At 32.6% G+C, this 271,186-nt stretch overlaps 26 protein-coding genes, 2 long non-coding RNA genes, 1 other non-coding gene and 1 pseudogene across 38 annotated transcripts; 17 read left to right on the top strand and 13 right to left on the bottom strand.

Annotated features, from left to right (window-relative positions):
• Positions 1-3,252: 3,252 nt before the first annotated feature.
• Positions 3,253-6,954, bottom strand: LOC122587256 (protein phosphatase 2C 16-like). Its single transcript, XM_043759370.1, has 4 exons — positions 5,898-6,954; positions 4,852-5,214; positions 4,669-4,774; positions 3,253-3,783 (listed from the first exon to the last, which is right to left on the bottom strand). The coding sequence occupies exons 1-4, from the start codon at positions 6,552-6,554 to the stop codon at positions 3,449-3,451; spliced, it is 1,461 nt and encodes a 486-aa protein (XP_043615305.1). The 5' UTR covers positions 6,555-6,954; the 3' UTR covers positions 3,253-3,448.
• Positions 6,955-18,647: 11,693 nt separating this feature from the next.
• LOC122588665 (telomere repeat-binding factor 4-like) lies at positions 18,648-22,944 on the top strand. 2 transcript variants are annotated; one of them, XM_043760825.1, is made up of 9 exons: positions 18,648-18,902; positions 19,128-19,255; positions 19,352-19,398; positions 19,854-20,115; positions 20,615-20,784; positions 20,934-21,018; positions 21,635-21,718; positions 22,247-22,538; positions 22,615-22,944. In XM_043760825.1, the coding sequence occupies exons 4-9, from the start codon at positions 19,966-19,968 to the stop codon at positions 22,647-22,649; spliced, it is 816 nt and encodes a 271-aa protein (XP_043616760.1). In that variant the 5' UTR covers positions 18,648-18,902; positions 19,128-19,255; positions 19,352-19,398; positions 19,854-19,965; the 3' UTR covers positions 22,650-22,944. The 2 variants fall into 2 exon arrangements, with proteins under 2 accessions (XP_043616760.1, XP_043616759.1); XM_043760824.1 differs by having other exon boundaries at positions 18,648-19,255.
• Positions 22,945-36,890: 13,946 nt separating this feature from the next.
• On the bottom strand, positions 36,891-43,439 carry LOC122589896 (probable phospholipid-transporting ATPase 4). The gene is made up of 11 exons (XM_043762224.1): positions 43,360-43,439; positions 40,806-42,671; positions 40,621-40,731; positions 40,116-40,392; positions 39,946-40,034; positions 39,793-39,877; positions 39,150-39,359; positions 38,945-39,070; positions 38,535-38,633; positions 38,259-38,450; positions 36,891-37,792 (listed from the first exon to the last, which is right to left on the bottom strand). The coding sequence occupies exons 2-11, from the start codon at positions 42,584-42,586 to the stop codon at positions 37,112-37,114; spliced, it is 3,651 nt and encodes a 1,216-aa protein (XP_043618159.1). The 5' UTR covers positions 42,587-42,671; positions 43,360-43,439; the 3' UTR covers positions 36,891-37,111.
• Positions 43,440-51,932: 8,493 nt separating this feature from the next.
• On the bottom strand, positions 51,933-58,933 carry LOC122589628 (pentatricopeptide repeat-containing protein At5g24830-like). Of its 6 annotated transcripts, none has more exons than XM_043761942.1 (11): positions 58,793-58,933; positions 58,429-58,623; positions 55,884-57,121; positions 55,622-55,759; positions 55,047-55,171; positions 54,136-54,191; positions 53,912-54,033; positions 53,744-53,842; positions 52,979-53,184; positions 52,720-52,868; positions 51,933-52,334 (listed from the first exon to the last, which is right to left on the bottom strand). In XM_043761942.1, the coding sequence occupies exons 1-4, from the start codon at positions 58,804-58,806 to the stop codon at positions 55,731-55,733; spliced, it is 1,476 nt and encodes a 491-aa protein (XP_043617877.1). In that variant the 5' UTR covers positions 58,807-58,933; the 3' UTR covers positions 51,933-52,334; positions 52,720-52,868; positions 52,979-53,184; positions 53,744-53,842; positions 53,912-54,033; positions 54,136-54,191; positions 55,047-55,171; positions 55,622-55,730. The 6 variants fall into 6 exon arrangements, with proteins under 6 accessions (XP_043617877.1, XP_043617873.1, XP_043617871.1 ...); XM_043761938.1 differs by having other exon boundaries at positions 52,979-53,037; positions 53,124-53,184; positions 55,622-57,121; positions 58,793-58,932; XM_043761936.1 differs by having other exon boundaries at positions 55,622-57,121; positions 58,793-58,932.
• A 9,116-nt stretch (positions 58,934-68,049) lies between these two features.
• LOC122588369 (IQ domain-containing protein IQM1-like) lies at positions 68,050-71,072 on the top strand. Its single transcript, XM_043760474.1, has 8 exons — positions 68,050-68,486; positions 68,688-68,802; positions 69,171-69,236; positions 69,401-69,489; positions 69,758-69,845; positions 69,971-70,201; positions 70,288-70,389; positions 70,563-71,072. Exons 1-8 carry the CDS (start codon positions 68,050-68,052, stop codon positions 70,980-70,982), a joined length of 1,548 nt encoding a protein of 515 aa, XP_043616409.1. The 3' UTR covers positions 70,983-71,072.
• A 3,016-nt stretch (positions 71,073-74,088) lies between these two features.
• On the top strand, positions 74,089-76,756 carry LOC122589787 (protein IQ-DOMAIN 8-like). The gene is made up of 5 exons (XM_043762111.1): positions 74,089-74,251; positions 74,347-74,601; positions 75,287-75,493; positions 75,584-75,697; positions 75,850-76,756. Exons 1-5 carry the CDS (start codon positions 74,180-74,182, stop codon positions 76,441-76,443), a joined length of 1,242 nt encoding a protein of 413 aa, XP_043618046.1. The 5' UTR covers positions 74,089-74,179; the 3' UTR covers positions 76,444-76,756.
• A 7,932-nt stretch (positions 76,757-84,688) lies between these two features.
• On the top strand, positions 84,689-86,272 carry LOC122588368 (transcription factor MYB10-like). Its single transcript, XM_043760473.1, has 3 exons — positions 84,689-84,830; positions 85,132-85,261; positions 85,441-86,272. The coding sequence occupies exons 1-3, from the start codon at positions 84,689-84,691 to the stop codon at positions 86,270-86,272; spliced, it is 1,104 nt and encodes a 367-aa protein (XP_043616408.1).
• A 4,653-nt stretch (positions 86,273-90,925) lies between these two features.
• On the top strand, positions 90,926-93,948 carry LOC122587216 (annotated as a pseudogene).
• A 1,528-nt stretch (positions 93,949-95,476) lies between these two features.
• Positions 95,477-99,429, top strand: LOC122587303 (putative hydrolase C777.06c). 2 transcript variants are annotated; one of them, XM_043759433.1, is made up of 12 exons: positions 95,477-95,708; positions 96,083-96,201; positions 96,305-96,417; positions 96,965-97,006; positions 97,076-97,131; positions 97,229-97,305; positions 97,402-97,521; positions 98,077-98,153; positions 98,243-98,306; positions 98,421-98,471; positions 98,554-98,602; positions 98,901-99,429. In XM_043759433.1, the coding sequence occupies exons 1-12, from the start codon at positions 95,537-95,539 to the stop codon at positions 99,017-99,019; spliced, it is 1,059 nt and encodes a 352-aa protein (XP_043615368.1). In that variant the 5' UTR covers positions 95,477-95,536; the 3' UTR covers positions 99,020-99,429. The 2 variants fall into 2 exon arrangements, with proteins under 2 accessions (XP_043615368.1, XP_043615367.1); XM_043759432.1 differs by having other exon boundaries at positions 96,074-96,201.
• A 9,822-nt stretch (positions 99,430-109,251) lies between these two features.
• On the top strand, positions 109,252-112,521 carry LOC122589209 (protein indeterminate-domain 7-like). The gene is made up of 3 exons (XM_043761461.1): positions 109,252-109,824; positions 110,342-110,741; positions 111,540-112,521. The coding sequence occupies exons 1-3, from the start codon at positions 109,626-109,628 to the stop codon at positions 112,429-112,431; spliced, it is 1,491 nt and encodes a 496-aa protein (XP_043617396.1). The 5' UTR covers positions 109,252-109,625; the 3' UTR covers positions 112,432-112,521.
• Positions 112,522-116,949: 4,428 nt separating this feature from the next.
• LOC122589094 (beta-galactosidase 17) lies at positions 116,950-123,343 on the top strand. The gene is made up of 19 exons (XM_043761338.1): positions 116,950-117,465; positions 118,287-118,397; positions 118,485-118,680; positions 118,779-118,867; positions 118,952-119,032; positions 119,154-119,248; positions 119,325-119,395; positions 119,481-119,571; positions 119,652-119,769; positions 120,056-120,148; positions 120,250-120,298; positions 120,382-120,569; positions 120,696-120,767; positions 120,899-121,051; positions 121,181-121,231; positions 121,331-121,502; positions 121,917-122,053; positions 122,140-122,205; positions 122,979-123,343. Exons 1-19 carry the CDS (start codon positions 117,298-117,300, stop codon positions 123,081-123,083), a joined length of 2,106 nt encoding a protein of 701 aa, XP_043617273.1. The 5' UTR covers positions 116,950-117,297; the 3' UTR covers positions 123,084-123,343.
• An 8,521-nt stretch (positions 123,344-131,864) lies between these two features.
• Positions 131,865-133,085, bottom strand: LOC122587474 (NDR1/HIN1-like protein 13). The gene has a single exon (XM_043759659.1). The coding sequence runs from the start codon at positions 132,862-132,864 to the stop codon at positions 132,103-132,105; it is 762 nt and encodes a 253-aa protein (XP_043615594.1). The 5' UTR covers positions 132,865-133,085; the 3' UTR covers positions 131,865-132,102.
• An 8,303-nt stretch (positions 133,086-141,388) lies between these two features.
• Positions 141,389-145,667, top strand: LOC122587202 (receptor-like serine/threonine-protein kinase ALE2). 2 transcript variants are annotated; one of them, XM_043759305.1, is made up of 9 exons: positions 141,389-141,593; positions 142,417-142,644; positions 142,734-142,772; positions 142,884-142,979; positions 143,256-143,627; positions 143,727-144,029; positions 144,139-144,531; positions 144,601-144,838; positions 144,916-145,667. In XM_043759305.1, exons 1-9 carry the CDS (start codon positions 141,512-141,514, stop codon positions 145,559-145,561), a joined length of 2,397 nt encoding a protein of 798 aa, XP_043615240.1. In that variant the 5' UTR covers positions 141,389-141,511; the 3' UTR covers positions 145,562-145,667. The 2 variants fall into 2 exon arrangements, with proteins under 2 accessions (XP_043615240.1, XP_043615239.1); XM_043759304.1 differs by having other exon boundaries at positions 142,875-142,979.
• Positions 145,668-145,819: 152 nt separating this feature from the next.
• LOC122587201 (protein ROOT HAIR DEFECTIVE 3-like) lies at positions 145,820-152,078 on the bottom strand. Its single transcript, XM_043759303.1, has 22 exons — positions 151,923-152,078; positions 150,824-150,973; positions 150,590-150,656; positions 150,415-150,517; positions 150,225-150,295; positions 150,080-150,143; positions 149,942-150,007; positions 149,796-149,843; positions 149,635-149,697; positions 149,472-149,528; positions 149,143-149,370; positions 148,985-149,076; positions 148,817-148,895; positions 148,566-148,731; positions 148,358-148,482; positions 148,018-148,280; positions 147,842-147,938; positions 147,577-147,726; positions 147,390-147,494; positions 147,048-147,142; positions 146,857-146,953; positions 145,820-146,324 (listed from the first exon to the last, which is right to left on the bottom strand). The coding sequence occupies exons 1-22, from the start codon at positions 151,924-151,926 to the stop codon at positions 146,082-146,084; spliced, it is 2,433 nt and encodes an 810-aa protein (XP_043615238.1). The 5' UTR covers positions 151,927-152,078; the 3' UTR covers positions 145,820-146,081.
• A 4,425-nt stretch (positions 152,079-156,503) lies between these two features.
• Positions 156,504-161,013, top strand: LOC122586732 (WD-40 repeat-containing protein MSI4-like). Its single transcript, XM_043758721.1, has 15 exons — positions 156,504-156,730; positions 157,158-157,221; positions 157,297-157,383; positions 157,519-157,581; positions 157,771-157,836; positions 157,936-158,010; positions 158,219-158,294; positions 158,414-158,612; positions 158,998-159,079; positions 159,222-159,295; positions 159,515-159,626; positions 159,715-159,789; positions 160,106-160,173; positions 160,539-160,638; positions 160,726-161,013. The coding sequence occupies exons 1-15, from the start codon at positions 156,591-156,593 to the stop codon at positions 160,822-160,824; spliced, it is 1,380 nt and encodes a 459-aa protein (XP_043614656.1). The 5' UTR covers positions 156,504-156,590; the 3' UTR covers positions 160,825-161,013.
• A 3,809-nt stretch (positions 161,014-164,822) lies between these two features.
• Positions 164,823-168,499, top strand: LOC122586374 (transmembrane 9 superfamily member 7). The gene is made up of 7 exons (XM_043758367.1): positions 164,823-165,134; positions 165,926-166,090; positions 166,186-166,295; positions 166,442-166,550; positions 166,635-166,747; positions 166,840-166,990; positions 167,076-168,499. The coding sequence occupies exons 1-7, from the start codon at positions 164,994-164,996 to the stop codon at positions 168,231-168,233; spliced, it is 1,947 nt and encodes a 648-aa protein (XP_043614302.1). The 5' UTR covers positions 164,823-164,993; the 3' UTR covers positions 168,234-168,499.
• A 244-nt stretch (positions 168,500-168,743) lies between these two features.
• On the bottom strand, positions 168,744-171,375 carry LOC122586375. Of its 2 annotated transcripts, none has more exons than XM_043758369.1 (6): positions 170,802-171,375; positions 170,060-170,126; positions 169,800-169,855; positions 169,575-169,673; positions 169,076-169,203; positions 168,744-168,993 (listed from the first exon to the last, which is right to left on the bottom strand). In XM_043758369.1, exons 1-6 carry the CDS (start codon positions 171,201-171,203, stop codon positions 168,957-168,959), a joined length of 789 nt encoding a protein of 262 aa, XP_043614304.1. In that variant the 5' UTR covers positions 171,204-171,375; the 3' UTR covers positions 168,744-168,956. The 2 variants fall into 2 exon arrangements, with proteins under 2 accessions (XP_043614304.1, XP_043614303.1); XM_043758368.1 differs by having other exon boundaries at positions 169,768-169,855; positions 170,074-170,126; positions 170,802-171,368.
• Positions 171,376-171,881: 506 nt separating this feature from the next.
• LOC122588471 (beta-galactosidase-like) lies at positions 171,882-177,946 on the bottom strand. The gene is made up of 19 exons (XM_043760593.1): positions 177,496-177,946; positions 177,195-177,290; positions 176,956-177,068; positions 176,679-176,745; positions 176,468-176,560; positions 175,987-176,130; positions 175,683-175,771; positions 175,488-175,593; positions 175,311-175,398; positions 174,975-175,093; positions 174,705-174,869; positions 174,450-174,622; positions 173,869-173,978; positions 173,676-173,785; positions 173,478-173,588; positions 173,294-173,404; positions 172,845-173,050; positions 172,431-172,767; positions 171,882-172,302 (listed from the first exon to the last, which is right to left on the bottom strand). The coding sequence occupies exons 1-19, from the start codon at positions 177,652-177,654 to the stop codon at positions 172,192-172,194; spliced, it is 2,508 nt and encodes an 835-aa protein (XP_043616528.1). The 5' UTR covers positions 177,655-177,946; the 3' UTR covers positions 171,882-172,191.
• A 3,521-nt stretch (positions 177,947-181,467) lies between these two features.
• Positions 181,468-182,731, top strand: LOC122589430. Its single transcript, XR_006322264.1, has 2 exons — positions 181,468-182,216; positions 182,318-182,731. It is a non-coding gene; the product is annotated as an uncharacterized LOC122589430 (long non-coding RNA).
• Positions 182,530-182,726, top strand: LOC122590325. The gene has a single exon (XR_006322465.1). It is a non-coding gene; the product is annotated as a U2 spliceosomal RNA (small nuclear RNA).
• Positions 182,732-182,999: 268 nt separating the features above from the next.
• Positions 183,000-184,205, bottom strand: LOC122589429 (xyloglucan endotransglucosylase/hydrolase protein 24-like). Its single transcript, XM_043761720.1, has 3 exons — positions 183,881-184,205; positions 183,560-183,753; positions 183,000-183,442 (listed from the first exon to the last, which is right to left on the bottom strand). Exons 1-3 carry the CDS (start codon positions 184,163-184,165, stop codon positions 183,040-183,042), a joined length of 882 nt encoding a protein of 293 aa, XP_043617655.1. The 5' UTR covers positions 184,166-184,205; the 3' UTR covers positions 183,000-183,039.
• Positions 184,206-206,487: 22,282 nt separating this feature from the next.
• LOC122590113 lies at positions 206,488-207,392 on the bottom strand. The gene is made up of 2 exons (XR_006322405.1): positions 206,833-207,392; positions 206,488-206,755 (listed from the first exon to the last, which is right to left on the bottom strand). It is a non-coding gene; the product is annotated as an uncharacterized LOC122590113 (long non-coding RNA).
• Positions 207,393-208,919: 1,527 nt separating this feature from the next.
• LOC122588558 lies at positions 208,920-211,623 on the top strand. The gene is made up of 2 exons (XM_043760694.1): positions 208,920-209,152; positions 211,188-211,623. The coding sequence occupies exons 1-2, from the start codon at positions 209,029-209,031 to the stop codon at positions 211,481-211,483; spliced, it is 420 nt and encodes a 139-aa protein (XP_043616629.1). The 5' UTR covers positions 208,920-209,028; the 3' UTR covers positions 211,484-211,623.
• Positions 211,624-212,676: 1,053 nt separating this feature from the next.
• Positions 212,677-213,639, top strand: LOC122587080 (PRA1 family protein F3-like). The gene has a single exon (XM_043759155.1). It carries the CDS (start codon positions 212,886-212,888, stop codon positions 213,432-213,434), a length of 549 nt encoding a protein of 182 aa, XP_043615090.1. The 5' UTR covers positions 212,677-212,885; the 3' UTR covers positions 213,435-213,639.
• A 1,861-nt stretch (positions 213,640-215,500) lies between these two features.
• Positions 215,501-220,310, bottom strand: LOC122587079 (inactive protein kinase SELMODRAFT_444075-like). Its single transcript, XM_043759154.1, has 10 exons — positions 220,220-220,310; positions 219,743-220,026; positions 219,458-219,597; positions 219,266-219,360; positions 218,198-219,165; positions 217,466-217,626; positions 217,282-217,358; positions 217,047-217,194; positions 216,206-216,355; positions 215,501-215,938 (listed from the first exon to the last, which is right to left on the bottom strand). Exons 2-10 carry the CDS (start codon positions 219,924-219,926, stop codon positions 215,702-215,704), a joined length of 2,160 nt encoding a protein of 719 aa, XP_043615089.1. The 5' UTR covers positions 219,927-220,026; positions 220,220-220,310; the 3' UTR covers positions 215,501-215,701.
• A 14,797-nt stretch (positions 220,311-235,107) lies between these two features.
• On the top strand, positions 235,108-243,854 carry LOC122586944 (ABC transporter C family member 8-like). Its single transcript, XM_043758977.1, has 12 exons — positions 235,108-235,347; positions 235,534-237,485; positions 237,571-237,891; positions 237,967-238,053; positions 238,160-238,747; positions 240,049-240,213; positions 240,294-240,588; positions 240,675-240,889; positions 241,394-241,699; positions 242,237-242,300; positions 242,412-242,651; positions 243,472-243,854. The coding sequence occupies exons 1-12, from the start codon at positions 235,323-235,325 to the stop codon at positions 243,582-243,584; spliced, it is 4,371 nt and encodes a 1,456-aa protein (XP_043614912.1). The 5' UTR covers positions 235,108-235,322; the 3' UTR covers positions 243,585-243,854.
• A 3,989-nt stretch (positions 243,855-247,843) lies between these two features.
• On the top strand, positions 247,844-250,672 carry LOC122586832 (serine acetyltransferase 5-like). Its single transcript, XM_043758829.1, has 2 exons — positions 247,844-248,482; positions 250,088-250,672. Exons 1-2 carry the CDS (start codon positions 247,945-247,947, stop codon positions 250,441-250,443), a joined length of 894 nt encoding a protein of 297 aa, XP_043614764.1. The 5' UTR covers positions 247,844-247,944; the 3' UTR covers positions 250,444-250,672.
• Positions 250,673-251,433: 761 nt separating this feature from the next.
• LOC122586834 (ferredoxin C 1, chloroplastic-like) lies at positions 251,434-252,106 on the bottom strand. The gene has a single exon (XM_043758830.1). The coding sequence runs from the start codon at positions 252,020-252,022 to the stop codon at positions 251,555-251,557; it is 468 nt and encodes a 155-aa protein (XP_043614765.1). The 5' UTR covers positions 252,023-252,106; the 3' UTR covers positions 251,434-251,554.
• A 1,019-nt stretch (positions 252,107-253,125) lies between these two features.
• Positions 253,126-254,566, bottom strand: LOC122589576 (inorganic pyrophosphatase 2-like). The gene is made up of 4 exons (XM_043761880.1): positions 254,256-254,566; positions 254,016-254,138; positions 253,711-253,911; positions 253,126-253,587 (listed from the first exon to the last, which is right to left on the bottom strand). The coding sequence occupies exons 1-4, from the start codon at positions 254,532-254,534 to the stop codon at positions 253,225-253,227; spliced, it is 966 nt and encodes a 321-aa protein (XP_043617815.1). The 5' UTR covers positions 254,535-254,566; the 3' UTR covers positions 253,126-253,224.
• Positions 254,567-259,168: 4,602 nt separating this feature from the next.
• Positions 259,169-260,507, bottom strand: LOC122588864 (inorganic pyrophosphatase 2-like). The gene is made up of 4 exons (XM_043761080.1): positions 260,303-260,507; positions 260,046-260,167; positions 259,749-259,953; positions 259,169-259,653 (listed from the first exon to the last, which is right to left on the bottom strand). The coding sequence occupies exons 1-4, from the start codon at positions 260,438-260,440 to the stop codon at positions 259,297-259,299; spliced, it is 822 nt and encodes a 273-aa protein (XP_043617015.1). The 5' UTR covers positions 260,441-260,507; the 3' UTR covers positions 259,169-259,296.
• Positions 260,508-271,186: the final 10,679 nt, after the last annotated feature.

The raw sequence follows: 271,186 nt of genomic DNA, 5'->3' as shown, positions 1-271,186 counted from the left end.
GCCTTATCCTCTCTCCTTATTAATTCTATATTTTTAAGGTCTTTTCCTAAATATCTTCTTCACCTCTTTCTCATTGCCACGTCAGTTTTTTCCTTTCCAAAAACTACCCCTCACACTGAGAGTCTAAGACCTCTTCCTCACCATTTTTTATTCTATCTTGTTTTGTTTTGGACGTTACATGCACAGCTGGTCCCACCGTTCCTTGTCGATCCAGTTCGCAAATAGGAAAAAGGGGGAGCGGGGATTTCGACGGTAAGGAAGAGCTTGACGAGCTCGTCCTATCTCTACTATGAGTGACCTTATTATTATAGGACTACATGCATACATCTTTAGATACAAATTGTAAAAGAATAACTTTGTAAATAATACAACATATCAAAAGAATATATATATATATATATAGATATATAGATATTGTCTTGAATTAGTGATTTCCTTTAATATTTTGACTTCATTGTGGAATATGACAAGAGAGAATAAGCTCATTAAATTAACAATAAAGATATGGGAGTTTACATTGAACGCGAGAGCCATATGAGTTGAAAGATTCATGCTTGGTTCGGGAAAAAGCCCGGGCTCGCTTAGGGAAAGTAAAAAACAAAAGGAGATCAGTTTCAAGCATATATTACATGCTTCTACAGTTTCTTTTACATTTATTTAAAAAAAATATATTTGTACTGCCGGTTGTTATATATATATATATATATATACCTCTTATAAAAAAGTAGTTAATCAAGCTTTTTAAAACCCTTTTGCAATCTAAAACTATATTGAAAAAATGCCACATAGGATTTTATCCTAAGTGTCAACTCCATATTTTTTTCAAAAATAAACTATATATTTAGGAAAAAAATGAACTTATATATTAATTAATTAATTACTATATTGTAGAAATCTAAGATCTTCTCATTAGATAAAATGATATCTTCTCTTTAACTAAAAAATTACGTCTATACCTAATGATATTTCATTATCTTTTTTATTCAACATTACATAAAGTTCTTTTTTTTTTCTTATGATGATTATATGGAAGTTTTCAAAACTATATGAATATACAAAAATAAAACAAATAAATAAAACAAATTAAGTGTAAAAAATAGATTTAATTAGTTAAAAGATAACATCGAAACTCATAAATCTTAACATTATATTAACTACACCTTGAATATATGTTCCAAATTTAAACCTTTTGTTTTAATAAACAATATCCTCTTTTAAGTATAAAAAACTACCTTGGTGTATACCTTCTTCTTTGCCAATAGCCGGTAAGTACAAATAAGATGGGTTTTATGGTAAACGTACAACTAATTAATACACTTTAACAAAAACCCTTAGGGTTTCGTTTAGCAAAACCTAAAAAAAAAATTGAGTCATATAAATTCAAGTAATTGTAAATCACCCGGAGTCCGAGACCTACCCCACCCGTAAACCAAATTCTACATCCTAATTTTCTTTTTCTTTCTCTTTTGGAATGGCACATTCTACCTCTTCTGGATTAGTCAATTAGATTAAACAAAAATTAAAACCACCATGGTGTTGATAATCCATTTCTAAAAATCGCAGCAACACCTTCAAATGAATATAACTGTTTTACTTTTTGGATGTTAAGAAGAACATTCAACACATAAGGCATAGTCAAATTATCCTATTTGAATTATATATCCAGTCAATTGTAATTTTTCATGTGACTTTTAACTTTTTTGGAGAGAAATGTAGTGGAATTGTCACTCTACATTAAGGATCAAATTGTATGTCCTTAAGTTCTGTTGTGACAAGACGACTACATGATACATGTTCTAGATGTAGATCATTTAGTGGCAACAAAAGGCAAATTACTAGAAAAAAAACATATTACTAAATTCTTAATGATAATTTAAAGTATAGCTTAATAGCTTAAGTCCTTCTATCTCTTTAAGTTCATATTTTGTCAAGCTTTTGTTTGAATCTATTTATGTTCAACCATATGTTTATATGTTACTAAACTATTTATATAGTTCACATCACGTAATTCTAATGAAATATGTTCGCTATCGTTTCTTCATATATAAAGTTTATTATATAGTTTTTTATACAGCTCGCGCATCGCGCGGGTAAAAACCTAGTATATTTATATATATATATAGATGTGTAGCATAATATATGTAATATATATTGACTCAAACGAATATTGTGATATTTCAAAGAAGGGAGAAATTAGAGAGCCGACCCTGCTAGCTGTCTAAAACAAAAAGATAATTATTACTAGTATTCTATAAGAATGGATATAAGACTATATAATATTAAGATTTGAAAAAAGAGCACAACATCCATGTTTTGGGGGAATGACAGCTTCATTTCTTCGCATTTTGCTATACCCACACGTCTCCAAGCTATATGGCATTTCTATAAGAATTCGTTTAAGAAATAATTAAATACAAGTCTATATATATGAAACTTCTTGAAAAATGACCATATATATTAACAGCATATTTTATTTCAAAAAGAATAAATGTAGATGCATATTATATTAAAATATGAATAATACAGAAATGTAGTGGGTTACAAGTCATCCAATCAGTATACAAAATTACAAACGCTGGCAGAAATTTTCATAAGTTCTTGCTTATATATTTTCACAAACTTATTTGCATTGTTCATTGTCATCCCGAGAAATATGATTTCAATTATATATCTACCAACATCCTCACAAGTCACAAGTGATACAACATGGGAATAAGTCTTTTAGCTAGTAACAAATTATCTGTTGAAAATAGAAAAAGAAAAAAAATAATAATCAAAGAAACGCCAACAGCTTCCTTAAGTTAGATACACGTCTCTATCAACTATATTTGTATGTTTGAATATAAACTCCCCATACATCACTCTTGCTTTAGTTCCAAGCAAGCAAATTGTAGTGTATGTATATGTATAGAATAATACACAAATTTTCCCAAAGCCTAATACTGGTCTTGTAGACTCTCAGGCAAGCCCCCAACCTACAAAACTTGTCAAAGCTTGGCCATTATCCAACTTTTTGAAACTTTGGTATCTCAATGTAGGAACTCCAATCCAAAACTGAATCATTATGACGAAACCTTAACTATTTTCTCTTTTTGCTGATGTCTGAGTACATTATTTTCTACCAATCCTTTTACATTCCATCAACGGCTTCAGCGTAATCAATACCTTTTATTGATCACCTTTTATTACGCAACAACGTATAGCTTTCATTGCTTACAACAAATAACGCAAACGTTTTCACCTCAACAAAAGTTAAAGATAATAAGAGTATATATTAGTAAGATAGTAAGCAGTCTCTACAAGCTATAATAACAGTATTCTCATACACACATTCAAAGCCCATATTGAAAAATGAATGGACTAGCAATGAGGAAACAAAAGATAAAATTCAATTATGTTCTATAAAAACTATATCATCATAAAATTACTGATCAACCAACCAGCCATCTCAAGATTTAGTTTTGAACCTTCTTTGAGATTTAAGATCCACCACAATTACTGATATGTTGTCTTTGCTTCCTTTCTGGAGGGCCAACATCGAGAGATAATCAGCTGCTGCTTGCGCTGCAGGATCTACTCCGTTTTGTTGGCGTTCAATAGTGTTTCCGCCGTTCTTTTTGTGCCATATTAGGATCCGTTTTCTTGCCACTTCACATGCTTCTTCGTTTGACATTACGTCCCATAGCCCGTCACTGGCTAATATAAGGCACTCGTCTTCTCGAGCTCGAGCTGTGAGTGTCACTTCTGGTTCAGGTATTATCCATGGTTTCAAATATCTATCACCTGCGAAACCCAAGTAAAAAACAAGGAACCACTTAGGTTTGCCATAATGATCCCTGCCAATTATAGTTTCAAAGAAAATTACACAATTTGACCACTATACAAGACCCGGACCCAACTAGGAAGGGCTACAGAAAAAACTCGGGTTGCAAGTGGAAAGAAAAAAAGGTGAAAAAAAAAGTCAGGTTACAGGTGAAACAATGGCACTCATAAAAATGAAAGTAGAACAAAAACCAGGGTCTATTATCTAGATCTTGTTATGTTACACGACTCTAGCTAAAAGACTGAGACTCATCTTTAAGTTTATACCTCTAACTGAAAGACTGAAAGTCAGTCTTTTACAATCTTCAAGTTTACACTTAACCCTATTTTCCTCATACAGAAACACAGAAACTAAATATCTCGCGTACTAACAAGCATTTGTGGGCAGTAGAGGTCAAGGCCGTAAGCTATTCAAAAATCAAGATTAAGATTTTCACAAAATTTGCTAAAGACCATATATAATATGGCAGAACCAATGGTTGGGTAATAGGTCAAAGTGGCTTCTTAAAAAGCTGGGCAACTTGGCTGTATGGGTCAAACAGGTCGAGTTGGGTTCTTGTCCGGTTTTATGAATTTATAAATAATCATTGTGTCAAATATGACTACAATAATATAATGCATTTCAAAATTTTGTTTAATATTTACGGGGCTTCAGGCATAAATAAAAATGATTTCATTACTTCAAACTCATTTCCTTTTAAACTAAATTTTACATGTTTGACCCATTAGAGGTAGAACATAACCCCAAGTGACACATTTAACCTCATGGTTTTTGTATATTATAGAGCATAAATCTGAAATTTGTCCCAAGAAACATGGTAAACCTATTCAATAAGTTACACTCACCAATAGATCTTGACATAGCAAGAACACCAAAAACACGGTGTCCATTCCACTGTATAACCTTGCCTCCTGCTGCCTCTATTCTTGCATATTCATCTTCCCTGTTTGGCTAAACATACAAGGAAATGAACATTAAATTCAAGAAAATTGTGAAAAATAAACAACAAATGAAAGTAATGTCTTTACTTTATGGTCATTTGATAAAGCCATGGCTTCTTTTCCACGATAAAGGACAGCTCGAGAATCACCACAGTTCGCAACTATAATATGTGATGAACAGATTAATGCAACCACAGCAGTGGACCCCACAGTTTCTGGGGCAACTGGTTCAGAAGTTATTATGTTCGATGGGTCCCCATTTACTTCTGGGATACTTCTGCTAACGGTGCCACTGACCTCATCATCTACTCTCTGAAAGCAGTTAGCGAAGGCTTTCTCCCACGCAACTTGTACACTGTCGTTGATAGTCCCTTTAACTAATTCTTGCTTCATGACTTTTAGCTCCTCCACTAGAGCAGTATGAACACGATCACGACAGTAATTGGCAACCTACGCCAAACAATAATTTCAATTCAGTTTTAGTAAACTATCAAATACATTAAGTAGGGGTGACATTCTCAATCTACTTATGAAGGAGCTGAATTCAGATTAAATATGCATGAAACATCCTCCATTGAAGATCTAAAGGCCTTTTCGGATGTGTATCTTAAAAGAAACAGCAACTTCAAGGTGTAATAATTAGTTTACACTGTAGAGTGTAGACTAACATTGATTATGATTTTGGATTTTCTAAAATGAATCTTGGAGAAGCATATAAAGAGTTGTCATAATGAACTTCATTATTGAGATAAATGTAAAACTACCTTATTATCCCTTAATTGTGAATGACGTTTAAAGTTCATTTTTAAATTCATTATTAGGTTATTGCTGCTTCAAAATCAAAGGCAAATTCAGAGTTTCGGACTCTCTCCATTCAATTGCTTAAAGCAACGAATAAGTGGATAAATATACATGTAGTCTAATAATCAGCTTTCTTACGGATCCTACTTCCTCATCATTCATATATAAATTAACTTCAAGTCAAAAGAGTAAGTTTATCCAAACATCCACCAAGCATTAGATTATCATATTAAGTAGTATTAACTATCGACAATCACTACGAAGACACAAAACTGACCATACTGGAATATTGAAGCTTGCGTTATCATAAATAAAAGATGTAAAAGGAATACCTGAGATCCTCCATGCCCATCATAGACACCAAAAAAATGAGCATTTAGATCACTCAAATTTGGATTCACCATATCAATTACATGATCTGCAACAAACATTTTAATCGGGACTTTCATGAAGTGAGGAACAGCCACCAGAGCATCTTCCATTTCTGGCCGTTTACCACAAACCGAATGAGATCCCCATAGTGGCAGATATTCTACCTCGAAAACACTCCTTACTACTTTACTATGATTCTTGTCAGCAATCGCCATTACAGATGCTTTTAAAGTGTGTTCATTCGAGCTGCTTTCTATGGTAGCCTCCAAACTAATCACCTTAGCAACTATTTGACCGCTGTCTATACCCTCAATAGCCATCACTGCTGCTTTTAAACTACCCGAACTTGTATTCACGGCTAACACCTCGCTGCTAATCTCAATGGGTTCATCCCCAACTGACATAGTTTCATCAGCATCACTTTCTTGGATTATAATATCATCACCAACAACTCCAATTCCATTTCCGGTTATTCCATTACAATTCCCATGAATAACCGCGGTTTCAGTATATATCTTCATTTGAGTGAAATCGACATGATTTCCTAGGGAAGAGTTCTCTGAAATCGGATTGGTTAAACTAAAAGTGACCGAAACCGTTGGCGGAATCTCTTCCATCTAAAACCCCTTTTCTCTTTTTTTATTCTAATCCTACTTACAAAGATTTCTAATTACAACAACAACATACCCCCTTGATTTCTACACAAATTTCTTAATCTTGATCGCTAATTTCACCATCATGGCACATCAAGATCGAAACTTTATGAATAAAATACTAATAACGAATATATGTATACATGGGAAATCAAGACTTAGTCAACAGATCCACCTGGATCTGATAATTCCTTCAAATACAATTACAATAATACAAGAAATTAGGACTTTTTACAATAATACTTGAAGATTCTTTAAACCCAAATCATAATTTCACAAATGAACATCAATAAACAGAACCCACAAAGAATCATACAAAAAGACTTTTCAGCCTTTCAACTTAATTTGGGCTTCCTTCTCATAACTCCTTATATTTGTAAATAAATTTTTTTTAAAAAACAGCAATAAGCTAATATTTTATTTAATATTTGTAAATAAAATAGAATCTAGCGCTGATTCAAGAAAACTAAAAATAATTATGTATGAACACAACTTTTTAATTTCTAATAATTATATTATTATATTAGTAGTACTATTTACTTCCATTAAATGCAAAATAAAGTGCAAACTGCTTACCAAATATTAGTAAAATGTAAAAATGAACTATTTTGAGCTTTGCTTATTTGAGCAGCAAATGTGAAAAAGCCTTTGTCTTGTTTCCAGAGAGAAAATGTGTGTGTGAGAGAGAAGAAATATGTGCGTGTTGTGTGTGTGTGTGAGAGAGAGAGAGAGAGAGAGAGAAAATACACCTCGGGAATGCTTTTACTGTTTTGGTGACACGTATAAGATGAATTTATCAACACAATTCAATGCATTTTCTTTGTGTTGAATGTAGATTACAAATATATTTTAGTTTTCTATTTTTATATTATTCCAGGATGTATATTTTTTGGATAATGATAAATCAACCTAATTGATGTACCTAAAGATATGCCTAATAGTAAGATGATGACATGTGGAAAAATCAGAGGGCAAGAGAATTAGTGGAATACATATGTCAAATTCTTAAGGTTTTAGGTTGATTTTTAGGCATATGAGTTAGGTTGATTAATCATTTTCCATATTTTTTTCATGGAAGTTTGTCCAAACACCATTAAAGTTGGGAACCTTTTCTATATTTTGTGTGTTGTGTTATTAAGTTTTGTGAAAAGAATTGATCAATTCTCTTAATATATTAACTTAAACTTAATTTTTAGATGATAACATGTGGAAAAAATCAGAGAGTAAGATTAAAAAAGAAAATTAGTGGTCTCTATATGTCACCATCTAAGATTTTTAAAAGGATTTCTAGGCTAATTTTTTAGAAGGATAAATTATTTTTCTGTAATTCTAGAACCCCTTCAATGATTCGAAGATAAACTCACATGTCCCCACTATTTTTAATATTTTTTATATATTTTTTAACAGCAGTGGTGATTCAACTCGGCGGCATGTCTCTTCATCGTCCGGTAGAGATCGACCACGTCACTAGCACAGTCGATCCGAGAGCATAACTGGCGGTGGAAGTCTCACTACCGTTATGAAGGAAACCAGCTAAATGCTAGAGAAAACCTCCATGTCCCACCGCATGGCAAGAACTTCTCAATATGTCTTTCAAAGGTTTCGAACCGGTAACAAATATTTGACTGAAAAACGTAAGAGGCAGTAAAAGTCCACATGAGAATATTACATTTTTTGGGAACCCATTTCAACCTAGACAACAAGAACATATTGCTGAAATTTCTATCACTTCTTATAAAACTTTTAACACCTTTAACAATAAAGCTTGTATCTTTTCCTCCAGTTCAAATCCAAGTATTTTTTCTTCCAGACATAGTTCTCCCTTCTAGTAATCGACCCAAGGCAACGCCGCCATCATCCGTAACATATTCCAAAAACTCACTATTCATATTTCCCCCCAAAGCTTTTGGACTTATTTGAGTTTGTATCGAATTTCTCATAAATCAGGCATGTTTTATAATTTTCTCTTTTAAACGGAACATGGAAAACGTCTTTCAAGGGCTCGTTACATACCCATGGATCAAGCCAAAATCTTATACTTAGACTGTCTTCATAATTGTCTTAGACCAAAAAATTAAGATTGAGACCCGAGATATTTACCTTGTTAACCAATTTAACAATAGAACTCTACACACTCTATATCCCTTTGTTAACAGTAAGGGGCTCCCAACATCTTTTCGTATATATTGGAAAAAATCACTAAAACTGTTAAACTATGTTATCCGTTTTCATTAGGCGGTAAATTGAAATCATTGAGAGATTATTCACCTACCCAATCATTTTTAGTTTATGCAAATGTGAAGAAATTTACAATTTTTAATTTTTTACATGTTGGATAATCTCTATATTTATGAAATCATTAATACTTCGTCTAAAACACTTTGACCGATAGTTATTACCAAAAAGTCTGCACATCATTCATTGCATGGTATATTTAGAGTATAATAAATCTTGTTACATAACCACGTTATTAAAAGATCAACACGTTATTATTTTGTTTTTCAAAAACAGCTAATATTAAAATAAGTTATTCCTATACTACCCCGTTATTCACACACTAATCCACCAATACAAAGATTAGATGTCCTTTTTATCATTTAGATAGAACTAAAAACAGTCTTGTTATCTAGGTGAATATGACTGTATACATCTCAACCTCCTTCATATACTGTCGATATATAAAAACCAAAATACGTGGAAAACGACATTAGTCGGTACTTATTTACTTATTATATTAATCCAATTGTCAATGGGGTTGGTGACCCATTGGTAATGCCGTTGACCTTGGAAGGATCTACCTAGATTCGAGTCCCATTTTTCACATTAGTGAGGATGGATTACTAGGGTTTTTTCGAGAGTCTTTATTTTCAGGCATATATGTAATTTAGAAGTAGGAATATAATAGATTGTTGTTCGAAAAAAAACCAATTAAGAAAGAAAAACAATACAAAGTCATTAATCATAACGAGCTAATTATAAGTTTTACTTGAATTTGGCTTCTTTAATTAAGAAGAAGTAGTTTACGATTACACGACATTTTATTTTTGTTTTGTTTACTAAAAAATGGTTACATGGTGATGGGATACGTGTACATGTGTGCAACCAAACAACCACACTTGTTTTTTGTTATGATGTTTAACTTATAAAAATCCAATTAAATTCCAACTTATCAAATAAACTAAATGGAATCCACATTTGTCTTCGTGTATATATATATATATATATATATATGGTGGCTATCAAATGATAATGAAATTAAAATGAGAACACTTAAAAACTACATTTTGATGCATTAAAAGTCCATAAAACTGACATAGTGCATAACTAATTATCATTATTTAAGTGTTTAACAACACATCGATCCGTTAAAATCCAAAAAATCTCGTTCTTTGTTTGATGCATCAATTTGATCACGTTTTTTGTTTGATGCATCTATTTGATGAATATGCATCCAAGATGGATGCACAAAAAAAACGTGGTTTTTTCGATTTTGACGGACAATGTGTTGTTAAACACTTAAATAATGATAGTTAAGCACTATGTTAGTTTTATGGACTTTTCATGCATCAAAATGATGTTTTTAAGTGTTCTCACCGTTCTTATTTTAAAAGTGTTCTCACTGGAGTCCCGTGCGTTGCACGTTTTTATCTTATTGCTTATTGATTCCTTGTAACATCGTAGAATTTTAAGTGAATAGACGTTCAAGTAAAAATGTCAATAAAACGAAAGGAAAGAAAGAAAAGTAGAACTTGAAGTAAAAATAAAGTTGTTTTTTTAATAAAAAGTTTCAATTCGAATTTTCTTCCAAGCGACCATGAAGTTCAGAGAACAAAAGTAGGATTTGAAGTAAATAGTTATATATTTATCTATAATACCTTACGAGAGTAAGTACCCGCACGTTGCGGCGGTGAGATGGTGGAGGTGATAGCTAGGTCAAAGAGTGTGATAGTCAAATGCCTACGCCCTTCGCCCTCCGCCCTCAGATTTAAAAATTCGTCAAAAGTATATCGACTGACATCTCTAATGAATTGGAAAATAAATGATTTATGCAGGAAAAAGAAAAAAGATGATTGGTTGAGATTTGAGGAGAGAGAAAAGGTATTATGGTTATTTTAGATAAATATAGAATAGATGAGAGGGGTATTTTGGGGATGAACTTAAAATCAATATTGAAAATTTCAATTCAATGTTAAAAATCTAGAAAGAATCTGCTTTATAATATAGTATAGATAAAAGGTAACTCCTTCCCAAAATCTCAAAAATAAATTGATGTACCTATAATGTCTCCCTTATATATTCATTAATTTAAACATCCCCATCTAATATACTTATAATACCCTTAATAAAATAATATATAACATAAATGCCGCATTGCACGGGCATATGACTCGTCTATAATAGAATAGCTGTATTTTTTTAAATTGTAACTATTTTACTCATACTTCTAAATTACACAAGTATTTGAGATGAAACTCATAATTTTTGAAAACCCCTCCAATAATATACCTCCACAAATATGAAGAATGAGACTCGAATTCAGTCGGATTCCTCAAAGTCAAAGATCTAACAATAGATCACTAATCTTATTAACAAAACAAATGTATTTTTTAATTTATGAGTTATACGATTCATGCTTTTCAGATCTACTTTATTGAGCTAAGTATACTGTCTAATCATAATCATAAGTGTTAATGTTAACAATTTTGGAGTTTTAAACATTAAACCCCAACAACTTTAAGAAACAATTCCAAATATAACTATAAAGTCAAGAAGTATTGTTTATATCATCATTTCATGTCACTCGAAGAGCATTCTTGATGAATCTCCAGAAGAAGAGAATAACCTCATTTGAAGCCCTGAAGGGGAAGAGTCGAGCCTCTAGATATTTTGTTTATGAGTTAAAAAAATGCTAGAGTTATAAATAAATTTTTAATAACAATGTTTACAAACACATGTAAATTATTAATCTATAATCTATAATACATTATAAAGTATCAACCATTTTTTAAAAATCTCAATTAAAGAATTAAAGTACCTAAAATACCTTTATATTTTATTCATTAACTTAAATATCTCTACTTAATATACCTATAATACCGTTAATGAAATAATTTACAACATAAATCCCTCGACCCTTAAAATAATTACAATACCTCCTTTAACATCAATTACTTATATATTCACCACCATTGCCGCCCCACCACCCGTCACCCGTCGCCGCCACCGCCACCACCACCTTGCGCCACTACGAACATCGCCGCCGCATTGCGCAGACATATGTCTCGTAAAATAAAAAGAGAGAGTGAATAAAGTGAAAAGTAGAATAATTCTATTAGTTTTAATTGATGTCACATAAGTTTGTAAAACTTGTTAGTAAATATTTGTTTGTAAATTTAACATTGTTTGTTAAAAATATTTTTGTAGTTTTCTTGACTTTTCTATGAAAATCTCAAAGGGAAAAGGTTAGGTAAATCATGCAGTACCTATCTTAGGTAAAGCAGAGGGAGATTATGTAAAATTCAGGGAAGGTTATGTAAAATTCAGGGGGAGCTATGTATGCTTATCAAATTCAAAAGTTTAATATGTAACTTTTTTAAAGTGACAGTACCTAAGCTTAGATAAAGTCTGCAGTACAGATCATTTTTCCAAATCTCAAAATGGTATCGATCATACATTACATAAAATAAAAAATAAAAGATATAAATAATAACGATTAATTTGAAAACCATGAATGAAATATTTACACTTTTATAGAATATTGCCATTGTTTTACTTTATACGAATGACTGGAACAATATATCTTATGGGAATGAAAAAAATTAACAAAACCAACCATGGTTTAATGGTTGGATATTTTGGTAAGCATCGTTGAGATCTCCGGTTCAATTCTGAGGCACGCCTTTTTTTATTTTCTATATTAATCTTCTTTTATATATACGTTTTTTAAACTATTTTTAAAATAATTATGATGTGGCATGTCTACAAATTTTATTTTTTTAAAATGTTTTTATTTTATTTATGATGTCATGTCTAATTAATAAAATTTTAAAGATAAATAGCCAATTAAATATTTTTAAAATGTTTTATTTTATTTATGATGTCTACAAATTTATTTTTTTATTAGAAAACAAAATAAATACTTTTTTATATAATATCATAAATGTCTTTTTATGTTTTGTTAATGCAATAGGTAGTAATATATATAATTATTGTTTTAATCAATTTAATATCTTCAAGCTGAGTTATAATATATCAATAACAAAAATTATATACATTTTTTTAGATTTTTATTGCTTTTAAAATTTTATTAAAAATGTCCAGGTTAAAGCCGGACTGATTAACTAGTATTAATATTAACTTGAATAGGTGCAATGCCATGTAACATTACACGATAGATGAAGGTGTCGACTTTCTACAACAAGACGATATAAAGATGATACGTAGGAAAAAGATGATGTGGCGAGCTTTAAGATATGCCACATATACACTTGGAGATAAATAATTATATATATATATATATATATAGATAAAGTCAAATCATTAACTATATTTGTTTATGATGATGATTATCATAAAACTTAAAAATATGTAACAAAACTTGAATTGTGACGATTAACCAATAATAACTTGCAACATGAACAAGTTACTATTCACAACTGTTCTCTTATGATGATGATTAATATATATAACCAGTAAATTTTGACTCTGCATTTCGCGACTTCAATTTTCATGTTAAAACGGTTGTGTTATCTAAGTGTATTTGCGGTGAACTTTTAATCGCCTAATTAACAATCATCTGGTCATAGATAAGGTTGTTTAAAAGTTGATTGTATTAATGGTAATACCATAAAAAAAGAATGAAAGTCTTCAATATATTATTTGTAAAACCGAAAAGAAAAAATATGTAAAAACCAATAAGTAACCTAGAATATAAAACTCAAACGGAATACGAGGTGATAAATATCAAGTATTGGTAATGGATGAATAATAACTTGTCACATGAACAAGTTACTATTCACAACTTATTCTCTTAATAAATTATAGAGTAAATTACTGAAATGGTACCTATGGTTTGGTCGAAATTACTATTTTCATACATGTTAGATTTAAATTACGTCCATCATACTCATGGTTTACAATTTCGCACTCGGAAGGTACCTCAAGTTGACAGTTGTTAGTTGTATCGTTAAGTAGCCAATGTGCCTTGCACATGAGGCATGAAACATATAATATTATACAAACCATAGGTACCATCCGTGTAAATCACACTTATTATTTATCAAGATATTTATTTTTATAATAAATTTAATGCTTTTTAAATAAAACTATTATCCTTCTAAAATTATTTTATTTATTTAAAAACTATTGTTGGTTTACAAATTTTATTATAAATTTATTAAAAAAAATTAATATTATATATATATTTTAAAAAAAAATTTGTATTAAAGTTCTAAGATTATTATTTTTAAAAATATTAATAATTTATTATTATCACTAATGGGTTGATAGCTCATTAATAATGCTTTTTTTCTTGTGTTATTTCACCAAGGTTCGAGTTCCACGTCTTACATTTGGTTACTAGCCAAAACATTAATTAATTATTACTATGCAAAAAATTTTTTATAAAAATTGAATTGATTGTTTAATAAAAATCATTTTCAGTTGAGTTACTTTTTTTAGTATTATATTAAAATATTCCTACATGAATTTTTCTTTTTATCTTTCTTAAAATTTCAATGAGATTTTAATAAAATTAAAATAAAATAAACTATCAATTGTAACTAACTATATGATATATTAGTTATGTTTTTATACCATAGAAATAATATATATTTTGTAAATTTGAAATACTTATAAATTATTTTAAAATAGTAAATATTTTTATAAATTAATTTTTTTTGATAAATAATAATTATACATTACACATATGGTACCTGTGGTTTGTATAATATTACACGTTTCATACCTCACGTGCAAGGCATGTTAGTTACTTAACGATATAACTAACGATCATTAGCGTGAGGTACCTTCTGAGTGCAAAATTGTAAACCATGAGTATGATGGGCGTAATTAAAATCTAACAGGTATGAAACTAGTAATTTCGACCAAACCACAGGTACCATTTCAGTAATTTACTCTAAATTATATAACTACCTAACTAGTTAACAAGTAAAAAATGAATATGTTAGACATTCAGGTTAGATAAAAACCGCATATTATATATATATATATATATATATATATATATATATATATTTTAATATATTGTACAAAATAAACATTTGATTTTTGTTTTTTTTTTTAACTATAAAATATTACAATGTGCATGAAATTTCATCTAACTTGTATATCTAACAACATTAAGTAGTTACAACTCGATAAGATTAATAAAATTGCACCTAATTTGTTTTTTCCTAGAAGGTAACTTTTATTTACATAGTATCCATCAAATAGGCAATATAACTCAGACCAGAGATGGAGCCATGAAATTTTTTGCGAGAGAGCAAAATTAAAAGTTATTTGTTATACTTATAACAGTCGTATCCGAGAATGGAAAAAGAAAAGACTGGCCCTAGCTCGAAAATAGAAAATGGACCCTTAAAAGAATTTGTTATCTACACCAGGTCTACACTCATATTTAAAAATATTAGTTTTTTTTATATATAAATATGACTACATGTATCGAACAAGGTCTTATTAAATGAAAACGCATTCAATCATATAATGCAAGAAACCCAAAAATATACTTCTTTGGATATAATTAGCATATATATATATGTAACATCCATGAATTTTGACCCGTTAACTTTAAGTGTAATGTTATGAATTATAGTAGTTAATGATATCTTTAAATCCATCTTGTGGTTAAATGACTAATTGTATACTCAATGAGCCGGTTAACGGTGTGCTAGATGTTATGTCGTGGGTTTTGAACTAATTAGTTATGTTGACGGGTCAACCCATGGATCAAAGTCTTGACCCATGACCCACCTTAGTCAACCCAACCCCCACCCACCTTATCTTTTTCTTCCCTTATTCTTCTTATCTCTCTCTCTTCTTTACTCCCAAGAACACACTCTCCTTTCACTCTCTCTCTAATTTAATTCATAGTTCATGGAAATTCAAGCTTAGTTAATGCAAGAATAATAAATCTTATCACCATTTTAACTTCATATCAAAAACTTGGGTTCCAAAGTGTAAGAAATGACCTCATTTGAGTCAAAATTCGGGTTTGAGGATTTGTGAAGCTTTTGGTAAGTAAATTCTACTCTATGACCTTCACTTCATGTTAGTAAATGTATCTCTAGTTGTGCCAAAACATTTTCGGGTCACAAATCGGGCCAAAAGTCGAATTAGGGTTTGTCTAGGGTTAGTAATGGGTTAAACCGAATTTGAGCTTGAGTTTGGTGTTTTGAAGAAAGATTTTGAAGTGGGTTTGGGTTATTCATGTGTAAACATGCTTAATTATGCTTCATATTGAGTTTTGATGCATCACAAATCGATTTTGGGTGTCAAAAATGAGTTATGGGTTAGTTTTGGTGTGTTTGGGTCGAAATGGTGTTGCTGGTGCTGAACTGGGTGAGCTGCTGCGCAGCTAGTTAAGCTGCCCCGTAGCTTCACGAGTCTGTTTTTCAGCTGCGGCGCAGCGATAAGTTGCGGCGCAGTTGGGGGCTTCAATCACTTAACTTTTTCCTAGCTTTAGTTCTAACATCCTAGGATCGTCCCGAACTTTCCGGAATGTACTCTTATGACCTTATTGGTGCCCTACACATGACAAACGAGTCGTTTAAAGTTGGGTGTCCTCTTTGGAACCTAATTCAAGACATTAACATAAACTAAATAAACATATAACTTATGTTTGAGAATGAGGCGACCTTGGGGCGACTTCATTTTGGTTACAAACTATTACATGACCTCCCTAACGACCATGTTGGGTCCCGAAAGTCTTTCAAAGCCATAAACCAAAGCTAAAACCTAGTTAGAGAATCGTCTTTGGTGAATAATGCATGTCTTGTATACATTACTAGGTTGTGGACGCGTGGAGCACTATAATCACTTATAATCTCATCTTAATTCGATATTAGCCTCTTTTGCCAATCAAGGTGAGTTCGTATCTCCCTACTCTATTGAGATTCGGGCTGAAAAGTGTACATTGTGTGTTTATTTGTTTGAATTAGTTGTTTGTTGATTGAATGATGATTGATGGATGAATTATTGAAATGTTTTGTGTATGTTGGTATTGAGAAAGGTTATATTTAGGTTAGATGTACATACATGGAAGTCGACTTCGCTTTCAAAAGGTTTGAGATGTGGAGGGTTAGCCGCTGGTACACCCTGTATACAAACATCGAGGACTCTTTGAAAGCAAGCCCTCTCAAGTGTATGTATGTATAGTTTGATCATATTGTTGGTTATTGGATGTTGGATTGATGGATTGTTGGGCTTGCATTGTGTTGGTTGCTTTGAGATGATTTGGTTGTCTGTTGAGACAAATGTGTTTATCCAGGTATAGACGTATACACTGGTGTTGGTATCCGGGTTTATAGACGTATATTCGCCGACGTTTTTGAGATGCCACAATGGTCATGGTGATGACCTGTGAGTATCGTTGCATAAATGGCATGATGGCCATACATATTATATGTATTTTGGTTTGGCATGCATATCATTCACATCATGGCATTGACATTGCATTGATTGTTCTTATACGTTTGTTATATAGTGATGCATTGGTTGGATGACGTGTAAGACTACTTGTATGTGATGATTGTTCTTGTTTTTATGATATGTGGTTATGGTCGGTGGTTCATCTTGGGCCACCACTACGAACTCACCAACCTCGTGTTGACTTGTAGAACACTTTTCAGGTAATCAGGTGGTTCAAGGATGTGATGCATGATCTGGTGTAGCTTTTGGATTCGGGCATAGACTTTATGGATCAAGGATTCATTCGCCCACTTTTGGATAAATGCTTAGGATCGATAGCCATCTCTAGAATTCTCTTTTGTAAACTTTGATGGCCATTTGCTCCTTGTGCATTGTTTGAATATTTGACTTGTTGTGGATTCACCGAATTCATTAATGTCATTTAGTTGCCTACGATAATCCCTCCTTGTGCTATATGATTTCCGTAATATTTCGAGCCCTAGCTCGGGGTGTTACAATATATATTTCCTCTACATTATGATAATTATATTTAATTTTTTGTGATAAATATATATAATAATTTGAAAGAAAATACATTTTCTATAAACAGTTTCACTATAATGTACTACACATTTACATAACCAAACAACAAAAGTTTTTTCTTAAACTATACTTCATTCTTTCTATTAAAAATCAAAACAACTCGACTTATTTAATCTCTTAATGAAAAGATATATCTTAAAATTAATTGTCGATTACCAATGAGATCCAAATAATAAGTTTATGAAAGTTGACAACGAAAGTAATATTTATATTTATTTCCTACTTATTTTTCTTAGCTTTGCAAAATAAAAAATAAATATACCATTTAAATTTTGAAAAATTATATTGTACTAAAATTGGAATGAGGCAGCTATCCCCTCTGCCACCAATACAATTTACAATCAACAATTATGTCAAATTGAATCTACCCTAATTGATCCAACTAATGTTTCCGTTTTATTTTCTATTCTTATTCTATTCATAGACCAAAGAAAAGCCATACATTTTATGTTTTGCATTAACGACTCGACCTGGATTTGGTACTCCTTGATTGTTATTGCCTTCTATACACACCTTTCACATTTCGTAAATAAAATTACACTTAAGTATCATTTATAGTAGCAAATAAATCTTTATAATAAAAAATAGCAAATTTTTTTTTTTTTGTTGTTGTATATATGTTAAATTTAGGCTTATGAATAAATGAGTGCTTATAAGGACAATTCCAATGATAGATTGGTTGATAAATGACAATTTTTAACGATAAAAAATTAGTCGTACAACTTTTTAATAGATTGAAGACAGATGGATTAATTAACAAAAAAAAATGTGTTAAAGCTTATTACCATTGTAGAGGTAGACAAATCTAACACCAAACGCAACACAACCTCCTCGTTAGATGACATTATATTCTCCCAATAGATGGAGTTCTTTTTCCACCTTAGTCGGCTTGGCCGGAGGTCTTTATTCAAACAGTCATTCTCTTTACCCCGCTCAGGATTGGATACAGTTGTTGTTGTCGGTCGTCATTCTGTTTATGAATCCATTTTGCCATGCCCTTTCCCTTGGATAAATAATCTGATCCATGAACTTTGTTGTCTGTGGGATATTTGACCCAAAATGGTTTGTGAGTTACTCCTTCTCTCTCTAAATTAAGGATTCTATTCTATATACTCAGTATCCTTGTACACGCTTCATCTTATAATATCTGTTGTTTTTAGTTCTTTCCTTAATTCATTCGACATTTGATATATGTATGTATGCAAATAACAACTGAATGAGTTTGATTTATTTTGAAACAAACTTGTATTTATTTCATCAATAATTTGATCTTCACTTCCATGAAAGAAAGAAAGAAACACCGTCCGTCCGCCGAGGCCCAACAGGGGCGCTTTGTTGCCTAAAGCCCAAGTCCATCATCATGTCATGCGATTATTTTTTGTCTTGTGATTCGAACTACCTTAAATAAATATCAGGTCTATAAACTTGCAAATTCATCTATCTATCTTCTAATAATCGAGTCAGCTTACTTCTTTTATCTTATGTTTTATCTTTGTATTTTTTTTTTACAGTATATATTTCTTGTATATAGCTATGAAGTCTGCCATCATCTAATCAGGTCAGTAATCTATGTCTTTTTTTATTTTAGTTTGTTAGAGACAACAATCCAGATGGTGATGTTGGTTTGAACAATCTGGTTTTTAGTTCTTTGTTTTTAATTTATGAACAATTTGTTTTCAAGTTTTTTGGTTGAATGGTTTATGATTTTTTGAATGGTAAAGTTTAATTTAAATGCCATATGTTTTTTCTTTTCTCCCATAAGAGGCCTTTGCACATTGAGTAATCCCGGAGCCTTTGATAATTATCCCTTCTATGAGCTTTCTTTTCTCATAGACACAATGATGCGTTTCCGCAATAGCCTTGTGTTTCATGTTATTGACATATTGATCTAACGGCTGCACTTGGTCCAAACATAAGGATACTTCATAGCCACCGCTGGATGTGATTTTATTGATTGATTATATGTCGTGTCCTTGGATTATCTATCTAACGGTTGGAATAATACTTCTATAGGGCTAGTGAATGAACCACCCGTAAACATAATAGAAATCAATAAATAAGGGCTTCCTGCCCCTTTCGACCTCTATAGTCCCCTCTCAATCCCTACAGCTCCCGAAACAATAAAATGGTAAGACAAAAGCATCGATGGACGATGGAGGAAGAGGAAGCTTTGATTGCGGGTGTGGAAAAGTACGGCCAGGGAAAATGGAAAACCATAGTTGACGATCCCCAATTTGCATCTTGCTTTTCTGATCGGTCGAACGTTGATCTCAAGGTTTCTTTTTCCCCCCTAACACCATAGTTGTAAACTTGTAACCCCTATTTAATTTTCCCTTCTCACTTGTCTACTTGCAAACCCCTTTTTATATCTTTCATCATTAATGGAAAGGTCTAGATTCTGTTTTACTCTGACCCTGATATATGCTGGTATATATAACTTTGTAATCGAATTGTCATTATGCCATTTTGAAGTGAAATATTGGTTTCATGATAAATAAGTAATGTTTGGATTACTTTATTCTTGATAGAGATGTAGATCTAAATATGTTACCTTATTGCAAGATACACCTTTAAATGTAGATTTTGTCAATGAATTTTCACAGAGCAAGGTTTTTTTCATGAAAGCTCTCTCAGTTAGGGGTTGGGTATGTACATGGATGTACCATTTCTTCCCTTTATTGGAAGAGAGGAAAAATATCTTATCTCTCTAGAGTTTGTGTTTCTGCCGGGCTTCCTCTTGGCGTGGATTAGTTTATTACAATTATGATGTGCAGGACAAATGGCGTAACTTGAATGCAAGTAGTGTTAGAGCTCCCAAGATAGTGTGTGTTACTTCAAATCCACCCTTGAGTTCCCTGGAACCTTCAGCTGCCGCTCTGCTCCTTGAATATGGCAGTGAAGCTGGACCTTCTAGAAGCTCACCAGATACAATAATGTCCCCCGAGTATGTTCTTTTCATGCTTCTTTCTTATAGTGTTTGCCTTTTTCCAGCTACTTGAAATACTTAGTTATACTTTAGAGTTTAGATGATGAATTCCGATCTTTTCTGCATTGAAGTTACATCTTATTTTAAATTTATTACTCTTTAACCAGTTACAAGGCTGTTATTATGGAGGCTCTTTCCTCCTTCGAAGATCCAAATGGGCTTGACATCAATGATATTCTGAACTTTATTGAGGTCAGATCATACTTCTATTTGTTTATATCTGAAGTAGTTTATGGTGTCTTGTGTCTTCTTCTCTTTTGATGTCCTTGGTTTGATTAAACTATACTCCTTAATGTTTGTTTCTTTATCAGATGAATAAATGTGAGCGTGTGAGTTTGTAAGGTTATAAGGAGGTTTACCTGTAATGTGACTAGATGTCTTATTTTGTTATGGCCTAGTAGTTTTGTAATAGCCGGTACTTAATTTATGAACTGAGCTCTCTCTTAAGTGGCTATCTATCTTGCTTTATTTTTGCTTCAGAGGTCCTTGCTTCACTTGTCTTGGCCACAGTACAGTTTAAGCAAATGATGTTAATGTGGATCTACAGTTATAGAATTTTTTTATATTCTAGAAAAATTAACCCCTAGTTAATACTAATTGAAATGGCAGTAGTAGAAGGCATTTTATTTTGTTTGGTTCTTTCTGCAGGAAGCACCTGTTGGTTGTCTCTTCCCCTTTTAAATGATTTAAGTTTTCTTATTTGAATTTACTTATTAGACAGTAACTGTGAAGAAATCTATTTCAGATAAGTTAGGTTTCTCAATAGTTGATTTTTTTGAATCTTGGTATTTACACATGTTTATTGCAGAGTAAGTATGAGGTACCTGAAAATTTCAGGGAATCAGTGACTTCAAAGCTCAGGAACCTCGTGTTGACAGGAGAAGTCCAGAAAGTAAGCAACCCTTTAATCAATGAGTGCATGTCTTTATTCCTAGGTTTGGTTCCTTGTACAGATGACCTTTTTAGATTATATATATTTTTGCTTCTATACCCGATACTTGTATCTGTTTTTGTAGTTGGCAATTTTGAATGTACATCCAACTGAAAACTTATTTATTGGTTAGATGTTAAATGGGTATACGGGGAAAGATACTTTGCAGGACTGCAGGCTACGCGGGTAACGTTGAGCCTTTGGCTTTAATATACGCGCCTTACCGGTATTCCCGTGGCCATTTCCCAAACTTTCTTCCCTGTCCCCAAGATGTTTACCGAGTGAGTTTTGAACCTGGGTCTCTTTTGAGACATGCACGACGTCTTACCACTAGGCCACTTTGGAGATGGTTTCTTGGTTAGATGCTAGTTTGTTATTAGATATGTTTTGTGAACATTTATAACCACCACCTCAGTAAGATGTGACATTCAGCTTGTTAGATATGTGTGAACTCCTTGTATAACATTTTAAAATTCAATTAATATGCAGGTGAACAATTGCTACAAGCTCAGGGGTGCATTCTTGGGTGCTGAAACATCCCAAGAAGAGGATATTGTCCCAACTAACATTGACAACTGTAACGAGGAACAAAATGCGCAGGAGGCTTCTGTAACACCCATTTCTACAGAAACTCCGGAAGAAGCTGCAGCTCGCTTAGTTGCTGAGGCAGAAAACCTGGATAAAATTGCAATTGAAGCCTGTAAAAGGCGAGATATGCTTGAAGGGCTCCTAGAAGAAAGCTTGGTAATGCGAATGCTAGCAAAAAATTTTTACGAGCAATGTAAGTTACCTACATCTATCATAGCTCTCAGTATAAATTGTTCGAAATTTGACCATGTTTCTATATGCTATGACAGGCTCTAGAGATGGAATTGTTGTGCTGAAACCTTGAAGTGCTTCTTGTTTGCTTGACATGTATTTTGACATTAGGAGTTGCACAATGCCTATGGCTAGACTTTCATTTTTTTTGTTGCTACTTCTACTATTCGTCCATTCTAGACAATGTTTGCGCTTGAAAATTTGCGTCTTTGATGTTTTCATTGGGATATAGTTTGTTTTCTTACATATGGGCTAATCCAATGTGATAGAACAGAAATTAGAGAATTGAGAAATGATTTGTTTTATTGATGTATTGGATATTACAAGATATGGTATTTATATCGATGGTGTAACTGCCTTTCAACAGATTTTCCCGCTCTCCATCTATTTACATTTTAGTACCCTCTAGTATTACAATCGACAATTATAGCTAAAACTAGTATTAATATGTGACAATACTTCCCCCATCCAATATTTTTGTCCTCAAAAATGGAATTTTGGAAATCTGAGCTTCATGTCATCAAGGAATTCCCAAGAAGCATCTTCAATTGGCAATCCTTCCCAGTGGATCAGAATCTTCATAGCTGATTTATTTCCTCTCTTAACCACTTTCTTATCCAATACTGATCTAGGTTGCAGAAGGAACCTTGGACCTGTAGGTAATGGAACAATGAATGGATGGGGTCCCTTGGCCTTCTTAAGCAAAGAAACATGGAAAACTGGATGAATCTGAGCATGTGCTGGTAAATCCAGTTTGTAAGCCACCATTCCTATTTTCTGCAAATCAGAAATGGGCCAAAATACTTAGGGGACAACTTCCTGTTGTGGTGAGTCTCCAATTATTGTTGAGCAAATGGGTGCAGTTTAACATATACCCAGTCCCCTGCAACAAATTCTCTATCTGACCTATGATGGTCTGCTAATTGTTTCATCTGGTTCCTTGCCATATTCAAATTCTCCTTCAGTTTCAAGAGCATTGCTTCCCTATCTCTATGTATAAATAAAGCTTCATAAGGTGACATTTGAATAGCAGAGTGCCAATTGGTATTGTACCACCATTGTGCTAAAGGAATCCATTTGACCCAAGTTAATGGGGCATCCATGCACATACTTCTGAGATAAGTTTCAAGACACCTATTCAATACTTCTGTCTGTCCATCAGATTGGGGATGGTAAGCAGATGACATGGCTAACTGAACACCTTGCAACTTCATGAACTCCTGCCAAAATTGACTCAAAAATATGGGATCCCTGTTTGAAACTATTGTAGCTAGGCATCCATGTAGGCTGAAAATATTATCCATGACAACCTTGGCAACAGAAGCAACAGTAAATGGGTGATTGAGCAATAAGAAATGGCCAAACTTGGTTAGCCTATCCACCACAACTAGCATTGTATCTTTTCCCTGAACTTTTGGAAGGCCAGATATGAAATCCATGGAGATATCACTAAAAACAGATTGTGGAATGGGCAGAGGTTGCAATAATCCAGGGTATGCAACTGGTTCATATTTAGCTCTTTGACAAGTATAGCATTTCTTCACAAACTGTCGTACATCCTTATAACAACCCTTCCAGTAAAAATAATCATTTATCCTGGTCAAAGTAGGGATTACACCAAAGTGACCACCCATTGGTGAGGAATGAAAGACTAAAATAATTTCATTCCTTAAAATTGGGTCCTTAGCCACAATTAGCTTATTTTTCCTTTTAAGCATTTTCCCATCCCATGATTTATGGATTTATGTGGAATCTGTGCTCCACCTTCCAATTTTTGAATGAGATCCTTAGTTAAAGGATCATTTTGCCAAGACTTCTGAATATTTTTTCCCCACAAAAGAGCATCTACTGAACTTATTCCTAATTCAAACAAATCCAACCCTTCCATTCTAGACAATGCATCAGCTGCAGAGTTCTCTACTCCCTTCTTATATACTATTTCACAATCATACCCTAGTAACTTTGACAACCATTTCTCCTGCAGTGGTGTTACTATCTTTTGCTCCAGTAAATGCTTCAGAGTTTTGTGATCAGTTCTTATCACAAAATGGTTTGTTGCCAAATAATGATGCCACTGTTCCACTGCCATAATAATGGCCATCAATTCTTTTAAATATACTGACCAAGCCTGTTGTCTCACTGATAGAGATTTGCTAATAAAAGCCAAAGGATGGCCATCTTGCATCAAAACTGCTCCCATACCTTTTAGAAGAGGCATCAGTCTCAATCACAAATGGTTTACTGAAATCTGGAAGTTGCAAAACTGGTGGATTACTGAGTGCTTCCTTCAACTGATCAAAGGCCAACTGAGCTCCCTCACACCATTTGAAGTTGTCTTTTTTTAACAAATCTGTTAATGACTTAGCAATTATTCCAAAATGCCTAATAAACCTTCTACAATATCCTGCAAGTCCCAAAAAACCCCTTAACTGTTTGACAGTTGTTGGTATGGGGCATTCCTTTATTGCAACTAATTTTGCAGGATCTGTGGCAACTCCTTCTTTTGTAATAATATGACCCAGATATTCAATTTTTTTTCCTGCAAAAGAGCACTTACTCTTTTTTGCCTTTAATGAATGAGATCTCATGAGCTGCATCACACATTCTAAATCTTGCAAATGTTGGTGGCTGTTATGACTGCAAACCAATATATCATAAAAAAACACTAATGCACATTTCCTTAAAACCTCCTTAAATGTATCATTCATTAGTGCTTGGAAGGTTGCTGGTGCATTGGTTAAGCCAAAAGGAAGTACTAAAAATTCAAAGTGACCCTGATGAGTTTTAAAAGCTGTCTTGTATATATCTTCCTCATGCAATCCTAACTTGATGGTATCTTGACCTCACGTCCAATTTTGAAAAAATAGTGGCACCCTTTAATTCATCCAGTAGTTCCTCTATCAATGGAATTGGAAAAACATCTTTAATTGTGGCCTCATTCAACCTTCTATAGTCTATGCACATTCTCCATGTTCCATCTTTCTTTTTAACCAATACCACAGGTGCAGCAAATGAGTTGTTACTGTTCCTTATAACTCCTGTATCTAATAACTCTTGGGTCATTTTTTCAATAACATCTTTTTGAGCAACAGGGTATCTATAAGGTTTGAGGTTCAAATGGATTCTATGATCACATGGTCTGCTAGGAGGCAGGCCATGTGGAACTTCAAATATATCAGCATACTGCACTAATAATTCTTCCAACTTCTTATCTAATTTTCTCTTAGTCACTACTCGTTGGTATAATTGAGTTTTATTTCCAACATTTTCCATTGTGAACAGTTGAGCTTGAGCCAAATTGTTTTGGTCTTGCATCCAACTGGTAATTCTTTCCATGGAACACAACTTAATTCCATTATGCCTAATATCTTTGAATTCAATAGATTGGCCATTAACAATGAACTTCATTGTTAAATCCCTAAAATTTCAAACAATATCATTTAAGGTTTCTAACCACTGGATTCCCAAAACTATATCATAATTCCTTAACTCAATCACTAGCATATCATCCTTAAACCAATTACCCTGCATCATCCATGAGAAATCTCTACAAAACTGTGCACATTCCATATCATTTCCATTGGCTATAGCTACCTTCGTATCAGGAGCTGATAAGCCTCAAATTGTACATGTTTCCCTACACCGAATTGGACGATTTGTACTAGTTTTATAGCCATTTATACTTGTTTTGTGGTGTATTATGGTATTTGCAAGTGGTTTCAGGCCTAAAGCAGGTATATTGCCCCAAATGGTAGAAAATAGCTCAGAAATGGTCCATATGCACTAACCAAAGAAGAACGAAGCTGAAACGGCAAATCCCTGCAAGACCTCGCGGCGCGAGGAGGGTGACTCGCGACGCGATCCAGGGTAATTCAACCCAGTCGCGGTGCGAGAAATGCAGGTCGCGGCGCGATTTGTGGATTTTCAAGACAGAACTTTTCACTGAAGTCCCTAGCGGCGCGATTAGGCCCTCTTGCGGCACGAGCCAGGTTTTCAACCCAGTAGCGGCGCGAGAAGGGACCCTAGCGGCGCGAGTTGGGCACTTTCGAAGTCAGAACTTTGGCCTGAAGGAGCTAGCGGCGCGAGTTCTGCCTGACATCACCATTTTCTCTCTCCTGGGGTATAAATACCATCCACCACTCCACCCAAACCCTAGTCTGGGACACTTTAGCTCACATACTTATACTCCAACCGATTTTCAAAGGTTTTTAATAGTTTTTCACTACTCCAACATCATTTTGAAGACTTGAAGATTAATTTTAGCTATTGTTACTCATTGTAGCTCAATTGTAACTTCGATTTGGATTCGTTCTCTATATTGGGTACATTATGTCTTCCTTTCTACTTCAATCTTTAGCTTTTAACATTATGAGTAGCTAACTCCTTATACATCTATGAAGATGAAGTGAAACAATTGATTATGGTTGCATAGTATTTTGAATTCAAGTTGGTTTTACTTAACATTTTGTCAAGATCTTAATGAAGTGATTTCTTCTACTTAAATTTGTGTTCTTCAATAGTGGTACTAGTTGAATGCAAGTATTATTCTAGTTGTTTGTCTATGAACAATTTTTGCTAGGTCATGGTATGATAGTAAAGAATATAAGTTTAATAGAAATTAATTTGTTAAGTGAATTTAACGGTTGGTGGTACCACGTTTCTTTCACAAAGATAAAATTGTTATTTAAGTAGTCAAACAAACTAGTTAGTTCAAGGAAGTGTAATAAGGTTGGTGGTACCACTTGTTGCAAGGAATTGAATTGGCTAGGTGATTGAGCCGATTTTACAACCGGAGTGCACGCCGGGTGTGTTTTAGTCTTGTCACGATTATTGTCACCAACAATATTGAATTTTGAGCTTAAACCATATGCAACCTAAACTTCTTGTGTAGCGGATTCGACATAGATGGCTTTTTAATTATTCGTTACAACTCAAACTATTTTCGCATACTCTCGATTGACACCGGTTGAGTATTTAATTTATTTTACTTGTCGATTAATTAGCTTTCTGAAACGCAAAGTGATAACTCGGTCACAAACCAAACTTTCTCTTGATTTACATTTTTACAACCTTAAGTACAACATTTAGTCCTTGTGTTCGATCCTGGTCTTACTCATTAACTATATTACATACGAACGGGTACACTGCCCGTAAGTGTGTGGTAGACAGTAAACGGTAGATCTTGTTATAAATTATTAAACTCGATTTCACACATCAGGAGCCTTAAGGAGTGGACATCTTATCTTAAAAGCTAACGAGTTACTCATAAAGTTGTGGGTTGACCCACTGTCAATCAATATATGTAACCTTCTAGTTTCAATAGTACCTGCAACTTGCATGGTAGAATAAGAAGGAATACCCATTAATGCATTTAAAGAGATTTGGGGTTCCCCTTATGCAAACTGTTCCATACAAAGCTGTTGTTCTATTTCCTCAACTTCCTTCATTCCCTCTTCAACCTCTATTAGAAACAACTGCTTCTTCCCTTTACATACTCTAGTATGACCTTGCACAAATTTCTCATTACAATAGAAACATTCCCCCTTTGCCCTCTTTTCTTCCATAAATTTGGTAGTCATAGATTTATAACCTGGTTTTGGGGGTGGGGCAGACAATTGTGGTACATTTGGTGTGGGTAAAAGAGGTTGTTTGGCAGCATTAGTTGGGAAATTATTTCCTGATCCAAAAGATTTATACCCACCCTCATTGTTCTTTGTCCCACGAATACCCATAGTTTTGTTTGCTTCATTTTGCATTCTTGCCAAGGAATATGTATCTATAAGAGTTTTGGGTTTGAACATACAAATATTGCATTTAATTTCAGGTTTCAACCCCTCAATAAAAATACTAACAGTATACTCTTCTGGAAGATTTACCTTGGTTAGTAGAGCATCAAATTCATCGCAATAACTGTCAAGTTCTCCCGTTTGGGTCAGAGCTTTGAGTGCTCCCATTGCATCATCCACCATTGTTGTTGTGAATCTGGCCAATGCTGATCTTGAATAGGTATCCCATGTTACCTCTTCCATCGTCTTCCCTAATGTCTTCATGTATGCTTGATGCCATTGCAGAGCTCTGCCTCTCATATGAATTGCTGCATATCGCACCTTCTTGATTTCTGGTGTATCGTTAATGGTGAAGAAATGTTCACAACGATAAACCCATCCTTCCACGTCATCACCATCTAATTCGGGGAAATTCATCTTTGTAATTATGTTGTTACCTTTCATACTGATGGTGTACCACATCTTGATTACGATCTTGCCGTAACCGCCGCATCTCTGCTACATCTCTGGTCAAAGCATCCATGGCGGTTTGCAATGACATAATGGTGTCTTGTGCTTTATTGACTTCTTTAGAAAGTCGTTCATTATCTTTTGTAAGGCGTTCGACTTCTTGATTTCGCATTGTAGTTGTCATTATGATTTGGGAATTTGTGAACTTTTGTGTTGGTGATTGCCGGAATAGTTACCGGAGAAGATGAAATGGATCGGAAGCGCCGCCGAAGAGCGGTGGCTCTGATACCACTGATAGAACAGAAATTAGAGAATTGAGAAATGATTTGTTTTATTGATGTATTGGATATTACAAGATATGGTATTTATATCGATAGATGGTGTAATTCAACAGATTTTCCCGCTCTCCATCTATTTACATTTTAGTACCCTCTAGTATTACAATTGACAATTATAGCTAAAACTAGTAATAATATGTAACACAATGTGGTTATTAAGCTATTTTTGGCTAAAATAGGTCGATTGGTTTTACTTAAACTGCCAAAAAGGTGGTTACCGAAACAAAAGAGGTATTTTCTGGAACATCCAAAGTTTACAAGCTCTCATAACTTTAAATATCATTCTCCGAGATCAATTGTTGATGTCATAAAATCCAATGTGTCAACAAAAGATCTTGTCCACATTAGATTATGATGTCATGGGGTGATGAAATTAGTAAGTATTTAAAGGTGTTCATACTATGTGTAAGTTATATATACCGATATAATATATAAATAAATAATTACTATATTATTGGTGTCATATGCTGACCTTTTTGATGCATCTATGGTGCACCATTACTCTTACTTCAACATGTTTCCGCCTTTGTAATATTCGTACCCAAAAAGTTATGTTGATGTGAAAGTTTGCTTGTTTGATAAATTGCATAAACAAAAACTTTGTTGGTGTCTAGTGATATCTTAATGTTTGTCCCCAATAGGGTTGTGCAAAGGATACCAAAACAGGACTGAAAATGATCCGATCGAACACGAAGTGTACCGGACCAGGCCAATGCAAAATGGATCGGTATCCGGGTTGCTCTTAAAACAAACTTTTGGTTGCGGGAAGGGTTGATTCAAAACTTGGAAAACCCATTAAAATCACTCGAAAAAGTTTAAAGTTTCAAATTATGGGGGTGTTTAGCCTAGTTTTCATATTCTGGCTTATGCTTATTTGGAAAAAAAAGTTTCTTGCCTAGTTTTATAAGCTTGTTAAATTAGTATCTAGTGTTTGGATTTGTTTTTTAGCTTATATAAAAGCAGCTCTTTTTCTCATTGTGTTTGTGAGAAAGAACATTGTTAAAATAGCTTCTAAAAATTGGCTTATACAAAATTCCATCTAATTCTAAACTAGCTTATTTAATTTTATTTAAAATAGGCTAAAAAGCCTATAAATACTCGAATAAAAGCTAAAAGCCTAAAACAAACACCCCCTATATTGGGCTTTCTAGTAAATATAACGTCATATTGTAACGACAAATGTCTGGAAAACCCATTAAAAGTCCATAAATCCATTATACATTCTATATTTCATTATTTCCATATCAAAAAGTTGGTGTTGGAATGTGATCATGTTATAATAAATCGCATGTCCAGAAATAATTTAAGCTTACGGGGCCACACGAAATGACACGGTAACTCTATATTATTAATTAGTATATTAAAGTAATATATTAATTAATGTAATCACGAAATAATTCATTAAACTATATTAAGGGGTTAATAATGTTTAACTAATTAAAAGAGAAGGATTTAAGTGAAAATTAGGAATTATGAAAACTTCCTAATTTCCACCATAGGGCCGAAAATTTCAAGGCTTGAAAGCCTTGAAGATTACCTTGTCCATCAAGTTGAAATCCTTAATAATTAAACCTATATAGAGAGAGCTAATTCTAAGAATTTTTAATTTCTTCACATAAGAAATTCTCTCTTTCTTTCCCTCTTAAGTCGACCGAAACCCACAAAGGGGTGTTCGGTTTTATGCTATTCGAACTACCATATGGAAGCTTGTACAATTAATGATTAGCATTAATTGTAGTATAATTTGCTTCATAGCAACAAATGGTTCTCGGTTTATGGGATTTTCGACCGAAACCCACAAAGGAGTGTTCGGTTTTATGCTATTCGAACTACCATATGGAAGCTTGTACAATTAATGATTAGCATTAATTGTGGTATAATTTGCTTCATAGCAACAAATGGTTCTCGGTTTATGGGATTTTCGAGATAAGGGAGATAAACAAATGGTTGTTTGGTTCGTGATCGGGGTATTAGCATACGGTATAGAGGTGTCTAGTGTGCGATCCTAGAGGGGTTTTACTTTAAACCCTAAATAATAATAATAATCTTATTAATAATATTATATTAATAATATTATTGGAAGATTTGCGCAAAGGTACACGTTCGATTTTCACTTTGTTAGTTAATTTTTTGAAACCAGTTTTACTCGCAATGTGATATTATTATGAAAGATAATTAATAATTAAAATATAAAGATACTTGTGATCCTGTAGTTGACATTCAAGCATATGTATTTGATCATGATGCAGGTCTAGAACACGAATAGGTTAATTTCTAATCATCTGTTCTATGATAATCAGATAACAATTATGATTGTTTTCATTTTCTTTGATAACAATCAGGACCTTTGATTTGAGTGACAATTCTAACTTTAAACAGTAATACACAAAACTAATATATAAATAAAGATAAAATTATGCACCTTTTTTATTGAGAGATTATGATGAAATTTTTTTTATTAATTAAATAATTGTAAATCTTAAAAAATTCTCTCAAGTTGATGATTAAAAATAAATATAAATTAAATATTCAGGGTTGAAAAGTGTAAGTTATTGATGGAAAACAAAAAGCTGTAAATTAATGAGACTTTTTTTTTTATAAATTAATATATATACTAATATAATAATATATTTGGATAATGATTATTATGATTTTTCATTTATAGTTTATCTACATGATAACATAAGCAACAATTAATTTGATGAAATTGAGCGATTTGATTGGTTAATAAGTCATTAGTTCAACTGTCTTATAGTATATATTAAGATTAAGATTAAGATAAGATTATGATAACATTATCTTGGGAGGAAAACTAAAAAAATTAAAAAGAATTAATTTTTTGAGACATTTAATACAAATCAACATTCTTCATACCATTGAGAAGAATCAGCTTCTCAAAGCGAGTATTATCAAATGCTTTGGTATACAAATCAGCTAAATTATCATTGGTTATAACTTTTTCCAAATGAGTTAACTTCTTTTGGGCACAGTCACGCAAGAAATGATGCCTAATATCAATATGCTTGGTGACTTTATGCATGACAGGGTTATTTGTAATATCTATAGCTGACTTATTGTCTATCTTAATAGGAGTATCAAGAAAATCCATATCGTAGTCTCGCAGTTGTTGCTGAATCCACAATACCTGGGAACAACAGCTACCAGCAGCCATATACTTTGCTTCACTTGAAGACTGAGCAACACATGTCTGCTTCTTGCACTGCCACGATACTAATCTTCCTCCTAAGAACTGACAACCTCCAGTAGTAGACTTCCTGTCATTGTTACAACCTCCAAATTCTGAATCAGTATATGCAACAAAGTCAAACGTTCCTCCCATAGGATACCATAGACCAAGCCCTTGGTTTCCTTTCATATAACGTAGAATACGGTTTGTTGCAACCAAATGTGACTCTTTCGGACTAGCTTGAAATCTAGCACAGAGACAAACAACAAACATAATATCTGGACACGAAGTGGTCAGATACATCAATGAGCCAATGATAGCACGATAATAAGTTGCATCCACAAGTTCATCTTTAGGATTGAGAACCCCTAATTCATGATTCTGCTGAATAGGAGTACCATATGTCTTGGACTCGAACATTTGAAACCTCTCCAAGATGTCATCGACATACTTAGGCTGGTGTATGAAAAATCCATCTTTCCTTTGATCAACTTGCAGTCCGAGGAAAATTTGAAGTTCTCCCATAGCACTCATTTCAAACTCATTTTTCATGCTCATTTCGAATTCTTTGCACATCTTAGTGTTAGATGAACCAAAAATAATATCATCAACACAAACTTGTACAATCAAATAATCTCGCTTCCGCCATTTGATAAACAAAGTGCTGTCTATTGAACCTCTTGTAAAACCATTTGTCAACAAATGTGTCGACAACGTTTCATACCACACCCTGGGTGCTTGATGCAATCCATAAAGAGCCTTATCAAGTCGATATGCTCTTCTTGGATAGTTAGGATCTTCAAACATCGGTGGTTGGTGAACATAAACTTCTTCTTTAACTTCACCATATAAGAAAGTACTCTTAACGTCTAACTGATACACCTTTATCCCTTTGAAACTAGCATAGGCTAAAAATAACCTTATAGCTTCAATCCTAGCAACTGGTGCAAAAGTTTTATTATAGTCATATCCATCTCGTTGTGCAAACCCCTGAACAAATAAATGTGCCTTATTCCTTGTAACGATCCCTTTGTCATCTCGTTTGCATTTGAATACCCAACGAGTTTCAATCGGTTCTTTACCTCTAGGCACATCAACTAACTCCCATACTCCAAGTTTCTCAAATTGAGCTAATTCTTCTTGCATAGCTTCAACCCAACAAGGATCTTGAAGAGCCACCTTAACATTTTTAGGTTCTTCTTGTGAAATGAAACCAGAATACAAACACTCATTTATCAAACCGGAGTCCTTCACTTTGCAAAACAAACTAGTCATCTCTTTATTCAATTAATTTCTAGTTCGAACACGCTTTGAAGCATCACCAAGAATGTTCTCAATTGGATGAGCCTTATTTATTCTATGTTGAGGAATCAGATCAACATTTAGATTATCTCCTAAGTTTGTTTGAATCTGAAACTATGGAGAACTAATATCATCTTCCGATTCTTCAGAAATAGGATCATCATCAGGTAGTGAAACCTTTGATGGAGTGAGTGGTGTAGTGTTCTTGGGTCCAGTATCATCTGAATAAGTCATCTTATTCTTGTTCTTACTACTTTCACCAACAACAGTAGAAGACTGAACTTTGGTTGGAGTAGTATCAACATTTTGAGCAGGAGGAGATGTAGGGATAGGAGTATAATCCACATGATCTCTTAAAATGATCACATCGTCAACTGTTTCAGGATCTGAATAAGAAGCATGACCGTGTAATGAACGAAACACACTGTCATAATCGAAATTCTTTCCTGTTCCATAATGAATAGCCGATTTATGACTAACAATCTTAACATTAGTACCAAGGTCAACTTTGCCGGTCAATTTGTTGTAAACCCGTCGAATTGAAGTACCTGGTTTGTAACCCATGAAAAATCCCTCTTCAACATTTGGATCAAACTTTGACTGAGGTAGATATTTCAAGAAAGTACACGATACACCAAATGGTTCAACATTTTACAAATTCGGTTTCTTCTTATGTAGAAGCTCATAGCATGTCTTATTATGACGCTTAACTACAAAAACTCTATTCAAAATATGACAAGCTGTATTCACTGCCTCCCCCCAAAACATAGTAGGGAGCCCAAAATCAGCAAGCATTGTTCTGGCAGTCTCGATTAGAGTCCTATTATTTCTTTCAGCAACTCCATTCTGTTGTGGTTCATACAGTGCACTAAATTGATGTTGGATTCCTTTGGACAAACAAAAGATTTCCAATGTCTTATTCTTGAATTCAGTTCCGTTGTCATTCCTGATTCTCTTAACTCGAACTCCATAAACATTTTCAGTTTCGACAAAGAAATTTATCAAATCTGTGGAGTTTCATCTTTCGATTGAAGAAAGAATACCCATGAGAATCTCGAGTAATCATCAGTAACCACCAAACAGTAATACATCCCACCTATACTTCTTACATTCGCTGGACCAAATAAATCCATGTGAAGTAACTCAAATGAGTTGGCAATAAAATTTTCTTGCTTTGGTTTATGAGCTGACTTTTGTTCATTTGATCTAGCACACTAGAATCACCATATGATATTGATTTAAGTAACTTAACATAGTTATATGCATTTGCATTATCTGGATGCCTTTTTGCATAATCCTCATAATACTTTCTTTTGTATGCACTCATAAACTGAGGTGAAGTTACCAAATAACCGGCTATGTTATACGGGTCAAAATGTTGGCCGATGACGAAACTCCAATCGTCTCAAGTAGAGGTGGCAGAGATGAGGATGCTAAGGTGGTCTTGCGGGAAGACCCTATTAGACAGAATCCCCACGGGAGTTTTTAGAGACGAACTTGAAGTAGGGACCATCATTAACAAGCTAAGAGAAGGGCGCTTGAGATGGTTTGGCCATGTTAAGAGAAGGGATCGAACAACACCACTAAGGAGAGCGAAGTCTATTCATGTCGAAGTCATACGAAGAAGGGGAAGGCCTAAGATGAGGTGGGAGGACCGATTAGTGAAGGACCTAATAGGGCTTGGTTTGTTGGAGGACATGGCGTCAGATAGGAAGGCCTGGAGAACTAGGATTAGAGTAGAGGATTAGGTTAGGGTATGACTTTTGCGGGACTTTGATCGACATCTTTTTCCCATATTGCCTTGCCTAAGGTGGTTTATGTTGGTTTGACCGGGAGATGTAGGCCCAACATAGGTGACTCGATGCCAAAGAAGGCTTTGACCTGACAGGAGAAGAGGTAGGTCGACGGAGGTGGAAGGACAGAATACCGAAGGATACGAAGGAGTTTTCTGGTGGAGAAGGTGGACTGTGAGTGTGAGGCATATGGGAATAGGTTTTTGTAGACTTTTTTTCTTAGACTTTGTTTCTCAGTAACCTCCGTAGTGATTTTGGCCAGAGTAGAGGGATGCCAAAATCGAGGGGGGAGGTTACTCTTGGCTGCCCCAAAATGCTTTGCCTGTTGGAGGACATGACCCATAAGATCTTATTAGAGGACTAGGACTAGTATAGGGGTTTGGGAGTTTGGGAGAGGACTAGGATTAGGTTAGCTAGGCGGCTAAGTTAGTGTGTTTCATAGGTTGCGCAAGGATTTCTTAGTTAATTCCTTATATGGAGGTAGGTTTGGGCTTTATGCTGAAACATTTTTAAATTTGTCTATGTTCTATATGGTTGTTATTATAGGTGTTTTGATAAACCTGTGCTTTTAGTTTTTCTAGGTTGTCTGTTACTACTTTTCCTTATCCTTTTGTTGTCGGGTGTACTCAACAGACAGTTTCTAGAGGACTAGGTGTATAGGTTACCTTTGTCGTTTTGTGAGCGTCTTTGTGAGTAGACCAGGATTAGTTTAGCTTAGCGGCTTAAGGTACTTTGCTCCGCAGGTTGTTTTGAAATAGTTTAATCCCCTTAGTTTTTAGTCAATTCATTTGTATAGGTATGGTGTCCTGGTGGTTTACGTTCCCTCTGTTTGAGCTCTTTGCTGAAGACTTTGTTTATTATGTTCCTACATTTTATGTTGTTATTTGCGTACTATGGTTGCTAGAGTTTATGTATTGTGCTAAGGTATTTGTTAGGCCGTACGTTTGCTACCCTTCCCTACTCTTAAGGTAGCCATACCCAGTGGACCCATCTGACAGGTATATCGTCTTATTATGTTCTCGACAGACATGTATAAACACTTTACCCTTTTACGACTTTTACATCTTCCTGGCCGGAGGTCCTTATGGAAGCAGTCTCTCTACCTTTGGGTAGAGGTAAGACTATCTACAGCTTACCTCCCCCATACCCCGTTCAGGGATTGGGTACAAGTGTTGTTGTTGTTAACTAAACACTTCAAAGTTTAGTGCTTTGTTACAAAATGGAAAATGGCATTTACGTCTACAAGTTGTAGATACCTTGATCTGGTCAAAATCATATTGAAAGCGTGATAAAGTATAATCATAATTTTGTAATTTCTTGTCACCAATTTTTTCTACCATCTTTTAAAAAGTTGGTTTTCTGTAAATCATATCAGTAATTTATAAATGATCTTTACCAAACAAAAAATCATTTCGGAAACAAGCATCACCGAAAGTTAGTCATCGAGACAAACAAAAGTGGCTTGTTTTGTGATATCAAACTATATCTATATCAGCTCTAAAATGAATCCCTTGTTACAAATATACATAGAAATTAGAAACAACCTACAATTAACATTCTTTCTATTTGCCTTCTTAAGAAAGCTCTGATATTTTCACTATACCCTATATTTTCAATAATGGGTTGAAAATGACATGGACAAACACCGGAACGAGGTTGTAACATACAGTTTAAGTGGGTTACAACACGGCCCGGGGACTCAACACTGCACGAGGACTCAACACTAATGATTTCCTATGCAACTTAAACCGCAAATTTCTGATGGTTGCGTCAACTCTCGCTGAAAACCCAATCTTCGTTTCTTGTCTTGCTTTGGATTTTTCTCTTCTCCACATATGTCGATCCTCGATATCCTTTTTGTAATATTTTATTTCTTGTATTACATGATGATCCATAGGGTTGAATGATCTTTGGAAGGATATGTGAGCAAGATAAGGTAAATTACAGGCAGCTGTTACTAATAGTATGCTGAGCCAGTAAATTGGTGCAGAAGAAAGAGCTTCTATAAAGATTTTGTACACGTTTCCTGAAAGATCAGGTGAAAGCATCCCGTATAATACAAGAAAGATGTACCATGTAATGATGCTGAACCCGATTAGGAAGTGTTGTATCCATGTGAAATGGTTCATTGTTAGGGCGATTTGGCAGTTGACCGCGTAGATGACACAAGTGAACATGACCGTGCCGACCACTGCCATGTCAGCAGTATGACCATCTGCCCGAAAAGCTTGGTCATAAAAGATTATGATGTTGAGAAAGAACACAATTAACGAACAGTAGAGACCGTTTGCCATCCATCCGAAGATTCTATACCAGTCAAAAAATAGGTTTCTTGGTCCTTGCTGATATAAGGCTGGAAACTGTAGAAGGTCACGGTTGGTCATCAAATTACAAGTAGATTACGTATTTAACTTTAATTGAACAAAAAAAAAATACATGATTAGAGGTGGCAACACTGGCGTCATTTGATGTCAAAACAAGCAACTTTTGTATGAGTCGAAGTATATTCTATACCCAAGATTATCTTTTTCAATTTCATAGATAACTAAATTTTCTAATAATCCGATTATTTTGCCACAGATTTCGAAGTATTTATGCATTGAGCAACATCCGACCCTTGTATATATAACATACCAAATCAACCCATTGATAAGTCAAAGGTTGAAAATTTGAAATTGCATCTTCAATTAAAAAGGGAGCAGGTTGAACATCCAAAAAAATGTTTTCTTACCAGTCTGATCCAGGAAAAAAAACACCCAAGTTTGACACATTACCCCACCTGCCCATGCAACCACCTCTCCACATGATGAACTCATGAAGACTAACCTGTAAGCAGATCTCCGCAGAAACATCTTGTTCAAAAACTCCAAGTGAGATGACGGGCAATGATGTAAGAACAACATTGAATAATAACATATACCAATCATCATAGACCGACTGTCCAGAGAATCCCGTAAAGGCCTCGAAGTAGAAGAGTGTTAGACCGAAAGCAATGTTCTTGTAAAAGAAATAGCAAATCTGCATTGTAGAAATTAAAAGTCAGATTAATGTTATCAATTTAACAGAGAACACATTAAGGTAGATTGGTTTGTAACTTTGTACCATTTGAGCGATTCTCTTATAGCACCAATGACCATGCACAACAAGAAGCCTTTCAAGAAACCGAAACTGAGCTATTGCGAAGTCACTTGCCATCACAGCCTGCAGAAAATCAAAAAGTTGTGACAATTTCTACACTAGAATAGAGGTGGCAATTCTGAGCCATTGTTTAGGTTCGGTAACATGTTCGTTCATTCATCATAAATGGTTGAGCAAAATATGAGGTAAAAACAGTGGAAAGAGGCAGGAATGAACGAGTAAAAGGTTGAAAAGGGATCGGTTATTCCAATTCTGCTTATATTGACATACACAAAAGTCACCTGCTTTGACCCATCACCCAACCCCCCTATGATTCAGCCATTATTCCACCTACAAACTCGATTGTACCAAAAGCTTGTTAATTTATTACGAACCTGCATTCCTTCAACACCACTAATACCGACACCAATATCGGCTTCTTGAATCATACCAACATCATTTGCACCATCTCCAATTGCTAAAGTTGTTTTCCCAGTGCCTTCTTTCACTAATCTCGTAACCTAATTAAAACTTTTGCATGTTAGCAATGACCAAACTACTACATGTCCAATCAGCAACCAAAAAAAAAAGTAAGCATACCAACGCCTTTTGCTTAGGAGAGACACGGCAGCATATTACAGATGCACAATCAATGGCTAAATTCAAGAACTGATGCTTCAAATCATCCTCTAATGCATAAGTCAGTGTCTTCCCATCAATAATCAGCGCAAATGCAGCATGTGGATCCTTTTCAAGCTTAACCATTTGCAATGCATTGGTAAGTTGCATCAAAATGTTGTCTTTCACAGCCTGATCAGCAGCAAGTAACAATGAAGGCGAATTTTGAAAGTTAATACCTATAATATGTATGACTAAAGTTTAGAGGTGGCACTCTCAACCCATTAACCTGATTTTGGTTATACTTTATCTATTATCCGACGAATGTGCAAATTTCGGATTACTTATTAAAATGAAACAGGTCTGATGGGTCAAACAAGTTGAAAATGACCCAAAGTGTATCTATATGTTTACAGCTTTATTCAATATATCATATATTTATACACACTAATTTTTCATAAGTTCGAGATAAAGGGACAAATATGTTTGCTGGTTAAGCAGACTGGCGTATTTTGGAATTTACCAATACTAAACAATCTGAACCAATCCCGTTTGGATCTGTTACCTAACTAGCACAGCCTGCCCATATTGCCACCTCTATATATGAACTAATAATAACAAGTACCTTCTTAGAATCGTTGGTTAACATCTCCAAATTCGTCGTTATACATATTTGTTTCATTCCCTGCCGAAGCAAACTGCAAGCAAATCTGCATAACCCAAAACATAAGATTTTTTTTACTCAAATTCCATGAACCATTTCGGATTGGAATTATACCCTATGTTGATTGCAGTTTCCATCTTATCACCAGTCAGAACCCATATCTTTAGACCAGCTTGGGCCAGTTTATCGATACATTGAGGCACCTATAAAAGAATCCATTATATAAACATAAGCAAACTTGAAAAGAAAACCTTGATAATAAGCTACTACTCATTGTTCAATACCCCTGGCTGCAGTTTGTCCTCCACGGCAGTTGCACCAACGAGGATGAGGTCTCTTTCCATTATGTCAGATAAGCGTTCAAGCATTGCATCTCTATCACCACCAATGGAAGTCTTGGCTTTCATAAATTCATCATTCCAAGTAGTATACTCAGACACTTCAAGCTTTCTGTAGGCAAATGCTAGTGTACGCAATCCAGCTTCTGCATACTCATTTAGATGCTTTTTGGTGGCCTCCTCAAATGATTTTCCATTTTTCGATAAACGATCAAAGATTATGCTGAACCATTTACCAACAAACAAGATTAGATTTCAGTATGAAACAGCTGGAAGTTACAAATAAATGAACTATCAGCTTAAATAAAAAGTGTCCAACATATGAAAACTTCTAAATCACATGTGGGAACTTTTGAAAAAGCGCCTCGGGTCAATCAATCCAGTTTTGACCCATTAGCTTAACCCTCACTCATCCCCGGGAAAAAAAATGTCATCCCTCCAAGAGACTGACCTGTCTGCACCTTTGCATAATAACAAAATCTGCCCCGTCTCATCCTGGACAATAACTGACATTCTCTTTCGTTTGCTTGAGAAATCCAAAAGATTCAAAAGTTTGAACTCCCTGTTTAACAATAACATGCAAGAATAAGAGACTATAAAGCCAATGAACTAGTTCAATCGTAATTATCACGGTACCTTTCAATAGGCTCATGAGATGAGAGATGCCTCTCACGAACGTATATACTTGATTGAGTTCGTTTGCAATACTGAAAACCAAACTCTCTTGCTGCAACAAGAAAAGCTCCTTCATCTGGTGACTCAGCTTCATAGGTAAAACTTCTGGTCTCCTCATTTAGCTCGGGAATTGCAGTGTGACAAAGAGCAAGAATCCGGAAAAACATCAAGAGAACATCTTTATGGGGTTCTTGAGACCAATTTCCATTCATTAACCTATTGTCTTCAAAACTGAACCCCTTGATATGGTTTTGAGAACTTACACCTTTAGGAGTAACTACAGTTTCCATTTCGATCTCGGAGCCATTCAGTGCACCAGTTCTTGAAAAACCGTGATGGGTCCCTTCGAGGTCCATAGCCATCTGACTGGCGGCAGCAAGCTCTACTTCGCTAGAAAGAGTACCATATGGGGTTCCAGCAATGGAACACTTAAGAAAATCCATTTGGTTACATGTTAACGTCCCTGTTTTATCAGAAAGAATTGTGTCTACCATCCCTAACTCTTCGTTTATATTTGATGTCCGGGCTCGAGCAGGAGTACAGGTTCCTTCATCATACATGTGTATATCGTTGTTTATGAACAATGCTTGTAAAACCTTCACGAGCTCAATTGAAACATACAGTGAAATTGGTATCAAATACCCGTAAAGAATAAGAGCTGTAATCAGGTGAGCTATGCCCGATACAAAAGGATAATGTGGATTATATAATTTCTTGTCATCGGCGGGCAGGTACCACCATCTGGGCATTTGATACTTGGTCTTTATACCAAACCCTATTGAGCTGATTAACGAAATCAGCACAAGAAGGGTAAAAAGAACATAAATGATTTTATCCATTTGCTTCTCAATTGTGCTTCTTTTAGAAGGAGGTTTGGTGGCATTTTGCATCACTTTACTATCATGACCAGAAAATATCACCACCCCGTAAACATGCCCAGTGTTACGAAGCTTGGAATCTCTAAGGAGAATCTGACTAGGATCAAGGGGATACATCTGGCGATCATATTCAAAATTACCCACAAACGTATAAAGACTAGGATTCGGGTCCTCACATTTAATCGTTGCTTGGAAATCTCTAAAAGCTGTATCATAGTCTAAAGGCAAGGTTACCTCTAAACTTCTTTTAACCTTTAAATTTGTCTCCCCGTCTAGATTCATAGTCTCCACGTAGCATATTCCGTCCTCATAACTAGAGGACAAGAACAATAAATCGGCAGGAAAGAAGCAATCTTTTTCCACTTTGACCACATCCCCGACCTCGAGTTTCATCCATGGCTTGTTAACAAAATCACCACCGCCACTATGAACTAAAACTTTTCTCATATTTACCTTCATATCCTGCATAAACCGGTGCCAATTTTCCACACCTTCTTTAGCCATACTAAGCCCGACGACAAACAACAGCGGTGCAATCATACTGTAAGGCGAGAAAGGCGAAACGGGTGCGATAGATAGAGCCGCAGCTAATAGAAAATACAAATTAGCAACTCGCCGGAATTGCTCAAAAAGAGCCTTGGGTAAGAAGGTGATCACATTGTACTTTGTGGTGGATATATAATTTGTCGGGTATATCAGAGGTTTCTTCCGATGAAACCCGGGCTGATTACAACAAACTTGTCTTAAAAATCCAGGCCCATGAAATTGATGAGGCTCGTCTATAGATTCACGAGGTGGTCGAATGCATCCAAAGGTGTACAAACTGCTTCTTTTCAGCCTAGCCCTTATTCTCCCACCAGCCATTTTTTACAAGAATCCCCACAAACAAAGGACGAAAATCGCAATATCAACAAGAATGATGAATCTACCATATAAAGGCTACAAAATCCTGCACATGTTTGAATTAAATACCTTAGTTTAAAGCTATTAAATCATTAGTTATGCCTAAACAGTTTTTTGAGTTACTGATTAAGTTTCGGCAATTAGCTTTGTATCAAAAAGTAGTGCTATAATTGACAAGAAATAATTAAACATTAATTTAAAATATAATATACGTATATTTATATAAACAAAAAAAAAAAAGAAACTTACGTCCTCAATTTATAAAGATCAACTTAATAAAATTTAAAAACCTTGATAATAATATGTCAAAAAACTGTATAGAAAAAGAATTAATCAGCTAGAGTGTAACAAAATATTGAAGAAAAGAATATACATTGCCCAAACATAAATCAAAGAAAACCCAACCTAAGTGATTCAAACAAAAATCTTGATACCCATTTTATAAAATCAAAACTTTAACACAATACTTACAAAGATAAAACAAAAATCTATAGAAATCTTGACACCCATTTAATAGATATCAAAACTTAAACACACATAAATTAAAAGCATTAGAAAATTTTATAAAAATCTTGACATCCATTTAAACAAAAATCAGAACTTTTACACACATACATTAACAAGATCAAATTCTTATTATGAAAATATTGACACACGTTTAATCAAACCTTTATCATACATACATTAAAAAAGGTTATAATAATTGAAAAAAAAAAAGAAACAAGAAAGTGTACCTGATCAGTTTCATCAAGAATAACGAAAATGGAAGCAAGCCCATTACATAAAAATGATAACATCAAAGAATGCCAGCCAGCTGCTACTTATATATATATATATATATATATATATATATCTTTTATTTATTTAAGTGTTTGTTTTTTGAGATCAATAGAATGTGTGTGTATAAATATATACATATGAAAATGACAAAAGAGTTGGGGTTCAGGCAACCGGAAAAAAAAAAGGGGGGGAGAAATAAAACCCTTTGTTTCTCCGTTAATCTCTTTAATCACTAAATTTTAGTTTTTTTTTTTTTAGTTACAAAACTCACACGAAACAAAATAGTTAATAATGCTCACACAATCATGAAGAAACTTATATTATATATTTGGGGATGAAATATAAGGTTGTTGAGTACCTAAGGTATGCAACCCTCTTATATTTCCTTTTCCTCATGTATATATTATATATACAGTTGACATTAACAACAAACTTATTTTATTTATTCAACTAAATTAAAATGAATGTTTAACTCTTCGTATTTATTTATGTATTTATATTGATTTATTATTATTATTATATTAGTATGTGATGTGATGCAATATACAATGCAATTTGGTGTGGTTTATTTTAAACAAATATACTTTATATTAAGAATGTAAAATAATGTGTAAAAATAGAATTATTTTTTTCTTATGAAACAAGTTATATTTTGAATTGGTCCAACTTAACACCGACCCTTTCCAAGTGATATGGGTCCCACTTAGTTTTTACGTGGCGAGATACTAAAACAAATGTGGGTCCATTTCTTTCCTTCTTTGCTATATCTTCGATTTCGAATTTTTTTTTTTTTATAACATTCAGGTTGTTTATTACGAGTAATACTAAAAAGCCCAACGAAAAGCTAGGGAGATAATACAGGGAGAGTAACAGATTACATGCAGGGGTTAAAAAACGAAATCAAAATTCATATAGAAGAGAAGAAACACGGGGGGTTAAAACACGTTATATGAGATGAGAATTCAAATTGAATGATCGATTAATGCACCACAAAAACACGTTATATGAGATGAGACTAGTTATTATAAAACGAGATAGGTACTAGCACTATGAATATAGATGGGAGATGATTAATCCTCCTAATTATAAGATTATAACATATGGCTAAATCAAGAGTTGAAATTAGAAAAGAGAGTTAGTGAGAGACACATGTCATTATTTAAAGATTTTAGGAGAAAGTTTAGGAGAATTAATCATTTTCAATAAATATATGTTGTAAATAATTTTATCAAAATATTATAAGTATATTAGATGGAAAAATTTAAATTTGATAGTAATAATTTAGATAAATATAATTGAAAAATATTTTAAGGCATTTTAGGTAAATGTATTGTGTAAGTTAAAAATGTATTAAAATTAAAATTATTTTGGATTTGTTAAAGATACAATCTTGAAAAGGAAAGGAGTAGTTTTTTTTATAAAGAAGTTAAATAAGTATTAAAATAAAATAAATAAAATAACATCTCATTTATTACATCATGATAAAACTAATAGATTCATTAAACACAATTATATATATTATTTTACGAGAACTTTCATGAATTATAACTATATTCAACTAAAAAGAACTAATGTTTTATTTATCTTATTTTAATTTAAGTAGCACGGTACCTGCGCTATGCGGCGGTGGTCGTGACGGCGACGGTGTGATGGCTGGATGACTGTTGGTGGTGGAGCGGCGGTGAGTTGTGTATATATAATTGATGTAAAAGGTTAATGAACATATTTTAAATGATAAAGGACTGACAGTGTAATTTAATCATTAATGTTAAGAGGATAGTGTATATGAAAGTATTTTAAGGGGTATAAAGTGAAAATATTATATAATTTCAACATTACCAAAAATAAAAAAAGTTATTCTTTTTATAATATAGTATAGATAGTCGTTTTATTTGAACCAAAACCATTATATACAACATATCAAAGAGGTTGTTTATTAAAAAATAAGTTTAAAAGTAATAATATTAATACACGGAGATTCATTGAACACAAATATATACACTAATTCATAAAAATTTTCATGATCCACAAAAATGTATATATATACTTCCTTATAAAGTAAATTAGCTTTAAGTCATTAAGAACCTGATTAGTCTAAAATGCCCCTTACCTTAATACATCTTTCTATACCCACCTTTACAGTTGGACTAAACTACCCCTTAATCTATCTCATTCTTAAAACAAAATTCCGTCGCAATGCGTGGGTATTATGCTCGTAAAACTAATAATTGTTTTGTTTGTTATACATACTTGAACCGGAATTGCATCAAATATTACTTTTCTTTTATACATATGCTCATACTAAAAAAAACACTAAGCTTTAATAAAATATGTAGTCATTATATTATACGGTGATAAAAAAATTTAATTTAATTTAAAACCTATTTATTTTGCAAACTTTAACAGCTTAGAAATTTAGATTGTCACATGATGTTGATTATCGTTGTTTGAACTTTATTATTATGTTTTATTTGTAGCAGAAAAAATGGTCTAACTGATTGCAATTTCTGCCGTACAAAAAATGGGTTAACCCGATAATAATGTGTAACATATCAGTCTCAATGTTACCAAAAAAAAAAGAAGAAGCAATTACTCGATATTCTTGAGAGGTTACGAGCATGATAGCCGTGCAATGTGGCGGCGACGGATGGTGACAGCAACAATTGGTGTAAGTAAAGATATTTGATTGAAAGAGGATTAGTAGAGGTATATATTATAATATAATGGACTAATGGTATAATTTAATATTAAGGGTTGATAATAATTTTTATATATAGAGAGCTTGTATTCTTCTTATTTAGTTTAATTCAGCTATCGGGAAGGACCCCGCAATAGTCCCCACCCCACTCCATAATCACTTCGATCCCATTGTTACTAATATTATAGTTTGTGATGTTAATTGGTGTTTGGTGGGGAGATATAAAAAAAAAATGCAACGTGTATATCTTCGACTTTTGCTCGTTTATCAAGTCAATGAAGGAATGAGCATGGGAATTAACAAAGATAAGTAATAATATAAAAAAAAAGTTTTACAAACATAAAAATAGTAAGATGGACATTTTTAACTATTTGAATGAAAATCAATTAAATTAAAAGATACACGATATGCTAATTATTATGAGATATATATGTCGCTATTCAAACTTAAAATTAAAAGAAATCCATGTTAACACAAACTGGAAAGAATTGAGATCGACGTATGCAGTATAAGTAGCATTCTCGTCATTAGTTAAAAAGATTTCTTTCTTAAAATTATCTATGGTAACGATGTGGTTATTAATCTAAAAGTCTTTGATGTAAATGATAGTGTAGTTATTTTATGGTAAAGAGATGCATGTATCTTTTGTAAATAACTTAATTAAGAATATTATAAAGATGTTAGGTATAAATATTTACATTAATTAGTAAAGAAGATAGATAACTTGGATAAATGTGAGTGTAAAATATTTTTGGGATATATTTGGTAGATTTAGTGTGTGAGTTAGGAATGTGTAACAGTTTAAGGGTATTTTGGACATTTTAAAAGTAGCGAGTTGAAAATAGGGAAGGGTAGTTTGCCACTAGCACCACCTGTTGCCTGCCCCCGCCGCCGCATTGCGCGGGTACCTATCTCGTAAAATATTTTAGGGATATATTGGGGTAGATTTAATGTGTGAGTTAGGAATATATTGAAAATTAAGGGTATTTTGATTATTTTAAAGGTAGAGAGTTAAAAAGAGGGGAAAGTGTAGTTTGTTTTATTATAGAGTATAGATATATAGATATAGGAAGTGGTTATATGTGCTATTTCCTTTTACTACGAAAAACTAAGAGGAATAATTTTTGATAATTGATAAAATTTGCATATTTCATCGTGAAACTCTTAGCTGGTTATCTTTTGGTATATAGATCATTTCATTTTGCCGTACACGTTGGTAAGATGCCATATCCGGTAGTCTTACACCATGTTAATTTCCTTTGAAATATGGAACAAAATTAAAGGCAGGTTGTCTTGAGATAGTAATATACGCAATGCGAAGACAATGATGATAGCGGTGTCGGCGATGAGTGATGGAGGTATTAATGGTAACAAGAGTTTAAGTGGTGTCAATGAGACTAGTCCAACTGGTCAGAGGCATCTCAGGTTTTACCTAAGGTCTTGAGTTCGATCCTTATGGATGACAAGTCTTGAAATTTTTTCCTCCGAATACTTGTAACTGCCCATGGTCAACATCTCGTTGTCTAGGGTACATGCAAGACTTCACCATTATACAGTGAGGTTTCCTTGATGTCCCATACCGACTGAATGTTCGGGAAAAAAAAAAACAAGAGTTAAGTGGTAGATTTGTAAATTAATTTGATTGGTTGTATAAACCAATTTTAGATTATCTCATTTAAAATATGAAAAACTCTTTATATTAAAAAACTAACAAAAAAAAACCTCGTTAGTAAGAAGAGTTCAACAATGTTTGACCGATTTAGCACTATATATATTTTCTCCTAGCTCGAAAACTATATATAGAACTTGCACCGGATATCACTTAAAAAGTGAGTCCACTTAAAAGAAATTAGCATTAAGCTTGTAATAAGTTCAACTAATTCCAAAGGGTATAAAAAACAAATCTAAAACCGACCTAAGTTTGAATCTAACGGTTTCTGGTTTTCACAAACCTAAATCTTTGGTTCGGATTTTAATTTTGGGTCAAAACCGACCCAATCTCATCTCATGGTAAGTTATATTCTCTCGCCCTTGTCTATGTGGTAAATATACATTTTGTTGGTCACTTCCACATTTCATTGACATATATATGCTTTGCTTGCTTGACATTAAATGCTAGAAGTAGTTGGTTGTTCATGCAACTCCATCATATTGAAGTCGTGTCACAAATCTATCTCCATCCCTTCATACTTGGACTAGATATGAACCCGTTGGAAAAATATATGGAAGCAAATACTTGCATATGCTTTGCTTGCTTGACATAATTATTTGACTTTTGAGTTTATTTTATAAATGATATTGGTTTTATTTCGATTGTTATGCATTTGAACGTTAAGTACTTTAAGTATGTATAATTTTAGTTTCTATGTTATAATTAAGGTGTGAATTTAAAATCTCAAACCTATTTGGCCATTGATTTATGGTAGAACATGCTTTATAATTAAGCATCACGACTCTCCAAATAATACTTAAATTGATCGCAAATGCATCTCCATGGCAACATGTTGTATTATTTCAAACAAACCACAAAAAAGCATTCATCGTCGTCTGTTTATTGAAGTGTTGTGATACATCATGCATTCAACTTTATAACAATAAAGCGAATGTTTATTTCTTGGTTTGTAATTTGATTTTACGAAATTTTGGAATTTGTTTTTGAAAATTTTTAGTATGTTGTTTATGGCAACTCATAAATTCAATACAAAAGACTATCATGAGTCCATGACTATAATCGCTTTCCAATAGTTAATGTAATAAAAATAGATGTACGTAAATTTTACATGTAATAATTAACTGTATATATACACTTGAAAAGTATGATTATATATGTGATTAGCTTTATTGTAAGAACTATTATTATATATATACAAACCCTTCATGTTTTAATTTCAAAAAATAATTGTACATTTACCATAAAAAAAATTCAAGAAGTGAGACTTATAATATGAAAAAACTATAATTCTTTCATGCACATAACCTTAGAGCTGATGTTAGCATTTTTCTTTAATTTTTATAAAACTGCTCTTTTATTAGCCTTATAACACCTAACATTTGTTTAGGAAACTACACGGAACATTTGCCAATAAAATAAGACTACATATATCTTGTATAAACATTATGAAATCTTGGATCCATACAAGAAAATGAAAGTAACCTTGATCCTAGCATTCCTTACTTTTTGTTAGTTTTTAAAGCAATTTACTTTGGTTTCACATTGTTTTTTTTAAAGTGCAAACACGTAAATTATATTTAAAGCAAAAGTAGTAGCAAAGAATTAATGGAAAAAGATTTCTCATTCCACTCAATTCCTATTTCCTGGCCTCCTGATTGCTTCAACTAATAATCTATCTTATTACTCCACGTGCCAATTCGAACTTCACTCAATGCTATCAGTAAAGTTAAGTTGTCGTGTACAAACATTAAGCTATGATTGTAGCTGTGTATAACATTATGCGAGTAGTTAAAAGAATTCGCTAATGACAGCTTATAAAGCTATCGTTAATGGGCATAAAATAGTACAGTAATACTTTTTACCATGAAATTCAAAAGAAGAACTTTGATATATATATATATATATATATATACGGTAAATTTTGATGAGATCACTCTTAAGTTATAATTATATATCAAATTTTTTTTGAAAGTAAAGGTAAAGATCGATATAAAAAAAAAAAAAAAAAAAAAGGTACACAAAATCATGGTTTTTAAAGTTGTATCTGTATCTAGAAGTGGAGATTTCAAGGTGTAGATTGAGATTCCCTTGCCGGCTTGATTGATTGAAGCATCATTTTTGTGACAAATTAAGACCGTTTAGTGTGTTTTCTAGCTTCATCGATCAGCTTGCTCATCAAAATATCCAACTTAATTTTGTCATGTCTTGAGCAATCTTTACCGAATTCAATGGAAGTATGGAACCTGATCTAACCAATAGTTTAACATGTCCTTCCATAACATGTCCCTTCTTATCACGAAATTGTGAATCAAGTTTTTCACATCGATCCAATTTTCCATAAAAGTCCTTCTCCCTCATTAAATACCACATGCATGTATACACAACAACGAGTTAAAGGGCTAAAGGTGAATTTATTACATAATAATCTGAGTGAAGTTGAAATAGTAAAGTATGTAGAAGTCGAGCCAGAAATTTAGATTAGAGCCGGGGACCCGCCCGCTTTTCTCAACGATGGCCATCCACAAACTTTTCTTTCGAGATGAGATTTGTAGTACGCCAAAAAAATTTGAGATATATAGATTTCTCATTTGATTACACTTGGATAAGTCTCTATGGTTTGGTGTTTTATTTAAATTGATTTCTCATTCGATATATAGATTTCTCATGTGATTACATAAAATTAAGTGATCACATTGATGATGCAAGTTGTTTAATTAATTATGTAATTGTTACTTGTTCGGACAAGCTAGTATAGACTATATATAGAGAGAGAGATAGAGAGAGATGATTAATTAAAATCGGGACAAGTAGGTGATTAAGTTTTGACACTTGTATAATTAGCAAAAAAGTTGGTGTAGACCCAACTGCACAAGCATGGATTAATAAATTTGACAAGGATGTGTGGCATGAAAAGCAAGTAAATGTTGTGGTGTTATGGAAAAATGAAGTTGATGTGTCGACAATTTCATGGGCCACTTTAAAGTTTAAATAATGGAATAGGAGGTGAATGATATTAAAAAACAGGAATTTAGTGGGAAGCATGGTTGGGGATATTTCATTTGTATGTATGTATGTATGTCTTCTATGACTTAACCATAGCCTAGCTAGGTCACATCATCATCTCATAAAAGACAACATGACTCAATTATTCACATCTAACTTTGCCAAACGTCACCAAACCAAACATCACTGCTACAAACGGCATAAACAAGATGAGCCGGCTCATGAAGTTAGCCCGTCAATAAGCTTTCAGAGTATGAAACAAAGTTGATTCGGTTGCTTATTTTTTGAACCAAACCCAACTGGCCAAACGACATATGGTTCGATCCATAAAGTTTGTATCAACTTAATATCAGGTTCCCAACATAAAGTCAGACAAATTGAATCAAAATCCAAGCTTATACAAATGCATCAAGTATCCAAGTGTTGACATAACGTACGCTTGAATTTAACAAAGTACTTGTAAATTTATAAAAACATATCAAAATGACTTGACGTCGTGTATGATTTCTTCCCTTCAACAATTTTCTAATATATGAGCATCAAATATTATATTGTCATCGTTCTCACTAATCTGAAATTTGTAAAATCCGTAGTTTACCATTTAGATAATAAATAACAAGATCTAAAAACATTGTGCAGTATCAAAACTGAGAATGGTAAAAGTCTCTCAAAGAAAAGTGTGATGAAGTTTTTTTTTTCTTTTGAAAGATATGAATTACTCACAAATATCAAAAGGTCTAGCATATGTTGTCTTAACCGAACACACGTTAAAAGATCCCTCGCTCCCAAACTCTTGTGAGGAAAGGGGCCTCCTTGCACTAAACCATCTGAAGGTGGTTAAAAAACCGAGATATATACCTACATGGCTAGATTGGCAAACACATATCTTAACCACCCCTCACTTTTAATTTGTAATTATCGTCTAAAGATTATCTTTTGTTAAAACTCTCTAATCTTATCTTTTATCAAGGATTATTAGACATTTAATTTAACTAGAAATAAAAACATAACAAAGAAAAGCGTACTGAAGTAGTGAAAGATACTTCCACAAGTCTCAAAACCAACAAAGAAAAGATGCTGAAAGCTATCTCATGGCCATATATACTAAGTTATCTAGTCAGCAGATATTGTCCTATATGACTATATCCAACAAGTGACTATAATCAGTTCACTCTATATTCACTACAACTAAATTCAAAGAAATTATATCAAAATTTCATACGAAATAGATACGTACAAGTAAAGGAGCCTTATCAAATTTGTAATCACTGGCAGAAACGTGATGTTGGTCAACTGTGTGGGACTTACACTTTTACAGTAGTACATACATGAATGCTCTCTTGGCATAGACGGATAAAATTTCCTTCATTCTAGAAACATACATAGCTCAATCTTGAGGGACATCAAGCATTATTGCATTAACATGGTACTTAAATGAACATGGGGTCTTCATTACTCCATCTTTTCAATTCTGTCTCAAATAGATCTTGGTATGCCAAAAAAGAGTCAACACACGACTGTAACTCCCCAATTTGATTTCGACCCAAAGTGTAACACTGAAAAATTAGAAACAACAGTCCTCAAAAATTGAGATTCCGTAACCAAAAACTCGAGATTCCGTAACCAAAAACTCCACTCAAGCATGTCTTGCGTTATTGCACAATAAAAGTATAAAATGTACAAAAAAAAAACCCTTTTCAAATACGTGTAGTTTTCAGTATGGGTGCAATTTTAGCCCATGGTGTAAACTGCTAGCGGAAGGAGTTAAAAGGGTCATCTGTCAAGCAGGTTAAAAGGAACCCATGACACAATCAAGTATTCATAACCATTTTAATTATTTTATTGGAAAAAGTTGTGTCGTTAGTTTAATGATCAGAATCTATGAAACTTCAAAATTAATGCGACAAGATGAACAAAAATAGTATATATAGAAAAACATACCCGTTCCTTTGGCTGAATTTTCCATACTTAAGAGTTAAAAACGACATGATCACTAACGTATGAGTACTAAGAAAAGATTGAATACAAACTTCAATACTTCATGAAATCAACCTTCGGAAGTCCAAAATGTTTTGAAGATCGATCAAGGCCTAAAAGCACCACAAATAAAAGTATATGATCAGAAGTCAAGTTTCAGAAATGACTCAGTGAGCATGTATATTCTACCAAAATAAGAGGGGGTGGGAGAGGATGCAATTACCATTGTAAAGATTTCAGTTTCTTAAAACGGATGTCTCTTTGGGTATTTCACTAACATCACTACAACAATTAAAGGATTGTTAGAGATGTTAATTAGAGATGTCTGTGTGTGTCCGTGCAATACAGCACTGGGTCCTCATTATTACCTGATGTAACAAACGTCGCCAAAGTGAAAGCCCAGGGAACGATAGTTATGACCGTGCCACACTGGTAGTAGAGTAAATTGATGACATGACACACAACTCGTCACAACATAATAAGATAATATAAATCAAATATATCCTTGACTACTTTCCTGTAAAAAAGTGTGTTCACCCAAAATCCCTTACATGCAAGTTTTAGTGCTAACTTAGTTGTTACGTTCACCACATTATTAAACATTCTATGTATCAATATTATAGTATCATCATTAGGGCCAAAACACAATGCATAGAAACACACTTTCACTTCTTTACTAATTTGGTGATGGTAAACAACTACGATTGCTAATAAAACATCCTACCTTTTGAAAATCATTCATATTCTGAAACCATTCATCTTTGTCAGCATGTCACAAGTTTTTGGTCCAACAATCCAAAAACTCAAACAAATCAGATTAAAAAGTCCAGAGATCATATCAGGAATGAAGGGAAAACATTGTCCTATTTTCAACATCCTTATTGTTATAGAGATCTTAAAATCGGAACCAAAAGAATATCATGGATCCAAGGTAGGAACAACTGAGAGGAATCATTTGAGAAAATTTCAAGATAGGGAAAATTCCAACCTTAAGCATGTACTGTGAACGGCTTTTCATTCATGATATCAAATAGCAACTCTGAAACTGCAGCTCCAGTTTAGGAGTGACCACACTTGCAAGTCGTGTCTACAAGATAATAATGGATTATTTCATCACCTACAAGGCTGCAATCAAATATATAACACACCAACTTACAAAATGTTCGATATTTGAAATCTATGCATTCAGTAAGAATTAACTTTGGATCTCAAAATGCTCGGCTGCATAAGTAGGAGTATAAGGCTGGATGTTTGTCTAGTCACAAAGGTCATTCAAACCTGGAAAGGTCAATCAAACCAACTTCAGGGTACACATGCGAACCTAATACAAATCATTATAAAAATGTGAAAGTAATAATACAAGAAATTCAATATTGATACCTCCAATTAGATCAGCATGAGAATGAGTTATTACTAGTGCATTTAGTGTTCTTATCCTGACAAAATTAACAAAAAAAGGTCGAAAAGTATTCAGTATTCTGGTGGTGGATACATATAGGAGAAAATCAACAATAATAATCGTTCAGGGAAAGGACTTTTCTAAAAGAAACTACAAGGCAGAAAACAAACTACTAAAAGTCAGTTATAGTAACATATGGTTTTTCAGGTTATTCACACACCTTTGGCCAACTTGGTGGATAATCTACATGGACCATACCCATCACCACACAATCTCGAGCAGTCAAAACTCTCCCAAAGGGAGACTGGTGTCACGTAACAAGGGTTGTCAGTTTTGTTTTTTTGTTTTTCATTTTGCACTAGCAAAGGTTTGAACTTTACAGTTGACACCTCAAATACCACAGTTTTTAACTCAATGTTGATAACTGCCTTGATAATCGTTGGTGGTCAAGCTATTAAAGTTAGGTACAACATGCAGCTTTTTCAACCAATGTAAAAATGAGTTGATTAAATTTGACCCATTCTAACTCTAATTTAACTCCAACCCGTAACCGAAACTATTGCTGCTGACAATAGTTCATGTGATTAATACGCTAGGAAAATGAACTCAGCAACATCCAATAAGCTGAGATTCGCAATTAGATTAAGACATCCAAGAAAAGCATATGCTTAGTGAAAAGCATGAAGTTTCTTATCTTTTAAATCATGTCAGAAGGTCTAGGATAGCGAATAAGAATATTTGTATTAAGTCTCTTATTCTTATTTAAACGTCCCATGGCTTTTAAGCAAATCTAAAAAGCCATTGTGGTACCCTTATTGAAAAAAAAAAACTACAAAGCATATTTAAAACCCAGCTCATCTTACAAAGTGAATGAACTTAAATGAGAGATTACCGTGCATTTCTTTCAGGGGTTGGTAAAGCAGGCAGCTCACTCGTAGAATCCCTTCACTGGTCCCTGTCCCGATAATATTTTTTATGGTTGCTCAACAGATGCTTGCTCTCCTATCTGTACACCTGCTAAGGATTCAACAGCTTTACATTATTAGACTTGGTATAAAATCATAACCTAAAGAAAGTGATTAGCAGAATATTGGATGTGTATCTTGGCAAAAACTTATTATGTTTCTAAGGTATTTGGAATTGAACGCAGTAAAGTGATCAGCTGAACCTAGTGTTTTCATGTCACGAATAACCGGTGTCAACGTTTGGGAAGAGTGAAAGTAATCAAAGCTATGTGATTATTTAGAGACCACATTCGATTCTCAATACCAACCACCCCTGTATTGTAGAGGAGATGTGAAGGTGAAAGGTCCCATTGATCATGTTGTGTGGTAGAATAAATAAGATAGATATAAGGATATAACTACATGGTTAATCAGCCAGTAACTATAACATGAGAAGCATGTCAACAGAAGGGAAAAAGTAGCGACAAGTGATCAGCAATAGCACAATGGAAGAAATACTTACAGCCTGGAGAATATCGCACGCAGTAAGCATGAAACAGAATGTGTTTATATTGCCATTCTGATGCTAACAGTGATGATTTGCTAAGAAGATCATTCTCCTTGATCCATTCTTAACCACTTGAGATAAACACCATATGCACTGTCGAAATCACATATCTTGAAATAAGTTTTGATGAGTATTTGAAACGGCACATGATCAATTGCTAAATTAGGCTTTTGTAGCATGTCAAGAGTGAAAACCCTCTCTGCCTCCATTATTTTACCTCTTAAGCAATAGCCTTTTATCAATTCTGTGTATGTGACAACATCTGGATCATACCCTCTTTTTAACATATCATCATAAACTTGATATGCAGAATAAAGGTGCCCAGATTCAGATTCAGCGCCTATCAGCAGATTGTAAGTGACTGTATCAGGTAAAGGACCAGCCACAAGCATCTCCTTCATTAGTGAATGAGCCTTGCCTATTTCTCCATCTTTTATAAGCATGTAAATCAAAGCATTATATGTAAATACATTGGGTGGAACACCAAATGTCATCATCTTATCCCAGAAATATAATGCTTTCTGTTTGTCTCCATGTTTACCATATCCATCAATGATAATATTCCAAGTAAGAGATGCAGGAACTATTGACCTATCTAACATATGATTAAGTAACTCATCAGCCCTACCTACATCACCAACCATACATAAACACTGAATCAGTAAGCTGTATGATATCCGATCTGGAGCAACACCCATTCTTGGCATAACGGTGTAGAGATAACAAGCCTCGTCAACCCGCCTCGCTTTACAAAGAGCATTTATGAGAGTGTTGTAGGTGAAACTATCAGGGAGCAAACCAATTTTAAGCATTTCACTTACATATTTGTATGCAACAATCACATCCCAATTCAAACAAGATCCATGGATAATAACATTATATGCAACAGCATCCACTTGTTTTACACAGATTTCTGCCCAAAGTGTCAGAGCCAAAGATGTATTTCCAGTTTTGAAACAATTGTCCATCAGTATTGTCGAGGCTATAACATTCTTTTGACTATTTTCATCTGTTAATTTCAAAAGAAGTATTCTAGCTTCTTCTGACAAGCCTTTCTTGCAGAGGGCATGTACTAGAATATTAAAAGTGACTATATTTGGTTTCACCTTACCATCAGTCATGGTTGACAACAGATCAAGAGCTTTATCAATATCATTAAACGTACAATAGCCCTTCATCAAAGTGTTGTAGGTAGCACAATTTGGAGATGGGCCCCGGAAAGACATTTCTCTTACAAGCCATTCTGCCTTCTCGAGTGCCCCGACTTCACAAAATCTATTAATAAGGTAATTATGCGTAACCACGTCTGGAATAACCCCTTTATGTATCATTCCGTTACGCAGCCACAAGGCAACTCCAACCTTACCTTCTAAACTTAAATTCCTAATTGTATCTACATGCTGAGAGTAACTTGCCTTCAAAGTGCAGTCATAATGTGCCCATGACATGTTTCCCCTGAAAATATCATCAATGGGGCCATAATTAACAACATACATATATGTTTTCAGGAGACATCAAAGATATCATCACAACATGGGAAAATAAGTAGGTTGAGTCGTGGGGGTAACTGGTCAAAATGGGTCTGTGTCAAAGCTCACAGCTTTTAAGCAGTTCAAATGGGTGATAACTAAATTATTCGACTTGAGTACGAGTGTACGACTTATATTTTTTTTTTCTCTTTCTAAAATTTCTTATAAAATAAATATAGATTAAAAGTAATAAAAATAAATAAACAGCATGATTCTATGGACAACTGGGTGTATTAAATGATCATTTATACCATACTTTATCAATAAATATGGTTTCATGTTAGCCCAGTTCTTGCCTGACCCACATTCCAGACCTAACAGAACTACAGAAGCGCGGAAAGCATTAGAGCAAAAAGAAAACAGTACATTCCTAAGTTCTTTTTAAGAGTATAAAAACTATAAACATCTAACTCCTGTTATTGCCACTATACACATAAGTGTCCAGAAGAAGAAAATATATAGCCTTCTTGAAGGTTCTTAATAGTCAGAGTCGGTTGGATAATGGGGGAAAAAAATAATTTTAATTCTCTCAAATAATTTTCATCCAATATACTTGGGTCTTTGTGAGAGCCGCGTGAATCACTACACTACTTGATTCACGCGGTTCTCGCTGGTTGATTGAACAGTGACTGTAAATCTATCCTATAAATCTATCATTCATAGTATCCAACATAGAGATTGCAAATCTTTAAGGAAGTAACATGAACGGCTACAGAGCATCATTTAGAGAGATCTTATACAATAAAATGACATTGTGTGCTTAAAAAAGACTTTGTAAACTAATCTTGTGCTATGAAATAAACAAAACTATAGCTTATGGATTAACGCAGGACAAAGAAGACTCTCTCCAATGTGATCTCCAGAAATTTTGATGCAAAGCAGTTCAATACTATTTTCTTTTACTTAATTCAAAAAAAGTATGGCCTTTCCAAAAAGTTGTGTAACACTTAGGTGGGGAAATCGAGTCCCATTAGAGATATGTGTGTGCGCGGCTAACATTCAAATACACATACTATCAAAGAAGTGCATTTTGATCTTACTAAGCAACATATAAAACACGACTAAAAAAGTTCGCATTCAAAACTCGAATAAGTTCCACTAAATCACAAACCAAGTAATACTTGGACGAATTAAACGATTCACAGTTAGTATTCTTAGGTCTTTAATACACACAGACACAAACATAACTGATACAATAACAAGCAACAAGCCAAAACCTTGTATAAGACTGACCTCATACGTTTGGTACGCTCCAAAGTGGACTTAAGAATAGCATCCAACACACCGAAAACGACATCGGGATCGCCTCGGGATCCATAACTCACTTGATCAGGTGGGTTTGTTTTATGTTGATATTTATTGCCAATAGCTGCAATAAGATCTTGAAATGCGGATGGTAACACTTCATTTTCCCTGTAACTCCTCCTCCTACACATACATACACACACACACACACACACACACACACACACACACACATATATATACATGTTATGTGATGTGATACATATAAAATCGGACAATTATATCACAGCAAAAAAAAAAAAAAAAAAAGAATCAGAAAATTATAAATAAATAAAAGGCCTAAAAGTATTACCTTAAAAAAGTCATATCACCAAATGCAGTCTATATATCTGCAACATAAATAACAAAATTTTGGTCAGATTAAATCTCTCATAAAAAGTTACCTGATTTAACACATATATTGTTTATCTTGACCGTACTAATTCAAACAACCAAACCAGAAATAGCGACCACTGACAAGAAAAACAGATAGACGAATCCCTTTTTCTAAAGGCCGGCCAATGTTATTATTTGTGTCAACTATGGGCCTTATATATCGTTGGGCCTTATGGATAAATGGCCCGGTAGTTAAAGTGTGAATTGCTTTTCAACTTTAATAATACTAGACATTTGTTTGCACAATACGGCGGTGAGTTGGTAGACACTCCCGAGTAGTGGTGACTGTGGTGGTGATGGAATCAGCGGGTGGTGAACTGGTAATCTCGATACTGTATCAGTTCTGGTGTCAACAAGTTCGATATTGATGTCGATCTCATTTATACTAATTGTGTATCTAATAAAAATGATCGATTGAACAAGGTTGTCTCAAAATCTTTAGCTAAGATTTATAGTTAAATTGTTTCAAAATTTATAAAATCTATAGTTAAAATCATTGAATAAAATATCCAAAACCTTGGTAAATGTTGGAACAATTTTGGATGAAAGTCGTAAATTTATGACATATATTTTGGACAATTTATCAAGTTGTCAACATACAAAGTCCACAATTCGTTCTTTCTGAAATCTTTATCTTAAAATTAAAACTTAAACTTCCAAAACATCACAACGTTGATAAATTTACGAAATTGACAAGTTCAAAGTCACATTCATCTACTACTCGTATATGATTTACATGAATAACATCACATCAAGTAGGAAACTAGAGAATATATGTTTGACAAAGACTTTTGATTTTATAAACAAATCACGGTCCTTTACGTTATTTCATACTCAAAATATTCATCGGGTCCCAGCAAACCTTATAAATTATAATAAACGCTACAAATAGAAATAGTCATACACCGATGCCCTTCAAACCGTGTCGTGATTTTATGTTTAAAAACCCAATAATTTATATTTACATCATGAAACATTTGATTTTTTTTTTATATACTGTCAAAAGCACAAATTTAATTATTATTCGTACAATGTGTTGTACTTCATGGTTAAAACATTTTAAGGTTTTGTATAAATTAATGGAAAATCATAAATCCTTTTAAACTATCCTTTAAAAACCTTTCAAACTATATGATCATAACACTTGGTAAAATCAAAGGATGAAATTTGAGGGAAAAAAAAAGTGTATTACACATGTTATGTTTTAAGGTTTTGAAAAGGATTATTAATAGGATCTATCATTTCAGGGCACTAATTTATAAACTTCAATTACTACATTCATCTAAGGGAAATGGTCCTCGTTAATGTTTTAAAAATTGATATTTTGGTTGTACTGGTGTGGTGAATTTTTTGGTATTACCGGAAATACCGGCAAGTACGATTGATTTATTTTTTATAAAAAAAACCTACAAAACTTGTCACAATTTAACAAAAATAGTCAAAATAAAATTACAATCCACTTAAAAATAATACTAAATAGAAAATTTATAACAAAATATAAGTTGTAAATTTCACATAACAAAAAAGGGAATTACTATTAGTACCACAACTATTAACACATCTACTATGGTCATGTTATACTGGATTGTATAGTGTGAAATAAAAGATGTTTTTTGTGGTAAAATAAAAAGAAATTGGTACATTTATCACTTTCTAAAAAAAATAACATTAAAGTATCATAAAAATATGTTCTAAAATAAAAGAATAAAAATACCAGAATGGTAATGCCGGAAATACTAGCCGGTATTGAATAGTGAAAATACCAGACAAAATACCATGATAGGTGTATCAGAGTACCCTCCGATTTTAACCGGTAATATCGGTCGGTATTTACCGGTATTTATATATTGAGTCCTCATACCCCCTTTATACTAGAATTGAGTATATGAAATTGGATAGAGTTGTCGTTATAGTAAACTAGCATTGTACCCGCGCGATGCGACGGCTGTTTGGTGGTGACGACGACTGGTGTGGTGACGGCGGTCGTGGTGGCGATGAACTGTTGGTGGTGGGTGTAAGTAATTGATTTAATGTAATTGATGTAAAGGGGTAATGGAGATATTTTAAAAGATAAAAAATTGATGATTTAAATTAATTTATTAAGGGTAAAGTGGTAATTTTGTATCTAACACTTTTATGAGAGAGAAAATGATAATTATTATAAGATAGTATAGATAAAGAGGATGGTGGCCGAGAACCAATTTCGTCGATCACCAACTTTATATAATCTAACACATGGGTATATTTTATATTGTATTTTTAGTTATTAACTAAATATTTATACATGAAAATATTTAAACCAGAATCATTATGATACCTTTACACTTTTTTTTGGCTTAAATTGGAAAAATAAATTATTAATAGCCAAATTCTACAGATTATCCATATCTATACCCCTTATAAAAAGAATTAAGATTAAAAAATTAAGTATATTTTTTCTTCTTAAAATACCCTTACTTAAACATAAAACTTTTATATACTATCCTTTACCTTATTCTCTCTAATCATAACACACTCTCATCGATCTTTTATCACTCGCCTCCCTCATTTTCCACCGTCTCCCTCGATCTCCACCACCGCCGTTCATCCCCACAACTGCCGCAACGCGCAGACGCTATGCTCGTTTACCAAAAGTATTTTGGTACTTATAATTTAATTTGAAATTTAAGATATTAACTCAAATATTTAAATTTATAATTTATAATATATTATGAATCAATTGTGTTTACTTAATAATATATTTGGTAATAATACCATTATTTTGATCTAAAGGTTGTGATTAAAAGTTTAAAATCATCTAACAGTCTTTGTTTTTTCATAAAAGAATTTATGACATTCTTATATATATAATGTAGATGTAGATTTGATCTAAAGGTTGTAATTAAAAGTTTAAACTTATCTAACGATCTTTGTTTTTTCATAAATGAATTTAGGACCTTCTTATATATATATATATAACTAGTGTTCAGACCCGTCTAATGGACGGGTAGTCTCAAAATATATTAATCAAAGCTAAAAAATTGGAATTCAAATATATTAAATAGATACCGAAATCAACTTGAAAATTTGCTAGTTAAATAGTCACTTCATCGGTCAAGATACTCATAAAACTTTCCGCTCATTCACTATTGACCGAGCCATGTATGGTAGTGCCCTGCAAATAGCAAAAAAAAAAAAAAACTGGTAAGTTCTTTTAATGTGTTTCTATGTATTTAATCCAATTTTAAAAAATAAACCCAAACAACTTAACCATAAGAATCAAGTAAACATCTTTGTATACAAAATCCTACAAGAAATTTATTCTGGATAAAAAAAAGGAGCCCAACTGAGGATATTCCAAACGTTGATCAAATGATTTTATCGGCTAATGCAAGAAAGATAAAGAAACAAATTTTTGATCAAAAAAGGAGTCGAGTCGAAAACCATGCAAAGCCATCTCCTGTTGTGTTAAATACTAAACATAACATGGATCAAATGGTTTTATCTAAAGGTATTATTTAAATTGATATCATGCTTTTCATAAGATCTGAAGTAAATCTGTCGTACACAAACTAAAATGATGAACTGTTCCAGCATGCTAAATAATCATAATAAAACATTCAATACCATCTCAATATGTAGCATTTTTCCCTGATAGAATAACAACGACTAAAAAATTATAATATTAATGAGCTAGTTTCAAAACAGATTCAAAATAATCATAGTCGATATATTAAAATAATCAGAATTTTACTCATAGCAAAATTCGACTTTTTATCTAAAAGCTTATAGAAAGATATAATCGTAAATCTCCAGTATACACCATTTATGAGCTACCTTCAAAACATAATCAAAGTCAATATATTAAAGTAATCAGAAACATACTCATAGCAAATTTAGACTTTATACTTAAAAGGTTATAGAAAGATATAATCGTAAATCTAAAGAGTTAATATAGGTTACAAATACAAAATTAAATATATAATATTTAGATTAGTTAAGTCATATATCACAACATAATCAATATGAAAGTTAAAGAAGAAACATACGAAAATTAACTCCATATAAATATTGATTACAATTTACCATTTTTTTCAACTTTAGTTATATAAAAAATAAACTGTTTTTTATATTATAAAAGTGTAAACTATATAAGAATTCAATGTTAAAAAAATAATAATAATGATTAATTATGTGCAAGAATATAAAAAGAAAACCCTTTTTTGTAGTTGATCATAGCTTCTTTTTTGTTATCGTACGTGAGTTATATTATAGATTAACAATAAAACAGAAAAGTATAAATTAATTATTTTTAAAAGTGGGTGAAATTGTAAATTGGTGATGGAACACTAAAAAGTGTAAATTAATTATTTTTAAGTGTAAATTGGTGATGAAAACCAAAAAGTATAAGTAGTTATTGTAAATTGGGTTAAAGTGTAAATTGTTGAAAATGAAAAAGTGTAAGTTAATTATTTTTAAATTGGGTTAAAGTGTAAATTGGTGATTGAAAACCAAAAAGTGTAAATTAATTATTTTAAATTGGGGTTAAAGTGTAAATTGGTGATGGATAACCAAAAAGTATAAATTAATTTAGATTAATATTAAAAAAATTAGAAGATTAATAAAAAACGAGTATTAGGCTCTAGGAGGGGGATTAGATGTGCCAAAACTATATAATTTGAAAAATACATACCAATTCATCAACAAATACCATCTCAAACGTTTTGATTTTCTTCGGGTTGTTCCATTCCGAAACAATTCATACATGCACAACACGGAGTCGTAAATGATGGTTAACATGTGTTGGCTTAAAATATTCAAGATGAACTAATGTGGTCATATTTTTTGTTATTGAAGAAGAAGCCATAACGAACCTATAATGGACGACAAATTAAATTAAAAAAATAATAATAACAAATAACATAAGAATTCAATGTTAAAAAAAATAATAATAATGATTAATTATGTGCAAAGTATATAAAAAGAAAACTCTTTTTGTAGTTGATCGTAGTTTCTTTTTTTTGTTGTCGTACGTGAGTTATATTATATATTAACAATAAAACCGAAAAATGTAAATTAAATATTTTTAAAATTGAGTGAAATTGCGAATTGGTGATGGAAAACCAAAAAGTGTAAATTAATTATTTTTAGCTGTAAATTGGTGATGGAAAACCAATTAGTGTAAATTAGTTATTTTAAATTAGGGTTAAAGTGTAGATTGGTGATGAAAAACCAAAAAAGTGTAAATTAATTTAAATTATATTAAAAAATTAAAAGATTAATAAGAAAAGACTATTAAGATCTAGGAGGGCGATTAGGGGTGCCAAGTGTACCTCCAACCCCATTTTTTAGTTATATTATAGATGTAGATAATGGTTAAAACGTAGACTAATTTTGTTTTTAATTATTGTATTGGTGAAAATGTAAGGCTATTTTTTGAAATAAAATATGGTTTTCAAACGGGGCTTAAACGAAAGTATGTGACCAAAATGGATAATTTACGAAATGTATGGACTATTTCTGTATTTGTTTTCTCAAATAATGAAACACCTATGTATACTCGGGAGTCCAGTGCCTAGACTTTGAAGGAATAGTCAAACTTCAGTTGGTCAAAACCGCTACTCTTCAAAATGATATCTCAACTTTCAATATCGTGTACTCGTGTCTATATTTCATAGTACCATAATTTACTACTTAAGGTAGGCTTCGTAAAATGTTACCTTATGTGAACATGTGATGTGATTTAATCTTATTACCACTGAAATATTATTGTATCATTAAAGTATCATTCGATTATATCTTTTTCATTAAAAAATAATGTCAATACACCAATTTAAATATATTAAAAAACATTCTTACAAATGACAAAATATTAATAACTCTATAGTATTTCGCAAGTATTAATTTGGATAACCGGTTGATTTGTGGAGTGCACAGTGTACTTGTTAATTCATAGGATTGATATCTTCTAAAGTTGAAACAATTTCATAAGTAAAATCAAAGGACAAGATTTAAAAATCATTTTTAAATCCTAACCCTTAATTTTAATCCAATTGTCAAGATTATATAATTTTACCTATAAAGTTACTTTCAACGTACTTTAAAGAATCTCTATCCTTATTCATAAGGATTACTTCTAAAATAACCATCTAAATTTGTAAATGGCAAAATGAACAAGTGAGGTGATTAATTTTTCAAAATAGTGCATGTCAAGAGTAAAAAAAAAAAGAAAAAGGAAAAAAAAAGAAAAAGAAAAAAGAGAGAGCTTGGATAAATTTCAAGGAGTTTGGAACGAGTTTAAGTAGTTGAATGATAATTATATATTGTTATCTTTGAATTATTTGTATAATTGCCAACAAACCAGACATATATAAACAGGTTCGTGTTTATATATTTAATTAATTTGTAACCAATTAAAGAATAGATCATGTTTACATATTTAATTAATATGTAACCAATTAAGGAATATAGATAAAGGAAAACAAAATAACCATGTTCATGTTTGTTTATTAAGAGCATGTTTGGTTCATGGAATTTAATCAATGGAATTGGAATATAAATTTCATTCTTTTGGTTGGTTGGTTGAGAAAATAATGAAATTGGAATTCAAAACTTCCTTCCAAATTTCTTAAAATAGAGAATTCAGAATTCTTTTATCAAATCTATGAAAAGTTTTGAATTCCATTGGAATTCAAACAATTTGACAAAAAAGCCCCACAAAGTAAACAAACCCATTTCCTCTTGATTCTTGTATCTATGCCGTTTTTCTTGCTGTGCCGCCACTGACCACTGTTAACAACCACCGAATCCATTGACCAATAACTTCCTTGCCACCGTAGCTTATGATCGATCTATCTTATTGCTATATTTTTATTTATTTATTTTTAATATAAGAAAGGGTATTATACAGTAGTATGTTATGTTATAAATTAAAAATGTAAAATATATATATAATAATAAAAGGATAATTTTGTCATTTTTTAAAGCTTAAATTCCAATTTAGTTAACTGAATTCCATTGAATTCTATCAATCAAACGCATGATATATTTTAAAACTTTCGGATTCTAATTCTTTTAACAAATTTCAATTCCTCCAAAAATATTTTGCGAACCAAATGCTCCCTAATTAAGATTTTTTATTTAAACCTTAGTAGTAATGAAAGCAGCTTTTACCTTGATATTACTTCTCGCTAGATTATGTTAAACTAAAATCATTAATCATAATCATAAATTACAACTCTATCTATATCATTTGATTTTTAGAATGTGTTAAACATTTGACCAATATCATAAATGGAATCCCTAAAGCACCATTTTTTAGGAACACGTAGTTTTGCTGTAGTTAGTTATCTATATCTAATTTAAATTTATTATTAATATCATATATATATAGTATGATTTTATAATACATATACAATGACTACTATACCCTTATGAATTGTTAGTTAAAGCGTATGAAACCATGAAATTTTGAAATTGGATTGAAATTTAACAAAGATACGTTTGAAGATTTCGGCACGGTTTACGAAAGTTTGATACGTACTACTGTATTATTTTTTGCATAAGACTTATATATCGATTGTATATGTGATATATGTATGAATATTTATGATATTATTTGCATGTTCAATTCGTGTCAACTTTTAGACCAAAAATAGTTGTTAGGGTGGTTTTCCACGTACTTATTGCCTAGTTGTTAGCAATATTCTACACTACTTTATAAAATAAACTCACCCTCACTTTTTAAACTTTTAATAGCATGTTTAATTTACCTTTTATCTTAATATATCCCTATTTACCTTTTATTCACTGTGACCAAAATACCCTTACAAAAGTTTCAGACTTCATTAAAATTGTCTTTGTTCGTCAAATATTTTTTTTGTTTGTTATTTGTCAAAAATATGATACAAATAAAAATTGCGATTAAGTATTTTAACATTAACATTGTCACAACATGTCAAACGTTGTCTATTTTTGTCACTGCAATATGCAGGTACTTATCTAGTAATATTTAAAATAAACGAGTGCTTGTGTAATTTCACTATTTAAATTGTCACGAAACACAAATTTAGATGCTATCAATGATTTTTTAATGCCTTCCCACTCCATGAATTTACTTTTTACTTTATATAGAAAGCCAATGACCAATGTAATGATGCATTGACAAAATTACTCTATATCTAAATTAATTCAAATAATCTTAAATATTATCGTAAAACCTTAATCGATTTTACTTTATTGATGATGGATGGAAGGTAATTTTGTCAAAAGAAAATCATATTATCATGTCGTCGATCTATACTCTATAGTACTTTGATAACTTTGAACGATGTCGATTGATGGTGTTCGTAGCGTACGTGATTCAATTAACAAGTATATGAGTATAAAAAATGTTGTTCCAATCAAATTGATAATACTTTCTTCTTTTAAGTTGATATACTTAAACGCAGGCGGCAGGTCATCTATCTATGTACGTAAAGATTGATCGACCATGTAAAAATTAAATTAAATTGTAGGTCATTAATTATAGATGGAAAAGGGGTTTGTACGTGTAAAAATCGGCGAAGCGCTCCTTAATTAACTGGGGACTAGTTTGGGTCAAAAATATTGGGTGCTTCACATGTACTGGTCCCCGTCTTTGAGCCAAGAATTGGTCTTGATCTTTGATACATTTTACTTTTGAATTTGCATGTTGTTGTAATTATAATTTGTATATATTTCAGTTTAATTATATGCATGCGAATGAACTTATATGATACGGGAAGTACCACCACACACGCTAAGTATGAATGTATATATATATACTACTCCCCGTATAAAAGTAGACTCTGCAATTAATATATAGTACTATGTATTTAGGCCTAATTAGAATTGTTTCCTATAACAGGACCATACTTACATACATATATCTATCTCTCATAGAGTATATATATGGGGGACAACACGCTCCCTCTTTTCCAAACACTAGACTGTTCGATCGGAAGTGCGTGCATGCGTCTTTGACGGTTGCAACCCTTTCCACTACAAGAGCATCGATCCACATATAAATACTAATTTCATATCCCATATTTTACTTACCAAACTACGTACGTACGCACCCGTACATATATATATATATATATTCTTCTTAATTAATTCGATCTGTTTTTTGGTTTTCATATCGATCCCCGGCAACCAATTCAATATATAAATTAAATGGGAGTTACATTCTTGTCTCTTTTCTGGATCCTGAAACAACGGGGTCGTGGACTAAGCTACGGCAGACTGTTTGGTTCCAACAACGACGACGACACTAATAATTATGACAATCAACCAGAAGAAGAAGAAGAAGAAGAAGAAGATAAGAAAAACTCGTCGTCGTTATTGGATACGAGCTTTTCTTTCAAGAATCTTGTTCTTGATCAAGAAAACTTGTCAAGAATTAGTGGCAACGCCTTCTATGAGTTCGTTGCCGCTGGTACTACTACTACTACTACTAATCAAAATCATCATCCAAGACCACCGGCCGTTAGTAGTAGTAGTAGTACTGATAGTGAGCTCGATGCGGCAGCTCTCAAGATTCAGAAATTCTACAAGAGCTATCGAACTCGTAGGAATCTTGCAGATTGTGCCGTCGTTGTCGAAGAACTTTGGTACTAATTATTTATATCTTAAGTAATCAATTAGTATAACTAAAAACAACGTACTAGAAAGATATATCATGACATCCGTGGTTCCATACTTTTAATATATAATAATTGTCTTTATCATAGAAATGCAGAAAGTTAAAAATCTTTTGCATGCTATGTTATATAATGTAACGTACGTATATATATATATATATATATATATAGGTGGAAAGCTCTAGATTTTGCAGCTCTAAGGCGGAGCTCAGTGTCGTTTTTCTGCCACGACAAGCCGGAGAGTGCGGTGTCACGATGGGGGCGAGCTCGTACTAGGGTCGCAAAGGTACAACTTCGATCTGATCATTTTTCCTAGCTCGTGGACCTAGTCAAACATTTGGCTAATTTAAATAGTACTATATATATTATCTATTACTCGGTTATAAGTCCCCGAGCCATTTTCTATATATAATGGTATCAAAATTTGACAAGTTCTTTGTATGCCATATGACCGTCACTAACTTACCTTCAAAGCGATTAAATTTTTGATGAGTTTGCAAATTTGAACATTGACCCATAGTCTTGATTCTTGAAAAGATCCACCTACCTACCTACTTTTAATTTACATCTTACTACCCTTTTCTTTCATTTATAGCATACGGAGTATTAATCTTTAATACTTATAATTGTTTCATGCATAATTCCAAATACTAGGTAGGGAAAGGGTTATCACAAGACAAAAATGCTCAAAAGCTAGCCATCTGTCATTGGCTTGAAGCGGTAAGTATAAGCATCAAATTTCAACTCACGTGTATAACTTAATTTGTTCGTATGTGCATTATGTAGCTAGGTAGCTTGTAAAACATTGATCATCTCTTACGAATATTAACCGTGTTTCATTAATTAATTAATCTTCTAATTAGTTTACGCGCGTACGCGTGCAGATTGATCCACGCCATCGCTATGGGCATAATCTGCAGCTATACTACAATGTTTGGTTCACAAGTCAAAGCACACAACCTTTCTTTTACTGGTATATATATGCCCCATGCTATATATAAATTAATATACATTAAGTGTTGTTATTACACTAGCTACAAATATACAAGCAATTTATATAAGTTTGTTTATACGTCGTCTCTCAAGTCATTTGCCCAACACCACTTGATCGAAGGCCAAATATATATACTTTAAAACTCTACTCTTTCATATATATCGCGCGACACTTCAATTAATTAATTAATTATGCATCTAGCTAGCTAGCTACCAGCTTAAACTAATTAAATTTGTTGTATATTCAGGTTGGATATTGGAGATGGAAAAGAAATAAGTGTTGAAAATTGCCCAAGAAACTTACTGTATTCGCAGTGCATAAAGTATCTTGGACCTGTATGAATAACTACATGCAATATTTTATATTATTTCTATTAAAAATAAAGAAATTATAAGTACGTACTGTAATATTATCATATCATGGATCATGCATGATTTCTAATAAAATAATGTACGTGTAGAAAGAAAGGGAAGAATATGAGGTGATCATTGAAAGCGGGAAATTAATGTACAAACAAAGCCGAAGATTTGTGAAAACCATCCAAGGAACTAAATGGATCTTTGTACTTAGCACGTCAAGAGCCTTGTACGTTGGACAAAAGCAAAAGGGTATGTTCCAGCATTCCAGTTTTTTGGCCGGCGCAGCCACTACAGCAGCTGGCCGGATTGTTGTTCACGATGGAGTCCTCCAGGTACGTATATCTATTATATATCCGTATATATATATACCAGAAATTAATTTCATTGAATAAACATATGATCTAGCTACTTGTGACAGGCTATATGGCCCTATAGTGGTCATTATCACCCAACTGAAGAAAATTTTAACGAGTTCCTTTCTTTTCTTGAGCAACATCAAGTGGATTTGACCAATGTCAAGGTACGTACGTAGAACTCAATTATAAAGAAATTCTCAATTAATTGCCTTTTTTTAATTACTATAATTAATTTGTTATTCCGTATTATATATCTAAATCCTAATTGATGTTTATGAACTACGTACCATATAACTTTTGTTGTTTACTTAATAATTAATTATATTATATTGTGAAGAAATCTCCATTAGACGAAGATGATCCATTTCACACTGCTACGTCTGATGAGAAATCAAAGTCCAACTCGTCGAATAAGGGGAAACCATCAACTAAAATTCAGCCTTTCATAGAAGATAGACTGCCGTCAAAAGAAACAGTAAATGGCCGTGGAAAAAAGATAGGGATACAAGAGCTAGCCGGCAATTTGAAATCCCCAAGGTGGACATCGGGGACAGGTCCCAGGATCGGTTGTGTAAGAGACTACCCAATCAAACTACAATCTCAAGCACTTGAACAAGTGAATCTATCACCAAGGATGGCTACAAATAATGCTAGTAGTAGCCGCCCAATCCCTTCTCCGAGACCAAGTCCTTGTGTGCATCTTTCACCAAGACTTGTTAACATGGGTCGATCCGACATATATACCAGTAACAACTAAAACTGGAACCATATATATATAAGCTGTTGCTTTAATTTGACATATTAGATACGATTAATTCTTTTAGTTGCCAAGAGAGTTCGATCTCTACCTGTGATCATTAATCAAGTTGAAGGTTCTCCAAGCAATTGATACATTCTTTAATTTGTGGAAGATTAATTAATTAGATTGAGTTGAGCTAGCGAGCTGCTCGGATGGAATAACTAAAAGTACATTTACAGGGGTGATAAGGGTAAATGTTTTTGTGGTTAATTAGAGCATGCATGTGGTTACCCCATACACAGTCAAATGTTATCTTTTTTATTTTTTATTTTTTATTTTTACAGAGTTCTAGTTTATCTTGATAATGGAGTAATTATTAGTTCTTTCTTTCTTTTATTAAACTATAGATTTATAATAATGATGGGAATCGGTTGCTTTGTAATGCAAATCAATTTTTTTTTTAATTCACCGTAACTATAATTTTAATTTAACATTTTACAATTTGCGCGTGCTTATAAATTACAGTATTAATTAAATTCCATTTAAAATTCAGGAACTTTTAAACTAATTTTTATGCAATATATGTAAATAATGACATGGCATTGGTGCATTTTAAGTTTTTTCAATCTAGTTTTTTTTAAAGGATAAATCACTCGTAAATATCAGAAGATCTAACATACATTGTTTTGACTTAACTCGTGTTAGAGAGCTATCTCTTACCGTGTGGGTCCCAATTTAAAACCTCGATGAAAAACCGCTATCATCCAAAGATTTTTTGGAGGGGAAAATTCTCCCAAACCCTCCATCAATGAAAATTAAATACATGTACTCCCGAAACATACATATGGTACGAATCGAATCCCTGGTATCTTATTAGAAAAAAGATCTACTTACCAATATACCATTTTGCCAATCTAATTAAGGGGTTATGTTTATCAGTTAAGTTCCACTACTTTATACCTTTTGTCTCATCTATAGCTTGTAAAATTATATAATATTGAATCAGTCAAATATATAGTGTTACCATATTTCTAGCAGGCGTTATATTTGGGCGCATTTCAAGTTTTTGACAAGCTAGAAAAGGTATATATACAAGTATAATCTTGAAGACCAGGACCAAGTCTAGCTCAATTGAAGACCAAACGCATGCTCAATGTACGTGTTTATTAGTTCTAAATTAATTAGTTTGAAAGCTAAGTCGTTGTTTGTAGCTAAGAAATTGCCGGCCTCTTCGTTTCTTATATATCTTGAGACTTAATTTGTAGGATCGGATGTGGAGTAGTAGAAGCTACAATGTGGAGGTGATAATATAGAAGTTGATTACTTGATTATATAGCACTGTTTAAAAACATTTTCAAAAATTACTTGTGATTTAACTAACAATGCATAATTATATGCTTTTGCTTATCGATTATTCTTCTTTAGATAAAATAGATAATAAATATAAATTTCCACATATATACAATTAATTTGTTGATGATATTAAATAATACTAGCATATGGTACCCGCGCAATGCGGCAGGGGTAACAGCGATAACGGTTTAGTGGTGTCGGTGACGGGTGATAATGACATCGACAATTGGTGTCGAGTGGTGTAACCGTGTAAATTGATATGATGGTGACAGTGAAAATATTTTAGAAGATAAAGACTTAGAGTGTAAATAAACAAGATAAGGGTTTAAAGTGTAAATTAATTTATTAAGAGCAAATTTGTAATTTCTAATAACCCTTGGATGTTTATTAAGGATAATTTAATATTTTTACATCTAACCATTTTCTAATAATTTTCAAAAATAAAGGGATTGATAATTATTATAAAGTAGTATAGATAACATCAAGTATTTAGTTGACAGAGTCATTAATTTCAAACAAACAAAATGTTGTATCAATAGATAATTAGAAATCGTACATTCGTACCTAATGAGAGATGATCTTATGATTTTGAGTAATCATTTACAATAATAATGGCTCTACCAAAAACAATCTTGTTATAAGTTATGTGAAACAAGAAAATTATTTGTGAGAAGAGTGATGCATTAATATTTAGAAAAAATGTCATAAGCAATTAAAGTTACAAAAAAAAAAAAATAAAAAAATACTACCTCCCTTGTCCATAAATATATACCCATTCGCATATTTTTACTCAGGGGTTAACAAGTATATATATGCTTCTAATAACAAGCCTCTACCATAATTTTCAGGGTTGGGGTTTGTGAGGAAAAAACATGATTCTACCATGCTTCTAAGTTCTAACAACATCTTGGTTTTTTTCTTTTACTAATCAAAATATCAAATATCATTGGTGACATAATGTAAAAATTGTGTGTTTTTTTTAATTCACGTAAATCTTGTCTTTGAGACAATCATTTTGAGATAAAAAACATATTAATATTCAGCTGAGATACGACATCAGGAAAATCTCACCGTACAATTGTGAAGTTCTACACGTACACTAAATAACAAAATGTTGACCTTGAGTCGTTACAAGTATTCGGAGGAAGAACCCATTGAGCTTATTTTTCCATTCTTAAATGTCTTGTTATTAAACTAATTCGCGTCGCATATTAAATGTCTAATTTTTACTTGCCAACTCTTCTGTTTTCAATTTTGACCATAATTTTTTTTTTATATCATATAACATTTCATATAAAATATATAGACGAATTGAGTTTTAAATATATTTTTCATTGATAATTTTTATCAACTAATATATAGTACAACAAAAATATTTATAGTAAAAGTCGAAAGAAAAAACTTTAAAAAGTCAAAATTAAATTTTTTTAAAACTGTATGTGTTTTTTATGCATACATATATTTCGAGACGCAAGGTAAGAATAATATATGGAGGTTGGGCCTGTATGAAAACTCTATCATATGAGCCCAAGAATTTTCGTCCCACTAGAATAATCGTCTCTTGGGATCCAAAAGCAAGTCTGAAGTTATGTCACACACACACTATTCAATTTATGCCCCCACAAAACGTGGAAAAAACGCATTTACATTTACATTACACCGTTACGCGCCCATTAATTACAATCCCAACTATCTATCTTCCCAATAATAAAACTATCCGTTACTTTTCTTTTCATATCCCTTTTATTTTTTCTTTCAAATTTCAAATAACTCTCCCCCTTTAACTTTTATTCATTAAATTTTAACTTAAAAAGAATCAAAATCAGATATATATTCTGTTTCGTTTGGTCTGGTTGTCTGAAATGGGCGGCTCTACAAAATGGATCAAATCATTAATTGGGTTTCAAAAATCCAATTCCAATTGCCAAGAACAAGTAAGGTTTTATTTTTTCTTGAGTTTTCTTGATTTTTTTTATTGTGTGTGGTTTTGTTGGTTTTAATGAACTGGGTGTCATTATGTTGATGGTAGGAGAAGATTGGTGGAAGCAAGATTAGAACTTGGAAGCTGTGGAGGAGTCAGTCAGGCGGGCCTGGGGGAGGGTTTTCATCGAAAGGGATAAAAGGAGGGCGGTTATCGACTTCGGATGCTGGTGGTTCTCGGTCTGAAGATGTTTCTTTTTCTGCTGCTGTTGCTACTGTGGTTAGAGCCCAGCCTAAAGATTTCATGGTTGTTAAGCAAGAATGGGCTGCTATCCGAATTCAATCTGTTTTTCGCTCTTTCTTGGTAACTTTTTAACTTTTCTTTGTTCTCGTTCATGTAAGGCTTTTAAAACAATCTACATTTGTTTAATTTTGTTATGTTGAAAAATGGCAAGTTGGGCGGGTTGGATATTCCTCGGGTAAGGGTTAAATTGATATGTATTCTAGTGCAGTAGTAGGGCTGTTATGATTGTCATCACTTATTCTTATTATATGTCTTCTTATAATATTGTATGTTATGATTACAATAAGTATATTAAATGATGAGATTGTGTATGTTTCTGAGGTTACCAGTTATTGATAGCTAGTTATGTTTTTGTTTGGTGAGTTTAACTTGTTATTAGATGTAGTATAATTCAACATGCCCAATTTAGGCGAATGTGTCAAATTTGCTTCCTGTAGTGTTTTTGTTTTGGTCGACTAGTGGAAATCAATATTGGAGCGGTTGGTTTTGTGTAGAGATTGGAATAATGTTGGCAAACAGATTTTGTTGGTTAATTTGATGCTTGAAAATGTATTCTGGTTGAAGGCGAGACCATTACTTCGTATTCAGTCTTAATTTTTTCTGAACATTAAAAACAATAAATTTATTGCTATGAACTCTAGCAAGAGCTAGGAGAAGCATAAAATGGTCAGAGAAACGTATAAAAGTAATAATTACTTTGTGTTCAGTGTTAATAACCTCACTTTTGTTGATACGCTAATTGAAGGCAAGACAAGCTTTAAGGGCTTTAAAAGCATTGGTAAGGCTGCAAGCCATAGTACGAGGACGGCTAGTTAGAAAACAAGCAGATGTGACATTAAGGTGTATGCAGGCTCTTGTCCGAGCTCAAGCCCGTGCTAGAGCTCAGTCTGGTCGTGCTACAGAAAGCCTGGAAACTTCAAGAAACCAAGGTGGCACGATCAAACAAACCGAGGTAAAGAAAACTATGATCATACTGTATCATCTTACAATTTAATCTTTGCATTGTGATTATTGAATAAGTGTTTTTTTATACTTCTAATAGGGTGGATGGTGCAATAGTCATGGGACTGCAGAAGAAGTGAGATCAAAGGAACAAATGAGACAAGATGGTGCCATGAAGAGGGACAGGGCTAAAGCTTATGCCCTTAATCAACAGGTGATTTTTTAAAAAGTTATTCTGTGCTGGGTTGCTTATTATAATTAGATTTTAGGAACACGGTTTAGTTCATTGATTAAGTTTTTATTGTGTGCTGGGCTGCTTATTATAATTACATTATAGTAACATGATTTAGTTCTATAATTTCTTAGAGAGTAAGAACAAGTAAGGCTGGTTCTCCAAGATCTTCCAAGCAAACACCTGAATGGAGCTGGTTGAATGGTTGGATGGCTACCAAATCTTGGGAAAACAACAGCTCCCCTAAAGTTTCATCTGAACTTAAGGGTTACGATGAACGCAGTGTTAAATCCTGCTCTTTTTCTACTGAACATGATCCATTGAAGGTCAGAAGGAATCTAGTGTCAACCCGGGTTTCTGCAAAACCATCTATGTCAAGTCCAATCACACAATCATCATCAACGAACCCATGTTCTGGCTCTATGTTTGACGAGAGCACGTCATCAACCAATTCATCATCTTCAACTTCTGAAACTCGTGTGTCGAGCAGCAGTGGTAAAGAGGGCAGTGTAAGCAAACCTAGCTACATGAATCTCACAGAGTCCATCAAAGCCAAAAGGCGAGGTTCCAGCTTCTTATCTCATGGTCAGAAACCAAGTCCACTTTCAAAAGGGGTAACTGCAAGAATAACTGCTGATACTGATCTTTACTCCGCGGAATTGGGTAAAGATCTGTACCCGCCTATGTTTATCGACAGATATGACGAAGTGAGAAGTCGCAGGGCCTAAAAGGACACGTTTAAGTGATTAACAAGATTGCTGTTTTGGTTATACTTTAATGCTTTAGTGTTCAACAGCTTGTTGTGTTACTTGTTTTGGATGATGAGCTCCAAAACAAGCTTTAGAGGAAAGTCAGTTGAGATTGTGAATCTTTTGGATTTCTGTTTTTATACATAGATAGGGAAGTGGGGATCATAGGATTTGTAATGATTTGGTTACAATTTCCTTCTTTATCTTTAAAGAACTTGCACAGTACAGAAGTGGAACTGTTTGTGCATTTCCTAACATATGCTACGTCGAACTTTAATTAAACTAAATGAAGTGGAACTGTGTTTTATATCCTCCCCCATATGTTATATGTACAAATCCTTCATCTTTGTCTAGCTGTTAAAACCACTATGATTGGGACTTTTGTGTTTACAGAACTACAGAAGTGGAGCTATTAGTACAATATTTAGTCACGTATATTATGTTGAATTTTAAATTAGCTGAAGCTTGTTTTATATTTTCATATCCTTTAGCCGTGCGTAGTTGTTAAAAATTAAAATGAAGTTAAATCACTATGATTGAGACTTTTGTGTTTATAGTTTTCACTTGATAATCATATCGTGAAAAGAAAATGATGTCACAGGAGAAAACAGGTCGTGGGTCATTTTCAAAAATGAGGAAAGGCGATTTTAGTAGGCATGTCTTGAAGGGTATTGTGAATCGATTTGATAATTTTATTGACTGATTTGTTAAACTACTACATGCATACGTGCTTTTACGATATAACAGAAGATTGATTTACATGTGGGAGAGTGATATATCCTACTTGTTTGGGTAAAATATCAAGATCCCATGAAAAAGATGTATGAAAATCAACAAAAGAAAGAGGATGATGTATGTGGCAAGTTAACAGAAAGGAATGTGATACTTGTACCACCACTTTTGATAAATCTACCACAGTCGTGTATTAAATGCTTGTACAATGAGCTGTATAACCTATACAATGTGGTAAATTTATCGAAAACTGTGGTACGAATATCACTACTTTAACAGAAAAGTCTATCCTTAAAATCTTGAGTAGTAAAGATGACTTTCTTTCACTAGGTCATATTTTGAAGTTGAACTGTGCGGGCACTACAACAAAGACAAAAACTTTCTTCTTTTTCAAGTGTTTATACAAAGATGTACGATGTTGTGAAAATAATACTCCAAAATAAAAAACAAAATACTAGATGTACATGTTGCAAACATGCATATTGATACACATTATGACTTTTGATTGGTTTTTAGAGCATTTTTTCAATTTCTAAAAGAATACAAGTAGTATGATAGATTGATATGGCTACTACTATTTGACTTTTGATTCGTATAATATCCTTCAAAATAACAATTGAAACTATAGACATTGGTTTTAAAAAAATTTCAATTTTAATTTAGTATGGCTACTACTATTTGACTTGGGCAGGGATGAGATCAGTGTGTCCGTTACAAATATGGAAGCTGTTTGATTCATGAGTGATTGATATCTTCTCACATATACCTTTTTTTTTGCATATATCAACAATAGCAAGCACAATGGCTAGTCATGTGTCTTTCCAATTTCCATACTCATTTTCTTTTAGCCTTTTATCACACACGTAGCTTTGCTTTGAAAATTAGAAGGTCACATGCTCCTACTTGTCCTCTCTTTATCTATTGATATGCTCACATTTGAGTTAGACTTTTGTATTGCAATCTCTGTTAATCTTATCTATATTACTCGTACATCATAAATTACATTATTAAGTATTTACTCATTATGTTTAAAAAAGTAAAAAAAGAAAAGGTAAAAAGTAAAAAGATAACTTTAAAATGTCTCTCTCCTTTGTTCACTAAATAATTTACGGAAGTTAATTAGAAATTTTTGCCATCTTCTTTCTTAAGTTATTGATTTTGTTTTGCATTTTTACTTTTTACCTTTTAGTATATGTAGTTATCTACGAATAAATAAATGATCCAATTGATGAAACCTTGATCAACGAAAAGCTTTAACTTTTCAACTAACCAATCCAGAACTTAGTAACCTAAAGATAAAATTTTCTATTCAAAAACTCTTCTACCACGCCATATATAGTTGACTAATTATCCTAAAGGAATCATCCACATGACAACATGATCGAGTTGAAGTTGTCAAGTACTGCGCATCTCTAACAAGATATATATGTCACTTGTACAGTTTTGTACCTTTATTTACTCGCATTGAATAGATCAAATATCAATGAATAGAACACCCCAAAAAGTATACGAAGCATTTATATTTTACTCTCGATTATATATATTTGGCCTATATATATGTGAGGTGGGTAAAAATGCCCTTTATTCCCATCTCTTGTAGAGACAAAGTGAGACTTACCTCTTGTACCATAAACCATAACAAAATGAAATAAAGAAGACACATACCAATGAAAGTCTATAATCACTATGAGTGAATAAAGACGGCACTTCAAGACTTTTTTTTTCAAGCATTTCTCTTTATGAGCTTTCTATGATTCCTCCATAACGTTGTTAAAAACAAAACCTATCTTATTGTTTCTGTCCTTTGATTGTTCATCAACTAAAGAAATATGAACTTTTTGTGGGCATTAATTGTTCCATGTGCATACATTAAAGTCTTCGAATATTGTTTGGTCCTCTGTTTTTCATCCGGGCCCACCACACCTCCATAGTTTTTTTGGAAGTGATATTAGTATGACATTACTTGATTAATTTATCATAAGTTTACATTAACTGCTTTGTACAGTGTGTTATAATACTTATATTGTATAGTAAGTTAATTAAGTTATGTGGTACAAATATCACTTCCCTTTTTTTTTAACCGATGCAATGTCACAACGAAAAATTTAAACCAGGTTTGTCTTAACCAGGTCCATTTAAAGAGTCCCCTAACCTAATATTTAATAGGAAGAAAAGCCCTTAATAGCACGTCCAACATATTAAGCAAAAACCTTATACTCTAAGACTTGAACTTGAATCTTCCCAAATCTAAACTCTCGAAGAAAAACTATATGAATAAAATATACATTTAAAACTCATTCAATTCGTATAATTTTCATCAAATATTATATAACACAAATCAAAAAATTTTATGTCAAATTAAGTTTATAAAAAAAGACTTTAAAAATTTAAAATATGAGACATTAAGTGGGACGGATGGAATATATCATTAAGCTATTAACCTAATGGTCACTTCCATATAGGCATATGGTCAGCAAAAATAAGTCTCAAACTTCAAATCCTTGGCTACGTTTTCTTGAAATAGTAGTATGACTCTTAACTCCAATGGTTATTTAGTCGTTTTGGAAGCAAGAAAGTGGATTCTTAAGCAAAGGTAGTTAGATTCAAACGTCTTTTCGATTCATGCCAACAACAGTAGATGCTAAAACTTTTAATTCGCCAATTCTTTTTAACTTAGAGCCAATTGTGAGATAATATAAGAACTTCAATTTTCTTATTAACGCGAGAACCAATTATAGCTTTTGATCTTACATTAAAAACTTAAAAATTCATCGAGTGACTACTCCAATTAATAAAGAAGGAAGACACAATGAGCATGACGCTGCAATTTTTTAATTATCTTGTTTAATCTCATATATATATTATATATATACTAGATTAAACCCGCACGTTGTGCGGGGTAACTAAAAACATAAATAAAAAATAAAATAACTGATAGTTACTTTATTACTCATCATTTATGATAGCATAAAAACTATCAGATTACGACTGATGCAAACAATAAAATTATAGTTTATGAATATATATGATATATGTTAAATTATGACTAATGAAATATAAATATTCACAAATCACAAAAATCTTTTTTATGATATACTCTATATATAATCCTTAAACATAATATAATGAATATTTTTCAAAAAAAAAACATAATATAATAAATAATCTTATTTGAAAAAGATAATTTTTATTATATTAATAAAAAGTAGTATATATGAATAACAAATATTTTATCTAATGATAACGTGGAAATTTAATTATTATTATTCTATTGAAGTAAATTAAATAATATTTAATATATAAAAAATAAGAGATATTAAAAATTTGAAAGAGATAAGTTTTAACCACAATTTTACACATAGAAAAAATGTTTAGTTGTCAACACAAAAATTAACCACATAATCATTTAGCTATCCTCTTGGTTATATAGAGATATATATATAATTAAAGTTAAAGATAAAGATGAAGATAGATTATTACTCTCCTATATAAATATAATTGTCCAACATTATTATTAACTAATTACCTTTTTTAATTTTTAATTTAATTATGAAAAATAATATCATCTTTTTTTAAAAAAATTATTGAAGCATTATCTTATGTTTTGCACAAGTGTTTGTTTTAAAATTAACGTCGTGACAACCCAAGCTATATATCATCTCCGTCGTATTAAGATATTGAAAAAATTCTGCTTGGTTTATCTCTAAAAGGTAGCTGCCTACGGTGAGGATCTAGCCGTTTGAGCGACATCCATCTAGTAGCTAAGCTTAATAACACTACTTTTAAGGGGTATGGCTAGTATAACACTTAAATACTAATTAATAGAACATCTCTTTTTATAACTGCAATTTTAATTGTTAATATTTAGTTATTCACAATTCAGTTTTTGAATGGTAATGTCTGGATCTACATCTGGAGTCTTCATAGAAACAATCATCTTGTCTCTCCCGTAGGCCTTAAATTAATCACTCGACCAAATTAAAAGTTCATTGGCCGCATTAAGCCAACAAATTATAGACAACTTCTGAAATGACTTGGACCAAGAAATGTGGGTTAATGAATTGACTTGACTTCCAACATATACTAAGAGGACCGATTTCTAAACGGGGAGATTAATCCATGCTCTATCTATATGTGTGAAATTGATTATGTGTATGTCTACAATATGGTCGACCCATATGAGTCAGGTCGATCAGGTCCATGTAATTTAGGCCGTGATCGAGATCCATTCAAACGAAAAAAACTTCTTAGATAACAAATTAATGCTGTAAGAATTTTGTATAAATAATGTCTAAATACAAATTTTACATTTTGATTTGATCATTTTAGCATTTCACGCAAGACTAATAATTACTTTATCATATCAAGATGGCAATTTTTTAAATAAAAAAAAACGTAATACATTCAGCATGTTTCATTTTTTATTTAATATACAAAATAACCGGCAATTATTTACCTATTTTCAAATAAGTTACTTTAATTTCTTTACATTTTTGGACATTTTTATTTTTTTATTTTATTTTTTAAGAACAACTGCATTAGCTAGCTAATTAAGTTACTTTCCTTTATTGTTTAAATATATTGATTTGTGATAGTAATAACTATATGAATCATTTCATTACTTTATTTACTATACAACACTCGTATAAATTAAATTGTTATGCATCATAGAAACCATTTTGTTTATCAATATATATAGACTTGTAGTTTATGAATCTCCGTACATCAGTTATATTATGATACAACAATCAAGAGATCTGATTTATTTTATTTTAATATATTTGATTCAATAATCAACCTATCTTTTGAAAATAACTCAACTAAGTAATTAATCACGTGTGCAAATGGATAGTATCGACGTCATCTCAAATCAACAACTTTAAACTTAACTTTCTAACAACAACAATGAATATCACAATTTCAAATCATAAAGTAAACAAAGTAGCAAAAATCTAAGAGAAGAAAAGTTCACAGAAAATTAAGAAGTAATACACTCGGTTCATCAAGTTCTACCACTGTAGGGCCAAATCATAGTCAAAAGATCGAAGAGAGTTTGATCATTAGCTATATGCTTAACACATGCAAGAGTCGAACGTAACCAACTAATTATCATTATCTGAATCCAAATATATATACGATATATGAATATACTACTCGTACTATAGTTAATGTATATATAGTTAATGGACAAAATTGTCATATGCCTCTCCTAGGACTCTGTCTGCATGCATGATTCCACGTGATTAAGTAGCCATTTAGAATAAAAGTCCAAATATAGAAATGTCACATCGGGGTCACTGAAGGATCACAATATATACTTATAAATGGGGCCTGATGCACTTGATTGCTTCGATATATATATGTTTAAGCATAAAAATAAAGTCATACATTTTGGTGATGGTGATGAAGGGCGTCATTGCCATGGATGGTAATCTTGATACCCATTTTTGGTAAGGACCACTGTTAAAACTTATTGGTACATCGTATCCTCCCTAGCTCCACCAATAGACGAATTGGTTGACCATTTTCTTCTTTTCAAGTATTTGACCTCGAACTTGTCCACTTGGCCCACCAATATACCTTTTCAAAGTGACTACAAAAGCATTTTTTGTTTATTGCTATCTCCAACAAGGTCGTCCATAAAAGGTTTATGAAGACATGGAAGGTGTTTGTGAGAAAAATATTTTTTTCGGTGAGTTGAAAGGTATCCATCTTTAGGTGTATTTTTTATATCAGAAGTTTATCTCTAAATTTTATGTTAAATGTATAACTATTTAAAGTACTTAATTACAGGCTTCGAGTTGCGTTTAGCAAAATACTTAAAATAATTGCAGCCAAATGGCTCAGTTTTATTGTCGCATACACTTAAGACATAAAAGATAAAACCAAGACTTACAGGCTTTTGAGTTGCGTTTAGCAAAATACTTAAAATAATTGCAGCCAAATGGCTCAGTTTTATTGTCGCATACACTTAAGACATAAAAGATAAAACTAAGGCTAATATATATTTTAAAATGACGACGTTGCCCTAACAGATATTGACGCATTAACCAATTATTACCAAATTAGAGTTAAATGGTCAATAATAATATTAGTTATTGTCGTGAAACTTGCATGTCATGACCCCGCATCAATTAATGTCGTCGGTATATGTTCGAAAAGAGGAGTTTGTATCAAAATTATTGTACAGCAAATATTAAAGTAAAACAAATAATACAAGATCTTAACATTTAGATCATGATAAAATTGATGCATTGGGTTTACATATATATTGATGCATGATGATTTTACATGATGCACAGTGATTTTTAGTTAAGGAAAATCTATTGTTTTATTTATTTTACTTTAAACTTGTTTTATTTTACTTAAAACATGCATGATAATTATAATTATAATTATCTTAATACGTACGTACGTACACGTACACAATAAAATAAAATTAAAGAAAAAAAAGAAGAAGAAAGACTTGAGGCATTATTTATTAGTTAATTACGTTGAATTAGAACAATCTACTAGTATTAGTTTTAACTATATATCTAGTGTTAGTGAGGTCGATCTACTTTCAAGTTGGCTGGGTTACACTTTATTTCTGAACTTTAATTATAACTATTAAGAATGTTCGTGTTAAGAATGAATATACTTACTCGTAAATGTTATACAGGGGTAGCACTCCGGTGAGAACACTTTTAAAATAAGAACGGTGAGAACACTTAAAAACATCATTTTGATACATTAAAAGTCCATAAAACTAACATAGTGTTTAACTAATTATCATTATTCAAGTGTTTAACAACATATTGATCCGTCAAAATTGAAAAAATCATGTTTTTTGTTTTGTGCATCCATCTTGGATGCATATTCATCAAAATGATGCATCCAACAAAAAACGTGATTTTTTTTTATTTTGACGGATCAATGTGTTATTAAACACTTAAATAATGATAATTAGTTAAGTACTATGTCAGTTTTATGGACTTTTAATGCATCAAAATGTAATTTTTAAGTATTCTTATTTGTTCTCATTTTAATTTTATTTTCATTTGATATTCACCCTGTTATAGTATTTATATATGAGTAAATAATAAAGGGGTATAAAATAATACTACTAGTGTAGTACGTACGTGAAGTAGGAAGAAGAAGAAGAAGACGACAAAAGTAGGCCCAAATATAAGGCCATAGACGACCCCCTTCTCTCTTCCTGCTCGCTCCTGCTAGCTACTCATCTCTCTCTCTCTCAATGTGTACGTTGCTTACGATTGACTCTCTCTCTCTCTTACATTTCAGTCAGTTTGATATCATCATCATCATCTGACTTTTATCGATTACAAAACCGTGAGTGTGTATAGATATATATAGTGTGTTGACTTTTTCTTTTCTAGTCATTCGATCATTGGCTGCTGCATTGATATTCCATACGAGTATATATAGCTAGGCTAGCTTTAGGAATTAATAATAAATAAAAATAAAGATAGATAGATAGATAATAATAAAGATGGGACATGGAGGAGGGCATACATGTTGCAACAAACAGAAAGTGAAAAGAGGGTTGTGGTCACCCGAGGAAGATGAAAAACTCATCACCTACATTTCTTCACACGGCCATGGCTGCTGGAGCTCCGTTCCTAAGCTTGCTGGTACGTACTCTCCATCCATCTCTATCATATCTTTCTACTACTCACACACGTACACAATTAAATGCATGTACGTACGTGTTAAGCTATATATACAGTAGTACTCTAATTTATATATATATATATATATATATATATTTTGTTATGATCAGATCGATCAATATAACGGCCGGGATATATTATTAGTACTTTAATTATCTTCATAGTTTATTAACTTATTTTGTTAATTATTATTATTATTATAAGTTTCCATATGACACTTTAAGATTTTCGTGTGTGTAAAGTGAAATTAATTTTTAAGTAGGGCTCCAAAGATGTGGCAAGAGTTGTAGATTGCGATGGATTAATTATCTGAGGCCCGATCTGAAACGAGGAAGCTTTTCTTCTCAAGAAGCCACTCTTATAGTCGATCTTCATCGAATCCTTGGAAATAGGTACCACTGCACTCATCCATTATCAGTATTCATTTCAAATTACATATTGCTAGCTAGCTGTTCATGTTTGATTTAATTAAGCTCCATCAATGTTAGCTTTAATTAGTCTAATTAATTACGAGTATATATCTTTGTGTTTAATTAATTAATTGTTGTGAATATATATGTAATGTATATAGATGGGCGCAAATTGCAAAACATTTACCGGGAAGAACGGATAATGAGGTCAAGAACTTTTGGAACTCAAGTATCAAAAAGAAGCTTCTTAACGCTCATACTACTAGTAGTAGTAGTCTCATATCAACTCATCATCATCTTGCCACCTGCTTTCAACATAGCCCTAAAACTAACATTAATAATGTTCCTTCTGCTTTAAGTAGTGGTGGGGAGAATCCTCATCAACATCAATTTTATTATGAGGGTTTATTTGATGCTAATAATAATGTTATAATCCCCCCACATCATCATATGATGATGATCCATGCACCTCCACCACCGGCCACCAATCAACCAACATTTATCAATATTCTTGATGATGATCATAAATCATGCTTATTTGATGCTGTTGCTGATTCTAATAATCTCCCTCCACTTCCTCCATCATTCATTGTCAATCAGCCCTCTTCACTAATTAATAGCTTTGATAATCCATTTCTTCCCGCCATGGAATTCATCGACTCATCATCCTATGATGAAGAACATCATAATAACAATAACAATGTACTCAATAAACCCGAGAATACTTATGAAATCATCCTTGGCCCAAACATTAATGACCATCTCATACTTCCATTTAGACTAGCAGCAGCTGATGATCACCACAAAACAAATGATATTGAATTGATCACCACCAATAATACCCAAAAGATAATGCACTCACACGAGTTGACAAGCTCTCAAACGACGGATTACCTGCTCGACGCTTTCATGCCAAGTTATCCGTCAACTTCATCGTCGTCACCATTGGTGTTGCGGCAGTTTGTGGTTGATGATCAGCAAGGTAAGAATTAATGAAGTACTAGCTAGCTAGAGTATTGTAATTAATCATCAATGTAATTAATATGTGTTTATATAATTAATTAATTAGACCAAGCGTGATCGAGTATATGTACGTACGTAAACCTAAATATTGCTAGATTTAGGGTCTTAAATTCAGAGGGGACAATCCATGGTATGTTTCTGATGTTATTCCACACACACACACAGATATATATATATATATATATATATATGAAAGGAAAAATAGTTAAAAAAAAAAAAAAGAAACATGCATGTTTTGCAGTTTCTTCACATGTTGTTCTTAAGATACACCTCTTTATATAATGTGTATTTAATGTTGCATTGATTATTATTTGATCATATATATACTATATGTCTATATATATTATGGTACCTACACACAGTAACACACACTTGGGTGTGTGAGTGCATATGTTAAAAGTAGGTGCAGTATGTAGCTATAGGTGGGGACTTTTTCGGTACAAATTTGGCTACAAGTTAACAAGCATATGAGCTTTGGCTATACATTTCCTAATTGATGTTAAAGTAGATGCAAAGTGTAGAAAGAATGTCATGTGCATGTGGTTAAACAAGGAGAAAAGACTCGACTCATGAAACTTGATGCTAACTTTTCTTCACCACCCAACCCATGTTACTTACATATGCATTGATATGAAACCCAATGGGCTGGCTAATTAACCCAACCCAACAATCTTTTGAGTAACTTCAATCAAATGTACCGCGTGTTAAGAGATCTCTCAATTGTCAATATTCAATCTTGCTACTGTACGTGCTAATTAACTTTTAACGAATAATATTATACTAGTATTTACATTTATGTTAACGTTAAACAAATCATAAAGGTTTGTCACGTTTTTTTGTTGTATAACACAATATTGAACTCAAAATACGTAGAAATTTATCCATACTAAAACAAGTGACATTTTAAAAAACAATATTTTTAAGTGTGGACTTATTTCCTATTAACTATATAAACTCAAATGCACTTTAGTACAAGATAAAGCATGATTATAGCTTGAAACCTATCCATATCACATCACCAGTAGTTGTAACTAACATCTCATACATCGTCATTGTTATCATCGATCCATAGTATTGTCTGGGTCTACTAGTTCAAACATAAAAAATGATTTGAATTTGTGTCTATCTAATATATGTAACCGGATAAACTAACAGTAGCCAGTCACTATTTTAAAAATAGTCAATTTGTGTCCCATATGGCACTTTGACTGATCTTACGTGTAAAGGCACCGAGTATTTATACTATATATATATATATATATATATATGTAAACATAGATTTCCATCTATGTCTTTTATAATATATGTTTTGACTCTTGAATGTGTCTTGTAAATGCATTGATTTTAATTATGCAATAATTACCAATATAAAAGCTTGAGTATCCAAATGCAAAAAAAGGGCATCATGCCATATAAACTCTTCTTTTGTATAAATCATAATTAAAATAAGCAGCGTATCAAACCAGTAATTGAGTATCTCAACTATGATATAAACTCTTCTATTGTATAATTGTTGTGTTTGAACGGAGTATAAATGAACGAACAGTTTTGACGTTTAAGCTAGAAATGACTCTACGAAAACTAGTTATCTATTGATAATTGATCGATAAGTGACCGTGAGTAGCATGCCAATTAGTTGCCATAAATCCATAAATACGGGTTGGATTATAGATACAATTTATTTTAATTGATTGCATGATACAAACTTGGGGAGAAGAAAATGGGTTGGCATTAGAATCTTTATTAAATATAGTAATAGATGAGTATTAATTAAATAATTAATATTGGGTTTGATCTCGATCCGCCATATGGCTTCGTGGTTAATTTTGAAGCAGCTAGCTACAAAGCTGATCATCATCATCGGCGTTACGTGCAGTTGCAACAACATCATCGTATCATCTTAACACCCAAACTATCGGTCGAGGACTTAGTGCTCCTTTTTTGCACGGAATTGGAGCGTTCAATGGATCATATAACGTTGTTTGTGCTTTTTCTACCAAGTCTTTCTTTGCTGGTACGATCATCAATTTGTTTTACTTTTATTTTCATTTTAATAATAATAATAATAATAATAATAATAATAATAATAATAATAATAATAATAATAATAATAATAATAATAATAATAATAATATTTTTTTATATAATATTACTAGTATTAATATTTGTATGTTGTACGAATTGACCATATATTGTACAATTTATTTTTAATATAGAAAATTATATCTAAACATGCACCCATTTAACACATGTGATGATCAAGGCTGGTGATAAGGTGGGTAAAATGCGCGACGGGCTGAGGCCCAATTTTTTGGGGACTAATTTTTTATTTTTTTATTGTTATATATATATATTAAACGTTATATATACTTACATATATAATTAATTAAACCCATTATAAAATTTTAACAATCACATACAAAAGTTAAACCATACAACTTAATCTATATAAAAAAGTTTACTGGATTAAAAAAAAGGTTATCAGCCAATTTATTATGATGAATGCTAGGAAGACTACACGAATTCTCGTCTACGTATTATGGTTTATTATTTCAGTAGTATAATTTTGCATTGTTTTTCAAATTATTGAACATTAGTTAGTTTCATCGATATAACATTAATTTATTTTCGTTCTTTTACAATTTATTGCGCACAACATATGGGCCTTTTTTTACGTTCGGCCTAAATCCATATATCTTGAGAGACGGCCCTAGTGATAATAGCCTAATATTGAAAAACATGTATTATAAAAATATTAGTCAACGTCTAATATTGATATTGGTAAATGGTAATGATCTCACTTTATTGCTTAAACTAATGATAATAAGATATGAGTAATGTTATATTAAAGTTTACATCTTGTTTTATTTAACTTAGTAGATAGATAAATAATTAATTTGATGCATTATAATTTTTACTTTGTCTTATGAAAATTCAATGGACGGTTATTAATATATAAAGTACTACCTTTTAAACTTAGGACTGTATTATCCTTTTCCATAATTTATTAATAAGTTAAATACATATAAAAGTTTTTATTATTTATTTATTGTCATGTAGATAAAATAAAATAGTTTTAGTTTTGTAAAAGGTGCCACATGTTAATTTAAGAAGAAATCAATTTTGTTTTAATTTATTGGTAGATACTAGTCATAATACCTATATGATATATGGATTGTTTATATATATATATATATAAACACATATATCGTATGGTGGTGGTGGAGATGGACAAGTCTAAAAACATTGTATTAAGTTTCAAATCATAATATATTTGACCAGTTCTTTTATTTTCACACAAATTTTAATCACAACTCTAAAAGTAAAACCATTCATATTCATATTCATAAATTTAGGTGGTTGAATTACCTTGACACTATCCCTGTTGGGGGTTATGTGGGTACCAATTCGATACATGAGATCAAACAATTCCTATCAATCTACCGTTTTTTTAAGAGAAGTTTATATACATCACAACATCCAGTTAAGCAACATGGTTAGATTAAGTCAGGGACGACTCCACAATGGGGGCAATGTGGGCAACTGCCCCCATTTCAATTTTAGTACAATGTAATTTTTTAAAGGTATATTTGTAATTTTGTTCTTGAAAAATATAAATAAACAGAAAATACATATAAATGTCACAATCGTTGTCATACGTCGCTTCTTTGGAAGTATGTTACTTATGTTGGAAGCATTAGTTTTGAGATAAAATCCTCTATTGATAAATTAAAAATCTTGAGATAAATTGATTTTTAATAGAGTTTAAAAAGAGAAGTTGAAAAAAGTGTTCTATTTGTTTGAGTTAATGTATCATACATTGATAAATAATATAGCTGTATGTGAAAATGATATTTCTTTTCAAATTATTATATAATAGTAATCACAATAGTCAGGTGAAAATTTATGTAGAGACTAAATTGCATATCATTGATTTCGATAAACTTATTTTATGTTGTTTAATACAATGCAACCCCTCCTTTTGCACATTTGCCAAAATTGCAATGACCAATGTTCAAGTTCTCATAACTAACACTCACACATTTTAAGAGTCCATATTTTCTAAATCTCATGTGAGGGTCAATTCTTAAAAAAAATTTCCTTCAAAAATAACTCTAATAAATATAACAAGAGAATTTTAAATTTGCCCCCTTACAGAATAAGTTCTGGCTCCGTCCCTGGATTAAGTGGTTAACACCCCTGTCTTTGGAAACAATGGTTCAATCCTGACCCCATGCAAAGGTGAGAGATTTTATTCTATCATTTAGATAAAACTTGGAAGCAATCTCTTTACCCAAATAGAGATAATATTGTTTACATCTAAAACTTCCCATACAGCGTGACCCAAAATCCATATAAAACGGGTTTACATTTACATTTACAAATTACAACATCCATTTACTCATTCATCCATCCATGATCCATCCATCCATCAATAAGTGATGCGCAATCAGCCATCTAAACCCAATCATGGTTTAGTCCAACTTGTTTTAACATTCATTCATCCAGCCCAGCCCATCTAAAAAACCCAAACCGAATCAACAAACACTCTTTGTAATTTTGTATATCAATCGGACACCTACCCACCCCTTCTTTCATTTTGCAAACGGAATCCCTATATCTATATCTTTCTTTCCCTCCTTTTCTCTTCATCGACATCTTTTTATATTTCTTTTTTTTAAGTTTTTATTTGTATAATTAACTATAGGGTTTGGTTTCATGGCTAATAACAAGAAAGAACAGTTTGATGTTTCCGATCTCGACGATTCCTTTCCCGCCGCCGCTTCATGTAACCCTCTTTTTCGTTTCTCCCCAAATCCTGTTTTTTTTTTAATCCTAAATTATATAATTGATATATTTATTTTTTATTTGTAGCTCTTAGTGATGAGGATCGTGCTGGACTTGTTAATTCCTTAAAGGTTTTTTTCCTTATGAAGTTTTTAATTTCCTGTTAAATATAGGGTTTATTGTATATGTATATATATACATACGGTTTTGATGGGTGTTATTGGGTATGCAGGATAAGCTTCAGTACTTGGCAAGACTACACCCTACTGTTCTTCAGAATTGACACCAACTGTCAGGAAGAGAGTTGAAGTTTTAAGAGGAATCCAGGTATTTTTATTGATTTTCTAGATTTTGATTGTTGTGGTTAAGTATAATTTAATATATATTACAAGCTAGTATATTATATTTGTTGTATATATGTAATTTAACAATTGTTTTTGAGGTTCATTGATATTGATTTATGTAGCTGGCTGTGAATAGTTAAAACATGTGTGTGTTTGTGTATGGGGGTGGGGGAGATTTAAGCTACGAAGCATGAGCTCGATTTTTTGTTGCTGATTGATATAAGATGAACTATTACGTATTAGCTTAGCTAAACACCTCCTTGTTTTTCAAGTAATTGTTTGTTTATGAGATTATTAAAATTGAGATGAGTATGTGGCAACATATGCTTTACTTAACTTGTAAATGATTCTCCTCATTCACTCTTTTTTATTTTCATTTTGCGTGTCACATCTAACATTCTCACCAGATACCTTTCTTGGACGTGTTGGTCTATTGTATTCTAGTTATTAGTTTTTATTTATTCATAAATATCCATGTGTGTTATGTGTGTTATGTGATGTCTGCCTGATAATATTATAGTTGACATACTATCTGCATACCAACTACTATCTTATTAACTCGACCTTAAATATTTAAGCCAACCAAAATATAATGGTTGTTGTAGCTTGTTTTTATATGATATCAATCCATGATTTTTGACTTTCTAAACCGGGTTAAGTTTATACTTTACCACATAACCTTTAGCGTTTTCCACATTATTTTACTAGTCTTTATGCAATGCCAAGTGTTACTTATATCCTATCAATGTACAGAGTGAACATGATGAGCTTGAGGCCAAGTTCTTCGAAGAAAGAGCAGTTCTGAAAGCAAAATACCAACAACTGTATGCTCCATTATATTCAAAGGTGTGGACTGGAGTATTTTGTAATTTGCAGTTAGCTTACCAGGGCCAGATTTTCCATTTTAATGCTGCTTTCTGTTCTTAATTATGATGTGAAATTTGCAGAGATACGACATTGTGAATGGTGTTGTTTTTGTTGATGGAGTCAATGATGAAGCTACAATGGATGGTACAGATGATAAAGCTAAATAAGGTATTCAGTTTTTAATACTATAATTACTTCTTTCTTTTCTTTTTCTGTCCTGCTATAAATTAACGACAATGGCCTTGCTAAATGGATTTTATAGACAAGGGCGTGCCAAGTTTTTGGTTAAATGCAATGAAGACCAATGAGATATTGGCTGAGGAGTTACACACTGTTTTTAGTTACATGGATTGGGGTGATTGATTGTAGAGTTAAATTTTTTTTAATCATGTGTATTACTACCAGATTTCAGAATGTGATGAAGAAGCTCTCAAATATCTGAAGGACATTAAGTGGTGTCGTATAGATGATCCCAAGGGATTTAAGGATTGAGTTTTTCTTTGACACCAATCCATTTTTTAAGAACTCTGTTTTGACAAAAGTTTATCATATGATTGATGACGATGAGCCTATTTTAGAGAAGGCAATAGGAACAGAGATTGAATGGTTACCTGGAAAATGCTTGACACAAAAGATATTGAAAAAGAAGCCACAGAAGGGATCCAAGAATGGTAAAGCCATAACCAAGACCGAGGACTGTGAAAGATTTTTCAACTTCTTTAATCCTCCACAAGTGCTGAAGATGAGGCTGACATTGATGAAGACATGGTAAAATCTTTTAAGAACTTGCATCCTTGATCAAGCTTTTAATTTAATTCTTATAGAGTTATAGCAACTGATGCAAGTATTTGATTTGCAGGCCGAAGAGCTTCTAAGTCAGATGAAACAAGACTATGACATTGGGTGAGTTTTGGACATTGTTAGTCTTACCAGTTATCATTTTTGTAAGTTTGTCATATCTGAGATCTAAAAATAACATATACATACATAAAGTTCAACCATCCGGGATAAGATAATCCCTCATGCCGTCTCTTGGTTTACGAGTGAAGCTGCGGATGCCTTTGAAGGTCTTGAAGATGATGATGAGGATGATGAGGAAGATGACGAAGAAGACGATGAGGATGATGTTGATGATGATGACGATGGAGAGACCAAGGGCAAAAACAGAAAGAAGGTAATATATTTTTTGCAATATCCGATTAAGTTACATAGTTATTCAGCCATAGACCAAATTGTTTTTTCTTCTCTTTTACATGATGTAAATTTGCTAAATTCTGGGTAGAAGATGATATTTTTGAATATATTGTTAAATTTCTTCTAAATATAATTTGTTACACTGATTTCTGGCGTAAAATTATTCTGATTGTTGTTATTGTGTTGTGCAGAAGGGTGGCTATAAGCCTGGTGATCAGGGTGAGCAACCTCCTGAAAGCAAGCAACAGTAGGTGCCGTAAGTCGCTGCTAGTTTTGTTGGTGTTCTGTGATCATTTTTTTGTGTCTTGAATCTTTATGTATTCATTCTGGTATCTGGCTCCCATGTTCTTTTGTATGTGATGAGTCTTATTTGTCTGTTCAGATCTCTAGCTTTTGTTGAATTCTAGATTCTTCCAAAACTAACTTATGGAATATATTTTATGGTTCTGGCTTTGTACTGGTGTCATTTTACCAATTCGGTGCAGAATTGATCTCATATTCTAATCTATTATACTGGTTATCATACTAGTCTACCTTTACAATTAACGTATTGGGTCAGGATTTTGGATGATTCTTGCTTTAGATATATAAGGTGATTTTGTGGAAATCTTGATTGGTATTTACGGTTGATTGCTTTAGACACCTTTGTTTTTTTAATTCTATTTCTGATACTGGACTAACTTTGTAGTGTTCCGCTATGCAGTTTTACTAAGTGCTAACTTCGAAGTAGTTGGTCATTATACTATTATAACCTGTTCATTACCATTTCTTGCATCTTATATACAATTAAGCATATAGTGTGAAGGTCGGCGACAACTCAATTAGACCAGCAGGTGCATAAGTTAAATTTTGGATGTTGCTTGCATCTTAATTTGTCAAGAAAAAGACTTTAACAATCATCTGAAACTTTCCCATTTCCATTATATTGGGATGCCAAGACATTGTTGTGAACAAGCAAACATGTCGGCATTATTGTGACGATTTACGACAGGAACTAAGAAGGGTAGTGGTTTGATCTTTGCATCCAAAGATTACCTGGCCTATTATTATTCTATGGGCCGGTGAGTCGGTGACTGATGCACAGGTCTGGAGTCCATTGAACTCATATATTCGACATACACAAATAATAAACTGCTTGTAAATTATGTGTGGAATAACATTAAACTTGGACTGGTGCAAAACATCGGAGGGGAAGGATTCCTTAAAATTTTGTTCATAATTGTAGAATTTACATTATTTTTTGGATTCCTTAATTTTTGTTTATAATTGTAAATTTACATTTTTTTTCTTATAATAGTCGAGTAAAAAAAGTTGAGGATTTCCTATTTAATAATATAAATATGTTTATGAGCTTATTAAATGCTGAACAACACTAGTGTTTATAACTAGTGATAAAGTCAAAAAGAAAGGGCCGATCTTTTTTTATATGCAGGTTTAAGATTTTGATGCAACCTTCGGCAGCGACGTCGCTGTTGAAAGTGTGGTCAAAAGTCAAAAGTAATAAAGACAATGGTTGGTTACTTTCAGCAGCGACATCGCTGCTGAAGATCTAGTAAAAAAAGTCAAAAGTAGAAAAAGGTACTCGACGTGTAAGACGTGACACTCACTTTCAACCGCGGGTGGTCGAAATACTAAGGTCGCGTTTGTTTCATAGAATTTGATGGAATTGGAATTGAATTTCATTCCTTAGTGCGTTTGGTTGCACAAAGAAGAGGGAATCTCATTCCATAGGAATGTAAACATTCCATCATTTGATGGAATCTCCATTCCTTGGGTTCCTTCCATCACTTGAATTTTCAAAAAATCAAAAACATTCCGTCAAATTCCATTCCTTCAAATTCTAATTCTTTTGAAAGATTTCATTCCTTCCCAAAACATTCTGTGAACCAATCGTGCCCTAAATATTCCCGGTTGAGGGTTGGGTACTGGGGCTTAAATAAACCATGGGTTTGTGTTTGTAGGGTTAGAAATGTAAAATTTTGTAAGAAGAGGTTTGGTTTTCTTGGACAAGGGGCTCTGCAACTAGCGTTAGCAGTGTAAGATGGTAATAAACGGAGCTTCCTTGACGACCCGTTTCACTCATCTGACCCGACAACGACACCTATCCTTTTTTCATAATAATTCTAACCCCTTATCAGTTTCACCTTCCAAATATGGTCCTCCTTTTCAGTTTCATTTTTCACCTGCAGCTGCTTCTCTGCACTCAATTTCAAGTAAGTTTACTTTCCCATCTAACTTTGCTCTTTTCTTTAATATACAAACATATTCATATATCTAGTATATATTGTTATACAAATGATCCTTGAAAGGGGTTTTCGGATGTCTGGAATCCTTTTAAAATAATATATAGGGTGTTTGGCATTGGAAGTTATTAAATGATTGGGAATAATCACTTGTGACAAAACGGGCTGGGCTGCAAGAGATAGTGCTCGACCGTTTGGAATTGCTTATGTTGTTTGAATAATCGAATGATCGGAATCAGTTTTGTGTAAATTGATAATAAAAAAATAATCACATAATCGTAATCGTTATCACTATACATGCCCAAAAATAGTCACATAAGTGTAATAATGTAAAGCTGCTGCAGGTGTGCAGAAAGGAGAGCAGGTATCTATCGAGCAATCCGAAATCATATTTATGGGGACAGGAACCAGTGAAGGGATTCCACGAGTGAGCTGCCTTACCGATCCCTTAAAGAAATGCCCGGTACTTATCAGCCCAGATTTAATCGTTTGTAAGAATATGCGGGTTTAAAAGACGTATGATTGTAATTTTCTATCCAACACAAGTATCTCAATGGTTTTTCCAGGTTTGCTCAAAAGCTGTGGAACCGCGAAATAAGAATAAGAGACTTAATACCAGCATTCTTATTCGTTATCCTAGACCCTCTGGTGTATCTAATATTCTTATAGATGCGGGCAAGTATGTAAAAGATGCTTTCATCATTGGTTTCGTTAGCACTTCATGCTTTTCACTTTGCATACGTTTGTTTCTTAAATGTCTTCACTCAGATGTCTATCTAACTTTGTCAGATGTTGCTAAGTTCCTTTTCCTAATATCTAATCACATCAACTATACTCAGCAGCTATAGCTTGGGTTACTGGGTTAGAGTATAGATGGAAAGTTTTTTAGAATGGGTCAAAGCAACTTCAAGTCGTGTTGGTTGACCTGCAAAGACTTTTTTGGTCTTTTCTTTGAGTTCTGTTAATAAAATGATGTACTATGTTTGATTGAAAACACGATTATCATATAATGATCCATTTTTTTTTAAAAGCAATTTAGAAAGCTTTAGTAATACATTTTAGTATGCTACAGGTGACTTTTAAGACGTTTGATCCATTTCTTCACATCAATATATATTCACAATATGGTGATACAAGTTATCTTACTTCCACATCAACAGGCAGGAACTGCTGCTTCTTGAAGTGAAGTGCTATAACTGACTTTTAGTTTGTTTTTCGCCTTACAGGTTCTTCTACCAAAGTGCTCTTCGCTGGTTCCCTACTTATGGGTAAGATTTTTATTTGATCATTTTCTCAATACAGAATACTTGTCAACCATTTATTGTTTATTTTGTCAGGATAAGAACATTAGATGCAGTGGTAATAACTCATTCTCATGCTGATGCAATTGGAGGTCACAATGTTGAATTTGTTGTATTAGTTTTACATTTCCATAGGGTATGATACTAGTTTTGCATGTCCCCTGAAGTTGATTGGAATTACTGTTATAGGTTTGGATGATCTTCGTGATTGGACAAACAATGTCCAGCCTCATATTCCTATTTATGTTGCCGAGCGTGATTTTGAGGTTCAAAGTTAAATCTCAGTGAACACATAGATTCTCATATAATCACTTACTGTAGAAATAATTACAGGAAGTTGACCTTTTATAAATTATCTGCAGGTGATGAAAAAAACCCATTATTATCTTGTAGACACGAGTGTGGTCACACCTGGAGCTGCAGTCTCAGAGTTGCAATTTGATATCATACATGAAAAGCCGTTCATAGTACATGACCTTAAGGTGGAGTTTTCCTTTTCCTGAAATTTTCTTAGAAGACTAGTCTTCAAAGCTGTTCCTATCTTAGATCCATGATTTTTTTAAACACATTGAAAATAGTACCATGTATTCCCTTCATTCCTGATATGATCACCAGACTTTTTTAAATCTAATTAGTTTGAGTTTTTTTTACCAAATATTTGTGACCTTCTGACAAAGCTGAATGGTTTCAGAATATGAAAAAAAAACTTAATGACTTTCAAAAAGTAGGATGTTTTATTTACAATTACAATTAATTGTTTATCATCCAAATTAGAAATGAAGTGAAAATGTGATGCTATGCATTGTGCTTTGGTCCTTAAAATACTGTAATATTGAGAATTCGAATAATTCTACTTTGTGAACATAACAATAAAATAGAGCACTAAAAGTTGCATGTAAGTCCTTTTACCCAATTAAAACGTGCATGCAAGGGTTTCAGGGTCAAAGGCTAGACTAGTTTATGGAAAAAGTATTATATAATATATTTAGTTTACATTACCTTATTATAATGTGACAATTTGTGTGTTGTGTCATCAGTTTACTCCGCTACCAGTGTGGCACGGCCGTAACTACCGTTCTTTGGGCTTCCGCTTTGGCAACGTGTGTTACATCAGGTAATAACGTGAAACCAGTGCTCTTTGCATATCATACACACAGACACAGCTAATTATCATTTCTGACACTAATCATTTAATTGTTGCAGTGATGTTAGTGAAATACCTGAAGAGACATATCCCCTTTTAAGAGACTGTGAAATTCTTATAATGGTAATCACATCCCATCCACCCTCCTCTTTTCCTTTTTGTAGAATATCCAAGCTCACTTTTGAAACTGACGTATAAAATATACTCGTACCATTTTTGTGCGTCTTTACTTTTTAGGATGCTTTGAGACCTGATCGATCTTCTTCAACACATTTTGGACTTCCAAAGGTTAAATTTCATGTATTTTCTATTCAATCCTCTCATTATTACTTTGTTATCATGTTGGTGACCATGTCACTTTTAACCCTAGGCTTTGGAAGAAGTACGAAAAATCCAGCCAAAAAGAACCCTTTTCACAGGTATGTTTATCCTATATGTACATTTTTGTTCATCTGTTTAACCACCTAAAGATCTCTTCTTAATCTGGAAAATTCATAGATTCTGTTCATTAGTATAATGATGCAACTTTTTAGGATATAAATACTTGATTATGTCTTGGGCTCCTTTTAACCTGCTAGACCCTATCTAACTCATTTCCCCTAATAGCTATATCATGAGTTAAAAACTTAAAATAGCCACCCATATTGGAAAGTAACATGTATCTAAAATGGATGCACTAGTAATCAAATTATTTCTTGATTTTTGTGATTGTTAAAGGTATGATGCATTTGATGGATCACGAAATAGTGAATGAAGGTCTCTTGAAGTTGAAGGAAACCGAAGGTCTAGATGTACAACTCAGTTATGACGGGCTTCGTGTTCCAATAGACCTATAACACTTGGCACCTTTCGTTACACTCGCCTTCCTAATTTTCAAACGGAAAACCCTTTATTCGCAGCACCATATGAAACAGTAGTTGGATACGACTGATCCTCACATGCATTCATTTTTGGAACCTGCCTGCTTTAGATTACATCTATGCACCTGCCACGCTTCTAAACTTTTGGTTATGGCACGGATTTAGAAAGTGGCTGATAACTTTATGGCAAATCGTGAGTTGACGCATTAGGATGTACATTTTGATGCAGTCATGAAAATCTTGTCAACTTCTAAAGGGTTTAGCTGATGTAATTTCTGTTGAACTTGGGGTCCATCATATTACGAATGATGTCATTTATTCGTGAATATAACGTAAAATGATACTACCTCTTTATAAAAATCTGAATATCAAATGCAGTTTTGAAATGCGGATTAGATTACTTTTTATAAGAAGATATGATTAATGCTAATTAAATAGCTTTTTATAAGAATATATATGATCGCACTTAAATCGGAAAACGATATGGGTAAGAGCAGGTCACCAAGTTCATCTCTTAAAGAACACCACTAACTGCTGCACTGTGTCATTGTAATATAGACAAGTGACGGTAATGATTTAGTTATGATTGTACTCATTATTACAAGTAACGTTCTAAAAGATACATACAAATTTGTTAGTTTCTCACTAGATAGATATTTCACATGTCTAATACCCGTAATAGATTGTGATCAATATCATTATTTCTGATACATATTCAATATGTAGGTATGAGTTTTTCAAAAAGGTGTTCATCATCTCCCCACAGCCAGCTCATATATATATACAAATGATCAAAGTGTAGGTCCATCTAACTTTTGATATTTGGGTACCCGTGAACTCTATATATGTTGTAAATTGAACGAATGGACCATGTAAAAGTGAATAAACCACTCAAAGTTTTCTGTACAAATTATTAATGGGACCCGGGCCCGATCTTAGAAGTCATGGGTTAGCTTTCATACTTATAGTAGATTATAACAATGAACGTTTCGGCTATACAATTTCATAAAACCCGTTTTCAATGAGTCAAAAAAACTCGTGAATGACGACAGTGTATCTTCAAGTCTGAGGAAAGATATGGTAGATCTTTAGTGCCGAAATGCCATTTTTGCTTTCAAATTGGTGTATATCCGGATATCCCTATATGTCTATATATATGTGTATGTGTATGTCACCATCATCCATGTATATATTTTTTACTAGTCCTAATACCCATACAATGTACGTTAACTATAGATTATATCATAAAGAAATTTGAATATGATTTGCGAGTATGAAATAAATTATGGTTAAAGTAAACCGATGATCGAACCTAAGTTATAATAAATATAACATATGTTTAGTTAAAGCTTTAGATTTAACTTAAAATTTTAAAATCACAGCAAAATCAAAAATTGTAAGCATATAGGATTACGACAAATAGTCTTGTGAGCATTTCGGATCGTAAACTCAACTTTTTGAAGTCTTCGTGTTACTAACTTATTAAAAGTAATATAAGTAATAGAACTTGAAGAATTGAAAAAGAAACAGAGACAACTTTATTAATGAGAAACCGATCAATCAAATAAGGTTATATGTTTTGTATCCATAAACTAAAAGTTAGAATTTAATTCTGAATCTAATAAAAAAATTAAATCTATATACAACCAAAAAAACTAATTTAATAAAATAGATAAATTGAAAGGACACAAGTCGATCAAGAATTACGCCACGTGTCGATGTACGAAATATATATAATATGATATATAATATGATATATAATCTAGTTATGTATGCATTGTTAAAATATAAGTTAATGATCTAATGACATTTAAGCAAGTAAAGGTTATATGGTTTTGATTAAGTTAAATTAAATATTATAATATTAAAAAAAAAGAACTAGCTACTGCAATAAAAAGTTCAATATAAATGAAATTTAAGATAAACAAATCAATTAACATTATATAATTAGTTATTAACTCAATTTAATATCTAGGCTAGTTTAAAAAGAGTATAAAACTAAAATTAGTAAACGTAATTACGTAAAGTTCGAATGATTCATATGTTCTTATTTTTATATATTATTATTATCCATAAGATTATGAATTTACTCAAATGATTCAATGTGGAGTATTATATAATAATATATTATTACATTATATGGTAAGTTGATATATATCTAATACTAAGGCTAAATGGAGTGGGGAAGATGAAAAGGAGAAGATATCCACCAAGTGGCAAGAAAATTTTGGTGGGAAAAGAGGGGAGTTGTGTTCCAGGCGAGAAGGAGAGTTGGAAGGAGAGTTTGGGCGAGAGAAAAATTCCGCCCAAAGGTGTTTTGGGGGCTTAAACGGCGAGAGGGGTGGTGTTCCAAGCGAGAAGGAGGGGATTCCGCCCCACTCCGGATAGCCTAAGTATGAAAATTGACAATTGTATATACGTATATATCTATCTATCTAATAAAATAGTAGGAATCTGAACAATTCTTATAATATTGACACATAGGATTATAACTTATGTGGCGTTCTCATATTTTTTTAAATAATATTTATCTTATTTATCTAATAAAAATTTTTTAATAATTTTTAAATTCAACAAATTTATATTGTTTTTGCAAAATATATGCAAAAAATATTTACTTTCATATTTTATCATCTTAGTCATATCTTTCTTAAATAATAATACAATATTTATTTACTTGATTTACAACATGACTCAAAGTTTTTTGATTTCCAATCGTTTGATTTTTGCCTGAGCTTTAAACCAGCAAACGACTATACAAATTAAGGTGGCCATATATTTATACATTACCTTTAAAATTTAACAGAACATAAACTGTACAAGTTCGAACCTTTGCATGCCATATTAAAAAAGATGCTAATAAAAATATACTTACAGTCATATATTATGGTCTATAAACACATATTTACATAAACAATTCAATCCACTAACATACGGTTTGGACAATACATTTTAGAATCGTAATGCTACGACTTATTTTGATTATATTTTGAAAATTTTATTGTAAACTTGAAGGTACTACTCATATATTCATAACAAAATAAATATGAAAGGATATAAATATATACTAAATTAATGTGTGTATATATATATAAACCTTCGGTTTGGTTCGATCTTAGTATTCGGTTCGGTTCTTTCTGTTTTTGGTTTTGGTTTGGTTGCTGTTCACCCTTAATAAAATGTAATGTAATGTGTTTAAAATAATAATGATACGGTAATTGACCATGAACTATAACATATCTCTTTTTACATAATAAACTTATAGAATAATTTATTAATGCGTTAAATAGTTATTGGAACCTATATATGTATACATTTTTTTTCTCAAATGAAAAGGCTTTTCTATGTATGTATTAAACAAACTTTTAATTACTGCACACCATGCAGGTAAAATTATATATATATATATATATATTTATAACTAGTTTGAATACCCGTGCGTGATGCACAATTTTTATAAAATATTTTTTAAATATAGTGATTTTTCAAATTGGTGTATATCCGGATATCCCTATATGTAAGTATATGCGTATGTCACCATCATCCATGTATATATTTTTTTTATTAGAGTACCCCCAATGGTCACTTCCAATACTAACCAATACACTGTCACATCAGCGCCACATCAGAAAACCTCTTTTCAATATATTTTCCTCAATTCACACCCAATACCCAATACATCCAATACATTCCAATACACTCTAACATATTTATTTTACAACTTTTAAATTTAATAAACAACCAAATATAATTTATAAAATAAATACATAATATTATATAAAATCTTAAAACACCATTTTATTACTAAAAAAAACATGGATCACAACACATAAAAAAAATACATAAACACTTGCCATTTTTGTGGTGACATAAATGGTGGATGTTGTGGTGTTGATGGTGAAGTATCAGATGAATGCGCACCCGTTGATGAGTTAGCGGGAACGAAGTTGTGTACCGCGTTGAAGAAATCGTCGACGGGGGAACGATTGTATGCCATTTTTGTGTTTGTAGTAGAAGAATAGGGTTTGAGAGGTAGAAAATGATGTTTGGTGTGTGAAAGGTGGTGATATTTAAATAAGAAAAAATAAATAAAAAAATCCTAAAACTAGGCGTTTCTTTTACATTTGCAACGGTTACATTTGTGGGTTTTTTGAATTTATGCCACTTTGAAAAAAAATTTAAAAAATAATCACACTTGAGGCTCCGTATTCACCACCACGGAAGGCGCCAATACGCAATTCAATACATTCGAATACAACCCACACCCAATGGTGTGGACAGTATTGAACGTCGAATACGAACACCGTATTAGTACATTAGGGATGCTCTTAGTACATGCTCGTCATGTCTTTTTTAGCATTTTTGAGGAGTTCAATTTTATTTTATTTTTTGAAAGCGTCAGACATGAGTATAAAAAAAAAATCAAAATGAAGGTTTAAAATTAAAAAAAAATGTATTCTTAATTAACTTTACATACATGATGATAAATAGAATTAATACGCCTAAATTTTAAAGTTAATGTAGTCTCGCACATCATCAGACGTACAATAATGCTAACATAATGATTTTAAAGAAAAAGTGAGTCATGGGAGAGCATGTTGATAGTTTGGGTTTGAGCAAGATCCCATTTCAAAAATTAAAATATTGGATTCATTTTCGTAAAAGTATATATAGCGCCAAAACATATATTATATTCTATTAATAAAGACCAGATCCAAAAAAAAAACATTCATGTGAAATGCGAATAAAAGTAAATTAAACATAGAATTTTGTGTAGAATTATTTATATTTTAGATATTAAAATAAGTTGTATTCGATGTCATTTTCAGATTTTTCTATGTTTGAAAATTAAGACCAGTGTGTTTTTGAAAAAGTTAATTTTAAACCACACGTTGACGTTACTGTATATCTGTATGTTTGTATTTATTTGGTTTTTACAACCGGAAAAAAGAAAATAAATAAAATTAGTGGTTTTGAATTTATGAAATGTTCATAGTCGTTTAAACATCGTAGCGACTCGCGATAACACAATATCAAGTTATTATCAACATATGAATTCAAATGGCTAAAGCTTGATATTAAGAAGAGAATTTAAAGTTTTTGGTGTTTTACATTTAATTTTGAGAAGGAAATTGGAAAAGAGAACATTAAAAAAGTCAGTTAATGATTAACATACTCAAATTTTTAGATGCGTTCATAATTTTTTACTCTATCTAATTTTTTTCAGTCGTATTTAAAAACGAGTCAGGTCAGTTTTCACAAAACATCATATATATTAAATCGAAATTCTTTCATAAAGAAAGTTCTTGATTTGTATTATTATAGAATTCTTAATATAGAAATTGATTCTTGATAAATCTTTTTTGGTTAACTCATTCCTTTCGATTTCAAGCTCCCTCCCACAACCATTTTGAAATCTTGTTTATATAGAGTATTATGATTACACATTAAAACTACTCAAAAAAATGGTTAACTCATTCCTTTCGATTTCAAGCTCCCTCCCACAACCATTTTGAAATCTTGTTTATATAGGGTATTATGATTACACATTAAAACTACTCAAAAAAATGTGTTGATAAGTTTACTGTCTACATATTAGAGATTTTTAGAGATTTTGAATTAGAAATGAAGAGTGACTAAAAATTTAAAAATTTTGGTGATATGCTACCAATGAACCATTAGGTAGAAAAAGAGTCCATTTGTCTTTCTAAATTGTTTTATTTTATAACTAATGGATCTAGGAATAAAAAATAAATGTATCTAATTATAGTTAATTTACTTCAAACACTTCAAAAACTTATTTTAAAATTTACCTAGGTCCACGTTTTTTGATAACATGTGTCCAATCATAATTTTCTATCTGCTTGCTAAAAAAATTACGTTCTAACATAAGTTTGTGGACCTAGTTTAAACGTATATGAAACCGCCCTTGCATATGGTTATCTATACTTCTATACTTTCATACTACAATGAGAAAAATATATGTGTGTGTATGTAACTTCTGACCAGCTACTATTGTATGAAAGAAATTTTAATCGGGTTCATTGTATGTAAGTAATCTGTTTAAACTGAATGAATCGTGTAAACAAGCTGATGTGGAGGTCTCTCAATGGGCCACGTATCAGATGTCTGGTGGTGCCACGTTGATTTCTTACACGATTCGTTCAGTTTTAACAAGTTACTTACATACAATGAACCTGACTAAAGTTTGTTTCATATAATAGTAGCTGATCACAAGTTACATACACACACAGATAGTTTTCCATACTACAATATAAAAAGCATATATAAAAGTTATGGCACCATGTTGAAATTTAAGAAAAATGAGACATGTGAATTGACAAAATAACACTTAGTATATTAAGTAAAATGATAAAACCTCCTAAAGATTAGTCTAAAAGTTCTCTTAAAACTTTAAGAAGGTGATATGTGTTATCCATTAATTCTTTTTCTTAACCTTGCCCTTTTATTTTATCAGATGTTATCATCCAATAGTTAGGAGGACTTTTAGGTTATTTTGTTAGGAAGATTAATCATTTCTCATATATTAAACCACTATCAACCCTTAATATTAAATTACACAATTAGTCATTTATATTATAAAATATCTCTTCAACCCCTTTTAAGTCAAACACTTTTACATTAACTTATACCATTTGACGCCGCCACCACCATAACCATTCATCGCCGTTATCACACCGTCACATTGCACGTGTATCGTTCTGCGAATGTAAAAAAGGTAGGTATAGTTATTTTAAGGATAGAAAGATGCATGTTATAAATAATTCTATTAAGTATTTTATATGCATACTACATGAAGATATTCAAGTTATTGAATAGACAAAAGAAGTAATTTAAACCGGCTTTTTATCTTAAAAAAAAAGAAAGAAGAGGGCTCAAATGTTTTTTATAAGATAATATATATAATAACTTAACTATAAAATAGTTATCTTAATTGTTCTAATATAGGGGTCGATGTTATATTGTTATCAACTATTATATATTGGGGAAAAAGAAAATATGAGGCTGTTAGGCAAATAAGTTGGGTGAAAAACCCATCACATATATTTTTTTAAACCATAAAAATTTGAAGGCCAATCATTTATTCAAAATACTAAAATATTGGTATGTGAGTAGTTTTTCACCCAAATTAAGTGCATTACAACTTAATACTCACTTTTCTCTTATATATTTGAGTGGTAGTTTAAAGAAACAATTTGGTTGGGTGATAAAACTGTGCATCGGGCGAAATTGATTAAATAATTTACTAAAGTTAGGTAATTAAGAATTGATTAGTGTTGTTGTAATATAGCTTTAATAATTGAGATTCAATTTGACAATGACTGCTTGCTAATCATTCAAACATGAAAGATGAAGCAAGAATGAGAAAGAAAGTTGGGGTAGGATGCAATAAGCACTATCTGATCTGATTAATCACTAAACCAATCTGCAATTTTTTTAAAAAGTGTGTTTGACTTTTAAAATAAAACCTAAAAGGTAAAACAAAATAATGACCCAAACGTGTAATCTTTACTTAGAAATCAAATAAACACATAGCAATACTCCTAGTTTCACTTTTTTTTTTTTAGTGGCAGGACACTCTTTTTTAACTTTTAATAAGCATATCTAGAGTTAATATTATAGTCAAGAAAAAGCTTTATATGGACTATTTACATATGAAAGCGAGGCTCTCGGAATCCGATCGAATATCAATATCAACACAGATATACCAGTATATCTTTCTTTTCTTTTTTTAAGGGGGTGTTTGTGATTGAGTTTTGAGCTGATTATCTGATTATTGCGTTTGTATAACACAAATAATCAAAAAATGTGTTTGACAAAATAAGTGATTATCTACATTTAATTAGAGAGAAAACGCAGTTTTGAAAAAGTAGGTAGAGACATGCTTTTTCAAAATGCAGTGTTTAAACGCACAATTTATCTTGGAAAGGCAAACACAAACACCCCTTTAATCGCAAAACACTATAAAAAGGGATAAATAGCGGAAACTCTTTGAACCCATGTAGTTTGTACCACCTTGATATTTAACTGATAAAACCTATACGTTATGTGAGACTCACTGAAAACATAAATAAAAACACAATAACTTATAATAACATTGTTATTCATAATTTATGATATAAAAAAAATGATAGATTACGATTGACTTAAACAATAAAATTATACTTTATTAATATATAATACACTTCAAATATGTTAAAGCATGACAAATGATACATAAATATTTATAAATCATAAAAGAAAAAATTTATGATATATATATATTTTAAATATAATATAATAAATACTTTTAAAAAATAAAACTAATATAATTAACAATTTCATTTAAAAAAAAGATAACTATCATTAATTTATCAGAAAAATAGTATAATGTAAACTTGAATGTGAGACATTTTGCGAGGGAATAAATGTTACAAATTGTCAAATTGACGTGACATTAAAATAATTTCATAAATGCTTCATATGAGTACTAGATTTTAGACTCGTGTCTAATATTGGACACGGGTCTACGATATTATTAATATTAGATATAGATACATTTTAAGTTATAAAAGTTTATAATTTTAAAGATATACGGTTCTAAGTGTTATACATTGCAAGTTGTTGTACAGTAATCATAGGTTTGTCACTGTTATTATTAGGGTAATGGAGGGAACCCTAGCCTCGACACTACAATTGGATCACTGTCATTTTTAGCTGAGACATATGGATGAAATTATTTGTCATAATCATTCCACAAGCCGCATGCTATAATAATTTCTTTATAATAAAATTTTTTGAAACCAGTTATACTCATAATGTGATATTATATTATTATTATGAAAGATAAATAAGAATTAAAATATAAACATGCTTGTGATACTGTATTTGACATTCAAGTATATGTATTTAATCATGATGCGAACCCATAGCACGCATAGGTTTATTTTCAATCACTTGTCCTATAATAATTAGATAGCAATTAGGATTGTTTTCATATTCTTTGATCACAATTAAGACTCTTGATTTGAGTGACAATTGTAACTTCAAACATTAATGAGCAAAATTAATATACAAAAAAGGAGAATATTATATACCTATTTGATTGAGAGATAGAATAAATCTTGAATGAGTTCATATTGATTTGGATTTAATAGTCTAGTAAACTTCTGTTGTAAATCGTGTGTTGTTCTATGATTGTCTCATGTTCTGTGATTCTTGTTGTGTTTAGGATAAAAATATTATATATCGTCATTTGTTATTATGTTTAAAATATGTATCTAGAGTATAAATTGTGTTTATATTAGATATTAAGTTAAATATTAATATTTATAATTTATGAAAATCTAATCTAATATTTGTTAATAAGTCATTAGGTTTTGAAATAATTTTTCATAGACAATATATTTCATATATTGAAAATTTTTTAATTAATTAAATAATTATAAATTTTAAAAAATCCCCTCAAGTTATGGATAAAAATAAACATAAATTAAGTATTCAGGACTAAAAGTGTAAATTAATAATGGAAAATAAAAAAAAATGTAAATTAATGAGATTTTTTCTACAAGTTAATATAAATATTAATATAATAATATATATTTGGATAATGATTATTGAGATTTTTAATTTATAGTTAATCTAAATGATGGCATAAGCGATAGTCAATTTGATGAAATTAAATGATTTGATTGGTTAATTAGTCAATAGTTCAACTGTCTTATAGTATATATTAAGATAAGATAAGATTAGTTGTTATGTAACCAAACTCTTTATTTCATAATAATTTTGATAAGCATATATTAGTTGGGAAATGAAAGGAAATAAAGGTGAGCAAGGAACAATATGGACTAGTCAGTGTTTATTTTATGATATGATATGAAGGCAAAGGCGGTGGAATATTGAAAAGCAAAAACTTGAAAGGTTTCATTGTCAAAAAGAGATAATTACTACAGTAAATATGCAAAAAGATAAGAGAGATTGGGAAACAGAAGATAGAAAAAGACAGAAAGAAAGCAGTACCCTCCCAAGTCATACATCAACCCTACCCCCCACCCCCACCCTCTCCCTATATGTCTTTTTTAGCTTTCATTCCATCTCTATTTTCATCCACATACACCTCTCTCTTTTTCTCTCTATACCAATTTTCAAGAACACATACACACTCTTTCTAATGTGTTTTTTTCTGTGTAAATTTTGATGAAACAAAAACAAAAAAAAACAAACTTATAATATAAAAATAGTGCTTAGAAGGTATTACACAAAAACAAAATATTGTCTCTTTGGTTGATGCCAAATTTGTTTACCAAAAGAAATGATGTGAAAACAGTTTAGATTTCAACTAGCTAGGGTTCAAAAAAAAACTTTTTTTCTTCTTCTTTCTAAGTATTGATATAAGCTTCTTTTGTGTTCTACATCATATGTTTAATTTTATTGGCCTTTTTCATGATATGATGATGCAACATACCCTTAAATAGATGACACTCAAATACAACTTCCAACTAAGCTAGTTACTACATAGATACAAAAACACACACACACACACATATTAACACCTAGAGAAAAGAAAGAAAAAAAAAAGATGTTGAAACAACAGAGGTTGATATTGGAAGATAACAGTTCAGCCTCAGCTGGTGATGTTCATGCAACTTATTCTGATAACAACACAAGTCAAGAGAATGGAAGCAACTATCCTCCAAATCAGTACTTAATTGCACACCCACCTCCAAGTCAAAGTCAACCTTTACTCAAGAGAAAAAGAAATCTTCCGGGCAACCCAGGTTCTATGTCTTTTCTTTAATTAGTATATGTATCTTTCAGTTGTTTTCATGGGTTTTAATTGTTAAACATGTTTATTTATTTTACTTTTTTTTTTTGTTATACTTCTACTACTTTGAAATAGACTATAGGCCGGCTTATAGTAAATTTATATATATGGTGTACGTTTAAAAGTAAAATACAGTCAACTAGTGACAAACTAACAGTTGACCCTTGTCCAAAATGTATTAAATCTTCAATAATATATATATATATATATATAATTTTTTTTTCTTGCATTTTCACCATTTAAATAATTTTTAAAAAAATGTGGTGGTTTTAGTTTTTTTCTTAATTATTTTTTTTTGAAATTTAAAAGTATGGTAATAGTGACAAGCTAGCTAGCTAGTAATATCTTTGGTTCATGGATGTATCTATATATAATAAATAAACCTTTTAATATAAACTATATATATATGTACAACTTTTGTTTATATGAATATGTTGATAAAAATAATGTGTGTGTGTGTATATTTGTAGATCCAGAAGCAGAAGTGATATCATTATCACCAAAGACATTAATGGCAACAAACAGATTTGTATGTGAAGTGTGTAACAAAGGGTTTCAAAGGGATCAAAATCTGCAGCTGCACAGGAGAGGGCACAACCTGCCATGGAAGTTAAAGCAAAGGAACAAGAGTGAGGTGGTTCGGAAGAAAGTGTATGTGTGTCCAGAAGTGAACTGTGTGCACCATGAGCCATCCAGGGCGCTGGGTGACTTGACTGGGATCAAGAAACACTTTAGCAGAAAGCATGGTGAGAAAAAGTGGAAATGTGATAAATGCTCGAAGAAGTACGCTGTTCAATCTGATTGGAAAGCTCATTCCAAAACTTGTGGTACCCGGGAGTACAAATGTGACTGTGGCACCCTTTTCTCAAGGTACATTTAATTCTACTAGCTAGCTACATGATCATAATCATATACAATTCCTTCATTTATTATCATTCTTAACATTTAATATCCCTCATCATTAATATATATATATCCTTTGTAGCAACGAATATATACTGGGATATATATGTATGTGTACTTTCATCATTGCATCGTAGGATGATTTATCATTTCCAGTTTGCAAAAGTATATGTTCTATGTTAAAAAGTTCAAAACTACAAAGGTGTACTGTATAGCTGAATTTTGTGGTGTAATTCTAATTTGTTTTTGTATATGAGTACTATGACTACAGCTACACAAGTGCAAAAAACTTTAACAAGAAATACACAGAAATGTTGTCTAAATATGCTGCATACTACTATTAAGAATCGTTATAGCAGCTAGCAATATTTAACATAGTAGATGGATTATTCAGGATAAATAGGAGATGCTTTGATGAATGAACAAGTGTAGACTACTTGAAAACATTAAATATCCCTAAAACGACTACTTGTAGTAAATGAAGTCCCTTTTCATATGTTGACCAATTTGATTCTTTAACTGTTTTTACTAGTATGAAAAAGTATATTTTTTCAATAAATTACTTTACTTTTCTTTTGTGGGTGCCTGTGTTTTAGATTCAGAATGTGTATCGAGATGGGTTAATTATTTTATTTATTAGAAAGTTTTGTTTTTTTGTGTTTGGAGGGTTATTGTTTCACAAGTGATTCTCTCTTTCATGTTTTCTGCATTATAATAATGAGAGTAATAATATAGTAATGTTGAAAAATGGACTGTACTATACAGGAGGGATAGTTTCATCACACACAGAGCTTTTTGTGATGCATTAGCAGAAGAAAGCGCAAGATCAATCACAGGAATTGACCCAACAATTATTCATCATCAGGGTCAAGTAGCTACATCAACACCAACAACAACAACCCATTTCAATAATGATATACATTTTCTTGACCCAATTCATCACATGACAACTTTCTTGAAAAAAGAACAGCAAAACAGTAGCAGCAACAGCCCATTTCCATCATGGCTGCAACCACAACACGATACTACTCAATCCCAAGATCAGCATCATCATCAAGACTGTAGCCCTGCAGGTAGTGTTAGTACTACTAGCACAACAAGTCACCACCATGGGCCCACTCTGATAGCCTACCATCAAGCAGCACCATCTGCTTACATGTCAGCTACTGCATTGCTGCAAAAAGCCGCTCAGATGGGTACAGCTCATTTGAGCAAGAATGGTACAAGTATACAAGCACCATGTACAATCTCACAATCTACTATGATCCTACCCCATCACCACCAACAATATCAAACTCCCCACGTGTCTTCTGGCAACAACAATGGCAGTACAACCAGCTTGTCGACGTCATCACTAGTTAGCCAAGAAGAGATGATGATAGCAATGGCTTCTTTTAAAGAAGGTAGTGGTGGACCCTCATTATCACCTGCTGCTGCTTTTCATCACCATCTTCCCAATGTGTCTTTGACGACTATGATGATGATGAACAACAACAACTCATCAAACGGTGGAGGTGGTTTTGCTGACGTAACTACTTTTGAAGATACATTTGGTCATAATATCCTGGATGCAAAGAAAGAAAAAGTTCATCATCATGATAACAAGGGAATGACAAGGGATTTCTTGGGGCTTAAACCCCCATATATCAACCATTAATATATCCTCCCTTTAACCATGGCATATATTCAAGGTGTAATTAGTTAATTAATTGATTAACTAAATCAATCAATTAGTTAATTAATCAAATAGGGTTTTTGTGTCCCTTAATTAGTTACCCTTTTTGGTCTCATGGGTAATCTAAAATGTCCATGTGGTGTGTGCTCTTTTTGTAAAAACTTTTGAGCCTCCAAATGATGATATTTATATAGGGGGAAGGGAATATGAGGATGTTATCTAAGTTGGGTGAAAAATTCTTCACATATTTTTTTTTAAACCATAAAAATCATGGGGGCCAAACATTTATTTAAAATATTAAAATATTGGTATGTGAGGGGTTTTTCACCCAAGTTGGGTGCATAACAGTCCCATATTCACTTTTCTCTTTATATATATATATATCCTCCTTGCTAGCTACTTCAAACATGATGGTCAATTTAGAGTCATACCATTTAGATTATTTTAGTATGAATATGCTTGATTTTGTTCGTATACAAATGGGTAATTTGGATTCCTTTAGATAATTGTGTAATCTTTTAAAAAACACAAGGTAAAAACAGATGCACGTATGGGGTGCCATTGGATTCTCAGTTAATCCAGTCTCACCAGAAAAGATTCCTGAAATAATAATGCATAGAAAAATGATATATTCATGACATATGTTAAACTAAGTACATGGATGGTACATCACTATCTACCTATCCAATCATTCTAAAAATCCTTTTAATATATTCATTTGTAAACACATGTTATCCACTAATTTTTTTTTAAATCACAATCTTATTAATTAAAAAGATTTGTAGGTTAATAACTTGAGGATTGATTTTACCCTAAAATAAAACATATACTACGAGCCTACGAGGATATGCTTAGCTAGCTAGGTAAGTAGTGTACATGATGTTACGTTTAAATATATATTCATGTTATGGGATTATATATACATTATAGTTAGTGGTCTTTTCAATGTTGATGGTGTACTAGCTAACTAGTGGCAAATAAAGTTATTGAATATCTAAATAAATATATATAAAGTAATACATTAATTTTTATAAAAGAAATGATTAATGCTCCTAATCAAATAACTTAATAATCTTTTTCATTAACTATGAAACGATGACATATCAGGGGCAAGATTATGAAATAGAATTAGTGGATATCACATGTTACCTTTTTAATGTTTTAGGATGATTATTAGGCTATTTGGTTAGGAAGATTTATAATTTTCCTTTTTATAACTCAGACATGATTATATTATAGGCCGGGTAATTGACACCTTTTTTTTAATACAATTATATAGGCCAGGTAATTGACACCTTTAAACCGTATATAATTATATAAAAACTAGCTAGACTAGATAGAGCAATAAGTAACTAGTTAAAAGGAGGTACTTCGATTGTGAATAAATGGTACGTGTAAATGGATTGTGCTACATGTCTCAAAGCAAATGTGGTCGGGTATCCATTTTATTGAACGGCCTGTCGGTCTTGGATAAATAACGGGAATTTAAGGAAGTGATTGTAAAGGGGCCGGGTGGTCGACCGTTCAAGAATCAAAAATGTGGTTATGTATGGGCGGGCCGCGGAAAGATTTCGATCATATTAATTTCTCACCTGGCTAAGCTACCTAGTTACAATAGCCGATGATGATTTGTTTCGAATTTACGTTGTTTTAAATTCCAAAAGTGTTCAAGTTACTTCATTACGTTGTATATGATTCTTTTCATGAAAATAAAGGATAATAGAAAAAACCATAACTTAGGCTTCAAATTGGTGAATTTGGATTATGAGCGCTTAATTTGGTTTCTTATTTCAAGTTTTCGCTATATTTAGAGATAACAGAGATAGAGATCGATTCAACATATCTATTAATCAGTATATTATCAACTTTTATAGCTGTCAAAGTGTCAGTAACCTTCACAATTGATTCAAAGGCTTAATTAAAGAAATGAAATTAGGTGAACGCATACATAATAATAAACTTTTATATATCTTTTGGTCTCTATGATTTTATAATTGTTATGACCATGAACCTTTAGAAATATAAAATTCATACTTTAAAGATTGATGAAGGTATGATTTGGCCATGATCTATGATAAAGTAGCAGGAGTAAAAACTTTCATTTTGAAAATATATAGAAAAGCCAAAAAGCAAATATTGGAAAGTGATACTACTTGTCCCTCCAACGCGATTTATATATGAATCATGCATATGATGATTCCTTTTAGCAATTTTACAATTCCATAATAATTGACTTTATATGTATGCCACTTAGAGAAAATAGCTAAGAAACAATTCGAGCGATTCAAGAGTTTTTATATGGAAAATATAATTTTTGGATACATGTTTAATACAATTTTTTAAAGCTTCATTTAACATTTTCATTTAAAATTTGATGTATAGTTTTACATCTTTTTTCACGAATTATTACACAGAGAAAAAAAATGAATAAATAAACTAAGGTGAAGAAATATGTATGAGCATTTCTCATAATGTACATCGTTGGAGGTCATGAGTGGACACAAATTTGTATGAAACAATTCATGTTGTTGGTGTTATCAGTTTTAACACAAATTTTTTGTACAATAACTTTTAAAAGTTCACTAATAGAAAACTTTTTACGAGGACAATATATATTGATGATAATCATGAATCATGACACATATTTGTGACGCATACGTGAAATAGTTTGGAAGCGGATCACAGGTCAGTTCTAATCCGTTCACACTCACATATTTAACACATAATTTGAAGGGTGCTCCTTATGGAATAGTCATATTAGGTTCTTAAATGGAACTCCGGATATAGTTTGGGTGCTGATATGCAGTACAACTACGGATCATTGTACTTTGATGAGTTAAATATGAAATAAGCTATTTATTGGTTAAAAAAAATAAATAAATAAAAAACTCCGGATCAAGTTTACATGTCAAACCAACATTCCAAGTATTCATTAACTAACGTGAGGATGTTACCCGCGTGTTGCGGCGGATACCAAAGACAGGGCATATCAAGTCGTGACTATCGTGATTAAAGAAGGAGGCGTGACTGTATTTTTTCTTCCCCGGGTATATCATATCTTGATTTTTATTTATCAGGAGAAGAAGATATTTATTGGGAGATAGAGGATGGCTATGAGAGAAGTGAGGGTAAAAAAGTAAAATTGCATGTCCTAAATATGTAAACTTTTCAATACCCCATATAATTTTAAATAAGGAGTATAGAAATATAGAAGTATAGATAATATAAGAACCTAACATGAAAATTTCCCAACTAATAAATAATATGCCGTTAATCCTAAACTAACTAGATTTAAAAAAAAAAAAATAAAAAAAATAAATCATGCATCTTTGATAGCTAGTTTGATACCTTTATTAATTATTACATGAAAGTGAACCCGTACGGACATACCTAGTGGCATGGGTACTACCCGCATTGCAGTTTACAAGAAGCGACAATGGCAAACCACGTTATAAACAAAATATGTCATTTGACCCTTATAAAAATATGTTGCATTCGGTGGCGAATACGTAAGTTTGTGGGTTGGTGTTCTATGTGGTTCAGTAACCCACATGGTTTTTGCTTTTGACTCTGGCCTTTGGTTTCGACTTTCCCTTTTGTCTTAATATAAGTTTTACGGTTTAACTTTTGAATTTTTTTTCAACTCTGCTTTCAAATATCTATATATAATATTTGATAAAATTATATCAATAAAAATATACTTAAAACTCTATATATTTATATAATATGGTTAAAATTGAAGGAAAAATTTTTCAAAACAAAAACACTTAGGCCAAAAAAAAAACAAAACTAGATATGCACACTTCTAGTATGCTCTTTACAAAAAAAATTGTCTTTTCCTAAAACCTCTTGTTGAAAATAAAGCTGAACATTATTTATTTGACTCAATCTGTATTAAAAATAATAATTTAACTCGCAAGTCACAACCATCACATTACTCTTGATCACTTCATAAATTTCATGGTGACAACTTGAGTTTGTTTCGTATGACATCCCTAAGATGCTATACTGAATTGCAAATCTTTTATGCTACAACTTGAATAGTCGACGTGGTTTAAATGTTCCAATACTTCAATGTGTTGATTGGTAAGTAAAATGTACATTGAAAGCCATTTTAATTTTCATAGATGAATTAGAATTATAGAGAAAAGTATTATTATAGTGACTGGGCCTATAAAATATTGGGCTTTTCAAATTGAAGACGTTATATAACTTATATCCAGCTTTTGAGTAACGCTATTCACATGAATAAGCCCAATCTTTAAAGTAAGTTTAGGACAAAGAAAACAAGACTATAACTCTATAATTACTTAATTATATGGATATCCTTTCATTTACTTTTCATATATAAATTTTTACTTTTATATAAATATAAATTTGTTAATTCCCATAAGTATATGAACTTCTAATCTAAACAAGATAAGCCAGAAAAATCATACTTCTAGCTCAGGAATTAGGTATCAGTTTTACATGCTGAAAATATCAAGTTTAAGACATAAGAAATACATATATAAAAAATTTTCACAAATAAATTCTTTCGGTGAAATATATTTGAATCCTGTAGAGAAGTAGTCTATAGAAATAAAAAAAAAATCCACTACGTGGTCTATAGAAATAAAAAAAATTAGAAAGACTATTTTAATAACGTTTTCTACTTGTGCCTACCGGGTGGTCGGAAAACACCACAGGAAAAGGTGAGTGAGTAGTTTGAAGGAAGGAAGGAAGGAAAGAAAGAAAAGAAGAAGAAGAAGAAGACGGACACAAAACCAAACAGCAGAAGCAGCAGCCATTCATTAAATAGCGACAGAGACTTGGTCAATCAAGTCAAGTCAACCCATCCTGCCTTTAATGATGAAACGAAGAAGCCTGAAAACAACAACAATCATCATCTTCATTCTATTATGTCTCCTTGCTTTCTCCACTGTTTTCGCCCCTCTCCCTCTCCCTCTCCCTCTCCATCATAATATTAATAATAAACAACCCCCAAAACATCATCATCGGCATCACCATCATCAAGTAAGTTACTACCACTATTTTGGAATCATATTTCTTTTTATATATACGAGAGCAAGTACCCGCGCGTTGCGGCGGTGAGATGGTGAGGGTGATAGGTCATAGAGTGTGATAGCCAAATGCCTTAACCGTACGGGCTCCGCCCCGGATTTAAAAATTCGTCGAAAGTATATCGAATGACATCTCTAATGAAAGAGCATTAAATTTTAAGAATACCCATATAATTTTTATAATTTATCGATGTACGGTTTTTGAGATAAAAGATTTTGAATGAATTGGAGGAATAAATGATTTATGGAGGAGAGAGAAAAGCTAATTGGTTGAGATTTGAAGAGAGAGAAGGGGTATTATAGTTATTTTAGATAAATATAGAATAGATAGGAGGGACATTTTGGGGAAGTACTTAAAATCAATATTGAAAATTTCAAGTTCAATGTTGAGAATCTAGGGAAAATCTGCTTTATAATATAGTATAGATATATTTATATAGATTGTACATTAAAAATAACTGTCCCGTGAAAATAACGATAAAATATTCGAGTCCAATACTCAGTGACGCCTTCTACGGGTTTTTATCCCCAATACCTCGACGGTGTTTGGGGAGGTTAAGTTGTAGGCAAACCTTAACTCTACCTAAGTAGAGAGGCTGCTTTCATTTCTACCTAAATAGTAGAAAAAGTTCTCCAACCTTTGCATGGGATGAGGATCGAACCCAGACTTCTGTCTCCAGAGACCAGGGTGTTTACCGCTGATCCAACCATGCTCGGACTATGATTAGCAAAATCCTAAATAAAACAAATAATTCCAATTTGAAAATTAAACAGGTTGCTGTTAATGCCCGAAAGTTTGAGATCGCGGATGATATGTTCATAAAAGACGGACAGCCTTTTCGGATCATCGGCGGTGACTTGCATTATTTCCGTACACTTCCTGCTGTACGCTCTCTCTCTATAATTGAATTCTAGTTGACTTTTGAAGTACTAGTTATTTTGTAATTTAATATGACATTAGTTGGATGTTAGTATTGGGAAGATAGGTTATTAAGAGCAAAGGCATTGGGATTGAATGCGATTCAAACTTATGTTCCATGGAATCTACATGAACCTAAAGAAGGTCAACTTGATTTTAGTGGCATTGCGGATATAGTTTCATTTCTTGAGCTGTGTCACAAGTTGGATTTGTTGGTCATGTTACGGCCCGGGCCTTACATTTGTGCAGGTAACAACAGTGGTTACTGATTATGCATATTTTCAAACCTTGCGTTACATCCATTTTTGATAAGTGGACAATGTTAGAACTGTTTTTTTTTACTGCAGAATGGGATTTTGGTGGTTTCCCTGCCTGGTTACTTACTAAACAACCGGCCATCAAACTAAGATCATCCGACCCAACATACCTTGCTTTGGTCTCAATCTATTTAATTTCTTTTAATCATTTTGATCGTTGTTTCTTGCGTTATGCAAGAGTTTCTAATGATGAGTTGTTGCAGGTTGATAGCTGGTGGGGAATACTACTTCCTAAAATTGCCCATCTTCTATACCACAAAGGAGGACCTATCATCATGGTTCAGGTCGGTATAACTCGATTTGTGTTAACTCATGTTTTTCTTTTTTAGAACAATTAATAATGTATAGTATATCATCAGCTTCACAGTTCACAAACATTTCAACATATGTAGTTTGTGATTGCAGATAGAGAACGAATTTGGTTCATACGGAGATGACAAAGATTATCTGCATCATTTGGTCAAGTTAGCAAGGTCACATCTCGGGGGTGACATAATTTTGTAAGTTGATATGCGTGTTCATTATTTAGCGTGAAACTTCAGATTGTATTTCAACTATTGTAATTTTGTCGTATAGATATACTACAGATGGAGGCACTAGAGAAACTCTCACTAAAGGAACTATTAGCGGAGATGCTGTCTTTTCAGGTAAATCATAAGGTTTAAGTATCAATCCATTTATTATTTATTAGTTTGTAGTTTAAGATATTAAAATCGCAAAGTTCAATTTTAGCCGTTGATTTTTCAACTGGAGAGGATCCTTGGCCTATTTTTAAGATGCAAAAGGAATATAATGCACCGGGAAAATCACCACCCCTTTCTGCGTAGGTATCTCACTTTAATTCCCGTGACTTGCACTTTAATGCTATTATTATTATTCAATGCTCATTAGACACGGTTTCAGAGAGTTTTACACCGGTTGGCTTACACATTGGGGAGAGAATATTGCTACAACGGATGCAGCTTCTACAGCTGCTGCCTTGGAAAAGATTCTGTCTAGGAATGGCTCTGCTGTGCTTTATGTACGGTATAAAAAGTACAGGTGGCAATATCAACCCATTAACTTATAAATGGGATGATTTGACCCATTCATAATAACAAGTCAAATAGTTTAAATGGGTCAAATGGTTTAAATGGGTCAAATGGTTTATAAGTTCAAAAAGTTTTTCTAACGAGTCAACCCTGGCCTAATCTAGAATCATCCCCAAATACAACTCGCCCATTCTGCCACCTCCATTAAATAGCACAATGTCTCTTGAAACATTTTTTACCTTATATCTCCGTGGTGTGGTGTTTTCTCACTTATAGATGGCCCATGGTGGAACCAATTTTGGATTTTTCAATGGTGCAAACGCTGCTCAAGAATCCGACTACAATGCTGATCTTACATCCTATGATTATGTGAGTAACTTCATTATTCACTTCTCACAGTTTTTTGTAAATAACTGATAGTTTCACATATTCTTCCGATCCCACATGGAAAAAATTGTATCTTCTTGTAGGATGCTCCTATTAGTGAATCTGGTGATGTGGATGGTGCGAAGTTCAAAGGTAATATTCTCCTCTGTGAATGATGCTGATTTTAAGTCCATAATATTAGTAACAATAATATAAAAGTGATACTTTGTTTTTAGCATTGCGAGGCGTTATAGCTAAGTACACTCCAGTTTCTCTCCCTCCAGCTCCTTCAAATAATGAAAAGACAGGATATGGCCGTATTCAGTTAGAAAAAAAAGCATCTTTATTTGATACACTGGACAATGACTTGTCCATCCAAGCTATCGAATCCGAGAACCCAATTTCAATGGAAGCTGCAGGGCAGGTATTTGTGCTAATCTTAAAGATCAGTATTTATACTTTCTTCCCATCAATATTCCTGAACTCATTGAATGCCGTTAAAAAAAATATATTTCTGAACTCATTGCACATGAACATGTCTCATTTTCAGATGTTTGGATTTTTGTTATATGCATCTGAATACATAGCTAAGGGTAAGGGGAACACTTTGTCTATACCAAAGGTAATTTCTGGTAGGCCAACCTGACACATTCTGATATACCTTTGTTTACCCATTACCTAACCCGCCCAAGTTGCCACATATTGGATTTTCTCATTAATATGTTATATTGCGCATCTTATTTCCTATTTTAGGTACATGACAGAGCCCAAGTATATGTTACATGCCTTTCTGAAGATACAAGGGCAAGACCACAATATGTTGGCACAACTGATAGATGGTCAAATAACCATGTTAATCTTCCTAATGCCAAATGTGCTTCCAGCAGTAGACTGTTGTTAATTCTGGTAAAGTAGCATACTTGACTAATTTGGTCAATGTTTTTATGTACCGTTGATATCTATAGTATGTTTGCCAATTTTCTATTTTAACTTTTTTGCTTTGTCATACTTTTCAAACACCTTTCTTTTTTCTAGGTCGAAAACATGGGTCGTGTGAATTATGGGCAGTACTTGTTTGATAGCAAGGTATATTTCCAATCTTATCAGCTTTTAAAGGTGATGCCCAGTGTTTTTTCAAACTAATGTATACCATGGTCTTGATCATCAAGTCTTTGTCTGCTATAGGGCATACTGTCAGCTGTTTACTTAGATGGGAAACCTCTGCTTAATTGGAAGATGTTACCGATTCCTCTCAGCAATCTAAACGAGTTCCCTGAAATCAGACCAGTTTTCAACAAGTCATATTCTAATTTGGTTGAAGTTTCTACCCGTAAAAACCTGAAAAGCAAACACATGGGTACAATCCGGTTTCATAGTTCTTATGGATGCAACTAGAGGTGGCAAGCTCTACCCATCTACTTATAAATGGATCGATTTGGGTTAATGACTTATTGATAGATAATATAGTTTTTGGAATCTATCTTATTCAAATTCTAGACTATAATATCTTGACATTATATAGTTTTTTGTAATCGTGTCTTATATACTAAGTTCTAAAGAAGATTTAATATGTTTTGTACAATAAGTGTTTCTGGTAAACCCAACCCAAATCATACATAATTACCCAGTTAACATTACCCAACCCACACATGTTGCCACCTCCAGCACCCACCTATCTTATGCCAACGCTGCAACACTTATTCTGTTAACATTGCTTTTGTTACTTCACTAATGTTCTCTATCTTATTTAAAATTTATTTATGTTTTGCAGGGATGAATATAAAAGAACCAACTTTGTATACTGGTACTTTTGTTGTTGACAAAGTAACAGACACATACATGTCCTTCAAAGGCTGGGGTAAAGGTGTCGCATTTGTTAATGACTTCAATATTGGGAGATTCTGGCCGGTAAAATCATATTGAAGTCTTTTTTGGGTGGTTCTGTATTTTTATAGTATGCATAACAACTTCAATTGTTTTGGGTATTTTTGCAGTCATTTGGGCCCCAGTGTAATCTCTATGTTCCCGCTCCGATCCTCCGACGTGGAAAGAACAACTTGGTATGAACCATCTTTGTGTGTGTGTGCGTGTAGGTCTGGATAGCTGTGGCAAAATGGGCGAAGCGAGTAATTATATGCTGTCAAAACGAATTTATTTATTTTACAAAAAAGGGCCACTTTATTTAATTAGAAGTCATATGTACTCTGCCAAGCTCCTAAGACATGTACATACATAAACTAATTTGACCGCAACAAAAATAGTAAATATTCATGACAATATGAAAGTACTATAACCCTAACTTAGCCTTACAGCCCTTACTCCCCAACATTCTTTCTTAAATTTCAAACACATGCAACAAAGTCACATTTTTGAACAGTCATCCAATTATGTAGTTTACCCATATTACCATTTGCCAGTGCCCTCTGACTTCGTAGGTATCTTGGTAGAGTTAAATCCAAGCTTCTTAGCTCATCCTGTATCTTCTCTATCCCTTGAGACAGTCTCACATTTCTTTCTTCCAGGCAAAACGAATTGGGTTGGGTTGACCCAAAACGTATTCTCTCTCTCTCTCTCTCTCTCTCTCTCTCTCTCTCTTTGTTAAATGTAATCGTGTTGCAAACATAGGCAATGGGGTTTGACCTTGGGGGTCCCACCTGGCTTCGAGTTCGTCTTTCCACATTTGTGAGGGTAGATTATTACAAGTACATGGATCAAAATTGCCAACTCAAATGGGTCGACATTACATAGCCTTGAATGAAAAGAAATGAACCATTAATACAGTTGTCTTGAACTGTTAATTATTTACTATCCACATTTCATTATTTCCGTATAGGTGGTATTCGAGTTAGAAAGTCCAGAACCTGAGCTCGTGGTGAAATCAGTTGACCAGCAAGACTTCACCTGTGGTTCGAAGAATTTGAGTGTGCGCCAGCTTTAGCTTTACTCACATGGCACCTCAAAATCCGACATGGGGACTTGGGGTTTTGGTAGTGAATGCGTCAAATATCAATTATCGACTTCACAGGTATATCGTTGCCACCATTATGATGGCTTTTGGTTAGATACTATGTAACATTGGTCGACGCCTCGATTATTATCCAAAATACATATCTTTAGGACTTCATTGTGAAGTGTCTTACTTGTCGCATTCCAAAACTAAGCTCTGTTTGTCATTATTGTGAATTATTGATTTTATTATCTGTTTTTATGTGTGATATTAACAAGCAAATACTTTTATATCATAAGGAAAAATTCATAAAAAGGTAACATATTTACTTAAAATTTCTAATAAAGATAACCTATTTAGGTTTTGTCTATTAAAAGGATTCAATTTATAAAAAGTTCTCAATAAAGGTAATGTTGTTAGTTTTCGTCGTTAATAACCCTTTAAATGTCACGTCATTAAAAAATCTACGTATGCATCTGACCTAGATATATTATATATATATTGGCTACTCTATCTATCTTCATCATCACCATCGTAATCAATTTTATATTTTATATAATATATACATGACTATCTCATGATGAAAATCAAACTAAAACAAAATTTATGCGCATTCAAACAGGAAGATATTATACACATATTATATATGTCATATGTGTATTATATATCTATGAATCTTTTTATAATTATTGTAATCTGCTCTTAGAAATGAATTGGGGTTTAGCCAATATAACTTCCGCCACTGGTAGTTGGGTTGAAGGCTAGTGGTGTCGGTGGTAAAGTGAAAGCTGCTCCACTTGGTTGTGGTAAAGGTAAGTTTCGACGGTGGGGTTTACCGGAGTTATTACCGGTAATTGTAGGATGGTGGTGCGAAAATGAAGACGGCAGATGGCGATGAACGAGAGTGGTGATTGTGCGTTATGGATTTTAATTTCAGATAATATTATGATTGAAAGTAAGGTTTACAACCATATGATTAACAATACTTAAATGAATTTGGGTGGAAGGTCAAAAGAAGTTGACTTCTGAAAACATTGATTTGATATTTTGATGAATGTAAAGTATGTTAAAATTGAAGATCTAGAAAATGGAAGAGAAACATAGTTTTGGAAAGAAATAAATTTATACGTAGTTACTGCCACATTATATGTCCACGACTCCACGTGGAATATTTTAGCGACATGACAATCTTATATGGTACTTAACGGGTGATTAATAATAAAAACTAACGATATTACTGAAAACTTTTTATAAATGGAATTTTTTAATAAGTAAAACCTAAGTAGGTTCCTTATTAGAAATTTTAACTTTTTATGAATTTTTCCTTATATCAGATGCATATCCTAATATAGTGGGACAAATAAGCTTTTAAAATTAACACTGGTCGTAACTGGTGGCCATGATTTCCATATGTAATTTGTGACATGCCCACATGAAGTTACAATTATGTTGGATTATAATATACTTTTTCCAAATAATGACAATAATAATTTAATAATGACATTCCTTTTGGCCTTAGGTGTCATTTCGTGATCGTTTTATAATTTTATATGTTTAATAACTGCATTGTTAAATAAAAATTACGAATAATGTGAACCATCTTTTCCAATATGTAGTTTTTTCCTCCCCTATTTCTCACCGGCGGTTTTCTCTTTTCAGAAACATCCCCTTTTAAATAGAATTTCTTCTTTATTTTTTCCTCTTATATATATATATACAAGATTTTTTACCCGCACGATGTGCGGTTGTTTAAATTTTAAACTTTTTAATATTCACCGAGTTCAGATCCTCTCTCTATGCCCCAACTGGATAAACTCTGAGATTCAGTAATCAATTAAATTTTGTATAGTTAGCATATTATTATTATATTTATGTTGTTTATTTTTCTATGGATACATAAATTAAAAATAAAATATTAATTGTATAATTAACATACAGTGATACAAAAGTCTTTGATTAAGAACATGTTACGTTACAAAATTCTCAAAGTTAAGTTTAAACAACCCAATTTTAGAAAAGTCAACTATTAGCTCACGTAAACGTATAAATCAACATGGTTGTTTTCGATCGCTCGTCCTTTGATTGACACAGTAAAAAGCCAAAAACATGTCGAGCTGAAAATGAAGAAAAATGAAGCATTATTTTGTCTTGGATTTTAGATGACAATACTTAAATAGTTAATTATATCTGTGATTTGATTTTGAAAAAAATTATTTAATAGATTTCAATTCATATAAAATTATTTAATGAATTTCGATTCATATTTAAAGATTTTTAATCTAATTAAATATCTAATATATAGATTAAAACCTTTCGAGTTACAAATAAAATGAAAGAATTATAATATTTCAACCACTATTGATTAACATCTCATTTTTCTTTTTTTAAATCAATATGTAATCTTTAAGAATTTCACCACATTCATTCAAATAAAATTTATTAGTAGAAAGTACATATCTGATAACAGAATTTGTAAAATTTAAAAGGTTTTAAATATTATTATAAACCAAATTAAAATTACAGATGGAATCAATTTGTTAAAAGTAAACAAAATCACTTTGTAAAAACTTTTAAATGCAACAATCATATGTGAAAACACATATTAAAACTATGGTGACACGTACTATTAAAAGATTTTATGTCATTCAAGATCAATAATGATATATAGAAAACAATAACAAAGAAAATAGTATGTATTAGGGTGGAGGGAGCCGAGTGTTCAACCCTTTCATCTCTCTTCAAATACCCAATCAAATAACTTCACCTCATTTCAACCCTCCAACCTTTTTTTCAACCTTTTTATAGTAAAGAAAACACATGCATTTCATTTAACGATTAAAAATTTAAACAAACAAAACATAAAATAAAATAAAAACACATACATTTTATTACAAATAAAAAAAACTACAAAAATAAATCGGCAATCGGTGTTGGTTGAGCCGTCGGGTCGTCGAGATGGGATTAATTTAGTCTCTCAACGTGCTCTGTAAGATCATATCGAAGACGATGATCTCCCAACGTGCTTTCTAAGATCATATCGAAAACAAAAAAGGATTTGAAATTTTCGAAGGCGAAGAAATCTCTTCGGACGACGACGATGATGAAGATAATGGATCCATATGATAAAAATGGTGTTTGGTTGTGTTGTTGGTAGAATAAGTTCGGCCCTATATATAGAATTTTTTTATAAAAAAAAGTTTCTCGGACTTGCCATTTTACACCCCTGGAGCGTCCAAATTTACGCAACTAGTCCTTAACGGTCATATGACCGTTTGAAAATATTACACTTCGCCCCCCTACCGCCTAAACCTTGTCTTCATCCCTTCGCGAGCTAGAAGCTCGCTTCGCCATCTTGCACCCCAGCTCGCGATCGTGGCATCCGTTACTCCCTGAACTCGCTCCATCCCCTTGAACTCGCTATCCATCTCGCGAACGGCTCCCTCCCTCTTAGTTTAAAAAATCACCATCATGTTGCAAGAATTGTTACAAAGCACAAAGCGCATGCAGATTAAACGCATAAACATTATTTAAAAAATAAATAAAACATTCAAGATCATTACCAACAAACACCGAAACGGTTAGATTTTTAATCACTTAAAGTAATACTTCTAACTTATACTTTTATTGTTTCAGTTTGAATGAAAGTAAATAAAAGCTTTTTAATTTTTCGTGCAATCCATTCGATGAATCTCACAAAACAATATTAGCTAGTATCATTATATTATATTAACAATGAATATAAACTTTGTTTTGGTGGCTAGAATAACAAACTATTTTTTTTGGTGTCGTAAATTGTTTTTGGTTTTAGTCGGACCAAGAAGAGAAAACCAAAAAATATATGTATTTAAGCTTAGGGTTAATTAGGATGTAGTTGTCTTGCTTATATTTTTTAATTAATTAAGTTAGACAATTTCTATCCATGTACTACTGTTTTATAATGTGTATGGATAGATAGATAAATAGCTATATATTAGGTCTTTTACCCGCACGATATGCGGCTGTTAATAAAATTATTTTAAAAAATTGTAAATAATTTTAACATAGAAAACCCCAGTAAAACATAAAAAGAAAATTGTTTTTAGCTCACCCACAGAATAAAAAAAAATTATTGGGATAAAAAAATTAGTTTGAATGAAAAATTAAAATTTACACCGAATAAAAAAAATACTTAAAATTAGTTGAATAAAAGATCAAAATTTTACATTGCTTTGTTTTGGATTGGAATATGAGGTTGTATAGGGTATAGCCGAGTTCAAAAAATAAAATAAAATTGTATAAACAAATTTTAGGTTTTATAAAATAAATATATTTAAATATATTTAGGTAAATCACTAATTAATATACCAAATTATCAATGAGATGTATATTTGATATAAAATGTATAAATATTTGATAAATATATATATTTTCCAAATTTAAAAATATGTGTTAATTTTGTACGGGATTTAATTTTGATATTGGATATGTTTTTGTTAATATTATTTTTTTTATATAATTTTGTATATATAAAGTGTTTATTTAATTTAATACATTAATTATAAAAAAAATGAAAATGACACATAAAATGAAGTCTTAGGTGTCAAAGTTTTAACATAAGTTTAGTTTTGAAGAGGCCTTTAGAAAAATAGGATTCTTACACATAATATATAAGGGTTCGGTATTGTAAAACAAGTACTCGTATTAAAATAAAACAAATGGTACAAGAAGTTGACCCTTAGATTATGGTTAATTAATTGATGCACCAAGATTTACAAAACAATTTATGTACGATGATTTTCATGATAATGCACGGCGATTTTTAGTGGAAAAAAAAAACCTATTGTTTTATTTTGTTTTACTTTAATACTTGTTTTATTTTAACTAAAAATAACCATAATATATAAAAGCAACACATACATATATAAATGTGACATATACATAAAGGTCACATCTTTTCCTCCCAAAAATGAGCTTGGACTTTTTTTTTTTTTTATGGTGAAATTCTTCTTCGCCACTAGTGGCAACGAAGTTCTTGGCATCTTGCTGCCAATAACTTATTCCATGATGAGCTTAGGAAGAACCCACAATGAGCTTTATTGGGAAAAGCCTAACTACAGGTCTACACTTGCAGATATGCGTAGCCAATTGACAACTAGTCGAATAACATATATAATTTTGTTTTCTCTGTAGTAGTCATGGTATATATAGAAAAACTACGAGTAATAAATAGTTTATATATAGTTGGTGTGACACGAGTACACGACTACTACTTGTTTTTATAACGAGTGAAGTATTTCGCTTCTCGTTTTGTATGTTTGTTACTTGCGTTCGTTCTTGTGAAATGCAAGATCGACCATTATTTGGAATTTCGGACCGTTGTCGCGGACAACCACACTCAACAACATTTTTCTTTTCACAATAATATTTGTTAAAACCGAAAGCAATATATGAAGTACTCATAGAAGAGCCAATAGGTGTCTAATAATTAATGGGAAAATTACACTTTTAGTCCCTAGACTTGACATTTTTTTCACTTTTAGTCACTAAACTTCAAAAATTGCAAATTATACACTGAACTTGTCACATTTTTTCACTTTTGGTCACTGCGTCAACTTTGTTAGTTTTTTTCCGTTAACTTGCCCAGATTCGTTAGTTTTTTTCAACTTTTCGTCCTTCCCATTATTCTATAACTAAAATCGATAATCGGTCCAACTTCAGGTCTTATATATTATTTTGGCCGATTAGTGAAAATACATATTCATTTATTATGTTTTGAAACCATTTTTTTATGTTTACAGTTTACTATCTATCGACTATACAGTAGTGTGATTAGATGAAATAATTGTTTTTTTTAACGACTGAAATAATTGTTATTGAAAATTTTATTTATAAAGATAGATTTATTTAGTGACTATGTTTGAATTTTGAGTCTTCTTATGTCTATTTTAACCGTAATTATTTTTTTTTGTGTTAAATAAACTTATATAGTTTTTTTTAATTCATTTTATTAACTATTAATAAACGAAAATAAAAATAAGATATTGTAATGTTTATCTGAAATAACGTGTTGTAGGTTTTTCTGATAATCTATAACGCCTTATGATTTAACCATAAATATTTTTGTCTGTGTTATATAAATTTGTTATAAAACATATAATAATGAACTAATTTTTAAATACACTTTTCATTGATTTAATTTACACCAACTACTATATTACAAATAAAAATGTTTAGAGTCAAAGTTAAAAGTAAAAATACTAAGAAAAAATCAAAATAATAACATTTAAAATTGGACGAATGAGGTATATATAAAAAAATTAGGTAAATTACACTTTTCATCACTGAAGTTTGTCGATTATCGATTTTAATTATGGAATAATGGGAAGGACGAAAAGTGGAAAAAAAAAACTAACGAATTTGGGCAACTTAACGGAGCAAGACTAACGAAACTGGGCTCAGTGACCAAAAGTGAAAAAAGTGACAAGTTCAGTGTATAATTTGTAATTTTTGAAGTTTAGTGACTAAAAGTGAAAAACGCGCCAAGTTCAGGGACCAAAAGTGTAATTTTCCCTTTAATATGAAGTAGTGAAGCCAAACTCATTCTATGCATAGAGTCTAACTTATGGATCAAGTATGAAGCCAAAACCTTCGACTTTATTTTTATTCATTTGCATAAAGTGGAATGTTTTACTACGTTTTCTTGAAAAAAGTTATATTTGTTTATCTATGATAAATAGTTCATAACTTCAAATTATGATTTGTCACGATTTCTAGCTAGTTGTCACATTTTTTAGAACGGAGATACTATTAATTGTTTTTTATAGTTTAATTAGGAATGCCATAAAACATGAGAGTGCTTGGAAGATTTGTTAATAAATTGATTCTTCTAATAGAAAGCAAATATAACTCATTTGGAATTTTAGTGTGGTTAATTGACATTCGAATTTTTTTTCTTGAACGGCAATTGACATTGATATCTATCTATTTGTCTCTATACTTTTATATATTATTATATAAAAATAAAAATGAAGATTTTACACCCTTATTAGGACCATTTGGAGATATATATTTAATGATTTAAGGATGGATATGAGATAGAGTTGATATGATTGGAGGAAAATAATAAAAGGAATGTGAGTCATGAGGAGACATAGTTGTCATGAGTTAGACATAATTTAGCCATAAAATAATATGGAAATGTGTTATTATTGGATTGATAGGCATAACTAAACATGAAGATAGACCATTTTCATCATCCTTAAAAACATGTAATTGGCGTGAAATAAGCAATAAATTTGATGTTTCATTGTTTTTGAAACATGTAATTGGCGTGACCAATGCCATTGCCTGTAGGGTCTACTAAATACATACTACGAGTAATAGCATAATCACACGACGTGTTTTATATATTCCACCGACAACGACTACTTCCCTTCAATAGCGCCTCGCTAACTTTATTACGAATGTCGTGTCACACTACCCTTATTTATTATTTTCTATTTTTCTATGCATATATTTGACCTGCTTTTCTCCCAAAACCACTATATATATATATATATATATATATTTTTTTTTTTTTAAAAGTAAACTTTTATTCACATGACCCCGGTAAAGCGCCGGCGGTAAATATACAACAAATTATACAATTTTAAAATTACACCAATCTTCCCACGTTATGCTCTTATTCTTTGTACGATTCCTATACCACAAATACCCGAAAGACTTGATATCTTGAAGGATTCCAGTCACATTGCGGTTGACCTTTTCAAATTTAATCTCGTTCCTCGCTTTCCAAATACTCCAACAACTTGGCATTATAATGCCTTTTATAGCTTTCCTTTCCATCTTACTTTTTCCTCTGATCTCATGATATTCCAACAAGTCTTTAATCGAAAAAATGAAGAAAAGGGGAGACTTGCACCATTCGCTTATATGCTGCCACACCCAAAACCACTATATATCTAATACTTTTTCTTACAAGTTAGATGTTCATAATACAGTACTGACTTACAATTACAATTCTAGTTTCAACAGTATTTAATATCGTATGTAAAAGTCTAGCATTCTTTAATTATTGGTCACTTTTGTAGTTGGGTGTTGAACTCAAAGTTATGATAAAATCATAAAATATAACATTAAGTTACAATTAAAATAAAATTATTTCGTGAAAAAAGTTTTCATATCATATTGAATGGAATGAAGATTATTAAAATAAAACATGTTATTCTGTCTATTTTACTCTATTATCATTTTGTGTTTTGCTCGCTACTGTTTCCAATTAAATTGTCAAGACAATTTGCTTTTTACTCGAGTAAAGTTGTCATGTGAAAGAAGTGTAAAAGTAAGGATCATATATACATTTATTAAAATTTGGGTTTTTGTCTAAGGTTTTTTTTAAAAATAATTTGTCGCTTCGATACATGTTAATTTGTGTCAAATTAACTATAACTACTTGCTTTCAGAAATATATAAAATATTAGAATAAAAAATTAAGTATGACTTTAAAAAAAGTGAAAATACTAGTAATTACTCGTATTTAAACAAAATATGTACTGCGTATTAAATTGACCCCGACTTTCACGTTGACTTTCAATGATGCATCGGATGCACATGTATCTTGTTCTTACTTCTTCATGCATCTTGAATGGGTGGAATTAGGTGCCTCAAAGAGTAACATAGTCATATACATGCATCAAATAGTAGAGTGAGTCATATACTGTAAATTTGATACAGTATATAATGTTTCATTGTTAAACTCGATTAAATAAGAGTACGTAATGAAGACATAAATTGTGACCAAATTTTCAAACGATATGAATGGTAAAGATATTCAAAAATATAAACGGTCTTCTTCTTATATCGATTGATACAAATTAAGAGTATGCAATAATTCCTTATCCTAAATAATCAATGAAGATTATATATCCCCTCCAAAAAGTTTCAGCAAAAATAGTTTCGTAATTCAAATTCAAAATCAAAATCAAACACGTACACACACACACACCTTGTTGTTCATATATTTATGTAATAATCAAATAGTAAACTTCCAGATCTTAATCCGAAGATCCACCTTACATTTCGCATCAGACACCGTCGCCGTCGTCGCCGTCTTACCACTAGGAGCAACCGCCTTGATTCCATCACAACTAACTCTAATCGGTAATTTCTTCGTCTTTAAACTTCCGATTTTCGCTTTAACTTTAGTATCCAGTTGCACTTTCAATATCAAACTTTTTTTACTCTTGAGATCTGTTTTCAAACCACTACTTTTATCAGCATCTACATCTTGTCCTGTAACCGAAACTATTGATCGCAAAATAGTAGTATTTTTCTTTCCCATTGTGAACGCCGTTATGGAGCCGTCACCGACGTTAACATCTTTTGTGTTAAAATGAACGGAAATCGTATCGTAAACAAACACGATCTTTTTGTTAGGATTACGAGCGGTTATAGTGATGTTGAATTTCGTAGTAAGTTTATTGGATGACGTCAGATTCATCTGAGAAACATGTAATGATGATACAGCAAACACCGGCCGGTGTGGACGGTACAATACGTACATCACACCGCCGGTTATAGCCGCAATAAAACATAATATAACGGCAATGAAAACGATCCATAGGAATAAACAGCAGCAGCAGCTACGGCGACTGCGGCGAGGCTGTGGACGGTACACTGGACGTGTGTGGTTGTAGAGCTGTGCTTTTGTGGCCGGAAAAGAAGGATTTCCGGCTGATGCGGCAGGGGTGGGGCCGGTGTTTGGTTTTGAGGCAGGGTAGATTTTTTCAGCCATCGATTGAAATGTTTGATGATAATTTGTGTGTTGTGTTTTGATTAATGAATGCGTGTGTGATCGAGTGTACGTGTATTTAACTGGGAATTGTTAGTTGAGATTTGTTGGTGTGATGGGGTTGCAGGAAAGGGAAAGAGAGAAAGATATGAGTGTGTCAGTGTGTGTATATAATTATAATTATAAACTCTATAGCTATTTTAATTTTAATATAAGGCGAATGGATGGGGGATGTGGTGCAAGGCTGTTTTCCTAGTTGGAGCCAATATTCCTTTCTTCCTTTTATCAATCATCATTTCCTTTTTTTCATATATATCAAGAATAAGTGGTTACCATTTCATATTCAATAAAGGTCCGGTGTTTAATTGAAGAAACTTATATTGATTTAATATTTTAAATTAACACTTATATAAAAATTTGTATTGGTTATATGGTGTTTATACTATCTAGCTTTCTATCTGAAAAGAAAATTTAATATTAGATATTTATTCTTTCATTATACAACTTTATATATCAATGCTAAGATTGCCATAAATCATTCTTTTAGTGAAAAATTATACTCGTATTATATTAGGGATTTAGGGGCTCATGGTGTAAGAGATGGCTGGACACTAGTCGTTTGCGAGAAAAAATAGCCTGACTTTGCACACAGACCCTTTCCCATGTTTATTTTTGGACAAAATGGCTCGACATCATGTTGATTTAACAAAAAACAAAACAAAACAAAACAAAACAATGATCAGATGATAATCTTGAAACTTACCACATCTATATAACTCTAAATTATGTGCGGATAACATGACAAAGAAAAATTCGGTGGAAACAGCTTTTCGATTTGGAAGTTTTCAATGTATTATTGGGTATTTCAATTTATAAATAGTCAACACATCTCTCCATTTTTATCAAGTTAAAATATAACTTTATCTAAGCAGCACATGGTTATGATTTTGCACTAACTTTTATCGTTTTTATTGAACTGTTTTTAGAGAGGTTAGTAGCCTTTTTGGTAGATTTTTGTTTTGCTCAAATTGAGTGTCTTTTTTTTTTATCCCCACTATTATCTCACTTGATATTTTACTCGTAGCAATTGTTACAGATTGAATCATATGGCGTGTTCTTTAAAATCAAGGAATATAATGTACTCGTAGTATTCACTGTATTGAAACTATTGAAATTTCTTTGATTAACGTTTGGGATAAATACGATCAATGACTAATATAGACGCACATCAATTTTTTTATACATCACAGATACATCACTTTTAGACTTTTATTCATTATGTTTCCCCCAGCCACGAACACCTCACATATACTATGGAGTATTATCAACGTGTGTGGAGAAAAAAAACAATCCCACCCTGAACACATCGTGCTCAACATTGGGCACCGCCGGGAATCTAAGAGCCCACATCGGTTGCTCTAACAACTTTTTGTACTGAATAGTACGTTTATCATATAAAAATTGTGATACATGTACATATTAGTATTGTAATTGTAATTTACATAAATCAAAATCCCACATCGCCATAGTTATTAAATTAGCTCCCCAAGAAACACCTAAAATAATAATTAGATATAGGATTCCAAAAGCGACAAATATATAAATCATATATGTTGGTTAAGGGTCATCGTCATTGTTAAGGCCGGTGTTGCTTAGGAAGAGGTTTAATCATCCATCTTTCAAGTTTTGAACCTTTGAGAATATTAATGGGGCCCAAAACAACCATTTGTAATTTGTATCACTTCCCTATTATCAAAATGAAGGTGATCGAAAATAATCTTGTTAATTAAGATGTTATAGGGGTGAGTATGGGTGGGTTTGGATCGGTTTTTGGCTAAAACCAACATCCGAACCGATCAATTTGGTTTTTAGAAAATCAAAACTGTTGGATTCGGTTTTTGTTCGGTTCGGTTTTTTCGGTTTTTCGGTTCGGTTTGGATCGGTTTCGGTTTTTGTTCGGTTTTTTTTATAAAAAAAAAATTACTTTTTTGTTTATGATGTTATATATTTAATTAATTTTCAATTGTTAACAAAAAAAAAACTATGATATAGAAACTAAAATATAGATATGCTTTTTAGTAACTAATTATACTTTTTAAGTACTAAAATTGTTATAACTTTTATAAAACGAATTGATTTTATTGTATGTTTTCATCTAAAACATATAATTTATATATATTTGTACACTTAAAAGACGAAAAAGTTTAAATATATTAACATATTTACAAATTATAAGTAATAAATATAAATGTAATATGATATAAATATAAAATAAATTAAAATATAATGGGTTCGGTTCGGTTTTTAATCGGTTTTTTGGCATATGAAATCGAAAACCGAACCGATCCGTTCGGTTTTTGGAAAACAAAAACCAAACCAATGGATTTCGTTCGGTTTTGTCGGTTTTTTTCGGTTTTTGGTTTTTCGGTTCGGTTTTTGCTCACCCCTAAGATGTTATACCCGAACTTGAATACTTCCACTAGACCGTACCGGATAGCTTAATATGACTTCCGATTCGGATGGTATATACGTGCCTGCTTGTTCCGTGCTAGCATGTACTTTGGTTTGATGTTAATAATATGACGTCCGATTCAGTAGCTACATAAAATACAAAAACATATATACATATCATAATTGTGCATACATATAAACAAAAAAAAAATGGATACAAAAAGCAGCTACATGTATGTTGGGTAAAATGAGAGAAAATCGGCAAAGAAAATGTCTACCGGAAAGCCCATGCGTTGTGCATTTCTCTTAAAGTTATTACGTTCCAGTTGACGTGATCCCGTTAAAAAGACAGAAAAAGTTGCATTATTTATACAGAAAAGTAATTGTTGACAGACTAAAGTTATATATTACATTTCATTCTACAAGTAAGTTACTACAGTTTCTCATTTTCTAAAAAAGGTACTACTAGTGACTAGTCTATCGATAGTCGATACTAAGAATACATGACAGTCGATAAAAGTTTTTATATGTTTATAACTTTACATAATCAATTTCATATTTTATAACTAATTCATGTTTTGAATCTTAATTAATATATACAATAACAGTATCTAATCCTTGCATAAACGGGATAGGAGAGTGTAAGATATAGACAATTTTATTCTACCTACGTATAAAAGGACTATTTTCAATTCATAAAATAAAATAATCAAGTTAAGTATCTCAGTTACTCGGTATGTGGAAACCTATAGTGGGCTTTTTTTTATGCAAGTATAACTTATGGCCCAAATATTTAAATAACCGCAACATGAGCCCATGGCTTTCAGCAAACAAGCTGGACAATATGCAGTCCTATTATTTTTGGTAATGGGATATGGGGATTATTATTTATGACAAGTCCTTATAACGTAAACACCCTTGCCTCTGGAGACAGAGATCATGGATTCGATCCTCATCCCATACAAAGGTTGGAGAGTCTTTTCTACCATTTAAGTAGAAACTGGAAGCAGTCTCTCTACTTAGGTAGAGGTAAGGTCTGCCTACATCTTAACCTCCCTCATACACCATCGAGGTATTGGGGCTCAAAACCCGCAAAAAGCGGTACTGAGCAGTTACTTACTTACTTACTCGGTCCTTATAATGTAACTTGAATTCAAAAATAATATCGCAACCTAATGAAGATGGAAGTTAGGTAGATTCAGATATTTAGTATTTAGGTCAATTAAAGCCGTACAGTGGTAGGGTTTTATTTAATTTCAACCTATAATTAGTGGTCAAATGAGCCCCCCACCCACATGATAAATGGAGAGAAAATGTGCACGAATCTCATTGGTTATAGATAATATATGCATCGGTCATTCTTTAGATAAACATTTGTATTTTATATCCACCGACAATAGTGGAAAAATAAAAATAAACAATTAGAGCACAGTAGCATAAAAACATAAATGGGGATGGATGGTCCTCCATTGCGGTTTGATGGGACATTTTCCTCTAAATCCTTTCTTTTTTCTTTGAATAGTAGAAATGATTCGTATTAACATGAGTTTATTCATTAAACCGTCACCTACATGGTGTGGTGATTAAACGTCAAGGTCACAAAATGTCACAGTTTCAAACCTTTTATTAGATAGATAAAGATGATATTGTTCATAACAAGTTTTAATCATATAAAACATTATATATTATACATATACATTGTATAATAAATTGTACACATTCGTGGTGTATGACTAAAAGCATGGTGGAAATATCACTCCAAATATATTTAAAGTAGTCGTGAAATATAAATATTCAAAAACAATCTTGAAAATACTCTAATTTTACAGTATATATTCAAACCAAGTATACTCTTTCTTAAAATGGCATGAAAAACAAAAAAGACAAAAAACCTCGATCCATCAGTTAAAGTTTATGCATCATCAAAAGATCAATTTTGAGCTAGTTGCATGTATATGTATAAGTATAATTTATATTTAGTATTTTACAAATCATCTTTAAAAAAATTTATTTATATACTCGTTGACATAACATATTGCATCTCTTCAAAGAATAATAATGAAGTTTGAAGTTGTTTTAATTTTTAAGAGAGTGATATTTTAACAACAACAATTAGTCATCCATTCAATCAATTCTTCTGAAAAAACCGTTGATGGATATTTACATAGATTCTAAAAAGAAGATTGCATTGTTTTAATATTCAAACATTTTATATCTAGAAAACTTGTTTTTGAAGGCATGTGTCACCACTTTTATAAAGTATGTATCAAACGAATATATAATGCAAATTTATTATTAAATGAATAAAGGATGGACCATTATAAGATGAAGTAGCTAGGGAGTAGATTTCAAATTTAGTAGTCTTCAGTTTATCAATGCATAAATAATTTATGTACACTTTGTTGCACCTATACTTGTTATGGTCACGACATTTATACAAAAAGTAGATTTCAAATTTAGCAGTCTTCAGTTAATTTATCAACGCTTAAGTAATTTATGTACACTTTGTTGCACCTATATTTGTGATGGTCTCGACATTTATACAAAAACCTCATAGGTTGGATTTTGCAAGGTATACGTAACAATCTTTGGGGATATGGCTAGAAAAAGATGTAGAAACAATCACATAATAATTATTATGTGAATATTTGTATAAAAAAAAGGGAAAATGATGGGTACAGCAAATTGTACCCAAGCTTAGGTGCTACATACACAAACATGCTTCTTGATTTTACACTTTTATCCTTTAATTTATATATGTATCAAAAATGCCCCTTGATTTTCAACTTGGTTGTACCTATCATACGTACAGCCGCTGTATGTATGATATCCCAAAAAAAATTGGTGACACGTGTGTTACTTGCAATTCTGTAGTTGAATAATTGATTAATTTTTCATAACTACTTGAAAGAGGTGAACTCTACAAATAATCTACACATACTGAATTCAAACTTTATTTATAAGCATTTAAAGCATTATGAATTTGCTTTCAACAATAAAAGAATGTGCAAATGTATGTACCCATCATTTCCTGTATTTTTCTTCCCTTTGGGTACAAGGAAGGAGCATGGATCTTGTTTGTGCCCATAACACGTTTTCTATTCCAAGAAACAATTAAATATACTGAGCACGTAGATACAGTTTTATTTAAAATTCAAAGAGCATGTATTACTTGATGTATTAAAATCATTTGTATTTAATGTCACATATACAAATGTATTTTCAGTTTATAAACTAACTTTACACTTCATTCGAATGTATTAAGGAAAGAAACTAAACTAAACAAATTTTTTTCAAAACTTAAAAGTACCAGTTCGATGACATTTTATAATTCGGAGCTTGTTATCTTTTCCTTCGGTGTTGATGTTTATAAAAGTTGCAAACTAAAAGCTTTTCTTCCAAACATTTTTATACTCGTAAAATTATTCATAAGTGTCTTTAATTAAGACTGTACAAATGGTATGAAACATATAACCTCGAAGGTTTTGTGGCTGTTGAATTTGTGGTCTACAAATTCGACAAGAATCATTCATTAATCATTAGTGTACTTAATAGAGAATTGATAGGATGGAGATCCTCTAAAGTTGAAAGTAACTTCGTAGGTAAAGTTAAAGGATTCACCTTTAGATTAAATTCAAAGGTCAAAATTTAAAAGTAACTTTTAAATCTTAACCCTTGATTTTAATTCAAGGGTCAAGATCATCAACTTTACCCTATAAAGTTGTTTTCAACTTTAGAGGATCTCAATCCAAATTGATATGCCCATATATTATGTATGTTTTATATGCTTATACGTTTAAATCATGTTTAATTATATGTCATATGCATGTTTGTTTTCTCTTCCTTGTGGCATATACTATCTATATCTATACTCTTTATTAAAAATTATCAAAGTTTACAAGATTTGAAACATGTGATTTTACCCTTTACCCCTCATTATTCCTTCCCTTATTCCCTACATTTATTTATTCTCCCTATTATTTTCTTTACGCCACAAAAATACACACACCTCTACTGCTGTCCTCAAAACCCAACCATCGCCTCCACCGTCTATCGCCTCCACCTTCGTTTAATACCACCACCGCTGCGAAACGTCTCCATGAGACTCAAATCACCAGTGAAATTAGGGACACATGTATTCTACTGCAATTTTGTTTATACGCCTTGTCAATGGTATTCGCTGCAACGTGCGGATACCATGCTCGTTTTCTTTTATACATACATACGCACATGTTTTCATGCCTTTGACACACTTTTTTGGTAGAAGTTTTTGAAAACAGTTCTCTAAAGTATGACTATATACGTACACCTCACTTTTTTTTTATACCTAGTCGTTGACAAAATTAGATATTATTGTTGCTATTGTAATACTCAATAATCATTTATACCTTCTAGATTATAGAATCGATTGATTCCAAATTCTGAAAGGCAAAAAATAAAAATAAATTATTCATAAACTTTATCGAGTACAAACATTTACGTATAGATCATATACTATGAGAATAATAAATAATTTACAAACGAAAATATTGAATGAAATTTTATCAACCAATAATATTGCTAATGATCCCCAAAAATATTAGGAGTGATGGATCAACGATGGTTATTGAAGTACTTTATTGAGGTCTTGATCATTAAAGGAAAAATCATCCTTTCAGTTAAAATTATTATAACAAAGATGATTAAACCCGTAAATTCGTTAATACCTCCATAGAAGGATTGGCGTCGGAGTTTGTAAATGATGGTGGATTTAGGGAGACTCAAGTTTGAGTCTGAGCCAGTACCGGGTTTTAAAAATTAATTCGTCATTGTATTCAAGTTGATGGTTTTCCTTTGATCGTGGGACTAATAAGGCTGAGCTCTGCGCTAAGTTTGACTAGTTGACGTTAACATTTAGTCTCGGTTACAGTACATGGTGTTCGGACTATGTACATTTAGTTGGTTGTAAAAAAATAAAAAAAGAATATAAAATGACATAAATTTAAGGCTATTATCAAAGTAAACCAAACTTATTTTGTTATTCAACACTGATGCTATCACTTAACTATTTTTAAACCACGATCTAGATATGCTAAGATCTATTAGGCTATTTTCAATACTAAAAAGGTCTTTAGGTGTCCGTTGTCATATCATATTCTTATAAATTCTTATAAATCCTTCAAATATTATAATTTTATCTCCAACCATTACAAACATTCTTACATATCATTTTACCTCAAACTAAAAACAAAATATATTAAGTAATAATATGTAAGGGCATACTCTTAGGTAAGAACATTATTCAAAAAAATTTTAATTTTAAACAAAATTCAACTGAAAAAAATATTTAATGACATCTAAAGACACTTCCATAGAAGATAGCTTTAGTTTTATTGAATAAAATTTTTGTGCGTGAAAAACTTATGATGACCTTGACATTTACCATGAAGGTCTTTAGATTTATTTATGTATTATATTATATTGTGGTATACTTTAGTGTTTGTTTGACATACAAAATTAAAAATATAAAAAAACAAACAACTAGAATAAATAATATTCCAATATACATGGTGGCTTTAGTGATGCTATTAATCACATATCAATATCAAAATAAAGAAAAAGGAAATAGAGAAAAGAAAGGTAAAGAAACCAACTTTTTCAAAGATTGGATAATGAAATAAATAATCACAGAACATTTGGTGTTTAGGCAACAAAAGTCAAATTAAACCAAATAAAACACTACTCAAAATACAAAACCTTCTAGATTTCAACTAACATCTTTCTTACATATTGAAGAATGATGAAAACCTCAAATATATACGAGTATCTAATTAATGTTCTCTCTCTCTCTCTCTCTTCAATTCCTCACTCATAGAGTCATAGAACTACTTTCATACCACTAAATAAATAAAACACATTTGCTTTTTTGCTTTTTATGTGAAAATGGTCTCAATGTTCATGTTTTTTTGTCTTCATGATGTCAAGAATTCATCAATTCAAAGACCCTTTAACTATAGATGCTAAAGTACATCATAATTCTATTAATAGCAACTACAAAGCTTGGAGCATTTTTGCATGAAGTAGACAAATTTGGCTTCTTCTTTTTTTTTTGATTATGAGATATGGGTTGTAAAATTCAAGTGTTCAATGCAATTCTTGGTTGTGGGATGATCAAAGATTGAAGCTTTTTTGTTTGTGTGTTTGGTGGGCATGCTTATTAATGGAGTTTCAAGTTATTCTTAAGTTGATCACATTCTTGGTATTGTTTATTTGTGCTGATTCTTTGGGTCTTAGATCTGCAGGTAAGTTGGTTTGTCTGTTCTTACTGCTAAAATCTTTATGAATTTTTTCTTTTATACTGCTAAATGGGCCTCGTGGATACTTTCTTGAGTAATATAAGGCAATATTATGTTCTTGATCAGCTTATTTAAAATGCTAAAATATTTCTTGAAATTTTAGATTATTTGGTGAAATATATATATTATACTTTTTGATTCATGCTATTATGTCAATTCTTGATATTGTGAATTGTTGTTTCATAAAATAATATGTAGAGTTTTTTAATTGATTCCCTTATTCTCATACTACTAGTTACTTTGTATTTTAGTATTATTATATAACTAACTGATTTGTTTTCTTTTGGAACATTCAGTGCTTAATTGTATTCTAGTCTTTGTTTTTAGTTATATTGTACCTAACAAATATACATATCTGACTAATTGTCATCGAAAAATGACCTACTTTGACATCAATAATTTGACAAGAATGGTTTGTTAACAAACCATTTATCAAAATTTAAACTCAAATGATATCAGCTTGTTGTTTTTGGAATTGAAAATGGTATGTATTAGGTTGTTTTGTGAAGTCAATGTTGCATTATCAGATATACTAGAAATGCATCAATTAGCTTGACTTTTTTAGTCAAATTAGTCCTATTCTAACCCAAAAGACTTGATCTCTAATGAAGGACAAGCACTGTGTTTATTCATAATTTCATGATAAATAATCAAATACTCATACGTGGTACATTTGTTTGCGCTAAATACTTATGCATACACATTAATCTTGAAATCTCAAGTAACTTGTAAAACAATTTAAAATTTGAATTGGGACCACTTTCTGCAGATCATGGTGCTTCGCGGGCGATGACCCCAACCAATGATCAATCTTTAGCTCCCGATCACTATGACAAGCATTTGCCCTCCAAGCATCGTGCGAAAAAATGGATGAAACGAGGATTTAGTCCTTTTTCTAGCATCTCATTTAACAGATATCATCATGAAAGAACAAAATTTAACCATATTGCACCTAGACCATCTTATCAAGATCAACCACCAACTTACAGCCCACAAGGTCAGTTTTGCCTTACTGAAAATAACCCGATACACGTCATTGTATAAAGATTTCTAAAGCTTTGGTATTATCTTGAATATGTACACAAGGTGCTGCACCATCACCCGCAGATCCAACAAGTCGATTTGGTAAGTAAGCTTTTTAAAGTTTAGATTCTTTTATAAGATCAATGACTTGTTATATGGCTGTAATGCTGATTATATATTAATGAAGATATTATCATGTTCAAGGTCCTACAGTTTCTCCATCAAGCTACTCATTCTCAAAGAGCGCGCCTGCTCCACAGCCTCCACCCACTCCAATTTTTGCGCTACCTCCACCACCTCCAAATGAAGGTATTTATATGTCAGTTTACTAAGGGTGAAGTTTCTACCAGTTTACTGATAGATTGGTCAGTTTTGGTTTCTCCAATGGGTCAGTGGCTAAAATCTGAAAAAATAGGCTTAATTATGAAACGGGTCAAAAGTCATTCAAGGTATTCAAACGCATGCAATCTCATAAATCATGTTATTCATATATAATATGTAACACTTGATCATTTATGTTGAATTAGGATACTAATGCAGTATGCACATGTATATTATAGGGCTAATTTCAAACTTTATTTGTAGATTGTACAACAATAACCTGCACACAACCATTGACATACACACCAGCCGGGTCACCTTGTGCATGTGTATGGCCAATTGAAGTTAAATTACGCCTCGCTATTTCCCCGTATACATTCTTTCCATTGGTGTCTGAACTTGCTAACGAAATCTCAACCAGTGTTTCACTTAATGTAAGTCAAGCTCGGATAATGGGAGCCAATGCTGCCGGCGAGCAGCTTGACAAAACTATTGTTCTTGTCAACTTAGTACCCCTAAAACAAAACTTTGATCCCTCCACTGCGTTTTCGATATATCAAAAGTTCTGGAAGAAACAAGTATTCATAAACACCACCCAATTTGGAACTTATGAGGTCGTGAACGTTCAATATCCAGGTTTTACAGCCTCACTATCTCTTGTTCTTATTATCTACAAGTTTGGGGAACTTTAAAAGCTTGATTATCTGTGGTTTTGAATTTGATCTGTGCTTTTAGGTCTTCCACCTTCTCCACCTTCAATTCCTTCAAATGCTGATGTAACAGTGGATCAAACTAATTCTGTCAACAATAATAAAGGGTTGCCATTTAAACCTATTGGAGTTGACGTACCTAAAAATGGAAAGGAGGATAAAAGTAAACTAAACGGAAGCATTATCGCTGTGGTCATTTTGTCTTCTGTCACGGCTTTTGTTGTTCTTGTTGGAGCTTTGTGGCTTTTGTTTCTGAAATGTGGATGTTTTTCTTCTGGTTCCCGAGCGGAAAGGAACCGTCATGCAGTTGTGTCATCAAAACCATCCGGTAAACTCTATTCGTTTTACCATATATATATATATATACACATATGTATGTATACAATTTGAACCAAGACACAAAACTTATCGATAGATAATAACTCCAACTTGATTAGGTACTGGAGAATCATTGATAGTTGGAAGCAGGAAAAGCTCAGACTCGATGTCATTTGGTTCAAGTTTAGCTGCATACACCGGAACAGCAAAAATTTATAGTTTGAGAGAGATTGAGAGAGCCACAGACAACTTTGACTCCCGTAGAATACTTGGAGAAGGTGGTTTTGGTGTTGTTTATAGTGGTGTTCTTGAAGACGAACGGAATGTTGCTGTGAAAGTTCTGAAGCGAGATGACAGGCAAGGCAGTCGTGAGTTTTTGGCTGAAGTCGAGATGCTAAGTCGTCTTCACCATAGAAATTTGGTTAAATTGTTTGGAATTTGCACAGATGCTCATTTTCGATGTCTCGTTTATGAGCTTGTTCCCAATGGAAGTGTTGAGTCTCATTTACATGGTAAAAAACACGTCCTTGAATTGATGGAAAAAAAGAGTATGTTTCATGAGCTCTAAATTTTCAATTCAGGTATTGACAAGATCGTTCCTCTGAACTGGTGTGCGAGAATGAAGATCGCTCTAGGAGCAGCTCGCGGTTTAGCTTATTTACATGAAGATTCGAGTCCACGTGTCATACATCGTGACTTCAAAGCAAGCAATATTTTACTTGAAAAAGATTTCACCCCTAAAGTTTCAGATTTTGGTTTGGCTAGAACAGCGTTGGATGGCCATAAGCACATATCAACACATGTCATGGGAACTTTCGGGTATATTTCTTAGCCTCTTTGTTTGACCTTTTTTTGCCATCATTTGTTGACATTCTATGCTGCTACCTTTTATACAGTTACCTGGCACCGGAATACGCCATGACTGGCCACCTATTGGTGAAAAGTGATGTTTACAGCTATGGTGTAGTTCTACTTGAGCTTTTAACAGGCCGAAAACCAGTGGACCTATTGCAACCACCAGGCCAAGAAAATCTTGTAGCTTGGGCTAGACCACTGCTCACAAACAAGGAAGCTCTAGAATCAATTATTGACCCGGTCATCATGAACTCAAACACCCCATTTGATAGTATACTCAAAGTTGCGGCCATTGCATCAATGTGTGTGCAACCAGAAGTATCACACCGCCCATTCATGGGTGAAGTGGTTCAAGCCTTGAAACTTGTGTGCAACGAGTTTGACGAAATGAGAGAAACAACTTCAAGAAGCTGTAGCCGTGATGATCTGGACTTTGAACTGATGGGTCACTCTGATACTCTTCATCAAATGAGTGGCTATGATTCAAAGATTGGATTATCGGCCACAGATTTGAGAAGCACAATAGAAAGTGTAGAGGGTTTGGAATCTGCATCATTCCGAAGGCAGTTCAATTCTGCTCCTCTGAAAATGGGCAAGAGAAAACGATTCTGGCAACGGCTGAGAGGCTTGTCCAGAGGAAGCATGAGTGACCATGAACATGAACATGGGTTTTCTTCAAATTTATAAAGATAGATGTTATGAGTCTGTATAGATTGAATTTCTTTACGTAAGGATATCACATATTCTCTTTTGTTCTATTCAATGCCTTTATAAAACTGGTGACATCATGTTATAGTATTATGTTACTAACAGATTGACGGAAGTAATATCATTTTATACTAACTATAGCATTGTGACCAAATTTAATACTTAATCTAAAACAAACATGGGCGTTATGCCTCTTCATATGCACAGTCCAACACAAGCTAATAAGAACAAGCAGCATTGAACATATCAAAAATGCAACCATTTTATTCCCATCTTATACAACAAACTCACTCTAAACTTGACATTTAAAATGCAAGTTTCACTTAATTCAGTATATCTCGACGACCGACCAAAATCAAGATCTACATGGTAACGCCAAAATACACGGCTCTAGTAAACTCTATACCCTCTTGAATATCACAAGTTTAAGCCCATTAACTTAGATTTTCCGGTGGCATGGACAAGTTTTTCATACATACAAAAGTGGTTTATCAGATTTTTAAAGATCTTTATCATGTCTTGATGGGCTACTGTATTCGGCTTCGTTTTCTGTAATTACCTCCGATGAAGCAGTTGATGATAAACCACTGTTACTCTGAACGATCGTCGTTGCTTGTGGTGGTTCGGTAGTATTCCTTTGTGCCTCGGTCCTCACAGGCGCCTGCCCTTCTTCTGCTAGTTTTCTAAGAAGATTTGTAACTGTTGGAAGAAACTTGGTAGACAATGCAAGAATTCCGGGAAGCTGCAACGTACACAGCATAAAGTTGAATTAGAAAACAAAAATAAAAAGTTGCCTATTTAGACGTGTGATATAGAAGTGATTATCAGTTTGAAGTGTTTGAATGAAATAGTTCTGATCATTTTTATATAACTGATAAGAGAAAATGGTTAGTGTTGGATAATCTTATTTACTTGAGAGTAAACTAACAGTTACCCATCTCCCCGCTATTTTAATTTTACATCTGTTTCATTTGCATTTCTAATTTTATTATATGGATATATACATAATTTTATTATCCAACTAGTAGTTCAATATAGAATGCATACATGTCGTTTTATGGTCCATCTATTAATTGGTTTACCTAAAGCAATCATAATTGACAAATACTCCAACAACTACTAATTAACTAACACTATTTTCTTCAGCCGTTTTATCACTGCTGGTAATATGATTCTGACCACTTTATACAAGACAATCAGTTCCGCAACACGGATACAGCACCCCATGTCTACTTATCAGACCAAAAAGTCAAGTTCTTAGAAGTCAAACTTACTGGGCCATTGCGAAATTCAGCAGAAATGTCTAGCTGGACCCATAAAGCTTTAAGAAGCAAGTAACCCACAAATATAAACAGCACCCACCAAGGTTTCCTGCAATATATAATTTAAAATTAGGGAAGCCTGGTTTCATATGATAACGAAATTCAAATCAATGAATGTGAAGAAACGTAAAGATAGAAAGAACCTTAAGAGAGTCATAAACTCATTGAACCCAAGGACCACCATGGCAGCAATTGCCCATGGCGGTGGTAACCAGTTGTTATTGCGCTTATTAGCTTCCTGAAAACGATAGCAGAAAACATGAACTCACCCAAAGGTTAAAAACGGTAACTTACTATCATTCAGAACATAAAACAAGCAGGACTCATACATACATACATACATACATACAAACATACAGTCAGAACCTTCACACCCTATCTTAATACAATTTTTCTATAGATTCAGACAAACACAATCCACTGAAAAAAATCGGTATAACACAGAAGAAATCACCAATTGCAGTCAAAAAATTATAGACCCATACCTGAGAAGCAGTAGCTTGAGTAATTGTATACTCAGTTTCAGTTAGAAATTGGTTCCACAATTTTTTACACTGAACAGGGGTTATAAGTGTCTTGGTAGCTGGAACCTGAATATGGTCAAAATTTCAATATAAAATCCAAATATTCATGTAGAAAAAGAAAAATGTATGCCATAATCAGACACGATACCTCTTCCCATGTGCTTGAGGCTAAAGGGTCCGAATGACTCTTACTAGTGCCTTTCTTTGGGTCCACTAGTGTGAGGACTAACGTATCCCCAATTGTATCAGTGTCTTCATCCAAACGAATGGCAGCCAACACAGAAAGCAACTTTAAAGACTGAAGAAGGTACAATTGAGTAAACAAGCTTATACGCCACATGTTAAAATATTAATGGGTTCAATATCAAACATTGAAGGTGATAGATTCACAAATAAAAATTATATATGCTTACAGAAGACCGGGCAGTTTTAGTTATAGCTCGAATATCTTCCTTTCCAGTCCAGACTCGCGGCATTGAATCAGTATCATGATTGAATATGGAAGTAAATCTGTGTGATTTGACGGAATAGCAATGAGTCATAGTAATACAGACATGACATGTTCCATACTTGCAAAAGCATATAGTACCTTTCTTTCATGCGGTACAAAACTTTGGCAGCTTCTTCTTTTGTCTTCCCTTCAACTACTCCTCTTGCATAATTTTTCAATTTTAAAATCATATCTTCCTTGGCTTGTTCATTCATTTCAAAACCCGACAGTGCATAAGAGAACTCATTGACAGCTGTTTCGGTTTCACGATGAAGAAGTCTCCTTACTGCGGGCCAAGTATCGTCACTAGCGCCTTCTAGAAGAGCTTCCACAGGACCATAGAGGGCCTCTTTTAATTTTGACTGCAGAACAATGCATAGAATGATTAACTATGGCTTAATTCGAAGCTTATATAGTAGAAATTAATAATTATTATTACCTCATATAGATCAGTAACTTCAGATAGTTTGGCAGTTTGAACTTCAGCAATGTGTGCATCTAAATCGTGTAGAAATTTATCCCTTACTTTAGCGGAGTCCCATTTGGCTTGCTTGATAACAGCATCTGTAGATTCAAAACTTTATATTTTAGTTATCTGTAAGGAAAAAAAAAATCACAAATGAAACTTGATGGCCATACACCCATACCTTGACATTGTTCATCAAATAATTTCGTGAACATTTTAGAGCAGTCACGAGCAGCCACTGCAAACCCTTGTCCTTCATTTAAAGCATCAGTAAGTGCCTTTTTGAAGTTATTGAGTGTCTCAGATCGTATGTGTTCCAACATCAACAAGTACGCTGGTTGAACAAGCTGAATAAAGGTGCCGACCAATAAGAAAAATGCTACAGGTATATAAACATGGATGCGTTTAACAAGCGTCAACCAAAAATATTACTTGCGTCAATTTCTCTTCCAATTGTTTTCTCTTTGCAAATCTAACACTGTCTTCAAAATAAGTCGCCTCTTCATCATAGCTGATACCAAACAATAGAAAAACGTGAAAACCACATCGGGATTCAGGAATCTGGATATCACACTTTGCTGCCAAATCAAACTTAATTACCTGGATAAACATTTGTGAAGCAGTCCACTAAGCTTCAGTCCAAAGCCTGGGACAAGATGAGATTGCACAGCCTCTTCTAACTCGATCCAATCCTGCGACACATATTTAGTTCAGATGTGCAGAAATGAAGGTGAAAAGCTAATTACTAATATATTTACCTCGTTCGAAACAAATGAAGAATATTTCTCATTAGCAATTTCTTCGCATCGTACAGTTGCCACCATCACCTTGTGAGCAGGCAAGTCAAGGTCTTTATTCTCCTTAATAACTTTCCAGATTTGCTGTGCACTGAAGGAAAAACCAGAAGCGGGAATAACTCCTCGCCTATCACCCGCTAGACCGCCAGGTGCAATAGATTGAAAAAACTTCTGCCTTAAACTAGCAACCTTCCAAGACCCAAAAAGTATTTAGAAACTATATCATAGCATTACCATCACCTAAGATGTCAAAAGGTCAATAGGATATCCAAAATGGATCACTACCATACCTGCTCTTTAAACTGTTCCTCCTTCTCTTCATAACTAGACAGGGCAACAACTTGAACCTGGTAACCCATTAATGAGAAATTTTAATATGCTACATGGGCATCTTATTCTTTCTCAAGAAACAATTAAAAAAGACAGTCAGAGTACAGTATCCTAAGTACTTACATTGAAAAATTCACTCAGTGGGGTATGTCTGTGGGCTTCTGGCTTGGGAACAGAATCCCATATCTAGAGCAAATAACATAAGTGGTACCAATTGGTTAGCTTATCACATGACAAAAATGAAGTATAATATATATATGAAAAGACAAATAAATAAATAAAACCTTCTGGATATCTTCCCTCAAGACGGGCTCTAGATTTTCAAGAGGTGTCTGCAACAGATATAATGTAATATACTTCAATCAGATTATATAATCCTTACACAGTGTAAAAAGAAGTTGCTCTGGACCTGTTATTCAAATAAACTTGCCTTTGTTTTATCACGTATAACAAACATTAAAGTTGTTTTACGAGGACTAAATAACCGCAGCATAACCTGAAAATATAAACCACAAAATCAGCAAACAGACGAAGACAATTGACTAAAATACAGACGCAAAATACATACCTGGAATACAGTTTTCAGAAGAGGTTTATTTGCAGCCTGCTCACGCCCAATATCATGACACCACCTATGCAACACAAATTAATCCAGTAAAACAACATAAATCTAGACAAAGTTCTTTTCCAATTGGAATTATGAGCAATCTTACATGTTTATGAGCACTATATCTGAAACAGCAAGCGCAAAAAGGGCGCTTTGCTTCTCGAATGCGGTGTCATCCTGTACAAAATTAATACTTAATAATAAGAGCAAAAAATGATGAGAAACACAACTAAATACAACAAACGATTAGTATACAAAAACATAGCAGTAAGCAAAAAACTTTATCCAAATGTAACCTCTCCTCGCTCTCTTCCATCAGTACCCTCAAGATCCATTACAATGGTGCAAGGTTCAATACCAGGACATCTTGCTATCCATATACCTTTGGTAGTCTGAGTCCTGATTAGGATGAAGGAATATGAGTAAGGTGCAAGCCAATAAAACAATATAAGAAGGTAAATCGAAACATGCCTTCCCCTGTAAGCATCCATTTCCCTGAAGTTGGTATGAAAAAGATGATTTAGAAGTGTACTTTTCCCTGTAAAGAACTCATAATGTCAGAACTCAGAAGTCAGAACTTGCATATAAAGTATTTTACAAGTGATTCCATAAACACATCAACTAATTTTCGTGATAATGCATTATTTTGGGTGGCGTCTGAAACATGAACAAAGTTCACCTTTGGATACCGTAAAAGAGACATACCACTGCTCTGTGGACCCATAATAGCAACAACGGCATAAGAAAGTCCACATTCTATAAGTTTGACTTTTCTGATAAAACTGTGAAGTCCATCTGCATTGAATGTACCATCCCCGTCTATGAGGTGAGTGGAGCAACACTCAGCTTCTTTATCTGAAACAAATGATCATTTGGATGATTAAAACAAGTGAAATATGGTCCCTCGAATTGGAACAGATCAATGTTAAGCTTCTGAGATCACTTAAATATATACGATTCAATTTGAATGCATAAATTCACATGATCTAAAGTTTGGCATTTTAATCAAACTTTGAATAAATCCAAATAATTATCTACTATAGTATAATTAGTGATGGCACAAAAACCTGGTAAAGCAAGGAACTTTATTACAAACTCTCAAGTAAATCCTACACAAGCATGTCAATTCTCATTTAAGGCTAAACAAAACATTCAAATTCGATGATTGGTTTCAACTGTTCAGTTAAAATTATCGGTATGTTTCAAGCTTCAAAAGGTTTGCAATTCATTGATGTTACACTCAAAGTTTGCAATTCAAACAAACGGCCATGGCACAAAGTCAATGCCGCGGGATTGCGGAAACTCAATGATTTCCTCGGCGATCATTTTCTGTCTTATAAATGTGAGCCAAATTCTAGGTAGGACCTCAAACAGTAAAGCAAGCAAGACGACACGTTTGAGTCAACACCTTCTAGTTTTCGGTTTTAACTTTCAATGTGTGGTAGCTACATAGTTCCATGCGTTTTTTTAAGTAGATCCACCAATAGACATTATTATCAGTTAGATAGACAGATAGATACATAGTCGACAAATCAGGCTAAAAAAATATAAAGTAACTCATCAAATAAACAGCAGGCTTAAATATTGAGTAATAAAAAACTTTAACAGAGAAAAGTATCAATCAACAATAACTTACAGCATAACTTCAATGAACTAGTGATTGTTAAATGAATCAAGGCTAGGGTTTTAACTTGAAAATAATAATAAAATAAATTCAATTCTATAAGCAAAATTATTACTGATATGATGATTATATAAAATAAAAATGAAAAAAAAAAAAAACAAAAAGAATTGGAGTGCATACCCATGGATTTGAAGTAAAATAAACAGTAGAAAAACAGAGCGATTAGATTTGTTGAATGATTTGAAATCAGGAAGAAAGAAAGGAATGATATCGAACAAAAGTTTGTTTGTTGGTTGAAAGTTGGGCGTGTGAGACCGGTCTTTCTTTTTTCCTTCTCATACAATTTTTAAAGAAAATTATTGGAATTTTTAAATTATTTAATACCAGGTATCTAGCTTTAAAAGCGGCGGTGTAATTTTATTTTATTTTTTCACACAGAAAATTCTTTTCTTAATTTAAATGTTGGAAATCGTTGATGCATCAAAAAGTGGGTTCAAATGCGTATTCACAAAACTTTGATACCTTTCATGACCGATAATGTTTTTTTAATGAACAAACCTATACAATTAATAAAAATTCTACATAATTCGTTGAAAGTTATTTTTTTTTTTAATATTAAAAATTAAAAATATTGGTATTGCCTCTTAAATTATAAATTATATTTACTTTATTTCCTTCGACATTAATTACTTTTTAAGAGGAAAAAACTCATAGTTTGTCATCCTGAAGATCGAACTCAATATCTTAGATAAAACTGAAAATGCCTCATATACTTAGCATCATTGATATTAGACTATCAATTAACTGTTTTACTTCTAAAAATATCTATATAACCTCATAATATTTATTTTTCTTACATCAGTTATAGACATTACCCGTTGTTGTCAACATCACGGGTAGACAACGTCACCACTATTATCACATTGTGCAAGTATTCGTTATTATATTATTAGTTTTTGTCACTTAAATATACGTATGACACATATGTGTGTTTTACTTTTAACTTTGTAAAACATAAGTAAATAGGTAAGTAAGTAACTGTTCAGTGCCGCCTTCTGCGGGTTTTGAGCCCCAATATTTCGACGGTGTATGGGGGAGGTTAAGATGTAGGCAGACCTTACATCTACCTAAGTAGAGAGGTTGCTTCCAGTTTCTACCTAAATGGTAGAAAATGCCCTCCAACCTTTGCATGGGATGAGGATCGAACCCATGACCTCAGTCTCCAAAGGCAAAGGTGTTTACCACTGATCCAACCATGTTGCTTTGTAAAACATAAGTAAATCAACTTTCAAAATGAGTTGCAAAATCAACATACAAAAATAAATACCTAATTCCAATAAAACAAGTATGGAGACAATAATCGAGACACTCATTCAACAAAGGGAATATGAGCATCAAAATCTTTATCTTTACTCTCTTATAAAATAAATAGTCTATTTTTATATTAGGTAATTCTACCTCTGAATTACCATAATTATCCTTGATTTCTTATGTTTTTCCCTTAATAAATTATAGTTTACACTCTAAACTTTTATTTTAATAATTAACACCGTAAGCCCTTATATTCTAAAAATTTATCTTATCACAATTACATCAACTTATACCACTTGACACCACCACCACCAATAGTACCATCACCGACACCATTATACCGCCTTCCCCACTATTGTCGTCGTATTGCACGGGTACCATACTCGTACAAAACTAATGTATTCTAATCTTTTGATTTGTTTTAAATCACGCTATATGCTATTCACTAATAAAATGTATGTAGAACGGATGGCTTAGCCACTTTATGCAAATAAATAATATCAAATATTTAATACATTAGTCTATTACAGTTATACACTATATGAGTTATAATGTATAGTCCATACGAATAAAACTATATAGATTAAATATCAAAGTAATCCATAAACATAGGCTTAAAAATATAAGCATTAAATATTGTAATTTACAATATCATAAAACTTATAGGTGAAAATGAAAGATTAAAGAGAGAAACAGAATTTAAAAGGGATGAGAAAATTAAGCTTTAAAAAATAAACATATGAGTGAAAGGAGTGAAAGTTTATTATATGCGATTGCAAACTAATGGAAACACAATACTAAAAGGGTGTTTGACTTAGGTTTCCTCAAAGACATTTAGATTATTTGATTTTTTATCCTTACAAATAAACTATTTTGGTGTTTGTTTTAGCTTTTATGATTTGTGCTTATTGGCTTATATAAGCCAAATTTGAGAAGTATTCCTAAAGAAGCTTTTGTAACGCAAGCCCTAAACTTTGTAATAAAAACTATAAACTAGTCTAAACATTAGAGTAAAGTTTACAAGACTAAAAGGAGTAGAAGGTTAAGATAATACCCCTCCTCCACTTCTTGCATGACAAGTGTCCCTTATCAATTATAAGGGGCATTCTCCCATTCCTTTGGGGTGAAGAAATTCCCCTAAGGCATTCCTTTTTCGGTTTCCAAGGCACTAAATGTGTATATGTATAGTGTGTATATATATGAAATGTATATATAAATAATGAATAAAGCTGCTTTTTCGGTTTCCAAGACACTAAATGCCAAGCCCTCCGACGCGTTCGATTTTGAAATGGGCACGGTTTTTAAGTAAGTGGAACGTCCCCCCCCCCCCCCCCGGGACCGAGATCGGGCGTTCCGGGGCGTTCTGGACGAAAAAAATGGGGAGAACGAGCTACTCCGTTCAGTTTAAAGGATTCTAAGTTAGACAAACATTTTACGAATCAACTTATACAAATACACGTGGCATATTGAGTGGAAGTTGATTTAATTGATGGAAGTTATTTATATACATAATAAAACAATAGTTATCCTGATTTTTTAAAGTCATCCACATCAAATTAAAATTATTTTTAAACATGCCACATAGGATTTATCCTACGTGGCACCTCCATATTTTTTTCACACTAATGGACTTTCATTAAATTATATAATATAATTATATATATATTTTAAATTTTAAATATGGCATATAGAAAAAGCATATATATGTATAATTTATATTTATATAAATCAAACATATATAAAAAATCACGACTAACATCGCATGACATTTTTTAACTTTTTTATTTTAACTATAAACACTTCATAATTCATGATTCATAATCCATGATATTTTAGTACCTTTTCTTTCTTTCTTTTTTTTCATTTTCTATTTACTATACACACTTCATAATCAAACTATATATATTACGTTCAACACGTATACCTCAAATTACATAGCCCTTTATAATAATCTATCCATACATATATTATGTTTCACAGTTTTCTTCGTTGTCACCTCAAATTACATAGCCCTTTATAATAATCTATCTATACATATATTATGTTTCACAGTTTTCTTCGTTGTTAATTTATCATAATCATGAAGTATTTTTCAATTGATTTTTAATTTATAAAGTTATTCTTAATAATCTATCTATACATATATTATGTTTCACAGTTTTCTTTGTTGTTAATTTATCATAATCATGAAGTATTTTTCAATTGGTTTTTAATTTATAAAGTTATTCTTCTGCCGTATACCAATCTATATATATATTAAAACAGTAAAAATCCTAGCCTTTTAAATCCTTCTTTCAACCTAAAGCTAGCTTTGAACATTGCCACATAGGATTGTATCATACGTGGCACTCCATACTTTTTTTACAAAATTTATCTTATAACCTCTATTTATTCTCAAACCAATGTAATTTATTTTATTATAAAATAACATAAAATATTAAATCAAAACTATATATACAAAATTAAAAAAAACTCAAAACCCATATTAAGATATAAGAAGACGTCCAATACATCTATTATATTGGCAATGATATTTGACATAAATAATATTATTTATTAAAATATATACAACTTTGAAGACTATATCAAATTTTAAAATTTTTTTAAAAATATTATTAGGTTATACACGACCAAACAATTTTGTTGTTTCTCCTTCGTTCTCTTGGCCGAAACCTTAACCAAAATTGGTTATTCTAGCCACAAAAAAATGTCTATTTTATAATGATAATAGTAGTTATTTTGAGTTTTACGAATGAATTTCTTGATTGTTGGAGATAAAATACTTTATTTCCTAATTGTGTTTAAAATTTTTTTTCCCCTCACTACATAAGAATTTTTCTCCATCTTTTCAGCATAACTAAAAGCAAAAACTATAATGATTTTATTTTATTTATCTTATTAGTTTTTTACTTATTCGTATTGTATTTATGTGTATTTTATATGACTAAATTTTTGTCATGTTTAGTTTTTTTACTTTGTCTATATTATTTCGTTTGATGAATATATAGATATCATGCTACATTATCGATTTACATTTGATTTGTTGATGATATCAAAATATCTTAGGTTAAATGTTGGTGTGTAATCACTATGGTAGATTTAGTGACTGTGATATCGACATGTCAGAAAAGACAAAAGATGACCAGAGTAATCTATGAATTAATCATTAACTATAACATAATCAATTTCAACATAATAAGCCTATAGAATAGCTATTTATTAATGCATAAAATAACCTTTTTAACTAGCCGCGCATCGCGCGAGATAAAATATCTAGTTATGTATATAAAAGTTTGTTTGTAAAATTTTTGCAACCATATAATTACTCAAAGTTTACAAGGTTATAAAATACGAGTATCAAAAGAAAATGTTTGTAAAGTAGAAGCATAGTGTATAAGCCATAGAAGAGAAGCCAGGCCAAACACCCCCTAAACCATAGGGTTTAGGTTGTGCACCAAGACCCACTCATACATAACGGTGCAAGTGGAGTTTGGAGTGAGTGACAGAAAACACACACACAAAGAAATAAAGAGAAAGATGAAGGATCGAAGCGGGAAAGGAGGAGCAGGTGGTCAGCCGTCGGTGAACGAGCGGTACACACAGTGGAAGTCTCTGGTCCCCATTCTCTACGACTGGCTCGCTAACCACAACCTCCTTTGGCCCTCTCTTTCTTGCCGGTCCGTCCCTTACCTAGGGTTTCCTTTTTTTATTTCTTCTAAATAATATTTCACTGATTTTACTCTCATTCTTTCTCAAGTTTATCTATTGTACTAAGTAAATGGAAATGGAGTATATATATATTACTATCAATTTGTTCAACACACACTATTTGTTACTTAGGTTATTACTTCTTAATTAATTCTGGTGTACTTAATTAGGTTACGTTTTAATTCAGCATTTGTTAGTTTAACATTATTATAGCCAAACATAATTTGTTTTAATAAGCCATTTCTGTAACATTTTTTTGCTTAGATAGATATGTTTTTTCATTATTAAAGTTGAATAGCAGTGTGAATACTCTAATGTAGTGATTTATTTATTTGTTATTTTTTTTCTTCTTTTTGTCGTAAAATTATGGCAATGTATCGTTTGATTTGTTAATAGATGGGGGCCTTTACTAGAGCAAGCTACTTACAAGAATCGCCAACGACTCTATCTTTCCGAACAGGTGAATGAAGCTCCTTTCTTGTATGTTGAAATCTAACATAATAACTTGAAATTCACACTAATTTACTTTCTGCAGACTGATGGGAGTGTTCCAAACACACTCGTAATTGCAAATTGTGAAATTGTTAAACCAAGAGTTGCAGCTGCTGAACACATTGCACAGGTGAAGCTATAATAGTTTTGACATTTAGTGCAATTCAGTTAATTGTTTTTTTTTTTCTCTCATGAGTAACAGATTCTGATTTCTCAGTCTTTATATCTTTTGTTATTTGACTAATAATGAGCATTGGCGCTGCAGTTCAATGAAGAAGCACGATCTCCATTTGTGAAGAAGTTTAAAACCATTATCCATCCTGGGGAGGTAACACTCATTGCAATCTGACTGTGTCTTCCTATTTTCTCTCTTTTTGATGATGGTCTTTTATTCTCATAGTTAGTTTGTCAACCACAGTTGTTTTTCAATTTATGTATCCTATTAACTTTTTGAATCTGCTGCAATTCTTATTCTGTAAACATTTGTAATTTTGTGATGTCGTCTATATTCGTGAAGGTAAACCGCATCCGGGAGCTTCCTCAGAATAGCAAGATAGTAGCCACACACACAGACAGTCCTGATGTATGCATTTTATTTCCAATTTGAATTTCTATCCATCTTTGAGACATAGTTAAATCAATATGACTATTCTTCTCTGTTTATGATTTTTTATTAAACCAGGTACTTATCTGGGACGTTGAAGCTCAGCCCAATCGCCATGCTGTACTGGGAGCCACTGAGTCTCATCCTGATCTGGTGGGTTCATCTTCTACGTATCCCTACTAACATGATCACCATCTTTTTGCTTTCTTTTCTTTTTTCTTTCTGCCACACTCAAAATTCTTTTTTATTGTGATGTGGATGTGCGGATATTATTGGTCATCTAGGATCATATATTATTAAATTCATTATGTGTCGAGTCTCGAGGCAGAAAGTTGATTGATTTTTATTCCTTACCTTTCAGATCCTGACTGGTCACCAAGAAAATGCAGAATTTGCTCTAGCTATGTGCCAAAGCGAGCCATTTGTACTATCTGGAGGTGATTATTGCAGTGATTTCTTTTGCAAAGTCACCTTTTATAGTTGTGGTGTTTAATTCAGCAGATATATTCAAATAATTACTTTAGTCAATAGTTAATTGATTTTGTTTTTTTGGCAGGCAAGGACAAGTCAGTTGTCTTGTGGAGTATTCAGGATCATATATCGACTTTGGCAACAGATTCTGGGGCAGGATCTAATGGTGGTAAAAGCCCAAAGTCAGGTGATGATAAACCTACCGAGAGTCCTAAAATTCAAGCAAGAGGTGTCTTCCAAGGGCACCAGGACACTGTTGAGGATGTGCAGTTCTGTCCTTCTAGGTAATTGCCTCTGTTTTTTTTATGATGTAACCATGATTTTCAGGTACATTCCAGTTCAATTTTTCTAAATGGGTCATTTCAGAATATGTTATTTTTAACCTCAAGTGGGTCAAATAAATAAAGTAGCTAAAAAGAGAACAGTTCAATGGGGCGAAACTGATATTAGTTTTTTTTATATACATAGTTTTTGTGGCCATATTTTATGCATAAGTATTTTCAAAAATTAAACAAAAAAGTTTTTGCAGTTGAGCCGACTGCTATTAAAAAGTTGCCTATGTCGACCAGTTGCTCGCCTCCTCCAACTCCCTCTTCTGAATATTCTATCCAGTATTTATGGGAGTTCTATCTTTGCTAACTAGATTTTTTAACATCATTTCTGGTGAAGTGCACAAGAATTCTGTAGCGTTGGTGATGATTCGTGTCTTATCCTATGGGATGCGAGAACCGGGTTTTCTCCAGTTGTCAAGGTGATTTTTACATCTAATTTTTTTTCTCCCTGATGGGTTTCAGTGAGTTCTTTATTGTTATTGATGCATGGTTTGTGTTTGTTATACCTTTAACACTTTAATTTTAAAATCTATTCCAACTTTACTTTATGCTTCTTTGCAGGTTGAGAAAGCTCATGACGCTGATCTCCATTGTGTTGATTGGAACCCCATTGATGAAAATTTTATTTTGACAGGGTAATTTTACATACGCACCGTTATGTATTGCATTAGGCTTGTTTATTGACACCTATTGAAATTTTTTTATTTTATTTTGGGTTTGCCTTAACAAAACTTTAAAGGGCCTTTATTTCTTGATTGAATAAAGTGACCTAAAAGGTAATTCATATGGAATCAGGCTAAGAGGTAACTAAGGTAGGTTCGGAACTTGAAAGTTTACTTTATATTATCTTTCAGGTCGGCTGATAATACTGTTCGCTTGTTTGATCGCCGAAGTCTCACTTCTAATGGGGTTGGATCACCTGTACATGTATTTACGAACCACAGCGCCGCTGTTCTTTGTGTGCAGGTTATTAATGTTTACGTGACTTAAAATAACCCTTTTCACCATACTGATTTCTTCATGCTTATTCACCGAATTAAATAATGTATTTCAGTGGTCTCCTGACAAATCGTCTATCTTTGGAAGTTCGGCCGAGGATGGTGTCTTGAACATTTGGGATCACAATAAGGTGGGAAACCATGTCACTTTCATGGCACAAGTTTATTTTATCCTGCATATAAAGGATATTGGGGAAAAGTTGATTTTATCACGTGTATCTAGTAGAGTGCAAGTTTGTGTAATTTTGAGTTTTGGCTGCAATTTAAATGCAAACAATTTCATGTATAAGAAGTTTAACAATGCCTCTGCAAAGATATCATCAGCAGTCTAGAAAGTTTAAAAAATATAAAACTATTGTCTTACATGCTTTTGTTCATTGCTTACTTGACTGTATATCTCTTCTATTTCACGTGTTAAAACTTTTAAACATGTTTGCTCATATCCAGATTGGCGAACGTTCCGGTCCCGCCTCAAAATTTGCTCCAGGGTTGTTGTTCCGTCATTCTGGGCACAGGTATGTAGTTACATGTACCTAGTTTCTTATGTTTTAGGTATCTGGTAGGCATCTAAAGTTGGGCTGGTTGGTGTATGGGTCAAAACACTGACCTGCCATCACCTGTTCTCTTTTTTATTAAGTTCAATGTTACAAGTAGCTTAATCCGTTACTAGTTTTATGTTTTTATTTAAGGAGTTTATGAGGATTTCTACACTTGTTTTTGTTTTTGACCTATTTGACTTGTTTTCGTTTTCCCTAATGACCCATGAAGTGGACATGAGCAGGTCAAACACGTTATATTTTGTCCCTAGTTTTGTGCTCTCAAGTTTAAGTTATTACATATGTAATCAATGAAATGAGTTGACCTCATCCGTTGATTGCAGAGATAAGGTGGTTGATTTTCACTGGAACTCACATGATCCATGGACCATTGTTAGTGTGTCTGACGATGGTGAAAGCACTGGTGGGGGTGGAACACTACAGGTAGGTTATTATGATGTTATCCTCCAATAATGAATGTACATGTGTGGTAATTTAGCACCTAAAATCCCATTTCTGACCAATGTGCAGATATGGAGGATGATTGATTTGATTCATAGGCCACAAGATGAGGTCATCAACGAGCTGGAAAACTTCAAATCACACATCCTGACTTGTTCAACCCCGTAGGATAGAGCTGTTGAACTTCATAAGCTTTGGCTTCGTTGAGTCGTTGGTGTTGCTGTATTTTAAGTTTCTTTTTAGGGCAGGATTTAAAACTTGTTAATCTCTATTTATATTAGACTTGTGTTGTAGAGAAAAAGATTCTTTTGTTAACCTTTGCCTTAAGTGCAGTAATGGAACCTTAAGTGTGTGAAAGCCATGGAGAAATTTCAACCCACTGATTTGGGTCATAGTATCAGTTTAATAGGTATGTAGCCTGTGTAACCATCCTGCCATCTACTGCATGAATAGATTTGGTGCTCCTGTATAGACATTGGCGATTCTTAAGCAAAGCAACCAAAAAATATAGTACTTTAGATAGGAAAAAGTTATGAGTTCTTTCTTTTGTGTCAAAGTTAGGTCTTAGACTCTTAGTTTGGTTCGTATAATATTAAGTCTTGTTATTGGTTTAAAAAAACACCTCCTGTATCTTAGAAAACTTTTTCTCAAAAACATGAGAAACAAAAAAACATGATCAAATTAGAGTTTTATTAAAAAGTTTTACTAAATAAAATGAAAAGCATCATTATAGAATATAACAATCTGATGTTTTTTATTTGTCATCCTCTATCCCATCCAACAACACGTATTTTGGTTTTTTAATATAGAAAAGAATAATAGTAATTTATTTGAATTTTTAATGCGTTTTTAGAATTTTTATTTGATTTTATTTTTCTAAAAAAACATTCTGTTTTATAAAAAAAAGTCAGAAATGAAAATTTTAAAAAACATTTTTCATTAATAAACAATAGATATACTTTTACTATATCATGAAACCTTTTTTTTGTGTGAATAGCAATGGTGATAGACTGCTGAAGATGGTTGTTATGGTGACATCGACGAATGGTGGTTATGGTGGTAGAAATGGATGGTGGTTGTGGTGGTAAAGACGAATGGTGGCTGTAGTGGCAGCAACAGATGATAGTTGTGGTGGTAGGATGGTAGTGGTGGTGTCAATGGATGGTGGGGAGATCAGGAAGAAAAGAAAATATGTAATTTAGATTTGTACCATATGCACTTACCAAAAATACCTTCAATAAATTAATTTACAACATGTATACTTTTAAAATAACTTCATTTTTTACCGTAATAAACTACACTAGCTGTTTCTGGAGCCACCACCACCACCATTCGTCACTACCACCATCCGTTGTCGCCGTCATCACACCACCGTTGTCGCTACCATTTCGTGGTTACCATCACCACCATCTGTCTAGTTAATTTATAATACCTTATAAAAGGGGAATCCTTCCCCCAAAATCTCAAATGATGAACGATATACCCAGAATAGCCCTTTTCTCTTTTCATTAATTAAATATATTCGCCCAATTTACCTATAACAAGGAGAACTGTAACACCCTAAAGATTTTAAGGTAAAAGAAATTAACCCCTTTTTATAGTTTTGACATTAAATTAATTTCCTAGTATTTTATTTTTGGATATGGGGTTAATTTAGTTGGAACTTTAGCAGATAGCGGGTAAAATACCCACAATTTTTGAAGTGGGTCGTGGCACCCCCAAAATGTGCCAGCCACATACTATTTTCTTCAAACTCATAATTCCACTACCTTCATCTTCATTCCCTCATGCAATTCCTTTTTATTCTTTCCAAAATCAAGTGTTCCTTCAAATCCAAGACTAGAAATCATCCTAACAATCATCACCATCAATATATCTCCATTCAAGAGTTTGAAATTTAGGGCTTTGGTGATTTTAGGTGGTGGCCGAAATTTAATAAGAAAAAGAGAGAAATTTGGGAATTAAAAATCTAAGTTATTATCTTCCAATGTTGAGGTATTGATTTCTATTTCCTTATTTCTATTGTTATTGAGAAATTAGGGTTCATGGATGAACCACTTTGGGGGTTTTTACTAGAATTTGAATTATGGTTAATTTTTCCCCAATTCCTTAGTTAACCTAGTTGTCATTGAGTTATATGATGTATTTGATTATGAAATTGATAAGGTTATGTGATAATTTGAGTTTATGAGAAAATATGAGTTTTTGCTAGTTAATGAACTATGGATGAAAATGGTAGGTTGAACTACCTAATGTTAATCTTAAGAATGGAAGTAACTTAATGACAAATGGGTTGGGTTTGGGTTTAGGAAAAGGGTAGTGATTGAGTGTGACTAGGTTGAACTAGTCATAGTTGTGAATGTAAGCTTATGCATTTTACGGTATGATCATAGGTTGAAGCTTGCTTGTGCTTGATCGTTTAGCGTTATTATCTTTGACGCGGAGGAGGTGAGTATATTTGCATACCTTTATGTATACGTTGGGCCAATTACCATGAGATGTGAATGTTCCAAGCATGGTAATTGGTTTGGCGTTAAGCCCATGTGGGGCGTAGTTTATGAGGCCAAGAACCTCCAGGGCCTAAGAACCCCGATAGTTGATTTATTGAGGCCTAAGAACCTCCGGTGGCCTAAGAACCCCGATAGATGATCATGATTATGTTGTTTAGCTTATATGGATCCATATATGTGTTGATAGTGTGCAAAGTGAGCATGTAAATGTGACATGACGGTGTCATAGGTTACATGTGAAAGTCTTTGCACTTGCCTTCCTTCGTGTTCGTAAATGTATGCAAGTATATTCACTAAGCCTTTGCTTATATTTTAGTTGTTTACCCCTTTTATAGGTAGTTCCGGAAGAAGGAACTAGTGTGTTTGAATTGGAAGAATTGGTTAGAGCTTGAAGTTGACCTTTGCAAGACATTTGAAGGTATTAGGTCATTCTTGGTTGAATGACACACTTTTGTTTTAGAGGCTTTTTTCATCCCACCTATTTGGCTCTTGATACAATCTTGGCGTTTTGAATCTTGTGGTTATGTATCATGTTCATTTTGGGTGATGGTAACTAGTCTTGTTAAATTTGAAAGCCAAATGAAAGTTTTGGGTTATGTGATGAAATGGGTAACATGCCCTACTTATGTTGAAATGTACACGTTATCTAATGTAAGCTTATGAAACGTTTGTTCGCTTGATATGATCTTATTTGAGTCAGCAATAGTGCTTGGGAATGTTTGGAATTGAGTCGAAATGTTGAAAAACGTCAAAAGGAGTGTTTTTGGTGTACAACAGAAAGCACGGCCTTTGTGCAGAGGACGGCTCTTGTGGACGGCCTCTGCAGGACACAAGAGCCGTGCTCCTCTGTAATTTTTACACTTTTTTTTATTGAGGCTTCGTTTGATCTTTTCGGGTCCTGAAACTCGCATAGTAGTCTATTAACATCATTTTAAGAACATTCCAAGTGTCTTTTCTTGAATTGGAACATTTTGATTTTTCTAGTTGTTCAATGTGTCAAAAGTACGAAACCTGAAGAGGACGGCCTTTGTGCAGAGGACGGCTCTTGTGGACAGCCTCTGCAGGACACAAGAGCCGTACTCCTCTGTAATTTTTACACTTTTTTTTATCGACGCTTCGTTTGATCTTTTCGGGTCCTGAAACTCGCATAGTAATCTATTAACATCATTTTAAGAACATTCCAAGTGTCTTTTCTTGATTGGCACATTTTGATTTTTCGCGAAAATTGGCCGTATTTTTCTAAGTATAATCTAACTATTTTGCGTTTCTTTTCTTTTATGTTCATACTTTTGGGACTAAATTGAGTCGAAACATTTCAAGAACCTTTTCTTAAAATTTCAAATGATGAATTGATATACCCAAAATACCTTTTTTCTTTATTTATTAGTTATACATTTCCGCCTAATATACTTATAATACCCTTAATAAATTAATCTACAACATAAACTCTCAATCATTAGAAAAACTAATTACATTCTTTAATATCAATACATTTACATTTATCATCATTGCAGCCACACTACCACCACCCGTTGCCATCATCCCGTGCCGCTATCATTATCGCCGTCGCATTATACCGCCTGTGACTCGTATTTAAATATACGATAGAGTATTAACTGCTAAATTAAAAATTTATAAACTCATCCACCGTCAGGGACGCACTGCACAATTATAGGAAAGTGGGAAAAGAAATACTCGTAACTGGAAATAGAAAAATAATAATCTGTATGACACTATTTATCAAGTTAAGAAGGTCACACGAAACCCCAAACTCTTTTCCTCAGTGAAGTCCATCAATAGAGATCCGTGGCCAGTCGATCGGAGAAGATGACGACGACGACGACGACGACGACGATGAAGAAGGGGAATAGCTTCTTCATCGCAATTACAGTCCTATTATTATGCATGATGATCTCATCTTCTGAATCTTTCTATCTTCCCGGTGTCGCTCCTCGTGATTTTCTAAGAGTACCTCTCTCTCTCTCTCTCTCTCTCTCTCTCTCTCCCTGTGTTGCCCTAGATCTGATTTCATATATTTACACACACATATATATAATATAAGGAATATCATTATAGATTGATTCAGTTTTACTTGGATCAACATACATGTTATGCAAATACCTTTCGGATCTAGGCTCTGGTTATACTATACGGGTGTGTATTGGCTTATGGATCGGGTTTGGATCCAGGGTTTTGGGTTTTCTACTGATAGTGAAAAATTATCAAAGAGCTAAAAGATAGCTCTTGAAGCGAAAACCAGTAATAACAGGCATTAACCGATTGATAACATTTTCATTTTCATAGATTATATGAAGCAATCGAAACCGTAGCTAGTTTTCCCAACAGAAACAGTAATGGGGAACCTGATAAACGAAAACCCTGTTTAAATCTAACTCGTTTTTCTAGTTTGTAACTTTGCTTTCCAGTCCAACAATTTCTATACTTTTCCAACTGTTTTTCTTATTTCAGAAATGCGCTACTCTTTATGTTTTACAAAGTTGATAATGATAACAACAGAAGGCGTTTTTAGATGCTTTTCGGGAGATAATAAACACTTTTCATTTTCATGAGAAATGAAATGACCGTCGGACCGTTCTTCTTTAATATCCAAATACGACAATCGGAGAATTACGTGTTGTATTCGTTGCTGTTTAGCAGTTTCTTATTCTTTCTTTTTGATCTGCTTTTTAGATGTATATCATAAGCATTATTATTCGTAAATATGGTAAATTAAGTGCCTGTATCCATCTTTCTGTTAGGGTGATCCTCTTCAAGTAAAAGTCAACAAGCTATCGTCTACTAAGACCCAGCTTCCGTATGACTATTATTACTTGAGTTACTGTAAGCCCAAACACATTCAGAACAGTGCTGAAAACTTGGGAGAGGTGCTTCGAGGTGATCGTATAGAGAATTCAGTTTACACTGTGAGTATAGGTTTTGCTCTACCACCTCTTCGCATACTTGATATGGGTTTTAATTGTTAAGGAGAGTTGATTTAAAGTTCTGATTTTCGTTTTAGTTTCATATGAGGGAGGAGCTCCCATGTAAGGTTGGTTGTCGAGTAAAGCTTGATGCTCATACTGCAAAGAACTTCAAGGAAAAAATTGATGATGAGTACCGAGTTAACATGTATGTGTAATTCTTTTGAAATACTTTCATGAGTTCATCTTGATGATTTACATCTCAGATGGATAGGATATTTTATGGTTTTGAACATTTTTATGAATAACTGATCCTAATTGCATTATATTTCTCTTCTTGGATATGTAATGTAGGATTTTGGATAACCTCCCAGTTGCTGTTCTTAGACAAAGACGGGATGGTAGTCAGTCAACCACATACGAACATGGTTTTCGTGTAGGATTTAAAGGGAACTATGCTGGGGTGAGTTTGTGTGCATAATTTTGCACTCAACCGTTTCTTTTGTTTCAGAGTTGCAGGAAATTAATCTTTCATTTACTTCTCCAGAGCAAAGAAGAAAAGTATTTCATCAACAATCACTTGAGCTTCAGAGTCATGTATCACAAGGACCTTGAGACTGATGCTGCTCGAATTGTAGGATTTGAAGTTACCCCAAACAGGTATTTGAACTTACATCAAAGTTGGTTGTCTTATTGATTTGATGTCATACTGTAATTATTGAGAAAATAATCCTCCCCCCCCAAACTGCCAGTATCAATCACGAGTACAAGGAATGGGATGACAAGAACCCTCAACTGACAACATGCAATCAGAATACCAAAAATATAATTCAAGGAAGCACAGTACCACAGGAAGTTGATACAGACAAGGAGGTTGTATTTACATATGATGTTACTTTCAAGGTATGATCCAATGCCCTTCCACCATACTATATGGTATATATTTTTCCCCTTATTAGTTTATCCTTTTAACTAATAATGTGTGCAGGAGAGTGATATCAAGTGGGCCTCACGTTGGGACACCTACCTTCTTATGAACGATGACCAGATCCACTGGTTTTCCATCATAAACTCCCTAATGATAGTCCTCTTCCTTTCGGGAATGGTAGCAATGATCATGATGAGAACACTCTACAGAGACATTGCCAACTATAATCAGTTAGACTCACAAGATGAAGCACAAGAAGAAACCGGATGGAAACTCCTTCATGGAGATGTTTTCCGGGCTCCTTTAAAGTCCGGGCTTCTTTCCGTTTATGTTGGAACTGGTGTCCAGATCTTAGGAATGACATTAGTAACAATGATCTTCGCGTTACTAGGTTTCTTGTCACCCTCTAACCGTGGTGGACTCATGACAGCTATGGTTCTTTTATGGGTGTTCATGGGGTTATTTGGTGGGTATGCCTCTGCACGGTTATACAAAATGTTCAAAGGTACCGAGTGGAAAAGAAACACACTGAAAACTGCATTCATGTTTCCAGGTATATTATTTTCCATTTTCTTTGTTCTCAATGCCATAATCTGGGGGGAGAAATCTTCTGGAGCAGTACCGTTCGGGACCATGTTTGCTCTTGTTTGCTTATGGTTTGGGATATCCGTACCTTTGGTGTTTGTGGGCAGTTACTTGGGTTTCAAGAAACCCATAGTCGAAGATCCAGTAAAAACAAACAAGATCCCAAGACAGGTTCCAGAGCAAGCTTGGTACATGAAACCAGTCTTTTCGATCCTAATAGGCGGGATTCTACCATTTGGAGCGGTTTTCATTGAGCTATTCTTTATTCTAACCTCCATTTGGCTGAACCAGTTCTACTACATATTTGGTTTTTTGTTCATCGTGTTTGTCATTTTGATCATCACTTGTGCCGAGATAACTGTGGTTTTGTGCTACTTCCAACTGTGCAGTGAAGACTACCATTGGTGGTGGAGGGCATACCTTACTGCTGGTTCATCTGCATTGTATCTTTTCCTTTACTCCATCTTTTACTTCTTCACAAAGTTGGAAATTACAAAACTGGTTTCTGGAATCTTATACTTTGGCTACATGTCGATTGCTTCATACGCCTTCTTTGTGCTGACGGGTACAATCGGGTTTTATGCGTGTTTATGGTTTGTACGTAAGATCTACTCATCTGTGAAGATAGACTGATTTGATGTAAAGATACGAGGAAGAAGAGAATGGCAAGGAATACAAATGAAGCGGTAGCTGCATTTGGGAGGCATGGGGGGTGTAATCTTTTGTTAGATGACATTCATACTAGTATTAAAAGGAATGATTGCCTAATTTTCTAGTTTTTAGTTTAGGGCTTTGGTTTGTATGTTGCCTGTTTTGTTCTCTCTTTTCAAATAATATTTATAAATTTTCCCTTTTTTTGTTCAGACATAAATTATATACGAACTTTACTTGTTTACCAAGAGGGCCTTCAGCCGAAGTTTACAGATCGTTTGTTGCGATTTATTTACATGCCTGCTAGTAATTTCCAGTCTATCATATATATCCATGGGTATTAAATTGCGTGTCGATCCAATCTGTCTTTCCTAGTTTCCTGCCAAAACACTCTTAATACGTCCTAGAGAAGTAACGTGTGTTAGGGATCTCGAAATAATTTAGAAAACCTATAAAGGGCATAAATCTGTAGACATAGCAGGGGTACCGACGTTGCAACTCATTGTATTCTATGATTCTAGCTTTAACCAAGGTTCCTGCTACCGAAAACAAAAATATATCCGGTCAACTTAAATAATCATGTTAAGGTACATAAATAAAGCCTTGTAATCTATAGGTTAACTTAAACAATCACGTTAAGCCAGCCATCAGATTTCCTACACGGGTGCATGCTTTGGATGGTAACAAGTCTGCCAAAAGAGGCCATCAATCTGGCCTTGATCTGGGCTTCCCTTTCTTTTGCCTGCACGTGAAATTAGAGTGGTTAGCAAGAGATGCTCATAAACTGATTTGAGGTTCAGAGACCTTTTTGATGGAAATCTAACCAGAAAGAGTCTTTTTTCTCCTGAGCTAATAGCTCCTCGAAAGAAATATCAGATATGTCAATATCAGTATCCTCTGTTGCTTCATCAAATTTTGGCTTAGAGTCCATATAAGAACCAATTTCAAGCATCTGTACGCAAGTCAAAGTCAGGTGAGCGAGTGAGTGATGAGGGAGGAGAATTAATCATAGGTTGGGTTGACCCATTAGCACTCTTTGTTTTCTTTTAAATTTTTTAAGTAACGACCCTGTTTATTCAAAGGAAGGAATCTAGGGCTGTAAATGTGAATACTCAGGGCAACATTAATTGTTTGACCCGAAATAGAAACAAAACACAGCATTGTGTAAATGGCAGGATTCATGACTGTCATATATTTTTTCTTTATCAGATCAATGTATGTCTGCAGGTAATGAAACTGATTCGTTTTCTATGATCATCTTCTCGTTTAAAGAATTATTTCTTTAAGCGCACAAAACCATCAAAGTACTCAAGGATCGATTACCTTCTTGTAAGCTGGTGAGAGCTTAAGTTGTTGCTGAAGCCAATTATATACAGATGCGTCCTCTTCTATCCTCTTCTGTTCTAACTCTAGCTTGTATATCTGCACATTATTTTTCACAAACAAACAGAATTTTACATTCCCACATGACTAGAGAGGTTAGATCCTGAGACAGTAGTATTTATTCTATTAAAACCTGTTGATGATATCGGTCAAATGAAGACCTGCCTGCCTTAAATAATAGAGCCTTTGTAATGGTAAACTTCCTACGGATAACCTCAGACCTGTTGATAACAATATTGACAAAGGTATTAATATTAATACGATAAATTCACATTACTATCATGACCATAACTCAAAATTTAACATTTTGATGGCTACCATTATGTTCTGCCAAAATCGATGATAGATGACGGAGACGGTAAAGATAAAATATGGATGATTAATTAATCTATACATGTTTCATACGACAAAAAGAGGTGCATTACGTCTTATCACATACTTGTGCTTTAACTCATCTCTTGCTTCAATCAAGCACTTCACAAATTGTCCAACCTGCACATACGATAAGAATGTCCAGCTTTAGATGTCCAGGGTATTAAGGAATTCAGCATTCAAGTTGACGTAATAAGGCTGTGCAGACCCTTTTTTTGCCCTAAAGTATTTGGCAGTGAATGCTGACAACATGGCATGGTCAGTTAGTCACTTACTAATTACTATTGCCATGATTATTAGTATTTGGGGTGGCACCCAACTCAACCATAACTAAAACTTTAATCATATATACAATTGTTATGAAGCCGTCCTTTGTTGCTCCATTCATGGTTTCCCTAATATTACCCCAAACACAAATAAAGGATACAAAAACACATTCCCAAAAAAATATCCTGTTACGAAAAGTTGAATTAAGAATCAAATACTATGTGAATATTTAGAAGGTGCCAAACTGGCCAATCATTCATGGATCATTTTATTTCAGAGTAACAGAGTGCGAGCAGGTGTTGGCAGTCGTTTTTCAAGTAATTCTTTCAAGAATCCAAATGAGATAATTCGTATATGTAGATGCAAACATGGTCTTTAGCCTAGCCTAGCCTAGTTGATTTCCAAAACAGCAAAAGATATCCATATATAAGTCTAACCAAAAAATTTTCACCTTTACTAACCCCAAACAACTAACATTAAGCCAATAATAAAGTTACAATATAGTTTCTAACGGAGGGTCTAATTAACCTGAAGAAGAGTCAATCCATTAGCAGAATCATGAGACTTAACAAGTTGATCATATTGTTGTTTAATCTTCCTTTGTGTTGCACTTGAAGTTGACGTGAATGGATATAATAAACACACCAACTCCTTTTCCTTTTCTTCTTTCTCATTTCTTTTTCCATCTTCATTTTTCAAAGTCTCATCTTTCTTTTTCGTTCTTTTCTTCTTCTTTTTCTTCACATGATCTCCGGCCCCCGAAGCTTCACTCTCTTTCTTTTCCAGTAAGAAGCAATCAGTAGGGTTCGAATCGTTGGAGTTTATAGGGACAATGTTGGTGGTCAGGGGCCGGAGCTGCCTGCGGCGTATGTGGTATAGAGAGAAAAAGAGCAGACAGAAAATTAATGAGAGAAATAGAAAGATTTCCATAGTTGGGATATACTGATAGATAGATAGATAGATAGATAGATAGATTGATATAAAAAGTTGTATACAAATGTGTGTATAATGAGAGATTATAGCGTTTGTGGTTTGGATATCGAAGGATATTGAAAGAGAAGAGGAGGAAGATATTTAGAATCGGAGATATATCTTAAGAAATATGGGGAAAAGATGCTCTTTTTTTTTTTGTCGATGAATTAATATGATATATGATGATTTGAATTCCACATGTGTTAGTGTAATCCCCACTAGTGTTGCTTTCGAACTCCACCAAACTACACTTTCAAGTTTACTAGCTACTACATTCTAGTAACTCTTTCTTTTCCTTTTTCTGTTTTTCATTTTCATTTTTTCATGTATAAAAAAAGTCATGTGCATACATAGTCCTCTCAAGTGTCCAAAAACATTGTTGAAAGGTCAATGGGACTCGACGGGAAAAGGGAATGTGGATGCAATGCAAATGAAATGTGGATAAATGAGTAGTGAATGTCAAGCCATCCTTGTGAGGTCACACTCGCACACAAACAAGTTTCAACCCATGACTTCTAGTATGATACCTCAAATACTAGAGGATATATCATTTCCCTTTTTCATTTATATAAAAGATAAAACGAAAGGCCGACATCTATTACACATTCCTTAGGAGGATCAAAATGACAAGCACGATCAACTTGAGCATCTGGGCTTGTTATCGGCCTCAGTGCGTCTTTAATATTACCATTCGAAAACAAAGCTCTTTTTAAGAGACATTCTTGAAACGTTTGTTTCCGTTTCTATATACAATGTTCTTCAAAACTAATGCTTTTGGACCAAAATGGTGTGTTGCATATCTGTACAACTTCACCCTTCGCAAAAGCAATGGTCATCTTAAATAATTTCCAACACAAGCACCAAAGAACCTAACACATGTATATCTCAAAAATAACCCCTGCAAAAGGATCAGAAAAGCTTCAAGCTATTCTAAACTATCAACTAATCAGCTGCAAATGACCTCCACTGATAGTTTCTTCATTACATTCGGACATGGATCGCCTCTGAATACCTCAGGTGATACTGCCACCGCACAAGATTCTTGGCCAATGCAGACCTACATATAGATCAAAACCCGAAAACATCTTAAAACTTCATTAAAAAATTTCCCAGACAATTATGCCAATACTAAAGATCTTGATCAAAGAAGTTGTAGGGTAATGATTAGAAAACTAGAATGCATACCTTGTTGAAAATGTCGTATGAGCTATGTGCATGACAGCTACCTTCCCTAAAACTGCCACAACCCCCTTCAGGGGTGCCAAAACTAGCAAACATTATGCTGGAAATCTTCTGACCAGGGCTGCATGAAAGGTGAGCTTTTGGTCTTAATGGTTTCTTCGCTTCACCAGAAGCTTGCATCTGGTAGTTCTTCAGGGAGGGCTGCCACTCGTAGATATCAGAGCACACACTGTATATAGCACGTTTAACTAGCGATATCCCATACGGTATTCCTCCTAGTTCTTCAAACACAACCAATAGGTTTCCTCTTGGATTTAGCCAAGATCTAGGTACATGATACCTGAAACAGATGTGATGATTAAAGATCAACAACTTGGAGAGAGTGATTAGAAGTTTGTGATCCAGAAATGTGTGTACCATCTCTGTGACGCTTCACCACAATTGCTCAGGCATTTTTTCTCGTCGTAATAACCTGTATAGTTACAGGGTGTACAAGAACCAATGGCCTTGTATGCTGGCCAGTAACGTCCAATGCTTTGCCCATTTACCCATACTTGACCTTTACCCATGCTGTTCATGTCTAATGCCAAAGGTTCCTCCCCAGCCGGAGCATCAAAAATCGCCTGAAAAGATGAAAAAGAGCTCCATTACGTAAAAGTCATTTCAAAGGCTTGTTTAGTACTCGTATATGATATACAACTATAACAAAATGGGTTGTGAAATATAGTATTTGGATTTATTTTAAAATTGTAATGAACTAATCGGATAATCTAATATTTGAGTGTCTAACAAAAAACATTTTACTAAAAAGAACAATTTTTGGAAACCAAAGTGACGCTTAGTGAAATTTGGTTAGAAACATTTACCTTATACCACGTTAGCGGTTGTTTTTGAGCCACGTAAGAACCTTGAACCCATTCAACGGATGAGCTACCACCGAGCGAGTGAAGACTTAGAATTTCGCCTTTAAGTCCAACCTGATCAATTATTGAAAGTTAATAACAATAGAGACATTTGACTATGAGTCACTGAATATCAAGAAATTTAGACCTTATAAGACCATTTCTGCCACGATAAGTCTCTCCTCCCTTCGTTTAGACCAGAAAGCATAACAGGACCGAGAACACCAGCATTCCACCTCTCAAAATGTGGACCAATATTCTGAAAGATCAATGAAAATAAATATTAGTTTTGAGAAATGCTTTAGAATCTTGGAAAGAAATGTTCACGGCAGATCAATGAACGTACTGGAAGACCAACAGCAATGCTTAGCAGCGAAATCTTGTTAAGCCCAGCTCTTAGATTGACAGGATTATTAAAAGTTATCTTTGGGTTTTCTAGGCTTCCATAGACGGTTCCTGTTGAATAAAATACAGTAAGATCTCCCAAAAACATCATATGGTTACTCTGCATTTTTCTTAACTATGAAGTCTTAAAACACCTGATAGTTGACCGTTGATGAAAACGTGCAAAGCATGACCAGCAGATAAGGCAGTAAGTGTGGGTTGTTCATTCCTTATCAAGAAGCGCTCATTCGAGTCGATCTTGACACTGATTGCAACAAAAGACAAATAAAGCCTGTAAATTAGATTGTCGTTGCAAACTCTCTTGTTAGATTTTAAACTACAAGTGACAGAACTTATCTCCTACTTGTGAACTAGTCAAGTTGGGTCATAATTTATATCAAACAAGCGAATAAAAAATTTAAATAAAAAGGAAATAGATTGGAAGGGGTCAAAAGTCACCCAATAGTGTCTTTATAATCCAACTTCATAAATCATTATTTTCAAAATTTTGGATTATTACATAGTTACAATGTCAATACCATTTCTAATCATGTTTAAGGCTTTGGCTACAGAAATTTTTTCAAATGGAGAAATAATGTGTTTGTGGGTCAACCAACTCGAACGACCCGTTTTAACCACTTCTAACAAAAATCTGCATTTTGACCGATATCCATTCTCTCATCTTGCCACCTCTTATCTAAAGGATATACTCCAAAAAAGATTTTGTTAAACTTACTCAGTCATGTACCACAAGTAATCAGAAGCATCTCTAGTCACATTTAACTGCTCCAATAATCCAACTGTACCAAAGGTATCCTCATCATAATATTCTGTCTCATCATTGTATGACTGCCAAGCAAATCCTGTCGGTTCTCGAGTCATTTTCATTAATGTGGTTTGCGCACCTACCTGTTAATCACATTATGATTTATATTTATATAAACTTAGAGCCATTTGAAGTTATCTAAGTCTTCAATACGATCATTCTTACCCTGGCTGTATTATACACAGTGGTCTTGCAATTAGGGAGGATGCTGATGGACCAAGGAGGCAGATTATAATGCTGATTCTGGAAGTTCACTTTTGCAAAAGCAGATTTGTCATCATTTGCAAGGAAAGCAGAACAGCCTCCGGTTTTGTTCTTGTAAACATATGCCTGTAAAAATAATTGATAAACGTAGCTATGTAAGAGGTCAGTCCCATTTAGTACTCAGAAAGGGTGATTAAAAGTAAATGGGATGAAGAATACAAGATATTAAACCTTTTGATAGTTCCCAAGTGAGATAACAGAAAGGTCTCCGTTTATTAAAACGGGCTCACATAGTTTTATTGCTCTGTGCAGATCTTTTAAGTGTCCCCATTTTGCTTCCCTTTTTAGTCCTACATATAGAACAATAACTCTGCTTCATTTAATATATCCATATGTGGAAAAGCATGTGCATGGGTAAATAAAACATCATACTCTATTGCATGTGTGACATGATGCCTACTTAAGCTAATGGCAGGTTTTATCACCAGTCCTTCCGTTATGAAATTACAGATATGACTTATAAATCAAGATTACTAATCAAACAAGACTAATAAACTTGGAACGTACCAAATTCATCCAAAGGGGCATCGTAGTCATAGCTTGTGGCAATAAACGGGCCACCTGCAGTCCTGCCAAAATTGGTTCCTCCATGGTACTGTCAAAACACGAGAAAAAATGGCAATATTGTAGCTGACATTATCAAGCAGGGACAATTAAGAAAATTAAACAGAACGTTAGAGTCACCATATAATAGTTTATGAATGATCCACCAGTTTGAATGAACTTAGCAACGGAAAATGCCAAGTCTTCAGCTGGTCTGTAAGGAACTGCTCCTCCAAACTCAGTGAACCTGCATTAAAACAAGAGCTTAACTAAACAAAAAATGACAAAGCGCTTAAAATTATCCAAATGAAAAGATGAGTCAAGAACTAGAATTACCATCCTGACCACGCTTCGGTCCACATTTTTGGCTTGAAATATCTATTGGGGGTGAAATAGTCACAGTAAAAACCATTGCAAGTGTTGATCTGTAAATATCGAAGTAAGATTTACTTCTTTGTAATGTGAATCATAAAAAAGTTTCGCAAATATTATATTGGGGACAAGGCAAAAAGGTGGCCATGTGCATTGGATAGAGAATCCAACATTATTATTATCAATGAACATAAAGAAGGAAAATAGTCAATAACAGGCTGAATATAATGACAAAAGGAAACATGAGTGAATAGAATGCACCACTTGCCATAGGATCAGGGGCGTCATCTTGCTTGCACATGATCCACGGAACTCCGGTGTCTAGGCCCACCGCCATCTTAGCTGCCCATTTTGAATAGGCTCGAGCCGGGTCTCCATATTCATACTCCATTGGCCCATATTCATTCTCAATCTGTTACAATCACGATCGATGGTTACAGTACTTACTAGCCATTTTGACTCATCTACCTAAACAGCCTGATCTGGGTTATATAAAAACAAAACACTTCATAATAGGTCAAGCGGGTTAAACTTTATGCAAAGTGTACTCGGATGTTTAAAACCTACTGATTTTCCATTAGAAAAACATATTAACATTTACCCGTAACTACTTGGAGAACTTAAGAAGAAAAAAAAATCATTAAGTATTAGACGGGTCAACTCGAACCATATTGACATATACAAAATCTTGCATGAACAACTGTTTACTTTAATGCTGCAGCAATAGAATAACCAAGTGACTTAACTACCTGAGATAAAATAATAGGACCACCCTGATTCTCATACAACCCTTCTGATTTCATCATACTCACTATCTTCGTTGTGAATGTTTCCATGGCAGCCTACAATACATACATTAAACCATCATGACACACACAAAGAAAAAGGACTAGAAAAAAATATTTTTAAAAAAAATAGTAATTAAATAATTTGGAAAATATAGAAGGAAGGAAATGAGACCTTAAAAGGAGCATTATCTGTTCTAAAACTAATTCCTGGCACATATTTCAACCAAACTGGGAATCCCCTGAAAATTAAATGACATAAATGGCAAAATTCATGAATTCTTTTTTTAACATTTACACCATTTTGATTCGTCACAATTTAAATATTCACATTTTTATTTTTTTTGTTCTTGAGTTATTTTTCTGAAACTGTCTATTCCAAAGTAGACACTAGTGATGGGACGTAAGGAATAGTATTTATAGAAATAATAAAGTTCTTTAAATAAGAATACCCAAAGTTCCATTCAGCACAAGCATATGGGCCAATTCTGAGATGAACATAAAGTCCAGCTTCCTTGATTAGCTTAATGAACTTAACTAGATCATACCTGTCTTCAAAATAATACTTAAAACAAAAAAAAATGCAAGTTAAAAAATACAGTAATTTCTTACAGAATTTTTTACTAAAAGAAACAAAAGAACACACTGTAAATAAAATAAAAGAACACTCCACAGTTCATAGTACACTTACTTTACCAGGTTGTGGCTCATGCCCATTCCAAAAAACATAAGTCTGAATCACATCCAAACCCCCTTCTTTAGCTTTCTGAATAAGATCTGGCCACATCTGCGTCATTATAGTAATTTGTTAAGAAAAACTGCTAATCTTGAAATACCATTAACATTTAATTGATGAATTATGAAATAAAGATCATATTTTTCTTTCAAGAAAACAAAAAAGAAAAAGAAACAACCCCCACCCCACCCCTACACTGATCTGCTCAGTTGATATTGGCATTGCCAAAAAATGGAAAGAAGTAGTGCAAATGTACCTCAGGAGTGCTTCTTGGGTAATGAATGGATCCAGAAATAAGAATCTTTCTTTGTCCATTGATGGAAATTGCTCTATGGTCATAAGTAACAGAAGCCTTAGACAAACTAACACATAATACACTCAGCATAAAAACCATATAACACTTATGCATTTTCATTTCCACTTCACACACAGAGCAAAAAATGTACTACTGTTTTTTTTCCCCCTCTTTTATGTTGTTTATGAGTAAGAAACAATAATAATATTCTTTGCTTTCCCTTATCAGCAACTTCCCTCCACTTTATTCTATTCTCTTTTCTTTCTTGTTTTTCCCTTTTTTATATTTTTAAAATTTTATGAAAAAATAAAGAAAGATAGCACCAAGAAACACACACCCACATACGTTACAGCTGTGTTCTATTAATGGGTGCTATACATTATTAAAATAGAAAGGAAATACTGTTGCTTTATGTGTTTGAGTTGAGAGAGTCAGAGAGTGTCAAGATTTTTTTGCCAGGAAAAAATTGAGTGCTTTTGGTGGTGCTTTCAACCTCAACTAGTACTACTTTGTTTGTGTAAAAAGTGATAGGTGGGCCCTACTTTACTTACTTAAATCCTTTTTATATTATTTTTACATAAAGTTCATTGTAAAGATTTATCGACGTTGGTAAATTTGACCATGCTTTACAACATGTTTAGAAGAAAAATGTTTGTATAATTTTTGTCTTATACTTCTTAATAAAACTTTACAAATTAAAATAAACAATGGTGTATGGTTATACAAGATAGAAAATTTTGGATTAACCTCTAAAATGGTAAACCAAATTGTAGGACCGGTTTATGAAAAACATAAACTGATGATTCAGGGTTTTGATGTCAATCCAACCAAAGCGTTTGATTGTTTTTTAATTAGTTTAATTGGTTTTGGTTGAATAATACATACCTTAGTTTTTTTTTTTAATAATCGTTGAGTTGGCCTTAGCTAGGAGTTTTCTAGGTCAGAATGCTACCTACTCCGATACTTCCAATACACCACATGGGGGGAGAAACATGCTCCCTTCAGATTCGAACTCATGTCTTCTGGATCAAAACCATCATTAAAAGACTCTCGTATCAATGGACTGTGAACCAATGGTACCTTAGTTTTAATAGAAAGAAAAAATAATAGGTTGAATCTTAGTTTTAATAGAAGAAAAAATAATAGCTTGAGACAATATTTTATTCAATGCACTTTGTATGTAATAAAAAAAAAAACCTATCGGATATTATAAGGTAAAGTAGTCTTCATTTTCAAAACATATACCGAAAATGATAATATTACTTAAATAATAGAAATGGAGTATATCACTTTATTTATTACGAGTACATTTTAGTAGAATAATTGCTCTTTTACAATAGAAATAGAATCGGCGCCTTTTATTTGGCATAAACAAAAAATTGATTACGAAAGAAAATCAAAAGAAAACATTCGTCGACGGGTAAGCTACAAAAAGTTTGTTCCTTTTGCCAAAATTAAAATTAATACATCCAGAATTATAGTATTTGTTGAATTACATTTTGTTCCATGAAATTGTACGTAATGTTTGCCGCTAACAATTATTAATCTGGAAAGGAAACTCCAAAAAGTATTATTTTTGTAATCACCGAACACGTCCAATTATTGTCTCGCTTTAGGAAACGGACGAAGGGAGGAACCCAGTAAAATGGACGCATGTAATTAAATTCTTTTATCGTGCGAGTTAAAAAGTTTTTGGAAGCGCAACATGTGAGTTACAATATTATCATAAAAATCGGAATAAAAATAAAACGGGAATTATGTATATGAATGAAAATGTCGAAGGCTCAAACAGTACAACTTGATTACTTGGTCCTAAAAGACATCGGCAAGTTAAACTTGTCATTTTTTTCTGTGAATTTCTATAATTATAATTTAGTTATTATTATTATTATTATTATTATTATTATTATTATTATTATTATTTACCAATAAACTAAAACAGAATCGTAATATTATTTAAATGACACTTGACATATTTCTTACGCGACAAATGTCCTATTTAATTTGTAAATATTTTTACAATAGTTAACTATTTAATATTTAATTATTTCTTTATTAATAATAAATCATATATAAAATACTATATCTATAACTTACCAAATTTATTACGGAGTGTATTCTATAAAATCAATGTTTTTGATTTGATTTCGTAAAAAATTATAATTTTGTTTTGATTCTTAACACATATATTTTGCTTACACCCTTTAATTGAACTTTTATGCCATATCCTCGTGGAATCAATACGCAATTAAAGTTTCAGTAGGTTCATGAGAAGTAAGTGAATAAATTTGCAGCCAAACTTTAATTAAATATATTAGCATGGTACCTCTACAATACGACGGTGGTCGTATCGGTCACTGTGTGATAGTGGGGTGACTGTAAGTGGAGCTGGCGTCGAGTGGTGTAGATAATTGATATAAAAGTAATTTTTTTTATCTATTGTGTTTTTTTTCTTTAATCAACTCTATTTTTTATTTATTTTTTTCACTTGGCTATGAAAATCTACCAATAAACTAAAATATGATTTATATGTTTTTGAAACGACACGTGACATAATCTTTGATCGACATGTGGCTTTTTAATTTATTTATTTTATTAAATTAGTTTTTTTAATTGTATATATATTCAATTTTCTTATTAGACTTTAAATTAAACTTCTAATTTTTGGCTTATTAATACAATAGACATTATAGCCTTATTTGATTGATCGTTTTCTCATTAATAAGTTCTCTTTTTCTTTCATAATTCTTCCACTCCTATTACTTATATCACTTATAATAAGTTATTAATATGACGTTTTCAAAATTTCGAGTTTACGATCTGAAATCACAAGGTCATTTTCTGTCATCCACTATTCTTACAAGTTACGATTTTGATGTGATTCTAAAAATTTAAGATAAATCTAAAACTCTAACTAAACATGTACGAGTATTATATTTATCACGACTGTTTATTCTAATTTAGCTACAATCATCTGTTTACTTTAACCACAATTTATTTCATATTTATGAATCATGTATGAGTAATATTCAAATTTTTTTATAATACAATCTATATAACTACCATACATCGTACAGATATTAAGAGTAGTTATATGATATATAAGTTGAAAACATTTTTTGTGTATTTTATTTATTATTATTGCAGTCAAGCTCAATTCAACTATTCAAGTCATTAACAACCCTTAATTGACACATTGCAATACTGCAATATGATGTTATAATCTAAACCAAAGCAATTAAAAGATTAGTAATTAAGAGTTTTGAAACAATATCTTTGAAAAATATACTTATATTCATCTTTTCTTTATATCTAGAAAAATAACTAAATATATCTCATACGTTCAACACATATTTACAAAGTGTTTATCATTAGACTTAACCCATAATTTGTAAATTTGATACAATTATCACACATGACAATGAACTAAATCTAAAACTCATCGCACCTAACACATAAACCAAAATTCAACAATATATGTAATATACTCCGTATTATATTAAAAAAAAAAATCCACTCACCAGCCAGGGTGAGATACTGGGATGTGATAAATAGGCTGGGGTTGATAATCTCCAAATTCCCCAATTTTCAGGGTTGGGGATCCGATCTTAATTGGCCCATTTTCCTATTTACTGTCCTACCTAGTCAACACACACAACTTTTTGGTTATCACTATATTTGACTTAAACTCAAAGCAAATGTTGACTTTGCAGGGTACTATGTTACTTAAACAATTTGATATAAATCACCGCTAAACAAACTTAAAAAAAATAAAAAAAAATAAAACAACATGAAACAACCCATGTGACTGATGAATATAGAAGTCACAATTTGTTAGCTTATATTGACAGCATATTGATTCCCTCATGGCACCAAAATAAGTATAAATTCATTCATTTGGCCATTTCTATATCATCCACAATCACTACTTTGCATATTCACGAGTCAGCCTTTATGGCCATATATGCATATTGTTCAGTCCTAATCACTGTGGAACAACACGTGCTCGTCCCATCTACGCCTTCCGTGATATTTACATGGTTAAACAAGGATATAGAATAGATTTTTTACTAAGGGGGTGCGATGGCAAAGATAATGAAATTATTGTCAACCTATATAATCTAACAAGTTTCTGTCTTAATCACCACATCGCTTCCAAATAGAAGCATATGTGATGCAGTGATGGGCATTATCGATCTATGGTTGGCTGATTAAGTACGTAAATTCATCCTACTAAAAGCCATTTTCATTTTTGTATGAATTTGTAGTCTGACAAACGTTTACACTTTCATGGAGAGTTTAGACCATTTTCATTGTAATACTGGTATAGTTGTATGATCGATCAGGATAATAATATAAATTAAGGAAGCGACAACTTCAATTCGTGCCACAAATATGTGAGGGATCCTTGAGACAAGTTAATATCGGGATACAATAATACGAGTATATGTAACATTGTAGGGGTGCTCGAAAAAGTTAGTATCAGACTACAACACGAGTATTTGGGAGGCATATACTATCAATTAATTTAAAGGTGTTAGCGTCTAGAACAAATCTTGATCAAGTAAACCGCAATCCTTACTTTTACAATCTTGTACACATTACTTACTATTCTGCTTAGAGGAGAAACGGGAAATGAAAGAGCTCTGCTTCCAACTCATAGGACATGTTGCAAAACAAAGGTTTGATCGATATTGGAAATTAAAATGACACGTTTTTGTGTTTTAAATCTCTTAATAAAGCTGATATATGTGAATGAATTTAATCTGTATGTGTTATGCAGGCTATATAAATCATATATTTGGAGATGTAAATGGAAGATATTGATCATTGCCAAGCATTTCCATCAAATATTGACAGAAAGGAATGAGTTGGCAAAAAGAAAAAAAAAAAAAAAAAAAACTTATGTCAAGGTATATATCCCACATCGCCTAAGAAACTTAGTCTAACACAGAAGACTGCCTATAAAAGGCAAGGCCCAAGAATTGATAAAGCATACCTTTCTCGGCCTTTTGGCTAAGATCAAGTGTAGTATCTGTTCTTATCAGTTTAATATCTGATATGTGAGCCATCGGCTCACTCGATATTAATCTTATTTTTTATGGGGGAAGACCCATCACGCTAGCTTGCTAGTGGGGTTCTTCATGTGTCGCCTTGGTCTTACACTACCACCAAGGCCTGGCACACCCCTCCAAAATACTAGTAAAAATTGGTAGCTAGATATTATCGCCTATTTTCCACGCATGGTAAATACGTGCACGCATGGTAAATACTGTTCTATTTGATTGAAAGTGTAAAAAAATTTGGTACCGTTAATTAGTAAAAAGCATCTTTAGTTTCATCAAGTACGTCTTGGATATTCATATTATATTTGTGACAAATATATAATCAAATTACAAGAATGAATATTACTAGTATTAATAATGATCAGAAGTCAATCCACAATTGATATCTAACTAGGTAGATGGCAAAATGATTCCAAGTATTTACTAGTAATTAGCTAGCTTAGAGAAATCTGGATTTCTTGCACTCTTTTGGAAGACCATTGGGAAAGCGTTTGTAGTCGTCACAGTAGTTATAGACTAAGTATTCTTTTTGCACCCATCGAAGCAATTTTCTCCCTGCAGCATCAAGTCCTAGATTAATCCATGTCTGGTTGTTGTCATTTGCTGAGTTTGTGAACCTAGGATTATTAGCAACTGCAATGTTGCCGTTTACAATCAAGTTCCTGTAAGAAGCTGTGAAAGGTGCTTTTGACCAATCAATTGTCTCACGACTACCTTGGCTTGCCCAATCACTATTGTTCCATAGGCTTGCATACACCCACATCGGTTGGTTCTTAGGATATTGGATTCCATAAGCTTCATAGTTGTGGAACACCCTTATGGGAATATTGTCTACGAATAATCTGTTAAGATCAAAATTAATATTTTTGATTAGTGCTTCTTGTGTTCAAAATATCGGTTTAATTCTTATAATAAAACCACACATGATTCGATTAAGTATGATAATTAAAAAACCACACATGATTCGATGAGAGTTCCATATAATAGTGTAAGTATGGAAGGCCGCAGTAGGGTCGAACCAAAGGTGAAATTGTTGCTCTCTATCCCCTTTTCCTTGTGTAAATATATTTGTGCTTAGCATATAAGGCTTGTTTAATGAGCTACCCAAGAACTCAAAGTCAATCTCATCATGTTGATCGCCTTGTGCTTGTAACTAAGGATCCATGTGGAAATATAACAAATTTAGCCATTGCATGAAGTTAGTTAATTAAATGATTATAAAGCTAATTAAAGATACAAAATTTTAAGTGATCAACAATAATATATGTTAATGTACTTACATAAAAGGTAGTGACCGTGTCAACAGAATCACCGGGGATTAGCTTAAGTTGCATATCAAACCTTCCAAAGAGGTATTGATGCTTGGTCCGGAAACCGGACCCTGTATATTGATCAAGTGAAAGCGTGAGGTCTTGACCACCGTTGAGTATCTTAACATTTTGGTTGCCAAAAGTGATGTCCACGTCATTATAGAAGTTGTCTGCCAAAGTCGCGGCTACTAGACTTGCGGCCACGACTAGAGCAATTACACATTGTTTAGAGCTTGAATAGCTAATTCCTTGCATTGGTATAGTTAAGTTTCTTTGATAAGAAAATAAAATGATAGATATGGGGATAATGTGATGATTTAGTCATTGTAATGGATGGTTTATATAGTGTTGGTTTAATTTATTTTGGCAAAGACAAAACATGATAAAACTTTAAGACAAAGATTGACTCGAAATGCTTTTCAAACAAAAAAATAGGGAAAAAAGATTGACTCGAAATGTGATAAAATTTTCATGACAGCTAATTGTATAGCTACATAAATAATCCCATACAAATAACCTTCAATATGATCTTAGCTTAAATATAAAATAGTATCATATCCCTAAAGTTTTTGTGTCATAAACTAAAACTATGATCTATGCCTAATATATGACTTAAATAAAAGAATAATCTATATCTATATCATATAATAATAATAACAATAATAATAATAATAATAATAATAATAATATGCTTAAGATAAGAAATATATCACTATGCTTAAATTAATTTTTGTTTTTACATTTGTAATTATCTTTTGATATAATAAGTCAAATGAATTAATTAAAAAGGGCACCAAGATTTGAACATAATCTTAGCCTTCACACGTTGACGATTAATAAGCTACACTCATTTTTTTTATATATATATTTTTTGACTAATTTACAATGATAAGTTATCACTTAAACTTCAGAAAAACATTAAATTAATTTTTGTAATATGAACTATTCATGAAGATCTCAAGCTTTAGGATATATTGTCTTAATATAAAATACGAGTAGTTAGTAATCTCTTTAATAACTGTTACATGATTATAAGTGTATAATGTTTATAAATCTCTAAAAAGGTGATTCAGCAAATCTGAGACATGAATCAAATAATCAATTGAGTTTCATACAAGGTGATAGTCTATGAAACCAATCTACATATAATATACAGCGATCTAAAAAAAAATATTAAGCAAACTTTTATTTTCTTGTAAAAAGAGTAATAAATTAAAAAAAAAAGTTACATAGTCTAACTTATCACATTCGCCATATAATTATTTTCTAACATAATATTAATTAGTTAATTAATTAATTAATTGCCAAATATATTATCTTACATCTAAGTATGTATATATATAGTGTATCATGTATATTCCATTATGACACGTCATTATTACATCCATTAATTATTTATTGAGTATCTACAACAATACAATGATACATGTATGACATGATTGTATACCATATATATAATTTATAATTTATATATGTTTTATAAATGATTAAATTCTATTATATGAATATTTGAATATCATTAACCATTATTAATTGACAAAAAAGCTTTTATCTTCAACAACATATGTATGTTTATCAACCACATTAAGTAATTTACATTCTTAAATAAATAGCTTTAAAATCAAAATATCTTTCTTAACGACATTAATGAAACTATTTTCGACTTTATGATAATGCATGATATAATCCTTAGCTATGTTTTTAATTCACTTTAAATATATAACAACAATAATAAAGGGTTTGCTAAATATAGCTCTTAGGCTGTGTTTAAGGTGCATAAATTATTTGTACATTTAGCATGAAAATCAGGGGGCGAACTTTTAATATGAAAGGTACAATTTTTTTTATGCACGTTAAATACAACCTTTAGGGCTGTATTTAGCATTTCCCAATAATAATAATAATAATAATTGTAATATATGCATGTATATATTCTTTAATGACATTAATGTAAGGAAACATAATTAAATCATAATCGACTTTATGCATGGTATCTATCAATATAACTAAAAAGGATATAAATCAAATTTTATTTAATCGTAAAATTTTGTTTAAACAATACATGTTTATTTTTAACTTCTATAAATTAAAATTTTAATACTAAATAAATTAAACTTTTAATTTGTAGTTACCTTATGACTATAACAACTGGATAATATCTACCAATAAACTAAAACATGATTAAGGCCTTCTTTAATCGACACTTGTCGTATTCTTTAGTCGACATGTGACCCTTTTAAGTTTTTAACTAGATTTTAGGCCCGTGTCTAATACACGGGACCTACGACGTTATCAATATTGGATGTTAATTTATTATCATTTAACATTAAATATACGATTTTGAGTGATAAAAAATTGATCTATATATCAACACTTTGAGCTTTCTATTGAAATATTTTTTAAAAATATGTTTATCGAATTTGTTTAATTTTAAAATTTTAAGATATTTACATTAAATTTTATTTATTTTTAATTAATTAATTTTATGTCTATATAATACTAGATATATATTAATTATTATTTTATTGGATAAATATTAGTAAAATTCTATTGGATTTATATTAAACTATTATAATTTATTTATTATATTAAATTTTTTGGGTAAAAAGTGTAAATTTGTGATGGAAAATAAAAAAGTGTAAATTAAAGTTAAAATTGAAACAAAGGTCAACTTTAAGAAATCAAGAGCTGTGATTGGTCGATAAATTATTAGAGCAACTGTGTTTTAGTATAATAAAAGATTTGAGTTACCTTATAATTATCAAATACTAATATGTGTTTATTAATATATTGTTGTGTAACTATATAAGGTATACTCTATCTATTTTTGAGGCGGCAAGACAATATACTCCATATTCAATATGAATTGAAAATATTAGTATATATAAATTATTCCATTTAGTTTATACATATTTGTTTTCTGATTATCTTTTTTTGATCGCATGGTACATTCTTTTTCTTATATTCAACTAAAAGTATAATCTGAAAACGGTAGATTGATAGAAACCGTTTGATCTCTATAAGGTGCCTTATTATTGCATGGATCGTAATAAGATGTGATTCGTTATGTCAAGAGTGCGGAATCCTCTTGAGATAACTAGATTGCTATTGCCTTAATAAGCAATTAACCAACCCAAGGAGATGCACAAGGCTTGTGGTTCGTGTAGGAGGTCACACGAAGGAACAAATAACCTTGATTCGTGTATTATCACTAAGATCTAAAAGGATTAGAAAACGATTAACCAAGATTAACCTAATTCCGTAGATTAGGTCTTGTATTTATACTAGTTACGTATTGGATCGTGTGGGCTTAGGCCTTAATCACAGATTAGGCCCGAAACAATAAGTCAATCGACTTACCTCGTGCTGACGTCAGCACGAGGTTGTTCCTACATACTGATGACGTCAGCACGAGGGACGACCTTTGACTCTTTGTTTAGCTTCGTTTGGCTCGTACATAACATCCAATCATTGTTCAAGTGTTCTACGACACTTATAAACCTTGATTCTATGTTCTTGTACCTGCAAAACAATATATAACACACAAACACAATACAAAACACGAACAGATATAATATTGAAGTTCAAACATAATCATTAAATATCAACACAAGTTCTTATTTAAATGATTACAAACATAGTTCCTAAAACATAAACAATAATCAAATCTACATTGCGATTGTCACAACGAATCTGCATCTACAGACTCCCCCTTGACGATTGCAACTAGATCTCTTTAAAGTCTTCAAAACTTGAACTTCAAAGCTATCCGTTAGATAAAAGTCTTGTGCTATTCGCATGAATTCTCTCTTGCAAACAATGTGCGAGAATGTTGCGATAACGTCTTTCTTCAACTCTCCAAAAATCCACTGCTGAACAAGGTGTATCCAAAAGTCTTCTCTGATCACCTCTTGACAAATTGACAACCTGCATTGGATCATACATGCGTAGCAACATTTGTTTTTGTGAATCATCAACAAACATCTGAGCTTCGCCTGACTTGATATCTATTTGCCAAAATGTCATCTCTGTCAGCATATCTTGATCCTATCGGATAGCGGGAACCTTCTTAACACATTTAATCCTTCGTTGGACAAAACGAAATGTGCCATGTTGATTCTTAATCTTCTTTAAAGATTTTGGCTTAATCAACCTATCTTCTGGCTTCAGACCTCTATCACTGAAATTCCTAATTCTTTCATCTCTGAATCTATTCCAGTAGAAATCTGCAAGTCCATTGCTCTGAAGATTAACGAACCATCTTCTTCCCAAATCTATCATGTCAGAATCACTAAGAGAGTGAAAATGTCTTTGACTCATCGACATGTACTGACATCCTTCTTTTCTCTTGATAACAAATAAATCAATTCTCTGATCATAAAACCAACTTTGTATCACTGAGAAATACTTGGGTGCATCCTTGTCTGAGACAAACTCCCAAAACATCGATGACTTATACGTATCACGTATTATCAAACCAGTATGTCCTCTATAACCTGGAATTAGTCTATTAATAATAAACTCATGATCTTGCTGCACCGGAGGTATATTAAATCTTCCAAGATCAACCTCTCGCGTAGCATCTATATTCCAGTACAGATAAAAAATATTATCATGTCCTTCATCAACTATATTTGCATATACAGCAAACCTCAAACTTGCAGCATTTTTAGGTTCATCTGGACTGTCTCTGATTGGATTGAGATTGAGATGTTCCACTTCAGCTATTGGCTCAACTTGAATGACTTCATCTTCATTAAAGACACGATCAAAGTCATAAGGTATCTCAAGCAACCTTTTTCTATCAGCTTCCGAAGTAATGAACTCCCCTTCTTCCATATCTTCATCATTGATACTTTCTAAATCTTCTTCAGCATCAACATAGTCCAATGCACCTATCCTTTGAAGCTTATCTGCAATTCAAACGATTTACATATACAAAAATAAAGAACATAAATCATAAGTCAAGACATAATAGTATAAATACATAAAAGAAATTAAAAGACACCCCGAGGACATACTTGTCCGAATCTCAAAGACCACATTTGCCCCTTAATTAACATTCATTTCATTTGCATAAACAATATCACATTTAACTTTCATGCTCATGAGTTGTAGAAGTTTTGCCTATACATTGAACAAATCCTATAGTAATGCTAGATCTTTCACAAAATTTAAGGACTAGATCAATTCATTACTGAAAAACAAGCATTCTCAGCCATATATCTGAATATGTTTCCCACAAGAACATTGTATAATTTAAGTTCAGATTAAGGAAACCTTGCTACTTTGTGTCTACCAATATATCCCAAATTGTAATCACTGAACTAAGCAGTTATATTACGATTAAGCAGACTTAAAAGCTAAGTATCCTCACTTCTAATCATCTGACAGCATTAACTTAAATCTCTCCCATATTTTTGTTATTTTCTCATTTTTCACATTTTTATGGTTTTTATGACACTAAGAACTCGTTTTGTATTTTTATGACTCTAGCTATTTACAGACACAAACTTACAAAATTAGTTCTTTGAGAGATTTAATATGAATCAGCATTCTTCATCCCATTGAGAAGAATTAACTTCTCAAATCGAGTCTTATCAAATGCTTTGGTATACAAATCGGCTAAATTATCATCAGTTATAACCTTTTCCAAATGAATTAACTTCTTTTGGGCACAATCACGCAAACAATGATGTCTAATATCAATATGCTTGGTGACCTTATGCATGACAGGGTTATTTGTAATGTCTATAGCTGACTTATTGTCTATTCTAATAGGAGTATCAAGAAAATCCATACCGTAGTCACGAAGTTGTTGCTGAATCCACAATACCTGGGAACAATAGCACCAGCAGCCATATACTCTGCCTCACATGAAGACTGAGCAACACATGTCTGCTTCTTGCACTGCCACGATACTAATCTTCCTCCTAACAACTGACAACCTCCAGTCGTAGACTTTCTGTCATTGTTACAACCGCCAAAGTATATGCAACAAAATCAAACGTTCCGCCCATTGGATACCATAGACCAAGCCCTTGGTTTCCCTTAAGATAATGTAGAATAAGTTTTGCTGCATGTTGGAAAACGTGTTTAAGCACGTTCCCGGCTCGATTAACACGAGATCTATACAATCATAGATGTGCGGAATCTGTCTATGATCGTCTTTAGGGTTAATTAATGATTATCATGATAAACACACACGAAGATAATAAGAACAGGAGATAAACACAAAAATACTATCATTAATCATATGATTACAAGGTGAATCCGTATGAAAAACATCTACAATGATTACAGATTACAATCATTGAGACGAATCGTGATAGTTTAGGCGGTATCTCGAGGTATATATCTCTACCTCCAGAACCTAGTGAATGACTCTATGTTGCAACTAAATCATCAATCTAAATTCGTGACCTAAGACTTATATTTATAGGCTGAACAAACGGACTGGGCTGTCAAATTCGTACAAACGGGCTGGGCCTTACTAACTTAATAGTTCTTACGAACTTAATCTTCGTAAGGCATATATGTACGAAGTTAATAGTTCTTACGAACTTAAACTTCGTAAGCATAATTGTACGAATTTCTCAGCCTTTTAGGATTATTGCATCGGACAACAAATTGTGCACTTTATGTGCTCTAACACTGCAGTCAAATGTGACTCTTTCGGACTAGCTTGAAATCTAGCGCAAAGACAAACAACGAACATAATATCTGGATGCGAAGCAGTCAGATACATCAATGAGCCAATAATAGCACGATAATAAGTTGCATCCACAAGTTCATCTTTCGGATCAATAACTCCTAAACCATGATTTTGCTGAATAGGAGTACCATATATCTTGGACTCTAGCATTTGAAACCTCTCCAAGATGTCATCGACATACTTAGACTGGTGAATAAAGAATCCATCTTTCCTTTGATCTACTTGTAGTCCGAGGAAAAATTGTAATTCCCCCATAGCACTCATTTCAAATACATTTTTTATGCTCATTTCAAACTCTTTGCACATCTTTATATTAGATGAACCAAAAATGATATCATCCACATAAACTTGTACAATTAGATAATCTCGCTTCTTCCACTTGATAAACAATGTGCTGTCTATCGATCCTCTTGTAAAACCATTTGTCAACAAATGTGTCAACAATTTCTCATACCACACTCTGGGTGCTTGATGCAATCCATAAAGAGCCTTATCCAAACGATATGCTCTTCTTGGATAGTTCGGATCTTCAAACCCTGGTGGTTGGTAAACATACACTTCTTCTTTAACTTCACCGTATAAGAAGGCACTCTTAACGTCTAACCGATACACCTTTATACCTTTGAAACTTGCATAGGCTAAAAATAACCTTATAGCTTCAATCCTAGCAACTGGTGCAAAAGTTTTGTTATAGTCATATCCTTCTCGTTGTGCAAACCCTTGAACAACCAAACGTGCTTTATTTCTAGTAATGATCCCTTTGTCATCTCGTTTGCATTTATATACCCAACGAGTTCCAATTGGTTCTTTACCTCTAGGCACATCTACTAACTCCCAAACTCCAAGTTTTTCAAATTGAGCTAATTCTTTTTGCATAGCTTCAACCCAACATGGATCTTGAAGTGCTGCCTTAACATTCTTAGGTTCTACTTGTGAAATGAAACCAAAATACAAACACTCAGTTATCAATCCAGTGTCTTTCACTTCACAAAACAAACTAGTCAGATCCTTATTCAACTGATTTCTAGTTCGAACAGGTTCTGTAGCATTACCAAGAATATTTTCAACTGGATGATCCTTATTAATTCGATATTGAGGAACCGAATCAACATTCAGTCTTTCTCCTAAGTTCGTTTTAATCAGAAACTCAGGAGAGCTAAAATCATCTTCCGATTCTTCATAAATAAGATCATCATCAGGCAGTGAAACCTTTGACGGAGTAAGTGGTGTAGTGTTCGCGGGTTCACTATTATCTGAATTTGGTGTCTTATTCTTGTCCTTACCACTTTCATCAACATCAGTAGTAGACTGAACGTTGGTTGGAGTAGTATCGACATTTTGAGTAGGCGGAGATATAGGAGTATTATCCATGTGATCTCTTAAAATAATCACATCATCAATTGTCTCAGGATCTGAATAAGAATCAGGACCATGTAGTGAAATAAACACACTATCGTAATCGAAGTTTTTGCCACTTCCAGAATGAATAGCGGTCTTATGACTGACAATCTTGACATTTGTTCCCAAATCAACTTTGCCAGTCTGTTTGTTGTAAACCCGTCGAATTGATGTTCCCGGTTTATAACCCATGAGAAATCCCTCTTCAACCTTTGAATCAAACTTTGACTGAGGTAGATACTTCAAGAAAATACACGGTACACCAAATGGTTCAACATTCTGTAAATTCGGTTTCTTCTTATGTAGAAGCTCATACGATGTCTTATTATGACACTTAACTACAGTAACCCTATTTAAAATATGACAAGCTGTATTCACCGCCTCCGCCCAAAACATAGTAGGAAGCCCTCTGCAAGCATAGTTCTGGCTGTCTCAATTAGAGTCCTATTCTTTCTTTCAGTAACTCCATTCTGTTGTGGTTCATACGGAGAACTGTATTGATGTTGGATTCCCTTTGACAAACAAAAGACATCCATCACATTATTCTTGAATTCAGTTCCGTTGTCACTCCTGATTCTCTTAACACAAACTCCATAAATGTTTTCAGTTTCAACAAAGAAATTTATCAAAATCTGCGGAGTTTCATCTTTCGATTTAAGAAAGAATACCCATGAGAATCTCGAGTAATCATCAGTAACCACCAAACAGTAGTACATCCCACCGATACTTCTTACATTCACTGGACCAAATAAATCCATGTGAAGTAACTCGAAAGGATTAGCAATAGAATTTTCTTGTTTCGGTTTATGTGCAGACTTTTGCTGTTTACCTTTCAGACAAGGTACACATTTGTCTTCCATTCCAAACCGTTTCATGGGAGCGCCTTCAACCAAACCATGTTTGACAATGTCATTCATCTTTCGAAAATTGATATGTCCCATTCTTCTATGCCATAGTAAAGATTCAGATTCGTTTGCTTTTGATAACAAGCAAACAGACTCCTTTGGATCATCAACACCTAACACAAGGCCATAGATGTCTCTTTTCCTAGGAGCTTTTAGCAGGATCCAGTCTTTAGGAATAACATATCCCGGTTTCAATATAAGTTCTTCTTTCTCATTAAAATGGACATTGTTACCCTTGTCACAAATCTGAGAAACACTTAATAAATTATGTGCTAACTGTTCCACATAATTGACTTTCTCTAGCGTAATCTTCCCATTGACAACATCACCTTGGCCCGAGATGTTGCCGCCCTTGGGACCTGCGAAACTAACATATGAACCATTTACATCTTCATAATTGGACAAAACATTCTTGTCCCCTGTCATGTGCCGAGAGCATCCACTGTCAACATACCAAAGACTGATAGGCTTCCTTGGTTCTCCCTGCACATTAGACAATAAAATGATTAGTTTCTGAAGGGAACCCAAACCTTTTGAGGTTTAGGTTTTCCGAATTCATCTCTAATGATCAATTCGGTCCAATATCCATCACTCTGTAATGGAGCCTTGGATGAAGATGGTGTCACAGACTGTTTCTTAGGTGAAGTGAAACGAGTCTTAGGAGGTAAATTCCTTGGTGAGTGAGTACCAAATCTAGGTTGACTCCCTAATCGATCATAGAATTTAGACGAACTATTAATTCTAGAAGGAGGAGATCGATTTTGTTGAGCCATCTTCCTAGGTGAATTACTCCTTTGAGATGTACGAGAACGACTCGGACTTACACTACTAGAAGTAGTATTCTGTGAAGGTCCCTGTCGTTTTGGAGTCTTAGATCTATTATTATGAGCAACAATATCTGAGTCACTAGATCCTCCAGAAGACATACCCTTTTCTGGACATCTTCGTTTCCTATTTGGACAGCAACTATAAACATGTCCTACTTCATAACAATAGAAACAAGACTTTTTAGCTCTTGCTTTCTTAGTTTTAACATCAAACTCAGCTGAAGTCATGCCTAAACATTCCTTAAGTTCAATTGTGGCTGACTCCTCTTTTGATAAACCAGTTGACTCATTTTTACCCGAAAAATGTACCTTCTTTTGAGAATTCTTATGAGTCTTATATGGAGTTAAGGGGACTCCACTAAACGTAGATTCATCCTTATTCCATAATTTATCAATCTTGTCATGATCTATCTTTTCAAAATCAATTTCATTGGATGTGAAAACAGTATCACAGGATGGGAGATCTGTAGCACGGACTTATTTTTCTTTCTAGGTCATGCGAAGGGGGCCAGTCCAAGATCGTAAGCATGCATTGGAGCTTACTTGTTCTGAAAACAGGTGGTCATCCTTTCATTGTAAAACATTTAATGTTCTTATCGACAGGACAAGTTGAATTTACTTGACTAGATCCTTTAGAAGCACTAGCATCATAAACTCCATTCTTAGGATCCATTGATTTAACAAATGAACTTTCAAGCTTATGTTTCTTGTTAAGCTCTTTAATTTTATCACTTGTGCTTTTAGAGCTTTTAGGGGTCTTAGGATCAACATTTTGTTTTTCTGAAACGATTGGACCAATTTCACCAATATCGATCTTTTCAGTAAGCTGTGTTAGAGACTCTGTATAATTATCATTGAATGGACCTCTAACCTCATTATAACTCATACCCAAACCACTTTTATCTTTTGAATCCCGTGCTACAGGTGTTTGCATCTACATTGATCTTATTAAATCAGATCCCCTAATTTGATCTAGTCTTGTATTCAGCTTAACTATCTCCAACTTTGCGTCAACCAATTCTTTCTCCTTTTTAGAAAAGTCTTCAGTTAGTTGAGCGTATTGTTCATTTCCCACTTTTTCCATCAGAACTGACTCTTTTAGTTTTTCTTTTAATGCAAGAATATCCTTATCAGATGCACGAATCTTATCTTGATAAAGACTTTCTAGTTTTACCAATCCAGAATTTTTGGCAAACAAAGAGTCGTTTTCCTTTTTAAACATGTTGTTCTGACTAGTTAAGTTAATAACTGACTTATTCAAAATAAACACCTCAAGTTTTAAATCTGACACCATTTTACAAACGTCAATTATAGAAGATAAAGAACAAGATACCTTCTGATCTGCAGCCTTGCAATCTGCCATGTATGCAACAAAGTCTTCAGTTGTCATACCTTCAGGTATCACGAAGTTCTTCATTTGTTCTTCAATGCTCTTCATAGAAATGTCATCAACAGGACTCGATGACTCTTCCTTTTCTTCAGATGCTTTCACTGCTGTCATTTGTTCACTCTCAGATCTTACGGTCTCAGCAACATTTCATACATTCTTCTGAACTATCTTAGATGCACTTTCTTCACTTGAGTATACAGCATAATCAATTGTTGCAGCTACCTCATCATATAATTCTACCATGTAGGCATGATTCGAGGTATCATCAGATTGTGTATCCCATTGATAAGTACCATCTGGATTCTGAACAACAACAGCCTTTGACTCCGAAAATGGTGACGAAACTGGCTGTTGTGGAGTAGCCGGATATGTAATCATTGCTTGCGTCTTATGATTACTCGGAGTAATACCGCCTTGATTGTAATTTTGACGACCAGCAACGGTATTATCAATCCTCTTAGGTCGTTGGCACTCTCTTGCAAAATGACCAAATCCATCGCAGTTATAACATTTCACCTTGGATTTGTCAAAGCCTTTAGTGCCATTACCTATAGGTCTCCCAGTTTTCTGAGTGAATCTTCTGACCTTAATAGTGAGCAGAGCTAGCTGCCATTGTAGATCCATTTCTTCCAAATCATCAGGATCTATTTGATTGTAATCCTCATCAATTACTGCAGGATCAGTATTCTTTCCTCCGATAAATGCGTCATGAGCATTACAAAAGGCTGAGTAAACACTCATTCTTCCTTCTACAGAACTCATACTCATTGGCATAGAATGAAAAGATTGTACGTTGCTCTTGACATTCGAATGTGTATTGTCATAAGCAACATATCCAACAATACCTTTAGCATCTACTATTGGTGTAGCTTCTGCACCACTTAAAAATGCATTGTTTCCCGAGCTAGAACTTGCTAAATGAACAGATTTAGCATGATATAAAGATAGATCTTGTGTGGAATCCGAGTGAGTATCTTTAATTCTTCTCTTCATGTCTCTGTTCTTCAGTTTGGAAACTACCTTTTCAAAGTCCCATGTACTGTATTCCTGATCATCTTGAAGTTGATGAACATAATCAGTCCATGTCTTAGGCAATGAGTCCAAAAACTTATCAACTAGCTCAGTTTGAGGATAAACAACCTCAAAGTACGACAACTCAGTGGTCAAATGACTGAATCGAATAATAATCTCGTCAAGAGATTCTCCTTTCAGTCCATTAAAGGCTTCATACTGGCGCTTCAGGAGTTTGATACGTTTCTTCTTCAAGGTTACATCGCCCTCACAATATCTTTCAAGAGCTCCCATAAATCCTTTGAAGTAGTGTACTTTTTGAACAAATGTACACTATCTTGAGGCAAGGCCATAGTAAGAGTGGATAAGGCCTTTCTTTCAATTGCGTATCTTTTACGTTCTTCAATCGGCATATCAACATAAGTATATCTACCGATCACTCCATTCTTCTCATACGAAGGCCAATCAAAACCTTGAGTTATCACAAGCCACATTTCCATGTCGGTGAGACGAATGTAGTCTTCAAAACGTCTCTTCCACATCCAATAGTTTTCCATACGGAAAAGCTTTGGAGGTGTATTACCCCGACCAACTTCATGATCGTGCATGATCATCTGGCTGATAAGTATGGCATTAGGTGAGTTTGCGGCAGTTGGTATAGTCGTCATTTCGAATCTTTTGAATTCAAATAAAACAAAATACTACTTAGTTCGTGTGACACGAAGGACACGTGGCACAAAGTGAAGCACGAAATACACTCGTCACGACCTAAGTCACGAAGGGTAGTTCGCGTTGACGTGGCACGAAGTGGACACAAAGTACACTTGTCACAACTTGAAGCACGAAGAGCTATTCGTACTGACTTGGCACGAAGTGAACACGAAGAACACTGGGTGACGTAAGCACGAATCAAGAAGATCACCTCGTGCTGACGTAAGCACGAGGTTGCACGAAGCACGGATTAAAACACGAAATTCGAAAGATTTTTGCAATCAATAGCAAATCAAACGATCTTAAACCTTCTGGTAATCAACCTTAGGGCTCTGATACCACTTGTAAGGTGCCCTATTGTTGCGTGGATCGTAATAAGATGTGATTCTTTATGTCAAGAGTGCGGAATCCTCTTGAGATAAGTAGATTGCTATTGCCTTTTGTTGATTAATAAGCAATTAACCAATCCAAGAAGATGCACAAGGCTTGTGGTTCGTGTAGGAGGTCACACGAAGGAACAAATAACCTTGATTCGTATATAATCACTAAGATTTAAAAGGATTAGAAAACGATTAACCAAGATTAACCTAATTCCGTAGATTAGGTCTTGTATTTATACTAGTTAAGTATTGGATCGTGTGGGCTTAGGCCTTAATCGCAGATTAGGCCCGAAACAATAAGTCAATCGACTTACCTCGTGCTGACGTCAGCACGAGGTTGTTCCTACATACTGATGACGTCAGCACGAGGGACGACCTTTGACTCTTTGTTTAGCTTCGTTTGGCTCGTACATAACATCCAATCATAGTTCAAGTGTTCTACGACACTTATAAACCTTGTTTCCATGTTCTTGTACCTGCAAAACAATATATAACACACAAACACAATACAAAACACGAACAGATATAATACTGAAGTTCAAACGTAATCATTAAATATCAACACAAGTTCTTATTTAAATGATTACAAACATAGTTCCTAAAACATAAACAATAATCAAATCTATGTTGTGATTGTCACAACGAATCTGCATCTACAATCCCATGTACCGAATTGGTACCCACATAACCCCCACCAGGGATAGTGTCAAGGTAATTCAACCACTTAAATTCAATTCTGCCTCTGACAAGATTCGAACTCAGGTTGTTCCTAGAAAGTGGCAGCTGGTGGCCAGGTAAAAGAGTTGGTTACTAAAAGTATAATCTACCAATATACTAAAACAGGATTGTATATATATTTTTTTATCGACACTTGGCGCATCCTTTACACGACATGTGTCACTTTTGGAGTAATTAAAAAAATTCCTAATTCATAATTACCTAATTGTAATCAAATACTAATCTTTCTTTACATTGACACTTGGTGCATTACTTGCACGACATGTGTCATTTTTCGAGTAATTAAAAAAAATTCCTAATTCATAATTATCTAATTGTAATCAAATACTAATTTTTCTTTAGACTTAATATTGAAAAGATTTTTGATTAACACTTGACACAATCCTCGCATGACATGTGTCATTCTGGTGTAACTAAAAAAAAATTTCCTAATTCATAATTACCTAATTGTAATAAAATACTAATCTTTAGAATTAATATAATTACTCCTGTTAGGGCACTTCCCCCTGCTTATAGAATTGGAAGAGAAGTAATTGTAGCTTTTTTTAATCGAAACGTGATGCTATATTAAAACGACAAGTGTCTTTTTAGTCATAATAATCATTAAAAAAGTCTATTTAATAAATTTCTTATATTAGTTACATTTATATTTGTATTTGATTAGGACATTTGTAAGTTAATAATAAATTTAATTATTAAATTAAATATGTCCATATTAATGAATGTTCAAAGTAATATATTTATATTCGTATTTGACTAGGATATTATAAGTTAATAAATTTAATTTTGTAAACTAGGATATCCATTTTTTAAAAATAATCTATTAGTTTCCTAAAATTCCTAAGACTTATATAAATCTAATGGCGACATCTATATATCTATTATTACGTATCATTATACTCCCATCGCTTATATTTGTTCATCTCTTTGGGAGTATATTATTGGTAAGCTTATAATGTATTTTATTTTTTTAATTTTTGATTATTTTTTGGTCATTATTATTTATACTCATAGCTTATAACTTTTCATCTCTTATGAAGCATAATAACTTTTCGTGATTTTTTTATGATCATCTAATTTGTTCTTATAGTTTTAGGTAATAAAAGTTATCTATATTATTTGAATGGTTTTTAAGTTATATGTTTAATCTGGCTACAAGCTTATGATAGATTTATTAGATTCAGATTAACTGATTTCCCTTTCTTCCTACGTTTTCTTGATTACATATTGTTATTTTTCCTACCATTGGTTAGACATAGTGGCTATTACATTGACACTATCCTTGCTAGGGTTATGTGGGTACCAATTTGGTACATAAGATCAAACGGTTCCCATCAATCTTCCGTTTTTAAATAAAATGTAGTATAAATATAAACAATCATGAGTCGATCGTGCAACACGCACGGGTATTAGTACTAGTACCAATAAACTAAAACATGATTGACATGTTTTTGCAATGACACGTAACATAATCCTTGATCAACACGTGTCCTTTTAATTAAATTATTTATTTTGTTAAATCACAAGGCTATTTGACATCATCTACTATGTTTACAAGTTCCGATTTTGATGTGGTTCTAAAATTTTAAGGTAAATCCAAAACTCTAACTAAACATATATTACATTTATCAATACCGTTTATTATAATTTAGCTTCAATTATCGATTTACTTTAACCACAATTATTTCTCACGAATCATGTATGAGACATATTTAAATTTTTTTATGATACAATCTATATACCTATCGTACATCGTATGGGTATAATAATAATAATAATAATAATAATAATAATAATAATAATAATAATAATAATAATAATAATAATAATAATAATAATAATAATAAGGGTTAAAGTTGTTAAGAAAAGACTTTGAAAACTAAAAAGTGGACTTTGAAATATTACGCAATACAAATATTACGCAAGTATTACGCAATACAAATAAAAATATTGATGGTCAAAGTTGTTAAGAAAAGACTTTGAAAACTAAAAAGTGGACACTATTAATGGGACGGAGGGAGTATTTAGGAATAAATAAATTTAAAAAGTACATTGATATTTTTTTGTAAATATTTACTTTTATTTTATAAAAGAATACTTTATTTTTATAAAAAAAATATTGTAAATATTTATTTATTTATTAAAAAATACTAATCTATCAAATTATAGATCCATGATGATTTTATTTATTTCATATTTATTTATTTTTTATATAAAAAAAATAAGTAAATCAGAAGCAGTACATTAATTTCATGTAAAACATTGATAAATGTACTTTAAGTCTTGAATGGATACCACCACATGGAGTTGATGAAATCTGTTTTGAGCTGATTCAAACCTAACATATTAGTTGTACAGGTACTAATGCAATACAAGAAATTATGATATTTTTTCCGGTTTACCTCTTTAAAAAAAATTTGAAATTTTTTTTTTATAAAAAATAAAACTTTGTACTAAAAATGATCTTTTATAAAATAAAATTTTATTTTATTAAAAAATTTTTTGTATAAATAATAGTATTTGATATATTAATAGTTTTTAATAAAAATAAATAAATATTTACATTAATTTTTTTATAAAAATAAAGTTTTTTTTATAAATTAAATACAAATATTTACAAAAATATACCAATGTACTTTGTGTAATTAAAAAAACAACAACAACAACCATAATAATAATAATAATAATAATAATAATAATAATAATATAATAATAATAATAATAATAATAATAATAATAACATAAATGATATCTGGACTATCCACCATATTACTGGTTTCATACCTAAAACTTTAAAATTTACGGTAGTCATACCCCAATTTAACGGCCAAACAGACGCCCGTCAAGTCAGGTATCGTCCGAGTGAAAAATTGATAAGTTGGGGTATGATAAGAGTAATTTTAAAGTTATAGATATGAAATCAGTAATATGGTAGATAGTCCAGGTACCATTTCAGTAAATAACCCTGATAATAATAATAATAATAATAATAATAATAATAATAATAATAATAATAATATCATTAGAAGTATAAAATATAGAGGAATGGTAGATTCATAAGTATATTTTTACAGACTTGATAAACTTATGTCTCAAATTAGCTTAAGCGTGTAAAACTTTTTTTTTTCTTTTCTATATTTACTTTCTTCAGCTCATCATTGGTGCAACATTATTTGTAAAAATTTATAATTAGTTTGTAAACCTAACATATTTATAAGTAGGATTAAGTGTACGGAAATGTAATCAACTAAGGCCGAAAAGTTATTGTGTGCATGAACTTACAAAACGTTTATTGTATACATGAACCCTGACAGAAAGGTTATAGCAAACACGATTGACCTGCTATTACGTTAGCCGGTAACCCTTTACATTTTTCAAGATGTTTTGCTTACGTGTACCGCACAACGCTTTTACTTTAAATAAAAAAAATAAAAACGAATTTATATATATATATATATATATATACATATAAATATCTATATACCTCTATTCACACATACAGTTACACACACACACAGAAACACACACAAAACACACACTAATAATTCGATCTATCATTTTGAGAGTTGAAATACCGAATTCCGGTTCGATCAATGACATAAAATAGTTTATCTACACAATCCAAGGTATTTTATCACTATCTATGCTAATAATCGATGTCAATAATTGTTTTTTGCTTCAGAAAACCCTAAATTGAAACAATAAAATTTAGGGTTGGAGATTTGCTTCTAGAAAACCATAATAATCGTTTTTTTTTTTCGTTTCCATTATGTTATTTACCTTTTATTTCTTGCAATATTCATTTTGTATCATTGTAAGTAACACAAAATCATTTAAATTAGGGTTAAAAATGGGGGAAATGAATTTTTTTGATATAATTCTGACTTATTGGAATAATTTAATTTCTGCAATAATAATTAATTGTTTTTCTTTTTTTATTTTAGAAATGGCATATCCTGGTCCGTTTCCTATCACTCTACACCACAAGGGTGTATTTGACTTCATGCCACTTCGTTATTAAGCTGGGATAACCAAATTCTTGAACATTCCAAGAGTTTCATCAAAAGAAGTTAGAAGTTACATTGAAGCTGAAACAGGTAGCCCTATATTTGGCATTTACTACCTTCTAACCAGTGTTGATTTTGGAACTATAATGAGGTTAGTTTCAAATAATGATTTGGATGTATTCTACGATGTTGGTGAAAGCTATAGCACCATGCATATTTATGTTGATCACCAGAATATAAACTTAGAACAATATATAAATAATGTCCCTCATGCACCTGAGGATTAGTTAGGAGATGATGATAATCATGAGGTTGTAGAGCAGGTTGAGTTGGTAGAGGATGATGATCATCATCAACCTCCCCCTGAGGATGATGATGATGATCAGCTTCCACATGTGGATGAACCAGATGACTCTTTTAGGACTCCTGAGGCTGGTCAATCTAGCAACCAACCACAAGATGGCAATTTTAGTGATTCTGAAGATGAGGACTATGAACCAGATGACTCTGATGCTGAATCTTTTGCTTTTTTAGATCATCTTAGTGAGAGTGAGGAAGAGCTGGAACAGGTAAGAAAGGGTAAGCCTATTTCTAGGATTCCCACAAGTAACCAATTACCTAAACTTGGTGCTGGTGTTAAGCATAGAGAGGACATGATAGTATTACATGAAGAACATGATGCTTTTATTTCCAAACTAGTTAATGCATTGAAAGATGATAGCAACTCAGAGTGGGTTGATCCATTGGAACCACCCACGGATGATGTGCCAAACTTTCCAATACATGACAAAGATACCCATTGGAGATTGAATGAACCCAAGGTATCAAATACTTGAAAACTATAGTATCTTTTTATACTTTTTATCGTCAAAAATCATTACTAACTTTCAAGTAATTTAATTTCACAGATTGGTGAGAGGTATGAGGGTCCACAGCAATTGAAAGAATGTTTGTCTTATTATGCATTGGCCAATGGTTATTCACTGTGGTATGAGAGGGCTTCCAAAAGTCACATCATTGCAAGATTTGGAGTTAGGCCACCAAGGATAAAAGATCCCAGTATTGGCAAACAAAGAAAAAACAGAAGATATCAACCCCCTTCACAAAAATGCAATTGGAGGTTGGCTGCTTCATGGATGACTTCAGAAAGATCTTTCCAGGTGAAGAAGCTAGTTGATGACCACACATGTGCAAGAAATTTCAAGTATGGTAGCTTGATCAACTACAAGTGGATAGGTAGACACTTTGCAGATAGAATTAGACAACAACCTGATATCAAATGTTCTCTACTTTAAGAACTGGTAATGAAAAAATATAAATGTTTTGTAACACAACAGCAAGTCAAAAGAGCTAGAGCATGGGCATTGAATGAGTATGAGAAGTCATTGGAGGAGTACTATGCAATGCTAAGGCCTTATGGAGATGCACTGTTAAGGACAAATCCAGGCTCAACTATGCAATTAGGTACTACCACAAATCCAGATGGGAAGACTTACTTTGATAGGTTCTATGTGTGCCTATTTGGTCTCAAGGAAGGGTTCAAGAAGGGACGTAGGAGAATAGTTGCCTTAGATGGATGTTTTCTGAAGTCATCATGTGGAGGTGAGTTATTGACTGCAGTAGGTAGAGATGGAAATAACCAGGTATTTCCTATTGCATGGGCAATTGTCAATGTGGAAAACAAGCACAATTGGACATGGTTTCTTACACTACTGAGCAATGACCTTGATGCCCCCAATGGATTTCAACTCACACTGATGTCAGATGGACATAAGGTATGCAATTACTTACCTTTATAACACTTACATGTTTTGTACAGGGACTGATTGAAGCTGTTAAAGATGTGATGCCAAGAGCTGAGCACGGGCAGTGTACAAGACATATATACAAAAACTTCAGGAAAATATACAGTGGGGTTGAATTTTTCAATTTGACTCTGTGTTGAAAGACATTAAAGCTGCTAACCCAAATGCCTTCAAGTACTTGATGGAGAGGAACCCAAAGACATGGAGCAGGGCATTTTTCAAGACTGATGTATGTTGTGAATTTATTGAGAATGGATTCAGTGAATGCTGGAACTCTATGTTGACTAAGGTAAGAAACAAACCAATTATTACTCTCTTAGAAGCATTAAGAGTCATTGTGATGATTAGGTAAGAAACAATTAGAGAGAAAAGCTCACTTTGGGAACATGATATTTGTCTTGCTATAAGAAAAAAGTTAGAAGTAATCAAAAGTGGAAGGGTAGATTGGTTAGTGATACATGCTGGTCAAAACAAAATTGAGACTAGGAACTATAGATATGCATATGGTGTAGATGTAGACATGGGTACTTGTGATTGTAGAATGTGGGATTTGAGTGGTATACCTTGTGTTCATGCAATGAAAGCAATGTATAAATATGAATAGGAATCCAGAGGATTTCTTAGCCATTTGGTTCAGGAAGTGTCACTTTATGTATGCATATGAGCACTACTTGAATCCAGTTGAGGGAATGGACACATGGTTATCATTTCCAAGTTCAGTTGTGCCACTGTCACCCAGGCCAAGAATTATGCCTGGAAGACCAAAAAAGAAAAGGATGAGGGCGTCACATGAACCTAGAGTGTGTGGTTCCAGGGTTACAAAACATGGGGTAGAGATGAGTTGTTCCAACTGTTTGCAGAAGGGCCACAATGCTAGAGGTTGTAAGAATGAAAAAGTTGAAAAAGCAGTGATTACAAAGACCAAAGGGAGGCCACCAAAGTAGAAAGCTAGTGAAACCATGAGTAGTGGCAATGCTGGTCCAAGTCAGAGACCAAGTGCACAAGTAATGAGTGAGGGCAACCAAATACCTAGCCAAGGACCACAACCTCAGGGTACTACTTTCACTGTTGTTCCACAAAATGCAAGTCAAAGTTCAAGTGTCAAAAAAAGACTATTTCAAGATAGTCAAAATCCACTAAATCAACAAAGTCAATCAAACAATCATGGTAAGGCACCAATTTACTCAACTCAAGAGACACAACAACCAGTTCAATTGAAAACAAGGATGTCTTCGCCACCACTGAGTCCAGGCAGAAGAGTGGGAGTTACTAAAGGAGGATACAGGTTTCCTGTTCCTGTGCTAGAAAATTCAGGTATGCAAAAGTATTCTTGTTTTAATAGGCATGTAACATGCTTTGTGAAATGCATTTTTTAAACATGTATATAGTTAAGACAATGTTACTAAAATGCAATGACCTTTTTGTTAGATTGTGTTGAGAAATTGCCTACTAGATTTCCAAAACCTAAAAGGGGTGGTGGTACCCTTAGAGTTAGGAAGGGGTGGACCAAGAGTTGCATTTGGAAGGACAATGGCATGATTAACTATTGGGGTGGGTACATCTGAGAAAGTCACATTTTCTACAATAAGGAGAAAAATGCAACCCAAAAAGCAAGTTTCTGCACCAACTATGATGGCTAAACCACAACTGGGGACACAGGATTCAGTGAATGAAGGCACAACAAAAAAAAAACAACACCCAAAAAAGCAACACCCAAGAAGCAACAACCACCATTAAAGAGTAGGATTCCAAGCCAGAGAAAGGAGAATGATGATTGCCCTGGACTCACTGAATCTGATGCTATTACTATATTGTAATTTGGTTCTAAATTATCCAACTTTGGTTGATGTAACTTTGTAATGTAATATTTAGGTCTAGATGCATGGTATGGGCAGTTTGTTACCATTTTGTGTAACTCATCTTTTGTATATCTAGTAACAAACTCCCTTGGTATTTCTGCATATGCATTGAACAAACAAACTTAATTGTTGGGTTTTATGTACCTAACATGTGACAAACACTAATCTTTTGTATATCATGGTTTGATGAAGCCATGATATGTAATGCAGTTGCAGTTATTAGCTTATTTACATGTGTTTCGCCTCTATTTATGTTTGGGCTAAGTGCGCCAGAATGCAGTTAACTAATCCTTAAAAGTTATTGTGTGCACGAACTCTAGGTCGGCTTTATTGTATTAAGGAAACTTGTTTGAGTCTCATAGTAAACAAAAGTTACCGGGTAAAAGTTAGTCGGTCACCACTTTCACGTTGACTGCTTACGTGGCATGCACACAATAACTTTTTGGAATTAGTTTATACACACAATAAAAAAAATATAAAAATAAACAAGTTTTATGTGAAGTAACCGGTCCTACATCCGTTTTATGTTCACAATAAACATAATTTCAAGTTTCTTGAATACAATAAAGCCGACCTAGAGTTCGTGCACACAATAACTTTTGGTGATTAGTTGACTGCATTCCGGCGGGCGCACTTAGCCCTTTATGTTTATTTTCGCTTTTGATTGCTTAAACTGATGCCATAAACAAGCACAAAATGTCAAATTTTATGTATACACTCATAACACAATCAAACACTTTCTTTCAACTTAAAAATCAATAAAACAAAAATATAACCAAAACATATACCATCCATTATTTAATCAAGACAAAACTAGATAAAACACATGCATTACTTTGACAATTAAACATGACCATTAGTTCATCAAAACAAAAGCTAGTACAACGAAAAACATGGCCAGAAATCCGGTACATACATATACAAATCTTTAAAAGCAACCAAACGTTAATTTCACTGAAGACGCCTCATCCTCTTCCATTAAAACAGCTTCCACCTTCATACGATCCTGTAAGCAAAGATCAAACAATAAATCTTTGTAGTACTCACTAGGAAGCTCATCGTCAATGAATCTGAAGGTGGTACAGTATCGGGTTTTAACCTGAAATAAACAACATGGTAACAATGAATTAAACCAACCTTTATATGATGAACCCAGCCAAAAAATCGCAACCTTACATTAGGGCATCAAACAAAACGCCTCCCCGGGTTTCTGTTGGTCCATGATGTCATCAATTTCATCTTTTGGCCACAATGACATACTATGTATCTATCTCCTCGATTTGTAGCAGCCGATGATGATGAAGAAGATGCCATGGTGGTGATGGGTGAAGCTTCAGAGCGGGAGAAAGAAGGAGAAAAAAAGAAGGGGGGAAAAAGGGGAGGGAAAAAGATTATGTGAAAAAATGGGGAAAACTGGGTTTTTATAGGCAACGTGTCATCACAACCGGGCCCATATCAGCCTTTAGCCGGTTTTGGTATAAAATAGAAAATTAGCAGGGTTCATGTATACAATAAATGTTTTGTAAGTTTATGTACACAATAACTTTTCGACCTTTATAAGATCATCTGATTTCATGTTAATGGATGGACATGTTTGAATTTGAGAATAATATCAAATAAAATGTTAACTAGAGATTGTCATCAACATACATTTATTTATGTACCAAAAACTAAACCATTGAATACGACTATTTTATACACGCAATTAAAAACTCATAAAGTTGTTATTGGCAGGACCTTTGATATAAATAGTTTGAATACATGCGGCATTTAATAAGTTACTAGCTAATCAAATAGGGTTTAACTCAGATTAACTTTTACAAATAAACGAATTCTACCTGGGTAGCTTTAAAATATGTTATCATGTTAAAATGTATAATAACAACGTTATATAAATTGAAAAGTTGTAATAACTTATTATGTAAATAACGAAACTAAACGGAAACAAAACTTGTGTAGATATGGACACATGTTGAAACACATACAGTGGGTAAAAACAAAAAAGTAAAACCTATCCCAAAAGACACCATAGTTTTCAGCATATCATAACGAAAAATTAAGGTGATTAAAATTTTAAATAATAATGTGAGCATTTAGTAAAAATCTATATTAATGAGATTTATTTTAAAAAGGAAGGATAATTTAAAATTTAAATCAATAAAGTATAATGATGTCATATTTAATTAAAAGGATGCATTGGAGTACACAATTTTAAAAAAAAAAATCTTATGTCATCACAATTTTTCTTTATTTATATAATCTTAATATATAATATAAGATAGTTGAACTAATGAGTTATTAACCAATCAAATCGCTCAATTTCATCAAATTGACTCTTGCTTATGTCATCATTTAGATTAACTATAAATTAAAAATCATAATAATCATTATCCAAACATATTATTATATAAATATTTATATTTATTTGTAGAAAAAGTCTCATTAATTTACACTTTTTTGTTTTCCATCAACAATTTATACTTTTTAGCCCTGAATATTTAATTTATATTTATTTTTAGTTATCAACTTGAGATGATTTTTTAATTTTTTTTTTTTAAAAAGTTACAAAAAGTAAGTTACAATTATCACTCAAATCAAGAGTCCTAATTAGTATCAAAGACAATGAAAATAATCCTAATGGTTATCTAATTATCATAGGACAGTGATTAAAAATCAAGTACAAGATCATAAGTATGTTTATATTTTAATTATTAATTATCTTTCATAATAATTATCACATTATGAGTACAACTGATTTCAAACAATTATATAATAATGAAATTATTGTTGCATGTGCTTTTTTGTAATGACTATAACAAAAAATTCCATCAATATGTCTCAGCTAAATAATGACAGTGACGAACCTATGGTTATTGTACTACTACTTGCAAAGTATAACACTTAGAACCGTATATTTTCAAAGTTATAAGCTTTTATGAATTAAATGTATTAAAATATAATATCGATAATATCATAAACCCCGTGTCCAGTGTTGGACACGGGTCTAAAAATCTAGTAATAATAGATATTAAGCCATCAAAGATAATAAAGGATAATAAGTTACAAATTAATTGATAAAACTATATTTCATTTCACTATATAATACAAAATATTAATTAATAATACATTTCTATAGGTTAAAAAGAATTCGAGTCGTTAGAAATTACTTTTAAAAAATGATAAATTATGTACACAATGGCACAATGCTATATACTCGTATATTTCTAGAATTATTTGTGTTTATTTAGTGTGACATTAGGACGGACTATAAAGAAGTAAAAGAAGTCTGAGATTAAATTCAAACACTTTGAAACAATAACAACTCATTCGCCAGCTGAGCTGCAACAACCACCGGGCTCTATCTCGTCGTCAATGGCTACTCATCAATCTTCTTCTCCGCCCACGCCACCACCACCGCCACTACAGCCGGATTCACTGGGACGCCGCTACAGCAAATTCATCTTGCCTCTTCTCGCCGTCAATATTTCCATCGGAGGTACCCATCTACATCCATCCATCCATCCATCCATCTATTATATATATATGCGTTACTTCTTTTATATATTTGTATTATATTATATCCGTCGATTTTTTTTTTATAAAAAAAAAAAAACTAAATCTTGATTTATTTTTTATTTGTCTAAAGTAATTTCTCGAATATTTGTTTAGCCTATACCACAAGTTAAAGTTAAATATATACAGTATTTGATTATAATATTGAAAGAATAGATAGTTGAATATTGTTTGAAGCCAGCAGCGATAGACGTACACGTACCGTACCTAAGTTGTTTCATTTAGATATTTGTTTTATTGGTAAATCTCTTGACATTGTTTATCCATTTCCTTTTTATATTTTCTTTCATTTAGTTTTAGGGGTGTTTGGATTAACTTTGATTTTTCGTTGGGGGTTCATTTGCAAAACAAGTAATTATATTATATAGCAAAGTATTTGATATTTTGAGAAATAAAAGACGATACAGAAGTTTTTGTTAACTCTAGATATTGGTATCAACTATCAAGATGTTGCGGTCATAAGCTTTCACAACATTGTTGGACTAGAGTATGCAAATGTAGCAAATGATTAGGATTTACAACAAAACAACAACCAGGACTTTTTTGGGTGCACATTTGAAGGGAATTGCTTTAGGTTTCTTCATAGGCATTTCAGATTCTGATATACATATAGTTATACCCTTATATCTAGTCAAAATTGTAAGCACGATTTACTAGTTTAACATGAATGGGATGGGTGTACGTTTTTCCTTTGCGCTGTAGTTCCCAGGGGTAGTAGATACTTGGCTGATTATATGCTCTAGGTATAATTATAAAGATACTAACAGGGGAGATGAATAGGATATGTGTTCCTTTTGTGGGATACTTCCATGTATGTTGCCCATCAGATAGGTAAATTTGTATCTTCATATGCTTTCCGTTTTTGACAGATACGTAATTGCTACAGATTAACACTCATTCTTAAGCCAAGCACACACATGTTGTAATATCCTAAAATTAAAGTTCAACAGTAATCTATTATAGCAACATAAATCAAATAGATCTTGAAATGAAACTTTAGATGATTACATGTATCACTGTCTATTTAAGGAATATATAATAATATAATGCATAGGTTACTATGATGGTTCAGTTTATTAAAATTTAACCTTTCTTATCGTGTTAGGGGCCAAGATTTTTAGCCAGGGAAAACAAATAAGAAAAATGTAAAAGGTTTAATAATGTGTTAGGCCCATAAGCTAACTTTTATTATATTCCTTAAAGTGCAATGCCCTTTAAACATATGAAACCGTAATGCTCAGTCTTTCTTTTTATGAACATACACGCCGTGTATAAGAATAATAAGGAGAGCCATATCATTTAATCAGATGCATTTAGATTCTATATTTGTTCTACTAAGTTGGTTTCACATTCTGTTAGACATTAATCAATTTTAGTTTGTCGCATAGGATCGATATTACTATTACAGGTTATTGTTCTGTAAGTTATGTTGAATGCAAATACTTTTTTGAATTAATCATCATCTTGTTTCCTTCTACTTGCCATAAATTTGAATAATAAAATCCTAATATGTTCAACATAAAACTAATTATAGTAAGTTTGAAGTTAGAAGAAATATTTCTGAAGATAAGGTTAATGCAAAATTTCGGGTTTACAAAATAGTCCCTTTACCCTCGGGTAATGGTTATAGTGTCTACATCCCACATGCTCATTTATGGTGAGATTGGATACCATTGTTGTTGTTGATGATGACGATGATTTAAGAAATCTTAATTATAGCTAGTTAACTCACCATGGTACTTAACTCGAACCCAATGGCTGCTTTACCTTCCCCCTTCATTGGCTCCGGGACAACTACTTGACAGGCAAGGGTACAAAGTTGCAATAAGTTCTCATAGTTCATGGTAATATTAATAATTATCATGATGCTAAAAACAGTGTACGAAATCTTCAAGCCCACTATATCTAGTATGAGAACTAGTTTGCCCTTTAACATGTCATTCTTGATTGTGTTATAGCATACCTTTACATGAAAACAAACAAGGAGAAGACAGAGGAAGAAGGGCCTGCAGCTGCAGTTACATCTACTCCTACATCCACTGCCATCACAACTGCAGTTACATCAACACCGCCTCCTGCCATCCAAGAGCCAGTGAAACCAATCCCCATTGATCAGCAGAGGGAGCTCTTTAAGTGGATATTGGAGGAGAAAAGAAAAGTGAAGACAAAAGATCCCCAAGAGAAAAAGAAAATTGATGAAGAAAAAGCCTTACTCAAACAATTCATCCGGGCAAAGTCCATTCCTTCTTTGTAATGGATAAACCTGGAAATGTACATTTGGTTTATCTTGATGTTAGTGCTTATGGTGTGTATGCTTGATGTATATTCTTGTGAAAATTGGAATTTGCTACCTTGATTATGTTGTATATTTGAAATGAAATGGTTGATTGTGTATTTGTGTACATCTTTAATATAAGGACCATAAGTAAGCACTTAATCTTACTTTATTCGATTAAACCAATTAGTAACAGGTAAATGGGTAAACTCAGATTACAGATCTTTTAGACAAAAAAGACTTCATTTTGGGCAATTTAAAACAGAAGCATATAAGTCAACCATACAGCCTGTTTGCTAACAAATAACTCTAAGACAACCGATCTGACACATAGGCAAGATACAATTTAGTATAGAGATCATAACATGGGACAAGTAACACAATTATTTGTATGGCAAATGTTGATAAAGAAGTGTGTAAGGATGGAAATGGTGCATTGGGTAAAATCAACATTTAACCAGGACAATAGGCAATAGTTCCTGCTAATTGAAGGCCTGAAAGTAACAATGGTACCTAAGAGATGGAAGAGTCATGTTCTTCAAGAGTTGGGGCCGCTGAACAACAAAGTTCCACCACTCTTCTCTATTGATTCTTCCACCCGTATGAGCATCCGCATCTACAAGTGTCTAAAGACGCATGAGTACAAGCGAAATAAAAGTTCGTTTCATTTTAATAAGAAAAATGGCTTATCCATTTATAGAAATTATTAATTTTAAAAATGAAGAATTCATTGTGTTTTTCAAAGTTACAATAATTTGAATATCTTATATAGGTCTTAAAGAGATTAAAACCTTTTTTTCTCTAAGAAAAATGAAAATAAATAAGTAAAAGGAAATTTATTTTTATAGTAACATGAGTTTTGTCTTTGTAGTGAAATTTATTTTTATACTCGTATACAACAATCACATTCTATTTCTTTGTTAATTCTTTTAAATTGCACTTTTTGTTTTTCTACAACTACATTCACCCTTAATTCTATTTTTTTTTTAATTTTCTTTTAGTTAATTTGTTGTTGTGTTTGGATGAACTAGTAAATGGTTGTTTAGCTTAAGTATAGAGTCCAATAACAATATACACATCCGACTATTCGAGCCAAAAAAAAAAAAAATTCAAAAATCCCAAACCACAGTTAGTATAAACAAATCTAGTACTATAAAGAGGTTTCTAGAGGGACAAAATTAATCAAATTAATGCCGTTTATAAAAGAAAAACAACAAATTAATACAGTACAAAAATATTGAAGGGCCGTTTCCATATTATAGTCAATTAAATTAAATTATCATATATCAGTTATACACCCAGGCAGGCAGTTCATTTGTAGTACTCTCCCCCCACCCAAATTTCATCAAACCCTTACTTGATTCAGATCACGCCGGCGACGATGACGACTTACGGCACAATCCCAACGTCATCATCACAAGGTAAAAACATCGAATATCTATCACGAGCAAAAGCACGTATTAAATCAGGTTTAGGCACGCGCCGTCCTTGGAAACAAATGTTCAACCTCTCTTCAGTTAATTTCCCTCACGGCGTTTCCGACGCCTTTGCGCGTGTTAAAACTAACCTCGGTTACTTTCGTATGAACTACGCTGTGATTATGCTGTCAATTTTATTTCTGAGTTTATTGTGGCATCCGATTTCCTTAATTGTGTTTGTTATCATGATGGCTGTCTGGTTGTTCCTTTACTTTCTTCGAGATGAAGCGCTTATGGTTTTCCACCGTACGATCGATGATCGGACGGTGCTGGTCGTTTTGTCTATTCTTACTATTGTTTTGCTTCTGTTGACCGGTGCTACATGGAATATCGTTTCGTCGGTTTTGATCGGATTGGCGGTTGTGCTTGTTCATGCTGTTGTGAGGACTACTGATGACTTGTCGTTAGACGACGATGCCGGTGAATATCTCGTTTCTTCTTCTTCGGTTTAAGAAGCAAGGATTGCAGGTTTTAAATTACTCTTTATTTTTTCTTCTTTTGGTTTTTAGGCTGTTAGTTAATTACTGTTTATTGTTTACTCTGGAATTATTTTTATGTATCTATATATGTGAGTGTGGGAGAATGTTAGATTTGAGATTCAATTTGTGTGTGAAGTTGAATTCTCTTTTATCGAATACATTTGTTCTTTGTGATTCATTTTGAGTAAGACGTATGACTCTTTGTACATATACGATCAAGTTCTTTTTAGCTTAATATACTGGATGAATAGTTTTCAATCACTTTAGTCATCATCTAAGCAATGCTGATTAGGAATTAAGCTTTAGAGCTTGATTTATTAATTTAGAGGTGAATTTCATTACTAATCACAAATGTACAAAAATTCATAAAAACATGGACGCAAACATACACACAACAATACATCCCAACCACTATGCAGACTCAATACCAACAAATCCAAATGCGTCAAACAGCAACAAACAAAACAGAAATTAGAAATTTTCAGGTTAATGCTAGAATGAGACCAAGAAGCGTCATCTTTCACCCCTCTCTATTCCCATTCGCACACATTTACCTACCAATTCCTTAACCAGCAACTTCAACACCTTACAGCATCAGTAACAGTATAAGAAATACATTGCAGCAAGCTTTAGAGCTTGATTTGAACTTTGAAGTCTATGAAAAATTTCATGTTTGAAATACATGAAACTGCTAGTATGATAGCTGATAATAGCTCTCTCTGAATCAAATATCTTCAGCTAGACAAGGTAATTTGAATTACTTTTTAGCTTTAAATAAGCGGATGCCTTCATTTTCTAACTAGTCATGTGCGTGAATTTGTTTAGCAAAATCTGGGGTGTAAGATAGGTTGAGCTTAGTATGTTTTGGATGATTAGTTCAAAGGCTTACTAGTTGAAGTGAAGTCCAACTTTATGTTCGAGTCATCATGTAAAATGCGCTGCCAATCAAAAAATTAAATCTTGTGACTACTTGATTTTAGGTTTTCTAAAACACCAAGTTTGATCTTTGCTAGTATAATGACTTTGAAATGCATATATTCGATATGTGGTATAGCTCTTTCGACGTCACATTTTCTTCCACTAGATAAGGTTTGGTGCCAGCATTTAGGAAAATTTGATTTAGGGATAGCTATACCACGTGAGTTTTTTGATTTGTGGTATGACTAGTGCTAAATCACACGTCTTCTGCGGAGCTTTTTGGATGTGGAAATTAACAAAGGTTTGATTATGGGTATGGCTGGGGTTTCAAGTGCCCAAACATAGTCTCATCTTCTAAGTCTCTAGAGGACTAGAGGTGGTGCTCACTTAATCAATCATCCAAAAAAGGGGGTGGGTTAGGTAGGATTAGCTGTGGATTCTGGTTGGTGAATGAGGACAACTACTATGCTATTAGAGTATTGGGCAATTGGCAAGGCTAAATATATATTCAAAATTACCAGTCCTAAAATGTAGAGAGCAAAATGCCCTATTAAACAATTTATGTTTGCAAATACCCATTGTTTATTAAAAAGATGCGATGAGTCATGTTGTATTGCGTGTATATGTTTGGTGTTTTATCAGAAGCTGCCACTATTGATAAGATTAGTATTATGTTATAGATATTATTACGTACAAGAAATGTTCTGATATATAATGTAATATTGAATTTAGGTTTTTAAGTATGTTTTAACTAGAGAAGTTTTTAATAACTTTACTTGTGTGATGTTTGTGTTTGTAAATAAAACTTGTTAGTTAGATCATCCAAACTTGTTGCAAAGTGTGACAGATAACATGGACAATCCCTACTCTGTAGTTATATGATGCTGACAGCAAGCGGTCATTCGGTCAAAGGCAAATTGAGACAAGCCTTAAAATTTGAATTTGTCGGGTCACCACATGCATAGTGGTCATCGACAGACCCATGAAGTGGTTCCCATGATAGCACAAGGTTAGGCTACCCCCAGCTGTAACATCAGTGCTTAAATGTTGCACAAAATGTATTTTAACAATGGGTTTACTAACTTGTGTCCCCTCATTATTTTTAAAATATTGCAAATGCATAATATGAAAAAATCAACCCTTTTAGTAATACTAATAATTTAATTTCTTGCTGTTCATCTTAAGATGACTATATTCTACTATCTAACATGCCCTCAATCAACTTATATGAACGAACTACCAAAATATAACTGTTAATGCTTAATTACTACTACTTTACAATTAATATCAATTTAAGATGATATCTAACACACGCCATGCCTCTAATATCGATATGAGTCTTGACCTATTATTCTTGCCTTATCACTTTCCCAGTAGCAATCTCTTGTCTGGTTAAGTGAGAGCTTGTCACTTAATCCTTTTAATGTTCCATTCAGTCGGCCCGTTATGTATCTATGTTGATCCATCAAAAGCCTACCACTTCGGTTGCCGACATCATAACCAGGTGTTGACACATGACTGGATCCCTTCATCATGTCGCCCTCTAGCATCCGTAATACCTTTCCACATATAAAATTGATATAATATCAAAGAAACACTTGTTAGTAACTTAGTGTCTTAAGTTATTGCCAAAAAGAAGTGGGAGCAGCGGCTGTAAATGGAAGAAAAGCCCATCCTTAGTATGGGTATAGTATAGGTGATTTCAGAGACAACTTAACCCAAATCAAGCTACAAAAGTTCTTTTTGACCCGTTACCCATCCAACCCTTACATTATGTCACCTCTGCATTATTTGTAAAATATGAATTTCTAGAAATTGGAAATTACCTTGGACATGCGAGGTCGTAAATGAGGATCCCTTTTAATGCACAGAGCAGCAGCTTGCATCATGCAATAAACCTCATGAGCTGAATAACAGTTTCCAAGGCGAGGGTCGATTAACTCATTAATTGTACCTTCTTCTAATAACGGCCGTGCCTACAAAATATTGGAGTAAATAGACAATCAAGAACTAATAGCTTGGTTTGATATGTAAGTGTTACGCGATGTTCTCTTACGGAGACTTGAACTTATGACTCTAAATTTTGAAGGGTTTGTGACCATGTCATCAAAATTCAAACTATTACCATTTTTTTCTTTTAGCTCAAAAGTATTTTACTTTTATAGGTAGCAATTTCAACCCATACTTATAAATACACGTCAATAGGTGCAGTAGTAAACTAGTAATAATTGGCTAACGGATAAAAAACAATAAATGGTTAAAATTTGAAAGGGTTTCGCGGGCCAAAATTCATCTAACGTGTATTTAGATGCTTATAACTTCACTTTTTAACATATAACAGTTGGGAATTGATATCTGTACCAAACATTTTGATAAATTTACCAAACTGTACAAACTTTATAACATACAGTACAAGTAATTCATGCATAACTTTGGTAGATTAATAAAAACAAATTGTACAAATGTTATCTCCCATAACAGTTTGATTAACAGTATAGTTTCTTATCATATACTCGTAACACATTAACTATTGATTAAAAAAAAGGACAGAGAAGTATTACTGGGGTAGTGTGACCCCTCTTGTTTCGACCCGAAACCTTTTTGATTCACTACCCTAACCATTAATTTCCCGCATTAAGTTGTATGCATAGGTTACCGAGAACTTACCCATTCCGCAAGACATTGTTGGCCCTTGGGACGCTTAAGATCAACCGCTTTTCTTCCTGTAATAAGTTCCACCAATACTACCCCAAATGAATATACATCAGCTTTTTCAGTGATCTGCCCACTCTGTGCATACTCTGGAGCTAGGTATCTAGATTAAGAAAACATACTCTTTTATACACAATAATATGGAGATTGGTGTAAAACAAAAACAAATAAAAGACATTAAAAGACTTACCCAAATGTTCCAATTACTTTTGTTTCTTCTTCTGTATCTCCATCAGGCTGCCATCTTGCTAGCCCAAAGTCTCCAACCTTGAAAGCAAAAATTTGGAGATATTCAAACTCATTCTGAATTGCGATAGTAGATACAACACACATATCATGAGTTGGTTTAAATAGGGAAGGGATCTATGATATACCAGAGGTACGAAATCATGGGTTATTAAAATGTTATTTGGCCGCATATCACGATGCACAATACAACCTACTCTGCATTCTTCATGAAGATATCTCAAGCCGCGAGCAGCTCCAAGAGCAATCTTTTGGCGTGCTGACCACTCTAATGGATCTTGATCACGTCCTGGATATACATTACAGATCCATATAAAGAGGATTTAGAATTTCAACACTAAATAACATAAGTTTCTTAGTCTTTCTGTTGCAACCGAGTAGTAGCCTTTTTTTTTATTTTTTATTTTTTTTGCAGAAGATCCCAGCTAGAACCATCATTGAACATAGAGGTGCCATAATGGGCGGATCCAGTCAGTTGGAAAACGGTCTAATCAAGTTTAGGTAGGGTACGTAGGGTCAGGTTGACTTAAAGAAATCTTGTTCAAAGAACTTGGAGAGTTGGAGGATAATAAATGATATAAACGGCATATATGATTGCAGAAAGAATACTGACTAATAATAATCTGAATCATCAAATAAAAAAGATTTAGGAGGTTCTATGCATTGAAAGTACGGTTCAGCTACTTTCAATTGATTTCTTTTTTTAGCTAGCTCTTTGATTTTACCCTTTAAAGATAAAACATAACCGATTAGAACCCTTCATAAGCAGAAAGTTCAAAATTCAAAATTGTCACCTCTAGAAAAGGCAAAGGTCCCTAATCTAGTTCACATTTATTTGATTAAGGCAGGTTAAAAATTACCATAAAGATGAGAATCCAGTGAGCCATTGCATACATACTCATAGACTAGCAGCCTCCTTCGGTCCTCCATACAGAATCCAATCAACATAACAACATTGCGATGCTGTGCACAGCTCAGTACTTCGACTTCTGAGCAGAATTCGTTATCCCCTTGAGAACTTGCTAGTTTGTGTTGCTTAACAGCAACCGCTTGTCCATCTGGAAGTACCCCTCTGTGTACAGACCCAAAGCCCCCTTCAGCCAAGAAATTATCTTGAGAAAAACCTCTAGTAGCAATTTCTAGTTCTGCATAGGTAAACCATCTGGGTGGCTTTCCAAATATAGGTGCCTTGTGCTGACATATCGAGCACAATGGAGGTGGGCCTGAAGGGGTATTTCTGCCTGAAGGTGTGTTTCGTGGCAAAGATATTGCATCTCTAAGATCACCCCTAAAGTCTATGTCTGTTCTTTGACTTGGCATCCCATATTCGGTATCTCTGTCAAGTTGAGACGATTGACAGTTTGAAGTTAAAATATCAGCCATCCATGGTTGAAACCTTAAGCTAGAGAAGGATGACGAAAGGCGTTCACTTTCAGAGTCTGAACTCAACTCATTGAAATCTATATTCTCCTTGCGGGCTAATGATTCATCTTTTACAGAATTACGGGTTATAGGCATAAAAAATGGTGAGGTTCCAGGATCAGAACTTGAAACTGATGAAGTGCCTGCTTCAGTTGCCGTTAAAGCCTCAGGGCTACTAACTGGAGTTGTGAGTCGTGGAGCAGAACATATACTTGAACTCTTATTTTTTTGTAGCTTTTCAGATGATTGCTTTGCCATGAGAGCCAACTGATTGTCTAGTACTTCGGATCCTGTCTTAGGGGATCTAGCTAAATTAAGACGAATAATTTTTGGTCGTGACTTCTTCATTGTCACAATGTTGCATTGCAACTCTTCCATACATTTTTTTTGTTCATGTTTCAGCTTCCTGCAAGTAAATTAAGCCCCGATAGACTTAAGTCAAACTGTTTGATAACAAAACTTTAGTTCGACATATTTAAGCTATTGCTCACAGTTTAGAGCATTACTTGTCCAATACCACCCAAGTAGCTTGAATTTGCTTGGCCTCTGCAGCCACTGCTCCATATGGTGATCCAGATACCGTTTTTATCTTCACATTTATCTATTTATGAATTCAATTAAGTAACATGTATAAGTAATAATCAAGAAGATGGTAGAAAAAAAACGAACAGGAAATATGTAGGATTGTATGGACAGACCTTATCAGGATCATACATGTTATGCAGCTGAAGGATCATCTGAGAGCAGGAATCCGCAATATCAGTTTTCCCTAAATAAGACTTCCAATGGCGACTAATGCAATCTCCAGTAAATCTTGTAAGACCCCATAATTTTCTACCTATATTTACAAAACAAACAATTGTTATCCTTTGTAAATGTCCTACATTTTATTTCTTTTGTTAGCTCAAAGTAAGACAAAAGTACCATATTCCTATAAATCGGAGATATATGTGTAACAATCAAGAAAGTAGTATAGATATTACCAGAAATGAGTGAAGGGATAACAACAATCAATGTAACACAATGGCCTGGCTGAACCACATGAGTCAAAGCCCAAACCAAAGCAGTCTTTGGAATTTCTCTAGATGCTTTAACAACAACAACGACCATCTCAACATCATCCGACGACCCCTTCTCCTGCCTCTCGACGCTTAGTTCCTTGCTCATTTTGCCCAGAATTGCAGTTTCTAATGTGTCTTTGCCAATGCCTCACATATACAATACATACTACAGCTAGCTAGCAAGTATATTCAAATTTCTTCAACTACTGCAGATATAAAAGATACATTCTAACATTTTACATATAAGTTTGACAATATTATACTACTAGAAAAGCTAATAATGCGCATCCCATAACTGTCTTTGTTACTTTGTCCCAAACATAAACTTTACACAGTAATAATTACATAATAATAATTGTAAGAAACTATAGCTGTACTGTAAATGAAATTTAATTCTACCTGATAACTTCTCTCTTTTGACCAGCTAGCAGTCAATCCAATACAAATTCCAGTACAAGTTTTGTGCTACTCTAAAACAAAATCATAATAAGTTCCGAACATCATTTCTTTTCTTTTTTGAAAGCCAGTACTTTTGTGTGTGGTAAATGTTAAAAATGAACTAGAATGGCTCACTAAAAATTATCAAAAACGATGTCTTCGTATTTGGTAAAACTTAAAAAAGCATAGTCATCTTGAAAATGGTGCATGGAATTTGCGTAAATAAATGCACCTCCCGTTTACCGTGCTTACCACCTCGCTTTATAGGGTCCCCTTGAGATCATACAATTTGACAAAGTAGGCCATTTGTTTATTTGTCATTATACTTTATTTAACCTTGATGTTTGTTATAACTTCTTTTTATTTATTTTTTCAAACATTCAGTCGGTATGTGACATCTGTGAAACCTCACCGTATAATGGTGAAGCCTTGCACGTACCCTAGACAACGAGATGTTGACCATGAGTCTTACAAGTATTCGGAGGAAAAAACTCTAATACTTGTCATCCCTAAAGATCGAACTCAAGATCTTGGTTAAAACCTGGGATGCCTTTGAACAGTTGGACTAGTCATCATTGGCTCTAACTTCTTTTTATTATTACGAGTATATTTTTGAAAACATATATACGGTTGGTAACAAATTTAAATTTTTGAAAGCACACTTTTTATTTTCAAATAGAGTTATGACTGTTTCCATTTTACATTTTTCATACATTGTCCTATAAAAGATTATATATCATTATTGTTAAGAGATTGGAACTCACACGTATCGAGCCTAAAGTTGATCAGCATAATAACGAAGGGGGTAAACTGTAAAGTAGTTAAGTAGTTGGACTAGAATATAAATTTTGTTCCATAATCATTAAAGTTTATTATAAGCATAGTAAACAAATTATGATCAAATGATTTTCATATGCCTGAGATTTTTCCTTGAAAGTCTTTAAACATGTCCAATTAAAACAATGTAGTCTACTACTCTATGTGTCATTATTTTTGTACGACGAATTGAAGGTGATCCGAAACATGTCATCCAAAAAAATTACATTAGTATATTTTAGAAATATTTTTGCAAACATAAACGGCACATGTGATTTTGTGAATGAAATAAAGTACTTGGTTCCTTTTAAACGTACTAAAACTCAAAATAAAGGTCATGTATAACTTTTACTTATTCCGAATTCAAACATCCCGACCTAATCTAAAATTATACCATATGGTAGTAGTGGCTTTATATAAAGACATAAAGTAAAAGCAAATGAGAGATTTTTCTTCAAATTTTGAAATGATAACAGCGGGCAGTGTGTACAGACTTGCTTGAAAACAAAAGCGAAAATGGAATCTACAACGATCCCATAATGCGTACAAGTATAACTTATTTGTAATGGTCCCCCATTCTTATCTCTCTTCATGCTTACTAAGATATTGTATTTTCATTAATGTAAAAACATTTATAGTTATGAAACTGTACCGGCAATTGATGAAGATGTGATCTAAAATAAGTGTCATAAAGAGCCGTTTATTTTGTAAATTAACTATTGTCTGCATAAATATAACTTTGATTTATTCGAAAAAACAAAATTCTCAAAATTATGTGATTAAATACCAATCTAACATACAAGGTCACCTCAAAATTAATACCAAAATATAGTAAGGCTAAGAGGAGTGGGGTGGGGCTACTCTTTTTTGGAAGAGACCTGTTTCATGTGGCGTCATGTCACCATGGGAAAAAGCTTAAAAAAAAGTAGAGAGTAAGACTACTTGGAAGGTAGGGGGACTTGTGACACTTGTCACACTCTAATGATTTTTTTTTTTTCTTTTCACCTCCATTTTTTTTATAAAAAATATCCATCTTTCCATAAATAAAATACATATAACTAAAAAATCTATTACACATAACAATAAAATACTCGTACATAATAAGTAAAATTCTATTACACACCTAAAATTCAAATACAGTCATAGTCACCTGATTTGCGGTTCGCTTCGGTTCGGGTTCGCAATTCGGGATCGCAATTCGCAGGGACCCGAGAATCCAGTTTCGGGGGTAGACTCATTTCAGTTCGCTTTGATTCGGTGAACCCAAATTTAGAAATGTAACAATAGATTCAAATATTGAATATTACAAAGTTCAAACATTTTTAATACTTCAAAAACAAATTATAAGTCTTTAAACTTAAAAGTTTAAAACGAACTACATAAAATAAAACAAATGCTTAAAACTTACTCCATCCTTTGTTTTTTTCCCATCCATTTAATATATTTACTTTGATAGTTGCAAATTTTCAATATTTAGTTACTACTTAAATCAAAATCATTGAACCCAAACACAATTCATTGAACCCAATGCTTCCAAAACGTGAATTTTTCTTGTCCAGATTGCTAAACTACACCCATTTGGGGTCGTCGAACCACCTTCTACCAATTAGGTATTTTTTGTCTTTGGTTCGCGAATGGATTCGCGAATCGTACCGCGAATTGGATTGCCGAACCAAGAACGTAATTCGTGGGGTGATCAACAAATCCTGTAACTATGAATACGGTACATAATAATTAAAGTTCGTTACACACCATACTACATAATAAAATATAAAATACGACATAAACTATTAGTCATCGCTAAAGTAGGACTCAATGATAGGCGTCACGTATTCTTCATCATTCGCCCTCGCCGCGTGGTTATCCCATAGATGATCCACCAAATCAACCAATAACATGTTATGTGTTTCTCTACTCCTAACCGCATTTGAGTTCTCAATCCGCTGCTCCATTGGAATTTGTTGCCTCCAATAATCCTCGTCCAAAGTCGGTCATGCTCGTAGAAGTCTTGACAATAAGTTTTGTTTTCATCCTGCAAAATCATATTATGTAAAATAATACATGCATATAACACGTCATGCATTCTCTCCTTGTTCTAAAACCGTGAATGAAAACTAATAACTTTCCAACGCTTCCTCAATACGTCGAAAGTTCGCTCAATATCCTTTCGCGCCGACTCTTGTTTAATAAGTATGACATAATAAAATGTAAAACTATATAACTAAAATTATGAAATGTAAATAATATAACTACGTAATTAAATTATAAAATGTATAAAAAGTATGACATAATAAAATGTAAATAAAAAAGTTTTAGATTAACACCTTTACAAAAGTTGGCTAGTGAGTCCCGTAAAACCCTCGCCGACATCTCGAAATTTTCGTCAAATGAGTCGACACTACTGTCGTATGCTAATTGGCGAAGCGTGACAGTACACTTTTGTATCGCGGTGAAACCTAACTTCCCATGACAATCATATCTTTGTTGGAAATACGTATAATTCTCTTCCAAATCTTTTGTTATTTGCAAAAATAAGAGTTTACTCACACGGTAGCGCCTCCTAAACTTCCTCGGGGGATATACCGGGTCATCAACAAAATAAAAACGCATCAACCGTTTGTTTGCCTCATGCCGTCTACGATCTAGGACCGCCCTTCGCCTAAAACCCTGAACACGCGGTAGTGGTGTGCCTCCTCCTCCTCTTCTTCTTCCCTTGCGTCTTTTAACATTGTGTTAATGGTCAAAACGATTGTACTCTCGATAGCCTCGTCTAGACCGGTCGAACCACCACTTGAGTCGGAACTAGAATATGAAAAATCATCGATGTTTTCTATAATAAAAAAAAATATGTAATGTATGTTTTATATAATTGTGAAAAGTATCTTGGTTTTGTTTTGGTTGAATGTAAGAAAGAAGTGTTTGATGTATATATATATATATATAGAGACAGAGAGAAGAAAGAAGAAAGGGAGAAAAAAAATAAAAGTCTAGCCGTTTTTAAACGTTGGAACGGAAAACAAGGCTCGGTCAACACACAATCCAGGCGATCAAAAGCTATCGCCAATTTCATTTTTTTGGCCTATTGCCTTTGGGGAGTGGTGTAGACGGGGATATAGCCGGCGAACAGGGGGAATCGCCCCCACTCCCTTCACTCTAATGGCACCTAGGTACAAATAACATAAGAATTTATAGAAGTAAAACTCAAAATGCATATGTTTCATTATGTTTTGTGCTATTTAATTAAGATTGTTGCATTTTCTTGTGGTGTTACCTCTTCATCTCCACCCACCACATAATATTGTACGCATTTGTTTTGAAGGCCGCAGGCGCACATGCACATTGAGATTCTGCAGAATTCGCATTACCTTCATATATTTTTCGTATAAAATTGTGAAGTGCACACATGCAATCGTAGCATGTAGTTGTGTAACCAAAGAAAAACCATTCTCTTTGGAACTTAAAATACAAAATACAATTATATGATAAAAAAGAGTAACGACATAGTTTGTTGTTCGCTTTCTTTCTATTTCTATGTAATGATTTGTTATGTTAAAAAATAAAATAAAATTAAGAAGTGTAAGAAAATGTACAAAATATTTTGTATCAATATATTTATAGAAAGTTATAGCTTGTTTATTTATAAAAAAAAATAATAATATATATAAAAAAAAAAAACAAGAATCATTATAGTAGTAATCATGGGGGGCTTAGGTATAGGGCAAAGTGGACAACCGTTGGAGGTCTACATTTTCAGAGGCTCATATTTTTAAATTTCATATATACATATATGTGTAAAAATTATATTTTATATGGTGTTTATATTTTTATTAATAAACTATTAGCATTTAGAGCGGTGGTTAAGACATTAGGTAGAAGCATATTTTGGTTTTTAGGTCCTCAAGTCAAATTCGTTGTTCTTAGCTTAGGGGTCTTTCTTTAATCTCATCCTAGACCCAAGTTTCCTTAGAGCCGACCCTGGTTGTAATTGTACACATCGCCTAGCTGGTCAGTGACGCTCCCGGTTTTATCCAAAGTCTTCAATCGATCCAAGGATGGCAAACCTTGGGGTCTTTCCCACCGAATACTTGTAACGGTCCATAGTCAACGTCTCGTAGTCTATGGTGCATACAAGGTTTCACCAATATACGGTGAGTTTTTCCTAATGTCGTATCCCGACTGAGTCTTCGAAAAAAAATTGTACACATCCAAATCGAATCACAATGACACAATGTTGGAGATGGTTGACTGATTAAGTATATATATTTTGGCTTCGATCTTATAGTTGCCGAAATGGGGCTACTCCAAAATGAAATTTAACCTTTTTTGTAACTTGTTACATGTTGGGCCTGTATGTATCGTCCTTATTCCTTTTGGTGCCAACTTAAACTTTTTCTAAATAATTTTTCCAATGATACAACCCGACCATACAATTTCAAATTCACATTATCCAACCTAAACCATTATCTCAGTTTTTTTTTTGTCACGTAGCGTCACATCCTCTATTTCTTCAAAAAAATATCATTACCAACTATACTTATTTCTCATATATTTCTCTATCTCTTCGTCAAATATTTTATTATATCTTTTATAAAAAAAAAAGAAATCATAACTTTTATACTTTGATTATTGGCTGAAAAAGACTTAACCCCCACCTGCCGTTTTCTTGCATTTTCTCGCGAGAAAAATACTAATGTAGTTTTGAAAAAATGTAAGACGCCAACCAATTTATGAGAGAATTGTTGAAAAAACAATAGAAAAAATTGGATGTTTGGAAAGACCTTATTCAGTGACACTATCTCCTTTCAATTTATTTTTTCTCTTTTTAAATTGATAACTTTTTGTTTAATACTCCATCCGCTTCATTAGAAATATCATATTTTGAGTTTTTAAAGTATAACATTTTCAACTTTAACTTTAACTAATTGTATTTGCGTTAGATAACACTTGATGGAGGTTATATGAACTGATTGTATTTTAAAAATATTTTTATTGGTATAATTTTTTATCAAAGTTTGTTTATAACGCAAAAATTATGCTTGAAGTTAAATATTAAAATATAAAACTTTTAAAATTCAAAATATGATACTTATAGTCGTATGGATGGAGTATAAGATTTTTTTATTGAAATGCGAATACATACTGCAAGTTTTGAGTTTTTTCAAAAAAAATAATAATAATATGCAACTTTTGAATTTAGTGAAAAACCCGGTGGATATATACTATTTAAAGCAGTGTTTTAAATACCCATACGTATCGGCCGGTATTACCCAGAATACCGGATACCGGGTGGTACCCCAGTACAACTATCCCGGTATTTTGTCCGATATTTACACTATTTAATACCGGCCGGTATTTCCAGTATTGCCGGAATGGTAATACCGGTATTTTGATTTATTTAAATGTTATGTTTTGTTATTTGTAAACTTTAAAACTTATACTTTGTTATGAAATACGTATTTGGTACTATTTTTGAGTGGATTGTACTTGTATTTTGACTATTTTCGTTAAATTGTAACAAGTTTTATAGGATTTTTATAAAATAAAAATACAAAAAATAAATTACCGCGCCGGTACGTATCGTCCGGTTCACCGGTAATACCGGTACCGGGTACCCGACTGGTACGACCAAAATATCGGTATTTAAAGGCAAATAAACCAAGACTTTTTCCGCGTAGCGTAAGTTTAGTGAAGAATTGTGGTTTCTTAAAATGTATTATTTTTAAGTAAAAAATGAAGCAGGTCTAAATATTTTTATGAACCTAGTAGCCTAGTAGTATCGGGTTTGTCACGGTTTATATTAGTCCGTAGAAGTCAATACTGTATAATTCTGAATGAATCAAATGTTGTGTACCTCTCTTTCGTCATGGATCAAGACTGAGTTAAACTAATACAAGTTTATTTTTACATTAACTAAATTAAATGATCAAAAAATCAAACCACATGTTGCGAATTGCAAGTCATGTAACAATAATTCTATTTGTTATATTTATTAATTTTTTTCAAACATTCAATCGGTATGCGACATCATGGAAAAAAAGGTGTGATCCATTCAATGAAAGACGCTAACCGAATAGTTAGAGATGCCGCAAGCAAAGATCATATAGCCTAATTGACTGCAAGTTGAATAAGCTATGACCCTCTTTAGATCGTTCTGTAATATTCCAGTGGTTGCCGCAAGGAATGACGTCATAGCTCCTGCAAAAATAATAACAATCAAAGCCGTAGGTGAGTATTCAAATAAAGGGGAACACCTTGCTATCATGAAAACGCCAGCCGTAACCATAGTAGCTGCATGAATCAAAGCGGATACTGGAGTGGGATCCGTCATAGCATCGGGTAACCAAGTATACAATCCTATCTGTACAGAATTCCAACAGCACCAATAAAAAGTAAAATACAAATAAGAGTTATGTCATTTAATCTCATATTGCAAAAAATCCAAAAATTTATGGGGACACTAGCACAAGCAAAAATAGTGGAAAAATCTAATGTTTGAAAGAGAGTAAAACAACCCAAAATCTCAAGAGCTAATCCAAAATCACCTACTCGATTGACAAGCATAGCTTATATTTATTTTTTATCGTTAGCGTAAGTAAGCTGAAGTTGTCGGTTTGCCACCACTTATTTATATGTATACAAATTATACAAATTAAAGGTTTACAAATTGACATCTTTTATACCAGAATCACTTCATTATTCATATTCCTTGTATGTTATTCAAACCTGGTCCTAGTTAAGGAATGCAAAAAGACCCAAGGATTTGGAGTTTGGGCTACAATGGCATCCAGATGGCAAGTGCCAAATTGTTGGATTAAACTGGGCTCAACTTGTGGATTTACTAAGCTTAACTCAATGTATTATTATTTTCTGCAATTTAACAAAGCCTCTTAATTCTTATCCATTTAAGCAGGGTTCTTATCCCATTTTTTCAAGTGGTACGTTTATGTATCCGAACAATTAAGTTTGAGTTTTGAAGTACTATGTTAAGGATTTTAAACAATTATGTTTAACTTTCAAGTTTATAACTTATTTCTAATTTTCTAAAACATATCATTTAAAAAAAAAAAATTGATTTTCCTATATAAAAGTCGATCCGAGTTCTCCCCGATCTCGTTCTGAGTTTTCAAAAACTTCTAACTCCTCCTCTACTCCTTCTCTACTGATTCGATTCTGAGTCACGAGTTCCCTAACTTTGATAATAATAATGATATAGATAGATTGCATTTAATTTATACTAATTATTTACCCAACTTAATTTACATTTACAAAGTTATGGTTCTTTAAAGGGTAAATGGCATGAAAAGGTACTTAAGTTTCACTCATTTTTCAATCAAGGTACACTTCTTTCTATTTTTCAATTTAAGGATGTAACTTCATTTTTCTAAACTAGAATGAGACTTTTTAACCCATATTCTAGGTAACCGGTTTTAAGGATAATAATTTTTACTTACATATCATTCCTATATATCCATTAGCGTACTGAATCCAGAAATTCTTTATTCACCCCCACTATCTCATTCTTTTTTCATCCTCACAATCTCATTATTTTATCATCTTTGACCATTATATTGACTATCGCTAGCCATTACCATCACCAAAAGCTAAATTCTTGAGAAAAATCAAATTCTTTAGGCCACTGTCATCGTAACAGTCGAAGAAGACCGTTGAAGGCTTCAAGTCGTCGAAGACTGCAACTGCAACTGCCAACGACCATCCTTCTGCTCACTTCATCCCCTCTCACTCATGAATCCATGAGCTATTCTTTCTTTTTTTTTTCTTCGAATGAAAGTATGAATAATTGAAGTTTGTGAAACCGTAGGTGATCTTTTTTTAATTTCTTTATTGAGATGAAGATGATGGTAATGGATGGGTAAATCTTAAATTATTTGTCAAAATACAAAACCCCCCATATATGATTTTGAGGTTCTGGAAAAATAAATTAATGTTTGAAAAAATTCATCGAAGACACAAGCTTTTGATTGTATGGGTTGTAAGATGGAAGTATAATAGAAAAAATTGCTAATTAATGGTAGCTGATAGAAAGGGGGAAAAATAATGAAATTGTTGAGTTCTCCATCTTGTGGTATTGGTCGTTAGGCAGAGAGGAAGAAACAAAAAATGACCGGCTATTGAATTAGGAAACCGCCGATTACATGTAAATATAACTTTTTAGTCTAAAAAACAAGTAGAATCCTTAAATTGAAATATAAAAAGAAGTGTACCTTGATTGAAAAATGAGTAAAACTTAAGTATCTTTTTATGCCATTTGCCCTTCTTTAAACAACTATTCATATCAAAAGTAGAAAACATAAAACAAAACACCTAAAACTGTATACAGGATATTTCAACTTTAAGAATAGAAAATTTTATCATAAGAGCTGACCAAATAAATCTACAATTGACGTTTCTTCATGGATTGAGGAGTTTTGTAACTTACGTTTTTAAACAAGCTAAAAACCAGGGTAAGATTTATGTAGGAAGTATTCACATATGAACATAGATAATTATAAGTATAACTTGATAGTTCATATGTGAACGAATATGTTCACAAATACCATTTATATATGAACATCATGTTATAATATATAAATTCTCATAATTCTCGCATGAACCTTTTCATGTATATATATATATATATAGTATTAATATCTGTGATGTACGGATTCACTTGCAGTTATTTATATCTATATTCCATAGAGTTTAATAAACTATGTAAAGGTATTTCCTATGATTAGATGATATACAAAGTTACAAACATATATAGAAGGATCAATTGTTTTAAAAGCAATATCCTCAGGTCAACCAAGGTGTCTTCGTCAATAGTCATTATGTTTGACAGGTGACACCAAAAGTTATTACATAATCCGAAGCAAACATAGTGATTATCATATTAAACCCTGATAAGTGATGCTTTCAATTCATGTATCCAATCGAACCTTACAGTTATAAGAACATCCATAAAATCTCGCCAAAAACCCAAAAAAATATAACACATTGTACATATCATAATTGGATTATTATTTTAAAGTATATATATATATATATATGCATTGGAAATCAATAGAAGAAGATCGAATAAGGAAACCAGAGAGAAAAATTGGATTCGAAGAAAAAGATATAAGATATTTGTTATTATTTGGTAGATACAATTGGTAGATAAACATATTCATTAGGCTATCGGGAGTAAGGGTTCCATCTTTTTTCCTTAAAATGTAACATGTATAGTTCCTTATACTTCCTACATATGAACATTTGTAAACAATTATATAATCATATAAATATGTGTGAGCAACCATATAGTAAATTCAATCGTTTTAATTTTCAAGTTCCTAATATATATATATATATAAATATATATATTCCAAGTTTTTTTTAGTTGTCTTATTTTAACCATTACAAAAATTGAAAAAGTTATGTTGCTTGCCCAATTAATTGTGTGGATATAAAACATTTGGCACACATTTGAATAACTTTAAGAGTATCTTTGACTTATTTTAAATTTGTTCTCTTTTTTAGTTTGCTTATTTTTAATAAACCATGTTTTCTGGTTTATTTTGGACTCATGAACTTATCATATATTGTAATTATAAAATAACTTTATAATTTCAATAATAAGTCACCAAAATAAGACCTAAAAAACAAGTACAAATCTCTCTATATATATAATTCTCTATTTCAAAGCGTATATGTGTCATGTCTCTGGTGTCGCCACATCATCAATCCATAACCTCTAACTTTTATTGTGAATCATAAACCACTTAATCTAATAAGATTTTTGTTTATTTTTTGCAACACATAATTATTATACGGTCTAAAATCTATAAAATTTATAAAATATATTATTTACATATAAAAGATATATATATATAGTTATAGTTTCTCACCAAAAATATTGAATATTAATAATATATATTATGACATATATATCTTAATGACATATTCCAAATTTATAAAAGTTTCCATATTTTAAAGATTTTGTCTAATTACTACTAAAAAATAACCATGATTCTCTTTTTTTTAAATATCTTTTAAGGATATAAAATTTCTAATTTATGTTCAACTTTTACTTTCCAATACAAATCTATTGCAAAAAGATAAGCTTCATATTGCTCGAAACATAAAAAAATAAAAATAAAGTGCGAGTGATGTTATCACACTCAAGTTTAATTTGTTATTGCTTCGTAAGTTATATGTATAATTGTTAATAACAATTGATCATTACAATAATATCAATTATAATTAAATAAGAAAAGTGAATGTAAGATTGTTATGTAGCTAAGTTTATACATAAATACGTTCACATACTTTACTTTTTTTTATTATTAAGTTTATAATGAATAAGTGATTATATTCTCATCTCTTTTATAATTGTACAATACGTGAACAATTATTAAATAAGATATATATATATATATAACTTAATTATATAATACGAGTTTATGTTTAGTTTTATAACTATCTTTAACCCAAGTGTATCAAGATGAGTTATTTATAAAAAAATTCATTAGTGTTATAAGTATCATCAAATTTTTAATAATGAGTGAGCAAATTCGATGAATATGTTTTCTTAACCAGGTCTACATAGAGAGCCCACTTGCAATCCCTGATTATATCTCGCCTCTTTCATTCCAACATTTTTTAGCAAAATATGCTATTATATATTGATAGTAAAGATAATAGTTGTTGTTGCTCTTTTTATTATTTTCTCTATAATGGTCGTTTTTGTTACTGTCTGATTCAAGATTTCTCTAAAAGAAGTTATTAGAGAGTATGTAAACATATAATAAAGTGTGACCTTCAAAACAACTTTACTATATTAAAAAGTGAGATGGTTAAAATTATTTATAAATATATACAAAACATGTAATTTATAATGTATCCCGTTTTGGCTTTTAATTTGTTAACCATTATGATTTTTGGTTGTGTTAAAATGTTGTATTAAAAATTGAATTTATGTTTTTATATAATATATGTTTAGTTTTTTGATGATGGACGGAGTACGGGGTAGCAAGGTGGGGACCGATTGGTGACCAGGTGGAATGCTGACCCGCCTATAGTACCTATGGTGTGGGTAGCAAAGTGGTGATGGTGTTGACGGTTCTTCCTTACTCCCTCACCTTATTTGTTTTATTTTTCCTTGTCTTCTTTTAAGTGAGAAGAGATGAAAAAAGAATGGTGAAACAATCTTTGCTTGTGGGGAGAGGATAAGGAATAATGAAAAAAGAGATGAGAAATGGGGAAACACCCCGCTTAGACGCCCACCCTTGATATTTATTTATTTTTTTGTAATAATGTTTAATACTTTGTGTTTTGTTGACATTTTACTTAAATTTCATAAAAATTATATTCATTCCTCAATGAAAGTTATTTTTTTATATTAATTTTTTATTGAATTATTTGTTATAAATTTGTGTTAATTCGTGTAACGCACGGGGCAAAAACCTAGTAAGCCAATAAGCTTAAAATAAACCAAGTCAAATACGAAATTCGTTTAATGGTTTGGTTTTGATTTAGAAAATTGTTAATTAGGGCCCGTTCAAAATTTCATTAAGCATCTCTTATTTAATAAAAATTATAATAACATAATCTAAATCACGTAAATACAAATCTAATTAACCAAAATGTTAATCCTAATAATCCAAATGCAAGTAGTTGTTTGAATAACCTCACATGAATAACTAAAATAATTTAATTTGACATTCAAATGATATGATTATTCAAAAATACTAAACACAAATTTAAAAGTGCTTTTAATTGGGTAAATCCAAAACCCGGTCAGATAACACAAACTTTATATGGATGGTTTTGATTGAATATCATTATATATAGTTTATTTATCGGGATGGTTTAATCATCATCATCATCATTCTTAAATAATCGAATAACCCATACAATATAACTCCATTGTCACAAAACTCAAATAATGAATCCTTAATGAGATTATTATTTTGTGACATATCCAGATCCTCAACAAGTGATCTCACAAACTAAGACCTATTATCTTTGTTTTCAACTATAACAACAGTCCATGCAGCTATTAAAATATGCTTATCACCATCTCTTCCTATGGTTGTTAACAATTGACCCCCACAAACAATTTTCTTTAACCTTTTTAACTCAACAAATGTAAAATATCAAGAAATTAGTTTTCGAGGATTTTGTCCGCACCTACCTTTAATGGTGAGCACCGTTCGATTTAGGGCCGGTTTTGAGCTAAAATCGAAAATCAAACCGAACTTTTCGGTTTTTAAAAACCAGAACCTGTTGAATTCAGTTTTATGCTTAGTTTAATTTTTCATTTTTGGATTCGATTACGGTTTAACTTTGGTTTTTGTATTAATTTTCTTTCACAAAAACAAAAAAAATGTTAAAATTTGTAAAAAAGCCTCATATAATTTTTTACATTAAATTTACACATTAAACTTATTACATTACTTACAATAAACCAACTTTTATAATAAACATATATTGATAGTATAATGAATACATGTTCGAAATGATATGGTGTAATAATAAATATAAATGGTTTTAGGTAAAATGAAACAAATATTTTAGTAAAACAAATAAAACAATAGGTTTCTCTTCACTGAAAATCACCGTGTATCATAAAAATCATTATGTATCAATTGCCTCGTGAATGTTTGTGCATCAACTTAACCATGATCTAAGGGTCGAGATCTTGTCTTATTTATTTACTTTAATACTTGTTTTACAATACCCCACCCAATATAAACTTATAATGAATTATATATATATATAGTTTCAGTTCGGTTTTTAAAAAACCCAATCGGTTTGGTTGAGGTTTCAGCTTTTTCAGTTTTTAGGTTTTCAGATTAGCTTTTGCTCACTTTTACCTACCTTGACAGGAGGCAAAGAGTTGATGAGCTCATTAGCAATTTAGCATATGGAGTTATTGTGAGTAGAGGTAAAGGTAATTACAATCTTTCTCTGTCTAGATTAAGTTAGTCAGAAGAGAAATAAATATATTTTCTTTAACAATTAATTTACTATAAAATTTAAGGGGTGAGTTTTTATATAGAAAATATAATTTTTTTATATGCATGCTAATTATAACTTTTAGAATTATATTTTATTTATATTTTAAATAAAAAATGAAAGAATTAGATGTATAGTTATTATCCTTTAGATACTCAAAAGATTTATGCATTTTGAATAAGTAATCTAGTCTATTAAATAAATTATACCCACAACATCTGCATTTGACTTTTAACTTTGGATACTCAAAAGTTATTATGCATTTTTCATGCATAATCTAGTGTAATAAACAAATTATACACATAACATGAGCTAAATGCTTAGATACCTACTGCCAATTTTTAAATACTAAACGCAAGTATCAGTTTGCTCTATTCATATTTTTAAACAGTGATTCGTAAATCTTTATGTTTTAGTGGTATACTACTAAACATGTTTCAATTGTTGTATTGTACAGGAACCTAAAACATAATAAGTGATGCAGTATTAAAAATTAATAGTGTACGAATTTTTACGTTTTGCAGTTCAATGATAAGTTTTTTATTGGATAACTAGACAAGAATACGTTTAATATTTAAAAAAATATGAATATGAATAATATATATGCTTCTAATAACATCCACTCTACAAAACAAAATATAATTTATATTTTCGATCTCTTAGTTATTTTAAACTCATATATATAATTCTTAATTTATTTTTTAGAATCATCAACTATAAGTGATACTAGTGTCATTTATCATTTTTCTTTAAAAATCAAGACGTATTAAAATGAGGTTGTTATTTTCTTTGAAACAGTATTAAGTCATGTGAAGAAATTAAAAAATAAAAACAAGTAAAAAAACTAATGTCATGTTATATTTATATGATTTTAAAAGAATTTTTAAGTCACTTTTAAGAAGATTGATCGTTTTTCAAAAGAAAATGGCTGATTAGAAACCTAAAACAAAATCTTTTTTCAAAAGAAAATGGCTGATTTAAAAAGAAAATGTTTTTTTCTTTAAAGTGGTCCAAAAGATAAAGAAAAGAAAAAATTGCTTAAGAAAAGTAAACGACAGTGATCATTTTGCCACACAGAGTACTCCATATACTAAAATCCACGAACAGCGGGTTTTAATTTAGTTAATTGCGGGATCCAACGAACCGTATACCCACCTATATATACACAAATGTTCTATACGTAACTTGTAGTACTACTAAACTGAAGAAGATTATCGTTTTAGTTTGATGTGTGCGTGTCATTTCTTCATCAATGGCGTCTTTCACGAGTTTACTCGGTAATTAATCACCTTCTTTGCATAACAATAATTTCAATTTCAGTATATGTAGATATATAGTTTGTGATTATATACAGTATATATATCTTATTTTCACTCTAGGTTAGTTTCTCTTATTAGTATAATTCTGAATTATATTATATGTATATACTAGTTTGTATCTATATAAGTTGTACATTTATGCAGGTGGATGCATTTCTGAAGAAGCACGTGATTTCGTTTCACCAAATGGTCAACGGACTATACTTGATTTGTTAAATTTAGTTTTTGTGATTTTTTTCTATTTGATTTTGTTAGTTTTTTTCTTAAGAAAAATTGGAGTCAGTGAGAATAAGTTTAGGAGAAGTGACCGTTTTCCGGTTGCAGTTGCATTTTGTTGTTTTCTTACTGCCTGTGCTTACTTTGGTGATTGTTTATGGGAGGTGGTAGGTAGAACTAGAAGCTTTAGTTGTTTTGATTGGATGAGGGATGCTTGTAGAGTACTAGTATGGGTGACTTTGACCGTTTCACTGCTTGTTGAAAGATGGAAGTTGATTAGGATTTTCGTTTCCATGTGGTGGATTTTAGTGTTTGTGTGTATCACTACGATAGGGATCGAAAATTTAGTAGAGAAGCATGGGGTTTTAGTTTTGGAGTCCATGGAATGGCTTGTAAGCTTCTTGCTATTGTTTTGTGCGCTGAGAAATGGCAAAGAGTTTGTTGGCCAACGGGGGAAGGAGACCTTATTAGATCCTTTATTGGATAACGGAGTAAATGAAGGGAGCACAAGTCAAGTAGAAGAGCCTAGTTTTTCTAGCAAGTTAGTGTTTTCTTGGGTAAATCCTTTGATTTCGCTAGGGTATAGAAAGCCACTAGTACTTGAAGATATTCCCTTTCTAGCACCAAAAGATCAAGCTCTTGTCGCGTATAAACGATTTAAGGTAGCATGGGACTCACTTCAAAGGGAGAAGAACGGCACAAATAATGTTAACCTGGTAGGCAGGGCATTACAAAGGGTTTATGGTAAGGAAATGGCAGTGGTAGGCATTTATGCCTTTCTTAGGACTACTGCCGTCATAGTTGGTCCACTGTTACTCTATGCGTTTGTTAACTATTCCAATAGCGAGAGAGAAAATTTTCAATATGGACTACTATTGGTAGGATGCTTGATTGTTGTCAAGGTAGTTGAGTCGTTGTCTCAAAGGCATTTTTACTTTGATGCAAAGAGATTAGGTATGAGGATGAGATCGGCCTTAATGGTGGCAGTATATAAGAAACAACTCAAACTTTCTAGTTTTGGGAGAAGAAGACATTCCACAGGGGAGATTGTGAACTATATCGCTGTCGATGCTTACAGAATGGGTGAATTCCCTATGTGGGTTCATGTAGCTTGGACTTCTTTCGTTCAGCTTTTTCTAGCCATTGGTGTTCTGTTCTCTGTAGTAGGAGTTGGTGTTCTCCCAGGTTTAGTCCCTCTGATCTTGTGTGGGCTTCTGAACGTGCCATTCGCAATAGCACTTCAGAAATGTCAGTTACAGTTTATGATTTCCCAAGATAAGAGACTGAGGTCCACTTCTGAGATCCTAAACAATATGAAGATCATCAAGTTACAGTCATGGGAAGACAAATTTAAGAATTTCATCCACTCTTGTAGAGACAACGAATTCAAATGGCTTAAGGAATCTCAGTATCAAAAGGCTTATGGCTCCGTTTTGTATTGGATGTCACCTACAATCATCTCTTCAGTTGTCCTTTTGGGATGTGCGTTTTTCAATAGCGCTCCTCTGAATGCAGCCACAATTTTCACAATTTTGGCAACCTTACGAACAATGTCTGAGCCGGTCAAATACTTTCCCCAGGCTCTTTCAATTTTAATCCAGACTAAAGTGTCCTTTGATAGGATCAATTCATTTCTGGTAGAGAATGAACTTAAAAATGACGGGATGTTAGAAAATCAAGAACCAAGACATTCTAGTAGCTGTATTAGAATACAAGATGGCAACTTCAGTTGGGATCCTGAATCGCCTCTTCCGTCGCTCGAAGGCATAAACATAGAAGTTATTAGAGGACAAAAAGTTGTTGTTTGTGGGCCAGTTGGTGCTGGAAAATCATCACTATTGTACGCTATACTCGGAGAAATAACCAGAACTTCAGGAACTGTGAGTCCAGAAACAACTTTTTAACTTTTTTCATTTGGCAATACTATGTAAATTAGTAAAGTTAATTGCTATTTCTTGCATTCAGGTGAATATTTCTGGATCAGTTGCTTATGTTAGTCAAGCTTCCTGGATTCAAAGTGGGACAATTCGGGATAACATACTCTACGGGAAGCCAATGGACGCAATTAAATATGAGAATGCCATAAAGTCATGTGCTTTGGACAAGGATCTTAATGATTTTAACTATGGTGATCTAACAGAAATAGGTCAAAGGGGACTTAATATGAGTGGTGGTCAAAAGCAGAGGATTCAACTTGCCAGAGCAGTCTACAATGATGCTGACATATATCTTCTTGATGACCCTTTTAGTGCTGTAGATGCACATACAGCAGCAACTCTCTTTAATGTTAGATTCTCTCACTCGGTTGTTTAGCATTTGGTTTCTTTTTTGACCATTACATATGAAGTTTTTAAATTTCAGGATTGTGTTATGACCGCTTTAGGGGACAAGACCGTCATTCTCGTCACACATCAAGTGGAGTTTCTTTCAGAGGTTGACAATATTCTGGTAATGAGGGAGGGTAATCAAAGGTTCTGTCACACATTTAACATATTACTCATGCGACTTTAGAATACTTTGGTTGTTGTCTTACTTTTTCTGTAATTGACTAAAGGTGATGGAAGATGGTCAAATTACTCAATCAGGAAGGTACAAGGATCTGATGACACCCGGTACAGCTTTTGAGCAGCTTGTGAATGCTCACCAAAATGTGATATCTGATTTGGAGTCTTCATCTTTTGACAACAATAACAGTCGCAAAAAAGTAACAGATAGTTTGAACCACAGAAATGAAATCAATGAGGAGATATCGAAGACATCGATACAGTTGACCGAAGAAGAAGAGAAGCCTATTGGTGATTTTGGGTGGAAGCCTTTTTTTGATTACGTTGTTATCTCACAAGGTGGATGGTACTTTTGCTCAAGCCTTCTGACTCAGATTGGTTTTTCTGCTCTTCAGGCTGCAGCTAGTTATTGGCTAGCTTTTGCAGTTAAAATTCCTGATATTTCCAGTGTCATGTTAATTGGTGTTTACGCATTAATTTCAACCACAAGTGCAGTTTTTGTTTTTATGAGATCTTTTTCCACTACCCTTTTGGGATTAAAAGCCTCTAAAGCCTTCTTCTCAAAGTTCACCGAGTCGATTTTTGGTGCACCTATGATGTTCTTCGACTCTACACCAGTTGGACGGATTCTAACACGTGTAAGTTCTTCTGAGCCTGACCCTTTTTTGCAATAGAGAAAATTTCATATATCCCCTCATTAAACACTACTAATATCAAATATACCCAACCCATGTTAAAAATATCAAATTTCCCCAATTCAAATTAATAAATATCATATCTCCCCAAATCCCCAATTTAATTACTATTAAATCTAGAAAATCAATAATTATCATCTAGAAATTTTATAGTGACCAATATACCCTTTTGACATTATAGAAACCATGGTATGTAAACTTTTTACATTTCCCACTTGATGGCTCGTTGGCTGTAATATTAATTTATGATACACTCAACAATTGAGGCTAGTGTCTGTAGCAATACATACATTATCATCCATCTTTGATGCTAGTGTGTATTATCTAGTTTCTGCAATCAAAACTAATAATTGATAAGCAATATGTACATTATCTTTCATCACTTGTCTTTAATCCTTTGTCGGCATCTAAAGCAAGTCTTTGTGACTAAAATCTTTTCCACTATAAGCAAATTTGTAGACAAGTAACTATGTCAGATAACACTTTAAATCCAAATCGCCTCTTTGATTGCAAATAAGTGATGTCTTGTGGTTCCGCTACACACTCTGCACATAAAGAACAGGTCAAAAAGTAGCAAGAAATAATAAGCGATGCACACATTACGTAGAGGTTAACTTAATTGATTATACAAAGCATCAATTTTGACACAAACTAAGAATGATATATCACTCACCACAAAATGGGCAATTAACTATCATGAATCTTACACAGCTCCACCTAAGACCTTTATAAACTAATTATGCACCATAAAATACTATATTAATTATCATCTTACATCTTCATTAGATTATGTTTGTCATACAAGCCATATATCTCGTATAAGCAACAGAACGAATAAATAGGAGGATTACCATAATACAACTTTGATTTTGAATGAATTAATAATGATCTGATTAGGGTATGTTATGTAACGAGAATAAGCTATTTGACCCTCTTAAGAGGGTATCATAGTAATTATATAAATTAAAGATAACTATTATTAATTTTTTGGATTTAATTGTAATTAAATTGGGGATTTGGGGAGATATGATATTTATTTATTTGAGTTGGGGAAATTTGATATTTTTAATATAGGTTGGATATATTTGATATTTGTAGTGTTTAATGAGGGGATTGATTTGAACAAACGTAGATAGAGCACTACCTAGATTGCATCATTATAAGTGTATTGGTAGAAGTTGTCACATGTACTAAACAGAAACAAAGAGATGCTTATAATTAAAGTTTTTAAACTAATCGTGCAGGCTTCAACAGATTTAAGTGTATTGGATTTTGACATACCCTTCTCGTTTACTTTTGTGGTGACTTCCGGTATTGAATTACTCACTACAATTGCCGTTATGGCATCAGTCACATGGGAAGTCCTTATCGTAGGCATCTTTGCTATAATAGCTACAAAATATTTCCAGGTGAATTTAGCTCCATATTTTCTCTACACCAAAAGGAAACAAAACATATTTTAGATTAATAATTCTTTTGGTGCATGCAGGGATATTATCAACCATCTGCAAGGGAACTTATTAGAATCAATGGGACGACAAAAGCACCTGTGGTAAATTATGCATCCGAAACCTCTCTTGGAGTGGCTACAATTAGGGCATTTAAAAAGGAGGACAGGTTCTTCAAAAATTACTTAAAACTAGTAGATATTGATGCTCGTGCTTTCATTTTTACAAATGCGACATTGGAGTGGTTGGTTTTGAGAGCAGAAGCGCTTCAAAACTTGACATTATTCACCACTGCTTTTTTCCTGGTTTCACTTCCAAAGCGTTATATTCCTCCTGGTATGTATGTTTCTATTTCTCATTAAAAGTTTGTCATAAGCGTCAAATGTAAATATACTTATCAAAAGAATTTGATACTTTTGCAGGGTTAGTTGGGCTTTCACTTTCATACGCACTGTCACTGACAAATGCTCATGTGTTCTTGACACGTTGGTATTGTAGCCTATCCAATTACATCATTTCAGTAGAAAGAATCAAACAATATATGCACATTCCACCCGAGCCTCCAGCAATTGTGGAAAACAACAGGCCGCCAACTACTTGGCCTTCAAATGGTAGGATTGACCTCCAGGATGTCAAGGTCAGCCTATTATTTCTACTAGAAGCTGTAAAATGGGCAAGTCAGCAGTTTGGGTTACGGGCTAAAATGGTTGGGTCAGCCAGGGTTGACCAGAAACAAATCCCTTCCACCAAATTTTGAGCGGTTTTATAAATAATCACTGCGTCGAATATGTTTACGAAGGTTATCATTCCAACAATCATTCAGTTTTTCGGATAAACTGACTTATTAGGTTTTCATTAAATTTTTACTTTTGGGTGACTTGCCGCCCATTTGACTCATAGTCATACTAAGCTAGCTCTTTTTTTTATATCCGTTGGACATAAAACATAGCCATAGTCGACTTATTAAAGTAAGTAAATGGGTCGAAATTGTCACTTCTAACTTTTACTAAGGTCCATGAAAGTAAGAATAGGCTTAATAGAAATGCTTATTATATCCTGCTGTTGCCTTTTTTTTGGAAGGTTGTTGCATTCGTTTCAACCCCCATATCTGTTAATATATGATCTTGGCTGTATTTTTCAGATTAGGTATCGTCCAAATGCTCCACTAGTTCTTAAAGGAATCACATGCACATTTAAAGAAGGCACCCGTGTAGGGATTGTTGGAAGGACAGGAAGTGGGAAAACTACGCTTATAACTGCACTCTTTCGTTTGGTTGAACCTGATAGCGGAAAAATTCATGTAGACGGTGTGGACATTTGTTCCATAGGCCTGAAGGACCTGAGAATGAAATTAAGTGTCATTCCCCAAGAGCCGACCCTTTTTAAGGGTAGTATACGAACAAACTTGGATCCTCTAGGACTTCACTCGGATGATGAAATATGGAAGGTAAGAAAAATAAAACATATAAAGTTTTGATTAATCTATATCATATCCGAAAAGAAGTATTCCTCATTTTGATTATAGCTTAAGTTATTAGTCTGTAACATCAGTTCTTTAAGCAATCATCAGTGCAAAGTAGAGGTGGCCTGAAACATGTTGGTCTGACCTTAAACACTTATTGTCCAAATTCCAGAATTAAATTTTTTGTTATTGATTGAGCGCGTCAAATACTCAAATGTAATTACTTAAATCATCTTTATTTTTTCTTAGGAGGTTTTATGCATTAAAAAAACAATTTGGGCTAATTTGTGCATTAGAATATAAAAATACACTTAGGGCTACTTTCAACTCATTGTCGCGTATCATTTTAAGCCAGATTCTGAATTTTACTTATTTGATGACTGAGTTAAAACATATCCAAAATCAACTTATTCAATAAGTAATGGAACAGAATTTTACCCTATAGTTCAAATATTTGAAAGTTGATCTCTTCAATTGTAGAACTTGCCCCAAAATTCTTATAAAGTTGACTGATTTTTGCAGGCATTGGAGAAATGCCAGCTTAAGAATACCATCAGCAGTCTCCTAAACGGTTTAGACTATTCAGGTCAGTCTATCGATACAAATCATCTAAGCTTTTTTAGACAATCACATTTAAGTGTGAATAGTGCTTCAAAGTTTGGTCTTTAAGATTTTTGTGTTCTTTCTTTTAAATTAGTGAGTGATGAAGGGGAGAATTGGAGTATGGGTCAACGGCAGCTCTTCTGTCTCGGAAGAGTGTTACTCAGGCGAAATAAGATTCTAGTCCTGGATGAAGCAACTGCATCTATTGATTCAGACACAGATGCCACTGTACAGAGGATTATAAGGCAAGAATTTTCAAACTGCACCGTTGTAACAGTGGCTCACAGAATTCCAACCGTCATAGATAGTGACATGGTTATGGTCCTCTCTTCGGGTATGTTCTTTGCTGTTGAATTGTATGTGGCAAAATTGCTGGGTTGGATGATTGTCAAAATTGTTTTGGATCCATATGGGTACTTTTTATATGGGTTCCAACTGGTTTGGTTGAGCAGACCCATCAACATTTCTTTGCCAATAAATTTTTAATTAATTAGTGTACATAAGATTTTGAAACTTAAATGACAATCCTAGATTTTTTTTGTAAGCAAAGTTTTGTAGGATATTTTTAAGCATTCGAGGGCAGTCAAAACACTGCCTGTGACTTTTGACCCGTTGGAACACTTTCGTTCGTTGGAGATAAAATGTAAACCCAAATCAACACAATGTTAGCTGAATGTATCAAAATTTTCACACCTCTAGTTGTTACCATTTTAAAATGATTGCTTCACAAGGCTATTGGTATAGTCAGTTTGTATGTATCAACACCATATCTTTATATATTAAGATAGACAAAATTACCTTAAAGAGAAAAATTAACATTTCTAGAATGCATGGTGCCAGTTCAACAGTAACATGTCCCACACCAACACACTGGTAGCCTATTGCATACATTGACTCAAGCCGGTCATAATATAAACTACTGTTCTTTTCTTGTCTCTGAAGTCTGAACATGTTCTGGATCAGAAAGTTACAACTTTGTATGTAGTGATGGAAGGAGATTACTTCAACTCGTTAGATTACAAACTTTGAGTTGTACCACCAAATGGCTATTTATTATACGTAACCAGTTAGATGACTGTTTTATTACATTGTGATAATCAACAAAAGTTTCCAACCCACAAACAAAATTGTGACTCGGTTTATTCTGTAAATAGGGAAAATGATGGAATATGATGAGCCCTCCAAGTTAATGGAATCGGATTCCTATTTCTCAAAGCTTGTTAACGAGTACTGGTCCGGCTGCAGGAGTGGCTCTGCTCCAAAATAAAAAGGTCCTAAGTGGCTAAGGTTCCAGAATGGGTACAGCTCACTGGTAATTTCCTCTCAAGGTAACAGTTAAAGTTGGTCCAAAAAACTAAAAAGCAAAGGTAAATAATAGTATCATTTTTGTGCATATACACATGTATGTATGTGTATATATATATAGATACCTCATTTAATGATTCTTTCAAAATATTGAGCTATTGTATTACATGAAAATAATGCAAATAATGTTCTTTGTTCCAAGTTACAATTTCAAGGGGTCTAGTTTGTTATATTTGACCTTACACAATTTTATTTTATTTTTCCAGTTTTTTCTTTTTCTTTTCACGTTAATTTACTTGTATGTTGTATATATAGAATCAAAGTGCATGTTTTTAAACATACATTTAACAAGAAATAAAAAGAAAAAACTCATGAGATTCTTAGAAGTTTGCTAATACATTAACCAATAGGCTATGCATTCCTGGGTTAATATAAATTGTAGTAGTAAATATGTGTGGGAGCAATTTGCCAATTTGTTAATACGCTTAATTCTGCATAATGTCATTGCATTCTGAAATTTGATGTCGGTCCATTAACTTTGATTAAGAAAGTTATTGAATAACAAGGAGTGGTTTTGTCTACTCTTCATAAAACCATTTTTGATAATAAATATTCGTATGTAAATTGGTATTATTGATATAATAATTCAATATTAAACAATGTACATGTCTTACATGTGAAGAAATAATAGAATCCAAACACAAATATTTGAGAGAACAAATCTTACTTGATTGAAAAATAAAATACTGTTCTAACAATCTTAAGAAAAAAAATTACAATAAACCAACCACAGAGAGATGATTTTAAGCGACAAATACAATCTGTTACATAATAAATAACATGATTGAACAAAACATGGTTACATGATTTTGAGAAGAAGGTGTAACGGTTAGAACGGCAAAAAAAGGGTATGAAATTGTGTTGTAACCCTAATAGATCTACAGTGTTGTTTATATAGGCAGAGACATCCAACATCTTCATCTTCAGTCCTTAATCTTCCAGTTGTACAGCTTCAGTCCTTCAAGTTCTAACTTCCTTTAAATGTCCAAAGTAGTCCTCCAAGTTTCCATGTACAACAAATATAAATTAAGTTAATAAACAAGCAATCAAGATGTAATAATTTTAACAACATGCCATTAGAGTTGTAGGTGATTAGTTTGAACAAAAAGTGAAGCCGTGCTTTACAGCAGATGTAATTAATTTTAGAGGAAACCCTTTTCCTCATTGTAGATTTTAGGGAAAAATCCAAAAAAGGCAATCTTTTTACTCAGAATTCCTAAGAAGGGGAACCTATTTAGATTTCGTTTATTAAAAGAATTTCATTTCTAAAATTTTCTCATTAAAGGTAATATCGTTAGTTATCATCGTTAATTACCCGTTAAATGTCACGTCAGCATGCCATGTTGTTAAAAAACTTACGTGGATATTTGACTTGATAAAAACATCTGTATCCTCTCTATATTGAAGAACTCCGTCGGGATCAACAGTGACCACACAACTGCCGGAAAATACAAGGACTCGTCGGAAAAACTATTTTCGTGATATCTCCTTGGTTTCTTCGAGTTAAAACTCGTGAGTGGTACTAAAACGCTCATAATTAAGTTCGACACAAACCCTTGCCAATCATTTCTTCAAAAAAGTTATGTGAGTCCCTCGATAGCTACAAATCGCTCTCGAGATCGTCTATTATTATGTCGTGAGTGCGGAATCCTCACGAGATAACTAGTTTGATTTGTTAACGTGTATATCGCTAATTATCAAGTAAATAATCAGCCGTATGATACTATATTCGTTTCTATAAGCTATAGAACGAACTTAGTGGTCTGGAGTACGTGTATGTCGAATGTGTTACCTCTTTTTAGGGTATTCATTCGTATATATATGTTTCAGATCGAACTGGGCTTGCTGGGCTTTGTTCTTACGAACTTAGCTGCCCAGCCCATGTAACGAAGTTAATTTTCGTTTGTACCAAACGAAGTTTATCTTCGTTTGCCTCTAACGAAGATATACCTTATCTTCGTTAGATGTAAGACTTAGTTATATTCCTTAGTGTTTCATCAACAAGGAATCCTAACACATATTATGTTTGTACTTCTATAACACACAACAAACATCATACATAACACATATATATAACACCAAAACATGTAATCGATCATTACCAAAACATAAAGTCCATAATCTATCAATTACATATATAGATACGACATAAAATAACATAATGTCTTAATCTAAACGACATATCAAATCTAAGTTGCTGTTGTCACATCAACGTGCATCAACAAGTTCGCCGGAAAAGTAACCATCGATGAAAATAAGTGAATCAGAAAAATGAAAACATGAACATGATTGTAATTTGACCGCGAACAAAACCTGATATTTTTTAGATCAAAACTATGAAAAACTATGAAGAAATCGAAGAAAGAAGGTGTGAAGAATTTTTCAATGGATCTAAACACAATTCGAGCTCGAAATCCTTATGTACATCTCCCTTAGATCGTGTCTAGCAACTGTCCGTTTCAGATTTTATTCAAAACTCCTTGGAATCTGGTTTTAGATCTGGTCAATATCGGTCAAACAACCTCTTTTTCTTCATGATCATATTGGAATCTGTGTTTCTGTTTCTTTCTGATTTCAAAGGTGATAGTGTGCGCGGGTGTGTGTTATACATGGTAAGATGAGATTGTTAAGGTCAAATTATGTTTCTTTTCTCTATGTTCCCACTATGGTTTCCATTTTCATTTCTTTTCGTTCTGTTTCTATATTGTTAGGTGTATATAAACATGTATATGCATCTTCAATATCCGGTCATTATCCAGTCAAATATCCACCTAAGCTTTTTAAATGACGTAGCATGATGATTTGGAACTTAACGGATGACTAACGACGAAAACTAACGACATTACCTTTATTGAGAAATTTATAGAAATGAAATCCTTTTAATAGACGAAACCTAAATAGGTTCCCCTTATTAGGAATTTTGTGTAAAAAGGTTACCTTTTTATGAATTTTTCCCTAGATTTTAATCATCTCTTTTAAAAATTCATAAATAACATAATTTTAGGGAAAAATCAATAAAAAGGTAATCTATTTACACGGAATTCCTATTAAAGGTAACCTATTTTGTTTTCGTCTATTTAAAGGATCTTATTTTCAAAACATTCATAATAAAGGGTATCTCGTTAGTTTTTAACAGACAGAGCCCGTTAAGTGCCCCGTCACTGATGCCATGTCATCAATTTTGCTGACATGACACTTGACCTTGACCCTTCTTTTTCAGCAAAACCCTTTGATATACATGGAGTCTGATAAATTATTTGAATAGCAATAATTGACCAATACATTTTTCAAAAGAACCGCTAACATCCAAAATGAATATTATTCAACTAAAAAGGGGAATGCGTCAATTGGTTGAGCAGGTCAAATAAACTGAAAGGCATTCAAATACACAAAACCTCTAATCACTTGATTGAAAAGAATCTCAATCATTATTATAACTGGTTTTTTAATCATATATGACATATTAAGTATTATATAATTCGTAAAATGAATAAAAGAATTGGTAATGGGTTAACCTAACCCGACTGTTTCAGCCTGTATTAAAAATCACCGATTTGGACCCACACGGATATTGGCAACCAAACCCACTTGAGCTGCCCATTTTGCCACCTATACTTCTAGCTTTTTTGTAGATTTTATAGTCTTCTCTGCCATTTTACTCCAACGTATTTGAATTGTATACATCAAACAACCAAGAAGAACAGATATCACATTTAAGCAACAAACCACAAACTGTTTCAGTACAAAAACAACGAGATATGAGATATTATATCGATATACATATGGGTCGGTCAAAGTCAAGTGTCACGTCAGCAAATTGATGACGTAACATCGGTGACGTGACACTTAACGAGCTCTGACTGTCAAAAACTAACTATATACCCTTTATTAGAAATTTTTAAAAAATATGATCCTGTTAATAGACGAAAACAAAATAGGTTACCTTTAATAGGAATTTCGTGTAAATAAGTTAACTTTTTATGAATTTTTCCCAAATTTTAAGTATATGCTCATAGAAGAATTCATTGTATCTGTATATGGATGATAACAAAAAAATTGTTGATAAAATAAAAAATTCCAAAATGGCATTTTATGTAAAAACACAAGACCTTTGACTCCTGGTACGTAATCATTTGTACACAAATCTAGTTTACGCACCACACCTACATAATATATAGATCTCCCACACACTTTACAAATCCAAACTTACTTTATATATATAAAATTATTATTATTATTATTTTAAATATTTTTTAATATATATGCCTGTTCAAGGCCGCCCCGCCACATCACCACCAATGATATCATCATCATCATCAATTACCAACAACGGCAGCACCACCGTGACCGAAAACGAAAGTGAATGGGTATGGAACGAAATCAAAGCCGAAGCGCGCCGTGACGCTGAGTCAGAGCCGGCTTTAGCCAGCTACTTATACTCAACAATAATATCACACGCATCTCTCACGCGCTCACTTTCTTTCCATTTAGGCAACAAACTTTGTTCTTCAACACTTTTATCCACGCTCCTGTACGATCTTTTCCTCAACACGTTCTCTTCTGACCCGTCGCTGCTTTCTGCCACCGTTGCCGACCTACGCGCCACCCGTCAACGAGACCCCGCGTGTATCTCATTCGCTCATTGTTTGTTGAATTATAAAGGATTTTTAGCTATTCAGGCCCATCGTGTAGCCCATAGACTTTGGGCTTTGAATCGGAAGCCAATTGCACTTGCCCTGCACTCGCGTATAGCCGATGTTTTCTCTGTTGATATCCATCCTGCTGCTAGGCTTGGAAAAGGTTTTTATATTCTTTCCGTCCTTTCCCTTTCCCTTTTCTTATTATTACTTTATTATTTTCTTTTTTCCGGTTGACAATTTTGAATTTTCATTTTTTGGATCTAATTACATTTCAGCCTTCCAACTTTTTGAAATTTACTAGATTTGCCCTTTCAATTTGTGGTGATGAACACTAAATGTTGGGAAGCTATAAGTTTTGTATTTGATTTGGTAAAACTAGCCCCAAAAGCCTATTTTTAGAGCTGAAACTTACATAAATTTATAATTTTGTAAAGGTTTTTGGTAAAGTAGTCATAGGAAAGGAAATAATAATAAAATAAAAAAAAGCAAACTAACCTACTACTAGAAAACCGGTCAAAACACACTGTAATTTGAATTTAACGCAATGTGTTTTTTTTATAGAAAAACACAATGTGTTAAGTTCATGTCAGTGTGTTTGAACAATTTTCTGATTTTCACGCCATAAAAAACACACTGTGATTTAAAACTTAACACATTGTGTTTTTAGATTATATGATTAGAAACACAATTAAAACACATTGTGTTAGATTCAGATCACAGTATGTTTTGGTCAGTTTTTTAGTTCACATAAAATTTAGTTTTCAAATGAATATTTCACCAATAAAATAAGGTAAAACCTTTTTATAATTTTTAATAAAAACTAACAAGAAAAGATAAAAATAACTTTTGATAATATTTGTAGTTTAGCATATAATAACTTCAAGCCTTTTAGGCTTCTTGTTATAAGGATACCTAGTGGGATTCCCTCAAGTTGTGGGGAAATCTTGACCCTTGATTGAAAATCAAGGGCCATGATTCAAAGATGATATTTGAATCTAGGCTGCTGATTTTTATCCAAAGGTAGTCATGTTAGCATAACTTGAGGTTATTCCCTCCCATAAGAACCTATTCTTCACCGATACTCAAATACTTTATTAATTGGGCTTAGCTTGGATGCAATTAACTCCATCATTTTTTGATGAAGTTACCTTGAAAATCAGGGGAGGACATTTTTGTAATATATCAATCATTTAAACTTTGGAGTCAACTTCATATTCGATTTTCACTTATTAATTAAGGGGAAAGGTTAGGTTAAGCATGCAGTATCTATCTTAGGTAAAGCAGGGGGATTATGTAAAATTCAAGGGGGGGGGGGGGGGGGGGTTATGTATGTTTATCAAATTCTAAGTTTTAATCTGTAACTTTTTTTAATGTGGTAGTACCTAAGCTTAGGTAAAGTATGCAGTACGGATCATTTTCCCATTAATTATACCTTTTACACATTCATATAACAAACAATAAAAAGAAAGGAGAATGTGCATCTAACTATGGAACAAACGTTAAGACGTCGTGCTAAAGAATATGTACTCGTAGTAGCGTCTTTTGAAGATGTGCATCAGACGTCCAAAGAGGACGATTATAACAAGAGGCCTGATTAGTAATGGGGGTCTGGATTCGGAAAATGATATAGAATTGAGTTTAGCGTAAAAACGAGTTTAAAACTGATAACACGTGAGCTTATTAGTGGTTAGCTGCATAATTTGGACTGTTTTGTCAATTTTACCGGTTATGGTTTGGTTTATATTGGTTTGCTACTCACCCGTAGGGATTCTGTTGGATCATGCAACTGGCGTGGTGATAGGGGAAACAGCCGTTGTTGGGAATAATGTATCGATTTTGCATCACGTGACATTAGGTGGGACTGGGAAGGTAGGTGGAGATAGGCATCCTAAGATTGGGGATGGGGTTTTGATCGGTGCTGGTGCAACTGTGTTAGGGAATGTTAAGATTGGGGAAGGGGCGAAGATTGGGGCAGGGTCATTGGTGATGATTGATGTGCCACCGAGGACGACGGCAGTTGGGAATCCGGCAAGATTGGTTGGTGGGAAAGAGAAGCCAGAAGTGCATGAGGATGTTCCTGGGGAGACAATGGATCATACGTCGTTTATTTATGTGATTTGAAAAGTTGATGATGATAAAATTTATGTTTGAGATTATTGTTATGTAGCACTAAGAATTTGATTAGCGTTGGTCGATAGTTAGATTGAATAAAACGTAATGTGAATGCACGAGAAACTCGATCAGAGTTTAGATTGTAGAACTCGGCCTTTTGTAAGTCTCAATCTTCTGTATTCTAATTGAACCGTAAGAGCATTTAATTATCAATACTTGATCAGGTTTGTCTCTTAAACCAACCTAGTTATCAGCATGAATTTTGATTTCTGGTCATCCAATGTCTGTCTATCCACGTTGGGGCAACATTCTGTTTTTAAATGAATATGCAAATTGTTGTCTGAAAGAGGGGTCCGATACTCCTCAAGTCCTTAGAATGAATGTGATCTGGTGATATCAAAATGACGTGTAGGCCATTGAACTTGACTTAGACTAGCTAGTCGTGTGTTGATGTCCTCATTCCTGCAATAGCAGTGCGGGTGAAATAAAATAGAAGCAAGGTTCATGTGGACAATTACGGCTTCGTTGAACAAGGTCAAAAGTGACGATGCTTATATTTTATGGCATGGTCAGAAAAACAATGAACATAAATAATGGAACCATCTATCACACCTTATCATTTGAAACTCATTCAAGTTGTAGTGGCCCCACTCTCACGGACCTTCTAGCGCGTGGTTGCTCTGTTTTGTGCACGCCACCATCGGGTGCTTGTGCACTCAACCCGCGTGTGTGATGGGTGATAAGCGGCTATCACAGGACCATACCATTGACCATTATTCTCCTGTGTCGGTACCATTGTATGCTGCTCTAGGGAGTTGAACCCTCTTCTTCTTCTTCTTCAAACCAACACTCATATTAAAAGCCCTTTGACCTATTTCTGTTAAAGTTATTGAGATCCTTGTCCAAAGGACATGACTTAACAGCATTCTCATATCTGCTAATTGCGTCCATTGGCAAGGCATAAATGATACAGTACAGCAATAACAACTAATAATAATGTATCACAACTATCTAATTGATCATTATATCATTTCAATAGATCTTACAGCAACAAAACCTCAAAGTATTAATATAAAACTTGGTAATACAAAGAAGAAGAAAAAGGGGGGGAAATTGTATTCTAATCATCAGCGGTAGCCAATTGCAAAGAAAGCAATTCCTCTTCAGGTATAATCTTAACAACACAATCCGATTTCGGATACGAAACACACAACAAAGAATACCCACGCTCAATAACATCGTCACTGAGCATCCCTTCACTTTGATCCACGTTTCCACTTATCAATTTGGCAGGACATGTCATACAAACTCCAAGTTTACAATCATGCGGTACCGACATTCCTGTTTCAAGAGCTTTTTCTAGTATTGTTTCATCCGGGTCTACTTCAACTTCCGTTGTCTCGCCGTCGTGTTCTATTGATATCTTGTAGTTGCATTTTTGGGTGGTGAGGCGGAGATTGAGATGGGGGCGACGGTGGTGAATAGGGCGGAGATTAGTGGTGGAGTTGTTGGGAATGGTGAGTGAGATTGAAGGGCACGTTGCGCGATTGAAGATTGATGATGATGATGGTATAATGGTGGATGCCATTGGCCGCTCAGAGATGATATTGAGATAAGATGAAAGAAATATTTGATACGTGTGGTCGTAGTAGTCTCGTTTCTTTAGGTATTTTTCTTTTTTAAGTATTTTATTTATTTTGACGGTCCATCTGACTCATGGAATTTTATTAAATTCAATTAAATTGGAATTAGAATTTCTTAAGTTGTTTGATTGAAAAAAAATTACAAAGAATTAGATTTCTATAAACTCTTTCAAATTCCTTCGTCCACGGATGGGCATGAGCTTCGTATCGTCATGTATCAAACCCAAAAATCACCAAAATATAGTATTGATCCCGTCTAATACAGAACAGGACCAGAAAAATCCCGCTAATTATATGATTTTTGGTACCATCGGTCACGTCCTAATCCCTAAAATTACAAAAATAATTACCCCTCCCGATTCGAATGGAATTGAGTGTCACTTTTCAATACCGGGATCGATACTGAATTGGGATTTAGAAATTTTCTCCAACCCTACCTTCATGCATTAATATTTAAGATTTCATCACTAAATCAAAGAATAGAAATATATTCTTAATAGAAAATATACCTGCAAATTACCAAAAAGTCCTTAAACACGTCCGTTGAACTAAAGGCTAATTTTAACAATCGGGCTTGTTTTACAATTCGAGTAATCAACTTACTAATATAACTAAAGGGTAATTTACTGTTTATGAATAAGTTGATTTTGGATATGTTTTAACTCTCCCACGTCCGTAAGTCATATGAATAAAACTCAAAATCTGGCTTAAGATGACACACATCAATGAGTTGAGAGCTGCCCAAAGTTGAATTTTTAAACTTTAATGCACAAATTAATCCAGGGTATTTTTAATGCTACACAATGTGTAATCTCTTTGTTGAGTTTCAAATACATCTCCTTACCGACCTCTAAAGTATACTTGGTTCGATACCCTTACGTATTTCCTTAAACTGTGTATAGATTTGATATTCGACTTTGAATTGATTGAGTGACTTGACTTTTTCAGAATAAAAATAATAGGCAATGTGTAGTTACCCTTCAAACGTTGGAATAAGTACAAGACAAGGGGGGGGGGGGGGGGGGGGGGGGGGGGGGGGGGAAATAGATAAAGAAAAAATGGTACTCTCATATATGGCTAGATAGATTACTGTATTATTTAAAGTAGTTCCAATATTTCTGGATTTATAGCTAGATATATTACTGTATTACTGAGGAACACAGAGAGGTTTAGGCAAAACTTCATGAACAATGGTCTCAAACTTGCAATCAAGCAATTGATTTGTGTTGTCACCAGTGTTACTCTTGTTTTCCATCAATATTATTGTTATAAGTTTAAGTAGAATTTGCTCGAGATCTTCCCCGTCGATCCATTCATGAACCTCAGCTTTAAGAAGGTTGCGGTTTTTGCATATCAAGTCCCAAACGGGGAAATCTTTCCTTGGCATCATGTAGTCTCCTTGTACAAGCTTTAGGCTGGGGCAAAAATCACCCGCACCATCTCCCAAGTATATGATCCTTTTCCATCCATCTGCCTTTAAGGTCGCTTGAATTCTTTCTAATATTTTACCCTGTTCAAATAAATTGATCGATTAGAACGAATATATATATAGAAAAAATTTCAAGGTCTAAATAAGAACTACAAATTAAATTAGTACATGAAAAAGTGTAGTGTTAATAATATGGTCAAATACCTTGCACATGTTGGGAGGGCAAAGTTTGCAACCATGAGAAAAGGTATGGAAATCATGGTACGGTAGAATCCTCAGCTTTCCTTCCTCGTTCACGAAACCCGGATTCGTGTTAATTTCCGAGAAACATTCTCGTATCCCTAGATGTTTGAGTATCGTCTCAATGTAGAATAGATTTGCGTCGCTTAGCACCCTTAGATCACACCTGATTTTTTTAAAAAAATTAAAAAGGTCACAAATTCGTAAGGATACATGAAACATTGATTATTGAAGAACAACTTTAGAAAAAGTGAAATTATAATATATACCCCTAAAGCATATGCTGCTTTAATGGTCGGAACAACTCGAGGATGTATCGGGACACGTTTTAGTACTTCCTCCATATCTTCAATGGTTTTTCCTTGTGAATGTAGCTCGTCCATCATCTTGTCCTGTATTCATATAATTCGGAAAAAATATATATCAAACATGATTAACGTTTGTGCTACTAGAAAAGGATTGGGAAAAAAAACACGCGCGATAAGTAAGTTATGCGAGACTTGATGTACCATCACGGAATTCCAAGGCATGGTGGGAAGAAGTTGGTTAAACAAATCGGTTGCACCCAACTCGTCGACCACCCAATTGTCACTGTCGATATCAATAATCGTCTTGTCGAAGTCAAAAATCACTACGATTCCCGACATTGTGTATAACAAATGAACACGAAAAAGAAAGTATTTAATTAGTACTGAGAATGATATGTTGGTATAGGAATAGGTATCGAGTAAAATGTAAGTTTGTGTTGTGGAATATATACATACATCACAAGTGATTAACGTATTCATAGGAAGTAAAAATGGAATCGGGTATCTAAGATGCCCAAAGGAATATTAATAGTGGGAATCGATATGTGACGTTGATTTGTTGTCACGTGAGTTTTGATATATGATCTGACGGTGGTGGTGATTGTTAAATGGTTAAAAAGGAATATACTAAACTTTATTTAGAATTAGATATAGAATTAAAATAAGAATGATAATGAAAGATATAATGAGAATATGACGAAGAATATCCGTTTACGAGAATAAGTTCTTTAGGCCATGAACTTAATTTGAGGATTAGGTGAATACCAACCATGAGATAGTGAAGCTGGACACTCTTGGCGTAGCGGCCCATTAGTTTCGTGGAATCGTGGTGGACACTCTTTCTTGACATCTTCATTTGAGAAGGGGAGGTGATTTTTACACGGAATAATTTGATTCATACACGGAATTTAAATATAAATTTACCATACTGCCCTCTGCGCGCTTTGTTTACCTATGTTTTTCAATGGAGTGTAAAAGTCAACACCATCATCGCCGATCTAAAGAAACAATTATAAATTGTTTTGTGCCTAAATTGTGATCTGTAAGATTATCCCAATAACAAAGTATTTTAATTAATTAATTTGATGAGAAATCCAAACTCTTAATGAAACACTTAAACACCTTTATATTTGCCTTTGTTATGCTTTTCTCCAACCTCTACATTACTAATAAACATATATGTCTTTGTGTTCTTTAGCTGTGTAGTACATCTTTTACTTCAACACCTTCTTCCTTGCCACTTCTTTTATCTGTTTGAAAATTTGGACTTGCGTATAAGCTCCCCTTGCATAATGATTAGAACATAACGTCAAATAATTAAATAACTTCTCAATTCAAACCAAATTACTATACCTGTTCAACAAGCTAACATCTCTGATGACCAATGCATATAGATGCATAAACATTAAAGGCAAGTCAGACCGCCTTTGATGCTCAAATATGCGTAGCGAAATGTACCGATGTGTATGTCATTGGGGTTAATCAAATTGAATTAACATATTCAATGACATACACATCGCTACACATCGTTACGCGTATATGTTTCATTAAGTGTTAGGTTTCTCATCAAACTAATTAAAATATTTCGTTACCGGGATAACCTTACACATCTCGATTTAGGCACACAAAAATTTATAACCGTTGATCTGTCGTCCTAATAGAACATGATGGAGATGAAAATTTTGAAATCCAAAATGAAATAAATGATGAACTGTATTTTGAGTGATTTTTAGATGGAATATAACAAATTATCATCAATTAATGATCGACTGGAGAAATCATAATCAATACGAGTATTTCTATAGATCGCCAAAACAAAAATGAAGATGATGGTGTTGACTTTTAGACTGCATTTAGAAACGATAGGTAAACAAAACGGAGGGCAATATGGTAATTTAAATTTAAATTCCTGTGTATGGATCAAAATATTCCGTTTAAAAATACAACAGTACGTTGTTACTCGTATTTCTTATGAACTAACATTTCTAAGCAATACTATTTTTTTCATAATCGGAGAAATGATTTAAGAATGGTCAGCATATACCTCAATTACATACATACATTTAATGAAAAAAACTTGCACTTCTTAGATGATCTAAAAAAAAAGAAAAAAATTGCTATTAGGAGTAAAGGTGTAGTCGGCAAAAAATATCGGCAAAAAGCATCGGCTAGTATTGGTTCATTGGTAATCCTATACCACATTCATTAGCTAGTTTTGGCAAATTTAATCGGCAAGTTTTGGCAAGGAATATCGGTTAGTTTTGGCCGATGCTAGTGAACGTTGAGAGCATCTTTGATGACTTTTTTTTTTTTTAGTGAAGTTGAATGTTTTTGACAACAAATTGGCATATTGGCAAATTGGCAACAACAAAAAAAAGTCAACTATACCATATAATTTGGCTATTTTGACAAGATTTGGAAAGTTTTTGACATATACACTTGTCTTTCTCCTATTAGCTAGAATTTAACCAAAACTTGTAAATTTGCCACAAACTTGACACTACACCCTTGCCCGTGAAGGTACAATCGGTTTTTTTCTTTCGGTAAGGTGAAGGGTGCAATCATTTTTCTTTCTTTCTGTTCCATTTATCGGTAAAATTGACACATTAATTTCTTATCCCCTACTTTGTGGCAGATACACAGAGCACTTTGTTTTTGTGTGTTTTGTCCATTATTGACTAGTTTAGGTGAAAATTGATACCACCCGTCACAAACTGGTGTATTTTGGTAAGATCATGTGTCACCATTTTATTGGTTGAAAACTGGTGTCAAAACTTGTCAAAGGCTAAAAATTGACACTATACTCTTTCCCTAATTTAGTATATTAATTAACAAATAATAAATCGTTCTGAGTTTTGATTTTTATGTTATAAAAATGACATTAATTGTTAAATAAGCGAGAATGTTGCTTTATTGATGATTAGCATCGTCAAAGAAAAAAAAGATATTCCTTTAGAATGAAAAGTTCAGTAAGCCAATAAGTATAACGAATGGTACTCCGGATTTCTTTGTAGAGAGAAGCATATAACGAAGAATATATGTTCTAATTGGATATCCTGAACACTTTTGGCTTGTTTTTTTTTTTAAATGTGAATTTCGCTTGAAACTTCGTGTCTCGATTCGACAGCGAGAGATCTAGTATACATTGTCTTAACCGGGTCCGCGCTAGAGAGCTCTCTCGAAGTAGAAATGTCTGTTTCAAATACCCAATGGGGGAAAACCCCTACTAATCCTCCCGAAAGCACGACGATTAATATGTGTAAACTCTGCCCCCTTAAGCTTAAATCTGGGTATACCCAAACCAAACCTTCATAAAAGAACTACCTAAATCTCAAAGTTGGTGAAATGGATATTCAAACCTGAGTGAGACCTATAAGTTACAAAGGGAATTTCAAACCACTACACCAACTAATCATTGATAATATTTTACGTTTTTGATAAATAGAAATTAAATATAAAATCTTAACTAAACATATGTAAGTAATTACGGATAGTTAATGTGGATGTAGGCCATATTTTACATTATGGGAAACAAATATCATATTCATAAGAGAGTTGTTAATGACAACCAAAGATTTGTAGATTTGATGATATGAGATGTATAATTCCTTTTATACACGTTAATTATAGTTTTAAAATCGTAGCCAGCATTTTCCTATATATAATAGTTAAGTTCTTAATTTTAATGATATTGCAACAGAATTTGAGTTTTTATGATGGACAAAAATTATTAATACTTTAGTGTAATTGATTACATTTGGTTATAAGAAATTACGAGTAGATTAAGCGTTAAATAGACCCATTAGGCAGGGCAGTTCTCTTTGGGGACCAGTGGGGCCCGAGCCATCGTTGTTTTTCGCTTTTTTTTCTTTTTTTTTAGAACAACAAGGGTCGGATCACAGGTATCCGGATTGGATACCGTGGACCTACCCGATCCCCTCTCCCTCCCGCCCCACTCGGTAAAAGCTCCACGAAAGCCAGGACAAAATCCTGACGGACAATCACAAGCTGAGAGTATCGAACCTGTGACCTCTTGGACAAAATTCCGGGTGTCCAACCACTGAGGTAATCAGTTAAGGACACTGTTTTTCGCTTATTAGTACTTATATATCCGTATTCGTCCAAAAGAATTTATATCTATTAAGTCGGCCCCTACGGATTATTTTTTAAAAAACTTTTAATTTGATATGTTTAATAAATTTAATAGTCCAATAAAATTTACCTTTTTAGTTTTTATAACCCACAATTCACATAGTCCATTCATAACTATATGTTTTAGCCCACAATTCACAATCCACATAACAAGGTCTTCTTCCCACAATCCACGTATTTTCTCTTGGTATTTTCATAAAGTCTTTGTATTTTTTTGTTGGTTTGAAACTATGTATTGGTAATTTGAATGGAAAACTTAGATTATTAGTGTTATTTTTATTTAACTCGGCCCGAGTGTATTGCATAACCATAATATAATACTCGGAATATAACGGTGGCAAAAAAAGAAAAGAAATCTTGCCCTCACCATTAAAACTTTCAAGATCCGCCACTATTATTAGCTCAGAAACATCCTGAACTTAAAGGTTTGCAAAGTCGTTTAATTTCATTCGTTAGTTCAAAATTTGTGGCGTTGTTTCAACGTTAATTGTTCGTGGTTCTAGTTCAGTGATTTGTAATATTGGCGTGGTTAGCTTGTATGTGGTTCGCAATTTTGTTCGGAGTTTGGGATTCAATTATATTGGCCTTTAATGGTTTGTGTGGTTTGTAATTCATGGTTAAAAGTTCGTGGTTCACGTGATTAGTGGTTCAATACTTTTGGCTCGTGGATTGTATTGTTTGTACGTGTCACGACTAGTGACTTGTGGTTTATTATGGTTTGTAGTTGTCGAGTTGATCATGTTCATGAAAGCAACGTCAAGTGATTATAAATAAAATATGTTTTCTTCTATGCGAGAATGACATATACATCTTCTTTTCCTATATGGAACCATTTAGTAATCTTCTATATAGTAGGTCGTTTGTATTTGAAAAATACGAGTATATGTATAAATCTTTATCAACTTACTATAGAACTTTTTTTAAGAAAAGAATCCAAAATTTGTGATTTGGGTCAATAATGATATTCCAATGCATTTCATCTCGATCTATTGGAAACTTTAGGATTACAATCTTGATCCATGTTAACATTATATATGAACTAATTAAAAAAGCAGACAATTGAAGATTTGAAGTCCAATCAATTAATTAATTAATGGGGGACATAGAGAGCTTTCGGCATGGCTTTGAGGGGAATTGTCTCAAACTTGCAATCAAACAAATGGTTCATGTTGTCAGCAGCATTGTTCTTGGATAGTATTGTGGTAATTATTTGAAGAAGGACCAGTTCGAGATCCTCCCCGTTACTCCATTCATGAATTTCAGCCTTAACAAGATTTCGGTTTTTGCATATTAAATCCCAAACCGGAAAGTCTTTCCTTGGCATCATGTAATCGCCTTCACCAAGCTTTAAGCTCGGGCAAAAATCGCCCGCTCCATCTCCCAAATAAATAATCCTTTTCTTTTCTTCTGTCACCAATGTGGATTGGATTCTCTCTATTATTTTCCCCTATTATTATAGGACAACAAAAAATGTTAATTAAATATATAGAATGAATATAATATACATTCTTTGTGGGACAAAATAATTTTCTAGATGTATACCTTACACATGTTAGGAGGACAGAGGGTACAGCCATGTGATGCCTTGTTAAAATCATGGTACGGCAAAATCCTTACTTTTTTGTTATCATCGTCCACGAAGCCCGGATTAGTGTTAATCTCCGAGAAACACTCTCTGATGCCAAGATGCTTCAATACGGTTTCTATGTAGAACGTATTTGCATCACTAACTACCCGCAAATCGCACCTGATCCAATTTCACCATTCACATTAATTAGTAAATCACAAACAGAACATATATCATATCATATAGATATTTAAAATAATTAATTTGTTTACCCTAAAGCGTGTGCAGCTTTAATAGCAGGAATAACCCGAGGATGTATCGGGACACGATTTACTACTTGTTCAATATCCTCGATTGTCTTGCCTTGTATATGCAATTCTTCCATCATCCTGTCCTGTACGTACGTTGTTACTCGTATTAATTAATGACAATTTTTAGTACTGTCATTTAATAAAACAAAGACTAAAAATTCTCAGACATTGAAAAAAGACAAATAAAATCAAGAATAAACATATAAGTATGTATTTACCATGAGGGAGTTCCAAGGCATGGTTGGAAGGAGTTGGTTGAAAAGATCAGTGGCACCTAATTCATCCACCACCCAATTATCGCTATCGATGTCGATTATCGTCTTATCAAAGTCGAAAATCACAACAATTCCGGACATCTTGGTCGAAATTTTGATTAGTTGTTTGAAGCTAGATCTGTGTATTTGGTTTTTGTTGGAAGGTAGATGTTACGATGATGGTATTTATATTGAAGAAAAAAGGTAGATGTACAAGGGAAGATGCCAAAGGAATATTACATTGAATATTAATTTGTACTCGGTGTGTGAATCAATCCAAGCCGTTGGTTATAGTCACGTGAGTGGTTAAGAGAGATCCAACGAATGAGATTAAAAGCTAGATCTAGAGTTTTAAAGGGTGTATTTGTGTTGGAAAAAGCGCGGGAATATGGTGAAGAATATGCTCGGTGCAATTTAATCCAACCTATAACTCTTATTCGAAATTATAGAAACTACGAGTATTTTGAAAAGAAAAGTTAATAAATATGGCTAAAATTCAATATAACATTATACACAATAAAAGTATTCCATTACAATCATTTTTAATAATTTACTATGTTTTCAACATAAAGCTAGATACTCCACTATGTTTTATAAAAATCTTACTTTTAAATCAATAAATGAATTGTTTTTTTATAACTTATTATCTCCTATATAGATGGCGTTATCTTTTTAAAGAAGTCTAGATAATATTACGGAGTATTAATGACAGTATTATATTCTTTAGCTTTACAACAATTAGGGGTTTAAAAAAAGAATATGCGGTTTCTATAAGAGAAGTTGGAATCAAAGTTGAGTTAAAACATGTGGCGATTAGGAAAGGACTAAGCAGCTGGTGGAGTTGAGCGCACCTCGGCGGCTATTCAAGATATGAATATCAAAATACCATGTTTATCTAGATATTGTCATAGTGGTTTTTCTTTTTCCTTTTATGGATTGGGATCCTTTAAAGTTATTACAACTTTATAAGTAAAGTTGAGACAATCTTAACCTTTAAATTAAAATTAAAGGTTAAGATTCAAACTTAGTTTTTGAATCTTAACCCTTAATTTCAATTCAAAGTTTGAGATGCTCTTAACTTTATCTATAAAGTTCTCAAAACTTTAAAGAATCTTGATCCTTATTTTATTAAGATTATTTATCGAGATGATGAGTTATTTCTAGCTCCTGTTAGTGTTTTTACCAAGCTTTGCTTATCGCTGGATTCTATCATTTCGTTTCCCACTTTTAAATATGTTTAAGGTCAAATTCAAACATTAAATTTTCGTGTCAAAAAGAAAACTTCTTGCTACTAGAGCAATATGATTATGTGATAATGATTAAATGTTTATCTAGATATAGGTTTTTTTTTTTTTTTTCTCATTCTGTTATCGAGATACGAGTATATTGTTACAACTATTTCATATTCAATGAATTCCTTTTTTGTATATATATTACGTATAAAATAGTTGTAATTTCTAGTAATGTCAGAATTATTTTTATAGCTACATTCATTTGATTTACACGTAAGCGGTTTTGTGGAGGATGTCAGATTCGGGATCAAACGTTATCAGGTTCACAGTTTGTTTATTAGTATAGATGTTTTAATTGACTAACTAGCTATTACATATAGTAAAAACTTAAATTTTTATGAGATTTTATATCACTACACTACGAAAGAATCATGTGCTTCAATTCGATCATTTGAATTTCCATATCCATGTTATATTCGCAGTTTCATAAAAATGGAAGTTTTGACAATTTTACAAATTATTTGGAAGCCGGTGTAACGTGTTGGGCTGTTGGCTGAAACAAATTAAAGCATTGGTTTAATGATTATAAAACTAGTCTCCATAATATATTTTTAATTTACCGGTGTTTACAAGCTTCTTTTGTGTCACCTCCTTTTCCTTGAGTGGTTTTTAAAATAATATAAACTATATTATGTAAATACGTGATAAACAAAATAACGAAATGTTCATTTTTCATATATAATAGCATACATATATTATGGGGATGGGAATATAAGGTTGTCGGGTATCTAAGCTCAGGTGTCATAAAAAACTCACATATTGTTTTTTTAATCCATAGAAATCATGGGGCTCATGCATTTATTCATTAAACAAGAAATAATAAAATATTAGTATGTGTGGGATTCCACACCTTAGCTTGGGTGCCAGACAGCCTTATATTTACTTTTCCCTATACATATATTTATAATATATATATATAAGTCTGACATAGCTCGAGGAAAGATAAAATGAGTACAGCTTATTTTAAGTCCAAAAAAAGTCCATTGATTTTCTTCCATCTCCTCCAATTCCAACCACCTCCTACCACCACCACCATCATCTCCGACCACCACCATGATCATCCGGTGACGGCGACCATCTCCGACGAGACTTACACATGTGTAAGTACAACTAATGTACACAACAATAAAGGTTAAAGGCGGGGCCCGTCAATCCATGGCACTATGCAGTGGCCAAGGGCGGAGCCCGTTAGGTAGATCACCCATCACCGATCACACCCTATGACCTATCACCCTCTATGACCTATCACACTATGACATATCACCCTCAATGACCTATCACCCCCAACAGCTTTGGTTTATGAATATCCTTAAGAGCGAATCTCATTCTGAATCATAACTTTTGACAACCACCACCAGCCACCATCATCGCCGGAAAGTTAACATACACTGTACTTACACATGTGTAAGTCTCGCCGGAGATGGTCGTCGTCACCGGAGATCATGGTGGTGGCCGGAGATAATGATGGTGGTGACGGTGGTGGTCAAAGTGTTCTTACACATGTGTAAGTTACATGGACTTTATTTGGACTTAAATTAGTTAGACTCAATTCATCCCACCCCGACATAGCTAAACGATTACGTAATATTAATAATAACAATATTGACAGATATATACAATAATTTCCGAGAAAAATAATTAGAAACACAAGTTATCCACGTTTGGTCTCACAAAAGTAATATATACCAGAAGATTATGTTGGGCTATTGTCTACTATATATATGTACAAAGAAAAGGCAGCATCCCGAATGAGTGAAGCATAAAAAAAATGCATAACAAATAATTAATGGCCATTCACCAAAGACCAAACCTCTACCTTCCTGCCACAACTTCTCCTCCACGGCCTCTTTTTATCTGTCTAGAGTTTTCCTATTAAAAAATAGCAAACTTATGATTCATACAACATCTAAGATTTTGTTTAACTATATAAATAATAATTACGAGAATAATGCCCGTACAATATACGGATTATACAATATTTGATAATACAATTATATTTATATAGAGAATATGTGTCCATTATATACCTAAGTTTGGATACAAATCTTTTTACATAGAGAAAATAGCCAAGATACCCAAAAACCATCTTCAATATATGAAAATACCCAACTTTTTTCGAATTCACCAAAAATACTCATAAAATCGCAAGACTGCAAGGAGGAGTTGCGGATCGCAAGCCATGCTTGCGGCTCACAAGCAGTGCTTGCGGATCCTTACGATTTGCAAGCAAGTCTTGCGATCCGCAACTCCTCCTTGCGATCCGCAAGCAGTGTTTGCGATCCGCAAGCAATACTTGCGATTCTGACTTTTTTTGACTTATGGATAAAAAAAATTGTGAGATTTTCTTGTACTTGTTAAGATAGCAATCAGATTTTTATGTAATTTTTTTTACTTATGAATTTACCAACAACCTTTCACCATAAACAACACTATAATTTTTGTTTCTTTCAATTTGCAAAGTAAAAGGTATGTTTTTCTTAGCTAATAAGTATTTAGTATTTGATTACAATTAGGTAATTATGAATTATGAATTTTTTTTTAATTACACCAAAAGTGATACATGTCGTGCAAGGAATACGCCAAGTATCGATAAAAAAAAAGTACACAATCATATTTTAGTATATTGGTAGATTATAATTCCTTAGTCTAAAAGGAACATACTCTTTTAATTTCAAATTTATATACTTTTAACTATATACTCCTTTATAAAAATTATCACACCCCCATTTTTAAAAATAGTTTCACAATAGTTACATACGAAATTACTAAATTACCTTTAATAAACACTCACTATGAATGGAGTTTTTATAATATACCAAATTTTCTCTTAATGAATTATTTTATACTCTAAACCTTTATTTTACTAATTAACACTTTAAGCTCTAATCTTTTAAAAAATTTCACTATCACAATTATATTAACCTATAACCGCCACCACCACCAATAGTACCATCATTTACACTACTAGACCGCCTTCTTCATTAACGCTGCCGCATTGCGTGAATATCATGCTCGTCTATATCGTATATAACTCTTTGATGAAAAATATATCAATTAAAAATATATTATCTTCTTAACTTTGTAACTTTCATATCTACCAATAAACTAAAACAGGATTAAGATATTCTTAAAACGACACGTGGTGAAATCCCTGATCAACACGTGTCTTTTTAATTTATTTATTTTATCAAATTAGCTTTTTTAATTGTATATAGATTCAATTTCCTTATTAAACTTAGTATTGAACTCTAACTTTTGGCTTATTAATACAATGACATTATAACCTTATTTGATTGATCGTTTTATAATTATCATTAATAAATTGTCTCCTTTTCTTTTTCAAATTTTCAACTTCTATTACTTATATTACTTATAATAAGCATGGTACCCGCGCAATGCGGCGGCGAGCCGGCGATGACGGTGGTGGCGACATCTATTGGTGTAGGTAAAAGTATTTGATTTAAATGGGTTAGTAGAGATATTTTATAATATAATGGACTAATGATGTAATTTAATATTAAGGGTTGATGGTGATTTAATTCATTAAGGGTATTTTGGTCAATTCACATGTCCCATTTTTGTAAACTTTCAACATAGAGGTTATAATTTTTATATAGTAGTATAGAAGTATAAATAATAAGCTATTAACATGAAGACTTCAAAAATTCGAGTTTATCATCTACAATGCTTACAAGTTTCGATTTTGATGTGATTTAAAAAATTTAAGGTAAATTCAAAACTCTAACTAAACATATATTATATTTATCATTACTGTTTATTATAATTTAGCTTTGATAATCGGTTTACTTTGACCATAATTTATTTCATACTCATAAATAATGTAAGAGACGTATTCAAATTTCTTTATAATACAATATATATATATAAGTACATTACATGGTATGAATAGTAGGACTAGTGTATCATATATATAAAACTTCTACGTACAATAACAATGATCTCATGTTTGTTTTCAAATCATAATTATCTTGAAGGCAAACTATCATACTTGAATTAATTCTTAATTCAAATTGGTATATAATAATAGATATAAGATGTGTGTTATTCATGAAGTCTGTTTGATGTATTGAACTATTTAAAGCATTATTATTTAAGAATGATACTGTATTAGACGTTCTGTTATTGTTACTGGCAAGGCCGGTCTTAAGGGTGGATAAAGTGGCTGATGGGCTGAGACTTGTTTTTTTAAGGAGGCCCAATTTTATTTTTTTAATGTTATATATATATATGTTTTAGGTAGAATAAAACAAGTATTAACGTAAAACAGATAATACAATATGTTTCTCTTCACTCAAAATGACCGTGGATAATGAAAATCACCGTGCATCAATTGTTTCGTGAATCTTTGTACATCAATTTAATCATGATCTAAAGGTCAAGATCTTGTATTATTTGTTTTACAATACATAACCCCTATATATATAATAGCTTATATAATATAAAATTAAAACTTTTACCGTCTTATAAAGGGGAAAAAAAAGTCTAAGCAGTCATAATAATCAAAGTCAAGTGGTGCTCTCATTCTGTCAATGTGATCACAAATTGTTCTTGTCCCTACCTTTCTTTTAATTTGCAGGTGATACTTTTCTCTTTGTTTTTATTTTATGTAGATAACGATTAATTGCAAACTTTTATTTTATGATTTTGTTTTTTTTTAGTTTTTTGAATAATAACTTTTGCTATGTTTATTGATATAACATTTATCGTCGTTTTTAAATATTAGCTTATATGATATAAACTCGTTGTTCAAAACATATATAGACATAACTTGTTGCGCTTAGCCTATAGGCCGTTTTTTGATGCTCAGACAACACCTATAAACCTTCAAGACCGGTTTGTTAGTCAACTCTTTATTTTGTCTACCATGTGGCATACACTCCGTATATGTTTTTTTTCCAAAACTGTCTCCATATATGTTTTTGATATTGTTGATTACAACTTCTTATAAATTTAAATCATTCAAAATGGTTAATATCGTTCTATCATCGTGCTAGAATCCTTGATATTTAAAAAACCTTATAAAATTTGATCGTCATCGTATAGTGATAAATTAACTTCTAATAAAAACATAAGTTAATAGTACTTTGTAACAAATCAATAAACTTCTAATGAGAAGCTAATTCAGTAGTTGGAACAAATCTTGAAAAAAAAGCATGTGTATTGGAAGAAGAGCTAAAAACAGCCACGTATAGACATATCATGTGATGTGATCCTAAGTGAAATTGATGCACTACCTCGCTACAGGTTGCAGATTCTCCCGACTCAATTATGGAATTAGAGATCATAACTGGACAGGTATGGACCGACTTTAACCAATCTCGGACCCAGATCAAAAATATTACTGTAATCCCAAATCTGGATGAAGACTCAATGGGAATTCGTTTAGTTATTGACTGTCGGGTTGGTTTTTCGTTAGATATTAAGAATTTAGGATTGCTATTTTTTTAGGAACTTGTGTAATTATTCAACTATCTTATTACCCACGTAATACGCAGAATTTGTATATTATTTTTACATGAAAAAACTTTTAATATATAAGTACGATTAACATCTAAATAAATATTTATAAACTTTTGAACCACAAGAATAATATTATGTTATTTGTCATTAAAAAATGTAAATAAATAATGTTGTCCACCATAAAACTAAAAAATATGCATGGAACACGTGTATTCCAATAAGTGTGTAAAAAAAGAGTAAATGCCTATAAACTCTTTAGTTCCATAGAAGATTTTTTCCTCTCAAGCTAACAACCCTGTAACGTGAGACTCCAAGTTCACCATTATGTTAGTTATGAGATCTTAAATATATATTATTATTAACATTAAGTTATAACTACATAACTTTTACTTATATATATTAGGAGTATCAAATGTGCTATTTTAATTTATGTAATCACGTCAAAAAAAATCATATAATATTTGTATCAACTCATTCTAAGTGAAAATGTTGTTGAATATTCATATCATTTACACCACATCATAAATACAAATATATAAAACTTTGTATACATGAAAATATAATATACTATATAAATGATTTTATTTATCTATAAGTTATATACATTAAAGATTACGAAGTACCATTATTGTACTAAAATAAATAAAGATAGAAGACTTTATAAGACACATTGATTTATATAAAACTATGAGGACCAAAAGTATTATTAACTAATTTTTTAGTTAATGGTAATGTCATCAAAATGATTTAGAAAATAAATATCCATCTACATACATAAAAGGTAAGTATATGAGTCGAAATTATCACATGGCCAATATCTCGTTATGTAGTTTACATGCAATACTTTATCATTATACGGTAAATTTTTCCTAATGTTGTATCCAGACTGTATGTTCAAAAAAAAAAATAGTAATTATATTGTATACTATTTGACCAATATACTAAAGCAGAATTGCAATATTTTTTATCGACACGTGAATATTTATTGATAAGAAACATGTTTTTATAATCTTGTATTTAATAAATAAATAAGTGATTCTATTTTTTTAGATAGCATAAATATCTAAACCTTTTAATTAATTATTATATTGATATATAAATAACGAATATATGCGAAACTCTTTTTTTAAATAATTCTATTATATTAGTTGTTCGTATTTATCTATTTCCATCACTAACTATATTTTTTTGATAATTTATATTTTATAAAATATTATTTATACTACTCTATAAAACAAACTACCGTATCCCCTTTAAGTAATTAAGATTTTGATATGACTATAGTAACCCTCTTATTTATTCACTAATTTAAACATTTTCACCTATTTACCTATAATATATTTGATGAAATAAATTACAACATAATCGCCGCATCGTGCGGACATCGGTGTAGTATTTTAAAAAACTTATTTATTTTAATGCATAAAATATATTAAATAAATATATACCATTATATAAAATTACTAGATTAAACCTATGCGATACACATATAATTTCTGTTTATAACAAAAGCTCAAAAAATAATATTATGAGACATGATGTATAACCGAAATTACGATAAAACCAATGTGACAACATAGAAAACAATTAGGGATTTATATATATATATATATATATATATATATATTTAAATTTTCATAAAAAAACTAATCATACCTTTTTAATAAAGTGTATAATTTTTTTGTTAAACCGTAAAACTATGAGATATAATTGGTCTCACATATTTTTTTTTATAAATAATATAATAATAAAATATACTATAAAATAAATAATTATGATAAATAGGGTTAAAATTAATAGAATTCTACATTATCCTACATTACTATATTTTTTAAATTTAAGATTTACATTAATATGTGAAAACTCATTATCTAAATTGGCTAAATAAATAAAAAATAATAATTACAAAAATAATCACAAAATTACATGTAAGATAAAAGTTTATTTGGCAATTAAAGAGTATATCCATCTTAGCCTTAATATATCATCTCTTCTTAATTATATAAAGATATAGATATAAATAATTTCAATAAAATTAAAAACCATTTGAAATGTAATTTAAAAGGAAAACTATAGCGATCTTTAGTAGACATGGAATTGGGCTAGCCCATGTTTAAAGGGAAGAAAAAACCAGGCTTTTGGCCTTTTTCTTGTCTTTTACTATGTAAATTTCAAAGTGGGTCAATATTTTATTTATTTTAAAATTGGCCCAATTATATTAAATAAATATGTTTTTTTAATAATTAAAACTAATAAAATGTATGAGTTTATGTAATTGTTTAGTTTTATTGTTGAAAATAAATAATAAATAAATTTGGGTGGGTTGAAAGTTTAACGGGTGCCAGTGAAAATAGTTAGTAGGGTTGAAAGGTTGGAATGAGTTGGTAAAATCTTATTAGAAAGATTTAGGAAAGTTGATAAATTCATAAAAAAAACACTCATAGTCCTCTCGCGTCCATAAACAAATCATAACTTTTCAACTACTTAGGTATTGGAAAGTCCAAAATTGATGATTGGTCCCTTATCGCAAATATTAACTAGAGATTACAAAACTTTTTAAAATTCTTTATTATTAACTAGTAAGGTGCCCGCGCAAATGCAGCGGCGACATGTGACGTTGGCGACTAATGGTGGGGACAGCGAGTAGTGTAAACTATTGATATAATGTAATTATTATAATGGTTATTATAGTTATTTTTAAGTTGAAGGACTGACGGTATAATTTATTTCATTAATGGTATTTTAGGTATAGTAGTAGAGATAATTAAATTAGTAAATAAAGAATATGATAAATTAGAAGAAAAGTAGGAGGTATTATTGTCATATTGCATATAGTAGTTTCAACATTTCCTTAAATAAAGAGGCTCTCCCTTTTTGGGAAGGGATTTTCTCAAGTTGTTTCCAGCTTGATAGATCAAGTTGGAAACATCTTGGCCCTTGGAGAAAAATTAAGGGTCAAGATTCAAAGTTAATTTTTGAATCTTGACCTTTGATTTTAATCCAAGGGTTAAGAATTGTCTAACATGACCAATCATGTTAGGCAATTTGAAGGAATCCTCTCCCATTCTTTTTTATATGTAGGTATTATTAATATTAATCACACATATACCATGTCATTTTTGTATGACAACAAATTAAGGCCCTGTTTCTTTTGTACTTAATAAACTTAATAGTTAAGAACTTAATCATTCAGTCAAATTTCATATTTCTTTTTGACTTAATAAATAAAAATAACCGTCAATTACATATACTTTACTTAATACATACAGACAAACTTAATGTATTCAGCCACTCAATACACTCAACACTTAATGACTAAAAAAAAGAACAACCCTAAGTTTTGTTTTTAGTTTTTTACCCAAAATGTTTTGAAATTACTAAATCGCTTTCATTTGGGCCCAAATCATCGTTGGAACTAGGAAGTATAGGATTGAAAAACATAGGCCAGATATTATTTTAGGGGTCATTTAATGGACTATTGTTGAAAAACACATTTCATTTTTCTGAAAGAGTGAAACAAAAATACCGAATATAGTTTTTGCTTAGATGCATATGAAAAATATAATTATTTCATGGATGTCGAAATATGATTGTTAGAAGATACAAAACGATTCAACCAAAAATAAACAATTATAATAACTAAGGAATTATTAATTTACTCGAGACGATGTACCCCTTCGAATCACTATACGAAGGATAACTAATACGAAGTCTCTCACGAAAGATATAAGCACGAAGGTGTTTAACATCGGACGAAGGATAGAAGGATAAAAGGATTAACATAAATCCTTTTCAAGTAACAATCACAATCTTTACCTAGTTCGATCTCTCTAAGGGATAAATTCTCAAAGGAAACTAGATCAGATAAAGATGATAAGAAGAGTTTGACATCAAGAAGGAATAGGGGAAACCCTAACCTTCTCCTATACAGAAACTCCTCCTATAAAAAAGAGGAGAACTCTTTCACATTCGAGATAATACGAACCCCTAACTCACACGATCGCCAATCGTCAAAAACCATAATTATAGTCGAATACAATTCGACAATCACTTAATCATCTTTCGTTGGCATAAA

The sequence above is a fragment of the Erigeron canadensis genome, chromosome 2 (genome assembly GCF_010389155.1).
Source record: "Erigeron canadensis isolate Cc75 chromosome 2, C_canadensis_v1, whole genome shotgun sequence".
Classification (NCBI taxonomy): domain Eukaryota; kingdom Viridiplantae; phylum Streptophyta; class Magnoliopsida; order Asterales; family Asteraceae; genus Erigeron; species Erigeron canadensis.
This window is presented reverse-complemented; position numbering and strand designations above follow the sequence as displayed.

What these genes read in the sequence shown, in the direction of transcription:
- LOC122587256 (XM_043759370.1), bottom strand. Translation starts at nt 6,554, where the DNA reads ATGGAAGAGATTCCGCCAACGGTTTCGGTCACTTTTAGTTTAACCAAT. An exon ending in CTTTATCAAATGACCATAAA is followed by an intron (nt 4,775 to 4,851) that starts GTAAAGACATTA and finishes TTGTATGTTTAG; the next exon opens with CCAAACAGGGAAGATGAATA. An exon ending in TGCTATGTCAAGATCTATTG is followed by an intron (nt 3,784 to 4,668) that starts GTGAGTGTAACT and finishes TGGGTTTCGCAG; the next exon opens with GTGATAGATATTTGAAACCA.
- LOC122588665 (XM_043760825.1), top strand. Translation starts at nt 19,966, where the DNA reads ATGGTAAGACAAAAGCATCGATGGACGATGGAGGAAGAGGAAGCTTTG. An exon ending in ATATTCTGAACTTTATTGAG is followed by an intron (nt 21,019 to 21,634) that starts GTCAGATCATAC and finishes TGTTTATTGCAG; the next exon opens with AGTAAGTATGAGGTACCTGA. An exon ending in TGACAGGAGAAGTCCAGAAA is followed by an intron (nt 21,719 to 22,246) that starts GTAAGCAACCCT and finishes ATTAATATGCAG; the next exon opens with GTGAACAATTGCTACAAGCT.
- LOC122589896 (XM_043762224.1), bottom strand. Translation starts at nt 42,586, where the DNA reads ATGGCTGGTGGGAGAATAAGGGCTAGGCTGAAAAGAAGCAGTTTGTAC. An exon ending in TCTCATGAGCCTATTGAAAG is followed by an intron (nt 40,732 to 40,805) that starts GTACCGTGATAA and finishes ATTGTTAAACAG; the next exon opens with GGAGTTCAAACTTTTGAATC. An exon ending in CTCCTAAGCAAAAGGCGTTG is followed by an intron (nt 39,071 to 39,149) that starts GTATGCTTACTT and finishes AGTTTTAATTAG; the next exon opens with GTTACGAGATTAGTGAAAGA.
- LOC122589628 (XM_043761936.1), bottom strand. An exon ending in GAGCGTACCAAACGTATGAG is followed by an intron (nt 57,122 to 58,428) that starts GTCAGTCTTATA and finishes TGATATTTTCAG; the next exon opens with GGGAAACATGTCATGGGCAC.
- LOC122588369 (XM_043760474.1), top strand. Translation starts at nt 68,050, where the DNA reads ATGGGAGTTACATTCTTGTCTCTTTTCTGGATCCTGAAACAACGGGGT. An exon ending in CTCGTACTAGGGTCGCAAAG is followed by an intron (nt 68,803 to 69,170) that starts GTACAACTTCGA and finishes TCCAAATACTAG; the next exon opens with GTAGGGAAAGGGTTATCACA. An exon ending in TCTGTCATTGGCTTGAAGCG is followed by an intron (nt 69,237 to 69,400) that starts GTAAGTATAAGC and finishes GTACGCGTGCAG; the next exon opens with ATTGATCCACGCCATCGCTA.
- LOC122589787 (XM_043762111.1), top strand. Translation starts at nt 74,180, where the DNA reads ATGGGCGGCTCTACAAAATGGATCAAATCATTAATTGGGTTTCAAAAA. An exon ending in ATTCCAATTGCCAAGAACAA is followed by an intron (nt 74,252 to 74,346) that starts GTAAGGTTTTAT and finishes TGTTGATGGTAG; the next exon opens with GAGAAGATTGGTGGAAGCAA. An exon ending in CTGTTTTTCGCTCTTTCTTG is followed by an intron (nt 74,602 to 75,286) that starts GTAACTTTTTAA and finishes CGCTAATTGAAG; the next exon opens with GCAAGACAAGCTTTAAGGGC.
- LOC122588368 (XM_043760473.1), top strand. Translation starts at nt 84,689, where the DNA reads ATGGGACATGGAGGAGGGCATACATGTTGCAACAAACAGAAAGTGAAA. An exon ending in CTCCGTTCCTAAGCTTGCTG is followed by an intron (nt 84,831 to 85,131) that starts GTACGTACTCTC and finishes ATTTTTAAGTAG; the next exon opens with GGCTCCAAAGATGTGGCAAG. An exon ending in CATCGAATCCTTGGAAATAG is followed by an intron (nt 85,262 to 85,440) that starts GTACCACTGCAC and finishes TAATGTATATAG; the next exon opens with ATGGGCGCAAATTGCAAAAC.
- LOC122587303 (XM_043759432.1), top strand. Translation starts at nt 95,537, where the DNA reads ATGGTAATAAACGGAGCTTCCTTGACGACCCGTTTCACTCATCTGACC. An exon ending in ATCCCTTAAAGAAATGCCCG is followed by an intron (nt 96,202 to 96,304) that starts GTACTTATCAGC and finishes TGGTTTTTCCAG; the next exon opens with GTTTGCTCAAAAGCTGTGGA. An exon ending in ATTCTTATAGATGCGGGCAA is followed by an intron (nt 96,418 to 96,964) that starts GTATGTAAAAGA and finishes TTCGCCTTACAG; the next exon opens with GTTCTTCTACCAAAGTGCTC.
- LOC122589209 (XM_043761461.1), top strand. Translation starts at nt 109,626, where the DNA reads ATGTTGAAACAACAGAGGTTGATATTGGAAGATAACAGTTCAGCCTCA. An exon ending in AAATCTTCCGGGCAACCCAG is followed by an intron (nt 109,825 to 110,341) that starts GTTCTATGTCTT and finishes GTATATTTGTAG; the next exon opens with ATCCAGAAGCAGAAGTGATA. An exon ending in TGTGGCACCCTTTTCTCAAG is followed by an intron (nt 110,742 to 111,539) that starts GTACATTTAATT and finishes TGTACTATACAG; the next exon opens with GAGGGATAGTTTCATCACAC.
- LOC122589094 (XM_043761338.1), top strand. Translation starts at nt 117,298, where the DNA reads ATGATGAAACGAAGAAGCCTGAAAACAACAACAATCATCATCTTCATT. An exon ending in ATCGGCATCACCATCATCAA is followed by an intron (nt 117,466 to 118,286) that starts GTAAGTTACTAC and finishes AAAATTAAACAG; the next exon opens with GTTGCTGTTAATGCCCGAAA. An exon ending in GACCTATCATCATGGTTCAG is followed by an intron (nt 119,033 to 119,153) that starts GTCGGTATAACT and finishes TTGTGATTGCAG; the next exon opens with ATAGAGAACGAATTTGGTTC.
- LOC122587474 (XM_043759659.1), bottom strand. Translation starts at nt 132,864, where the DNA reads ATGGCTGAAAAAATCTACCCTGCCTCAAAACCAAACACCGGCCCCACC.
- LOC122587202 (XM_043759304.1), top strand. Translation starts at nt 141,512, where the DNA reads ATGGAGTTTCAAGTTATTCTTAAGTTGATCACATTCTTGGTATTGTTT. An exon ending in TCCACCACCTCCAAATGAAG is followed by an intron (nt 142,980 to 143,255) that starts GTATTTATATGT and finishes CTTTATTTGTAG; the next exon opens with ATTGTACAACAATAACCTGC. An exon ending in CGTGAACGTTCAATATCCAG is followed by an intron (nt 143,628 to 143,726) that starts GTTTTACAGCCT and finishes CTGTGCTTTTAG; the next exon opens with GTCTTCCACCTTCTCCACCT.
- LOC122587201 (XM_043759303.1), bottom strand. An exon ending in TTCTGAAAACTGTATTCCAG is followed by an intron (nt 150,008 to 150,079) that starts GTATGTATTTTG and finishes TTATATTTTCAG; the next exon opens with GTTATGCTGCGGTTATTTAG. An exon ending in GAGTTTATGACTCTCTTAAG is followed by an intron (nt 146,954 to 147,047) that starts GTTCTTTCTATC and finishes TATATATTGCAG; the next exon opens with GAAACCTTGGTGGGTGCTGT.
- LOC122586732 (XM_043758721.1), top strand. Translation starts at nt 156,591, where the DNA reads ATGAAGGATCGAAGCGGGAAAGGAGGAGCAGGTGGTCAGCCGTCGGTG. An exon ending in GACTCTATCTTTCCGAACAG is followed by an intron (nt 157,222 to 157,296) that starts GTGAATGAAGCT and finishes TACTTTCTGCAG; the next exon opens with ACTGATGGGAGTGTTCCAAA. An exon ending in CACACACAGACAGTCCTGAT is followed by an intron (nt 157,837 to 157,935) that starts GTATGCATTTTA and finishes TTATTAAACCAG; the next exon opens with GTACTTATCTGGGACGTTGA.
- LOC122586374 (XM_043758367.1), top strand. Translation starts at nt 164,994, where the DNA reads ATGACGACGACGACGACGACGACGACGATGAAGAAGGGGAATAGCTTC. An exon ending in GATGAGTACCGAGTTAACAT is followed by an intron (nt 166,296 to 166,441) that starts GTATGTGTAATT and finishes TATGTAATGTAG; the next exon opens with GATTTTGGATAACCTCCCAG. An exon ending in TTTGAAGTTACCCCAAACAG is followed by an intron (nt 166,748 to 166,839) that starts GTATTTGAACTT and finishes CCAAACTGCCAG; the next exon opens with TATCAATCACGAGTACAAGG.
- LOC122586375 (XM_043758368.1), bottom strand. Translation starts at nt 171,203, where the DNA reads ATGGAAATCTTTCTATTTCTCTCATTAATTTTCTGTCTGCTCTTTTTC. An exon ending in TTGACCGATATCATCAACAG is followed by an intron (nt 169,674 to 169,767) that starts GTTTTAATAGAA and finishes AATAATGTGCAG; the next exon opens with ATATACAAGCTAGAGTTAGA. An exon ending in GAGAAAAAAGACTCTTTCTG is followed by an intron (nt 168,994 to 169,075) that starts GTTAGATTTCCA and finishes TTTCACGTGCAG; the next exon opens with GCAAAAGAAAGGGAAGCCCA.
- LOC122588471 (XM_043760593.1), bottom strand. Translation starts at nt 177,654, where the DNA reads ATGAAAATGCATAAGTGTTATATGGTTTTTATGCTGAGTGTATTATGT. An exon ending in CTGTGTATAATACAGCCAGG is followed by an intron (nt 174,623 to 174,704) that starts GTAAGAATGATC and finishes TGTGATTAACAG; the next exon opens with GTAGGTGCGCAAACCACATT. An exon ending in CATCAACGGTCAACTATCAG is followed by an intron (nt 173,786 to 173,868) that starts GTGTTTTAAGAC and finishes TTTATTCAACAG; the next exon opens with GAACCGTCTATGGAAGCCTA.
- LOC122589429 (XM_043761720.1), bottom strand. Translation starts at nt 184,165, where the DNA reads ATGCAAGGAATTAGCTATTCAAGCTCTAAACAATGTGTAATTGCTCTA. An exon ending in ACACGGTCACTACCTTTTAT is followed by an intron (nt 183,754 to 183,880) that starts GTAAGTACATTA and finishes ATGGATCCTTAG; the next exon opens with TTACAAGCACAAGGCGATCA. An exon ending in TGGAACTCTCATCGAATCAT is followed by an intron (nt 183,443 to 183,559) that starts GTGTGGTTTTTT and finishes TGATCTTAACAG; the next exon opens with ATTATTCGTAGACAATATTC.
- LOC122588558 (XM_043760694.1), top strand. Translation starts at nt 209,029, where the DNA reads ATGGCTACTCATCAATCTTCTTCTCCGCCCACGCCACCACCACCGCCA. An exon ending in CGTCAATATTTCCATCGGAG is followed by an intron (nt 209,153 to 211,187) that starts GTACCCATCTAC and finishes ATTGTGTTATAG; the next exon opens with CATACCTTTACATGAAAACA.
- LOC122587080 (XM_043759155.1), top strand. Translation starts at nt 212,886, where the DNA reads ATGACGACTTACGGCACAATCCCAACGTCATCATCACAAGGTAAAAAC.
- LOC122587079 (XM_043759154.1), bottom strand. Translation starts at nt 219,926, where the DNA reads ATGAGCAAGGAACTAAGCGTCGAGAGGCAGGAGAAGGGGTCGTCGGAT. An exon ending in CCCATGATTTCGTACCTCTG is followed by an intron (nt 217,359 to 217,465) that starts GTATATCATAGA and finishes TTTGCTTTCAAG; the next exon opens with GTTGGAGACTTTGGGCTAGC. An exon ending in AAAGTAATTGGAACATTTGG is followed by an intron (nt 217,195 to 217,281) that starts GTAAGTCTTTTA and finishes TTCTTAATCTAG; the next exon opens with ATACCTAGCTCCAGAGTATG.
- LOC122586944 (XM_043758977.1), top strand. Translation starts at nt 235,323, where the DNA reads ATGGCGTCTTTCACGAGTTTACTCG. An exon ending in GTCTTTCACGAGTTTACTCG is followed by an intron (nt 235,348 to 235,533) that starts GTAATTAATCAC and finishes ACATTTATGCAG; the next exon opens with GTGGATGCATTTCTGAAGAA. An exon ending in CAGAGGTTGACAATATTCTG is followed by an intron (nt 238,054 to 238,159) that starts GTAATGAGGGAG and finishes AATTGACTAAAG; the next exon opens with GTGATGGAAGATGGTCAAAT.
- LOC122586832 (XM_043758829.1), top strand. Translation starts at nt 247,945, where the DNA reads ATGCCTGTTCAAGGCCGCCCCGCCACATCACCACCAATGATATCATCA. An exon ending in TGCTGCTAGGCTTGGAAAAG is followed by an intron (nt 248,483 to 250,087) that starts GTTTTTATATTC and finishes ACTCACCCGTAG; the next exon opens with GGATTCTGTTGGATCATGCA.
- LOC122586834 (XM_043758830.1), bottom strand. Translation starts at nt 252,022, where the DNA reads ATGGCATCCACCATTATACCATCATCATCATCAATCTTCAATCGCGCA.
- LOC122589576 (XM_043761880.1), bottom strand. Translation starts at nt 254,534, where the DNA reads ATGAATACGTTAATCACTTGTGATGTATGTATATATTCCACAACACAA. An exon ending in TGCCTTGGAATTCCGTGATG is followed by an intron (nt 254,139 to 254,255) that starts GTACATCAAGTC and finishes ATATGAATACAG; the next exon opens with GACAAGATGATGGACGAGCT. An exon ending in AAGCAGCATATGCTTTAGGG is followed by an intron (nt 253,912 to 254,015) that starts GTATATATTATA and finishes AAAAAAATCAGG; the next exon opens with TGTGATCTAAGGGTGCTAAG.
- LOC122588864 (XM_043761080.1), bottom strand. Translation starts at nt 260,440, where the DNA reads ATGTCCGGAATTGTTGTGATTTTCGACTTTGATAAGACGATAATCGAC. An exon ending in AAAGCTGCACACGCTTTAGG is followed by an intron (nt 259,954 to 260,045) that starts GTAAACAAATTA and finishes AAATTGGATCAG; the next exon opens with GTGCGATTTGCGGGTAGTTA. An exon ending in GTCCTCCTAACATGTGTAAG is followed by an intron (nt 259,654 to 259,748) that starts GTATACATCTAG and finishes CTATAATAATAG; the next exon opens with GGGAAAATAATAGAGAGAAT.